The following is a 228,407-nucleotide window of genomic DNA, read 5'->3' as shown; positions in this document are numbered from 1 at the left end:
TATACCTTGATGTATCCCCGTCATCCAGCGATCACAGGATGTAATAATCTAATCAAGTAGGTTATTTCAAGATACACCAAGGCCGTTTTCGATTGTGCGGTTTGACTGGTTGGACCTACATGTAGTTGTTCCGAACTTATTCATTTATCACTTAAAGACAGATCTGATGGTTTTATAATGTTTTCAGACAAGTCTTTACAAAGCCATCATAGGCCTTTAAAAAACCAACAACAACAAAAGAAACACACAAACAAACACACCCTTACACACACACACACACACACACACACACAACACACACACACACACACACACAGGTCTTTCGGGATTCATACTTGAAATAATAACTTTACCTACCGGCCGAACCAGTAGTTCCGAATTTAAACGAAAATGGCCATAGAGTGTTAAACGTCAAAATGAAAACATCAATTTTCAAACTTTGACCTCTGAAATTACCAAAAGGCCAGATAAAAAAGATGAGCTGAATAGCATATATAAAAAAAAAAAAAAAATGCAGATGACCCTAAGGCAAGCTATTTGGCTTATCACTGAGTGGTCGTGAAACGGCCAAAAGTGATACCCACAATTTACCTCTTGAAAATCGTGTGCATACCATGCATCACAAGTTCTACAATCAAACACCCTGAATACAGCAACATTCTCTTTAAACCGTAACGTGTTAGCAGGGATTCAGATCACCTAAACACAACAAGAGAGATTGTTAAATGAGCATACACAAATTGGTAACGGTAACAAACGTAAACATCAGTGCTACATACACCAACGCTTACAATACACAGAAACCTGAATACATAGACAAAAGCATAATAGTGAAAACACTCCCTATATGGTTCACAGACTTCTTATTACACCGCAACATAACAGTAGTATTTCAAGGGAAACAATCAGGAAAGTTTCGGCGTGACGAAAACTCCACCCGACCTAGCTTAACTCTACTCGACCTAGCTTTATCAGAAAGAAACTGGCGACAATTGGTAAATTGCAAATAATTCCCTGATTCATATGGTACATTTGTAGTTACAGGAAAGACTATCCCTCCACCTGGACAAGTATACGTACAACGTCTCATGCATGCTCAACACTTCAAATCCACGCACAAACATCAACTTAACATACAAACTAACTTCACATCCGTAAAAAATAAACATAAAAGATTAACATCATGTAAATACATTGGCATGAATAATACTTCACACACTAAGGAATCCATTAACTTAAAATTCCCTATAGGAAAGCATTACAGAAGTTAAGGAATAAATCTTAACTTAATGAGCCTTTCTAAGTTTTATAATGTTTTCACTTAGTATTTTAGACTAAGGAGTACCTTAACAGTAATGTTCGTAAAACTGTACCAAAGTAATATGTATCAGGACACGTAAATAAACAACATCACTGCTAAAACACAACCTGCAGGTGTATCCAAAACCATAGTTAGACCAATGACTGGGGTACTGTTTCTCCGTTTGGTAACAACACAGATAAAATTGAATCATCCAAATAATAAAAACATTACAAAAACACAAAAAAAGAGCAGCAAGCTTCACAAGAAACAGATACCATAACACATGTTCGGTACAAGGTGATGGAGACTATCAATTGGCCTTTATCTAAAACAAGTAGAACAAGAACAAAATTAATATCAAAATTACACAGTATAATGCAACACTGAATTATATAGTCAAATTTTATATCGAAAAGATTATAAGACCATACACACATGCCGTTTGTTCCTACTGTTACATATTCACAATTTCCTTACACAGTTACAATATGGAAACTGCTATCGGTGGCAGCAGTACAAAACACCGACCGACCCACTACAATATAATTTTACATAGACCACACAGTGTTAAAGTGTGTTCATGTTTTGTAATAAATAGTTTAAACAACTTAGTATTAGTTACTTATTGTGTTCTATAATTAAAGCCTATATTCTCATATAACACTAGATAGAAAAACATTCTGCTCAAACTCCAACCAGGCTTGCCACTTTAAAATACGGTGCATTTTGCACAAAAAATCCTGAAATTCTAATGTTGTAGTTTTGAACCTTTTCTATTTGTGATTTCATATCATTGTTATCTAGGAATGATTATCTGTCAGAAAACATTTTTTACGATTGAAATTCATTAATTGCCAGCCAACCAGTGGCCTGGACAATCTTCTTTCCTGGGCTCAACGTTTTATACACAAGAGCAATTTCGAAGATCTATATTTCATTAAGTTGGTTGTTCCATAGACTAGAGGTCTTCAAGTCTAATACCACAACGTAGCGTGCAAAGAGCACACTCCGACTTCCTATACACTTTACTGAAACATTTTTCACATGCACGTCACTGCTAACTACTAACATAAAATCAATATAAATAGAGCCAGCAAAGTAAAAATAATATTTTCTCGAAAATTCACCTTTTTCTAGGCAATTGAAAATGATTTCAAAATTTGATAATGGTGAAGAAATCATTCACAACTAGTTTTATTAAATAATAATAACAATTTACATAATAACGAAAAACATTGTTTCAAACACTATTTTATTATTCGCTTCATAAAAAATGTACATAGCGTATATATATATTTTATCAAATAATCATTATACAATTTATATAAAAAAGAAAAGCATTGTTTCGAACACTATTGTAGTATTCGCTTCACAAAAACCTGTGCATACCGTATATATATATATATATATATATATATATATACACCATAAATTATAACATGTATTTAATGAACTGCATTCAGTTGACAATTATGGGAGTATGAATGCCAACTAGAGAGCAGCAAAATTACTTCTAATTAAACGTTGTCCAGTTGGCATTCAAAAACCCATAATTAATAACTGAATGCAGTTCATTGATTATATTCATATTTGGTATCAATTTCATGATAAAATCCAGAGATTATGCATCTATAAAGAATAAACAATTCATTATCGTCAAGGATTGAATCGCCATGTGAACACCCGTTTTCCGTGTTCACGACAACTGTGAATGTAAGCAATGTAAATATAATAAATATTCAGTCATTTCCATGAACTTTTTGTTCGATAGCTTTTCAAAATGCGTTACGAGCACAGTATAAAATAGAAAGATAATTCTGAAATTAGGAAAATTAAAATCTGAAAGCATGTAAACCAGAATATGTAAACAACACGGAAATATCATTGTAATGAATTATTATGTTTGTAAACATGCTTTAAAACAATGCACATATTTCAAACTAGATAATATGATATTTCCAGTTTTATGACTTAAAATTGTTTTTTACTAAGATCTATGTGATTTTTTTCCCACGCTGACTATTTATACTGGTATAAATGTGTCTTTGAATCATCTACTGTCCTGCCTCTGAGGTTGACGTTAAACTATATATTGCTATAGTTTTGCCGATGAAGCTGCAATGTCATTAGATATTATCACCCAAATGCTGCTTTAAAGTGAACATGCTAAGATAAGGGTGACAACTCGACAGAAGTATCAGATTAGAAATTCTCTGTAGTTTATTGAAAATGCAAGCAATAACAGATATAATGCAATTGATAAAAGTTTACATGCAGACATGGATAACACTGCAAAAAAAGGAAACCAATCATACATGTGCATGTATATCAAAGCGCCTCTATTTATAGACAAACAACTTTGATCACACATTTAAAAAAAACCAAAAAAACCTGCTATGATAAATATTTGAGACTGCATGTCCGATTTAGCTATAAACCTTAATTTATGAGCAAACCAAGTCAAACGACATCTAAATGGTAAATCCGTGTAAGCATCAGTAAATGCCGGTTCTGTTAAAAGACACGTCATATTTAAGATACTAGATTATAGTTGTTACATTTTCAAAATACATATTTGTGGAGGATTAGAGTAAAACCCAAACCATTAGGTATATGTTTGTGGTAAACAGGAAGCGAATTTTAAAAGCAGTTTCAGCTTTATTCATAACCAAAGAGAAATTTATTTAACGCTTTTAGTAAACATTATCTTGTTACGTTAGTATGTGGCTATTTTATGATTTACTACAGAATTAAACGTTTTTCCTTTTTACCAAATATGGTTCTCTTGATGTAAAAATGTATCTATGTAAGCTGGACTTCCATCGTTCCCTTGGATTTTTAACCCTATCTTGCTTTACAGGGCTCTCAAACTAGGTGTCAAGAGATACTTATTTTACAACTTGCACAACCATTATTATTATTATCCATTTCTTACTATAAGTCAATGCTTACGTGATTATATTCCTTTCCTATTTTCTGTATATTATTGTATTGATCATTTTCTAAAACTTTAAAATAATGTTTGAAATAATCATGGTTCTATATAACGCCTCTAATTAAGTACATGTCCAAATTTGTCAATTTAACATACGGAATTAACAATGACAAGTATGTAATGATGAAAAATAGACATTTAGGCTTTCAATTTGTTTTTTGAATGTTTTATATTACATTAATAACATACAGTACTTTCGTGAATGTGAATCTGCTACACACTCATAAGGGGGAATCAGTTGATAAAGGAATGATACGATTGCAACAGTCTATCAATGAATACCATCATAACTTGTAACATTATGAACACATCTTAATGAATCGACTGTATTGGCCAAATAGTATCTAAAATTCACAACATCCATACAATAGTTACACATAATAACAATGGTAAAATATGTGTATGAAAATGTAATTGCAATTGTCCATAGATCGAACTGAGATTACATATTCATATCTGTTAATAATCCATGATTCATAAGTCAACAATGGTTTACATTTGATGTATCTAATAACACGATTCAGAGTGTTTGAACTCATAATTTCTGAATCAACACTTTTGTAGGCATGCATGATCATTGTTTGTTCAAAACTCTTAGTACTGCAAATCAACGTATTTTTGCGACAACTGAATTTCGCGTTTTCATACCTAACTGCATTTTTGTGGGTTTTTTTATTTTCGCGATTTCGAGTCAGATTTGTGACATTCTTCAAAACTGCAAGAAATGAAACCTCGGACAGGATATGTGCTTTTTGAATTAATTGCGCACGACTGCCATATACAAATTGATAGAAAAAAAAGGAACTGTATAAATCGCTAATGATATTTATAATCAGAAATCTCATCTGGCCTATTTAGCCACATTTCAAAAAGAATAAGATGATGAAGTCGACCATTTCATTTTTTCACCTTACTTGATTAATTCATGAAAACTATACCGAGGTGACCTAGTTTATCATACAAAGTTTATAATGTCAAAGAGATTGTTGAAACAGACGACGAAGCTCTGAATTTCGTTAATAGTTCAGTCATATTGACCATAAACTATCTAATTAAGTTACTTTTCTTTATAAGCTACACTCGAATGTTGAGCTAAAATGTGTTAAAAAGGGTGCGTGATCCATTTTCTCAGGAACGGTTCAGAGACAAAAGACAAACGAAAAATATAGGTAAACAAATAACAAAATGATATGATTTACGATACCCGTACGACGTGGTAAAACAGGTCAATTCATATCTACAATGTCGAAATACATGTAGTACATAAATATGATTCTGCTGAATGGGAATTGTTTAACATTTCACAAGCTGTAAGTCAACATCTGTGGCCCCATTACTACTAATTATATACGTTTAGTACTATTGTTATTCACGGCCATTGCTTTCTGTATCACGAGTGTCCGTCATGGCTACTGCATTTACATTCAGCATTATCAGATAAAATGTCGACACACTGATGGTTGCAATGCAATACATTCACCGATCTGTTCTAGTTCGAGTCAGTTCGGTTGTCCCACTTTGTTGGGCTCATTGTCGATGATCCAGCTGTGTCGGCCTAAGTCATTGGTTTTCCGGATTACGTTACGCACGTGATTTAGTTCCAAGCTCCTCCCATTTTTTCCGGATTGTCATGCGGATATTGCTCCGCCTACTAGCAAAAAAATCCATTGTTTTTATTGATCATCTGCTATAAGACACAGACTCCAATCAAAGATGACTTCATTCCCTAATTGGACACTTGCCACTTTATACCGGACAAGTTGGCAAGTCAAACTACGACAACTGCTGTTGTAACGTACAAGGTAATTTTTTCTATATGTCATATTTACTCTCATATATCTGTTTTCTGTGGAATTATAATGTGAGAAAATGTATTTGATAAAATGATAAAAAATTACAAGATAAGAAAAACAGTTAGTGGAATAAATATCAATATAAACTAACATTTCCTAAAGTTCTGACAATATGCAGTGCCTACATTGCAAACAGTTGTATTCGACGTGTATACAATATTAGGGCTTTTGGCATTTTGTCATATCATTTTCTCTTTTATTCTCGCTCTTTTTAATGCACTTGCTTATAGTTGGCCCCTGCTATACTAGTTCAATCAGACACACGTAAATAGATGAGGTTTTCGAAACGCCGAGTCAGCGTTAATTTTAAGCAATTACTTAACTGAAGTATACAGGTGTTATGTTTATGTGCACGGCACTTGTATCCTATTTGGCACTCGTATCTTATTTCTAGAACGATTGTAAATTTCTGCTTGGATCTGTTACTTTCCGTTTAAATGTTACCTATTCAATTTCGTTTCTGAAATATAAATGTTTGTGTAAAGTGCAGTTTGAAGCAAAACCGTTTCTGCGTGTTTAATTTTGCGAAGTGTAAAGTACTTTGGGCGTTCAATGTGTTTTTGAGTAATGGGTTCATCGATATGTTGCAATGATAGATGAGTACCATGGAACTGTGTCTTTGGATAATGGCGGTGTGCGTAGGGACACTGAATGGCGCCAGAATGGACGTCAGCCCTTATCGTGATCTGTTAGTGGACATACATAACAACTATAGGAGACAGGTTCAGCCTTCAGCGGCTAACATGCAAGTCATGGTAAGTAGTAACATATCATATGGAGAGGTAATTTTCTGCAATTTTGTATGTACATATACTTTATTTGTATTCTATACGACTTAAATTGCTAAATTGTATCTCTGAATAACCTTTTAATATCATGTTTATTGATTAATACCTTAAATACTTATAGCATTTTCATTGTTTTTGAGGAAATAAGTTTTACACTGTATACAAAACGCAAACAGTTTGAAAGCTGACTTTGCGAAAGCATCAAGACGCGAAAAAATCACTTATATTACATTTGACTCTAGCTATTATTAAGACATTTTAGAATTACCGGTATTTGCTTCTTCTAACGCCATTTGCAAATATCTCCAATAACCATCCTATTCCTCACTCACCATACTTTGCATTTGCCGTATTCGTGGGAAAGAAAGATTAGATATTGAAGACTCTTGATAAGAATTATATAATGACATCGCTTGTCTTTCATGGTACGTGTACTGAAAGCCAATATTCTTTTGCGGCTACTAAATTTCACGATTTTTATTTCAAAATAAGCTTGCTAATACCAAGATTTGCGGAGTTTAAAAAGAAAGTACATTTTAATATCTTTCAATGTAAACGGTGTAGATATTAATTTGCGAAAATAAACTTTTTACAATAATGGTGAAATATTGAGCGCAAAAATAAATCACCCTCGAACTATCATCAAGATAAAGTAATCATCATTAATACGATGTCTCATCACATAATCTCAAGATAACATATATATTATGCATGTCAGGTTTATATTGTATATTAGACTGACTATGAAAGAATATAAAAATATGTATGAATCGATAGCAATAGTGTGAATGTTTGGATGAAAGAGAGTAATAATGATGTCATACTTATTTATATATATATATATATATGATGTCAACCAATAGTAATGCTTGTGCTAGAGGCAAAACTGGAATTGAGGAAGAATGGGTCATTTGAATGATTACTAGCAGCACAAACCAGTGAGATTGAAATCGGTGATGAAAGAATGAGATGAATGATGTATAATATGTATTTCAAAATGATTATATACAATGTGTTGTTTCTAAAAATAAAAAAGATACAAAAAAAATAATGGTGAAATATTGAACGCAAAAATAAATCACCCTCGAACTATCATCAAGATAAAGTAATCATCAGTAACTCATTGGCAAATGGTGTCGATTTACAGACATGGAACCAGACCCTTTCTGACGAAGCTGCTTCATGGATCCAGAGTTGTGACTTCGAACACCAGAGTAGAGGCAGGGGAGAAAACTTGGCCTTCGACACTCATAGTTTTCCAACCAGAACCCTGATTACTAACGCGCTGAAGTCATGGTACGATGAAAGGAATATTTATTCCTTTGGACCACAGTCATGTGACAGAGCCTGCCACTATACTCAGGTAGAATATTGTAAAATATGGTTTAATTATTAACTTGTTTTACTCCATTATTTCGATAAATGACACCAATAGTTGAGGGGTTGAGAGTATATACATGTAGTCGTATTACAATCTAGGATTGTTAAAAGTTAATCATGGGAACTGATGTTTCAGGAATAGAAATTCCGTCTCTATGTAGGAATCGCAAGTAATGGTTCCTTGTCATTCGTTTTCGTTCTAATTCTATAATAAAATAGCATAAAAACCCAATACATGATGAACGTTTTTAAATCATCAATGATCAAAACATAAAATCGGTTCTTGTAATTAGTTCCCCTATCGACCAGCCTAACCAATAAACAATATTTTGTTTTATTATGTTTTACCATTGATTTAAGTTATTTATCTTCGATGCAGAACAATAAATGGTGAACAAGCTAATAATGTAATTGGTTATTGACCGTAAAATCGTGTCCTAATTTTAGTATTTATTGTCCCGACAGATGGTGTGGGCCAAAACCACACAAGTTGGTTGCGCAATGGTCAGGTGTCCTAGGTTGACTGCCTTTGGAAGGACATACACAAATGCCTGGTACCTCGGCTGCTTTTACCTGTCCAGGTGAGTTGATCAATAACGTTGATGACGACAGTGTAAACAATGATATAAAGAAAATACAAACAAACCAAAACCATTATCAAAATTAAACTCAACAAAATAAAAGCAAAATATATTATTAGGGCCCCTGCAATGAGATGCAAATGTCCGATATAAATCGCATTTTCCGTCTGTCGGTCCGTTTTGTTTTTGTTTTTGTAATTATGATGGAAGGAAGAGGAGTATTGTTCTTAAACTTTAGCAGGAAGATTTCCCATGTCATCTGTATCTACTGTTACAGTATAACTTTCTGGGATAACTGGATTCAGCTGCCTTTTTGTATTCCATATTCGGTAGCTAATTGACAAACATTTTTTGATAACATAATGAAACAAAAGTTGTTTATTCACGACTGAACACGTATTTGACTGCAATCAGAGAACTAAGAGATGTGCTGTCTCTGGCAATGTGGTCGAAAAGTAAATAAAAAAAATTGCATAACCATTATATATTTATGTAAAAATACGATATCTGACGTAATATGTCTTCGAAATGTGTATCAAATTAACTTTAGTATCATGTGTCATTGATGAACAATACGTAATTCGTAATTGCATAAAAAAATGACGTAACAATCAAAATGATATTTTCGCTCTCAATGCTGCATTCTGATTGATCAAAAACAAGTGAAAATGTCAAAAGTGGTATTTTCACTCCAGTTAAAATATAACTGATATTTTCACCATAAAACCTTATATTTCACTGCGGAAAATGAAATAAAAGATGTTATTGATCAGTTTGCCCTTGTATTGACATGTCTGCCCAGCGACCCACAGTTTCGTTGACGTATTGGTCACCTTCCGACATTTACCGATACATTAGGCAATTCAATTAATTGTCTTTTAGCAATCAATTCGCGCAGTTTGTAAACAAACCAGTCGCCTTTATGAGGCGTTCAGCTGTGCATCTTGACAAATGATTAAAGGTTGCAATAGTAATTAAAATGCAATTATTTGTTCAAAGAGTTTATAAAAATCTCTTACAATGAAATCATACCAGCTTTGTATCCAATTGTTCTGAAGATTTCTGAGTATCCTTTTGTTTTGACAACTGGTGTGTGTCCTATTGTTTTGACAAATTCTGTGTATCCTTTTGTTTTGACAACTTCTGAGTATCCTTTTGTTTTGACAACTTCTGAGTATCCTTTTGTTTTGACACCTTCTGATTATACTATTGTTTTGACAACTTCTGATAATCCTATTGTTTTGACAACTTCTCAGTATTCTATTGTTTTGAGGACTTTTGATTATCTTATTGTTTAGACGAATTCTGAGTATCGTATTTCGACATCTTTGTATTCTATTGATTTGACGTCCACTGCTATTTTGGCTTTGAAGCATTGCCTTCAAATCAGTTGATTTAGATGACATCTGAGTATCCTATATTGTTTTGACAAATTCTGATTATCCTTTTGTAGCGAACCTAGCTGGTCAAGTTCGTTACTCTGTATTTCTTACACATTTTTTGGTATTTATTCAGTTTAAGATTGTACCAACATTTTTTTTATTCACACGTAATTCTGTTTTATTTTTGCCAGAGGCAACTGGATTGGAGAGACACCGTACACGCGAGGTGCTCCATGTAGCCAGTGTCTACAGGGACAGACATGCGACAGGAAACTCTGTAGAGGTAACGTTTATACTTCGAACAAATAAAATCTGATACTGATCGATTCATTCACTTTGATTAATATTGATCGATGTATAAAATAAAGTTTACGTGGGAATTAACTCTTTTAGACAATTATAGACTGTTTTATTACATACTATTAGTGATACGATCGCCTTCTAACATTACATAGGGCCGCGGTGGCCGAGTGGTTAAGATGTCCCGACATATTACCACAAGCCCTCCACCTCTGGGATGCGGGTTCGAATCCCATGTGGGCAGTTGCCAGGTACTGACCGCTGACCGGTGGTTTTTCTCCGGGTACTCCGGCTTTCCTCCACCAACAAACCTGGCACGTCCTTACATGACCCTGGCTGTTAATAGGACGTAAAACTAAACAAACAAACAAAACAAAACAAACAGAATTTCCTCTGTGCTCATGCGGTAGAACGGCAGACCAGTAAGTTCGGGGTCGATTTTTGTTTTTTTCGAGTGTTCAAGCCCAGCTGGCGGCACATTAATCTAGCACTGCTTGACAATAATACATGTTTAAGAATTATAGTAAATGGTTTTGTGTTCTACCACAGGAAGAGGACAAGAACTATGTGAAGACAATAAATCCAGCTGTCAGACATGGGCAACGATTGGTGAATGTTCCAAGAACCCGGTTTACATGAGAAAGAACTGTCGCAAAGCATGCGGTGAATGCAGAGGTAATTGTGACCTGATTTTCTTTCTATGCATACTGTATAATTCCTCTTATTTACGGTCAAGTTAAATACCCACAAATACAATGAAAATAATGACACGTAAATTATCTATACATTTCACCTCGTGTAATACTGTAGTATGCAACGGAAAATCGCGAAATTTTCTCGCCGCAAAATCAAACAACTGTACAGTATACTGTCCCGCATTGTACATATAGAACATTATATATTACAAAATGACTGAAGTATTAATATTCAGCTATATAAAATATGAATAAGATTCATTATCTTCATGCATCATTTAGAATGTTAACGTTTTTACCGATTAAGTTGATGTAAACCATACCAACAATTTAGGTTGAGTTGAGCAGATGTAGCTAGCTATGTAGGTCGAGTGCGATAGTTGAGCTATTTAGGTCAAGAGCACGGAGCTAATAGGTGCAGTCCTTTGCTGCTTTGTTTAACACGATATACTGACCTATATACAAGCTTTTGAAAAATATTGGAAACACTTAACAGCAGTATCCCATTTCAAATGTAATTATTTTTTATTTTTGTTAAACAATTAACCAACATGCGTGCATTTTTTGTATTAATGATCTTTCATACATATGATTCTCCAAGGCATGATATGTAATTCTATATTGTTTGGTTAAACTTTGAAACTTTGTCATGGACTAATTTCAAGCTTTTTTCGTGGTTACGATGTAGGCAGTGATCTATTTGAAATAACCTGGTGTCAATTTTCAGTCGTTTAAATGACACAATACATAGAATAAATTGTCATTAGTTTTTAACCATGATGGTGTAATTTCTCATACAATTTTCTCGGTAATTACATAAATCTTTTGTGATGATTTTGATTGAAACCATTAACGGATTATTATAAAAGACCTTAAAAATGCCAGTAAAGTGATGAGTTTTTGTGTAAAATGACACCACAAAAATTGTTTAAATAGTTCTCTCGTAATCAGTAAATCTAAATACTCAATGTTCCTACCAATATCCAGTTTCTTTATTTTGCACCCAAATGTACATTGTTAGCTAAAGTTACTCAATGATTACACTAGCGATTGTATTACATGTACATTTAAAGAAAATTACACGCATATTATTTTTTGACTATTCATAGTTTTATATGTACTTAATGTTAAACAGCATTGACAGAATATTCATTTAATAAAGATACTTTTAGTATTAAGGATGTACTCCTCTGAGAAGTCAAAATTTTCTTGTATTAAACTTTTTTTCTCATATAGATTTTTGGAAATAGGAGTTTATACCATAAAAGAAAATGGAAGAAAAAACATATGTCCGTGTGCTCGTTTTTGAGCTATTGTCACTCAAAGATACCTAGTTGATAAAATGTTGGATTTTATTGAAATTTTGTCGTTTTGACCATATACACAAGATATTAAAGCCATAATTTCCTAATAAGCTGTTTGATATGAATAATGTTTGTAGAATTTATTTTCTAGTAGTCTTCTTTAAACATATACCAGTTTTGATTAATAAGACTAATATTTTTTTTCTCAGAATAACAACATATACTTCCCCTACCCCTAAAATTTGAGCTACAAAATGCACCATTTTCAGGCATTTTGGCCAAATTTAACCCTTTATAGAAAAAGTACTGGTATTAAACTTTCGTTAATATTTTGCATATCAACAGGGAAAGGGCTGTTCTTTCTAAATCAGACAGAAAAATGGGGGGTCCATGTGCTTACTTTTTTGTCCCATTTGAATTTTTGTTATTTTTCAGTATTTTAGAGTAAAAAATGAAAGTGCTCAAATTACCATTAAATGTAAAAATAAAGTGACAAAAGTGAATCATTTTACACATTAATGCTCAGTATTTTAATAACCACGAACCCAGTAAAGATTTACAGCAAAAATTAGCTCGGTTCAGTTAAAAATACTGGCTCAGTGATGATTTAAGTAAAAACAATTTCAGTAAAAATGGTAAAACTGTGGCTCTACTCAAAGCGAAAAAAGACACAATTTCAAAATGGTCGCCAAATGGGTCTTTTCTTAAAATCCCCGTATAAAAAAAATCTACTAAAAATAGAAATGTAATTTTTTAACAAAATTTGCAACTGGCAACTTGCTACAGATATTGATAAATTTTATTTGAAAATATTTTAACTTCTTTGGTCTATGTCGAAACGAGACTTCAACGGGACTGAAACCTCAGAAGAATACATCCTTAAGCTTTTTGTCTATTTGATTCACTTCGCGAGAAGGCAAATACGGGCTTTGCCAAGTCATCAATTCAAACGACAAATCTTCAATGAAAAGGGTAAGAAGAAAGTATATTTCCACTGACAAGTCAATGTATTTTTAAGGAACTGATGAGAGCTCGGAATGCGTTGACAAGAACAGGAGTTGTGCGACGTGGGCCAGTACGGGGGAGTGTAGGAAAAACAAGGCATGGATGCTACCAAACTGTCCTAAATCATGCCGAGTTTGCACAGGTTAATACACATTATGCAGACGTTTGTTTGTTATTTCTTTGGTTAATGTTAATGTTTTGTGTTGTTTTTCCACGTCTGAGCTATTCATTGTATTATATATCGCATTGTAACACTACTAAGTTTATTTTAATATATGATACCATAACAATGGGGACGTCTTTAGTATTGTTTGAATTGCGATGTACGTTGCAGGAACGATTTAAATTAATTTAAACTTTATTCTTTTACATCGATTACCAAAGAAGTTTTATAACTTAAGCAAATTACTTGGAAGGCCGGAAGTAAGCGCGGAAGAATCTTAGTGTGTGAGGAAACCGGAGTACCCGGAGAAACACCACGTGATCGGGCAGGTGACCCCTAACCTTTTCACGTCCATGCCGGGGATCGAACCCCGGCCGGTTAGGTGAAAGGCGAGCGGCTTAAGCACTACACCACCCTATCACCCAAGAACGATTCTCTGTTATGAAAAATCTTATTATTGGATTTTAATATTGAGAAACTCAACGAATATAATGTAGATGAAAAACATTTGAATATGAGCACTGTTAATGTAATATGGAACTTGAGGATTTGGGATTTTTTAGGCCTACTTCAGTAAGTTAGTAAAGCAATTTGCATTATTATGATCAACTTCTACTTTGTCTACGTTTATTCAATATTTTGTATAGTTTGAAATCGGCATAATTTTTAATTTCATGAAGCCCTGTTGTATGAGGAAATAACTGCAAAGCTTAATTTTGCGTTGTGATTAGTAATGATGATATATCATTTATTCAAACGGTATTACATATCTGATATGTATTTTTTTATCATTTCGGGCTATTATTTTTTACCCATCATTCTCAGGGCAGTCGTTAATATGTTTACTTTGCTGTAAACCGAGTAATTGTCACGTGCGAATAAAACATATTTAGAGTAGAATATCACGACTCTAAATCGAGAAATTTAATCGACGCGAAAATTAATTTAGCATGTTTCGAAAATGCATGTAAGTTAACTTATATGCAATATTCATAAAACTTCGAAATCCGCTTCATGAAGTGAAATTGAATTGACAATTATGTACAGCTCACAGAGCGAATTTCATTTAAAGTACATTCTTATTGGTCGTTTTTGTTATTAAATTTTATATATCAGCTTATAAACGAAAACTCGTACAATATTTATGTAATACTGCAATACCGCTGAAAATGTCATGCATTAAACCTGCTTAATTTTGTGAAATCCTATTTTTCAGTGATTGTTGTAAAATGTTTTTTCTACTATGAAATGGCAACCTCGTACAATAGAAAGGATAGCCTCCCTTTTACCAAATGAAGCTTTTCAATTTATAGGTTACAAGAAATCATATAGCCGATAAAGTGTGCTTGTATATTCTGCAACAAAATGCATTAATTGATTTTGGAAAAAAAGATAATTATTTGCTGTCTTTCTGCAGATGGAGGTGACGAAAGTGGTAACGATAATGGAAGTGGTAGTGGCAACGACGGACAAGGTTTGTATATCAGGTCCATCAGGTTTTAAATGACGTCTATAAGTCATACTCTAATGACGGAATCACATATTTAAAATTACAATGTATATCCAAAATGAAATAATAATCAATATATGTCCAAATGGGAGATTGTAAAAACTGTAACAAATTATTTCTGATGCATAAAAAGGATTTATTGTTATTTATACTTATTGTTGACAAAACCTTTTATCGGATAATACAGCAAATTGTATATACTGAACCATGTAATCTTACTATCCTAATGAAGACACTGTTGAATTTATGAGTTAGCGCTCTGTTTATGCACTGAAATGTTTTAAAGGGACATCCCTTCAATTGTTATCAGAAAAGTAAACTGGAAACAATATTACCTGTATATACAATGTAGAATGTATCTTAAAGTAGATAAGATGCAAACGAGGTCACGATGGCCGAGCTGATGTCCGAAATATTGATATATGCCCTCCACCTAATGGTCGCAAGTTCAAACCCCATGTGGGACAGGTAACAGGAACCGACCGCGGGTCTATGATTTTTTTTCGAGAACTTCAGCTTTCCTTTACTCCCTCAACCTGTCACATCCTCAGATGGCTCTGGTTAATATTAGGGTGTTAATCCAATCAAGCTGTACCAAGACATAATATCAATAACAGGTGCGAGATATTGTAAACAAATATTGTAGAATTTCGCGTTTTCCCGGTAAAAAATGACACTTTGGGGCGAGTCGGTGATATTTTTTAATTTTCAAAAAACAGTTCCAGTTAATGAGAGTGCATCAACGTTGTTTTCATAGAAAGTTAACGTATTTCCCATTTAGAGTCTTTTAAGAGGAAGGAATTTCTCTTAAAGCCAAAGCTGGATACTCAAAATAAATATAACATATGAAAAGAAATTGTAGCTAAGTAAAACAAATGGATTAAATAAATTAACAATAAAAAGAACTGCAGGTAAGAATTTAAAAAAAATGTAGATTGTATTTGAATTTTGATTACATTTGAATCAGATAATTGCTATAATGTTTTGACTGACTATCTTGATTGTGTCATCATAAAATCTTTCGTCCTGCATACTGTTAGGGATAGGTGGAATGGTGTGTCAGAATAATTCTCCGCAGAGGTCCTGTCGAGCCTGGAGATTATCGAGGGCATGTGAGATACATCCAGAGTACATGTCCAGAGAGTGTCGCAGGGAATGTGGACTCTGTCAAGGTCAACATGTCGTCTGTAGTAGCTGCTTTCAGCATCAATTTGCTGTTTCAAAACGTGTCTCTGTTTCGTCAAGACTTCTACAAATGTGTCCAGAACGTACTGTTGCGTTAGCGTCGTGCTAGGTCATAGAACTGTTATGTATGGTTTAGTCCGCTACAGCCATTGTACTGGTTACCATGCATCGTATTCAATCAAACATGTGGTCGGCGTTTCGTCATTGTCTATTTCTATATATAATCATACTAGATTGTACTACAGGAATTAATATTTTTGAAAGTATTGTAGTGCTTGTATTTGTGGTTTTTGTGCTACTAGGTATATGGCATGTAACTATTTGATATCGCCAGTAGTTCTGCTTATATCTGTTCAAACTTATTATATTATATGTGATCAATTCGTTGTTAACAAATCAGTGTGTTCATGCGTTCAGATAACCAAATCTTTAGCAAAACTTTCACTTGAACTTTTTTTTTTTAATTTACATTGTAATCATTTTGGTTTTTATTCATCTTCTAGTATATTAATCCTAATTGATAACTCTAACGATGTCGTACTGATCTTTACATTTTATGGTAAAGCCAGTTAGATCTATGTTTGTGAGGATATGTTGATATAATCGCGAAAGTAATATATGCGAAATATTGAATAACGCATAAATCATACCAACTCTTAATGACCAATCAAAAAGATTGACGACCGCTAAACTTTCGCGTGTTGAGTTGAAATTTTGACCTGCATTTAAATAATCAGCCATGCGGTAATCGGTAATGTACAACTGAAGTCTAATTGACATTAAGATTTAATCTCATTTCAGAAGGAGGAGACGTTTGCAGAGACAAATTGAGTTGCTGTGCGGATATGCAACAGAAGGGATACTGCAGGCGCTACAGGAGATTTATGAGAGAGAATTGTCCTTCGTCGTGCTCGCAATGTTGAAATAATATCCAACGTAATCGGATGTAAACATGTCTGTTATATCAGGAAATACATCATATTGTACAACAAAGTACTATTTTCCGCAACTACAGGAAATGACTGTTGTTGGCAACACTTAATATATGTGATTTGCGTTATAGTGCTAAGTATAATGGTATTATTACGCTGTCATACGTTTTTGTTTATATACTTTCCTGAATTTTTCCGGAAACGAAAATGCATAAGTATGCCATGTTACTAGCGGCAAACCTCATGGACTAGTTTCGTATTGGATTGACGCAAGGGACGCCGGTCACAAAACACGGTTTCACAAGGCTGACGTTTTACATCTTGAAATTTTGTAAAATTGCTCAATATAAATTGTGTCTTAACTTCTGTATTCGATAAAACGTTTCTATACCATGCATTTATTTGTGTTATTTTCAGTTAAAAGTGATCCTTAGGTTATTATTTTATGCCCTTATGCAATATAGTCATGATAAATGGCACAAATCTGTCGAACTTTTCAAAGTATCATGATATTATTTCATAAAGATAATTGTTATTGCAAAATCATTTGTTGCTGTTATGAAACAAAATAATTACCGTCTTCCATTGGTGTTTTTCCTTTCAGGAAATTATCCTTATTCATTATATTAGTGATCGTTATTGATCTTGAATTATTTTATACGCTCAACCTCTTCACTCTATCGGTGACTTCAAGACATCCTCTGCGAGACGTTGATGAATGATTCATAAATATTCCTGAATCAATATTTCATTAACATTTATGAATACTTTCATTCGTGAAATCATGAACATTTATGAATCTCTTTTATTCACGAACTCATCAACATTCATGAGCGAATCATTTATGAAAATTATTGAAAAGTTCATGAATATCATCATGAATGTTTATTCGTAATAATGCACGAGTTATTCATTAACTTCAACTCGCAGCAGTATGCGCAAGCAATTTATGAATATGAAAATTCATGAACGGGAACAATTCATGAGTATTCATGAACTTGAGTCACGCCAATATTGGAGTCAGCGGCATTATTTTATTTTGATTGAGTTTAAAGACAAATCCTTTAAACGCCGTATTGAAATGGCCACTGGAATCCACAAGATTTTACTTCTGGAATTCCACTAGATTGTATTGATATTTCCTCTAGTGTTTCCATTGATATTTCCAATAGAATTCAAGTGATAAATTTCTATGAAATTTTCTGGAAATTCTGTTTGAATCAATTCAATATTTGATGAAACAAATTCTTATGACAATAGGTATAATCCATATATCGATATATAACATCAGAAGAGATTAACATGAAACCACCAGTTTACTGTGTTCATTATGTTTTCATACTGCAACAGATAAGTGCTTAGAAAATCTGTTTTCGGGGATATGCAGCAATCAATTTCATAATGCATTCCGAGTAAATGAGTAATAAACATGTAGTTGTAAAGCATGATATGTTATATGGACAATTTAATTCAATAACATTTGGCAAAATTTCACAAACCAATATCTATGCATAAACACTATAGCAATATCAGTGTGTAGCAATTTCGTATTGAAAAAGAACTGCAGATAAATTAAAACTTACTGAAAGCATTCATCTGTGCTTAAAGAAATCCAGGAATGGCATAATTCTTTCGCTAATATGCTAAAACTTCCATTTTAAGGTAAAAAAAGGTTTCCTCTTTCACACTGCAGCAGAGACGGCAGCCATTTTGGATTGTGACTGTTTGGCGGGAAATATATATAGAAGTCATGTGACTCATGTGGTCATATGACAAGTCTTGTGACTTCAGCGGATATTCATCAAAATGAATGGAATATAATGTCAAGAATCATTCATAAAGCTTTATGCATAACTGATATTCATTAAAATTCTTAAAAATGAATGAACATTTTTCAGTCATTTCGAAGAATTTTAATTAATATCAGTCATGCATAAAAATCCATGAATAATTCTCGACACATTGATCATGAGCAATCATGAATGTTTCATGGATTCATAAAGATTCATGATATCATGAATACCATTTCGCAGGGGATTGATGTTAAGAAAATGTTTACAGTGAAATGTTTTTTTATAAATACCTATTATAGGTATTAACTACAAAGTTTCACAGGAGAAACCATTATTGGTTCCTTTCCCAAGAAGACCCCAAATGACGTAACATTGGTATGAATCTTAAGGTTTTATCCTCTGCGCATTTGACCACAATTACTCTATTGACGGATCGCCAGTTGTCAATCAAACCGCACGTGACTTTGCATTTTGTAACGTGTATGTTACAATGGTTGCTCCGACGTTGAATAGGTACACGTGCGTTGATAGCATGAAGTGCAGCTACATTACACTTCGCGATCAATTGCAGTCTACCATCACTTTTAACTTCTTTAAAAAGATTGAGATTTTCATCTACTACTTCAGGTTTTTTTAATGTAATTCAAAGTCTTATGATGGCAATTTGGTATCATATAATGATGACTTGGTATCATATAATGACAATGTCGTATCAAATAATGCCAATTTGGTATATAATGATGGTGTCTTTATTGTATGATATTATGATACATTCTTTTCGTATATGTCTAATGAACACTTTTCTTAGACATGTTGAATAGAACTGAAAGAAACAAAATAAGATTGACGGTGACATGTCTATCTAAAATCGCTCTGTATACTTAACAAAAAGAACACAGAAAAGGAATTGGAAATCCTTGCTTTGACAAATAACATACGACAATATAATGAATGACAAAATTTCTTTGAAGAAATAGTTAGTATTAATTTAGATAACAACAAATCACGCGGCATTGATATTCTATCATAATGAATGCATTGATAACAGTATTTATGAAGTAATGCCAATATATGACAAATATTCTAACATTGTTCTTGACGCTGGTATTATACCAAAAAGTTGTAGCTTGGGTATTACTAAACCCATTCTCAAAGGAGGCAATCAAAATAACTTCGATAATTACAGGGCAAATACACTCGTTTCAAGCCTAGGTTAGGTTTTTACGCCTATATTCAATCCTCCATTGAATTTGTGTAAATTAGCATAGAAAATTGATATCACCATCCACGTACAAACGGGCTTCAGAACATGCTATTCAATTATAGACAGTATATCTAATTTGCATGTCGTGAGATCTTTGTATCTATCAGTTTGTACAAAGCTAAGCTGCGCCTTTATTGATTTCACGAAGGACTTAAGTCTAATTTGTTTATGCTTTATTGCAATTAGCTACATTTTTATTTTCACCTATATGTACCTACACAGGCCTATATTCTACACAACCATTTAAACAGAATATAACGCATCTTATATATATCTTCTTGTAATTTATAAAGTCAAAGTATCAACGTAATTACAAAAAGATGGCACTTATAAAAGTAAAAATCGATTTTTGAAAAAAAGTAAGCGAGGAAATGGGAACCAAAAGGGAACGTAGCACATTTTAGAGAAGACGGAAGATGAAATACTATAGTAGGTATTTAAGTGCGGTGGATGAATATATATGGGCAAGCCCATGAAAATGGGGGAACAGTATGGTACAATATACATCCTATTATAATCCTACAAAATAAAAAATGAAAAAATAATACATAATCTTTCGCCTCTTTGTAGACCTGCCGTGTAGATCAAAGGAAAAACAGATCATGTACAACTAAACAAGAACATTGGAAGATTACGATTATGCATTCTTAATTTTCCATTTCTCCATAAGTTTCGCTTTCTTACCATCAACCACTAGGGGATATATTTTGATTCGCATAATGATTGATTATTGTTTTGATAAGATCTTTGACATTCAGTGTGTTGTTTAGCACACTGCATCCTTGATACTCCAGGGCATCCGATCACTTACGATCTCTACACCCCTGGACTATCTAATAGTGAAATTAAAGGTAGCTCAGCGGAAAACATTTGACTAATCACAGGCTAGCAAATATTTCCTTTGAAGACTACAGAGAGAGCGACGCCTAACATCAAAGCCACACAGTCAACCACAGTTTACCGTTATACGGCTCTTTTGATGTACATCAAATGACTAAGTTACCTGTTCTTTTCTGTTGCCTCCAGTTTTAGTATGAGATAGTCCAGGGGTGTAGAGATCGTTAGTGATCGGAACCCCTGGAATATCGAGGATGAGCACACTGGCATTATCGACTCTATTATTTGGAAGAAAGTTAAACGAAAGATTTTTTTTTCATTTTCAGAAAATGTGTCAAAACTACCATGTAGTTTTGCACGTTCACAAAATACAAGTGAAATGGTTTCAGCTTTATTTTTGCATACTAAGAACTTCCTGCGTATAACCCGCATCGGCATAGTTATTGTTATACGTAGATGTAATCCTTGAAAGTACAGCGCATATTTGTTATATGTGATTTCATTTAGGAGGGTATAGGTTTATAATACACGTTAAGTTGTCACAAAGACATAGCACATTTTTTTACATGAAAGAAATATAACGCATATGAAACATGTGAAAATGCTTTTGCTTAGTAGGAAGGTTAATTACTTACAATGTATAGATTGCATACTGTTTTTTTTAACATTTATAATAGTTTTTTAACAGATAACCTGCATCGGCAGATAGCCTATTAGACATCTTCAGGATACGCAGGAATTACGGTATACAAAGAGGGGAAGAGAGCAAATATTCACCTTAATAAGAAACAGATATGATACATTATTACCTCTGTAGTTTCGTAATATATTTTAACGTAGAACGGCATTTTATATATTGTATTGTATATTGTGTAGGTACATGCAGGTGGAAAAAATAACATAAACAATATAGTCAAGTCATTTAAATGATAAACACGCCACGAGAAGAAAAACATCTTAATATGTAAAATGCAAATCTTATTTATCGACAGTTAATCAGAAACATGCGAATTTCAGTACACCTTTTTGCATACCATCACTAATGGATAAGGACAGTCTTTATGCATACTACCTTTTAAGGCATGCGTTTGTCATGGAAAACTACTTGGCCTCACATGATCTATCACAAATGTCAATCGACGAATCAGGTAAAAAGATCTTGAATGAAGTGAGTTTATCAAACGTCTAAGTGTTTTAGATGGTATATCATCGACGGCATGTGCACATTTTTTTTATTTGTCTCTACGTAGTCGTATCTTTAGAAGAGTTTGGTTAATGATAGATGATTTAAAAAGGTGCTTGCGTAACGATGAAGGAAGAATCGACTGTGTCAGCATTAGAAATTCTGATAGACTATCGATTCTTATTTCATATACACTATAGATAGGAATTCTTAATGAACGCTTGTTCGGCATTACATTACCAAAGGTGTATGTAAGGGAGCAGGGACAATTAAACACTGTTTGATTTCTTAGGAAACGCCATGACTGTACGAAAATGTTGGGAACTAATGAACTGAAACAAGTTTCCTTATACTTTTATGTATTTGTTTTCGTCACAGGTAAGACAAAATTATTATATCACGTTGTTATATTTACCGCTCTAAATTATCCGCAAAATTAAAGAGCGATAAGTTGTACTGATTGTTTACGGTAAATTGTAACCAAAGAGACATAATGATTACCATCCGCGTGATTGATTATGTATCTTTATCTAAAATAATTAACTGCTTAATTGATTTTTTTTTACATTTCCGTGATGTTTTTCTCTTTATGGCGTTACCAACGATTTCGACGTTCATTTTTGTATGAACGTCATTTTGACGCGTAATGTCATATAACTGGTATATGAATGTAATATTTGACAGATATTTTTCAATATGACGCGCTGATGCACAACAGTGAACAACAACAGAAATACACTTGACAAAAGAAAACGTTGATTTTGCAATTATGGCTTAATAAACTTTATATTTTTGGCTATAGTGTGCTAATAGAATATACAGCTCTGATTGACGAATTTATAGCATAATGATAACTGTTTTTTATATTAGGTTCTAGTTTTACGGCCCGTCGGAAGTAATGCCATTTTGGGGCGAACTTATGTCCTAAAAGATGTCTGATCAAAATAAAGATTCCATTATGGTTAGAATAATTGGATGATAATTTTGCTCTTCAATTGATATACTTTTGAAATTACTTATGGTTAATATAAATTGCATTGAAGGTCAAAGTGATGCCGCTACTATTAGCCAAGGATGGGCGCGTGGCCCTGTAGATACCTGCAAAACGGCACCAAACCAAAGTGTGACATATAACCTGGGTAGATGTCAGGCGGATAGTGTGGTTCAATGTCTAGCGTACATGCAGCCTAAAGATGGCAGTTACCGGGCAGTGTCGTATAACAAAACAACAAAAGAATGTTTGGTAGTGGATGACCATACGGCTGTTCCTAACATGAATCAACAGTATATTACGGAAGAACGTTCATCTCCAGTCATCTCTAGCGTAGATGATAAAGGTATTATCTCTTCTTTTTCTATCTATCTATCTATCTATCTATCTATCTATCTATCTATCTATCTATCTATCTATCTATCTATCTATCTATCTATCTATCTATCTATCTATCTAGTCTTTCTTTCTTTCTTTCTTTCTTTGATGTCACTGTTTTCTAATGTCATCGGGTTATGAAAAACAATACTGCGAACTTTTGTGAGATCGCGATTCTCACAGATTCGATTCAGAAACAAACTTAAGTTAAATATTTGGAGTGTTGCCTTCGAGAGTTTGATAGGTTTAAGATTTAAAAACTATAAAATACAGTGATTGAAGTAGCGTCTTTAAAGCTGGACATATTTCATATGGACATTGAAAGCGATTATAACGGCAGAGAAGTACATGTATGTTACAATACAAGACCTAGTTCCATGAACATTCCATAAATTCTCCATAGGAAACCATTACGAAAGTTAAGGAAAACCCCTTCAGGTAAGGAGCCTTCGTATACTCTGTTAGGCTTTCCTATGGAGAATCCCCTCTCATCCGAGTAGCTCGGATGTGATGGATGAGAAGGATTCTCTGTAAAGAAGCCCGAAGGCTGGAGGGTTAAAATTTCACTATGTCAACATATAGGTGTGTGACACTGACGTTAAAATACTAAAAATATACAACCAACCAGGGTAGCTAACCCTAGCTAGCCCGTGCTTGACCCCGGTCCTATAAAAAGTCGAAACATCCCACACGCTTCTTAAAAGACAAAATTTGTTGACAGTCCAAAACTGATAGAGGTGGGTAGGAGGGTATTTTAACCCTCCAAGTCTGCTGGCTTCATTTAAGAGAATCCTTCTCATCCATCATACTCGGATGAGAGGACGATTCTCTTTCATACTCGCCCTACGACAGTTCGGGTTAAAATTACATCTTCAAAGCGATAAGTCAACAAATGGAATTGAATATCAAGACAAAACAATAAAAACAATCAACTTCTAATACCGGAAGTTTTAAACAAATAGTACGCGCATGTATAGTACTATACCAGTTGAAGAAAGCATCAACGTGTATCAAACAAGCCCAGAAGCTTACCAAAGATGTCATTTCAGCGATTCAGCGATTCAGCGAATACTTAGAACCGTCTGGAGATACATACAGATAGACCAATTAGCAGTTTGTAAAGAAACTCCTGACGCCGCAACGGCCGAGGTAGAAGCACCCCGAACAGAATATGGCTTAAACTTATTACTCACTCCTCATCAAGTCATTGACCCATCTAGAATAAGTCTTTGAAGAGATAGGAGTTCCAAGTTTAAAAAAAGACCTGCATATAAGAAACATCTAGACTAACTTAAGTTTGCGTCCTCTTTGCTGATGTTAAAGCCAACAAACATGCTAACCGTTTCGTCAACATAGGAAGGTCCAACCCAGATAAAGGGTAAAGTGTCTCTAAATATCGTAATAACACTGACGCGTCCAAAATGGAATCGTATCGAGGTTTCGGAGGACGCATGTTGTACACCCATTTCATAAACCTAGCTATCACCGGGTCCCCTACCAAATGTGGACTGCCAAAAAAAGAAACAATTTGTACTATCTCACTCCTGTGTGTATTCAAAACACTGTAGGATTTTCCTGAGTTACGTAGATGTGCGAGATAAATTATAACCTGCGACACAGTGGGATGATTGGGATTACTTTGCTGTTTATCACACCAGGACACCCAGTTGTTCCAGACAAGATCGTACTCTTTATTTGTTGATGACGTCCATGACGAGAAGACAATAATGGCAGACTGTTTCGATAGGCCTTGTCTTTGCAAGGATCGCCAGATACGCAGCATGCGATCAGTCTAATGCTGAGTAACGGATGATTGTCTTCCTCTGGCGAGGACAGGATAGTTCGCCACCTTGCAGGGGCAGTTGTATCAATACTTAGGAGCATAGGTAGCCATGCCTGGTTTCTCCACAAAGGTAGGACTAAAATCTCCACAATCATCCTATCCTGCTTGATTCATTGAATCACTTTTGTCACCATGCTGAAAGGAGGACAAATGTATGGTAAATGATCTGTCCACAAAATGAAAAGGCATCCGAGGCCCAAGCATATTTGTCTAAGTACTAAGACACAAACTTCTCAATCTTATAGTTCAATCTACTGGCAAATAAATCATTGCTTGGAAAACCTACCTCCAGGCTTATTTAGGCATGAGAGAGCCACTACATTATCCATCTTAACCCTAATGTGTACATCAGGAACCTCCCTACAGAGTGATAACAGAGACAACCACACACGTTTCTAACACATTAATGTGACAACTTCTTTCTGAAGGAGACCAACCTCCCTTAGTTTGTCTATCTTTATACTTTCCTTCCCAGCCAGAAAAACATGCATCTGTTTCTAAATTCACATATGGCCTAATTACTTGACCATTCATTGATCTCATATTATCTGTCTACCACTGAATCTCATCTCGGGCTTCGACAGGTAACCTGACTATGCTATCATATGACATTCCTGCTAATAAACACTGTGACTTAAAATGATCTGATTGTCTGTAACACAATCAAGTCTAGCGTACAACCCGCAAGCGAGTACTTTTGTCAGAGATTTTGTGTACCTTCTCTGGTGTAAGAGAAACAGTGAAACATCACATATCCAAAATGAATGACCTCAGTGTTTGCCTCAAGACATGATTTCTCTCTGTTCTATCTATCTGAAACCCTTCCTCCTCTATAATATCAAATTCTTTTTCGTTGAATGAAATAGGGCCAGGTAGTATAATCTGAACAGACTGACTCTCAATTTATAAACCTTGCTGAAAGTATATAGACCTGCTAATTTGATAAATTTATACTCATTATCTCCTTGCAAAAAAGAGATGTAAATGAAATCTTAACTCTACCCCATACAGGTAAAAAAAACCCTTTCTCATTCTCATGTTAATTTTAGTTTTGTATATATTTTGTTTATATTATGTTGTTGATAGTGTATCTTCTCCCCATGACCTGTCTATTATGCAATACCTTTTCTTCCATGTATTTCATGTACCACATAGCGCCATACTTTCTTGATACCGGTTGATGGATTGTAAAATTTCTATCAAGCTATGGGCACGTGATATGCATGGAAGTTACAAATCATATCTAACATTCAAGCAATTTTATTCTGATATACTTTATTTTAATATTTTTTCTATTGTTGAAACAAATTTGGCATTGAAATTATTTCTTATGAAGTTTCTATTATTGTGTAATGATATCGAACAAAATCCCGGTCCTCTGCGCAGTCTCCAAATTTCACATCTTAATGTAAGATCACTTAGAAATAAATTAGATATAATAGATAGTGAGCTGAATGAAAATGATATGTCTTACTGAAACACACCTTGACCCGTTAGTTCTGGACTCTGACCTTGTTTTAGACAGTTTTAGTAGTTTTCATCGAAGGGATAGACAGGTAGGATTTGGTGGTGGCATTATTATATATACAAGAGATACTGTAATCTGTAAGCGAAGAAGAGATTTGGAGTCTAACAATATCGAAATTATTTGGTTAGAAGTTTTGGTAGATAGCCATAAGTTCTTACTAGGGTGTATATATAAACCAGAATCTAATGTAGAATACTGGCGAAAATTAGATGACATGTTTAATATTGTTTTTGATGATAATATTACTGATGTAGTTATAACTGGTGATATAAATGTTGATATGTCAAACCTTCAGCCACACTCTCATCTAGGCCGTTTACTTACAAAACATAATCTAAACAGTTTTATCAAAGAACCCACTCGCATTACTCCTACCTCTTCTTCTTCTTCTATTGACATTGTTCTATCTAACAACAATCATCTTATAAGGGATACAAATGTTCTTGCTCCAATTTGCAGTGATCATTGTCTTATTAACTTTTGTATATCATATTCAGTATATAGACAAACTGCATATAAGAAAACGATATATGAATATGATGGTGCTGATATTGATAGGATTAATGATAATATTAGTAATATTGACTGGATATCTATCTCACAAAATAATGATGTAAACGAATTTAATAATATTCTAGTTGAAACAATTAACACACAAATAAATGACCATGTACCACAAAAAATAGTTACAGTGCGACCGAATGATAAGCCTTGGTTTACAAACACGATTAGATTAAAAATTAGACACAGGAACCGCATCCACAAAAAAGCTATTAATTCAAATTCCCCTACTCAATGGGAAAGGTACAGATTAGTTCGAAATGAAACTATTAACCTAATTAGAGAAACAAAACAAAATTATTTCATGAAACTTGAATCATCGTTGAATAATAATAGCTTGTCTCCAGATAAAATGGTGAAAAATTGCTAAATCTTTGTTAAAAATTGATAATAAGCAAACGTCTATCCCCCCTCTAAAACATAATGAGTCTTTTCTCCAACATCCTTTTGAAAAAGCGGAACACCTAATACATACTTCTCTTCAATCTCCACTTCTTCTAATGATCTTGATCCTCTTCCCCCTCCTCCCGAGTTTCCTTTTAAGATTGACAATATTGTATTTACTGAACAGGATATCAAAGATCAGCTTTCTAATCTTAATGAAAAGAAACCTGCGGGACCTGATGGTATTGTCCCAAAATTCATAAAACTATTGACACCCTCTATTTCTATTCCTCTTACCCATCTCTGCAATAAAACTATGGAAACCGGCTGTATCCCCTTGCCATGGAAAGCTGCTAATATTAATGCCATATACAAAGGGAAAGGTGATGTAAATGATATTTCAAACTATCGTCCCATCTCTATCACCTCTTGCTTCAGTAAAATAATAGAAAAAGTAATTTTTAAGTATCTCTATAATTACCTACGTGATTGTAAAGTAATCACCAAACATCAGTCCGGCTTCATTTCCGGTGATTCAACTGTGAACCAACTTCTCTCGATATACAATAATGTTACTGACTCATTAGACAAAGGAAAAGAAGTTCGGTCTGTTTTCTGTGATATAAGTAAAGCCTTTGATAGAGTGTGGCATGATGGACTATTATTTAAATTAGAATCTTATGTTTTTAAAGGGAAATTATTAAGGTGGTTGAGAAATTATCTTACTGGTAGGAAGCAACGTGTTTTGACTGAAGGCATTTTCTCTACCTTTAAAACTGTTAAAGCTAGAGTCCCCCAGAGATCTGTCTTAGGCCCTTTTTATTTCTATTATATATCAACGACATAACTAATATTGTTACTAGTGATTGCAAATTGTTTGCAGATGACACGTCGATCAGTGAAGTAATTGATAATAACCAAATCTATGCTGCCCATACACTTTCACAAAATCTTTCGAATATAAGTACCTGGGCCCTGAAGTGGGACATAAAGTTCGACCCCACTAAAACTGAATCATTAATATTTTCAAGGAAACGAAACGTCATTCATCGCGATATATACTTTGACAATAACACGGTTCATACAGCTAGCACACATAGACATTTAGGAGTTTTACTTTCTGACGATTGTAAATGGACTCATCACAAAGATTATGTATTTCAGAAAGCATTTAAAAGGATAAATATTTAAAAAATATCAAAAAAAGAGTGTCACGTAAAACTCTTTTAAACACTTATAAAAGTTATATTTTACCTATTTTAGAATATGCTGATGTTTTATGGGATAACTGTACTGAACAATGTAAACTTCTGTTAGAGTCTGTTCACTTAGAAGCCGCTAGGATTATAACGGGATTGCGCAGAGGTACCTCTCATGATATACTTTATAAAGAATTAGCTTGGGAATCTCTCTCCTGATCGGCGTCAAAAGCAAAAACTTATTTTTATGTTTAAGATACTCCGTGGCTTTGCTCCACAGCATTTGATTGAAATTGTACAACCATTTTTATATCAGCCTGAAAATGAGAGATATCCACTAAAGATATTTTAATATTCCTATGTGCAGAACTGCAAGTTATTATACTAGTTTTTTTCCCAAGTACCTTTAGAGAATTTATTTCTTTCGCTTTAAACTTTGACTTATCGAATGTTAATACTGTTGCACAATTTAAAACACTCGTTTTTAATATTAATAAAATGGAACATGATATAACAAATATCTTTATAAACAATGGTTCTCGAAATATGAATATAACTCTGTGTCAGCTCAGAAATTCCTCTAGCAATCTAAATTCTGACCTATTTCGCGATCATTTGAGAGATTCTCCAATTTGTTCTTGTGGCCTTGGTGATGAAACAGCCGAACACTATCTTTTCATATGTCCTTTATTTAATGAACAAAGATCATCACTCAGAACCAAAATACATAATTCTAATATTCCCCACTCGCATTTTAACACAAAAACTTTACTGCATGGCTGTGACAATTGTGATGAAGAAAAAATACATATTTATTGCAATGCATATCAGAATATATATCTGAAACTAAAAGATTTATTTAGATTTTTCTACTATGATAGGTTGGGGAGATACACTAATAATAATATTCATTCATAATGTAATGTTAAATGTTAAAATATTTTGTTGATAATTGTACTATACCGGATTTGTTTGGAGATGGCTAATATAGGCTTTGCCTGTTGCCAAATCCATTTGCATATTATTTGCAATAAAATTTGTTGAAATGAAATGAAATGAAATGAAAATTATAACTTTTGAATGGTTTCTAAAACCCACTCATCATCAATGATAGACTGCCAGTAAGAAAGGTGAAATCTGAATCTACCAGAGGGACATTTTTGACTCACTTCTACTCCTGTTTCACAGTCTGGCTGCTGTTTTTGCCTTGTGGAGCATTGGGGCGATGGACTTTGAAGTGCTAGCCTCGACCTGGTCGCCTGTTTAACCCCTTGCCCCGTGGGCGTATAAATGTACTTGACGTTCTGTGCGCCTCGGCCCTTTCCTCGCCAAGACTTGTTTGACTTGTTGCCTACCATCCCAGGATGGTAGCTATTAGAATCGGTCGCTTTGCCCGCCATGTTGTAGGGATTTCACATGGTTATAAATAGTCTGTTCACTTTGATTGGCTGGCCAAAACGATTTACGTGTGTTGATTGGTTACTTGTTGTTGAAGATTTCATGTATATAAGGGGTGCTAGTGGGAAAATTATTGCAAACAAATTATCATTAGATAAACCCAGAGAAGTCCTAATGTTTTTCCTGGTTGTCGGACATTATTCTCAGAAATCACACAAGGTGGCGCTACACGATAGATCAGCGCGTGGAGTATCTAACTAGATGATCATGACCTACTTGTAAAAACTGTCCGTTGTGTGAAAAATGCTTAAACAAAGTTAGGCTTTACTTAGGGGATAGCTGTGGCAATGTGTGCGCTAAAGTAAAGTTTTAACCGAATTGTTATGCTTGTTTCTATGCGTATATTATGTATTTCACCAACTTGTCCAAGTACATGATTAGACGTAAAACTTGTAAGCATTAGGAAAAGGCCCACTACACCTTCTGAACAACTTTATTAAAATAAACAAAACGTTAATTTTCATAACGCAGGTCGTATTATGTTTCCCGACGTCGTGTTAGTTGACGATATCTGCGCCAGACGGCAAACTTCAACTTCGTAAGTGTTGTAACCTCATCTTTGGCCATTATCATCAATTTTATTATGTCATAATTGTTTTAAAGAGACTTTTATTTTTTTTGATCATCTTTTACATTGAATGTGGAAGCATCTAAATTATCATTCTTCAAAAATAAATTGTCATAAGAATTATGGCAGCTAACTGTGAACAGAACAATTCGCCAGGCATTCCTATTATTTCTTCCTAATAAATAATGCTGTATGGTAGCCTTCTGAGTTTTATAAAGCGCGTGAGCCTCACACACGTGCAATTAGCCGAACGGTCGCTGTTCAAAGTGTAACATTTACTGTACAATTTACCCAAGACGTATTTACGTGTAACCTGAGGCAGTGCCATAAGAATAAAATGCTTAGTCCATTCAAGGTTTTCTAAACTTAAGTTTCTAAGAACAATATATAGATCTTTACATTTGAATAAAAAGTAATGAATGAATTCATACCTTCTTTACACGTGCGAGATCCATTTTGGTTATAACGTAAACAAACCTGGAAATTCTATTAGCAGATAACGTTGTCAAACTAAAAATAAACATTGCACTCACCTGACAAGGTTTCTTTGAAGTAACATTGTCAGCTAGGTCCCAACATACGTCAATTGCGAGCAAATAAAACACGTCAATAAACACTAGATATTACATGCACATGTGCACGTGTGTGCAATTTATATATGGAAGCGTCACTTGATCGTGACAGGGGGTCACGTGAACGTGGCCAGTCGGGTACATCGAATGCGATAGAATACGAAGAGATATGTGGACGAATTATGATAAGAATTTCTATTCTTTTGTGTGGAAAGTTCATTTTGTGAAACATCTAAATGACAGCTTAGAGGAGTTGACGTGTTTGCTTGCTAAAACAAGCCCTATACAGATTTACAAGTCAGATGTTTGCTTACGTATTAGTAGGTGAGATACAGTAGACAACTGCCTGGTATATATATACGTGACTGAGCGCACGTGTGTCGATTCACGCGCTTTATATAGGGGTCGATAGGTGTAGTGTATCCAAGCAGATTTCAAACTAAATGGCGACTGTCTGTCCTTCGAAACGCAAGTGTCTGTCTCAGAAACGGATTTTGAGTAAAAAACTTTATCTTTTTTAATCTCAAATGTATATCTTTTATTTTGCATTGTCAGCGTTGAATTATGCAATAGATTTTTTTTTAGTTATTTTCAGTTATTGTTTGCTGTTTATCTTTGATAGATTTAGAACGATTTTTTTTAATCTTAGTGAAATCACTAATTTTTGCACTATGAATTATCAAAATATTGGTATCTCTTTTTGAAAAATAATGACAACACAAATGCGAAAAAGTAGATAAACGGATATCATTTCAAACTCTCGATCTTAAATTGACGTGTAAATTGCTCATTCAGATGAATTATTCTGAAAATATTTACCTGAAATTAATCGGATTATCAATTTACCTGTGTGCATCAGCAAAACTCAAAATTATATATTGTTTATCACTCCAATTGAAATGGGGCTCGTTGCGACAGAAGAGATCGATGTTTTAAGTCAGTGACCTCTTCTACATGGAGGTCGTTAAGCGTGTTTTTTCGCATGACCATGGTGATCACCTTTCACTTTTGCCTTGTTACTTTCATATTGTTTCGTATTCCTTGTCAAACTTTCAATATAAAGCAATCAATCGATATGTCTTGGATATAGTCTTTTATCTACAGTACATGAATATTGAATTTATACTAATGAATTAGAATTTTACTTCGAGTCACATCAAAATGCCGAAGGAGGAAGTTAATTGACGTAAGCATTTTTCTTTTATCTTTGGTCGATAAAAAGATTATACCTGTTTTCCTTTTTGCAAACCATTGTTCTATATTGAAGATCCCTAACGAGCGCGGACTGGATCTACATAATGGATTAAAATTATTGAACAAATTATTGAACAAATTAGTACATATACATATGACATTATATAGCATAGCTACGATGGCCTATAGCAGCCTGGCACAAATATATAGTGAAGTAAATGTGTCACGCTGTTTAACATCAATTCTATGACACAAAAATCTCTGGTAAAGTAAATGTGTACCGATAATTTGTACAGTAAACAGCATGACACAAAAATCTCTAGTAAAGTAAATGTGTACCGATAATTTGTACAGTAAACAGCATGACACAAAAATCTCTAGTAAAGTAAATGTGTACCGATAATTTGTACAGTAAACAGCATGACACAAAAATCTCTAGTAAAGTAAATGTGTACCGATAATTTGTACAGTAAACAGCATGACACAAAAATCTCAAGTAAAGTAAATGTGTACCGATAATTTGTACAAAACATAATGACACAAAAATCCCTAGTAAAGTAAATGTGTACCGATAACTTGTACAGTAAACAACATGACACAAAAATCTCTAGTAAAGTAAATGTGTACCGATAATTTGAACAGTATGACAAAAAAATCTCTAGTAAAGTAAATGTGTACCTATAATTTGTACAGTAAACAGCATGACACAAAAATCTCTAGTAAAGTAAATGTGTACCGATAAATTGTACAGTAAACAGCAAAACACAAAAATCTCTAGTAAAGTAATTGTGTACCGATAATTTGTACAGTATGACAAAAAAATATCTAGTAAAGTAAATGTGTACCTATAATTTGTACAGTAAACAGCATGACACAAAAATCTCTAGTAAAGTAAATGTGCACCGATAATTTGTACAGTAAACAGCATGACACAAAAATCTCTAATAAAGTAAATGTGTACCGATAATTTGTACAGTAAACAGCATGACACAAAAATCTCAAGTAAAGTAAATGTGTACCGATAATTTGTACAGTAAACAGCATGACACAAAAATCTCTAGTAAAGTAAATGTGTACCGATAATTTGTACAGTAAACAGCATGACACAAAAATCTCTAGTAAAGTAAATGTGTACCGATAATTTGTACAGTATGACACAAAAATCTCTAGTAAAGTAAATGTGTACCGATAATTTGTACAGTAAACAGCATGACACAAAAATCTCTAGTAAAGTAAATGTGTACCGATAATTTGTACAGTAAACAGCATGACACAAAAAAATCTCTAGTAAAGTAAATGTGTACCGATAATTTGTACAGTAAACAGCATGACACAAAAATCTCTAGTAAAGTAAATGTGTACCGATAATTTGTACAGTAAACAGCATGACACAAAAATCTCTAGTAAAGTAAATGTGTACCGATAATTTGTACAGTAAACAGCATGACACAAAAATCTCTAGTAAAGTAAATGTGTACCGATAATTTGTACAGTAAACAGCATGACACAAAAATCTCTAGTAAAGTAAATGTGTACCGATAATTTGTACAGTAAACACCATGACACAAAAATCTCTAGTAAAGTAAATGTGTACCGATAATTTGTACAGTATGACACAAAAATCTCTAGTAAAGTAAATGTGTACCGATAATTTGTACAGTAAACACCATGACACAAAAATCTCTAGTAAAGTAAATGTGTACCGATAATTTGTACAGTATGACACAAAAATCTCTAGTAAAGTAAATGTGTACCGATAATTTGTACAGTAAACACCATGACACAAAAATCTCTAGTAAAGTAAATGTGTACCGATAATTTGTACAGTATGACACAAAAATCTCTAGTAAAGTAAATGTGTACCGATAATTTGTACAATAAACAGCATGACACAAAAATCTCTAGTAAAGTAAATGTGTACCGATAATTTGTACAGTAAACAGCATGACACAAAAATCTCTAGTAAAGTAAATGTGTACCGATAATTTGTACAGTAAACAGCATGACACAAAAATCTCTAGTAAAGTAAATGTGTCACGACATTTTGTACAAAACATAATGACACAAAAATCTTTTCGAATGAAAATGTGTCACGCTGTTTTACGTTACAGCATGACACAAAAATCTCTCGTGTAAAAGGAGACCGGAATGTGTAGGTAATCAAACATGTCATTTTGGGGCGAAGTGTCTTTTCGTGGAAATACAAAATGTATGTCTGGTATTCCAGAATGGCAAACGACAAATGATGGGATACTGCTACAACAGAAGTATAGCCGCTTTTATGTTCTAACAAAGCTGAAGGGATTCTACATTTGCATTGACTAATGAGTTGGTGTTCGAAGAAGCCAATTATTATAGGTATACGTTTGACGTGGCATGAATATATTTTTTCCAGACAAGAGAATGTGCAAGTTTTCTTTTCGCAGAAAATACTTGGTAAATTTAATAGCTATTATTTGTTCAAAGATGCGTTAAAGAAAAACCTGTTTTTTAAAATGTTCTTTTCTTTTCTGGTTTGCTTATAGAGAAAGAAATATGAATTGATTCTCTTAAAATATAGGATGATAAAATGTAGTTGTTTATTTCATGTATGATTTGATACAGTACTTACGATATAGGTAAAAGACTAAAAGAAAGCTTGGAAGTCCGTCTAAAAGAGGTCCACTTCGTAATACCATAATATATTCATGCTACGTCAAAAGTATGCCTATAAGTTGTCTTCTTCTAACACCAACTCATTAGTAAATGTAAACGAAAATAGTGTCTGTAGAATCCCTTCAGCTTTGTTAGAACACAAAAGCGGCTATTGTTGTGTTGTAGCAGTATCCCATTATTTGTCGTTTGCCATTCTGGAATACCAGACAAACTTTTTTTTTTCGCGATAAGACATTTCGCCCCAAAATGACATATTTGATTACCTACACATTCCGGTCCCCTAGCTATTACACGAGAGATTGTTGTGTCATGCTGTAATGTACATTTTCATTTGGAAAGATTTTTGTGTCATGCTGTTTACTGTACAAATTATCGGTACACATTTACTTTACTAGAGATTTTTGTGTCATAGTGATGCTGTTCAACAGCGTGACACATTTACTTTATCATATATTTGTGCCAGGCTGCTATCGGCCATCGTACATTGCAGTAATATTTGCGTCACCAAGACCACTAAAAGCAGAAATAATTTGAATGTAAGGTGAGTTTTAGTGAAAGGCTTTGTGCTGATGCGAGCTAAGATTGATTACTAAGTGCATTTCGCATACACGTGAAGGTTACTGAATAACTTCTAGGTATTCTGAGCCAGGTAGCCAATGTCAATATGTATTGTTGTTTCTGGGCATTCAAATATTATAAATCACACAGTATATACTGTTTATCTTATTAAATTTTGATAGGATTTGCTTTTCAAAATTCCATTTGATTCAAATATAGAATACATGTAATCGCTTATGTTTGCTGGCCATAAATCTTATGAATGAACTTAAACCGAGAAATTTTAGTTAGGAGAATTGAATTCTTGCGAACTGGCCATATCCCATGAATTGTGAAATGTTGACAGATCTGTGTAGATCATCGGCTCTACCGTACACTAATCCATAAATATGATTAGACACATTATGTCATCAAACCAGATGAAAACGATCGATCAATTTTCTCTGAAACAATATATATTTACTTCAAAGATATGATGCATTATATCGTCATTTACAACTTTCTTGGGTTTTCCCTGGTTTTTGTCTGTAGTATAAATGTGAAATTGAGCATAATCATTTAGAATGATATACAATTGACTAATCACGATATTTCATTTGTTTGAAGAATTATAATCTCAATTTGTTGTTACCCTGCAATAGATAATAAACAATGAAATAAAATAGTAGAAAAGGCGGAACAACAGCTTTGTTTTGCTAAAATGACCTTAATGTACCAAAGTGTCTACACTTACACATTTTTGTATTCAAATCATTTAATAATGAAGATAGTAAGGATTCGAATGTTTGTGTGAATTTTGGTCATGCCAACATGTGGAGTTAAACAGAGCTTTCGAGTCATACCAATTCGAAATAATATGATCCAGCAAAAGCTAGTACTGAGCTTCTTCTGTATCTTTTGTAGAAACAAAGTTGTGTTTGATAACATGTGTCATCGTATTGACTCATTTCAGTAAAATGCACGGACGCCTGGACGAAACTGTATGAAGTAGCGGCCGACGGTAGTCCTCTGTTTGGTGACATTACCGCTATAACTGATGCGCTAAGGGAAGGTGCGGAATTTCGAATCCACATATTGCCAGAATTGTTCCTTGAGGTCAATAATGCAGCTCTCAAATCAGGTCTCGTTTGTGCATCATCCCTCTTCGTTTTATCGAAATCGAATTGGGATACATTTGCGTCGAGCATGTTTTGGCGTTACACCATGGTGTGCAGTGACGGTATGGTTTACCAGGCCCGGATCTATCTCGGTAAACAGGAGCAACTTCCATCGCTACAATCGTCTAGTCATTCCATCTGGTACACAAGGTATCTCAGCTCTACCGAACCTTTTAACTACACTCCAGTTTTGATAGTGATGTAAACCAACTGATTTTTGCGATAACTTCATTTTGCGTTTTCATGGCTTACTACTTTACCACAGCTGTTTATTTCCGCGGGTTTTACAAAAAAATATTGTTTGAATTATAGTTGAAAAGTCCCCTCGGCTATTTATTTTCGGATTGTAGTACATTTAGAACTCAAAATAAACAAACAATCGGCCATCGCGGCCACTGGAGAACTAAGATCATAAATGATATCTTAGAATGTATAAAACTGAAAACGTGACTTTACCTACAAGAAGAAAGGTCTGCAATAGTTTCAAAATTCAAACAGTATTAAAATGCCGATTGAAAAATACATTACATTCTACTGTCATATTCGATCCAATTATCAAAACATTGTCGATCCTATTTCATTTTGTATCATTACACTCTCTCATTTTCTTTTTTACATGTCTTTCTATTTCAGGAAGTTAAAGGGGTCGCAGCAGCGTCCAAATCCATTGTATTGCACCGACAGTACCTTTGAACCTACTTGTAACAATGTTGCCGACATAATTTCTACTTCAGAACAAGGTATGTCCATCAAAGTAGCATACCACTTTGGTACACCGGCCTACTACTTAAACTCTATACACCGCCTAGAGGTTGATTCTGGGTCCTGTAGACTAGTAGCACAAATGCCATGGAAAATCGGTAAAAGTGCATCATCCGGTAGATACTACACGCCTCTCTATTGGTACATTGCACTGATAGATACAGAGGCAATTCGTACAGTTACTCGCTGGTACATAGGCGATCACACATTCAACTCCGAATCTACCGGGACACTTCTCTATACTGAATGGTTCGTGGACACATGTTGGGCTCTTGTGTTCAGCCACGGTGTAAATGGTGAGCCGCTTTCTGGGTCAAAAGAAACTTTGACTGAGCTGATTCTACAGGGACGGAGAGTTCAAGTAGTCTTTGGTCCGTACACCATGGAAGCTGATAACGTTATCATTGATAATGATATCGTAACCGCGCAGCTTTTAGGACAGATTGATACACTGACAGCAACTTCATTCAAACCTGGAAAGGCGGAGTGGAAATGGGTTCGTATATCTTCAAACGGGAAGTATAATGTTGACTTATATGATATCGGTGCATCGCAGAAGAAAGGACAGAGCACATCGACAGTTCAGGTCTCGTGGGTGATTGAAAGTCGGGTTTGGCGTTTGGTACTTAGAACGGATTCATTTGGCAACGACGTCATTGGTTCAAAAGCGTTCTTAAAGAGAGCCCTAAAAGAAGGTTCACGCTTACGATGTGTCATATACGAACAACCAACAGTTAAACTTGTTGTTACCGCAGACAATATAGAAATGAGTGTAGACGATAATATTGCCGCGCAAGTATTTCGTCTGATCAGCTTTGACGATAGCGATACTGCCTTTATCCCATTCTGGAGGATACTTTTGATCACAACAAAAGGTGAGTTAAAAGAAACTCGCTGGACTGTTGGAGAACACCAACACCGGGGAAACGTTGTGAATCACGTTCAGATAGACTGGTTTGTAGACTAATTCAACCAACGTAAAATGTATGTAGTAACATAATATCGTGAAGTCATATTTGGTCCTCTCTTGATTAAAATTAGCAAACTGAAATACATTTTTTCTTACTTTTACCTCATTCAAGAAAATGAGTGTACGGAAAACCCATACTCGATATTCCAGTGATTACTAACACCGTCGTTATTTCCTCCCATGCGACATTTCTTTGCGAAATTGAGGGCGTTTAGTACTTGTTAAGTACTTTAGTACTAGTTCATGTGCATTAAAATAATTCAATAACAGTACAATGTGGTTGGCTGTGTGACTATGAAGATGGGCTTCGCCGTCTCTGTAATTTTCAAAATACATATTGTGTGTCTTTCTTCTTCAGACTGCCTTTCAGTTTTTCTATTCCTGGGGTGGGTATAACGACAGTAAAAGTAACTCCTGGGGTACCGAGGAGAAACATTTACACACGATCTATGACAGAATAGGTAGATATTATAAGTACCATGCCATCTTCACATAACTAGCAATTTTTGACATCAAAATCCAATTAAAATTTTTACATGTATGTATCCATTTCAGACGTACAATTTTATATGGTCTACCTTTCCTCCGAATAGTCTAAAGACTCAGGGATCGAACTCGGAACCTCTGGGTTACTAGTGTGACGCTCAACCGATCAATCTGCAGAGAAGTTCTTTCCTTCACCAGGTTTACGAACCCGCACCAGAGTGTTTTAAACAGATGCAAATCACATAAATGGGGAAATGTTCGCGTATAACCTATGTAATAAACAAAAACCAACAGTAGACGAAAGTGCACAATAATAAGATATTTTATTAAAACTGTTCCAATGAAAGATAGGTACAAATATATATTTATATATATCTTCTGAAATGACAATAATAGGAAAAGTGGTAAACATTTTGATTAAAAGACGATAAAATGTTAACATATCTCTTTGAAATGTCAAAGATAACTACCGAAGAGTGGACCCAAGGAAATAAGTAACGACTTTCAAGACGCAAAAAGGACAGATTTCATTAGGAGGTGGGGATACAGTTATTGACTTACAATACGAAGAACTGTGCATCACTAAACAGAAGGCAATCTCGATAGCGTTTCCTTCAGACACTTCCACTAAAAAAATAATCAAGCTTTACCCTTTTTCAGTGTATAATCTTTTACTAAGTCCTTTTAATAAACAATCAAAACTGTTATCATTTGAATCCAAAATATTTCCCGTTAGCAATTTAAAGATGTTAACAACATTGTGTTTAAAGATGCTCCACCGCTGACAATTGGTATTTTTTTCACTATCAAAAACAGGAGCAGACGATATAGTATTTTTCTTCAGTTACAAAAGTTACTTCCTTTACACCATTACCACCATTGAAAAGTTTGAGCTTCTAATTTTACTTCAAGTTGAAAATATGAAAAACAATTAATTGCATCCCGAAAAAAATCCGTGACACTTTATCCTATATGGATTGAAGTACTGATTGCGCATGCACCAAAGGTAAAATAAATTATCTTATATTATTTTTTGTGTTAATTAGACATATATATACAAGATTAAACACCAATTATTGTTCTAATGATGAATGCCATTTATGCTCTGTCGGCGGTGGAGCATCTTTAATAAATGTTGCTACATTAAATAGAAACATTGTACACCATTTCCAACAACAGGTTTTACCGACAAATGAACTGTAATACGTAGGTAATATATCTCCGTACCAAATTTACGCACCATATTTTTCTCAATGTGAGAAGCAAGACATATTTCCTTATACATGTACATTGTATACAATACATACAATCCGTCGGTTTACAGACACCAAAATGACGTTGGTGAAGCACAATTACTGGCAGTTCCACATTCTGGTGAATAAGACGTGATTTGCGACGTATTATTTGACGTTACAATCGAAGAAAGTTGGAACTAAATTGTACTTAGCGCACGTCATTTTAGTCCCACTGCCACTTTCTACATATTTGGAAATCACAATACAATCATTCTAAACTAATGAAAACAACTGTATGTGAGCTAGAGATAAACTGTGGCTATGTGTGATCCACCCATTCTGAATGAACAATCCATGTACACAGTGTTGCTACATAATGTAATACTACTAAGACTAGAACTATCACAATCTTACGTTCAGGCTAATAATCTAATACAAATGATTTTCATAGAAATATAGAGAAACTAGAATGGTTTAACGGAAAGTTTTGTTTTGTAAAATCAATACTTCTGTTCTAAACTTGATTTTAACGCACTGATTCACAATAACCACATTTCTAAAACACAAAAACGTGCAAATACTTAGTCATGTATTTTCATTGATCTAATAATTGGAATGCTTAGGCCATGGATTTTAACATTATTTTTTCCAGTAAATGATTAATTCTTCAAATCTCATAGCTGCAAATATCATAGTGCCTATATGTCATTATCATAAACTCTATTAACAAAAAATAAGACACATACTTCATTATAACGTTCACAGCTAAATTAACCCATCTCTAGCAGACCAATAGTCTACATGTCTGAGTGCAATATTTACAAATTGTGTAAATGTGTGAAAGTTTTCTCAACAGATGAAAAACAAATACATACAATATATTGTCACACATTTTAAAGATAAGTGCAATATCATGCTTAGGTTATTATATATAGTAACGTTATATAAGTGATGTTTCCCAACCCTAAATATGAGCAACAATCTTTTTTATTACAATTCAATTTTAAACCAATTTTAAACCAAACACAAATGGCAGTTAAATATTTCCAACAACTAACAGGTGCGAGCGATATAACAGGATTGTATTTACAAATGATAATTTCTTCTATGATTCAAAGTTGTTAGAAAGGCAGAGACGATTAATTAACTTGTTAATGAAATAAATGAATCATATGTGAGAAATATTTAAAGAGTCTAAGAGAAAGAGACGAATTTCTATATATTAACCGGTACCCTCATGATTTATTTATTTTTCATTTACAAATTCAATATATAATTATTCTAATTGCTTTGTCTAAAAGTATTATCTTATTATTCTTCAAATTATAGATCTTACTATTACCAAATCTAAAAAAATGTTTCATTCCCATATTTATAAATAAATCGTAAAACTTCCAATGATTCTTTTAAAATACCAAGTATATTAGGCTATTTTTGCAATTTTGTGGGAGATTGTTGTGACCACGAAATATTGAAATATGAATGAGTCATATATGTCCTGAAATTCATATCACGAAAATTTAAAACTGTCAAATTTTAATTTCCTAGTTTTTAATTAAAATCACGAACATTAGGATAAATCTAATTAAGCGAAATTTATATGGTTATCACTATCTTTAGAAATCTCTGTGGATTCCAAAGAATTCCATATTCATAAACATTTATAAATGCACCTTTAAAAGCTGAATTAAATTAACACTAAATGTAATGGTGACGATGAAACAAACAGTGATCAATGATTTAATATAATGAACAATAATTGACACATCTGGAAACAATACATAATTTATATACGTAGCACTAGGCTTATCATCAACACTATTCACATCATAAAACTTCAACAATACATCAGTTTTGAGGACAGATAAAAGTTCATATTAATAACGTATCACATTATGACAACATTCATGTCAATGGAAAACATAAAGTAAATGGCGGTGTTGTTAATGAAAATATTTATCAAAATTTTATACATCTACATGCCATTAAAATCCATGGCTACAAACACGTGGTAGTGGGTAATGTCCACTTAATATCGACCAGTACAGACTCATAACTATTTACCTATCACCCTAACGAAAATGTACGTTTGTAGTGAAGACAAAAGAAATGAATATCAATAGTTTTAGCCACCAGACTGTATGTTGTTGATAACATTTTCTTAATAGAATTCTAATACTGGATTACCTCCTCCTAGTTTGAACAAGCAAATTCGTGGAAATTCCACCGCCTGCTTTCAGGACATATTGTAGGTAAACATTATTGAGGTTAGGTTTAACCTTGGTTGAAACATGAAAAAATAAACTGAAGTCTTATTTGGAAGTAAGACATTTAACTTTGTTACCAAGTTTGATGAAATCGCTTAATATTTATTACAGTTAGTACAGAATTGTACGGAAGTGACAGAAAATGACTTTTTTTTATTAAATCAAAGGGCCATAACTCTACTAAATAAGGTTCGTTGAAAGTCGCGATCAAATTTGGCCGAGTCCTTAAGGCATTTAACCTTGTTATCAAGTTTCAAGAAATTTGGTTTACATTTATTTCACTTATTGCACGGAAATGGCAGAAAATGACGTTTTTAGTAATTCAAAGGGCCATAACTCCGCTAAATAAGGTCCATCAACAGTCGCGATTGAACTTGGCTGAGTCCTTAAGGCATTTAACCTTGTCACCAAGTTTAAAAAAAATCAGTTTAAATTTGTTACAGTTATTGCACGGAAGAGTTACAGACAGACAGACAGAAAAACAGACAGACAGACAGACAGACAGATGGACACACCCAAATTAATACCCCCCGTTTCTGAGAAAGCGGGGGATAATAAACTTTTCCCAGGTCAAAAAGATATCAACCCAAATTTTAGTAACGGTTTTGAAATTCTAGAGACTGGCGGCGAGTCTACAGATTTCTATGCAATTTAGATTTAACTTACATAACGTACTGTATCTTGTTCAAAAAATTGATGATATATAGCTTATATCTTTGTTATCATATTTACCGGTAATAGTACATTTAAAGCCATTTCCTGTCTACATCTGATGGTCATAAAATGAAACAAATAGTAATTAAAATATGTATAATCAATAATTATGGTCCGTAATTCTGACATTAGTTAAAACTGATCATCTGATATTATAGAAATTACAATTTCACACATACATACATGTACACATGGGTGGACTCACGTGTGAAGGCATTTATGTATTGTTAAAATGTTGTTTTAAATCAAAATATCAGCTAGACATCAAAACAAAAGGAATAAAGTGTACAAAGCAGAAAACCAAATTTCCTTAACATCATATCAAGGATTAGAAATTAACAAAAATTAGTGATCGATCAAATCATAAGAAACAAAACCAAATTTCCTTAACATCATATCAAGGATTAGAAATTAACAAAATTAATTAGTGATCGATCGAATCATAAGAAACAAAACCAAATTTCCTTAACATCATATCAAGGATTAGAAATTAACAAAAATTAGTGATCGATCAAATCATAAGAAACAAAACTAAATATTTTTGATGTCTATGAATTAAACAAACTGAATTAACATAAACAAAAACACAATCTGATTAAAATACAGATCCTTATTATCACTACGTTGATAAGAGAATTTGACAACATCCCATTAGGGGTCCCGTTCTGGTGACCTTTGGAAATGGCCAATCAAATCGCTGCTGCCATAATCCTGATTGGGGACAAATAAGTTTGAAAAAACCATTAGAATTATTTTCCAGTATATAGTCATCTCGCCCAAAGACCACAACAAAGCTAAATGCATATGTATACTGGGACGAAATAGAGTTATCAATTGACATAACAATGTGTAGAAAATGCATTTTATCTTAAGTAAACGTGGTAAAAAGGTCATCTGGACATGACCCCAGATGGGATGTTGTCAGATCCTCTATTGAATGTAGAGATTATGAGGATCTGTATTTTAATCAGATTGACAAAAAGACAAAGGCATTATTTTTATTCATACACGTAAGCCTTTTTTTTACTGTTTTAGGCTAAAAACCGTTTTGCATATACTGTATTGTTCTTATTCTTCTTTCATGACAAATAATTCTGGTGTAACAAAAACAATGCATTTATCCTTTTACTTTAAGTGCAATATAAATTGTAAGCAATCACTAATTTAGAATACTGTAGCTATATAGTAAACCTACATAAAAAGGTAATATTATTTTAGTGGTTTTCGTGAAAGCATTTTTGTGCTAAAATAAGACTGTGTTCATAGTATTTCTGTAAATGCTTATTTAAATGTCAGAGCTTCATATAAATGCAGTGATGAATAAGCACTAACGTCTAAAATAAAATGTAAGAAAACAAAATTGAAAAGTTTTTTGTACAAAATGAAATAACAGAATGATGAAAGATGTTATTTTATGATACCACCATAATGAGCATATATATACACATTACAGTATCCATCATACTGTATTTATCTTTTTAACTTATGCAAAACCAATACAATACAGTGCACAACCTTTCCTTTCTTTTTATACATAAATAGAACAGATAAAAGTTCAACAAGAAATTTATCTTTCAATAGTATTACAAACATGCAAGAGAAATCACTCATTGTCTTAATATAGTGTAATGCTGCAATCAAGTCCAAATGTTGACTCTCTAAAAAATTCTTTTCTTTCTTGAAGATGAGGAATTTTCTGCAGCTTTTTGCTCAATTACCAATTAATATCGAATATTATTTTACTAATAGATCAACATCACAGTGAAGTTTTTTGATATTGCAACTACCAGTATATATTTACTAATAACAGAGTTGGTTTATAATTGACTTGTCGTTTTGACTCTATCACTGTGTTGTTTTTCAAACCCAGGGTATCAAAAACTTTAAAAAAAAAGTGTTTTTACAGCAAGGTGTGAGAACCCGTATTTTTTCTACAGCTTTAAGTAGACGGAAGAGAAATTTAATCATTTCCTTAAATTTCCTTATAGTGAAATCACTAGTACTGTTGTCCTTTGGGAAGTGTATCAAAATTTTTTACACAAGAAATCTCTACCTTCATACACAATAATGTAAGAAGGCAATCAATAACTTTCAGGTATACTTTCTTTTTTGGTTTGCAGCTTTAAAATGAAATGTTTTGCACATATTTCCAATCAATCAATATATGTAAAAATAATTGTTTTCAAAAATCATATTCTTGATTTATTATTAAATTCCCAAACTATGTTTTCAAAAGTCATCTAAAAGTATTTTAAAACTTATGCAGTTTCTCATTTTTCAAAATCTGTTTGTGGCATAAAGGTTATTTCTTGTCTCTTTCAAATTTAGTTTGATTTTCCAAATAAGGAAAGAATGATGAGGAAGATATACACAACATCGATGTAGAGCTGGAGGGCACCATAGATGTATTCCTCTGGACTCAGCTCATGTTTACGTCCGCCAACAATCATCTGTGTGTCATACACCAGGAACTGAAGGATTAAAGGAAACTACTGATATCAGTAAAGGTTAAAACACTTAAGTCGAACCTGTTCATCAGGACCATCCATGAGATAGAGATTTAAAAAGTGGTCTCTGTAGAAAGGTGGTCTTTATTCACAGGTCATTTTTTAATTGGTATTTAGGACAACCACTTTCGTGACTCAAAATATGAATTTTAGTCAAATTGAATCTGAAATCTGAATTTTAGTCAAATTGAATCTGAAATCAAAGTATACAGCTATCTATTGATTTAATCATGTTTTTCTATTTATGATATAAATATTTATGTGACGGTTACTTTTTGGATGAAAATTAAAAAAGAACAACAACAAAAACAACATTTTACCTTTTCAATTAAGTACAGTAAAGCAGCAGGTTTTGATATAAAACTTACCAGGCTGAAAACCAGAGCAGCCACTCCTCCATACACACAGTGAAGGATCTGAAAATGAAAAACACATGTCACAAGTTACACAGCTTATCATATAAAATAGGTGTTCTTATACGATGTTTCTGTTCGTACAATCATCAAACTATATAACTATACTTACACCATTATAGTATTTTAGATTGTTGCCAAGAGGGAGCCATATAATTCCTATTTCCAATGGACTTTGAGCCACAGAATATTTCTTTAAAAAAACATTTTGAGCAGCCCCTTTCATTTGGCGAAGAAATTAAAATATTTTCGCGAGTAAAAATATTTTCTCCTGGCATTGGTATGGTCACAAAAACTTGATCCGCAAAATATTGATAAATGGACAAGTGATATAATATTATGATTTTAGAATCTCTGAAATTGAATTTTTTCAGTTTACTCAAAATTGTGAAATTTGATAATTTTATTGTAAATAACCAGGATAGGGTAGATTGTCAATGGTCTACTTACGTAATTAAAGCCGACAGTATAATACACAATCATGACCGACCAGCCAAAGAAGAACAGTACAATGACCAGAACAAACAGCAAGCCCGAGCACATGGTGAAGTCAATCTGGTGATCAATATAAAGCATGTTAGATAGGTGTTATAAATACAGTTACATGTTACAATTCCTACATTGACTTACGTTCATTCCTATCTAGCTACGACGATGTAGCTCTGAACGACAGACGGAAGATTTCTGACAGATGGTCGTCGTCAGAGCTACGATTCTGTCCCATTGACTGTAGTGTTGCAAAACATCCAGCAGTGAAAATGTTGCATTTCACACGTGTCATGTAATTTTGTAATTAAATTAAACAATATCAAACATTTTAAATATAAAATGATTATCTATTTACCCACCTCCATGTCTTAATTATGTTTTTTAAAACTTTTAAACATATTTTACCTGTTGAGTGTTTCATTTCGTCACGGTTTCCGGTTAATCAAACATGGCGGCGTATTTGAACAGAATTATACATGTGCTGTGTTTGCCTTGAATTTTACCACTAATAGTTGATGAAACATGATAATCGAAAGGTTTGTGAATTGAATATTGATCATAGTTGTCAGAACAATACAGTTACATAGGGATTGGATTTCGTTTTTATGTTAACCATGCTTGTATGGAGCAATTCCTCTAAGAATATATTCTATGGGGCGCTTTAGCGCCCATATTGAATATATTCTTAGAGGAATTGCTCCATACAAGCATGGTTAACATAAAAACGAAATCCAATCCCTATATTTACACTCACACGACTTTTTATTTATATTTTATGCAATAAAATCGTCATTTGAAAGTGACGTAATTATTCAATAAAAGTCGGTCAAAAGTGGGAGGAGCCTACTCAATTGAACAGCGAATGATGACGCTTCACGTAAGGTAGAATTATTCATCCGCAAAGACAAAAAAGTTCAATATTTTAGTGTAAAATAAACATGACAAACAAAGTAAATTTCAGAGATAATTTTATTTAATCAGATCAGAACTTTAAATATATATTCAATTTTGCTAAAAGTTAATATATAGCGTAATAACATAAAGAATTTGTACACGGCCACATGTGTGAACTCGGTGACCGTTATTGTGCAGCGAGGCGAAGCTGACGCACGCTTACACACTTGAGTTTGCCGAAGTTGGCAAAACACCGATTTTCAAGTAGCTCAATGTGTTTGAGATGTCGTCTGACTTGACGATATTACATCCTTGGGAGCCATGTGATTATATAATCTACGCTTAGATCAATATCGCCATCGATAGATGAAACAAATTCACTTGTGTTCGATGGATATGTACAATGTATTTGTGGTGACGCGTAACTGTCAACACGTGGATTATATTAGCGGTGCATGTTTTATAATACACATGATTAAATTCTCAAAGAACAAAGACAAGAGGATATGTTTATAACTGACCTCTATCAGAGGGTCTCACGCCCGTCCATCCCAAAGGCTCGATCGTAGGACGAACATAGGCACAGAGGTAATGTTTACATTTGACAACCATCATTTTTAACAAAAATGAAAGCACGTCGCCCCGGTCGGGATATTTTTCCGTTTCTTTATACAATTGTTAATTAAAAAATTGTTTGAATCATATATAAATATAAAACATGTATATATTGTTTACATTTTTCCAAAATTCTATGAAAAACAACAATATACACTTAATGTTGCGTCAAAATGTAAACAAAGCCATGTGTTTCTTTAAAAAAAAAGTAGTCCTTTTACGTTGCACAGAACATTTTCATACGCAAGTTCAAAGTTCAATGTTACCATGCAGTTATGGTAAACAAAATCGGCTAGTATTAGCGTATAGTGACCAAGCCTAGCAAGTGTAAATATATAAGGATATTACCCAAAAAATTAATTTTTATCAGTCTCAAAGTGCGCATGTGGATCACAGCGGGGCTTGCAACACTAGCGGCAACGGGGCGGAATTCATACCCTGCCGGGAACCGGAGTGGAGACAGGGTATGATTATTCGTTCTAATTCCTATCATCAACAAAATATGTTTTATTTATTTTTGTTTATACATGTACTTTTAAAAATTGCTTCATTATAGATTTTTTTGTAACATATTCATTTAAAATTTATTAATTTAACTTTTTAAATACTTTTTTTTTTCTAAATTTTATTTCTTTTTAATTTTGGATAATACTGAGATGATATAACACAACTTGTTTTTAGGGGTTACAGGGGTTTATGTAGTCTGACACTGTGACTTGCCCTCCACCTCTGGATTGAACATAATGCAGTTCGCAGCAACTGACCATAGATATTAAGCATACTTTTGTTCGCAGCAACTGACCATTAATCATAATGTTTAATGAAAAAGATTGCTGCAGTCTAACAGCATGCTTTTTTTCAACATCATTTTTTTTATAACATCATTTCATTTTTCATATAAGCTGCACTGGAATATAAAATGAAGGGCCCAATCTCCAGGTGAAAATGTATGATTTATCAACAGAAAAATACATTGTGAATATTATATTTTTGTGTAGTTGGGTTGATTATCTTTTTTTTCTAATTTGTTTTTAACTACAAATAATTGGATGATCAACTACAAATGAGAACCGGCCAATAAATTTTGTTGAAAATAAAAAATGTAAAACAAACATACCTTGGTCTGAATGGCGAAGATTGAAATGGAGAGGCACACAAGAGCGGTAATTCCAGCCGCTATCAACACACTGTAGGTGTCGTAGAAGCTGAAAAAACAAATTGATATATGTATACATTGTAATTTATCCAGTAAAGCAAATCATAACAGTCACAGAATCATATTAAAAGTATTCTACAATACTGACAGTAACCTGAGTCTGAAAATTGAATATTCACCTATGTCAAATTTCATATTCAGACCTGGTGCCATGTCTCTGGGTCTCTAGCTAGGTTAATCGAAAAGTTACAACGAAAGATGAATTCACTTACGTTTTTATTATTTTTCCTTGACATCAACACATGACAAAATTATAGAAAGTAAAACTAAAACTATGTATCCATCAAGATGATTCATCAATAAACAGAAACCTTACCTGCTGATCGTCCCAACCATATAAGAGAAGACCAATGTCTGAAAAGAAGGAAGAAAACATATTATGATTTCATTAAAGCTACAGAATGGATATTTAGCTCAAGCATATTTCAACAGATGAGTGTTTTAGTTATTGTTATGGCTTAAGTTAATGCAATTTCAAGTGAAATCAAATACCATTATAGTAGAAATATTGTGTTTGAAATTTCACTCTGGGGGTTTGACAGTTTGCCTACAATAACATTTTGTTTTGTTTTTGTTTTTGTATTTTAATTTAAATATCAGAAAAGTGCAATTTTCCTCTTGATATCTACAAAATGTATTTAGAAGTATGGACAAATATTAAAAGAGATAAGTATGAATATAAGCAAAAGGTAGAGTATAAGATACTCACAAAAATACCCAGACAAATGTAGTTTCCGGGAGTCTTCCTCCTCACAGAGGGGACGCAGATCAGGACAAAGTAGGTCACAATGAATGTAGCACTGAAAAATAATGACATAATTTAATTTGTGTTAAAAGGGGAAACTACTCTGTTCATTATTACAAAAACTAATTTGTTTACTTTTTTTTATTATTGATACATATAGAATGCATTTTATGCACAAGTTTTAATAACTTTTGATAATCTTACAGTTCTTTCCATACATACAAAAATATGATTTTTTCACCTAGCATTATTACGCTAAATAACATTAAGATAGGAAGTTTTAATCAAATTCACTAAAACCAGTACTGATTGTAATGGTCAAAATGACATACAAAACGTCTCCATAGTTCCTGTATTTGGTAAATCTTCAATACTAAATATGATTAGATACCATTTTAATTTTTAATCAAAGGTCATCATTTTATACGATGATTTTGAGATGTGAAAACTATGTTAGTTATGTACGTATACCACTACCATTGATTAGTCCCATCTTTCTCTGATTACGTTATGATGTAATTTTGACGTCATTTTTTCACAGAGCAATCACCGAGAGCAATCTTACTCAGATTATGTCATTTTAGCATCTTCCTAGTCCACTGAATTACAATGAGAATATAGATAAATCGCTATAGTTTTGTGTGAGTTATACTTACTAGGATACATAGTAACACACACGGCCGTCTGTTTGGACCCAATGTCTAATGTCGTCTCTGAATCAAAACAATACATTTTATTAATACACTGATATATATATATATATCTTTTGGTCATTGTTTTAATTCCAATACACATAGAATTTATTACTCGCAGTATATTTTGACTGTTTCAGTCTTCTTCAGTGTTGTAGTGTTACTGAGAAGTGGACCGGTCACAGATTTGGAAAATAAATTACATGTAGTTAACACAAAGCACATCATTTAAGGTGGTTCGATACAGTTAGGCCTCAAAATTTCCCCTCGTTTAATTTTCTTTAAGATTTGCTCACTGAAAGATTGGTTGATAAACCGTTTATTAAGGCTTTTATTTGAAATTTGACTGTGTGGTTTTGGAAATATTGTACTCTCAATAACCCTACTTTACCGTCTGATTTTCTCAAAATACAATTTTACACACATATTTTCAAAGCTTGGTAATTGACTGAAATATTACAAACAACATTTTTTATCTTTAATATGTAAGTTTTTATGGCTATCAATGACCTCAATGTCGTTTAAACTCTTAAGAAGACATTAATTGTGATTGTTTTACGCGAATGCGGATATATGAGGCCTAAAAAGGGCAATTTTTTGCATTTGAATTTCAACTTAAAACCTAATTTCAAAAAAATGTGTTGTTTTATTTTCTTTATTTTTTGTCCACGTAATAAGACAGTTATTTGGATTATGATGAAAGAGAATAAAAAAAATTGACAGCGGAATTTTTGAGTAATTAACCTTTCTATACCCCTACCCCCTAAAAAAGGACTTTTTTCAGAATTATATAATTATTAATTAGACCGAAATCGAGCGGTCATATTTATATAAAGTACATCTTATATATTCAACATTATAAAGTGTAATAGTCTGATAATATAACTTGTTATAATCGTTAATTTTATGTCACAATGCCACCAATTTAATGCTATACAAAGCTAAGAAATGGCACAAATAAGCCATTATTTTGCCTGAATATAACATTTGAAAAATGATTATGGAAAATTACGTGTAAAGATTCCACTTCAATTACCCTTTAGATATTCCATGATTTTATATTGGTTTAGCGGAAAAATGTTTAATCAAAATCTATCTTTCCATCGTCAAGATATCTTAGCTTCAAAAGTCGTTTGAGGCAGATATTCAAGCATAAATTTGAATTTGGCGCCAAAATTGTAGCCACGAAAAGCATCTTTGTGACAACGATCGAAGTTGATAACTTCAACTTGATCACAAAAATGTCGGTAAAATCGATGTCATCATATACACAACTGTATGCCTTTGTATGTTTTTGGGGAGATATCTGCATATCTTATACATGTAGATATATATTTATTATACGAAGTAAACTAAAACAGATTTTTTTGGATCCTCAAGATTACCTGTACTGTAAGCCTCAGAAAAAAATCTCTTTTTCTGAATCCTCGATCTACATTCAGCTGATTACTGTAGATGGGAAAATAATTAGTCTATGTCTACATGTACATGTTTAGTTTCTATATCACAGATATAATATTGTTGTTGACACTAGCTTACATGTGTTTTTTCGTAAGATAGTATTTGATCAATTGAATCAGAGTACTTCCATGCATTTTCACGTTTCATCTTAATACAGTAGTTACATGTATGTCTTATCGTACATGTACACAGTAAATAAAGTATTCTTTCCCGAACGAGTTGGTGCTTATTGAAGATCAAATTAGCTAACATGAAACATGTAGACATCTACATATGCAATATCCATGAAATATACTGGCTTGTACAAATTGAACCAAAAGCAGGGGTCGGGCGATAGAGATGAAAATACTTCTATATCTGTAGTTTTATACTAGAGGATTACTCGGCAAAATTGGAATATCTTGATTTAATTATGCATTTTCCTTAAAACACATACATGTATATCAAGTGTCAAATATGTCGGAGATGAATAGAAAATGTTTTAATCACTTGATTGTTATGAAATCTCATTTTATTCAGTACTAGACCGTATCGGCATATATCAGTCCGTTTGTATGAGTTATGTAATTTGCTTCTCAAAAGATACATGTAGCTTCATGTTATATTAGCCTAGCCAAATTTGAACATCTGACAGTATTTTTCTAGTTTGTCGAAGCTAGGTCCTACACCTACCGTACAAACTTTGATTTTCACCCGGTATCAAGCTTTCGGCAAACCTATCTAAGTACAATATCGACATATATGCCATTTATCGACTATACTATCCTGATTTTAACGCTAAAAGGTAAATATCGTTAGAAGGATAACATATAGATCGCTATTCTTCAAAATCTTAGTCACAAAAGAGTTTTCATGTGCAGTTCCGAATGCACTCATTGACCCGAGGAGATCTGAGCGTACAGCGCATTCGATCACTGTTCGGAACGTCCTTAAGCCCTGAATCTGTACTAGAAAGTATTGTTTCTCAATTTATAAACCATATGTAATATACTCACACTAATGAAAACACTGCAGCACAGCCGAATGTAAAGAGGAGCTGGACCATGAGAATCAGGTATACCTAAAAAAGTTTAAATCACATGTATACATTATTGTATCTATGAGTATAATAATTAGGAAATAGTTCAATCATAAAACAGTGAACATGTATTTAAATAATTTAAATCATCTATATAGAAATCAATTTCTAATTTTTCATTCTTAAAAAATTCAAACACTGAGCATGATTTCTGGCATTTTTCTTATTTAGATATGGAATGCAGATCATTTTACTTTTATTTGAATACCTCGGGCGATTATGCCTGAAAAATACATTATATTCATAATTTCTATGTACGCTTATTAAAAAAAAAAGTCTTGGTAATAATTTAAGAATGTAGGAATTATCTCCCTTCCTTACCTTTTTGATGAAATTCATTCGAATAGCCTTGTCGGAAAATGATGACATGTTTCCCATCGGATAAGAAAATTCAGAAGGTGTTCTTTCTCTGCTGTTGGGCTGTCCTGCACCTTGACCAGCCCAATTTACAGAGCTACCAACTGCTTGATTTTGTGGTGGAGGGTAAGCATAACCCTGATTTGGATAGCCCGCAGTTTGATTTGGATAGCCTGCAGGTTGAGGTTGTGTTCCTTGCCCATATCCCCCTGACAAGAAATTCAATTCGAAAATTAACAAGGCATGTTCTGTTTCTCAGGCAACTTAAAGCAGCAGATTATAACTGAGGGATCACTGACTTTATTTTGACATATTCGGTTTCAGAAAAAGTCATAAAATAGGAGTGTATGTGGGTGGGAATTGGAGATGAAGGAGAAAACCGGTAAATATGGAGAAAATCGACCACACTTTTAATTCTGGATTTGGCAGGCAGATGATCCCTAAATCCTTTTTGCATTGGCATGGTATGTAAATGGTGTTCTATAATTTCTGCTGGCGCTTCTTAAATTAACAAATTCCTTACTTACCATATGTGTAGCCCCCTGATTTATTGGGATCTGGTCCTGACATTCCTGTGGCCATGTCATAGGACGGAGGTGGTCCTGAAGGTGCAGCCATGTTGTCTAAATCCCTATATATATCTACAACAAAAGAAAAATGTAGTTCATTTATAATTATCAGTAATTAAAGCTGCATCACTATTTATATACAACATCTCTGTGTATAAGCAAAGAGACAAACTGACTCACTCTTATACTTAAGTCTATATTTACCAGGGGTAGAACCTCAGTTGGTATCAATTTTAAATCATCTTTATATTCATTTCAGAAAATTATCAATAATCCGAATTAGGATAAAAATTACTACACTGTTTTTGGAATGGGTTGAGTAACTCCAAACATAGAAACATATCCTGATTGACTGATTATGGCTAAATTTCCTTTACTTCTATAATACTCTAAACTATATATGCACACAGTGCCACTGCCCTGCCTTTGTCCAGAATAACTGCCCCCAACTGTATAATGTCCCCTGTAGATTCCCCTCTGTCTACAAAGATGTTCAGAACCTTATAGCCCTGGCTGCTGACCAAACAAAACAATTAACCTGGCAACAATCCCCTAATTATATAAGTAGACCTCACAACTCTAATCTGAACCCCAAAACAGATGGAGAATACTATGATTCCTCCCTTCATCCTATGTGCCTGCAGCCGTCATGATTACCAATTAATAAGCAATCAGTGTAAAACATATTTCATATAATCACAAATGCATACACATATATTGCATAATAATATAAATTGTAGCAGAAACAGGAAGGCAAGATACTAATTATAAGGACAACCAAAAACTTAACAAATTTAAATTTATAATTTTAAAACTTTTGTGATCAAATAATAATTTATATGTATGAACAAGGAATAACAGAATTATTTTTCAATTTTCCAGTCTGCCCTGATCTTCTCAACCACCCCTCTCCCCCTCTTTCCCGCCGAGGGCAGGCAATTACGGTAATTTAATTATATATATAATGTGTCAACGTAATCTATTTTATACCTGATATTCTGTTTATTTGCATATTACAGACTTATCTATCCTTGCGGGTGTAGGTATTGATTGAGACGTTGATCAGGAGTCAAACATCATAATCTTTCAGGAGAAATTGTGCTCACCAAGTAATGACTTAACAAATAATACCTACCCACAAGGGATCTAACTCTGTCTCTGCATAGACGGAATATGGGACTCCTTTTGAAAATAAATGTTGCCAATTTTTAATCTTTATACTGTAAACCTGGTAATTGATTGCATATACTGTACATTGTGCTCTGGTATTGGATGATTTGTTATGTACATTGTAGTATTTATATATATATATAGGATCCATGACTGTATAATGATATACAAGTAATTATAAAGAGTCACCTGAAGAAGTCAATTTATGTACTGAATTGTTGCTTCATAATGTACATTGTGTATTTATCAACCCACTTCAAATTATGTGAATAGTGTATACATACACATGACATGTAATAATGTATATTACATCCTGTATTCCAGGAGGTATAACTATACATATGTATAACTAATTACATTTATAATATACATTCAAGTCCTGTGATAGGGCACACCCTATAGAATGATGAGTTTGTCATTTCGCAATCAATAGCTAGATTTTCTCAATTACAAGGATAGAAGATCAAAGTCAGTCATGTGTAAGCAATACATGTACATCTGTAGGTCTATGTAATTGTACATTTGCACATATCAGCTGTACATATTAACAGACATATTCAAAGCTACATGTATGTTAGATAATCCTTAACACTCCGCGGGTTACTTTCACTGCTGTGAAATCCACCCCTGGACTATCTCGTAGTAAAATTGTAGGCAGTTCAGTAGTGTACCGTATACTTGTTTCATGTTTTTGTTTATATCATCAGTTAATTAACAACATATTCGGTCCGCTAAATAAAGCCATATCTGTATTGTTAAACATGTTGATTGCAGACGAAGATTTACGGCAGATTATATAACGTTTGGGTAATCTTAATTCCCCTAATGAATCTTTATGTAAACAAATCCTTCCGTGTTCACTTGGGATAAAATCAGATCGTATTTTCATCCAAGATTTCCAATTTTCAGTGTTTAATATATCTTACAAATAATTGTTATGTCACATAATTACTTACTGACTATCAACACGCCTTTAATTAAAGTCCTTAGAACCCGGAAGCAATATTTAATTTGATGTCTTCTGTCGTCACGTTCCTCTCGAACCTCTGTCAGCAACAAGGTACAACAACACGCATGCGCAAACCAGGATATGTGACAGGAAATAGAAAAGGGCTTGCTTGATTCGACTACGCCAACTGCAATTGTCAACTGTTCCGATATTTTGTTAGAGCTACCCCCTGTAATTGCACACGATTTCACAATCACTTTCATACTATTGGAATACTTCCTTATACATTGATGTTTTTACTACCACTTTGACGCACATGCTGTAGGATAGAAAGAAAAATTGTTAGAGAGTAAAGGAAATAAGAAATTAATTAAGGATCTCTTCTTAGCAGTCAAAAGTATCTACATTATACAACTAACTTTTTTCTCAATAACATGTATAACATTTTGGAAATGGGAGTAAAAGTTAAAAATAAGACAAAATAATACGGTGTGCGCTTGATTTTGAACCATTGCGGATGAAAGTTAGCCAATTGCCGAAAATTGAGATTTTATTGTTTTGACCAATGTACACGACAAACTAATGCAATCTTTTCAAAATTGTTTGTCTGATGTATATGTATAATGTATAATTGACACAAGAACTCCACGGAAGTCTGCACAGCATCACAAAAATAGTTATTTACAGTTGAAAATATTGTTATAGATGCTCCACCGCTGACAAATGATATTTTTTTCACTATCAAAAACAGGAGCAGACGAATGAGTATTTTTTTTTTCGGTTACAAAAGTTACTTTCTTTACACCATTACCACCATTGAAAAGTTTGAGCTTCTAATTTTACTTCAAGTTAAAAATAATTAATTGCGTCCCGAAAAAAATCCGTGGCATTATATTCTATATGGAATGAAGTAATGATTGTGCACCAAGGGCGAAATAAATTATTTAATATTGTTTTTGTGTTAATTAGGCATATGAATACACGATTAAACACCAATTATTGTTCAAGTGATGAATATCATTTATGCTCTCTCGGCGGTGGAGCATCTTTAATATATCACAGAAAAAGTACTGATGACTATATGGTTTTTTTCTTTCTAAAATATTGCAGTTCAAAAGAAAAGAAAGTTGATGTTTCTAAACACGACATGGGGGGGGGTGCAGCTTTAAATGTCACACACGACATGGGGGGGGGTGCAGCTTTAAATGTCACACAGACGATTTACGGAGTTAAAAAAGGTGAATTTTCACCTTTCTACAGTGTAAGTTACACAGTCATTTAAGTTATATATTCTACAAACTATAGATAGAAGACATTTTTGTTACATTTCGTATGGCATATCTTGCTACAAAGAGAGACGTATATGTTTTGAACATCACAAACATTCTTTGATCGTTGTTCAACTTTAGAGGGACTGAATCCTCACCGGAGTAGATCCTTACCCACATCAACACCAAAGAGAAAATCGCCAAAACTTCAATTACCTCTCAGAGTTTTTAACATGTACCATCAAGCAATAAAAAACAGAAATCCTTTACTTGATTATGTAATATGAAGTCCAAGACCACACATCATCACTGGCACGGAAATATGACTCAGACGAAATATGGAAGATTCTGAATACTTCCCTCCTCACTTTACTGCACATGTACAGAAATGACAGGAAAACATCAGAAGATGGTGATGTCCTGATTGCTAAAAAAACTATTGTATGTATCTATAAGTAAGTACAGAGGTTGAAGAGATTTTTTGAACCAAGACAAACCTTTTCACTACAGTTTGTAATAGGGGTCACACTAGATATGGTGGATGGATCAAGAGTTCTTGTATGTATGCTCATACTATATGTACATTCCTTAAACATCTAAATACATTAAGTGTCAAAGGTTTTAAGAATTCTTTTCGCAGAGCGTCACAAATTAATAATGCCTTTATCCTTATTGGGAGACTTTATATTCTTCCTAGAATTGATTGGAGATCTTGCAATATTACACCTAAGACAACCTAACAAGCCCTTCATTTATAGTTCCTTAATCTCATTAATCTTCTGGATTATACTGGACTTGCACGATCAGTTAAAAATCCCATATCACCAGTCTAAATAAAATAATGTACTCGGTCTGCTGCTCACGAAACTTCCCAAACCAAATCAGCGTACTTAAACTCTCTCGGATCTCTCAGATCATAGTCACAATATAGGATTTGCTGGATACCTATGCAAGGCAAATAAAATCCAACATAAACCCGTAAGGTCACAAGGTCTATAAAAGGGCAAAGTGGAATGAATTTAAACAAGATATGAAAAAAACCCGATGAAGATCTTAACACAAAATTTAAAAATCCATGTCCAAAATATTATTTGGCCCGAGTTTATTCTTATACAAAATATGTATCATATAAAATTGTGGCTCTCAACCTCAAATCATCAGTAAGACTGTTCACCAATTACATCAAAAAAGATTCTGAACCCCTACAAACTAGTATTGACAAACTAACTGACTGGGGGAAGGTGGAAAATTGAATTAAAAAATGTAATGTACTATTCACAAAATGTATTTCCAAAAATGAATAAGCAGTTTAGTTAACTTATTATATCGATGATCACTGCGTAGAGCACACTGACAAGGCAATATACCTGGGCATAAGTATGCAACACTTCTTAAAACGAGGTTCTCACACCAGTAACATCACCCATACAGTCAAAAAGACGACAGTTTTTCTAAAAAAAAACACCTTCAAAAATTTGAAATTAAACTTGAATGTGCTTGTATAGTGTGGGATCCATATATATCAGAAGGCGAACATCAATAAAATAGACATGGCCCAACGAACGTAGAACTTTTCAATATGTCACATTCACTTCAACCGCATGCTTGGAGCTGAAGTACATAATTAGGACCAAATAAGAATAGCAATGTCATTTTTCACGGCAACTTTACATATCTCTGTCGGGAGTGCTATCTAAAGGGTTTGTTATTTTATTACAATTTAATCTATGACATTATATTAGATGAATTGGTGCAATCCGATGTATCAGAGTTACTTACATTCGTTTCACTCGTTCCGTCAGTACACAAAGAGGGAGTAGTCTAGTCATTGTATGGGGAAATAGACACAATCTCAAACTTATTGCAAAATATTTCATTTTTTATTGCTTCATTCGGTTGATATTTGATCACATAAGTTTATTATTCTTTATTCTCATTAGAAAAATGATAACAAAAATGTCCAATTGACGACGAAATGTGATCCCTGTCACCGATCATTTAGATGAGCGAATTAGTTGCCGCTGTCACACTATCTTATCTGGGCCTAGTTTCATGAAGGTTAAGGAATTCATTAACTTAAATTTCCCGATAGAAAAGCATTACAAAAGTGTTAAGGAAAAATCTTAAGTTAAGGAGACTTCTTAAAATTTGTAATGATTTCCTACGCACAGTTTTAAGTTAAGAGATTCCTTAAAGATGCTTAAACGCCGACAGAGCATAAGTTATACTGATCATTTGAGCAATACTTGGTGTTTGATCGTGAATGTCTAATCAAGGATATTCGTCTTTGGTCTAATTAACACAAAAAATGACATGAGATAATTTATTTTGCCTTTCGAATTCGTGCATGCACAATTTGTACTTCATTCCATATAACACATAGTGCTTCAGATTTTATTCGGGATGCAATTAATTCTTTTTAATATTTTTATCTTTGAAATAAAATTAGAAGCTCAAACTTTTCAATGGCGGTAATGGTGTTGTCTGCTCCTGTTTTTGACAGAGAAAAATACCATTTGTCAGCGTTGGAGCATCTTTAAAGTTAAGAGATGTTCCTGAGCCTGGGCTGTGATGCTGTTGGTTTGTTCCTTCTGTCTTTATTTTAAAAATCTTTACGCATTTTAATTCGTCTCTTATTCATCTTTTAAAACATTTTTCCGTCGAATAATTCATTTATATAACCGTTTTATATATTACACACTACTTTCATCATATCCTCTCACTCTAGTACTGCTTCGATAGGTCTCGGTGCGGAGGTTACAGTATACCATGTCGTATTTCGGCCCTAATTGGTCTCACTAGTGACTTGTATAAGAGGACATTTCCTCTCATTACTGACGAAGTCTGGGTCCTTTATATTTGCTGTGAGTCAAATTTTCGTCCAACATCGTGGTATGGATTTATTTCCGATAATTGATGTCTGTCTTATTCTCTTTTCATTGTTTTTAGAAATATCAGGTAAGTACATGTTTACTTCCTTTTTTATTATCTACGCTGTAAGATTTTAATCAATATACTGGGTTTGATATCAAATGGTGAGCTATGTATGGCTTGTAACCGTTTTGTATACACAGCAAGTTATTTTACTAACAGCAAAAGCAAAACTTATTTACAATAAATTATGTATTAAAATATATGTTTCCTACGATTATAATAATTGATACTGCTATTGTTGGTTTCATTTTATTTTACATAGGAACTTTTCTAATTAAACAAACTTATTTTAAGTAATAACACGCACACAAACTAGGACGGGATCTTGTTTGAAGGTGGTTGTATTTTTAATTGTTGCTACAGAGCATAACTGATAAATCTGTTATTTTATGCCAACAAAAGACATTTTAGACTTTACTTTAATCCTAATGCAAACAATATTAATTGAAACTTCTTTTTGAATCAATTTTTAATATGAATTTAAATAGATGATTCGGTTTTGAAGTTCTGAAGTGAGCTAAGATATTAGACCTAGATAAATGATATCGGAATACACTGTAACCATATATAACAATATATAACATAAGTAATGTGTGTTTTATTTGAACAACGGCATTAATTTAAAGTGAATGCTTCTATTAGGAAATATATAAAAAATATTTATATACAATGTATAAGTAGTAAATAAACCATCAATCAAGTGCTCAGTTGGCATATATTTTGTATTACTTAATCTGTTTACTAAACATCACCATAATAAATTTGTACCATATCAAAATTTACTTTTTGTTCTCGCTTGTTAACGTATATTTTTAAAGCAATCTCTAATGCTTGAATAGTTATATACAAATCTTTCGCTATGAAATATGACTCGACTGTGCCATAAGGCGGGCCTCCTCAGCAAACTACTACTTAAATACTGCCAATTGGTCTATCTAACACCAGAGTGACTAGAGTGGCTAGAGGCCGGGTTACTATTGTTTACCACAGGGACATGTAACAGATTTAGGGAAATGGTTGATGGAGTAAGGTATTACAAATTTCGATCCTAAATAATCATATAATATGATTACTGTCTTAAAACACTCAATGTTTCCCGTGGTGTCAATGTTGACCCAGCGTTTACCTGGGAGAGAATCCTTATTCAAGTGCAATTAGTTATTGTAAGGGTCCTTATGATTTTATACTCAATGTCACTCACCCCATAATTTGTTTCATGGGCCTGTGATGAACATTTCGAAGTAGCGTCTCTGTGCCAGATGTAATAGGCCCTCACGAATTCTTTGCTAAATGGTTAGTTAACATATATCTGATCGTATTTAGATATAATAATAATACCTCTTGATAGAGATCTATGCCAACTTAAGAAAAAAAACCAAAAAAAAAACACTTATGACATAACTATAATCTATATAATTGTAAATCCCAATCCTCTTAACTACTACGTTTTAATCATCTATTTCATTTTATTTTTCAATCGTCGGTAACTTTTTGGACAAAAAGTTATTATTTGGGATCCATGCGCAGACCTATTGACCATTCGTAACGTAACGCTACCCAAATTGGAAAGGTACCCAAATGGAACACTTTTAAAACATGTTATACAGAATTACCAGTTTACAATCTAAACTAACAAAAACTATCCCGAACAAAAATTAAGTTGCTGAATAATAAGTGTGACAATTTTCATAAGTCATTTTCTTTCCAGTTGCTGTATTTAAAAATAAAAATAATGAAATTGTGTGAAAACTCCAGGAAACGACGTTGTGCGACAACCCTAAAACACCATATATTTAAAATCAAGAAAAACTATTGCTGAATGGAATATTTTTGACAAATTTGTAATTTGAATTCTTTCTTTAAAATAATTCAAACCTTTTTTATCATGTCTGGACATCTATTAATCAAAAAACATTTAGGAGGTGTTCATTTTGGGAACGAAATGCAAAGGGCTGGACCGGGTATGCATCAAAACTCTCTATTTATAAATATATGCCATGTTGACAAGTAAACAGATCATGAAATGAAAACTGACGGCATTTATTTGTGGAGTGACAAGAGAAAAATCTGGATTCAGAGACACGCTATTTTTTTTTTTTACAATGATCTTATCAAGTGTTCAAATTTGGGTAGTGTCACATTAATGTTGAAAACATTAACATTATGTCTTTTGTAGATTCATCTAATAACAAAGCAAAGAAAATGTATATGTTACCCATCTATTGTTTGAAATTGATTGATAATGACCTTTTCATTTGACGTCAGGGTCGAGTAGAAAGGTATATAAGCTGGTTACAGAGGCCCGGACTTGGTCAGAAGCACGTGAATTCTGTGAGGCACAGAGCGGGAACCTTGGCGTGGTCACTGACTTTTACTCGAGTCAAGGACGCTACCTCGCCTATGCGCTGGAGTCGACCCCTGACCTCAAGGCGTGGGTCGCCGGGAGAGGACACGATGAGGAGTGGGATTGGTACGACAAGGGAAGAAAGAAAGGTAAGGAGAGAGGTTCACAAACAGGGTGTCATCGTATGGAAGAACAAACCTTACGTCAATAAGTGCTGTGAATCATGTTAGTTTTTCAGCCATTTCTTTATTTACAGTCATAGAGTTTTGCTTTACCCTTTCTTGAAACTATTTTGCACCGATTACGTAATTCTTGCGATCCCAATCACACAAGAAAATGCCCTTATTTATGACATACGTAAAGGTAGTTCATAGGACACAAATATAAGCCTTTTGCATACAAATGTATTTCTATTTATATTATACCCTATGTTGACAAATGTGATTTGTATAAAATCATTTTCCACATCCACACTGCTTTAAAAGGACGAATCTTCTTAATGGTGCACTTCTGGAGCTTCTAAAAGCGCTCCAAACATCTTTATTCTTCGCAGTTCTGTATTTATAAATCACTAGTTAAGGTACTCTATAACATGGAATGTTTGTGGGTACGTCCATACTGTCGTGTATAAAAAACTGAAATGTACTTCAGGTGTAAACATATTGGTGGTTGGTCAATGAAACAATTCCAATAATTTTATTGTTTTTATATTTTTGATTCATACCACCATGGCAACAATGAAAGTTTCTATAAAACCAACGCATATCTCAGGTTATATATACACATATATATAATTGCATAAGATATCTAAATTGCAAATATGATAAGCTACAAAAATAAGATATTTCTTAATTTCAGCCGGGTCGACGACTCCAGTATCGAAGCTGATTGCATACAGGGGCTGTGTTAAACCCGAATTTATATTAGGCGGTGTACGCATGCTTAACAACAATGCAAAGGCTTGTTTTGATAAATGTGATTGGAAAGGAGCAATCGCTCTTAAGGTAAAGTATCATGCTTATATACATATTGTTAGGATACAGAAAGCAATATCAAAATATGGACGTCAAGGTCTACACACTAGCGTATTTCTCTCTCTTCGAAAACATCTAAATACAATTTTGGATATGTGTTGTAAAAATATATTTAAAAAGGGCATTATACAGACTCGCAAACTTGTAACCTTGTATATATTGAAGACTATATTCCATGTCCTCCCCAGAGTTGGTATTGTATCTGTGAGTGGCGACTCAGGAACATCACAGTGACAGAGGCTGACTATTGTGATATCACATGTCCAGGACGAGAGGGCGAGAGATGTGGCGGGATCTACGGAGTCTCGCTCTACCAAATGAGTAAGGATTTGTTTATAAATACAGTGTATGTCAAATTATCACAGAACGTTTCATTGGTTTATAGACATAAAAAGGTGAAATAATGTATTATACGAATATGATATGAAAGCAATGCGTTAATTAAAGGGTTTCTGAAAGTATATGTACTTTTGCCTTTGTGAAAACAATATCAAACTGTCACATTAGCATGCTGTATGACATGGAATATTAATTTTGTGGAATATTTCGTTGTTTTCGTGATTACTATGGAATAATGAATGTAAAACAACAAGTTTTTTCTCACATTGTCACTATTGCCCATCGGGTAATTATGAATGTTTCTACCCACGAAATGATCAAATATAAAAACCAAAGAAGGTAACAAAGAATATTTCAAGAGTATCTCAAAATATGCTTTCCTATAGTGATTAGGGGATTACCATTGATTTTACTGATCCATTATTAAATAAATTCGAAAAGAAGACGCGGAGCATATACAAATATGTGATGATTATTTTTGATGATTTTTGGTGCTATATGTACCCGATATCTGTCAGGCATTATTTGTATTTTTAGACTCTCGTGCCGTATTGTGGGGAGAGGGCGAGCCTCTGTCAGCCCATGGATGTGTGTATGTGAAGAGACCATTAGAGGATAAACCGTGGACGTGGCATACGTCACACTGTCACATGATTCGCCGATTCTTGTGTAGATACGGTAAGGTGTTACATGAAACGGACCACTTCTGCAGAAACATCCTGGTGTACAAATGAATTTATTATTTTATTGAAAAACATGAATATCCGTTTCTTTAATTCAGATTTTAGAGATGATGGCGTGTTTGTAAATATACTGTAGAAGAACAGGGAAAAATACACATTCCTGTCGAGTGCCCCGAACAGGAATCAAACCTGGGTCTCCGGCGTGGAAATCCATGGCTCTACCGACTGAGCCAAAGAAGCATGCTCCGTCAGCTGAGTGACAGAGACCGTATTTAACACTATTTACAAGTCACACCGACCCGCTCCTTTTACACTGCTCCCCCTGTTTTTCTTTAGATTTCCTAAATCTCAACCCGAGACTCTTTAACCACTTTCCATGGGTTATTTAGTTGGGCGCCAATGTAGAAGAACAGGGACAATACACATTCCTGTCGAGTGCCCCGACCAGGAATCGAACCCGGGTCTCCGGCGTGGAAATCTACGGCTCTACCGACTGAGCCAAAGAAGCATGCTTCGCCAGCTGAGTGACAGAGACCGTATTTAACACTATTTACAAGTCACACCGACCCGCTCCTTTTACAATACTAACACATTATTTCTGAGAAATTAACGCATTTCTTTTAAAGACTTTAACAGCCGTAAAATAATTGCATGAGTAACGAATTAACGAAACATTAATTCTACGTGTAACTCAATTTGTTCATCTGAAATATTCTAGAACGTCCCAAAGCTATGTATGCTTTTAAACGATTTCTGTTTCCGGATATCTCATATCATATGGAAACACAATACATATAGCACAATTTCCCAGTGTACACGATCACACAATGTATTCACATCGGTGATCACCCCTTCTGACCATAGCTTTTGATGAAATGAAAACAATAAAAACTGATAATGATAAGCTGAACCTATTATTATCATTTCAATTAATTGTTTGACAAAGATAACTGAAAATATTATCAGCAATGGTAAATATATACATGTATTTGTATTAAAGACAGTATTTCGCATATCCAGATGACCACCATATCTGCGGCGTATTCCCATCTTGTGTTCGACCCTCCACTAGACCTGCCACGTGGGAAGACGCTGTAGACCAGTGTCTAAATAACAATGGCACTATCGCTACTATTGACGTCACACACATGCACGAGAGTGATGATATCATCAACATCCCGCCTGGACAGTTCTGGGTAGGACTAAGCAAACAGGACAGCTGGAAATGGACCAATGGTAAGCTCGGCATTCAAATTTCAGACAAAAATCTACAAAAATTTACTTTTTTCGCACGTCTACAAGACTCTACAGTATCTTTTAATGTGAAATATGATGCAGAAATTCCCCTGAATGCTGCTATTTTGTTACAAATCTCTGAATCCTCATGTCAAGTTATTGTTTCTTGACGTCATTGTTGATATCAAAACATGACAATGAATTTCCTCTCCAAGAAAGCCGATCAGATACACTAGTAACATATGCAAAATTAATACAAGAGAGAAGTCACTGGATATCAAGCGAGTTATGCGATGACGATATGATACATGTACATATCGGAATATTTCTTGGTCTCACAATTTTTTCTCATGGTCGAACAATAGTTTAACTCTTAAAATTAGTCTTCAGTATTGAATAATACAGTTAGGCAAAAAAAAGTCTGTTTAGGGTTAGCCGATCGACCCTAATTTTTACCCCCACCCCGAACCTAATTTTTACCCATTTTACTACGAAGAAAAATATTAAAAGTCGGGACTTCGACCTCAGACTCCGGTTCCTGCCATTATTTTGGAGTGAAAGACTAAAAAAATCCTTACAACCTACCGACCCTATTTGTTTTTGCCAATGTAACCATAAACAAACATATTTTTTGGCCTTAGTAAAAACATATGTATACTTATATATATTGTTGATAACTGGATGGTATGAAATGTGTTTTATATGATACTTTGATGACAGGAGAAACCATTCCGGCGACGTATTTCCATGCCGACCGGTATGATAAATGCACCAGTGAAACGTGTGTGGTACTACAAAAGAAAGGAGACCTGAAGCTAGCTGGTGATTTGTGTAAGAACAGGAGGCCGTTCATATGTCAGTTTTGTGAGTGTCATAGACTTCTTCGTTATCTTTTACATGAAAGAAATCGTTGAAAAATGGATATAAAAATAACATAAATCACAATTGTTGTAATACAGTTGTTTTTTTACTTTTAGAGGTTGGGCAAAAATGTTAACAAAGGCTTTTCAGCGGTATCGTATAAACATGTTTTAGGATACCACAACATTGCACCATTGATGCGAATTAAAAGAATAGACCACAGTTAAGGTATGGAGATAGCCGAAAACTGTACAATATGTGGGAGAGAGAACTGTATCGAGGCCCGTCAGATCCGAGATCTGTTCTCTCTCCGAAATATTGTACAGTTTTAGGCTTATCTCTAAATTAAAACATAGCAAGTCTTTGTGTTAATAAAGTACCCTTTTATTTCTAATATAAGCCAGTTTTTTTGACTTTGTATTTGAGTTCAGGTAACTCTACCAATGTGCATTCAACCATGACAAATCCAATATAGACAATAGCATCATAGAATTAACTTTGCCTGTGTTATATGTGATGAATAGTATTCATGAACGGAATGCATGAAGCATGCTTTTGGGTTGGACAACTCTTTGTAAATTCATTTTCACCATGTCCGCCAACAGTGATGGAGGGATATTAATTACGTTCTCAATTTAAGCTATAGAAGAAGGTGGCTTTAGTGACTTTTATTGCTAAAAGGACATTTCTTTCAAATGTCTAATGTGGTAAAGAAATGACAGATGAAACTAGACTTGCAATTTAGGCGTTTATTTGAAAGCGTCTTGCTAAAATGGTCGCATATAGCGGTGATTTACAGGCCAGTTCAAAACAGTCGATGCCCCCACTGCTTTCATTGAATTCAGAGGATCTAAAATTTCGACCTCTCTAGTGAAATCTTGGATTTATTTATACCATATTAAGCATGTACAATTTCATTCAACAAGCCAATGGGATTTAGGTGAAAATCTGAAATATTGTTGAAACAATATCAAAATAAGTATAAAACTACAGTGCAGATGATTTGAAAATTTAAAATCAAAAGTGGTGTACAAAAACAACAAGGTTTCAGAAAGCGGAAATTGGAGTTAATGCTGTAGATAAGTGTAAAATGGTGAATTCATAATCAGGAGGAAAACTCGATCTGGGACACTTGTATATACAGAAATTCTGTGGATGTGTTTAATTCCGCATCCATAGAGGATTAAATTCTATTCATATTGATTGTGTGGGATTTTTTCGTAATTTGGATGCAGCAGGTTGTGTGTTGTGTATTAACATAATTATGGGATTATGCCCGGAGACATATACTCACCCGTATTGTGTAACTCTCCCATATGGTACATTTTACTGTCTTATAAGTGACTGTCTTATACAAGAGTCACTTATAAGACAGTAAAAAAGTAACATATAGGACAGTTACAGGTAATGGTCCGATAATTCGGGAGTTAAAGTACAGAAACAACAATAGATGACATCACAGCTATGTTTTAATGCTTGTTTATTACCTAGATGTGGAACACCATTCGCCTGTAAAAGATCCTACTTTTGACCAGAAAGATGACCCGTCTGTTGTTACTAAAGGACAGGGAAACAATAACTCGACTGGACTCTCGGATATTTATTCAAGGGAGGAGATGTACAAATCTGGTAATGACGACTGTTAATCCCTAAATCACGTTTCCTTCATGTTACTGTAACCTCACATTGTTTTCAGTGGACAGCGAGACCGGATTAGATCAATAATTGACAGTGAACATGTGTCGATGTAATCAATACCATATCTGTTGAATGGAATTGTGTAGACGGGAAATGTACATCAATCACGCAAATAACCACCGCTACATCTTGGTTAATCCAGGAGTTACTATCACTGTCGTCAAATCCACCCCTGGAATATATCGTTTAATGATTATGGCCTCCAAAGCTTATAATGATGTTTCAAAATAAAATATAGTCATGTTTCATCCTGCTTCACAATAAGGACCTGCGGTGAATTGCATTAATTTATCCTCCACTATGTAATATTTTGTTTAAAATGAATCGCTATTGTCTTGGATTATCTATATGATAGCTAATTTCTAACGATAAATTTTCCTGTGGATTAAAATATTATTTCTAACTGTTAAAAATATGTCGAATATGTGATTTCCACAAGTAATTCTGTTTTTCAGTAATGTACATGGCGATTGGAGTAGCATCAGGAATGGCCTTTGTCTTCTCCATATGTATAATAGCCTACGTTGGTCGGCGGTAAGTCTTGATTACCCAATGAAATCATTTTGATTTAATTTGCACGTACATGCTAACCTATACATTATTGTATTTTGGCCTTCCGATGTAATACGCATATTCAAAATACAGTCATATTGATGGAGGAGAGCTCGGTTGTGAAAATGAAAGTCTGCTCTTCTACGATAATACCATACGTGATATACATTGTGTCTTTGTTATATAAGTTTTTCGTCAGTCTAAATTAAAGCCACATACTATTATATGCAAATGAAATATTTTAAATGGTTTGGATTGGTTAATTAGGTTCAATGTACTACATGTATTAATAGACAGGCTCGTGTAATGACGGCCTCCTTCATATGCAATGATTTATGTGTGTAAATGTCTGCGCATTAGTAGGCTGCGGTATATTAGTGTCGGGTTTCCATGTTACTGTGAGAATCTTGGAGTAAAGGAAGTTAGTTCCAAATTGAAATATTTCAGATGTAGACAGCGATCCAAATGGAAAGCTAGAGGTGGATTCAGACATCGCCGAGTCCTTAATAATAACGGTGGTTCGGCCAGTGCATCAACCACATCGGTACCCCAAACACAGGAAACAGAACTCCTGTATGACATTCCCTTAGACTCCCAATCGACCGAATCGCCTTTCCGAAAAACGCAGAGAGTGCTACGCCAAGAATCGATGAGAGAAACGCCCTACACGCACACTCGACGTGGATCGGATGGCTACCGAAGTTTATCGTGGAAACGGGTCCCCGGTGGATCCAAAAAGGAAAAGGACAAGCCTCGAGAACGTCAATTCATCCGACCCGAGATCCGATCTGTGTACACAGGACCGGAAGCGGAAAGGTCTTTTGTCGATACGAGCTACATGATCCACCAAGTACAAGCACAGTGTCATAACGAACGTCAGCCACCTCGCAGTGAGTATGTAGATATCGAGAGCACGGCCAGGCAGCGTACCCGGATGTTCTCTGACCTAGAAAATGATGATGCCATCCGACTAGCTGACACATATAGCCAGCCTGGCCGAAATAGGAGACCAAGCGACAATATTTTATCGATGGATACTAGTGATCTTTACGCATGCGTGAATAAAGTTATGTCAAACCTTGATGCAGATAGAAATAACAGAACATGATTTTATTTTAGTTGTAGTAACATTTTGGGAAAATATGCACCAATGGATATCAGGTGTTAAATTTTAGCGCTTTCACACAGCGCCTATTGTATAATTCTATACATGTAATTTTCGCACACTAATATTAAGACGCGTTAGCCTATTAACTTCTCAAAAATAAGTACATTTAGAGTAATTCATCATCTTATATGGTGTATTGTCAATGACTCGTGAAAAAATAACCTCTATATTAACTGTGACGTTACGAAATAACACATTTTTACGAGACATATATAATAAGACTATTGAAATTGGATCTCAAGTAAGAATTTCCAAGTCAAAAATTCATAAGTAAAGACAAATTGATACCATTGTTTAATGAGTAAATATTAATGATCATAAAGCATTTAGTTAATAAAGTAATCACTTGGGGGATATATTAGATACCTTAGGCTTTTCACTTGCATGTTAATTAGTGCTGCTTTTAATTTTAATATTTAGTCACTTCAGTTTTGTTATCACTAAATTTATACAAGACGTAATGCTTAGCTGATTAGATTTATTATATTATGTTTTATGTATATCGTGTTCTATAAGTACGACAACCACACAAACACTGCATCCTAAAACAGTCCACAGTTTACTACTTCTCCACATTCATGATATTCCGCATTTGTATATTACATAGTTATCTGCCTTTGCGGGGAGGTATTAATATATTGCTTCTGATGTCATCTGTTTTCGAGCGTAACGTCATACTTTCACGAGAAAACGACGTGAGTTTTACTCACAAGGTATTGACGTTGCAATAGATACCTACCCGCATGGAAGGTAATTCTGTACTATACAAAGACGAATATCGCTGAAATCGTCCTTTAAACACAATTAGTTTCCTCATCAAGTTGAATTTATTATAAGGTCACATGTCTTTTGCCAAATGTTCGAGTTCATTGATAACGAAGTCCAAATCCGATTCCTGTAAAGCCGAATTTGAAATAGCCACACGGAAAAAATTTGGCAAATCCAGTAGTGGTTGGTAGGCTAACATCATCGAACCTTTCTCCATCATAGCTGCTTTCAGTCTTGGGGCTACCTAAATGATTGAATTCATCAAATTCAAAATACTCGTACATTATAAATATGTATCGTATTTTTTCACTTTAGATGTAAGTCTTAATAAAAGTCACAGAAAATCAAAAGGATACAAACAAAATTCCTCCACTTTTAATATCCTGTAACTGTATATATTTTAGCGGTAATCTTATCTTTGCGGCTTTCGTGCCAGAAATGCTGCGCTAAAATATGATAGCATTAATCGTATTTGACATATAGTCACTATAGCTAATGCGCGAATTTATGGTTGTTCTGACCTGTTTAATATTGCTTTTGTGCTAAAATTTGATTGTGCGAAAACAATACAGTGCAGTAAGTGAGAACAGAAATGCATTTAAATTATTGGATAATTTCAGGTAAATTGTATTTGCATAATAAATATGCTTTTTGAATTTTAAATATATGTAGTTTGGTGTTTTTTTTATTTCCCTTGCCTTTATTTCAGAATCAATCGTACGCTTAAAAAAGAGACAATTATGCGAATTATGAACCGATTATTTCCAGGAACGAAAATCCTGCTGTATCTCGAAGTATTACCATAAAAGCTTATCATAAAAAGATAGTCATATTCTTGGTAAATTAATAGAACCATGATCAATAAATTAAAGAAAAGACAATTTTTTTGGTCATTTTGAATTGCAATTTAGATTTGACTGACCTAAATCAAGCCAACAATTCCATTGATTAACTGTTTGATTATTTTTAAAGGACTCGCTTACATTTTTTTATTACATTACTGTAAACCCCTTTTTAAGTTTTTGTCAGGCGGCTAAATGTTCCTTTTTCAGATCTAACGAATTTTGGCGGCAATTCGCGAAAAGTGAACGCGACAATAAATTGGTTTACAGTCCTGTATTTAGTTACCTTTCCTAGCTCGACCTGGTATCTTTCAGGATCCTCTATCTGGGCTATACTGTCGGGTATATACCAGAAACACACGTTTGGTCCTTGTATCTGGTAACAAAAAAAGCAAGAAACGTAGTGGCGGAATCCTAACTTAACATAGGTCGGTTAAGAAGACAGGCCTAAAGGTTATATCTAACCCCGTGAAAGATCTTGGCTGATCAACACGAGGCTTGCCGAGTGTTGACAGCTTAAATCTTTCGCGAGAGTGAGTTTAGATATCCTTGAAAAACATAGTTTCCTTTCATACTTCAACGGGTAATGGTTATTTTTATTACGTCAAATCTTTCTACGGCATTTATTGACTTTTCCCCAACCCCGGTAAAATGTTATCATTGTCCTATCTACCGCGGGATAACCATGTCAAGTATGGGATTAATTACTCTTACGGAAACAAGATAATTATAAAACTAATATGACAGTTATGAACTGGTGAAATAAAACTCGGTTACCTCATTATTAATTAGCTTGAAGTTTGGCCTCTCACGAATTTTGTTCATAAGATACCGAGCAAGCCTGAAGTTTTTGTCGATCTGGGTTTCGAATCCATGGTCTCCCTGTCAATATAAAAGCACTGAAACTTGTATTTAAAACCAATTTTCGTTTGCGTGCAATTTAATTTAGCGATACAAGTAAAATAGCAAAAATATTATTATGTCTATTGAGGAACCTTTCATGTTTTAAATTCGTGAAGGTTAATTTTCGCGTACTTGGTTTGAAATGGAAATCACGAAATCAATTTGCCGCGAAAACATATCGGTTTACAGTATATCGGCTATCGAATGTTTGAAATATCTGCATTGTCAGCTTTAATAATTAATTTAACAAATAAAGCGATAACATTTATTTGCCATTTGCGTATTAGAAATGAACGGTTAAAGGACAGTATATCGAAGTGCAAGATAAAAAAACATAAAACCAAAATAAAAATAGACCATGTGAAAACATACCTTAGCCCTCCACATCAGCCAAAGTTTAAACACGTCATTATGACGTCCACACTGTATTGTCTTGTCCCCGGTATCGTAAGTGACGTCATAATGTTTGTCACATTGGTACAGGTAGGAGGCGCCAAGCGCATTTACGCCTTGTAGGATACCCTGCAGATATGATAAGAAATTAAAAATAATGCCACATCCTATTATCCCTAAATAAAGTTCAAAATCAATAAAATAAGGGATGATGTAAGCAAAATATAGACATGTACTTTAACTCATATGCCTGAGTTTCCGGTAGAGTACGACTGTACAGATTAATTGGCGAATTAAATCAAATGAAAGCCAGACCAGTTAAAAGCTTGGATATGAAATATCAAGACAGTGAAAATACTAACAAGACAAAAAAGTTAATGTAATAATAATGATAATGATAATAACTGATAATTTTAAAATCTGATAATGATAATAACTGATAATTTTAAAATCTACCCTAATTTTGAGCTTAGAACAAGGATAAAAAATATTTAGTAATACTCGTATTTCTATTCTATTATTCCCATATATTAATGAATCTAAGTGTTTATGATTTTAAAAGAAAGAATATGAATAAAAAAATTGACATTTTCAAATAAGTTGCTCTGTGGTATCCGCACAGTTTATACCTTTTGATGTAGAAGGATAGCCGAGCACTGGAGAGGTACGCCCATCATCTTGTGCGGGTTCCATGTCAAGGAGTTAGCACTGTCAAACAAATAATTGATCATTTTCCCCAGTTCGCCTTATATATAAGTAAATATGCATTTACTTCAAATTCAGACGTTTTAATGAGCCGCGAAATCGACATATCAAAGATTCCAAATAATAAACACATATCAATGCTTCACTACTGCAGAGACTATACTTTACCTTGAAATGCCTTCTAGAAGGTGTCGGTGCCTCTCGGACAACAATACAGAACCTCCCCATGCTCCCTACAAACAGGTAACACACATAGCAAGTGGTTCATTATTGACAGAAACAGAAGCAAAAAACATTGTTACATGTACAATGACAATGGAACCACAAAGCCAACCATAGTGTTTCTATTCCGTCTGTGCTTATTACAGAGTTATCGCCCTTGCTGGTAGGTATTATTTTTGACGTTTGTGAGGGAAATTCACGTCGATTACTTTGAAAATTATTACGCTACGATCGCAAAGAAATTACGTCACAATCAGTACCTACCCGCAAGGGCAGACAGTATTTCGATATTCAAAAATAGAAAATATTATATGTATGAAAGAAAATGGTACTTCCTTAATATTTACAAGAGAATATTTTTCATTCTCTTCGTTTCTTAAATAACTTCTTTTCGCGTGCGTTTTAATTACGCCCAAAACGGTTCAACTGCAACTCAGTTAAAGCATTATAACTGTGAATAGCAAGTTTAATTCGCCTTTTACAGTAACGTACATCAACATGAAGCCATATATCGTGTTTCTTGCAGACGTCAGCTATGGCGCTGACAGGATCAAATGCCCCAAACACAGTAGTGCCACACGTAGCATTAACCATAATAGGGACTTCTCCTCTGGCTAGGGCTAAGTCAATTCTCATCTCCAGGTCCTCTGGCAGCATACGGCCACTGAAACATCAATTAAATTTTATGGATTATAGAGGTAAATAAGGATTTTTAAGAATACCATATTCATTCATTTCATTCATTGAACTTCCGCATGCCTATTATATGCCTAATATATTTCACTAAATTGTGACGAATTTATATGAACATAATTAATTGTACTACGTACATGTGTCTTTTGACAAGTTTTTGTTCTGTGTTTATGTAATTGATATTTATAAACAGAATTAAAATATATTGACTGTTACATCATATATCTATATACAATGTGTGATAAACCTCAAATCATTTTGGAAGTTAGAAAAAACGTCTTTTTGTCGCATAACACTGTAGCAATAAAAACCTTCCAAGATTTTATAAGCCATGAATTTTTCGCTGGTACCTTTGAAACGTGACTTGTAGTATGAGTAATTAGTTATTGATAATTATCTATTAATTATAGATGTTCCATGTTATGCTGTAGTAATTAGTATTTCATATTTTGCCATCGAACATTTCTTGCCTATATGAAATATTATCAAAATGCGATATAATTAAACAACTGTTAATGAAAAAGTTCTTACCTACTGTCACAGTCGACATACACGACCCCCTCTGTCCCCAGGCCTAATAAACTGGCCGACTTCTTCATCGAAAAGTGACTCTGATAATTAAAAATATCATTTTACACTTTCATATATATTTCATGTTTCAAAAAGAAAACAATATTGTTTTTATCTGAAACAAATCTACGATACAAATGACAATTTCAAATGTGTGTTTATTTCAAAATCATCAAGTTAACTTGCTTTCCGAAGTTAGCAAAAATGTACGCATAATGAATTGAACGGATCAAAGTTCAGATAATATAAATGATAAGAGAGAATCCAATGCGTAAACACTACGACGATTTTTTTTACAAAGCGAGAATATAATTAGATATGAAAGCAACTTACATGTGAAGACGTAAACACAACCATCTGCGGCTTGCCGACCAGTCCTTTGGTTTTTATATCGGGAAATTTAGAGTGACGAGCCGCCAACATACCGTAAAAGTTGGACGTCGCTCCACCTTACAAACATATGGAATCATTATATCAGTATCCGTAATACTACGGATATGTTTCTTATTTCTATCAAGAAAGAATACCTTAAAAACGGTAATTTTCACAGGTGTGATATTTTCGCGATTGCGCGGGACATTATCGAAGTCGCGAAAAAAATGTCCGCAGGAATGTAAGTAGTGGGTAAAGCATAATTTTATGTACTCCTATTGGTAAATCAAGAAATTCTATTCTTGAAAATTATCTTGAATTATGTTAAAATCGCGAAATGTATGACCTGTTTATAAACCCGCTGTACTGTATCTTAATTTATTTCTTTATATGGTCATTCCAGCTGGGCGCGAAGTCGTATAAAACTTGACCTACATTTTGTACTTCATCATTTCTACCTTGGTTATAGTTTTATACCTGGTGCAAAAACTCCATCACCATTGTCCCAACCAACAAAACCCAACATTTTGCGCAAGAGGACTTCTTCCATCAGCGTAAACACAGGAGCAACTTCGTAGGTAAACCTTATAAGGAAAGATTCGTGGGATACCATCAGTTTACAATACCGTATATACATTATAACGAAAATTATAGTTTATTTGTTCAAATTACCAATCAGGTTTGGAGCAAACATTCATATAATTAGCGTTATTTTATATTGCAATGATATAAAAAAATGTATGACATTCCATGTAATCGTCCTCTTCAACAACATAGATCATCTAATTTTTTGATTAAATTGAAACGAAATATGCAGCAAAACGATAATGGAGTTTTCGGTGGATTCCAAAGCGATACCAGATATAAAGTTACGTTATCAGCAAGGTAAATCATTATTTTGAGCTAGCAAGTATATCATTATTTTGAGCTAGCAGGTAAATCATTATTTGGAGCCAGCAGGTAAATCACTATTTGAAGCAGATGAACTAAGATTTGGAGCAATATACTAACATGTTTGTATTTGCCACTGCAGTGAGCCATTCGCCTGCTATACCAATCATATCCATTCCAGTGGACAGTTGGTTCAGAAATCTCGGGTGGCCTGTAACACAAAAAAAAACCGTTAATACGCTATATCACTACTACGGAGCAGGCCGTCTTTCAATAATATTCATATGCACATGATATCTGTTACAGAAGCAGTGAATATGTAAATAAGATCTAATTAAGGTGACAGTGTAATATCATAATTGTCATTTCATTATAATTATCATAGGTTTTTAATTTTATTTGATAATATCTAATCATAAAAATTAATATTTAATATTTTTTCTGAATACATGTATATAATTATGCACCTGTCCGGATGCAGTATTTCAGAGTTTCCTTGCAGTCACTCAAAATCTGTTCCAAGTCTCGCCCATTCTCGTCCAGCTCGATACAATGACCCATCATCTCGTGAAGTTGGTGAGGGTGATGGAAGTCTAGAACCTTGTGTACACGGCTCTCCGACACAGATACGTATTGTAGTAAGATATTCAGGAGTTCAACAAAGAAGCGTCTTTTTAATCCCGCTTTATCATCTACTGTCATCATATCTGGGAAAAATGGAGGAACCGTGCAAAATGTTTAACATCAAATTGAAACTCATCCTATATATATATATATATATATATCCCTTTGAGTGCCACATGCATCTCTGTATGCCAATCTGTGTTCTGACATATTTGTACAATTTGAAATATATCACATAGAACAATAGATAGAACAATCAGCCGAATGATGATATCACGCAATTCTTCCGATTCAGATTTGCGTCAGCGGAATTCGACCGAAAAGGTGAAGATTGTTCGTGTGTTACAGTTCATGCATCTATACACATGTATACACATATAAATGGTTTTGAAACTCTTTTTTTGTATATATCATAATGTAATATATATATTAGGTCATTCAGCATTACTTGTGTAGTCAATTTAATACTTATCTGCTTGAAGATACTGATAAAATTACATATATATGAAGATAATTATCTAACAAATCTCTAGTCAATATTTTCAATCCTTTTCCATATTTCCCATATGGCAATTGATTTTCTGTATATATTTTTTTTCTACGTTCCTTATGAAACTTATATCAAATGAAATGAAAAAACTTATATGAAGAAATATTGACAAATTCACGACATTGTTAAGTTTTTTGTTTGATACCGTTCAAATATTTCAAATCGTTTATCAATACGATTAAGCAGTTACAACATGTACGCTGTACCCATACCCAACCCAAAGTCACGCACGTTTAACAAATGCAATACATAACCACTGATTAGATAATGAAATTTTTTTAGACAAGAACATGCATCTAATAAAGTAAACACCATACTGTAAAAGCGATTTGAGTAGTTTTAGACCACAAAATCTTAATTACATTGACAAGGAACAATGTTCGGCACACAAGACATCCGACCATTATGTGTAATTCCAGACAGCGAGCGAGTTTGAACATTTCAAATACATTTCACTACAGTGGAATGTTTTGGCATATTGCAGTAAAACCATCTAATCTAATTTTATTAGAACTGGTTTGTTTCCGATATACATGTATGTGCAAATTTTAATGTACTCTAAGACTGAAGTGTCCCTTTAATCCATAGAATGTGAAACCATGACATTTTATTGAAAATGGATTATAATATATAGCGAATTAATTGAAGAAAGAACTGCATTTATATTAGGTTTTGAGAGTATTTTTGAGTTAAAGGGACAATTATGTCTAAGAGAACATTAAAATTTGAACATATATCGAAAAAAACCCAGTTCTAATGGAAATTAGACCAGTCGGTTTTACTGTGATATGCTAGAAAAGCCCATGGTGGTGGTGAAATGCGTGTGAAATGTTCAAACTCGCTCGCTGTCCGCCATTACACATTGTGGTGGAACATCTTGTATGCCGAACCCTGTCCCTTGCTCGTAGAGTAATGCTTCTTTTGTCTAGAACTGCTCAAATCGCCTTGAAAGTAGTGTGTACCTTATGAGGTGAATTGTCTTGCCTAAAAATAATTTTGTCACCTCCACAGTGGTTATTAGTTCATTTGTTTAACGTGCGTGACTTTGATTCAAATGTTGAAGTACAAAGTTCTTGTAAGAACCTGAAGTTTTTCAAACGGACATTTTCAAAGATCAGTGTGAAGCTATATCCCTTCAATAAGTATGAATTTCTGTATAAACAACACAAAATCACAGACAGCCATTTGTTCCCCAATATCTAAACATAATCTAAGAAGCTTCTTTCATATCAAACTGTCCCTTTCCCATTACACAAAAAGGACTTTTTTAACATTACAACTTGTGATAATTCAGTTTGAAGAGTGTAAAAAACAGAAAACAAATCAGCACCAAAATAAAGTTGACAAATATGCATTCTACGTCTATGTTATGCATGACCGTCTTTCTTACAGCCTTATAACCTGAGTAGCACTCAGTCATTAATTCTTATCATCCTTGATTTACGGAATTATCGATATTATATACCAGCAATATCATCTAGCATATCTCTAAGCTGTATTTTGTAATGTTACTAATTCAATAAGTCAATAAAAAAAATATCCGGACTCTTTAAAGAGAAATATATGGCACTAAAAGAGTTAAGCAATTTTAATATTACAGTTCAAAACTTAACATTGCGGACTACAGACAAATATTTAGTTATTTGGTCTCTATTAACAGAATTTCACAATATCTATAAACACTAATACCTAGAAGAATGCCATTATTGTGAAAATAACACGTTCTACTAACCTAGAGCGAAACACCCTTCAAATTCCGTCCAGTCTGGTGAGAAATCGTTAGGCGGGAAACACTTTGAAGTAAATGCTCGCCCTTGATCTTCCATGGTTGAGTTATCTCCCCTTTCTGGGTCGTCGCCCGCTGTTTGTTTTTGTGAATCGTCTTGTTTCTGATGAGGTGTATCCCTATGAAGAGGTTGTGATCCTGTGCGCTGGTGATCAAGAGAAAGCATCCTTTCTAAGCTGTCAGACCGACACCTGTTACGTATCTTTTGGAAGAGCTCAAATGCCATGCTTCAAATTTCAGTCTCCTATAATGGTAAGTACACCTGTGTCATATTTGATATATTTATGCATATTTAAAAGAATTTTAAATTATACAAATCTTTAAACGCATCGATATGATTGTCAGTTATTTTTCTAATATGCATAGCAAGTTTATTGAAAACTCTAGGGACAATATCGACATGTTGCCGATGATTGTCATCAAACTTATGTTTATTATGTTGTTAATGCATTTGTACAAAATATTATTGCATGGTAACGGATTATTATATTGTGTCAAGACAAATACAATATCGTTTGCTTATTATTACAGAAATAATATGATAGTTTTATATGGTCTAACAAATCAAACGCTTAATTATTCAAAACATGTATTTTTTTTTATTTTTAACGTGATTGATTTGTATTATACAGTGAACAATCTAAAAGGTTTTAATTTTTTGTGCTTTACTTATTTTATCACAAAACAATTAAAGCGCAGTTGAGCCCTTAGTTAAGCTTGACCAATGGCTGTACCGCTTTTAAAATCCCCCGCTAAAACGTTCTATGTATATGACGTTATAATACTCGACGTACAATTCATTCATGCTATTCGAAAATATTTCAATTCTGTTTGTAACGAGCAGATCGATTGGCTTAAAATTTCCTTTATCAGTTCATAAAGGAAAGTTTGTAACCTGTCGCTTCTAACTGAATGAGACAACGGCGTAATGGTTTCACAGCAAAAAGAGTCAAAAATTTAATTTGGAATTTTAAATGGAATATCATCATCGAATTAAATTCTAAAGGTTCATTTGAATATATTTTTATATTATGAAAATAAAACATAAAAATCTGTTTGTACTCTCATAAACCGTTTCACGGTTTATTCAGAGTACACTCAAACTCAACGGGACAAAACAGAAAATTGCCCCTCCTGTTTAACCCCCAATAACTTACAAGGGACTCCGACTTGACCTTAATCATACGTCATATCATGATGCCCTATCCCCTGGGTATTGGTAAACAAAAAAATAATGCTTATCGGTCATGAACACCAGAGGGCCCAAATTGACATTCCTCCTTTAAAGGTAGGTTTCGCCCTACCAAATAAGTATTTGTTTTTTGTAATATCCGATAAACGGAAGAAAAGATGAAAAAACATATTAGAAATACCTCAATTTTATTTCTTTATGTGTATGAAATTGAATAAATGTGTCTTGAATATAAATTTGAAGTAAATCCTTGATTTATTATGATTTTCAGCCAGACAGAAGAGTATGCAAATAAAACTGCGATAGATTGCGTTGTCGAAGTTTCGCGCATGCGCATTGTTACGCGCTAAAAGTAAACAAATTGGCTGAACGAAAGCGTTTGAGATTTTTTTTATCTGTATCGGCAACAAAGAAGAGGAAATTAGAATGGAATCGGTAGCACCCTATGATATCTCTAGGGAATGAAATACAGATATGGCATGTAGCAATAGAAGAAACAGAAGTCACGTCTCTAGCGGAACTTGCCCGGATTCTGTTGCACGAGTTAAATTTCAACACATATGCCAGCGCACATACAGCGACAGACTTACTAGATATATGTTTGATGTACTAAGCTAGCGAGCGTATGTAAGTAACATGAAGTGTTTTAGATGATATGATATTTATAAACAGTCCATCGCACTTCGATTTGTTGTTGTTATTTTTTAACTGAACATGCCGTGGCAAGACTGTCACTGCTATCTGACTTTTTGTTGCACGCTTCCGTTTGTTGATGCGGCCTCGTGTTGGAAAAAAATACGTCATGTTCTATGTAAAGCTTGACTTCGCTCTATTTTTAGAGGAGTATTTTCCTGGTCAAGCTAGGCAAATGACGACCCATATTGTTCGCTGTATGCATTTAAAATGACCAGAAGATTATATCTATGTACATGATAAATTTCAATTTCGTAGTCTTTATATTTCATTGGGCGAAACCTACCTTTAACATGTTAACTTCCGTTGTTTAGAGCTACAAATGTACGTCATCGCAGCTATTATTTCCTCCGAGCGCGACACTGTTTCGTTCGAACGCTATATTCTATCTTTAAGCCGCTCCCAACCATCGTGTTTATTCAGGTATCATATCGAATGTTTTATATTTTTTTCAGTTATCAGTTGAACAACCGTTTCCATTTTGTGTAATTATTCAGTCCCTAATTAATGCAATTGATATAGATATTCTAACATCTGTTTTCTATACCAAATTGGAATGGAAATTTATCCAACATTATGGAAATTGACATAAATACACATGATAACTTATACATGACATGCTGTTACCAAATACGTTACAGTATATAGGTACATACGTACCAATACACATAGAACATGATCCAAAAAGGTATCGTTTACAAAGTATTTGTTACATACGATTGGTTGTATCTAATTAAAGTATATTATGTATCTATTCATTTTAATATTTGATATAATTAATATTATTAAGTTTATATAAGTCACCGTTTGTTATAAGTTTACGTATGGGTCGTTCCATAAAATCGTATGCAAATATCTTTTATGTTACGTGTACGTAAATAATACAGGGTGGTCAATAGATGAAATATCAGCGCAAAGTTTATAGGAGCCTTCATTTGGAGGTCTAAAGTTGGATTTCACTGATTGTGATAATAACTATCGGGAAATATCAGTACTATGATTGGAAGATTTAAGCAGATTTTGTGTAGTTGTTAGATTAACTATAATTTTTATCGGAATGACAATCAGATAAATATATCGACAATTCTTTTTTTTTAAATTAACGATCACATCTTACATTCGGGGCACAGCTGATAACATTAAGAATTTAATACATAGCAAAATAATATACAGCATAATTCAGATATTGCTATTCTTTTATATTTTACAAAGTGCATCGAAAACAATGTTGATACCGAATACAATTCATTTTGAGAATCTTGCAGAGATACACTTAGGCTGACGACAAATGTTCTTGACAACCAATTTTTTTCGGGCCGATTTTTTTTTCCGGGCAGTCATTTCACTTCACAACCTTAAATCTGATCTTACATTACAAGGGTTATCTAAAGAGTATGCTATAAAGCTATAATAATATTATGTACTACTTAAACCACAGCACGTTCCATTGATTGAATAGTTAGTTAAATTAGGGTTGAACAAATGCTATGTTAATGTTGATCAATTACTTTAAAATTCAAATGGATTGTAACCATTAACTTTAATTTCATATCATTCTAAAGACCCTCTAAATTTCCAAAAGAACAACTAAAAGTAAGTTTACAGTTTAAGAAACATTATATTTATGGCCTAAGACGAGGTTACACCAAAAAAATTCTTGTTTCCCTTGCACAATCGGTGTTGAACAAAGAAGTTTCGTTTCGCTGTCTTGCCGTCTGGTGCAGTGATAGGGAACTATATGTAACGCGATGTAATTAGGACGACGGCGAGAAATACTATTCACGTTATGAAAATTAACATTTAATTTGTTTTGATTAAATTGTTTAGAACGTGATGATAACTTTAGTATTAACGTTAAGCAAATAACTTTTCTTGTCCTGCAAAATTATCTATCTAGTTTTTCAAAAATTTAAAAAAAGCCGTTTCTGAAAGGTAGTGGGTCTTTAAGAAATACAATCGAGTAATAAAACTAACAATATTGAAGACACAGAAAAAAAATCAAAGATACTTTAAATATGTTTTTTTTTTAATTTTTAAGAAGCATATTAGATCAATATATTTACTGCTTGGAAGACAAAGTGTGCAGGATAACAGACTCTTTAATTTTTACCTATCATATTTAAGAATATAAAGTTTATGTTAGAAAAGAGGTTTGCTTTACTATACAGAATCTTTATAAAAGAATCCTGTTTAGATTAACTTTAAATTGAAAAAAAATAGTAAAGTAATTTTCGATTTTGTAAAAACGAGCAAAAAAGTATTTGTATCCACTTGTATTTATAATCCATTTGACTACTACAGAATATATATAAATATGTTTTTTAAGATATTTAAAAAAAAGTTATAGTGTACATAATAATACTATAAAACAATCTAGCGCTATATTTACTACAACATGTGAAATAGGGGTAAAAGGGGAAAATTAAAGTAACAAAAATATGAATGAGAAACAATTAATGAAAAATGTTTGTGTCTGAATATCCCACCAATACTGTCAGACTCTCTTAAAAAAATAGTCTTTAAAATCACAATGATTTAAATATCCAGAAAGGTTAGAATTCAAATGAAAACATTTCGTGATATAAGACTTCAAAACGAAAAGTAGGAATAAACCATCAGATCCATTACTTACCCGTGAAATACAATGTACTATATGCCATTAAAATAGGGTTTTCTGAAAAAAGTGTTTACTTACGGTTTAACGTCTGGTTCTGTTCACAGTGAGACGTAGGCTATTGCAAGAGAGTTCGGCGACCAATATGGCAATGCGTCTTCTCGATAGTCGGGACAAACCTCTTCAAATCACGCGGAAATCACAGATCTATATGCAATTTTAGCCTGGCTGAATTATGAAGAGCACTTGTCAGCGGTGAGGCTCTAGAACCTTGTACTGCATCGTTGACGGTAAGAGGAGAGTGCTTGTAAATTAGAGAAAAGTCAATTAATAAAATAATTGGTTATTTGAATCTTGCAATCCAAATTTTCGTATTTGTTTGATATAACTAGGTTTTTTATGGCCTTTTCCTGATATTATAAGGTCAATTATGTTATTCGTGACTGTGCTGGAATTGACGCATTTACTTTCCATTTCAAAATCCTTAATAAATCTGTCCATGAACTGCGTGTAGAACAAAGCCGCATGTGTTCATCAAACGAGTTGCTACATAGAAGAAAAAATAATAATAAAAGATAATTATGCAATTTATTTGGGACAAGAAAGATAATTTTGCTATATATTGAATGAAGATTTAATACATGCTGATTTTACAAAAAGTAATTAAAAAAATCACGTCGTTACCTGATATCAAATAAGCTAATACATGTATATCCTTGTGGAGTCCAAAAATTCGCTTGTTTAATTTAAAACGATATCCTGTCATTCATCCGAACGTTTTGTAATGTGCAAACTAATAAAAACCATATCGTCTTGTAATTGAAGGTCTTTTGTTACAATATATGAGGCTCACACCTTGCGTGCATAGCATGATGAACTACATGTAGATATACATATATAGCGTTCAAAATGTAAACAGGACACACAAACGGAACAATCCACTTGGACCGCTGCACCAGATTGTATTGTTACTGCGTGTACGTGATGTATACCTTGGTAGGGAATCTGATGAAATGAGCTATTATAGTGAAAGGTGAATATATTTTATATAATCAAGATTATATCAACCATGAATATTGTCGTATATATAAAAAAAAGTGAAGAATCAGATTCGGAAGATTTAGATGATCACTAATAAATACATTGGCTTTAACCAAATCAAAATGGCTGCATCATAATAAATTAAATGAATAATAAATTAATGAATAAATCCACTTTTTCTTCAAAGATGAGATTTACAAAACATTTCTTTTTTTCTTCTAAATTTTACTATACACAAGTATTTGTATGTTACATTACAAACATTTTATTCTTATTTCAACAGGTAGCTTTGATCCTAAGCAATGTCTATGTTAAATTCATTTCAGAAAATGAATTAGTTTGTTATGTATTCTTAATGAAATTTCTACGCCATCATGAATGTCTTTAACATAATTTTGAATGCGTACGAATCTATCTTAAGACATGTCAACGAAAGATTATCAATTTAAGTATATACATCTGGAACAAATGTCGCAATAACCGTTTCTATGACAATAATTCTACCCACTTTTGTATAACTGCACTAGGTCTTTTGAAACATGTATCCGAAAACCCTTCAAAAATGGGTCTCGATATTTCCTCCACAAGGTAGAGGAATACAATTAGAGTTTTGGACATTTTGATTGTTCGATCGATTCCTCGAAACTTAGGAATTAATTTTATTTCATTGTCTGCTTACTTTCCTGTAGCTAGCTAGCTATTCCAATTGAATTTATTCTATTTGTTCTTTCGCATTTTTCTTCTTCTCAATATTCGATATTCTTAGATAGTGCCAATTCATTGTATGTATCAAAATAGTTATATTTATATTATGTGTCCAGAAAACTCAATGTTTGTCTTGTCCCTGCATAGCCTCAAGAAAATTATTAGCAGTGACTTCTTAACAGAAGTTCCAGTAAATAAATCAATTGAATGTGACAAAATCAGCATCGCGAATAGCTACAGAAAAGCAAAATGAACCGATTTGACTGCGGAATTAATTCACTTCGACCCGCTTTCTGTCAACAATATTAACTTATTGGAATAATGAAGTTAGAACAGCTGTCCATGACGTCACAAAATCTCACGGAGAGGTAGACACTGGAACCCAAGGGATGTTGTGTTGCACGCCCACACATTAATTTCTATATAATCGAAGAGTTTCCATAGAGCAAATTTGTCAATCTATTTATCAAAGTTTTGCTGCATGAAATGTTTTGTATTTGATGAATCGAAATATGTTTTTATGTTCGCAGTTCTCCATTAAGAGTTGACCTTGTATGCAAACAAATATCCAGTATCCTATTTATTTCTGCAGTTTTGTTATCTTATCCCAAATCGTTGTCTGCTTACTTCCCTGTAGCTAGCTATTCCGATTGGATTTATTCTGTATACGTCGAACGGAGGTTCTGAAAGGGCCGAGTAAGTAGTTATTGTCAACTTCCTTGGTTAATCCTTGGTCTGTCCACAATGTCTGGTTGAGTAGTTGCACTCTTTTAACATAAAAGAGAAGTCAGTGGTAGTGAGGAAACACCAGTGTCAAAGCCATCTGATAATTCAGCAGTCAAAGACTGCACAAATAGTTTATCAGGGTGATGTTTTAGTTCCCATGCAGCTATATTTATAAATGTGGAAGCCTTGTAATCGTAAGTCATTGTTTATCGGACTTTATATCAAATAACCTGCGAATACATGTATGTTTTCATCCCCAGATCTACAGAGAAGGAAAGACTGCTGTACATCAGTCATATATGTATGTGTAATGTGTACACGTACTCATTACTACTTTCATTTCATAGATAAGTATTAACTTTCTGTTACATATGCATTGTTACAAAATATCTGCATAATTCATGCATTTACATCTGGACACAATACCTCATGATTTAATTTGCATCACAGCTGGAAGGGATGTAATGTAATGTAAAACTAGAATATATTGAACTGATTAAAAGGATTTTAAACTTAATATGTATTTAAGGATTATAACTTTAATACATTTTTTATGTTATTGAGATTTTACACGAAAATCTCTAAATAAACCATGAACCATTTTTTCTAAGAAATCGTCGCATCGTCATCTCAGCCAATTAAAAGCGACTTTACAAACGGCGGTTCCATTTTGTTCTTAATATGATGGATGATAAAGTAACTTTAAGCCAAAAATGCTCCTTACAAGCAAATTTGAATTGTATTCAAACAAAAGACATTTTCCTACTGCAGTATTATATAATACATTGTATACAGAGTTTTCTTGCAATTTTGCGAGAGAAATACATGTATACGAGTATATACATTTGTATATTCAAAATCCTGTTTTGTTTTCTGAAAAAAGAAAGGTTGGTTGTATCATCTGAGAATAAAATTCTAACAAGTTGATAAATCTACTTGTTGTTTGGTTTGATTATATCACTTTTTCCTCGATGTACGACACACGCATTATTATATTGTGTACTGTGTACACTATATATATTGCATATGGATTTTGCTGCCTTTGGTTTGATGAAACCAACCAACATATACATTATATTACAATTGAGAAATACTCGATTCGATCGGTAAGTGTCATAATTCATATTATATGATATATCAAAATTACTTCCCCTCATTTCACTTCGTCAGTATTGAGTATAAAGAATGGAAGTAATTTCCTTAGATAACAATGTACAATTCACTTCTTTCATATTACACCATGATACCATGTCGCTTTGTTACCTTTCAAGAACGCTCGATTGAAAAATATAAAAAAGTAGCCGTACGACTTGGTTCAGATTTTGTCTGGGACAATATACCAAACTATTAATTCCAAAATTATGACGGAAATATACAATTGGAAGTTCAAAAAATGTCACTCAAGTGTCAGTCTTAGTAAGAAAGATCGATTGTCCTGACCAATAGTTTTATTTTTAAATCGCAGAGTAGAAAACACCACTGCAGACATTCCAATCTAGTATGTTTTTTTTCGGATATTGTTCCAACCAATCCCTGGCAAGACATGTGTATGGCTCTTTTTTGTCACCATAAACAACGACGATTATTGTCATAACAGTTCCATGGGAAAATAGGTGCAGCGCAGTGCAGTAAGCTGCACTAATAATGGACTGTACGAATGTGGCTTGGGTGGCTTGGAACAACCCAGTTCAGGTTAGAATCAGATACTTTGCTGCACAATCTGTTTGAAGAATGAGGTATTATCAGGCAGGGTCAAACGACATCTTTGTAGAGGATTGCAAAGGCCATTGCCGTAAAAGACTGGTCATTACCGTGGACCTCCCACCTCGAGAGTTTATCAAGTAAGGGTTCTTAATACACAATAAGCAATGACCTCGGAAGTGTTGCAAAGCCACCGAACAAAATATACCTTCCTGTAAATTCTTTTGGTGACATTTCATAAAGAGGTAAATGTTTCAGAGCCTGGTGGTGGGGTGTGTAGGTCGCTCCAGCTTCATAAATTTAACGTATGTGATGGGCAATGCATATGATAAATAAGTTTTGTTAATGAGATATAATCAAGAGAGTACTGTTTCTGAAAATTTTGGTCAATGTTTGATGTGGACTTTAAAACAAAATAGCAGCTCAAACGTAAAAGCAAGATGGTAAACGGTTATTTTCAATCCACATGTGTATGTGATAATTAGCGTTAAATGACCAAACTGAATAACTCCCTTCAACCTGACCAGTGCCAAACGTTAACATTGTCGTCTATAGAAATAATTTGGTTCTCCTGTCTATATGCAGCATATTATTCCATATGTATATATTCAAAATATCAATAGAATATAATGATTAGTGAATCTTTTGTACAATGTAATCTATATATGTTTTACATATATTTGGTGTATTTTTCTTATTATTTCTTTTGAAGCGTTTTTATCATATGATGTAAAAAGGTGTTTCCAATGAAGAAGATTAGCTTGCTTTGATTGATCTTGGAAAAGAAGCTTATATTCTAATCCGAAATAGTCAGTAGTTTGTACGTACAGATAATGAAAGATAAATACAAGTAAAATACTGTTAAAACTAAATGCAACTTATGATATTGTAAATATCATTTTTGATTAAGAAAAAATATAAAGGTAGTTCACTAGAATACCATCATACTGTCGTTTCCTTTTGCAATATGCATTAGTTACGGTGTAGTTCCATTGACCATTCTGATCCTCTTAGCCAGTAGTGGCGGAGTGCAACGATGGGGAATAACTCATAATTCTAATGATATACCCGATCCGAATGCAACTTAAATTAACATGTAGTTTGTCGTCGACGAATAGCAATACTTGATAATCTTGAATCATATTTCTAATTTCACTGTAATGCCTTAATTAGTATTGTTTTCATTCTCATTGTTGGTTAATAAATATCAATAAATTTTGACTTAATGCCATGCTTATAATACTGTGTAGTTGTTACATTTAGCGGGTGTAACTTATCGAGGCCTATTGGTTCGAATTAACCTGCAGGGTCGGGTTTATGGTAGCAAATATACTTTTTGTAACCTATTAAAACCTGCGAATATCAAAGACTAAAAATTAATATCTATGCCAGTTTTCGATATTTGGAATGGCTGTGCGATTGACCTTTAAAACACACACACATGCCGTGAGTATACATAAACTTAAAATGACAAGGTCCTTATGGTTATACTTAGTCAAACAGTATAATTGATTCATTTTTTCATTTTAATAACAAAGAAAATCTCATTTATTCTCTTTTTTATAAATCTTTTTTTTTATCAAGATTTCATGACAACGTCCTTTTAGCAAGAGACAGTTACAGCACCATACATTGTACATGCACCACAACAAAAACATCTGTTATTGTGTGATTATATTATCACCGGTACCATATATACGTCCATAAATTTGTCTTGATTCGTTTCCTTTGTTTCAAGTATTTGCAGAAACCAAATAAACCGTAGAAACTGCATCAGGCTCTGATATCTCGAAACAAAAGTGCAGACTTCAGTCAAAATTCAAGTTTCATCCCTTCTATGATTTTTTTCACATACGTTTGTTTCGAGAAAATGATGCCGGATAAAAGGTCACTTAAATAGAAAGATATAATTCCGTCGATGCCAACAAATTGATTTTTCACAGTCGATGTCCATATCATTTCTTCATGATCGTCAAATATCGCTGTTGAATATCTTCTGCTAAGTAACTAACAGCAAATTCCTTATTGCGAACCACACCGTTATATCACTGTTTTCCTAACAATCTGATTGTCACAGCTTGTCTGAACTTGCAGTCACGTGATCACTGAGTGGTCGTCATGACGTAAACTGTCTGTAATCACGTGATTGGTTATCCTCCTCATCACTGCGCCATGTTTGGATGATGCTTTCTTCATCCTCCGACATCTCATACCTATTATAAATAATGTGAAGACATTACGATGAATTTCACAATGTAATTTTGCACGATGTATTGAGAAATTAAATGAGAAAAATAAAATATTGTTTTTAACAATTACGATTAAATATAAACAGGAAACCAAATTAAAGTCCACCCCTTTCCAAATGAACACTGTATAGCGCTATATACCGTTCTATTGGTACATTGTAGATGTCAACAGTTAAGTCAATCCCTCTATAATCGTATTTATAAAATTTGTCACTTACCAAGCTTTGTCATTCTCCCTTGCTTCATCTGCATCCTGTAATGAAAATAAGCAATACTGTATTGATACTTAATCTTCTGAACAGATAATATTGATTTTAAACAGCAAAACATGTGAAACGAAGGTAAGTAACTCTAGTAGATAGGTATGAAATGTCTAAGCAGCAATAACGGCATAAAAAGGGCTTAACATCTGTGTGATACGATCACGCGTACAACATAACGATCACGGGGTATTATAAAACCACAATCGTTTCACCAATTGTGTTTGAATGACAAACGCTGCAATGCAATATTCAATAACTGAATATTCATATTTAGTGTTTTGCATTTATATTTTATAGATTTACTTCATATTTAATAATCTGTCCTACAGGTAGGCAAGTACCTAGTCTAATTTGCCCTTTGTCAGTTTGTGATCGGATGGAATGTGTTGTGAGGTGATATATTATTAAATGGGCAGAAGTTTGCATTATTGCCACGAAAAGAAAACGCGATTACACCGCAGCCTCCCAGTACATACATACATCAACACACGTTACACACTGCGCACAGGGGAGTCCGTCGTTAAATGGCCTTAACTGACTGTAATTAGGATGTAATAATTGCTGAATACTGCAGCGTTTGATATTATTGCGTTTAAGTGATGCTGGAAATGCTATGGAATATATATTACATTTCAATAAAAAACATTAAAATAATAGATAATACTTACTGTTAACGATACTTCGTCCCATCGTTTCTCATGTTTGTCTGTGGTTCGCTGGAACTCTCCACCTGCCCGTCCGTAACTGTCCAGAAAATCTGATTGTTTCATTTCACTAGGTCGCTGGATATCCTCTTCACTAAATAATTTTATCTTTGACCGCTGTCGTTCTTTTAACTTCTGGTTGCGCAGTGAATCTGTTTTGGCACTTTGCTGCATATATCGGTGGTGACTAAGGCGGGGATCGGGATTGTGTATATAGGACGGATCAGGTCTAGCCCGACCCCCGAGTCTCCTCCCACTAGCAGTGACAACAGTTTCCACCAAGTCAGTCCGTTCTGTGTTAAATCGCTTCACTGCTTTGAGGTGCTCTGCAAGACGATGTTCCCGCAGCACATCGTCTGATGCATCCTCATTCTCAAGGTTAAGCACTATATTATTGGAAAATGTATCATCTTCATCATAATAGTCCTCCTCCTCATCGTCCTCATCATCTGCTCTTCTGTGACGCCATCTAGGAGCACTACGTCGTGAGTCTTCCCACCAGTCAGATTCGGAATCTGTCGATTCAGCACTGAGTGTATCAACACGTGATGTCCAATCTGACGTGTGTTCTGTTCCAGTTATACCGGAAGTCAGCGTTAACGTGTTCGAACAAACCGACTCTTGGTCGGCACGAGGGAACATCCTGTTTTGTAGCTGCCGTGAGTTGTACCTATCGGCATACATAGGGGTATCTCGCACAACTAATTGTCTCTCCCGTTGTGGATCTGGTGGGCGATTTGTAGGTAAGACACTGGAGAATTTCACCTCCTTTTCTCTTGGTTTAACTTTATCAACTTGCACTTCCGCTGTCAAATTAACTGGCTCTTCTGATTTCACCTCGCATTTTTCTGCAGGCTTAGCAGTTTCTACGACATTTGTTACATACAAAGGTGACGGTGTTTTAGTTTGACAGTTCGCATTAATGTCAGGACTTGATAAAATTGTGTTGATGATGCTGTCGACGTCACTAGGGATATTTTTGCTGGACGGTAAAATTTTCTGGACCTCTTCAGCAACTTTTGATCTAAAAAATAAGCATGGGTATACATTAAAATGAAAACGTATTAAATCGTTAATTGCCAGTTAATTAAATGAATGCGTTTCCCACTTCAATGAATTATTTACTATAACTCACAAGAATAAAGTTGGAGATGGTTCCTGATGTGCGGCCTCGGTTTCTCCCTCTGACCGATCAGACTCTATCGAGAGCTGAGAGAAATCATTCAGCACTTTTGATAGGAGTTCACTCGTACTGGTCAAGGGAGAAAACTCAAACAGGTCCTGCAGTCGTTCTCCTTCAGCCCGGATGTTGTCCAACTGTGTCCTGTAAATGGTGTCAGAATTTGGATTAGGATTACTTATTGGTATTAGTGCTGCATAAGGATACAATGTATGGCATTTGCAACTGTGTGCACTGTATGGAAGGGAATAGGACAGTAAAGTATTTATCAAACACCATTCAAATAGGGCGTTATCAGGAAAGCAATCGGTACGTGCAAAGCTGCTATATGGATTTCTACATCTGTATCTACATGTATCAGATAAACTGGTGCACGGTAATTCATGAGGAAGCAACTCTGTATTGCATCTTTAAATTTTAAATAACTATATTATTGGCGTTTCTATATAGTACATCTTGTTAAACCAATGAAACATTGTAGTTTCCTTGAGCGCAGACCTTACCTGAGTTGTCCCCCTTTGTCAGCGCCCATGCCGTCTAACAACGCCTCCAACTTTCCGTATATACTAGCCAGACTATCGGTGATGGTCAGTTGTGTTTCCGCACTGTTGGTCAACGTGTCCAGCACGTTCTTCTGGTGGCGGATAAGACGCTGTTCTAGCTGTAAATTCATCAAATTGTTAATAATCAAATAGATATGGGATAGATTTGTTCAGAATCGAAGATTCCTGTCAACAAATTAGTTCTTTATTTAGTACCACGCCAAAACAAAGACTCTAATAAACTATTAGAAAAAGTATTATATTTAAACTTGTTAGTTCGTTTTGGTCAAAGACGATGGATAATGGATCCCTTGCTTAACAACGGGGATATCATATTCAATTTCCAACAGAATTATTATGATAATGAAGTTCACTTTAAATAGAATGGGGGTGAAATAGTACCTGACTTATTATCCACTGTGATGCAATAAAAATTGAGATTCGTTTTTTAAGCAAAATAGGTTACCTGTTCTATGGCACTCTGAGTACTCATCCTGCTCGACTGAACTCTGAAACAGAACGACCAAGACAACATAAAGATTTTCATCAATTATTTGAAGGCAAAATTTTGAAATAGAATGCTACACAATTTGATAATTCCGGCTGATTGTAATGAAGGACTCACCTCTTGACAGTAAGGCCGTCCGCCCTGTGACCACGCAGCAAACACTTGCAACACTGATGGAGTAGGAAGAAGTGGTAACATGCCATCTGATTGTGGTGTACGGCCACATGCATGGGGTGTAAACCTTCAGCGTTCTCTGTCCATCCTGAGTAACCATGCTCAATCATCACCTATTCCAAATGAAAGTACCCATTTTAGTATTCACTATAGTGAATTAAGCCTGTCGACCAGATGTTTGTTCAGGATTGAAATGTTGTTCAATCAATTCATATTTTGTAAATGATTTCAAACTTATTTTTAAGTTATCTATCGTAAAGTTTGCTGATTCCATGGAAACATTTTTGTTTTTACCATCACCTCATTACCACGAATATTATTATATTAAGTGATCGGAAGTTACTGTCGGAAAGATGACAGCAAGAAAATCTGACCGAGTTTCAATTAGACTGCATATCAATAAGCTTTTTATTGACGCCGATTGTGTAAAATGCAGAACTTAAAGATACTCCATCGCTGACAAATGGTATTTTTTCCACTATCAAAAACATGATCAAACGATTTAGTATTTTTCTTCAGTTATAAAAGTTACTTACACCATTACCACCATTGAAAAGTTTGAGCTTCTAAGTTTACTTTAAGTTAAAAATGTAAAGAAATAATTAATTGCATCCCGAAAAAAATCCGTGTCACTATACCCTATATGCAATGAAATACCTATTTCGCATGCACCAAAGGCAAAATAAATTATTTTATTATACTTTTTGTGTTAATTAAACATATATATTTACGAATAAACACAAATTATCATAAACATATAAGAAAATCAATAAAATGAAAACTATCTTTGATAAAACATTACTTTACATACACAGTTGGTAAAGTGACATTTTAAGGAATAAACTTTGTACATACGTGCAAACATGTAACATGACCGTTTGCAGCGGCGATGTGAGCTGCGGTATCACCGCTACTGTTCTTTGGTAGGACCAATTCGCCTCCCTCTTCCCTGGGCAGAAAGCCTAGTAGTCTTTCAAGGCATCCGCACTTTTAATGAGAACAAACAGGTGTATTTATTTCGCCAAGGTTCTTAAATGGCGGAGATGACAGTAATATCAGAATACGTAATGCAGTGCAACTCCATTAGATTGTAAACCCACTTATTTAAAAATAAATCGCCACGAAAAAATTCAACTAACGTTAAGGTAAAACAGTGCGTTATTAACTCCCTTTGGAGATGGCGTCAAGGTATGAAAACGCGAAAATAAGTCGCTGTGAAAATATGGCGGTTTTCAGTATGTCGACGAGTGTGTACTATATTACATAATATATTGAAAAATATGGTCTGAGCCATTTTCATATGCGGCAGCATTGCATTATTGCAATATACATAGACATATTTTAACAATATAAATTAACAAACCTCTCCTTTCTTGGTTGCCACCTCTAACAGTTTACCGACTCTCTCACCAGGTGGCGCCTCATCTCCGTACTGTAGTCTTAATAGGGCATTCATTGCCATCGATTTCCCACACTTTTGTTATGGAAGAGAGAAAACATTTGACAATTAGAAAAAAACACCACGGAGGATTTTAGTTATTAATTCCATTCTACTATAACATAAACACCAGAACGTATTTCATAATTTATTTTTTACCTGTACGGATACATCTAGAGAAGAAAGTCGGTCGTAGTTGAGGTCGTATATTAGCTCCGGAAACCTTGCTCCAAGTTCGGTTATAACTTTAGTTTTGTCCACCATTGCTGCCCTGTGAAGAAGCGTATTTCCTTGTCCATCTCTTAGTTTCCTCAGCCTTTCCATTGGCCAGGAAGATAGTGTCTGGATCTTAACAATTAAAAATTGTTTCATGTATAACATTTCTCGAAAATATTTATCTTTGTGTCCGACAAAAAACGTACAAAAAGCTGAAAACTTGAGATTCTTCAACAATGTCAAAATCGATAGAAATGACTAAGCAGTTAATCAGAATAAAATACTATATATAATGTAGTTGTGTAAATTACATCACGAACTCTCTTAAACCACTGCAAGGGCAAGATAAAACGCGGCGATGTTTTTATCAGAATAAATGTATAAATATCGCTCGAAGGATACTTGATGATTACCTTTGGATACAATCCATTTGCTGAGAAATACCAGCTCAGAATCAACAATGACAAACATTTTAAAATTATTATTTTTCACAGAGGACAACGGTATCATTATACTTGAATCAGTGATAGTGTGTGCAATATGTCCTTATTTTTCTTCAGGAGGTAGCACTGTAAATTGTCTACCCAAGCATATCTAAAATATCATTACTCATTCATCATCTATATAGAATGTCTTACTTACAATTTTATCTTCATCGTCCTCTGCGTCAATGATTGTGAACCAGTACTTCATCTCCTGCTGTGAAGACGACTTTGACCTTCTGGAGTCTGTTGACCCTTTAGTGGATCCAGCAGAAGATCCTCCCTTTATTTTAGGGAGGGGCGGTAATTTTCGTGGAGAACTCTGACTACGTGACGTCTCTTCTCGTGTAACCTTGACCCCTACTGCTGTCTCGCCTCCCTGACCTCCGTTCTGGCTGTCGACAGCGTGAATGCTCTTTTGTTGATCTTTGACCTTTGGTTTACGATGAAACAGGTTTCCAAGTTTAGATTTCTTAGAATCGCTTGACTTGGAATCATCGTCACTCAATATATGGTTGTCATGGGTACCATTAGGAATGTGTTTCTTCTTCAGTTTATTTGGCCGTGGTTGGGGCTGTCTGTAAGCCGAATTCTGTAAAGAGACATTTTTATTTTGAGTTTGTCTGTATTAAAATGATATATTGTAATAACAATTCTGATGCGCTAAGAACGCTGTCATCTTAAATCGAAACCGATAAAGAAAGAGCAAATATTTTCTAAAGTTTTTATAAAGTAAAGAACAAGAAACAAAAACAATATTGCAAATTAATATGATTCAACGACAATAGTAAATTCACATGGAAAAATTCGACAATCTCCAGAGTCGTTTTAGTATTATTTTCTTGGAATATTGAAGTCAATTAAAATGTACCTACCACAGTAGTAGCTGTTATATCGAACTTGTTGGCGGCAAAACATTCAGATATACTATCATCAATTGGAAATTCACGCACAAAATTCTCAAAATCCTTGTCCGTCACCAAGGCAACATCACCGAAGCTTTCATTACTCACTTCCGTTTTTTCAGAGTCAGAATATCGTTCATGCATAGACTGTATGGTGAGGATGTCTGCAATGACGAAAAGAACAACTTCTGTCATGACGGAACCATGGTTGTTATCACTATGGATCACAGAAAGACGATTTTTCTGTCAAGTTAATATGTGTCGATATATTAAGCACGAGTGTAAAATGGTCACCTTTGATTAGGAAGTTGTGACTCATTTAATCGATACGCTTATTGGACTATATGTTATACTCATGTAATTAATACGCCCATTTGACTATATGTTAACTGCTTATTATGTATTCTTATCATTGTAAACCAAGAGTCTAATAAATTTCTAGATTTCCGTTTCAATGTATTCGCGGATTTAGAATTGGTTGGAATTATCTTTCAATGTAATTGTGTACAAATTATAGAAGAAATCTATTTCGCGGAGAAATGTTTTGCGAATTTACCTAAATCGCGAAAACAAATCGCACGAGAAAGAAAGTTGGTTTATAGTCTTATTCTGTTTGTAAGATGTACCCACCAAACAGAGCCTCGGGATTATCGTCCAGGGAGGCCATGTACGGGTCCATGGCGTTACCAGTGTGTGATCTGAGGAAGGCGTCAAAACTGGAGTCAGGACTGAGGGAGCTCCGACTGCTGGAAGATGTGTGCAGGAGACTGTGGAAGGGAAAGGTACAGTTAACAATGACAAGGTATATCGCACACGTTCGTGTTCTATATTATTTCATAATATTTTCATTTATACTGTGAATGAAGAAGCTCCAACTGCTGGAGGCTTAGGCCATAAGGGAAACTAATGATTAATGATGACAAGGCATACCTACCAGTTTTAATTCAATATTGGGAACAATGATGATGCAAAATGTATAAGTTAAATTTAGAGTACTTGAATTTCAAAAGCATACGCTGTAATGCTGCAATTGCTGAAATACTGCAATAAGATGCTCGCTAAAATATTAAGTTTGCGTAGTATACAAAGACAAGGTAATGTAATCTCTTGTTATGCATATTATACTAGGTAATGTGGGAAGGTACAATTTACAACAACGCATTCAATTCTATCAGGTTACCGATGTGGTAAAGTCTTCTGAATAAGTAACCAACAGTTGTCAAACATTGCTGTTCCGGCATGAAGTGTACCCGTGTATACTATAGAAGAATACCAGATTTGTGCTACATCACTCGACCACGACTTACTGGGGTCCTACCGATATTGTAAACAAACAGATATTCTACTACAGAATATGAAATCTTGACGAAAATAAATCTCGCCTTCACATGATAAATTGCTTTTGCATTGACCCCTTGACAATCTGCCTATTTATTAACCAGATATCACGACACTGAGTACCTTTCCCGAGGTGGCGGCCTGCTCCTGGGGCTTATGTTTACTGAAGGGACTAGCTATTCACCGCCGTAACGCCCCTCGTGTATTTGTAATCCCAAAGTCTTATTGTAAAAACGCTACCGGAATTTGAAGAATTCAAATCAATGAGATAGATGTCACAGAATCACTGTATATCAGTGATACACATCCCAACAACACTAGATGTCTATGTACACCGCTCACCGGTTACAAGTAGAAGAACTGATACAATCTACACCGACTCCAGGGATGATTTTCTCATACCTTTGATTTGTTTTTAACGATGTATTTTGATGAGAACATACGTATTCATTAAAAAGTTAGAATTGGTGCAAATTGATTTCAAGGGTGGCCCTCAAGTTTTCTTTTAATCATTATAAAAAGTTGAGATTGCTCATGCGAATTGCAAATAGTGTTTTCGCAACAAAAAACCGGTAGGTGTATTCGCTATACACTAGCGTTTCATGGGTGAATACCTATGTATTCAGAATGAAACTATAAACAGTGTTAAGTGAAAACTGTGGTGGCCTTTGTAGCTCAAACTATGTGGCCTTATATTAAACAACCAACTTTGAATAATATCCCCTTCCCCATAATATGATACAATCTCGATATTTTAACATGTTTTTATAACCTTAGTCTGGTTCAATTCTATTACACCTCTTATAAACTATAGCCAATTTAGACGTGTCAAACTTGAAAAATGAGGGAAAGCTAGAGTTCCCGAAAAAAGACTGCTATTTTACGACAAATTCTTAGCAACTGTCCCAGATATATGCCAGTCTTTTTCTTCGAACTCAAAGTTGCATGTACACTGTATGTGCACATGTTTCAACCACTCTGCCATCTCCAACGATAGAACAATTCAATAATATTAGATTTACGACGCTGAAGAACTTCTGATTTCTCATGCAACGTCGACGACGACGTAATGTTTAAAAAAGTGACTCGTCGAGGTAAAGAGATTGAGGGAGCGCCAACTTCGCCAGCCAAGGCTTCTGATGACGTTAGGAGTGTGATCACGTTAGGATTGTGATCACGTTAGGATTGTGATCACGTTAGAAATGTAACGTAATCAGAGGCCTTGGCTATACCGAAGATGAGGGAGCGCTGGTGGTAGAATGTCTGGTCACTGCGGTCTAGAAATGAAGGGCGGGTGGAAGGGAATGTCAATTTGGTTTCATTATGACATACACAAAGCTTCAACCACAGATTTGGTAAAATAAGTAGTTTTCAATGAGTGAATGATGGAGTGAATTTGGTCCATTTAGACATGGTATAAAACTTTTGTTTTCAATATTTCACCAACACAATAGTTTGCAATATTAAACAAAATAAACATTTAACCATAAGTTTAATGGAAATCCTGGTGACAAAGTTTAGCAAGTCATGGATATTTACGAATTATAATTGCACATTTTTTTTTATTGCATGAACGAATACAATGTACCTTTTTTGTATTTCAGAGGTATTCTTTGGATCACTGCGTGGAACCTTGTCAACCAGGTGTTTACAAAAATGCAATTAACCTTAAACTTGCTTGCGTTCATTACTATTTCAATTTAAAATCACCGAAACATAACTACTGTAATTAATTAATAAAGTTTATCAGTTATAGAACATGTAAATAAGTTTGGAAATTAAAAATGTAAATCACCACGACATTTGCCGTATTGCGCGTATATATACCTAACTGATTATTATCGAATGAATACTTCTTCGGTGATTCACGTGAAACAGTTTTGATTATCAGTAAACAGAAGAAATATGAACATTGTTTCGGTGTGTGCCACTCAGTAAATTCATTGTTTCTGGTGTGTTTCCTTAAGGATTCCTTTCCCCCACAAAACAATAGGGCGAACTTCCCCAGTCTTTATCACGTATCTGATAAGCGCTATCTGGTGAACCTGTGACGTGTGAGTAAAACTTTGAATAATAGCGGCATGCGTTTGACAACTGGAATGCAAACTGATCCAGGAAATGTTGCATGACAGCGTTTCTCTCTCTTGATTGTTTTTCACCAGTGACAGCGCCCCTCGAATTGACACATCGCTTTTGTGTTTATTATAATACAATCGGTTAGGATTACTTCTTTGCCTCGTATGTTCTGGATTCCGCGTTATCGGGAACATACATGCATTGTTCCATTGCATGCTATTTCTTTGATAATATGGTTTTACTAAAAATGAGTACAATTCTGTATCCTGTTCGCAATGCGAACCATATTTGAAATTATAAATGTATTTGTATAAAACAAACTTTTGAACTGAATATGATGTTTGTTTGTTTTAAACCCATAATCACTTGTTACTTCACTAAAAGCACGCTTGATGTAAATAAAATCCCAAAACAAGATTTTTTTATCTTAAAACATCAAAACACATTTCACTGAAACAAAAAAAAAGTTATTCCATTTTGCAAATCGTGTATTGTTTTTGCCGTTATACTACTTTTCGTATATTTCACATTCGGTTTCGCCAACAGACAATTCGTGAACATACTCACCTTGAAGTGAGTAAAAATGTGTTGGGCTCTGGCTTCAACAACGTCATCGTTTCTAGAGATGGCAAAAATTCCGTTGTTTGTGGGAAGGAGGAAGTCTTAAATACTCCTAGAAACTTCAATTCACCTCTAAGTGCATCTATTAACCTGGCATTACTATAAACTGATGACAATAACACTTTTATTACCCGTTAAACTGGCCCAGTTTCATGAACACTCCTTAAATTTAAGGAATTCCTTAACTTTAATTCTCCCTAGGAAAGCATTAAAGGTTTTCAAGAAAACTCCTTAACTTCAGATGTTTCCGTTACTTTTATAATGCTTTCCTATGGGAATGTTTATGAAACTGGGGCCTGTTATTAATTATTGTAAGGCTCAATACTCCATACACAACATGCTATGGAATAGTTCACCAGGGCCAGACAACAATTAACGGCTTCACTACATGGTATTACGTTTACTAGTGGGATGTTGAGAGTATAACATGTCATGATTTCGGTGCCCAATATTGATATTAGCTCATGCACAACTAAAATCCAATGTAGTCAATAACTCGTTGTTCATCCCGTCTTTTTGCACAACATATAACAACAGTTTTCCTAAAAGAGGTACAAACCTGCTATCGGTCGACTGAGGCAGTTTTCTCCTATACTTAGGTCCAAAGCGTGCGTATTCCTCGTTTTCCATCATGCACGTGTATCGGAGGTACCTCATTATCGATTGCATTTTCACAAATCATAAAACAGAACTAAATCCAAACTTTATGTAAAATTGGTGTGGGACTGTAACAATAGGACTGTCCCCTTCGCTCACATCAGTAGTTTGACCATCCTGATAAGTTTTCCGTGAGGTGTCAGTTCGGAACTTTTCCGTGAAGTGTCAGTCGTCCTTTCCTTGTGACGGTTTTATGACTGATGTAGGTACGGATGGCTGGGTATGTATTGCCTCTATATAAACTCAAGGTACACTGCTCCTTTTGTGTTAGCCTTTGTATTTTAACTAAATTCATATTTCGCATTGTATATAAAGTACAAATGTAGCTAAATCCGCAAACACCGCTGTAGTTTGATCCAAATAATACCTCCATGACACGCATACTGGCTTACATTCCGCCGTAATCAGCATGTTTTCACTGATGCGGCACGCCCTAAATCCATAGTTTATCAGGAGAAAGTTAAATTCGGGTGATGTTTTAATTTGTCACTTCTCTAACTTATTCACCTGAACAAATTAATGACAAGATATAGACATGTCATGGCCTAAGCAAGTGTCACATATTAAAAACGCCGTTTATACACTACACCTTGCCCCTCCCCGTATCCGACAGGCTTTACGTAGTACATTGTATGGGAGCCCTCGTGTCGCCGCGGTGACCCCATGAGTGTTTGCAAACTAAGAGATTTTCAAACAAACACATACACGATATAGAAAGCGATGTGTCCATATAAAATGCGGCTATCACATGCCCGCAAGTGTGAATTAACAGCTTAATTCCCACGTCAATCTGACCAGTGACCCCTTCACGGCGATCGTCAAACTGTCACACAAACTCCGCTAACCATACCGTCCAGAGAAGAAATTTAAACTGACCACCAACGACAGGACGAGCCTAATCCCAGAGAAGTCGGTAAATCTCTGTCCGACTGAATGATACCAAATGTGAACTGTTTTGTGTGAAAGTATGCTCCAATACCGTTGTAAAGGGTTCCACAAGTGATCCACATACCCCGGGGTCTCTACCCCTGCTCGTTATACAGTACCAGTATTTTAATCTGCCTGGTGAGAGTACAAACAAATCAGATCCCGTATTGTCCGCGTCAAGTACTCTTTTTATATCTATCAAAAATATCTCATAATCCTATACCGTTCAAGTATATCGCGCTACCTATTTGTGACCTTATGTCAAACGTGTCTTTTAAACCCCGCAGTTGACTACTTCCGTTTGATAGTTCGGATTGGAGACCGTCTGCCAGATTTGTATCTTGTCTGCAGAGACATAGGCAGGACGATGGAGATGAATTTAAAAGTAGGTAATTATACGGTAGGGAGGCCCTAATACTTACTGGAAACTATGTCAGGAAAACAGTATGTACATTGTTTGTTGAATCTTTTTCAGCACGACATCTTAAAACTAGTGTATGAACTTAATGTCAAACAAGACTTTAATTAGAAAGTAATCTATAGGATAAACACATAACTGTAACTTATACCCTTAACGCTAAAATTATTCTCCTCATTCGCATTTGACATATATCAATCATGTGCTTTCGGATTCGTCAACGTTGATTTTTTTCAGTTACTAAATACAGCTTGGGAACTTATGAAAGTTAACAGAGATTTACCAAATTAAGACAAAATTTGTTAAGAACAGTTATGATATTGTTTTGGAGTAGAAGGGAAGTCAAGAATTCAATGAAATGGCTCTCTGATCTGCAATAAGGTTCACATACGTATAGCAATTGCTCCTGAACAACTCAACGGGTACGAGTTAGTCCTTCATTGCCACTAACGTACCGCCACAGAACCCACACAGTACTACAAAAAGGCTTCTGAAAAACAATGACCTCTGCCCTTCCACATACCGTACACTCCGTTTCAGATGTTCATGGTTTCATATATCACATTAAAGTCTGTTGGCATTGTTGTTCATGGTCACACGCTTCACTGAGTTTGACATGACTACAATATCAAAGGGCTCGTTAAAATCCATTACAGAAAGTGGGTGAAAGTGTCAGAGAAATTTTCGTTTTTCTTTGATAATGCTTAATAAAGTGACATGAATCTAGTCCATTTTGTCCTGTCATGCTCCATTAGGCGACCATTGAAGCGGCAACAGGATGCTGTTACCTAAGGTCTACATCTTAGTACTGGGGACACTATGTCAGACAATCGCAACATATGGAGAATTTTCAAGCAATCTTTTGATTTTTTTTTCTTTCGAAGATTGCCGGAAATGTATCCAAGATGTTACCATTGCTGTAGCGGTAGAATGCTAAGCTTCTCACCTACCGTGGTTACCGTTGCTCAGAGAAAATAGGAGACTTGGGGTAGAATTCAAACCATCTCACCCACTCAACTACCGAGGCTCAGAGAGTGTGAGACTTTGGCTAGAATCTAAATCATCTTATCCAATAGACTACCGCCGTGATGTAAACGCCTAGTAGTAGGATGTCTGACACCTCAAACACACGCTTAGCCAGTGATAGGATGGTCTGACATCTTGACCACACAACTGTCTCAACTCAGAAGGGTAGGACAAGTGGAAATGATACGAACACAATCACAACACGGCTAAGGCGACATCGAATTTTAAAGTTCCTTGTACCAAAAGCGTTCGGCCTGGTATGATAAAGTGTGAGCGATCGGCCTGGTATGATAAAGATTTGATTTTATAATCCTGTTTGATATACTCTAGAATCTATAATTGAGATTTTTTTTATTAGAGTCTAATATTATATATTTAGGACGAACTTTTCTGTAGGCGCTATATGTCCGTTATTGACATTAGTGTTGTATGTATTCGGCAGAGTGACTCTGTATAACAGGCGTGAGTTCCGCTATCGCAAGGAAACATACCAAATCACAATGAAAATGGGAAACTACAATACGTATAGTATAATTTAAGCATTGTAATGACTCTACACATATCATAAACGTGCGGAAATCGTCGTGAACATAGCTCTCCACAACTCTGTACAAGTGTAGCGGGATTGGACTGGGTCGATCATCGGTGACCAGGTAGCTCAGTCGGTAGAGCACTCGGCTAGTATTCTGAGGGTCCCGGGTTCGAATCCCGGTCTGGCCGCTACATTTTCTCCTCTCCTGTTACAGAATTGGCGCCCAACTAAATAACCCACGGTGGTGGTGTTTGGAAGGGTCTCGTGTGTCTTCGAGGGCGAAGACTTCGAGAAAGGAGGGAGGAGTGTAGCGGGATTGGACTGGGTCGATCATCGGTGACCAGGTAGCTCAGTCGGTAGAGCACTCGGCTAGTATTATGAGGGTCCCGGGTTCGAATCCCGGTCTGGCCGCTACATATTCTCCTCTCCTGTTACACATACATGTGGCCATGTGAAAACACCATGGAAGTGGTTCCAGTAAGTCCTTACTTTGCATCGTCACAAAACGAAGGTCTTGAAACTTTTATCCTGTATTGTCGGTTTTCGATATCGCACTTCATCATTCATGACATAACACACGCTCAAAGTAGTATTGATATTACAAAGAACTATCGTTTTACAATAAAATTAAATTCTGATGATTTCTTACTTTGAGAAATTAAATTGTTATGTGACATCTTTCTTCAATGGATCCCAATCTACATGTAATGCCAATTTATTTATCAATCAAGCTTAATTATTTATTTCAGATGACGACAACAAAACACCATATATCACATTACTATTATTCACTACTACATCTACATCGCATGTCAAAGAAGAAAGAGTTACTTCCCTTATCAACGACGAAAACAAAACCTTTGCACTGTGTATACATATATACAAACATCAGCCAAGACGTATATGTGTGTCCAAGTGTCTATGTCAATGCTAATATGACAGCCTATCGTTCATTAAAGCGGTGATTTATGGATACGGTCTTTAGCAATGAGGACACTTTAATCCCTTTAAATCTTTTGTTCTCAACAACAGGAGTGTTGGATAGCTCTAAAATGTGTCAAAGTACTATCCGATATATAGTATACACCTCTGTACACATTACACATAGCTATAACCCAACAGGTAGACAATGCAGTATATACGGTCCAGTATCTTACAAACAGTGATCCTGGCCTGGTATATATTTATATCATCTTTTGTACGTAGCTCATTATCCACGCACCATGAAGTAACATGATGTACAATAACGATTTATTGAGATAGAAATGTTTCAAATCGGCAAATTCTTTTGTTGAAAACATTTATATTTTATTCGGTAATCCGTGAAATTGCTCGTTTATATTCTTGTATTTTATGCTTACACATTAAACTGGTTGTATCCCTAGTCTTATACTGATTCTCTGACGAGTTAAAAGTCAATGTCATGATGATCTACTATCGTCGGGTTTAAACTCGTTTAATTGGTTTGGGTAATAGACTAGTAAAACTTTAATTTACAAAATAAGCTTTTGCTATATATTGTATTGCGGCATGAATATTGTCATTTGGTGAACTGATTGCATAATAAATAGTTGTCATGGGAACTTTGTATTTGTTTGGACCCAGGTTGATGAGGTTTTTAAACCCATTAACTCAATTCCATGCACTGGAGTTTTGTTTTGCTAGTTAAAAGGACATCCGAACAATATTCATTATACCCTTTCAAAAAGCTATCCCAAATCAATTTATATCATTATATGAGCTTTATAGGTTTTTACGGAAACTCCGAATGGACGCTTTGTCCCTAACTTTTTTTCTCTCTATAATTAAAAACCTACATGTATATTGCATAAAAACTGGTAGAAACATCAGCCACATTAGATATATACATACTTAGACCGTGCGTACATGTGTGCACACGTTCCAAAAGGCAAGTAATTTCACTAGATTTACATGTAATGATGTACACTACATATGTGCTAACCACATAATAGAGATTAACTGATTTATGGAGCAATTCATATGTATGTTTAGCGAAGTTGTCACAGATATATATACCTCTTAGATTCAACACCTGTACACAGTATAGATCCGAGGTCACAGTGATTTGATTGATGAATCCACACCAGGCTTAACGACAGCCCAATTTATCCATCTACTTTGTCCGCCTGTGTAATTCTTTTGTTTTTTGTTTTGTTTTTGTTAATTCTAATGGCTTCACGGAAGCAGTTGTGCAATTTTCAATCGTTTTTCGACATATGTATCGGTAAGAACACAAATGACACGGAACAAAATATAGAAATACAAGCTCACACTGCTTGCCATTCATTAAACCGTGAAAATGTCAAACATTAGTCATTAAAATTAATAAACCGTGTAGATATTTATCCTTAATACGTTTCCTTGTGGCAATGATCGAATGGCATGAGTTACAGTGACACAAGTTTACACTTAAATAATTTTCCGCCCTGTGTTAGATGCCAGGGCGCGGTTAAGTTCTAGATCCTCATCTGTCCATCTTTCTATTCTCAACCAAATTTTACACCCTAAGTAAATCATCTACCACATGTCTGCTCGATGTAATATTCTCCCTATTGTGTATTTCCAAAGATTTGAACAATATGCCATTTAAATGCAACTCGCATATATAACCAATAGGTACATATAAGTTACAAATTGAACACGATACCAGACGGGAGTACTTACATTTGGCTGAGGTCTGAAGAACTGCCACTACTAATACTAGACATTGTGACCCAATAATCCAGATCGATTTGACGGCTAAATCCAATGTCAAATATCCGTATCAGAGATGTGGGGATATATAGATATAACAAGTACCTGTCGCAGGTTCTTCACCCGACAACACACACACAGCCGACACTCCACAAACAATATCATACTATATACTCTACCACACAACACAGGATTCCGCTCCGCTAGAGTTATCTCCCATTACCAGATCGATAGCCTTTACCACACGACAAAGCGATTGTAGATCGAACTGATTGCTCATTCAAAGGTTATATGTCACACGGCACCGAAACACTATAGGCTTTTTAAGGGGCAATACCGTTAACGTTCCACCAGCTCTATCGTATAGCACACAAATCTTCTGGTCGTATTTGTAGTTTTGGATTCTTCAAGGTTACATCTTGCAATTCAACTGAATTTACTATCGATATGAACAATGAACTATAACTTAAATATTTCGGGGGGGGATGAGATTTGAAACCACCTTTATTAGATATCTATAGTTGATATTCATATTTTCGAGTTTGTTGTAAAAACATATATCAAATTGAAATAACAAAAACTGCAAAAAAATGCATACATGTATGGTTACAAGAGCTGTTTGAGAACAGCAAAGCTCGCCTCTGAAGGTTTGTTGATTTCATTAAGGTTTCTTTTTAATTTATCAGCATTTCAATTTATATCAATTTCATTATCATTTAATACCTAACTTTTTGTCCATTGGGCCTAAGTTCTCTAAATCCATCATTTGCCCCTTTTAGTGATCGTTCATACCCACCACAACAATTATTATAATCCAAATTGCAGAATTCAATGTCAGTTGTTACAGATAATAGACTGACAGTATAACAACATTTGCATCAAAACCTTAACCTAGCTACATTGAATTTCGGCCAATTGAGCCTCTTGAAATTCTCAAAATCCACGCCCACCACAACAATAATAATCCAAAATGATTTTTTGAAATCAATGTCAGTTGTGATGGATAACAATAGTACAAAAAAAACTTGCCCCAAAACCCATTACTGTAGGCCTCTTGGAATTCTCAAAATCCAGCATTTTCCTCCTGTGATTACCCATACAAATCACAACAACGCCGACGCCAAAGTGATTCCATAAGCCCCTCTCTCTTCCAAAGGCGAGCTAAAAAGTACATATATCTGGTATATAACATACCACTTAATTGAAATTGGTACATATCATGCAATAAACGACTAAATGATAAGAAACTGATAAATGAAATAACATGAATATCAAACACAGGCGATAAGCGAAAACTGAAAATCCTCTGTTGTTGGCAAGACCCCCATCATAACATATCACATGCATGAATCCATAAAGAAAAGATAATTTAATTCAATAAATTGGACCATCAACAATACAACTGTTCAGAAAATGTGATCGAATCCTGCATAAAGGATATATTATTGAAGGCCGCGATGGCTGAGTCAAGCGACTTATATAGGTGCATGTCGGACCCATGCATATCCGGTTGATGCGTGCGCATCTGCTGACTTCCGGTACTGACAGTTCGCCAGATAAACAAGCGATAGCCAAGTCACCAACCTCTTCAAAATCATTACTTGACATTGTTGCTGTTCACAAATAGGCTAGAAACGTGATGCATTTTTCTGTATTATTAGCGTTTTCCCTTGTCGTTATGTGACTTCAGACGAAGACCTAGTTTTGGTCGCTGGCAGTACCGATGAAAATGGCGTCGGGTTGAAGCCATGCTTTCACATTTTCAGACCGGGTCTCTCGGAACGCTTCTCGACTTAACATATCGTGACAACATTATGTAAATTATGAAATGTTGTGCTTATGTGTAAACTCGAGAAGCGTTCCGAAGAACAAATGAACATGGCGGTGACTGTAAGTAAGTGACCTACGCGATGTTAAATGGAGTTTCGGGTCATGACACCTCCAAAGGAGATTGTGGATGAACACAGTTATGGGTACTGTTTACCACCACAAGCGTAGATTTTGTGATTTTGGCTTGGTTTTTGAGGTGCCCATTAAGAGCCGAGACAACATTTAGACCGGACAGGGAAATGGCTACCTGGCATATTTTTCGTAAATTTCCCGATTCATCAAGCCATAACTTCGTCAATACTTGGCCAATTTTGTTTATCAAGCACTCAATGGAAAGATAAATTATTTCTCTTTAGGTAAGAATCAATGTAACATCGAATTAGAATGACTGCATAATCAACGATTTTAAAAAATATAGGTATCGTTTTTATCTCACTGCCGATTCATATGTTTGAAGGCCAAAAATGACAAGCCGTACGAATATTTTGGAAATCGAAATAACCCTGAAACAACATAATCAGTTTGAAAGAATTATTCTTAACATAAGAAAAAGGCGAAAGGAAGAGACACCAAAGCTGGCATGAGTTGCACCTGGAGAACGATATGACTGATAGAGCTATAACAATAAGAGAAATTACAGAATGTTCTGAAAACAGGTTCATTGTTTCTTTCTGAAGAATTTTAATATAACCTCTAAATCATACCCCTATTGGCCCCCACCCCTCCCTCCCCCAGGGGGATCAGAGCCAATTTATACAAGTTTCTGTTCCCCCTCACCCAGGATTGTTTGTGGCAAAATTTGGTTACAATCCATGCAGAACTCTATGACTAATAGCGATTTATAGGATTTACCTCTATTTCCCCTATTGGGCCCCGCCTCTCCTGCCCCAGGGGGGTCAGAGCCAAAAATTTATACAAGTTCTGTTCCCCTTCCCCCAAGGTTTGTGGGCCAAATTTGGTTACATTTCCATGAAGAACTCTAGGACAAGTATTTGATTTAAAGGATTTACCTTCTATTTCCCCTATTGGGCCCCACCCCTCCTGCTGGGAGGGTCAGAGCCAAAATTTATACAAACTCTTGTTCTTATTCCCCCCAAGGATGTTTTGTGGCCAAATTTGACATTACCATGCAAGACTAGTAGTGGATTTAAAGATTTTACCTCTATTATTCCCCTATTGGGCCCCACCCCTCCTGCCCCCGGCCAGGGGGTCTAGAGCCAAAATGTTCTGTTCCCCTTCCACCAAGGATGGTTTGTGGCCAATTGGTACATTCCATGCAGAACTCTAGACAAGAAGTGATTTAAAGGTAGTTTACCTCTATTCCCCTATGTGGGCCCCGCCCCTCCATGCCCTTGGGATCAGAGCCAAAATATATACAAGTTCCAGTTCCCGCTTTTCCCAAGGATGTTTGTGGCCAAATTTGGTACACTTCAAATCAGAACTCATGACTAGACAAGAGTCATAAATTTTCCAAGTTCTGTTGTCTCCTTCCCCCAAAGGATGTTTGTGGCAGAATTTATTGTAGAACCTATTACAAGTAGCGGTTTAAAGGATTTACCTCTATTTCCCTATTGCCTCCGGCCCTCCTGCCCCCGTGGGACCAGAGCCAAAATATTATACCAAGTTTCTGGTTCCTTTCCCATAGGAAGTTTGTTGGCCAATTTTTTATTTTTGGGTACATTCCATACACAACTCTATGACAAGAAGCTAATTTAAGGATTTACCCTTATTACCCATTTGGGCCCCCCGCCCCACCTGCCCCGGGGGAACAGAGCCAAAATTTATACAAGTATTCAGTTCCACTTTCCCAAGGATTTTTGTTGCCAATTTAAGTTATATACCATTCAAAACTCTATGACTATTAGCGGATTTAAAGATTTTACCTCTACTTTCCCCTATTGGGCCCCAACCCTCCTGCCCTTCGGTGGGACCATAGGCCAAAATTTTAATACAAGATTCAAAATTCAGAACTCTACTACAAGTAGCGATTTAAAAGGATTTACCTCTATTTGCCACTGATTGGGCCCCGCCCCTCCTGCCCCGGGATCAGAGCCAAAAATTATACAATACTGTCCCTTCCCCCAAGATGAATGTGGCCAAGAGTTTGTTACCATGTCCATTCAGAACTCCTATGACTATAATCGATTTAAAGAATTAACCTCTATTTTCCCCTATAGGGCCCCGCCGCCTCCTGCCCAGGGGAACCCGAGTCAAAATATTATACAAGATCGTTCCCTTCCCCAAAGGATTTTTGTGGCAGAAAATTGGTTATAAAAAAAACAATTCATGTAGAACTCTATGACTAGTAGCGATTAAAGGATTTACCTCTATTACCCCTATTGGGCGGTGCCACCGCTCCCTCCAGCCCCTGTGGTGACCAGAGCCCAAATTTATACAAGTATCTGTTTCTCCACCTCCCCCAATGAAGTAAATTTGGTTACAACCATGCAGACTCTAGGGACAAGTAAGCGAATATAGGATTTACTCTCTATTTCCTCCTATTTAGGGCCCCGCCTCCTCCAGTTTAAACAAGTTTCTTTTTCCCCTCCCCCAAGGATATTTGGTTACAATCCATGCAGAACTCTATGAATAGTAGCGATTTAAAGGAAATGTTGACGGACTGACGGACGGGACGGACGACGACGGACGCCTGGCGCCATTGACATAAGCTCACCGGCCCTACGGGCCAGACTAAAAACTGAATAAATAAACACAAAACCTTCTGACAAGTGGGAATGGCTACCAGACCAAAGGCTAAACAAAAAATATGCCTTCCGATTGAGTTTTGTAGATTTTGTTGTAGTGCCGGCTGCGTACGCTGCTTCATGTACTCTTTTAAATCCATCTCAAAACTAGGGGGGAACCTGAAACATTCAACTGTGAGGGATCAAACACCTCAACCTAATCAAACACACCTGATAAACAAATATACAATAGTACGCCGACAATAAAAACAATGCAGCAAATGACAAATCAAAATAACTACGAATAGTAGAAACTATTCTTACCAATCGTGAGAGAAATTGAACATCTCTTGACTTATTCTTATATTCAACAGACCTCAACAACTTCCAGTAATTGGAGTGAAAGGCCACCTAATAGATCGCAGAATGCCAACGTGATAGGTGATGCAGGGATTCTGTTCTCTGCACCACAATATGCTTGGCCCGTAACTTCAAAACTCTCCCTGGCTGCATGAAAGCAAACTTTCCCGTCAGCAGCTCTGCAGAACACTGCTCTGGCTTCCCAGAGTTTAGAACACAAACTGTGAAGCATAGTCACACCAGATCATGTAATAGCCCTACCCCACAGCTTCACACAAATATACTGGAGAGAAGCTCTAACACATATGATACTGAGCTTCTGTCTCAAAAAAAAAAAATATCCTCAGGTGGAAACCGTGTGAAAACTACCTACCTGCAACAATAGCCACCACATCCAGACAGACAGGCCGTCTAAGCAAACTCCTCATCCGGAGACCATAGTTCCAGTGACATCCAAGAGACACCATTGAAATCCTCTAGAAATGAAATTCCACCACTGCAAATCCTTCCGAAACGTTCACCAGGCACACTAAAAACTACCGAATTGCCTGAGTGAAGACTTCTGAGCCAATTCAAAAGTCTGCCTTATGAAACAGACGACCTGGCCGGACACAACGCCACAAACACCAGCTTCCCTAAGCAATGACTGTATTACTCTGAGGTCTCGCCACCTCCTTACCTAGCCAGTCCGCTCGACTAGAGGAAAACTATCTCCACAAACCTCCACTAGGACCTATTGTTTCATAATTGTACAGGACACCCTACAAACACCATTTCTGTGCAGGTGTAGGGACCTAAGGACTTTTTCCTCTGATTCTTCAAACCCACAACCGCTTGTAGAATTGACCCTAAGGGTCTCATAGAAGCCGTCAAAAGCCTCTGTTGAACCTCTGCCCCAGCAAAATCACCAAATAATTCAACACTTGGTACGCCGCCTCAAGGGCCTAAGTAAGACACAATACCTAGGTTAGCCTTTGACAGATCTGAGGCCCGGCTGACCTAGCCCCATTAGACAACACTCTGTCAAAATAAATAGAGCCTGCCAACATAGCCACCCTAAGTAATGGGATGTCACAATGGATCTATAGGTATTTGTCTGTATGCTTTTTTCAAGTCTTTTAAAAAAAGAAGACATCCTCTCCCTTTATACCTTACATATTTCCACAAATCATCTACCCAAGGCTTAGAGAGATTAACATCATACTAAATATGTGTCCTAAGGAATAGCACTATTAACTTGAGGTGCCCTCTGGCCAACTAAGATCAAGTATAACTCGCCTCTCATCTGAGTCGCCTTTTGGGAACCGGAGTTCAGCGGAGAGATAACAATGTGGGATCAAACGGGAACTCTTTGAAAGGGCCTAAAACTGTTACACTTGGCTACATCTCTCTCTAGTTACTGCGTATGCATTCGGGAAATCCCCTACCCCCTTTGATTTCTGCCGATAAAACACATACCAACACAGTCAACTCGACCGTGGTTCCCAATAATACCAACGAAACCCAAAACTGATAAGGACACAGACCTTCCTATCTTTAAATTCTCTCACTCTCTTCCTAAGAAACTCTAAGAATAAACTTAGAGTAGACTGGGAAACCTATCACCTAAAAATTGTGAGCACTATCCCTAAGGGTGAACCTTGGCCTCCGCTATCCAGTTTTACAACAATTTATTACTTTTCAGCAACTCACTCTTCTAACTTGTGTTCTTGATAAATCAACAAAACTAGGGAGAAACCAATCTAACACAAGAGGCTTCTGGAAATGACTTGCCTTGGCCTGAGTACCAAAACGTAATAGGGACAGGCTGAAGCACTTTTAAAACCGTGATTATTTTATTAATGGGTAATATACAACATTGACGGATATCTAACCTTAAAGAGAAATAATTTATTTTTCCAGTGAGTGCTTGATGAACAAAATTGGGCAAGTATTGACGAAGTTATGGCTTGATGAATCGGGAAATTTACGAAAAATATGCTAGGTAGACATTTCCCTGTCCGGTCGAAATGTCGTCTCGGCTCTAATGGGTACCTCAAAAACCAAGCCAAAATCACAAAATTTACGCTTGTGGTGGTAAACAGTTACCCATAACTGTGTTCATCCACAATCTCCTTTGGAGGTGTCATGACCCGTACTTTGTAGAAACTCCATTTAAACATTGTGTAGCTCACTTACTTTAACCGTCACCGCCATGTTCTTTTTTCTTTCAGAACGCCTCTCGACTTTACATATCGTTACTACATTATGCAAATTATGAAATGTTGTGCTTATGTTTAAACTCGAGAAGCGTTCCGAAGAACAAATGAACATGGCGGTGACGTTTAAAGTAAGTGAGCTACACGATGTTTAAATGGAGTTTCTACAAAGTACGGGTCATGACACCTCCAAAGGAGATTGTGGATGAACACAGTTATGGGTACTGCTTACCACTACAAGCGTAGATTTTGTGATTTTGGCTTGGTTTTTGAGGTGCCCATTAAAGCCGAGACGACATTTAGACCAGACAGGGAAATGTCTACCTGGCATATTTTTCGTAAATTTCCCGATTCATCAAGCCATAACTTCGTCAATACTTGGCCAATTTTGTTCATCAAACACTCAATGGAAAGATAAATTATTTCTCTTTAATGATGTATTCTTCTGAGGTTTCAGTCCCGTTGAAGCCTCGTTCCGACAAAGATCAAAGAAGTTATGAGATTTTCAAATACAATTTATCAATATCTGTAGCAAGTTGCCAGTTGCAAATTTTGTCAAAAAATTACAGTTCTAACTTTAGCAGATTTTTTTTATATGGGGATTTTAATGGCCCATTTGGCGGCCATTTTGAAATTGTGTCTTTTTTTCGCTTCAAGTAGAGCCACAGTTTTACCATTTTTTACTGAAATTGTTTTTACTTAAATCATCACTGCACCAGCATTTTTAGCTGTATTGAGCTAATTTTTGCTGTAAATCTTTACTTGGTTCGTGATAATTAAAATATTGAGCATTAATGTATGAAATGATTCACTTTTTTTACTTTATTTTTACATTTAATGGTTATTTGAGTACTTTTAATTTTTACTCTAAAATACTGAAAAATAACAAATATTCAAGTGGGGCAAAAAAGTAAGCACACGGACCCCCCATTTTTCTGCCTGATTCTGAAAGAACAACCTTTTCCTATTGATATGCAAAATATTAACAAAAGTTTAATACCAGAACTCTTTATATAAAGGGTTAGATTTGGCAAAAATGGCCGAAAATGGTGCATTTTGTAGCTCAAAATTAAGAGGTAGGGGTAGCATATCTTGTTATTCTGAGAAAAAATATCAGTCTTTTTGATCAAAACTGGTATATTTTAAAAGCAGAATACTGAAAAATAAATTCTACAAACATAAATACATATCAAACACTTGATTAGGAAATTATGGCTTTAATATCTTGTGTATATGGTCAAAACGGCAAAATTCCCATAAAATCCAATATTTTGTCAACTAGGTATCTTTGAGTGACAGTAGCTCAAAAACGAGCACACGGACATATGTTTTTTCTTTCATTTTCTTTCATGGTATGAACTCCTCTTTCCAAAAATCTATATGAGAAAAAAAGTTTAATACAAGAAAATTTTGACTTCTCAGAGGAGTACATCCTTAAGGTAAGATATCCGTCAATGTTGTATATTACCCATTTATTAAAATAATCACGGTTTTAAGAAAAATAGGTCCGTTTTTCTCTACTGCCGAGTTCGTACCCTTGATACTATAATATATATATATGTATACTGTTAGTTTAAAAAAAATCGTGCCAGTCCCTGTGCATATGTCCAAATCAATTTGGTTTTCGGAAAAATAGTATAACCACTGATGCTTTATTCGTTCTTAAAACACTGATGAATAAATACTCACAGGCGAAAAACAAAGTATATGCTTGCTTTGTTGACTTTAACAAAGCTTTTGATAGCGTTTGGAGAACAGGTTTACTATACAAACTTTCCGAACAAGGTATCGGTAAAAATATTTTCAATATATAATGCGACACGTATGAAAAAACACAATCCTCAATTAAATTCAAAAGTTTACGACGGTTATTTTGATATTTTCAGAGGGGCAAGACAAGGAGACAGTTTAAGTTCTACACTTTTTAACATGTATATAAACGACTAATCAAGCATTCTGAAGTACGACCCACTCAAACTAGGACATGTAGAAGTAGGTAGCTTATCTTTTGCAGATAATTTACAAGTGATTTTATCTGAGAGTAAAGAAGGGTTACAAAAATCAATAACCGAGCTCGAAAGCTACTGTGAAAAGTGGCAGCTATTCGAATTTCGAACGAGAAGCGAAAACGATTCGAATTTCGAACGAGAAGCACCACTAAAAACAAATGTATTAAGTTAAACCATTTCGTTTTAATGGCAAAGAAACTGAACATGTAAATGAGTATAAATATTTGGGCACAGAATTATGTGATAACGGAAAAATTTCGCTAGCTGTTACGGATCTTAACGCAGTACTGGCGCGAAAAGTAAAAAGGTTTTATTCTCAATTAAACAATACCTTAACGGAATAGCTGATATACCCATATGGCTATTGAAAAGTTATTCAATTCCCTAGTCAGACCAGTTTTGATGTATAACTCTGAAATTTGGTATGCTGGTTATCATAGCAAGATAGCAAATGTTAGTAAAAGAGCTTGCTCGAACAAAGCATTGTTTGACCCATTTTCCTTGATAAAACACCATTCGAGCAAATTAATTTGAATTTTTGCAAAATGGCTTTGGGTGTTGGAAAGTATACATTGAATATAGCTTCCAGGGCTGAATTAGGACAATTTACTTTAGATTGTTTCATAAATACACAAGCTTTATGCTATTTAAGAAGGATCTCACAAAAAGACATCAACGTCCTGGTGAAAGAAGCACTGGCTGTCAGTAAAAATATACATGCAAATGGAACGTATTCTTAGTTTTCCTAGGTTTCTAATATCATAAAGGAAAATAAGATTTCTTATAACTTTGAAAATGCCACTCCTAGTAGGACGTTAAACGTAATCTGAAACTTTTATTCAATAAATCGATACAAGGTACATTCAAAGCCATTTTTACATCTAAGATAAATAATTCAGATAATAACAGTAAAACTTTTTATATAGTAAATTTAAACAAAACTATAAGGAAGAAACATATATTTCTATTAAAGATTTTGAATTAAGAAAATTACTCACAAAATTGCGAATTAGCAACCACAGTTTAGAAATCGAGGCGGGTAGGGTAAAAAAGATTCCCGGTTTTCTGCGGTTATGCAAATTTTGTAAAGAAATTGAGAATAAAACCCACTTCATTTTTAAGTGTTCCGTTCACTCTACAGTGAGAACAATTTTCTTAAATAGTCAAAATGATGTAATGAACCACCATTTAACAGATTTTGAAAATTTGATACGACTCTTGTCGTCTAATGATCTAAAACTTCTGCAGGATTTAGGCCTCTTTGTTAAAGAGACATGAACCTAAATAAACCATGTAAATTTGAGTAAACATATATTTAAGACGTGTCAGATACCTTACTACGTAATATATATCAGTTTTTTGTGCAAATGTGTCAAATAAAATAATTATAATGGAAATTCCATCTTTCTGTATTTTGAACCGGCCCGGTCGAATTTTGTAACGATAGTATAGAGTAGTGTTGAACTTTAGTGACCTCCCACAATGCACTGCACAAATGTAAACAAAATGGTGGGTCAAACGTGGAGCGTGTATACACGTACTGACACACAGACCGGACGTGTATACTGTACTGACACACAGACCGACGTGTATACTGTACTGACACACATACAGACGTGTATACCGTACTGACACATAGACACGACGTGTATACTGTACTGACACACAGACCGACGTGTATACCGTACTGACACACAGAACAGACGTGTATACCGTACTGCAACACATAGACCGACGTGTATACCGTACTGACACACAGACCGACGTGTATACTGTACTGACACACAGACAGACGTGTATACCGTGGATACACGTACTGTATTGTAACTGACAGGACCGACGTGTATACCGTACTGACACACAGACCGACGTGTATACCGTACTGACACACAGACCGACGTGTATACCGTACTGACACACAGACCGACGTGTATACCGTACTGACACACAGACCGACGTGTATACCGTACTGACACACAGACAGACGTGTATACCGTACTGACACACAGACCGACGTGTATACCGTACTGTACACACAAGACCGACGTGTATACTGTACTGACACACAGACAGACGTGTGTATACTGTACTGACACACAGACCGACGTGTATACCGTACTGACACACAGACCGACGTGTATACCGTACTGACACACACAGACCGACGTGTATACCGTACTGACACACAGACCGACGTGTATACGTACTGACACACAGACCGACGTTGTATACTGTACTGGACACACAGACAGACGTGTATACCGTACTGACACACAGACCGACGTGTATACTGTACTGACACACAGACCAACGTGTATACCTGTACTGACACACAGACCGACGTGTATACTGTACTGACACACAGACAGACGTGTATACCGTACCGACACACAGACCGGCGTGTATACTGTACTGACACACAGACCGACGTGTATACCGTACTGACACACAGACCGACGTGTATACTGTACTGACACACAGACCGACGTGTATACTGTAATGACACACAGACCGAGTTACTGTACTGATACACAGACCGACGTGTATACTGTACTGACACACAGACCGACGTGTATACCGTACTGACACACAGACCGACGTGTATACTGTACTGACACACAGACCGACGTGTATACCGTACCGACACACAGACCGAACGTGTGTATACCGTACCGACACACAGACCGACGTGTTATACTGTACTGACACATAGACCGACCGTGTATACCGTACTGACACACACAAACGACGTGTATACTGTACTGACATATAGACCGACGTGTATATACTGTACTGACATTATAGACCGACGTGTATACTGTACTGACACACAGACAGACGTGTATTACCGTACTGACACACAGACCGACGTGTATACCGTACTGACACACAGACCGACCGTGAGGACGTGTAGACAGAGTACCGTACTGTATCACAACCGTGTATACATGACACACAGACCGACGTGTATACTGACACTATAGACGACGTATACTGTACTGACACACAGACCGACGTGTATACTGTAATGACACACAATGACACACAGACATGGACGATATGAACGTGTATCTCACTTGAAATAAATGACAGAAATAACCGTGACACAACCGTTGCGGGGGGTATTCACACACACGCGTTTTTCGTAGCATCGGATGTATTTAAAAATTGAAATTGCATTTAAAATATTTTGTTGTTGCAGCGGCTTTTCCAAGTCATACTGACAAACATTTCTAGTTTTAGAGTGATTAATAATTTTATCAGATACGTCTTTGTATTTTGACACACAGACCGACGTGTATACCGTACTGACACACAGACATTCGTGTATACCGTACTGACACACAGACCGACGTGTATACTGTACTGACACACAGACCGACGTGTATACCGTACTGACACATAGACCGACGTGTATACTGTACTGACACACAGACCGACGTGTATACTGTACTGACACACAAACCGACGTGTATACTGTACTGACACACAGACCGACGTGTATACCGTACTGACACACAGACCGACGTGTATACCGTACTGACACACAGACCGACGTGTATACTGTACTGACACACAGACCGACGTGTATACTGTACTGACACACAGACCGACGTGTATACTGTACTGACACACAGACCGACGTGTATACTGTACTGACAGACACACAGACCGACGTGTATACTGTACTGACACACAGACCGACGTGTATACCGTACTGACACATAGACCGACGTGTATACCGTACTGACACATAGACAGACGTGTATACCGTACTGACACACAGACATTCGTGTATACCGTACTGACACACAGACCGACGTGTATACTGTACTGACACACAGACCGACGTGTATACCGTACTGACACATAGACCGACGTGTATACTGTACTGACACACAGACCGACGTGTATACTGTACTGACACACAAGTCGACGTGTATACCGTACTGACACACAGACCGACGTGTATACTGTACTGACACACAGACCGACGTGTATACCGTACTGACACACAGACCGACGTGTATACTGTACTGACACATAGACCGACGTGTATACTGTACTGACACATAGACCGACGTGTATACCGTACTGACACACAGACCGACGTGTATACCGTACTGACACACAGACCGACGTGTATACCGTACTGACACACAGACCGACGTGTATACTGTACTGACACACAGGCCGACGTGTATACCGTACTGACACACAGACCGACGTGTATACTGTTCTGACATATAGACCGACGTGTTGACACACAGACCGACGTCTATACCGTACTGACACACAGGTCGACGTGTTGACACACAGGTCGACGTGTATACCGTTTTTACACGTAGACCGAACTATAGACGTGTATACCGTATACGTTTATAGTCACCATCAATACACGTGCATAGGTCGATGAAAACATAACCACAGCATCGATATCGCTAAGGTAAGATTTCCGACACTATGCATAGCATCATATGCCGTAATGTGTACATGTAATAATTTTAGTCCTGTATATAGTAGTCACGCACTTGTCCCGGCGTGTGACAGTCTTATAAAAAATATATTCATAAGCGGACAGAAAATGTACCGGTTTGTGGTGCAGCACGGGGACATTCATATACATGTATTGTGTATTTCGATGTAAACAGAAAACCTATACACACATGTGTACACGTGTACCGGACTGTCTAATGTAAAAACATACTTGTCATTGTGGAATGTTGACATCTTCGTCAAACAGTGAAATATTACATACAGTAGACAGTATATATCCTGTAGTACTGTTAAAAGCTTACCTCTTAGTCATTGGTATCAGTAACGCAGGTGTTCACTCTCTGATCAACTTCCGTCCCCGATCGTCGTGTCTGTAAACATGGCTACCTGTCTTCTGTTTACAGTACCATCCATTAGGACGTCTCACAGAGGAGGCAAAAACGGAGGCCCGCCATAGGGAAAATCCAACCTATTTAATCAATAAATAAACATAATCTCGACCTTTTATCGACCGGTTGTCGTCTGTTGAAAACTAGCGTCTTGTAACCATGCATTTGCAGAACGTAGTGTAATTTGTCGCCATTTTAGCTGTAAAATGCGTTGTTTTTGTGTGTGTGAAATTTCTCATAGCAGACGAAATGACTTTGGTTATTCGCATCCAAAATATATTACTGATTGTATTGTACAAAATGCGAACTAAAGAACACATATAATTATATGTTTCATACAATATGTCTCTGCGTGTAAGGAAGTACGATTTTGGACGGACTTGTCAATCATATGATAAAGACGTACATGGCATTAAATGTCGACCTACAAGGTTAAATTGTGTAAATAAAACGGCATTTAAACCTTTCGTGGGACCCCTAGTAGAAATTTAATTCTTAAATTGAAATTACCCACATCCTTTATACTGAAGCTCCGATCGAGTTCCGGGTGGGTGACTTTGTGTGACTAATCTAACCGATTGTCAGCTTTAATCTTGGTAAATTACCGCTCGAGTGCGCCCTAATTGTATATCAGTATATTCAATTTAAGCAATAGCCTTTTCTCCCAATAACTATAGCCTAACCTAAGTTGTTTTTATTTTTATTGTGTATTTCGCGCTTGTATGCAAATTGATTTTATTGGATTTCCATTTCGTCATTCCCTATTTCTTTGTTGTGTTTGTATAATACATATATGGTTTACATTAAAACTTTAAATATTTTACCGTATTTTTTCTGAAGATACAAGGGTAATCAATCAAAAGGTACGTAATTAATCTAAGATTTCTGTATTGATCGTTATTCGACACAGCCAGACACGATAACTGATTGATTTTCTATCAGTGTCAGAATATGTTGTGTGAATTGATTTTGAACGTTCTGGTCCTAGAACCAGACTTCTGAAGACATCCCTGCCAGGTGTGGAGTTCTGACGTCGACAAGTATCTCATAGATATGTCATCTATTCAGTATATTGGTTTCACCTTCCTTTGCTTCCATTATCAACTTAAAGTAAATTAGAAGATTGAATAGCTCTAGAGCCAAGTTAGACTGAAGAGTGTTATTAGTTATCGGAGATAGCGTTGTTTTTTTAGGGGCCGCGGTGGCCGAGTGGTAATACTTATGATAGTCGTTATTTCCTCCAAACTGAAGATTACAACACCACATTATAATTATGTTTATATTAATAAAGACATGATATGCAACATTGAAATAATGAGACAAACATTTGCAATTATTATTGAACAAGCAGTTGTAAGATAATCTGTTATTTTACATTGTACATTCAGTCATTGATTGCCGATCGTTGGTTTTTCTCCAAGAACTCTAGCTTTCCTCCACCAACAGACCTCGCACGTCCTTACATGACCCTACATTGTATATATGCCGTTAAACTAACATAATAAAACCCAAACCTGGCATTTTCTGTGATTGACAAAGTCATACCACAGGCGTTTGACTTCACATGTACATGTATAGGTATTTTCTATCTGAATGTAATACTGTGACTAAGTATATTACATTTGGCCTATAGAGCCTAACTCCTGTGGTCAGACCTGAACTTTTTTGGACTCGACCACAATTGGTTGAGTTCAATTTAAGTTGCAACAAAAATTATCATGGACATTAATAATTTGTAGGAAGATGTCACGATCGAGGATCAAATGGTGATGTACATCATGGTTTCATCTTGACGGATCTGTCAAAAATCAGACATTTAGACTATATACCATTTTTATCCTAATTCAATAAAAATCTAAATCAAACTCTAATGTATTTTAACTGTTGAGCATTACATGTACATAGCATGATGCTTTGTCAAATTAGATTTACTCCTACAAATGTATATTGCCTTGTAATATAGCAAATATAAATCCTTGGTTGTGTGTGTGTGTTTACGTGTTTGTCATGCGGCACTATGGCAGTAAATACAATGTACAAATGTAAATTGTCATTACATGATAACCTAGCTGACCTATATTTAAATATTAGATACACTCATGTGGCGTCGATGAAGCACTTTAGGAGCACATGTTTCTGTTCAGTATTCGCCTACGATTTTGTTTACTACATGTTGTACATGTACATTATGTATGTACGAGTTACCTCCCATACTCACTGTGGGTATCCGTACACCGGGTATTGGTATCGACGAGGCGAGGCCTGTCGCAACAAGGATAAGTTTTACAATATTTGCACAATTCTAATGTAATTAATGTATCTGTAACTATTGTCCACTTCAAGCTTATTATATATCGCGTCCGTATGCGATCTGTCAACCCCCAGCGTCATATATTTATTGAGGAATAGACAGGAATCCAGGGTCACCTGTAGGGGGGTACCGCAATATGAAAACGACTGTGAACTATTGTTCGTGATATTGAATAACTAGCTTGTTCCAGGTTACAATTTTTGGGTTGTATAGACGGGTTATGATGGGAAGTTCATGTTGAGGCCAATTTCGTACTGTCGTGGCCACGGATGTTTCAACAAGACGACTCAAAATTTAGCTTGTGTACGGGGGCTTGTTAAACTAGTGTACGGGGGCTTGGTTTATGTGATAAAAATGGTGTACGGGGGCTTGGCATAACTAAAATGACAAACTTAACAATATGTTTAAAACAGATAGCGTCTAGTCGTCCAAAAGACAGATGTAAAGTTTTTCTCTGACGTCTATGTGTTCGTAGATCTCGTGTAAAGATGCCAATGGAATAGTAGGCCTACCAGACGAAGATGATGAATGTTGGTTAGTCTGTAGATTTTGTATACAATATCAGTTTGTTTGTTTGCTGGCAATTTTGTTAAATTCTTTAACGGAGGGGATCATTTTGAGGGAGGAATGTACTCGTATTAACCATGTAGCGCTGATAACTCAATTTCAATAAGAAATACAACTTCACCTGGTGGAAATGTCATAATATAATAGCAATAGTAAATTTTACTTTTAAATTGTAAACCATGGCTAAGAATACGTATTTCCATTTATCTATTTTTTTTCTTTTCGTTTACAGGTGCTGGCCGTTTACATTTGTTTTTACTGTCCTGAAAATTTCGATACGTTCCGTATGGCTACCTGTCACCTGATTGAATGTCATAGTGACTTGACATTAGAGCTACGTAGACGGGAAAATAATAAGAAGCGCGTGCATACTTTAACATCACACACGAACTCTGTAGAGAGGAGGGCAAAACAATACCTGTTATTGACAAGGTCGAAAAAATACACATTTCTAGGAGAGATGTTGTACCGAAAGATAGCCCATTCAAGAAAGATATCTAAAGATAATGTTTAAAGATGCTCCACCGCTGACAAATGGTATTTTTTCACTATGAAAATCGGGAGCAAACGATTTAGTATTTTTCTTCAGTTATAAAAGTTACTTACTTTACACCATTACCACCATTGAAAAGTTTGAGCTTTTAATTTTACTTCAAGTTAAAAATATGAAAAATAATTAATTGTTTCCCGAAAAAAATCCGTGACACTATATTCTATATGGAATGAAGTACTGATTGCGTATGCACTAAAGGCGAAATAAATTATTTCATATTATTTTTTGTGTTAATTAGGCATATATAAACACGATTAAATACCAGTTATTGTTCAAATGATGAATGTCATTTATGCTCTGTCGGCGGAGGAGCATATAAATACTTTAATACTTTTTATTGCCCAGGCTTAAATTAATTGAAAAGAACAGTTTTTGCCTGAATTGATCAAAATCAAAATGAATAATCATTCTGCATTGCGTATCGTTTCAATCAGTAATTTGATAATCATATAGAACGCTATATATTGCTATTTAGAAAGAAATATTTGACTTAAAAAGCTGCGTTTCTCAACTCATCAACCAATTTTCCGTACAATTGTCAACCAAGCTGCCGTACAATCACCATCCAAGCCCCCGTACACTTGATTTTTAACAACAAGCAAGCCTCCGTACACAACGTGATTTTCACTTATTTATTTCGTAATCTTCATGACCTCAAATTTGTCATCGGGGCGTGAGATGCTTTCATATGTCGTGAATTAGCCATAGAAAATGAATTCCGTTATCAGGAAAGCATTAAATATCTATATCAGTGATTTATTTTGAACCGTCTTTTTCACTGCGGTACCCCCCTACACGTGACCCTGGATTCCTGTCTATTCCTCAATAAATATATGACGCTGGGGGTTTACAGATCGTATACGGACGCGATATATAATAAGCTTGAACTGGACAATAGTTACAGATACATTCATTACATTAGAATTGTGCAAATATTGTAAAACTTATCCTTGTTGCGACAGGCCTCGCCTCGTCGATACCAAGATCCGGTGTACGGATACCCACAGTGATACTACGACCTTCTATTTGAGCTGGAAGTCATTCCGCTGACCAGTAAGTCGACTTGTTCTGGTACCATTGCTACATGCATGCTAGTAAATTGACTCGCATAATTTACATTTTATTATAAATTAATTTACATGCATAGACGCATTTTACCTGTAACTGACAACCGAACTGATATGCAATATATCACGTATATAGACGGATTTACTAGGTCACATACTACTACAAGTAGCCTAGCTGGTTAACCGGTGTCCACGTAAAAATGTACCGTATCGTACACCGGATATTGCTATTAACGAAGCAGTAGATTTGAATACACCGAGGTATTATGCAAATATTTGTTGCATAATGAGCACATTGATTGTTTTTTTTCAAGAATTGTCTCATTTACACTCATTATCTATGTGATGCAGGTAGGATGTTCTGAACCTACGATATTTGTTGAGAGAGGGTTGTTTAATTCCACTACATCAGCATCAGGATACATGTAACTTATTGAGATAGCAATGTTCAGCTTCTACAGATAACTACTGATATATAGATCCATGTCACTCATTTATAAGGTATGATATGGTCAGGAAGGTTATGAAAAATGGCGATACCATTAGCGGCATATTGGATGAATTTACTTTTAAATGTACAGGATATTTCTCTATCATATCTCATAAAATTGGATGTTTCCCACCAAAGTAAAATAAAGTATAATACAAATAAAATTGACATTTATTCATTTCCATTTTTTTCTTTTTCATTTATTTATTTATTTTGCAGAAAAATAAATTAATCATTACATGTAAATATATCTGCAACAGAGGAATACGAAAGACACGCTTGCACTTTATGTAATCACTAAACATATCATCAACCGAGAGTAAACCACAGATTTGCAATAAAAGATGTTTAAATCTAATCTAACATGAGTCTCGGTAAAATTCTGTAAGAACAATTGCATTTATATCTAAGAATTGAACGATGACTTTACTAACCCCTATGTACTGTATATAGGTTTTGGACCAACTCATGGATTACTCCGTGTGTATGTAATGATTACGGAAGATGGACGATATAAATGCTTCCGAAATACGTCCATGCTTAGAATAAATGTGCTTTATTCCCAAATAAAGTAACGAGGGTGTGTTTTGCCAAGTGACCGTAATGCCTTCAATGTCCAGACCTTCGTTCAAAGATGCTAGTGATCATGGAATACGTAAACTGTCAGCCGCGAGCACGCACCGGAAATGCGACTATTTTAATTACGACACTGTAGAAAGAATTGATTTTCTCTGCATGGTACATGGCATGACATACACATACATATGTATGACTGTGCGGCAGAGAGGATAATAGAATTGAACTGGTGTATAATTTGCATGATCGTAAACGGCGATTAAATTTAGGATATTATATTTTCACTTCTTCATGAATGACATTTCGGAAGAATGCTAGTTAATTATGCCACATTGATAGAAAGACGATTACGAATTAGCACATTTCCAGATCAGGGCCCGTCTGGAAACAACTAATTTGTCTTTCTTTCCATCAACTATAAGGCTCGGGAACAGTTTAGATACTAATATTAGACATACAAACAGATTTAGCACTTTTAGAGATACCCTCCGTAAAAAACATAATTCATGTCCATCCAATCTATTTCTCCTTGGTGACCGGAAAACTAATATCTTGCACTGCAGACTAAGAAATAAATCAAGTATTCTAAAATATTACCTGTTCAGAGTAAATCTTTCTGACGACCAAAGCTGTGCATGTGGATTTGAATGTGAAGACGCATATCATTATTTTTTTAATTGCAACTTATATGCTCGGCAACGTATAGAGCTTTACAGAAATTTAAACGATTATATACCACTCAGCCTACAAACCTTGTTGTTCGGTGATTCTAACATATAACGAAAATGAATTTATTATTAATGAAACTCAAAAATACATTATTGATACAAAAAGATTTTAACCCCCCCCCCTCTCTCTCTCTCTCTCTCTCTCTCTCTCTCTCTCTCTCTCCCCCTCTCTCTCTCTATCCGTCATGGAGTTTGTTAGAGAAAATGGAAATGTACTTTGCATGTTTAAAACTACTACGTTAATTCTATGTTTATATTGATTTTGAGTATGCATGAAATTTCGTTTCTGAAAAATGTTTTAAGTCTGCCATCTTAAAATGTTGATTATGTATATATGTAATATTGTTGGAGAGGGCTTGATATAAGTTGAAATAACTTGTGCCTAATCCTTTTGTTGCAATAAAATATGTTTAAAGGGCCACTACCTTTCCGAAACGGCTTTTAATTTTTAAAATAGGAATGTAAAACGAGATCAATAATTTTGTAGAGTCGCAGAAGTTATTAACTATACGTTTACTAGCACACTTATCATCACCTTCAGAACTGTTTAATTAGAATAAATAAAATATTAATTTTCATAACGCGGGTCGTTTTATGTTTCCTAAATGCCGCGCGGTAGTTGACTATCACTGCGCCAAACGGCAAAACAGCGAAATGAATCTCAACTTTTATCGTACATTAGACAGGAAATCTTGCATATGTTTGGTGTTGTAACCTCATCTTAAGCCATCTATATATATTTTCTTTTGTTATTAATGTTTTTAAGAAACCTTTAAATTTTGCTCCGGAAAGGTAGTGGGCCTTTAAACTAAAGATCAGGGCCACGATTTCACGAAACAAACTTCTGTCAGAAACAAACAAAAAAGTCAATTTTATTCACATAAGTTACATAAGAAGAAAAACTTTAGTTTTGAATTAAGTCTGTCCTTTTGTTTGGAGAAACGGAACCTGGTCCATATTTCTGCTGACTACCAAACTGACAACTGAAATAGTTGTATCACGAGACAGGGATTATTTGTCGTACATGTAAATAAGCAAGCGTCATTACGAACAATGAAGCTTTTATATTTGTTCCGTTCCATTTATGCTTTTACTTCTATGATATTTTTTATTTATTTATTTAACGTCTCAAACACTATATAACATAACAGTACAGTGCATCAGAATAAAACAAAGGTCCTATAGCAGCCGAAGTCATTTAAGGACGTGCCGTGTTTTAATGTCGGCAAACAATGACATGACGTAAGGGTTAGTGCGCGTAGTGACAAAAAGCCGATCTCCACTTGACTTTTGCAACATATTTTGATATTTAAAAAAACTCTTTGAAAATCTCATGAAATGAACCTTAATTTAAGATACAATATTTACGAATTCGGTTTCATATACCGCGAATGAGGTTCAATTAATCATTCTTCTTTGTTTCGGCTCGTGATGCTTTGATGACATTTTAAACTGTATGCCTGCCTGCAGTAGTTCCTCACTTTATGGACTTATTGTAATTTTCAATGACATAATTATTTTTCGTGATAGTCGTTTGACAGAAAGTGCAAGTTCATGACAATTGTTGGTTAAAGCCATGATTTTATTGAGAAATACATTGTATTTATCATATATTCACTTTTGTAATGTAGAATGTCAGACTCGTTCATTTCTTCTTAACGTGTATAGTTGTGTAGCCGTTGTCCCCATATGGTTGACATTACGGTCGTGATTTGACTTAGCTTTGTTTAGATGAGATCGTTTACTATCAATATACACGCGGTTCTCGAACTTGTAAAGTTGTCCCCAAACAAATATACACATATGTATTTACATATGCCCCTATATAGTCAACGGGAGGGGAGTTGCGTTCAAATTAGCGTAAACGCAATGACGTATGAATACAAACGCAGTGCAGGTTCGGACTACTTCTAGTTCACGCTTCGATAAGATTTTGCGTCGTAAGTTGACGGATTTTAAAATAACAATAAAGAGTTTTTATTAGATCCAATTAAATATGTACTTGACATCAAAATAAAACATGTGTTCAAGCATTGTAACGGTAATAAACTACAAAATGAATCGCTGGTCGGGGCTACAACCGGGGGGCTTTCCTCAGGAATGTTCGGGGAATCCCATAGTTACGTCAGCTGTACATGTGTTTACGGTCACTCATCTTACCTAAATATACAGAACATCTGATTGTCGGTGAATAATTCTGGGAGCGTCTAAGCGAACAATAGGTTAACAGATCATATACAGGTTTCCAGAAAAAAACATTACAGGTAGCCTATCCGAAACAGTATCATCAGCTTAAATGGCCCCGTCTTTGCATTCAAAATAGGCCTACACACACGCAAACACTTGTCTATCCTCCGAACAATAAAATAAAAGTCATGACTGCGAAGAATTTAGTGTATATCGCTTTCTTAGACCGATACACACATGACAAACATTCAGCAGCTCAACGGTCATACCATCAATAGGCTTTATCACAGTCACTTTCCTCGGTTGAAAATCAAATATGGCGGCTCGCTTCACCTCGGACCGCATCACTACCCTGACAACGATACATACCGGTAGTCGTTCCGCCTTGGTTATCTCAATTTTTATTCGAAATGGACATTATTAATATATATTATCATATTGAAAGAAAATATATGTTGAAAATGATTGAAAAGTGTCATTGTTGTATTTCAAACCAAACTGCAGCAATAACATTCAACAATCGGAACTATATCTTCGGTCATCCTGACTACCGTAGTTACCCAACTTAGCAACCATCACCGTTTTAAATTGTACGTAAAGGTAGATTTATTTATGTAAATATATAGATTGAACAGTGTTTTGATTGCGTTAAAGGTTGTATGAACGCAATGGGATACAGACATATTCTACATGTAGCGCTAACGCGCTACATTGAATATGTCTGTATCCCATTGCGTTCATACCACCTTTAACGCAATCAAAACACTGTTCAATCTCTATTTAATTACTTTTTGACATTATGTCAGTGTTAAACATAATTTTAATTTGCTTTGTGGTTTGGTCATGTCAACAGTCGTTATTTGTGTCCGAAAAATACCTTTTAAGCTAGGAATAGAAAACCGACGCCTTGAAATATCTGGGCAGTCATGATAATGATAAGATATATTAATTTACATCAGAACATTGTGTCTTCGTTATTGTGGTTTGTGTTTCCAACCCCACTGCTCTCAATGTTGATGTTCACCTGTTGCTAATCTGCCAATTTTATTTGTCTAGATGTGTGACACGAGATTATTCTGTAACTTACTCTGTCAGTAAGACACGTATGCTTTAGATAACAGTCGGTTTGCTTAGTGTGTTAAATATGTATATGCCATTGAGCGATAAATAGAACTTATTTTGTTATACTGTATATGTACTCTCAACAGACGCTCTGTGGGCTAACCCAGCTTCCCCCCAAACAAACCACAGACTGACCTGGATCTCCCACATCAGACGCCATGGACACCAGAAATACATTGGTATTCTTCGTCAACGGGAAAAAGGTAGGACACCTCTATAGTGAATTTTGTTACTACACGACAACTTTTCAAAATCTTTTTCTTTCTTTATACAAACGTATTTTAACTAACGAAGCATATCATGTTTATTTACAAATGTATCATTGCAGTTTATTTGGAATGCGTACCAACGCAGATATTACTGTGTATTATAAGTAGATTTATATGACAAATAAAGTAAATTGTTTGAAAATGACAAAAATGTTTTTTTTAAACAGAAAGTGTGATCTAATAGGGTATAAGTATATGAGTTACTGTCAAGATGCTGTGAATTAGTAATGTTTTAATGACATGACCTGTGATGTCGTCAGATAATGATCTTGTCAGAATGTTGTGATGTCGTCAGATGTTGTTATGTCGTCAGATGTTGTTTTGTCGTCAGATGTTGTTTTGTCGTCGGATGTTGTGATGTCGCCAGATGTTGATCATGTCAGATGTTGTGATGTCAGATTTTGTTATGTCGTTAGAGGTTGATCTTGTCAAATGTTGTGATGTTGTCAGATGTTGATCTTGTCAGATGTTGTGATGTCGCCAGATGTTGATCTTGTCAAATGTTGTGATGTCGTCATATGTTTATCTTGTAAGATGTTGTGATGTCAGATTTTGTTATGTCGTTAGAGGTTGATCTTGTCAAATGTTGTGATGTCGCCAGATGTTGATCTTGTCAGATGTTGTGATGTCGCCAGATGTTGATCTTGTCAAATGTTGTGATGTCGTCAGATGTTTATCTTGTAAGATGTTGTGATGTCGCCAGATGTTGATCTTGTCAAATTTTGTGATGTTTTTAAATGTTGTGATGTCGTCAAGATATTGATCTTGTCAAAAGTTGTGGTGTCGTCAGATGTTTATCTTGTCAGATGTTGATGTTGTCAAATGTTATCAAATGTTGTGATGTTGTCAAATGGTGTGATGTCGTCAAATCAATGACATCCGATGTATTCTTCAATGTGAAATTCATTCATTTAAATTACCGTGATTTTGTCCACATAAGATGTTAAGATCTGTTAAGTGTATGTAAACAATATTATTCCATTGTCATTTTTTTTCTTTGTTTACCGCATATTGGCTTTGTAGCTGTTTGCATGTTGTATGAAACAAAATAAAAAATTGTATTTCATTATTATGTTTTGTTCGCTATATGTATTGAATTGCACATGGATCTAATAATTAGTTACACTTTATATTATATAGGACAGTCTAGTGGGTCCATAATTATATAAACTATAACTAATTCTCAGATCTCCATGCTATATTGGAGTACCGTGACCTTATTCACCGTGGAGAAGGTTAACGGAATTCTGACTTAGGGGGCACTTAGGCGGCATTAGGGGATCTCGATGCGAGAAAGTGGCCGACAGTAGTTGCACCCACTTTTTTGATGCGATCATAGACAAAGATATTGACGGGAAAGTTTAAAACAAATAATTTTTGCATGTACAGAGATTTCCATTCTATTAATGAGATGTGTTGATTGAAGCCAAGGATGCACGATTCGTTCAAGCCACATAAGTCATGCTATATTAGACGTCGATATTGAGAAACTTCTGATGGGCAATATCAACACTTGTATATGTACTTGTATTGTAATACTTGAAAAATAACAATACTTGCAGACATTTTCAAATGAAATAAAGTACATAATTTTAATAAAATAAGTACGTTTACAATTGTTATTCTATTTTGTTTGAAACACATCCACATGTGGTAGTCTAGTAGTCTTTATCTTACTAGTTAGACTATACAGGTACAGAGGCTGTCACAGCATGATATCAATGTAATTGAATGCTATAACAGAATACGTGTAGGTAACCATAAGGTATGCCTGTACATGCTGTGACGCGTGACTGATCATCATATCGATTCAAATCCATTTTATTCCTATTTTTCATAATAAATGAACAGAGAAAACATATTTACAATAGTATACAGAATCATTAGTATTCATAAAGGTATATATACATCTGTTGTTTACATGAAAAGCATGAGCTAAGGAGAACACATAATGCAATGTACATACTATCTTCAATGTTTTTAAGCAAATAGAGTTCATTAGTTCATTAAACTTTATAACAGTTGGTCGAAGCCAAAATTATTGATCAATATACATACATGTAGTTCTTGGGCGGATTAGGTACTACTTTCTAATAGATAATGGAATTCATCACCAATTTGCTGACTATTACAATGTTGACATTTTGTTTCAGAGTATATACAATCTGTTGCCATCAGCCTATTTCAACAATAAATTTATGGTTGGTTGTACGGAATTTGCATAATAATATTCTGTCTCTATCATCTAAAATAAATTCTAAAATATTGGCCCTAAATGAGCTTAGTTGTCGATGGGCCGTAAAACTCAAACAAACAAAATCATTTAAAACATCTAAATAATTTTCAGATTTATATGTATTTTAAATTTAAAAAAAATCATATCAATTTAGAGGAGTTATTCACATCACTTACATATATATTTTCACGTTATCTTGGGATATAACGTACGCAGTGAATGAAAATATATATTATAATATAAACAGTAGTAACGGGCTCCTGTGCATCACTCTCCCAGTTCTGTAAGTACTGGTCTTAATTTGGTGACATGTTTTAACCACAAAGGATTATTACCAGAAATAAATTGATTATTCCACAAGTAGCTCATTACGCACTTGTTAAATATAGATTTTACAAAACATACATATGTAACAGGCTTATTTTCAAAATGATGAATGTAACAAAGAAGTCTGTATAAAATGACATTAAATTCACTATTTTTAGATCGGGTCAGCTGTGACAATGTGAGATTAATCTTGTGTTAACTGTAATTTCAAGTGGGGTAATACCCAGCTCCCCGTATACCATACAATTAGGGCTACTGGCTTTTAATCCAAGTAATACTTTACAAAATTTCAAATGTACACGTTCAATTACTTTGATATCAGTAAAACCCCTTACTTCCAGGGTAATTTTTAAGCCACTATCTATTTTCGGCAAGTTGGTAAAATTTCAACTCGCCAAATCAGAAACTTGCCTGCCACTTTTCAAGTAAAATTAAAAGCAAACAAAATGCATTGACATTTATTATATTAATTTATTGTTGGTAACAGTAATTGTTTAAACATTTTTAGTGTCACTGTAGTGTAGTGTAACAACAATTAATTTTCAGAATATGACACTTCGTCCAAATGAAGGCTAAAATTACATATTATTAAAGTATCAATTGGTTTTGTCTAAGCTCACATAATGAACAGCCAATATATAGAAATGTCTCATTAGGTCATTATAGTACAGTGTTTGGATGTCTGCTTTTCTGACTATCTACACACAAATGTATATTGAGAATAACAACTGATGGTCATGATCACAGGTCTACGACGCGCAAAAAAAAAAAAAAAATACTAAAAATATAGTTTTTTTGGGTTTCTTGTTTTTGCGTGTCGTAAACCTGTAGTCATGATGTATCCGCTCGCCAAAAATTGCAAGTACAATATTTTTCAACCCGCCATTTCAAGAATCAACTCGCATTTGGCAAGTTGCATCGGCGAGTGTTAATTTCGAACCCTGAACTATCTTCATAACCATACAACAATTTTATCAAAAAGATCAAATATACACTGGACTGATAATCAGGTAATTAAGGTGTCCCATTTGATGTTGGGGCATTGCTGCAGGGGATGACTCGAATGAGGGTGGAAAAGGCCCATGTGGCCACGGTAACAGACCTACAGGTGTATATGTTAATGTTCTTATCTAAATCTCTGCAATTATTAAGTAAGTATATGGCTATACAATAATAATATAATATAAATATAAAATATAACTATCTACAGCTTTTGTGTGATTTCAATATAGATCTAATATCGATACCATACAAAAAGATAATATTAACAAAAAAATAGAATATGAATCAAAATTTATTTCAAACCTGATAATTGAAAATGTTTCTGATATTACATGTATATGTCTACGATATTAATGTAGAACTATATATTTAAAAGAGAATTATTGTCTGGTTTAAATATCGCCTAACACAAGGATATAGATGATTTATAAATCAGGTACATGCAAATTAGACCCATAAAAAGTCTTTTTATTGAGGATATCATTCTGGGGATTACAGCAACGTATACGTAACGTAACCCCACCTATGCTCCGTCCCCAGCTAAAATACAACTTGTATGGTCTCGCTCAGATCCCGTCTATCGCTATCGTTGGGTAATTTTAAGCAAATTTCAACCATTCTGCAACTCATGATAACTTTTACTTCTACTAGCACCTTTCAATGTTAATGAAAATCTTTATTCGTCTAATTCTGGAATTGTAAACTACGCGAAAACAGTTTGTTTTTAAACTTTCCTATCAATATCTTTGTCTATGATCGCATCAAAAAAGTGTATAAACCTCTCGTCGGCCATTTTCTCGCTCCGATTGCGAGCTCCACCTAATGCCGCCTAGATAATTATAAGCACCCCCTAAGTCTGAGGTACGCATCTCCTGCGCACCCCGATCCGTTAACATTAAGCTTCTCCGCGTTGTTATTTATTCAATATGACTGTTTTGTTGGTGCAGTATAATTGTAAGTGTCTAGATGAATAAATGTTTTAAAAATATTTTTAAGTATCGAGGACAGCAGGTCCTTTATTGAAGGTCATAATTACATTGTACATTTCATATTGTCATCTCTTTCTATTACGTTTAAATGTAGCGCTTAATTAACGCAATTTCGCTTGCCAAGAGTATTCAGTTTCAGAATCGTACTGAATACCCTTAGCTAGCGAAGTTCCGTTTAACGGTTCTATGTCCTCAGGTGACTGTATAACTAATCGTCAGATTGAGTTTGATTAATAAAGGTGCTAGTATTTTCAAATGGACTGAATTTACTTCAGATCGAGATAGACCGGCCGAGTCCTGAGACTACCCTGTTGGGCTTTCTCCGCCAGACCTGTATCCTTGCTCATATACAGTTGTATAATATATAATAATACGAACAATAATTATATTCTATCGTGAAAAATATTTAAAAGAAAAACTTCAACATGTTATATGGTAGAAATATTCAATACATCACTATAAGATTCAGTAAACCAACCCTTTGGTACTGTGGAAATTCTATAGAGAAATTATAATTCATGAATTAAATTTTCTGTTAATTGCGTGGCAAATTAAATCTTGAAACCAGCTCATGCATTTTCACAAGGAAAACAGGAGAAATGAAATATTATTATGAAATATAAAAATAAAATCTCTCGTCAAAATCTGTCTGCGTACGAAGAAATTAATTTAAAGTATAGGAATCCTAAAACGTCCTCCCGGCTGACTATGTCCGTGGTTACATTTCCACGCAGCCTTGCTTTCAATGCTTTCAACTTTTCTTTATTTCAATGGTCAGAACTGGGAAACGTAAGCAGAACTTGACCGTCGTATTAACATGTGAGAACTTTTGGAGGGCCAATGAACGCGTTTAGACTGATTTTCTTTGCCCGACTATTCACTTTAATTATAGTGAACTAGCTTTCTTTCGTTTCTATATTTTCAATACGACTTCGAGAAAATGAATAAAAATCAATAAGACATTTCCTTCAAAGTGTAAATGGCAATTATTTATTCACTGAGATGGCATTTCGTGCATTTACTCGTGTCGCAAAATTCGCGATAATAAATCTCACAAAAATGGTTTACAGTAGTATATTGAATCTATTTGTTAATGAATTTTAAAATATTGGTACTTCCATGTATTAAGCACTGTAATTAAACATTATGTTAATATTATGTTTAGGTATATCTTGTCCATATGTTTATTTTCCTTAAGTCGTCTTAGTGTACATGACAGGTACTAAATCGGCATGTGGTCAAGGCGCGTGTGGCGCGTGCACCGTCATGATCTCGTCTTATGACGTCAGTACAAAATCAGTAACGTAAGTTGATTTCATTACTAGTTCACAACTGAATTCAGATTAAATATCATGCTTTATGTGCCTTCAATCATTATCTTCGCGCAGTCATTACAGATGACGCTAATTAAACATAGGTTTTGAGATCTTGGATATAAATTTTTCAACTCAAATTGATCAAAAGCGGTAAAGCCATTCACTGATGTCAACTTTGATATTTAGACATGTATCTGTGAATGCCTGTCTGGTGCCTCTGTGTTATCTTCATGGCCGTGCTGTCACTACTGTAGAAGGGATTGGTAGTTCTCGTACAGGACTGCACGCGGTACAGGTACGTCCATCACTTATAACGTAAATAGATATACAGAGATATTTAGATACACATGATTTCCACTCCACAAATATAAGCCCAGTTTCATAAGCATCCCTTATTTTCAAGGGATTCCTTAAATTTAAGGAATGTCGATGAAACTGGGTTCTGACTTCTTTGAAAGAAATTATTTTGAAGTCTATTTGTAATGAAAAATGTGTTGCTTGGTATCTTCCAACGTTACCTTTTATGATCTTTTTTTGTGAATACGAAATTTAAAAATTATTTCAACCTTATATCTAGTATATACTGATATCCCCGACAGAAAAATATTGGCGAGTCCCACGCATTCCAATGCGGCTTCTGTACCCCGGGGATGGCCATGACTATGTACACACTTCTGAGAAACAATCCCAACCCTACCCAGGAACAGATGGAGAGAGTGCTTGAAGGTACCATATGAATTATTATCATGACAAACATTTTCATGATCCAGATCTAAGCATTCTTTTTTCTTGGGAATTATTCTATTGAAGTCCTATTATGTTCTTTTTTAAAATATAAAGAATGATATAAAAGTAACAAATATCTCTGTAACCTTATCAAAATGCTTATGAAATATCAGTGAATAAAATGCCCCACGTTTCCATGCCTTAAAGAATGTACACATAATCAACGTAAAAGTCTCGAAGTTAGTCCACATACATATGATGTTACGATGTTTCAGATATAATACTTTAAAGTAATATGATACTGTTATAATACACTGAAAACTCCATTTCTGTTCTCCCTTGTGATAGACCTCATTTAAACTTCGGGTTAATATTAAGGACATGTTATAGGCTTTCAATCGTAAATAGTCGCTGTTTCTCATCAATTTCAGCTTACATGAACTATTTTGTTTACGACTTCTATAGGAAACTTGTGTCGATGTACTGGCTACCGATCTATAGTTGATGCGTTCGTGGGCGCCAGTAAGGTAAACATTGAAACTATGTAATTTCTAGTTATATGTAATGAAGGTACTTTTTTTATCAATTCGTAATTTGCCATTGTTTCAAGCATGTAAATAACAGATTGTGTAGCATTTAAACTTTTTGTCGGCTTTATCATGTTTTCGCTTAACAGAAAAAAATAAATCACAAAGTCTAAACGAGATCACAATTGTTGTTTCGTATATCAATAAAATGACATAATGATTTTCTTTTATGTATAGTTTTCCCAAGTTGTTTGTGATATGCATTGTTCGTTGTATAGTATTAGCTTCAACATGTTATCTTCTTTAACAGGACTGTCCCTGTGGACTAGGGCTTTGTCAGCAGACTGCGGAGACATCTGAGAGTGTACCAGAGACTACACCACCACAGGAACAGTCTTCTCAAGACGTAATATTTCCACCAGAACTACAGGTTAATACTTTCTTACTCACAATATTATTAAATGCACAAAAACACGAATAGAATTGTATATTTTCTGCAGAATAACTATGAACATGAAAAAAAATCTGTTGCAAAATATGAAACAAAATATATCTCAACAACACTAAATGAACAAAACCAATGCCCGTTATTTCTAATTTTTCATGTCTTCTTTAGCTTACAGATTCCTACCATACAGATGATGTCGTTTTCAGAGGGGATCGGTACACGTGGTACCGTCCGACAACTCTGGCCGGAATACTACGACTAAAGGCCGTTCACCAGGGTGCTCCAGTGGTCATGGGCTGCAACAGCATAGGTTTTTATACAGACTTTCATACAGATGTCTCATTGTCGTTCTGTATAACGTTCATTGCAGAATGTTCATAGTAAATTGACAAAACCTGTGTCTTAATATCACAGGAGTCCATACTGATTAGTTTAAACATGTATAACACGGAAATGTTCGTTGTGTGGAAAATTATGAAACTTTTGAACCACGTAATTGACGTTCTACCCATGATAATTTTGAAAGCTTCAAAGCACGAAAGAAAGTACACACGAACAGTTCAACGTTATACAGCATTTATGAATGGGTGCACATCAAGTCGTTCAAAGAGGTCAAAAGTATCGTTTCGATGTTTGTGAATAAAACAATCCACCATTCAAAACATAACTAATCGATACTTCAATGTAACATTGTATTTACATTTAGTTTTACATCCGGTTATTCCAACATGAATTCTTTATAAAAACCAGATACTTATCTAACTTGATTCAAAGATGTTGTCACTGATAAATACAAACAAATTATCTTACTTTGTTTGAAGGATACGTTTTAAGAAAGGGGACTTTAACCTCTGACGTAATCATCTGTGGATCTAACGTCAAAGAGCTAGCCGGTGTTGTCACAACCCAGACCGGGGTCCGAGTCGGCGCCGGAGTTACCATGGCAATGTTTGAACGAGCACTCAACGACCTCTCTAGCAAAGTCAAAGGTGACATATTACTGAAAAATTTTTTCCATATTCAGTTAGATATAGTTTTTTTCCAAATGCTTACATGATCGGTTCATAGCATTAATGTTGTATTTATTTAATTTGATAGCAACTTAATTTTATAAATCTATCTTATGTACCATCCCAGCCATCAACACTAATACAAGACCGGGGGACCAAGGCCCCTAAAAATCTTGACGAGTCCCCTTTGTATTGTAAAGGTCCCATTGGGCCACTGATGTTTTGCTAGTTTATATAATTTTTATAATTTTGCTGTAATATATTATCATTTGTTTCATTTATTTGTTAAACTAATAATGTTCTTTGAGACAAAATCCAGATTCAAATTGGTTCGGTATCCGGATTTTGGGCCTGATAGATTTGCCAGGGCCCTAAATTTTTTCTTTAGGGAGACCGGTTGTCTCCAATAAATCTTAATACAATCTAAACCTGCATTCGATACCATTCTCAATAACACTATTTTATTACTTTCACACTCCAGATTTCTAACGTTAATGATTTACTTTATGTTTCTTTCCATATAGGTTCTGCCAACAGAAGTGTTGTATCGACCCTGAATGTTCTACGGTGGATAGGGGTTGACCAGATCAGAAACACAGCGGTACATAATTAGGGGATACCATTTCGGATGAGCCACATTATTCTTATTTTAATATGTTATAGAAAAAACTACTAGCATTTGTTTTGAATTTCATTTGATATGTTGCTTCTATATTTGGTGATTATTTTTCATGCTACATTGTCAGAAAATATGTCAATCTAGGCATGCTCGCTTGGGGGAGGGGCCAATAAATAAATATATGTAAAAACTAAAATATGATTATTTTTTTTATAAAATTTCAAAAAGCAGGACCCTCTAAGACAGAATATTCAAGTCTCATTGTCATGAAAAAAAAACAATGACAGAAAAAATAAAAAGTTCCGAAGGAATCCTCATTCACAGTTCATTCACTTTAACATTTATCTTCATAGCTACACATAAGGTGTACCAAATGGATTGCATGTATGAATTCCCAAAGCAATTAACCTTTTGTTAACATTGACCTTTATTCAATGCCATGGTGTAAAGAATTAAAACCTTTTTGCCTCGTTAAGAGTGAGGTACACTGAGGCAAAACTTATACTCATCTGATCTAAAATGGCGAAATGCTTTTCTTTAAATTTGCATGTCTTACCAGAATAGATCCGAAGAGAAAACGTAGATAATACTAATTAAAAAGATAGTCTTCACATCAATAGCATCATTTCCTGGGCGGAAATCCTGTGATTTTATGGGAATCAAATATAGTTTTCTCACTAGATAACGGGAAGTCTATCATAAATGAATGAACAATAATTTCTTTTGTTGTAGAACATTTCATGGGCTATTTTTAACAATTTTAGTCTGGAATCACTTGTTTAAATCGTCCTTAAAACCTACTTTTATCTTACCAAATTGTATATCCTGAATTCTACCATTTTAAATGCGTGAAGAGATAAGTTAATATACAAGTTCTTTACTTGATTGCACATGACAATTTCTGTTTTAGACAATAGGTGGGCATGTGATGAGCCATGCGCCTAATTTGGACCTTCAAGCGTTTCTGATGGCAGCAGGAGCAGAGCTAGAGTTTTCGTCACAAGGTTGCTGCTCTTAAATTTGATTTCAATGAATAAATTACTTTTAGTTTTATTTCGCTTCTTGTCCCAAAAAAGGTTGATTTGCAATCATAGCTGTATTGTTAACTTCAATCACTTCTTGATATTTCTTAAAAATCTCTAGGGCCTAGATTGTATTTTATTGCTTAATTCCAAACATAATTTCCAGATGATATTATGCTGTGTATTTAAATTAGTATTTAAAATTTCTCATATTGCTAATTGTCTTGTTCCAGATAAAGGGACGCGTCAATGTAAGATGGACGGAGATTTTGTCAGCACTGGCTATAGTCAAGTGGGTGGAGACGAAATTCTAGTCTCCATCACAATACCCTTCACGAAAGAAGTATGTTCCATTTAAAAATGTGATCGGTAGTTATATAAAAATTACAACAATTCTATTAATTATTCATATTAATGATTATAATAAGCTAACAATATAATTATGGTTTTGTTTCTATTAAATCTACAATATACTTTATACCAAGCAAAGTAGAGTATACATGCTACTTGTCCAAATCGACCCTTGTTTAATTCAGATCCTTGTCCACTCTGGCGTAATTGTACAACATTTTCCTTCTTAATTTATTGTATTCATAACCTGTTTAATTATGAAACTTGAGTATACCGGCCAGATACGCTAGTCTCGTTGACCTTTGGTTTAGAAAAGCTACACTATATACATTTGTATGTAACGTCGGTTCATTGTAAGTTTTGTTTCCTTTCTCGTTTTATTTTACGTTATAAAGGTGGAAAATAAATACCACTGAAGTTTATAGTAGAATTCCAATAAACTGTATATTGAGATATTCACCCTCTCAAATGGAGACATGCCATTTGTTTTCGGACAGCTTTAGGCAAATTAACGTCTTCGTTGACTTTCGAAGCTTCTATTGCGGAAACAAAAATACTCATTGTATTCCGTTTTTCAACAGAATGAATTCATCCTTGGCATGAAACAGCCCCATCGTCGCGGGTTTGACTATGGAATCGTTACCTGTGGGATGTTTGTGGAACTAGACTCCGATCGACAAGCCGTTCAGACGATGCGACTAGCCTTTGGGGGCATTGACAACAAGAAACCTGTCTTAGTCGTGTCATGCGCAAAGAATGCAGTCGGAAAGTATGTCCTTATGTTATTCAGATGTGTACTAGATGTTTAGCCCACCATCATCCGATGGTGGGCTATTCAAATCGCCCTGCGTCCGTGGTCCGTGGTCCGTCGTCCGCCGTCGACGTCGTCCGTCGTCCGTCCGTAAACAATGCTTGTTATCACTATTTCTTAAAAACTGCAGCAGGGATTTTGTTCAAACTTCACATGGAGGGTCCCCTTGGTCCATATTTGTGCCATACAGATTTTGAGGCTGATCGGAAAAACAAGATGGCCACCAGGCAGCCATCTTTGATTTTGGCAGTTGAAGTTTGTTATCAATATTTCTTGAGAACTACTGAAGGGATTTTGTTCAAACTTCACATGGAGGTTACCCTTGGTCCCTAGTTGTGCCATACAGATTTTGAGGCTGATCGGAAAAACAAGATGGCCGCCAGGCAGCCATCTTTGATTTTGGCAGTTGAAGTTTGTTATCGATATTTCTTGAGAACTACTGAAGGGATTTTGTTCAAACTTCACATGGAGGGTACCCTTGGTCCCTAGTTGTGCCATTCAGATTTTGCGGCTGATCGGAAAAACAAGATGGCCGCCAGACAGCCATCTTTGATTTTTGCAGTTGAAGTTTGTTATCGATATTTCTTGAGAACTACTGAAGGAATTTTGTTCAAACTTCACATGGAGGTTACCCTTGGTCCCTATTTGTGCCATACAGATTTTGAGGCTGATAGGAAAAACAAGCTAGCCGCCAGGCGGCCATCTTGGATTTTGATAGTTAAGGTTTGATATCCCCATTTCTCAAAAAGTGCTGAAGGATCTTTCTCAAATTTAATATGTAGGTTCCCCTAGGGCCATTGTTGTGCATATTGCATTTTTGGACCAATCGATGAACAAGATGGCCGCCAGGCCGCCATCTTGGATTACGATAGTTAAAGTTAGTTATGGCTATTTCTCAGATAGTACTTAAGGGATCTGTCTCAAATTTCATATGTAGGTTCCCCTAGGGACCTCGTTGTGCATATTGCATTTTGGGACCGATCTGTTAACAAGATGGCTGCCAGGCAGCCATCTTGGATTTTTAGGTCATCTGACCCGAAGGGTCAGGATGACCTATAGTCATCATGCTTCGTCCGTCGTCGTGCGCCGTGCGCCGTCCGCCGTGCGCCGTGCGCCGTCCGCCGTCCGCCGTGCGCCGTCCGCCGTCCGTAAACTTTTCACATTTCAATCTTCTTCTCAAGTTTGACCAGTGGGATTAAGCTGAAACTTACATGAAATGATCCTGACATGGTCCCGACAAAGTGTTGTTATTTTTCGGGTCGATCCGAAATCCAAGATGGCCGCCACAGCCGCCATCTTGAAAACATATTTTGAACTTCTTCTCAAGTTCTACCAGTGCGATTTGGCTGAGACTTGCATGAAATGATCCTGACATGGTCCCGACAAAGTGTTGTTATTTTTCGGGTCGATCCGAAATCCAAGATGGCCGCCACAGCCGCCATCTTGAAAACACATTTTGAACTTCTTCTCAAGTTCTACAAGTGCAGATTGGCTGAAACTTGCATAAAAATGATCCTGACATGGTCCCGACAAAGTGTTGTTATTTTTCAGGTCGATCCGAAATCCAAGATGGCCGCCACAGCCGCCATCTTGAAAACACATTTTGAACTTCTTCTCAAGTTCTACCGGTGCGATTTGGCTGAAACTTGCATGAAATGATCCTGACATGGTCCAGACAAAGTGTTGTTATTTTTCGGGTCGATCCGAAATCCAAGATGGCCGCCACAGCCGTCATTTTGAAAACACATTTTGAACTTCTTCTCAAGTTCTACTAGTGCGATTTGGCTGAAACTTGCATGAAATGATCCTGACATGGTTCCGACAAAGTGTTGTTATTTTTCGGGTCGATCCGAAATCAAAGATGGCCGCCACAGCCGCCATCTTGAAAACACATTTTGAACTTCTTCTCAAGTTCTACCGGTGCGATTTGGCTGAGACTTGCATGAAATGATCCTGACATGGTCCCGACAAAGTGTTCTTATTTTTCGGGTCGATCCGAAATCCAAGAGGGCCGCCACAGCCACCATCTTGAAAACACATTTTGAACTTCTTCTCAAGTTCTACCAGTGCGATTTGGCTGAAACTTGCATGAAATGATCCTGACATGGTCCCGACAAAGTGTTTTTATTTTTCGGGTTGATCTGAAATCCAAGATAGCTGCCACAGCTGCCATCTTGAAAACACATTTTGAACTTCTTCTCAAGTTCTACCGGTTCGATTTGGCTGAAACTTGCATGAAAGGAGCGTGACATGGTCCCAACAAAGTGTTGTTACATCTCTGGTTGATCCCCAATTGAAGATGGCAACCATGATGCATGACACTATATCTAATTAATTTCCTATATGATTATTGCCAAGGTACTCAGATGACCGTTAAGGCCCATGGGCCTCTTGTGTTATTCAAAGTTTGTTATCGCTATTTCTCAGAAAGTACTGAAGGGATCTGTCTCAAAATTCATATGTAGGTTCCCCTAGGGCCCTAGTTGTGCATATTGTGATTTGGGACCGATCGGTCAACAAAATTGCTGCCAGGCAGCCATCTTGGATTTTTATATTCAAAGTTTGTTATCGCTATTTCTCAGAAAGTATTGATAGGATCTTTCTCAAATTTCACATGTAGGTTCCCCTAGGGCCCTAGTTGTGCATATTGTGATTTGGGACCGATTGATCAACAAGATGGCCGCCAAGGAGTCATCTTGGATTTTGATAGTTGAAGTTTGTTACCGCTATTTTTCAAAAGGTACTGAAGCGATCTGTCTCAAATTTTATATGTAGTATGTTTGAAAAAGTTTAAAAAGTAAAGAAAAGATCCATCTTTCCTTTGTCAGATATAGATCATTCTTTGGTGGGCGCCAAGATCCCTCTGGGATCTCTTGTTTAAAATTGTTACAAAATTTTACATTATTATAACGAAGTAGCATTAAAGATAATGGGTTTAGTTGATTTAATTACAATAAAATATGTTCCTACGACCAACTGTCTATAACGTAGAGTTCCACTATAACAAGGAGACACAACACGAATATACCACAGTCTTCCTAAACACAGGCATTTACCTACCGCAACACACTGACATTGGCTGCTGGGACATTAATTAATCCTAATAAACCAAGCCAAACCAAACCTGTCTATAACGACCGTTTATAATCTCGTGCAGTTTTACAACAATACACATACTTTTGTTTGCGCAACAGAATTTAGCGCAATTATTATTTTAAACAGGTTATAGCATTAATAATTTCGCGCAATTTACACAATGACTGTTCATGTATAAACAATATACACTGAAGTGCTACTACATCCATCATATCGAAGCCCACATTTCTGGTCCTAAAGCGTTACAATATGTATGTTTAGGTATCTAGTGACTTTTTGTATAGCCATATAACATTTAAAACGTTATATTTCGTCGACAGAGCCTGGTCAGAAGATCTCGTAACGCAGGTCTGTGGGGATCTGATTATGGAATTAAACAATGGTCACTATGACAACGCAAAATTCCGACTCACTTTAGCATGCAGCTTCTTCTACAAGTTTTTCATGTTTGTACAAGAACAATTGAAGGTATGCACATTTTCTAGTGAACTTTTATGGTTGGATAAACCATAGTGCACTTTTCACTTTGGGTCGCGAATGATGTTATGAAAGATATCTTGCAATCGTCAATGAAAATACATTTACTATTCCATGACATTTCCCCCGACATTCACTTAATATTGTCATAAGATTCAATGCCTTTGCTTTTTTCCCGTTTGATCGAATATTTTGCTTCTTCAGAAATATATTGAGTACCATTAAAATGATTAAAAGCTAATAACGAGCACCATAATTCTTAAGGACATTAGTGAAACATCAAACTTAACACAATGTAAAAACTTTTGCTTCTATGTTTATATGAAAACATGTGAAATAATTCAGTCTAGAATCACTGATTGTAATACTGTACAAATGTGAAATGAGGCTGTAGAAACACCAATTGTGTGATATAACATTCATACGTGCTTCAGAGTGCGGATTCAGCACACCTTTCTGGTACGACAGAGCTACCATACTCTGCTGTATCAGGAACACAGGTGTATGACGTTCCAGATGATGACGGACACAGAATTGTATGGAAGCCGTTGCCGAACGTCTCCGCTGACTATGTCACTACCGGAGAAGCACAGTTTGTGGACGACATACCAGCTTGTCAAAGTAATGAACACTTACTTCAACCACCTTAATCCTTTGAAAAACCTTAGTTTAGCGATCTATGTACAAATATCTAGTGATATTGTATGGTACAACACGTATTGAATTGATTATCCTACGTAAGTGTAATCATAGATATGTTTGACCGTGTTAAATTTCGCGATTTGCACATGATAACATTTCATGACGTTGTCGTTTTCGTGGGGAATATCTGCGATTAAAAGGTTTCCGCGTGACAAGCGTAATTTCCACCTTCGTTTAATTTCCATGTTTGCAGTACTAAAATGGATATATGGACTACATAGACAACGGCCTTGTTGTTTGCATTACGCATGCCTCACGATTCGCTGAAATCAAAATTTGATTCCTATATATTGTGAAACATTGAAACAAAAGTCTAAAATGAAATCTGTTTTAATTGTTATTTTACAGGTGAACTATTTGCTGTTCCTGTCACCAGTACGCACGCGCATGCACGAATCGTATCTGTTGACACGTCACGTGCCCTTGCACTCCCTGGTGTAGTGGACTATATCGCCAGCTCGGATGTACCGGGTAAAAACAAATTCGGTGAGATCGTGCCTGATGGCACACTATTTGCTGAAGGTGAGGTAAGAAAATAGTCCACATACATAGTGCTTAAATCATTTGGATAATTTCGCGTTTTAATGCAAGCTCGTGGAAATAAGCTACTCACATAATCAAAATCATTTACAGCATCATGTTAGAACCGGCATGTTTAATTATAATTTGATTCGAATTCACCACACATTGGTCATGTGTTGCTTCTTTTAAGATTTGAAGCTGATTAGGTTACCAATAATTATATATTATATTATACTGTACAAAATAAAATGAAGATGGTTTCAATATGCCGTCGGTATTCAAACCTTTGGTGACATATTAAATATGTCATCATTTAGCCGAGGCTTCAAGAAAGGAATACACATTAATATGCAATATTTCAACAACGAATGTTTACAAAAGTTTGTTGACATGTTAGCGATTTCATCATTGAATCAATGATATATTTGATAACGATAAAAATACCGGACTATACCTCGTCGTCATCCAAGTTGTTTTTATCTTGCAGTTCCTTTAAAAGTGGGTAGTTCGCGATTGGATCATAGTTCTATTTTACGTCCGTGTGCTGGTGGCTATTAGGTGCCATGAGTTAAAAACAAACAAACTTTTTTTACGAACTGAATATTACATGTATGTAATATATGTATCGGACAGGAAAGTACCATATGAAAAACGTGTTTGACCTGTATTACTTTCAACACCATTATAGTTCTTAAGATGCACCACCGCTGACAAATGTTATTTTTTCTTTATAAATTCATGACCAGACGAATTAGTATTTTCCTTCAGTTACAAAAGTAATTTACTTTACGCCATTACCACCGTTGAAAAGTTTGAGCTTTTAATTTTAGGTCAAGATAAAAAATATATAAAAATAATTAATTCCGTCCCGAAGACAATTCGTGTCACTATCTCCTACGTCGCATGAAGTACTGATTCCGCATGAACCAAAAGCAAAATTGTTTGTGTGTTAATTAGACATATATAAATATACACGTTTAAACACCATTTGTTATTCAAATGATTAGTATCGTTTATGCTCTGTCGGCGGTGGAGCATCTTTAAAGGCCCACTACCTTTCCGAAACGGCTTTTGATTTCGATAATTTTGTAGAGTCGAAAAAGTTATTAACTTACCGTTAATTCAACGATCTCATCATCATCATCTAAAAAAATGTTACTGCGCCAGACGGCAAAACAGCAAAATGAATCTCAACAGATATATATTCCGCAGGAAATCTTGCATATTTGTGGTGTTGTTATACCATTTTAGACCATCAATATGTATTTTCTTATGTGCTATTTATGTTTTTATGAAACCTTTAAATTTTGCTCATGAAAGGTAGTGGACCTTTAAGAAATTAATGTGTGTTTGAGAAAGATACATTCTTGTTCTTCTATTTTTCTTCTATAAGGCATAGGACACTACAGGGACAGATTGACAAAATCACGCTCCAAAGTCCTTCGTATATTTAACATAAACGTCCTTCCACATATCAGCATTGTTGTCTGCTTGATGAACAGCCTAACAAATAATAATAACTATTTTACGTTTTGTCCAGGTGTTTTGCTACGGTCAGGTAATTGGAGCCATTCTGGCCGAGAGTCGTGATATTGGGGCCAAGGCAACACAACTAGTAGCTGTCACATATGAAAAGATGGACGCTGTTTTTACCATAGAAGTATGGATATGAATTTATCAGAATATTTTACACGTGAAAATATGGCTAACGAATGACTTAAGAAAACTGAGAGGCGTTAACTAAGATAAGTGATCAAGGGAGATAAGGAAGTATGAAAGATTGTTTATCTAAACTAAATATCCATTTCTCATTGTATTTAATAACAAACTTTACTGATTCCTTACTAAAAAGAATGACATTCATAGAAAAAATAGGAAAATAATGTCAAAGCATTAATTGATCAAATTTCCGTCGCACCTTTGACACTCGCTATCCCTGTCATCGATACGGCACCTATTATGCAAATAACAGACAAACATTTTGTTATAGGAAGCAATAGAGAAGAATTCGTTCTTTGAGGGAGTACATAAGATTGAAGTTGGTGATCTAGAAGGTATTCGTAAAACTGCTCAGTGTGTGGAAGGGTCATGTTCCACAGGCATACAGGAACACTTGTACATAGAGACACAGTCCGCCCTGGCAGTACCAAAACTAGAGCAACACGAAATGGAGGTGTTCTCGGCAACGCAGATGTTGACGAGTGCTCAGGTAAGCAATAGGAGCTGAAGGTGTTCTCACTACTCAGGTGCTCACGAGTATTCGTGTCAGGCTACTAGATCAATTAATATATCCTATGTAGATATTTGGTTTATTCTAATAAGAAAATACCATGTTGTCAGCTACTTGCCTGCTTTGGACTTAAAGCGAGGTCATTAATTTTTCGTTAGTTTGGCTGTGTAAGGGAACTTAATATTTTTTTTCAATATTCGCAAATCCAATTTTCGCGACCAGTGCAATGTCTCGCGTAATCCCGTAAATATATCTCCCCTGCGAAAATAACCGACTCTAAGGTATATGAACAACTGTTTGTGTACATCTGTCGATAACGTAGATACAGTTACGTTACAGATGACGATGAAATATGCTCTGTGTTTCTGCCTATTGTTGACCTTTTAGGTGACTGCAATGAAGAGCAACATATATTGAGTTATTCTATATTCACACACGTGAATATAATCTATATTCACACACGTGAATATAATAAAGTACCATGGACCATTTTTTAATGTATGGATTAAATATTAACAATACTTAAAAGTCTGAATTTGTTAATGGATGCCATTAATTTGAAACCATAAAAAGAGCAACATAACGAGCGTTCAAATATCGGAATGTTAATATCTTCCATACATATATGTCGATGGATTCCTGATAGTGTTATGCGCCTAGCGCTTTATTCTTTTTGCAAACTCGTTAAAAATTATGTTACTTGAATATGTAATTTATTCGTTTTTCTACAAAACAGCATATTGTTTCTGAATTCTTAAATATACCCCGGAATAGAGTGGCGGTGAAGATAAAACGAGTAGGTGAGTAGTTTATACAAGGAACTTATTACAAATGTTAGAAGGATTCTGAATAATGGATCCCCACATTTGCGTTCGTTTGTCAATCTTCACAAACCTAAATCCTTTGGTTTAGTTTTCCTTTGTTGTATGAGCTTTGCGTGTTACCACGTGTATTGAGTATCTCAAAATATAATTTTTAAAAATCCTTTCTCTGTATTACAAAGTTGGTACTAGTATTAATACAAATCCTATAGCTGATACAACACAAGTAAATAACTAACATATGTTTGATCAAAAAATGAGTGAATCCATCTTTGAATTCATTTGGATTGCTTTGGAGATATTTTTATGGAAAAAAAAGTTAATGTGATGCTTGTCATTAAGGTGGAGCATTCGGTGGAAAACAGGGTGACGCAATCGCTGTGGCGGGAATAGCGTCAGTTGGAGCCTGGAAGTAAGTGGATTTTAACATTTTATATGGTGTTCTCATGTTTCTGATTCATTTGTACCAGTTGAAATGCGTGTACGGGATTGTTGTCCTCGAATACCGAATGTGTTGATAAACAGCTGGTTATCAATTTCGTGCTTCAACATTAATTCAGTCTCAAATCGTATCAACGTTTGGTATTCAAAATACATTATTATGTATATGAACGTCATTTATACTCGAACACGATGCAAGGCACGTAGTACGCATATTATAAGCGGCAGCAGAAGTACTGATAATTGCTTCTATGAATCATGAAGTAGTTCTTTACTATAATGAAGAAAGGAAATAATGGTTCTAATTGTGTTTCATACTATATAGTATTCTTAAACGTGTGATTTTTATTGTTATTTGACAATTAAGAGTAGTAAATAATTACTGGTTGATTTCAATTCACATGTGGGTAAAGCTTACCTCTTCTGTAAGTTGATCATCAAATCTGGACTAGTATCATGTCTTATTAGAAAATATTACAAAAGTCAATGAAAACTATTTACTCTTAAAAGATGCTCCACCGCCGACAGAGCATAAACGATACTCATCATTTGAACAATGATTGGTGTTTAATCGTGTCTATATATGTGTCTAATTATCACAAAAAATAATATAATTTATTTTGCTTTTCGTGTATGCGCAATCAATAGTCCATTCCATATAGGACAAAGTGCCACGATTTTTTTTCGGGACGCAATTACTTATTTGTAACATTTTACTTTGAATTAAAATGAGAAGCTCAAACTGTTCAATGGTGGTAATGGTTTAAAGTACATAACTTTTATAACTGAAGAAAACTACTAATCCGACTGCTCCTGTTTTTGATAGAGAAAACAATACCATTTGTCAGCGGTGGAGCATCTTTAAAGATTTGTTTTAACTTCTGCTTTAATGCTTTTCTGTGGAGAATTTGATGTCAGAAGTGAATAGTCGGGCAAAGAAAACCAATCTAAATGCGTTCACTGGCCTTCAAAAAGTCCTTACATGTCATACCGACGGTCAAGTTCTGCTTAAGTTATCCAATTTTGACCATTGAAACTACGGAATAGTTCCGCGTAAATTTACCACAGTTAAAGCGAGACTGCGTGTTAATTTCAACGCGAACATAGCCAGCAGGGTGGACAATTTAAGATGCCTGTAATATTAAACTTCTTCGCATGCACAGCGATTTTGACGGAAATTATACTGGATATATTAACTCTATTTTTAACGACCTTAGCCTTCGTTTGCGAATATTCACTTTAAAAATTCCTTAAAGTTGAGGACTGTTGATGAAACTGGGCCCAGATTGTTTTTATTATTTTTATGTCAAAGAAACACGTTTGTTTACAAGGACAAAACGGCCAGTGCGCTGTGTATGGGACAGAGCTACAGACGTCCACATTACAGGGAAAAGACACCCTGCTAAAACAATATACAAGGTATGTGTACTGAAAATGGCCATATTTTAATATTTATTCGTGTCTTACAGGTCATGTACTTTGACGAAGAATTGCTTCAATTTTTCTCTTCACTATTTCAGTAAAGGATCTTAGTGCATTACAAACTCGTTTTTGTTACTGATTTCTTTTGTTTTACAGGCGTACTTTAATGACGATGGTCGGATTCTCGGGCTAGACGTTAAGTTTTACATCAACGCTGGATATACACAAGATGCCAGTCCTTATGTAAATATAATAGAAAGCAAGAATATAATTCAAAATTTTAAAAACACAAATTTTCAACGCAATACTCCATATGTATCTACTCATTCAATGATTCATATCAGGTTTTTATTCGTATATACGTTGTACGATTTTTGAATTTGACAGCATAAAAATTCTTTGATTTGCATTATTTAATTGTCATTCAAATCAAAAAATGAATGTTGAGAATGGCATAAAAATTGCGGTATAGCCGGTTATTTTCACGATCAAAATTTTCAAAATAAAAAAAAAGAGATAATCTAATTTTAACGCTTTTCACGATATGGCTTTAAGGGTTTATATGATTCAATCATTTCTTAAAATTTCGCAGATCAAATTATCGCGATCATAGCAATGCGCGAAATCGCGAAAATATCATTACGAAAATTACCAGCCATACGGAAATTATATGCGTTTGAAAAATATAAAACAATATCCAATTGCATATAATGACGATTTCCTTTTTCCTGATATATTCTATTAAAAGGTAGTCAAGATTGCATTCTGGTTTCTCTCCGGAAGTTATAATATCCCCAACATTAAAGGTGAAGGACACATGTGTAAAACTAATCTGCCTTCAAATACAGCGTTTAGGGGCTTCGGTGCACCTCAAATGTTGTTTGCCGTGGAACACATTGTACAGCATGTTGCTAGTCATCTAGGAATGCCACCAGAACAGGTAACGATCTATAAAACGCAATTCTAAACGCAAATATCAATGTTGTGATTGTAATTTTCCAACATTGCAATTGAAAAAAAAGATGATTAATGTATTTCAAAAACAAAAGTCACCAGCAGCTATGATTTTAACAGGTAATTGAATAATTAATGAATTTAGGTGCGTCAGACCAACTTGATTCGACAAGGTTCTATGACAGTCTCGCGCCAGGTTATATCAGACGATAATCTGATGCGTTGCTGGACAGAGTGTCTCGCTGACAGCCAATATGACCAACGGAAACAAGAAGTGGCGGAATACAATAGGTAAATAGTCAATAGCAACATGAAATAGACACATACAATTGGTAAATAGTCAATAGCAACATGAAATAGACATATACAATTGGTAAATAGTCAATAGCAACAGGAAAATGTAACATACAATAGGTAACTAGATAGGTAAAATAGTCAATGGCATCAGGAAATAGTAATGAACATAATAGGTAAACGAACGAAATGCACATCAAGAATGAACAAAGTAAATAGTCATAGCAACATGGACCATCAGGAAATAGTAATGGCATCAGGAAATAGTCACATACAATAGGTAAATAGTCAATAGCAACATGAAATAGACACATACAATAGGTAAATAGTCAATAGCAACATGAAATAGACACATAGATAGGTAAATAGTCAATAGCAACAGGAAAATGTAACATACAATAGGTAAATAGTCAATGGCATCAGGAAATAGTCACATACAATAGGTAAATAGTCAATAGCAACAGGAAATAGTCGCGTACAATAGGTAAATATTCAATGGCAATAAGAAATAATCACATAAAATAGGTAAATAATCATTAGCAATAGGAAATAGTCACATACAATAGGTAATTAACAAGAGGAAATATAATAATAATAATGTGTGAAACTAAATTAGTAAGCGGGAAATTCACGGCTAATTGAAATGCATGTACTAGTATCAGTTCCTTGTTACTTGATGTTAATGAACCAAATATTTGAATATAGCAAACCTTTTATTCTTTTCCTTTCTAGATTAAACCGCTGGAGGAAACGAGGGATGGCTTTGATACCTATCATGTTCGGCGTTGGGTATGCTCCCTTGGTGGCAAACCAGGTAAGGAACGTACAAAGCATGACGTACAGGAACAAGAACTTGATTTAATAAACAACTTCTTAATTAAGTATGTCTAACTCTGTCAACAGAGTCATAATAACTAGGTTTAAAGATATCCCTATCAATAGATTAAGATATCGCTATCAACAGACCCCTAGTGAACGTGTTTATAAATATGTCTTCCATAATTGGCAGGGTTATCCCGTTGTTTCTCAGAAAAAAGATTCATAGGATTTTCCCTACCTTGAGGGTAGGACGCAGAAGTCTGAGACTGAGACTGATAATTTATGAAGCCTGTCTTTGAAGTCCTTGCTTTTTCCGTTGACTAAATATTTGCATACGTTTTGTTCTAGGCAGGAGCTTTAGTGCTGGTGTACCTTGATGGTTCTGTCTTACTAACACATGGTGGCGTGGAAATGGGCCAAGGACTCCACACCAAAATGATTCAGGTAAAGTTATATATTCAGTGATGTGATACTCCTGTTCATGTGTATCATTGGTATGCAATTATTATAATCAAAGGGATATCAACATATAATAAACAAGTGAATTCGAAGCGACATTCCATCTCGGCCTATCAATAAAAGGGTGTAACCAGAATTTTTTTAAGAAAATCAGATTATCCAATTGTATTTAGCTTTGTATGCATCAATTTACTTGTCATTTTTCTATGTTAAAGTGATATTTCTACACTCAAACCTAGCTTAGCGACCCATTGTTTTAAACGACCCGTTGTCATACGTGACCTATTGTTTTCCGCCTGACGTTATCTATTGTATTCGTTACTTAAATTAAGCAACTCCCTCCAAGATGTAACTATTTTGTATTTCATTAAATAAGGTTGCAGCTACTGAGTTGGATATACCAAAGGAAAAGATCATCATCAGTGAAGTTAGCACAGGAACAGTTCCAAATACAACTGAATCTGGTGGAACGCAAGTGGCCGACCTGAACGCAGGTGCGATCCAGGTATGGCTGAAAAATCGGAATCCTTTGTATCTGTTCTTACTATTTCTATTTTATTTTAAAGCAAATATGATATTTTAGAACAATACAATATCAAAACATTTGAAATATAGTCATATCCATATTCATTTGTAGTATTTTAATGTAATCATCAACAACATATCAAAAAATAAAAATATAAAAAAATATCAAAAGACAAAAAATAGTAGTAGGCAAATATATTACAATGGGACAATGAGACAAACGATTCACGGACAAAAAGATTTCTTGGAATTACAATTGTATATGTCATACATTTTATTTGTAAGTGTCACTTTCTCTCAGAATGCTTGTGTGAAGATCCGCCACCGTCTGGAGCCGTTCAAGAAAGCTAATCCAAAAGGAACATGGACAGACTGGGTAAGATCCACAACATTACATTTGACATCGTTAGAAATGTATATATAAACAAAGTTGTATTTGTTGTCATTGGTATGCTTATAATATCATTTTGTTTAGTGTTAGCGACTTTACACATACAAGTTACTATTCCCATGGGTGATATCTTATAATATATTGTCTTTAACACTGTATAGTTATTTAAGATAAATGAGTACTCAACATATAATACATTTAGTTTTATGTTACATTTTGTAATGGTTATTTGTTAGGGGTGATTTTTAGTCCTTTCCTTCAATTCATTTAAAACCCCCTTCTCGATAAAAGATTAAAGTGTATTATGATCTAGTTTATTGATAGTCTTTTATCTTCCGAGTTCGCCATCGTTCTGTTCGAGCTACACTAACTAATGTTTTACCTATGTCGATTGGTCAGTTGAGTGACCCTGTTTTTATTGTCGTTTAGGTAAATGCAGCCTATGAACAGCGAGTTAGTCTGTCTGCGACTGGATTTTTCAAGTAAGTGGTAACTTTATAATTTTGCAATTTTTAGTCATTTTAAAGTGAATAGTCGGGCAAAGAAAACCAGTCTAAATGCGTTCATTGGCCTTCCAAATGTTCTCACATATTAATACGACGGCCAAGTTCTGCTTAGTTTCCCAGTTCTGACCATTAAAGTAAAGAAAAGTTGAAAGCATTGAAAGCGAGGCTGTGTGGAAATGTAACCACGGACATAGTGAGCCGGGAGGACGTTTTAGAATTCCCATACTTTAAATTAATTTCTTCGTACGCAGACAGATTTTGACGTGAGATTTTATTTTTCCATTTCATAAGAAATTATACTGGATACATTCACACCATTTTTACCGACTTAAGCCATCCTTGCCCGACTGTTCACTTTAACATGTAATATATTAAACATCAGCAGTGTCAGTCATGGTATCATTCATCTCAGTTTAAAAAACTGCCATATCAATTATTTGTTTTATTTAACTATTTTAGTACACTTTGATTTTATATATTTCAGTTATGAAGTGTAAGTGTAAAAATTAAGTGTAACATAATTCAATCAATCGCAGAACATATTTTACTTAGAAATCATAACGCCATTTTATCAGCCAATCAGATGTGACGAAACAAACGATGAATTTTTGAAAAATTAGGTGGCAACATAATTTTAAGCTGGTAATAATGTTAATTACAGGATTTTGGGTCCCAAATCGAGATAGGGTGCCATATTATTCTATTATGGCCCTTTCCAGAGGGAACTGTTCTCCTATAGTGTTGTCTGGTGAGATATAGTCCCCGAGTCGAAGACGAGGGGACTATACCTCGCCAGACAACACTATAGGAGAACTGTTCCCGAGGGAAAGGGCCATAATAGATTTAGTACGTCACATGACATTCATTATGACGTCATATATTTGGTCGCGTGCTCATTCCCGGGGGACTATACTTTGGTATAGTTCCCGTAGTCAGGTATAGTCTCCCGTAGTCAAGAAGGACAGGGAACTGTCGCAAAATAGATCATAGCTGTTATCCAATCGCATTCCTAGTAATTGTCATGTGATGTACTAAATAACCTTACCAAACGCAGTTAGAACGAATATACGTACCCGGCCTACTATACCTTTCGGCCGGGTACGAATTGGTCCCTATGTGTCGTAGTGGAGCACTGCCTCCGAAAATCACTCGGGCATAGTTTTCTATACTTTTTTGTGGGTTTCCAATTATCTTATGCGTATACATGCATTTACATATTATTTTTGTCCAAAACAAACATAACTACAATTCTTAATATTTACCGTACCGCTCACAAGACGTCAAATTCACAATTTGTGGACTTGCCGTATAAATTCCCTTCAGAAAGACCTTCATATGTATTATGTAAAAAAAATAATGCCTCGATGAGAATTTGATATTTTATGTGGTTCAGTTTTATTGCCTAGTAGGTAAGCGATATCAAACAAGTACGATAAAATGCAAACAGACGTTTTATAATGGTTTGCATAATCATTACTATGCTCCATTAGCAGAAATAGGCACCAATTGAAGCTCTGAAGACGACATCATTTTCTATCTAAAAGTCTTTTGAACTGCAATATTGCAGCTATCCGTCTGTCTATTATATATTTTTTATGTAAAATTGGTGGAAGGCAATTGAATATTGCTTTCTTTGGTAAGAAGATTCTCCATTTCATCTACATTTACTGTGCAATTTTTTGGGCTAATCGGATTCAAAATGTCCTTTCAGCGCGCCCATCTTGGATTTTAAGAGTGAGAAGACAAAATATTTTGTAGCTAACTGATAATCATTTATGATAACATTATGAGGCAAGGTTGGCTACAATTAAACAAGGAGTTGACTGAAAGGGGTCAAAGTTATCTTTGGTCAAAGTTATCTTTTCTGAACCAGATTGTATTACATTGTGTTTGCAAAGTTGTTAAAACAAGACTCATGAACTGACCAATTGGTCACAGGTCAAGGTCAATGAGTCAGAGATTAGGTTATTGGTCACCAACTTCGGCATGAATAAATATTTTCCATGCTCTTAATAAGAGATAAGATTTTTTTTATATCATACTGAAGCTTTTCAGAATTACATATATTCTAGTGAAGATGTTTTTAATATTAAGCAAGGAGACCGCGGTCATCGGGTAAATAAATCCTGGTGAATAGTATTTCATTATCTACTATGAACATTCTCGTTCATTTTAAAAGTGTCTCTTGAAACAGAAAATTTAAAAACATTTCAATTTGTAATGATCGAGGGCTTGATTGTGGTAGTCTGACACTCTGGTGGTCGTGGTGGACTTGTCATTTAAGCAGAGTTCTTCCTCCTTTGTCAGTATTCTAGTTGAATTTCACAATTTACTGTCAATAATCAACATCTTGCAATCATCTTTTATTATTGACTGATATTTGTTTGTAGGTCCCGAGTAGAAGGCTATGACTTTGACACCAATACTGGGGTTCATGCTAACTACTTCACATATGGCGTGGCTTGTACTGAGGTCGAGATCGACTGTCTTACCGGCGAGCACCAGGTAAAATATCATGTGTAATAAACCGGCTCATATAAATTACAATTTGAAATCGAACTAAAAAAACGTATGCTTAACTAAGTAGTATGCAGTGATGTATGTTACTACATATTTCGGTGCAACATCGATATTGAACATAGCTCAAAAATTAAAATTGCCGCTAAAACATTTCAGTTTCGGCGTTTCGTATGATATTGATGTGGCGTCATCGTCAGAAATCCATGTGTTCAGTAATACTGTCCTATAATACAGTTTCGTTAACATTAGTAATGATGATTCACTTTAATTATGCATGACATGAACCAATAATTTATTAGTATTTGCTTTTTTTAATCAATTTCTGAATTTTTTTTATGTTAAAGGTACGTTTTGGTGTTGGTATTTGCTAATGTTCAGTACTTTATATACATATTGTCGGTTAAATATCACATTTTAAGTTTGCCTTTTCTACCCTTTTAGGTACCTCGCGTGGATATAGTGATGGACGTCGGAAAAAGTCTGAACCCTACGATTGATGTTGGCCAGATCGAAGGCGGATACGTTATGGTAACTAATTATACATGCCGTGTATGATTATTAACGCGTATCGTATACTGAGTAACTCGTTAGTGAATAAAAGAATTCGCGATTTCGACTGAAAACTTTATAATTTAATATTTAAATGAATTAAGACATCGCAAGCTTGCTTCACATTTTCGCAACCATGACGAAAATGTCAGCTCCGTGATAACAATCAGCTATACGGTATATTACGTTAACGATACAGATAGCTCACTTTGAGCAAAATTGATTTCATGAAAGTCAAGAAAAATGAATGTGTTTTAACTATATACAACACTGTATTTATCCAGGGTTACGGATTGATGACCATGGAACAGATACAGCTCACTGCGGAGGGTAGGATGAAAGCATCCGGGCCACTGGAGTACAAAATACCAACTGTCCGAAATATTCCACGGCAGTTCAATATCAAACTTCTCCAGAACAGTGAAACTGTCAAAACTGTTTATTCATCGAAGGTAACTAGAACATAATCTTAGCAAACGATGTACTATGCATATTCAATTTTAAGTAAAAAACAGTTCTGTTTTTACAAAAATATATTAATTAGTACTTGTAATTGCAATGCAAACCTCTTTTGTGGTAGAGATCAGCGTAGTTATCTGCCACTATGTTACACCGCCAACCACAGGAGAAGGTCGTTGGAATAACTGCCTTTCGTAATAAAGACATTATATTATCTTGTGTGTTTTAATGTAGGAAATTGTTATTAAATATACATATAAACAATGAATGTTCTTCCATATGGCAATTATACTGGATGAATGCCAACTGGACTGTGGCAACTTCCTGAACAAATTTGCCGTTGTCTATTTGACATTCATCCTACCATGATTGCAAATTGAAAGCAGATAAATTCTGAAATGTACTTGTTCTCTACAGGGCGTTGGCGAGCCTCCTCTTCTATTAGCATCGTCGGCTTTCTTTGCAATCAAAGAAGCAGTACAAGCGGCCCGAGCACATGCTGGTCTGACTGACGACTACCCTCTAAAGTGCCCGGCCACTGTAGAGAGAATCCGAATGGCCTGCAAGGATAAAATATCAGATAAAGTAAAACTATTCCATTGGTCACATGTATAACATTTTTAAAATTGAAAAAAAAAAAAAAAAAAAAAAAATTAAGCAATGGCAAATAAAACGTTTTATGACATGGTTTATTGATATTTGATAATTGAATAAAATTTAATTATTGATAATACATGTACATTGTAATATTTCCATGCTGAAACAATCATGCAATACTTGTAGTTTACGTAATGCTTCTCGCTTGAGTTATGAAATTGTAGTTTCTTATATTGTACCTAAGTCTTTGTTTCAGTAGGAATAGAACTTTAGTATTTAATTACTTATTTTTAATTTCATTATTTATTTATTTTTCTTTTGCAGTGCGAGCTAGCCGAAATGAAACCAAACAGCAGTCCACTGATTATTATATAAGAATCGTTCAGGGCGTGCAAGAGTTTCTTCTTAACTTCTGAGATTGTACGGTGTCAATGATAGCACATAATGTGAGTAGGCGTACAAATCAGAAGGATCTGAACATAAGTACACAAGAGACTAGGAACGGCGCCATGGAAATAACCCGTCTCTGTATTAAAGACATGGAAAATATATATGGTGACGTGGTCACCGGACATTGAATAAAAACACTATTAACCAGATAAATAAGACGGGGAAATGTGAAATTATGTACATGTTCATAAAAACCCGTGAAATTATGTACATGTTCTTGAAATTCAGGACCAGATTTCTCGAAACAATCCCATTAAAGTCAAAAATGGAATCAGTGAATATTTTTCGTTTCGAGCTAAAGATGCTCCATCACTAACAGAGTATAAACGATACCCATCATTTGAACAATAACTGATGTTAAATCGTGTTTATTAGTCCAGTAAAGATAGGTTGTTACCCCAAAATAATCGCAACAGAATTTTTTCTTTGTTTTTCATACAGATCTGACTTTGTTTTATACAAGACAAAAAGTCGCCACAAATCAAAAATTTGGGAAAGAGTTTTTCTTGACCCCCAAAAAATCAGAAATATAGGGCAATTTGCATAATTTGCCAACTTTGAATCCAAATATAAACTTACATGGTTATCATGAGATACTAGAAAATTACTGTATGGCAAGAACGTTATAAGGACAGTACAGATTGCCAAAAATATCAGTTGAAATCAACACAGGGAAAAATTATGACAACATGAAAATTGCATAATTATGTCCTTGTAACAGCCAAATATGCTTTTGTTGGATTGTTAAGATAAAAAATTGTAATCATCAACAATACCATTGATACTCATTTTGGTGGAATCTTTTTAAATAAAACTTGTTGATTAAAGGCTTTAAAAGTAAAACGTTTTACTTTCACTACCTGAGATAACATGGTTGCTCAAAGTTGGTCTTTTGGTCTTTTCCAAGGATATTTTGAAGTCCAAATTGAAAAATATTATTCAGTAAGTTCCGTCTCAAGTGTTTAGATAGTTATTAATTCAGATTATAAGCTATAGTCACCTTTAAGAGATAACCATATCAAGATATCCCCATATTTAAAAGAAGTGAGGATGATGAAATCCTCATTTAGTGTCAATTTGACTAAACTTCTCTAATTGGCTAAGTCCTTAAGTTGAAATATCAAAAATGTGAATATCTATTTTGTGACTAATCAGATTGCAAAACCCTTTGGCAGATATTACCACCATAATGGAGCGTTCTTTATAACGTGAGATTGAAGTTTCTTTTTGATCAAATATTTGAATAGGCCAGTTTTTCATTTTTAGCTCGCCTATTCGAAGAATAGGGGAGCTAATGTTGTCACCCCGGCGTCGGTTGTCACCCCGGCGTCGGCGTCAGCGTTGGCGTCCCATTTCACGTTAAAGTTTTTGAGCAAGTTTCTGTTTCGTCAATTGTTTAAGCTTAAGTCATCATAAATGTTTATGATTTTATTTTCCTAATGTGTATGGATGCTGAACGTGATAATACAACCAATTTGGGGCCCTTTAGGGGGTTTTTGAGTCTGTTAATTTGACATATTTCCATGTTTAAATAGTAAATACTTGAACATCAACTTCTTCTGAATAGGCGAGCTTTGATGTTCTCCAACAGCTCTTGTTCCATAATGGAACCGGATGGGAGTTACATGATTTTCAATGAGATAAAGGAATAAAATAAAAGTTCAATTTCAATTTTATAGCTGAAAATCAACACAGTTTGGATTTATTTACTGGCAAAACTTTATGATAAACGAATAAAGCATATTTGAAAAAGTAAGATTTTTGTATTGCAGATTTATGGACTTATTTTGATATTCAGCCAAATTAACGTCATAGGAAGTTTTTACTTCTAAATAAGATGTGCATATTTATACCGTTTTTACAACAAATGATCAAAATAATAAGTACAAAATATACAAAAAATGTATAATATATTTGGAAGCAAATGCTTTTTTATTTTCCGAAATATTAACTACCAAAATGGGTGTTTTGCCACAAATCTAAGTATAAAAACACTTCAAATTGGCACGATCAGTCAACTTGACAGGTTAATATTTAGTTTTTTTTTCTAGCTTATGTATTATCAATCATGCATTAATATCAAAGAAAAAGTAATTCTTTCAGACATAAAACATAAACTGATATTTGTTCAGGATAAGATTTTATAATTTTTTTGCATCTAAAAATAACAAAAACGGCAATGCTAGCTAAATTCAAATGGTTTTGAGACGTTTTCATCCTTCTTTATTTCTTGGATTGACAAAAATTATTGTATCATTTCAACTTATTTATACTAACCTAAGGTTTGTCTTACTATATACCCGATTTCATATTTCAAGTATTGCAAAAATAGCAGATATTGTACTTTAAAAGTGGTCAAAAGTGAGATTTCTTTATATTTCCTTATATTTCGGGTGTTGAAAAAACGACTTTCCGAACATATGATTTTTGGCGACTTTTTTCATGGTAAAATACTAAGATCCTCCAACCCAAAAAGCAGAAAACAAATTCTGTTGCAATTATTTGGAGGTTAGGCCTCTATTTTTCGTATTTTTACTGGACTATATATGTATCTAACCAATATAAACTTATTTAGTTTGCTTTTGGTGCATGCCCAATTAGTGCTCCATTCTATATAGGAGAGGACACAGTGCTATTGAGTTTTTCCGAGATGCAATAAATTATATTAATATTTTTATCTTGACGTAATATAAGAAGTTTAAACATTTTCAATGGTAATGATATGTAGTAAATAACTTTTGTTACTCAGGAAAATACTTATTTATATTCTTCTGCTTCTGTATTTTTATTTGCATCAAAATTGAAAAGAAATGATTATTAATGATGCATAAGCACCTGTACTATGTCGTTTTCAATTTGTTGAATATTCTAAGTGCAGGATTGTCTGCCTCTTTGTTTAGATGATATAGTCTGTAAACATGTGACGTAATAAAGTCTTTTTCACATAACGTTACTCTGATGTTGTTTGAGTTCCATTTCCTCCAAAATTATGTCTCAACGTTTTTCAAAAAAAGTTTCTATATTTGGTAACTGAACCATACTCTCCGGGAAGGAATTCATAAGTTGTTGCACAAACATAATTCACGAGTTGTGAATCTGTTATCGCCTTTCCCAATATAAGCTCCTCTTCTGTGTTTTTATTTAAATTACTTAAACTAAAATTTTGCATTGCTTCAATTAAAAATTTATGGCGCCTTTTATTACGGAAAATACGACATTTCAAAGTTTTCATTTTTCTAAAGTAATCACTCTGTCCGTTCGCCCGTCCGTTCGTGGAGATAATTGTGAGTGTTCTCAAACAGCAGAATTCTTCTTTATCCCAACCTAGGATGCGATATCACACTCTAAGGTCACTAATATGGCGAATTACTATCGTAACACAGTAAATAAAAAAATGGTAGTTATTAATATGCACGTTGTATGTTATGTTCACTTCCGAGTACCAGTGGATTATGTTACAAAACTATAATCATGGGATATTATTTATTAGCTTCTTAATGTTAAAAAAACCTATTAGTTTATATTTTCGCCGACGATATATTTACAGTACAAATGATATCTGATAGAAACAATTGATCCCACCTTCTGGTGGTTGGAAAGAGAAAGTTTGTAACCAATTCAAAATTGTTTTGTTAATTGTTGTCGTTATTTCTCTAGGCTGGTGTGGAAATTGGGGAAGGGACTGGATGGGAGCTAGAAAATCTATTCAATTGGTAAAAGTAATATCTAATTAAATTAATTTTGATTCCTTAATAAACAAGAACGGATGATGTCAACGAAATTTAAACTTGAAAACTGAAAAAGATGTACGAAAGAAAAAAAATCGCGGAATAAAGCGAATTCGGCGTGTAATTTCGCAAGCCTTTCGCATAATGCTAAGTAATGCGTTATTTTCTTAAATTTACGTGTAACAATTAGTGCAGTTTTGTTTTGTTTTTTGAATACTTTTGCTAAAAATCAGATATCAGCTTTAAAAACTACTTATGACATATATCACATTCAAAAATGTATTTTCCCTTGTACGGGGGTAACTTATTTTACAAACTTTAATAATGATGTACATTGAAAGAGTTAATAGTCCTATACCTGTACGAAAGGATGAAATGATTCCAAGTTTAATAATAGCCGAAGTGAAAGTCAACCACGGTGTGTTTATAAGGACGACGTCGGGGATCATAAACGACCCGCTTTATGGAAATTAACGTTTGCATTTGATTAATCTATTAGGATTGGTTCAGAGAATAGTGCTAAGTATAATATTTACAGAAGTTAATACCATTTGAGACTAAAGTTTTAAAGTAATGTTTCAAAATTATCAGCCGTTTCGGTTAGTTTATGTACCTTTAATCTAATGCTGCCGGACATCTTGAATTTCAGATTGGCAGTCATTTTGAATATTAAATGAAAATTGAATTATTTCTTATCAAACGCTAAAAAAAGAAAAACTCACTGTAATTGCAGGTATTTTATTTGCTTAAATCAGCTTAGCCAATCATTATATTGTTATATATATAGATAGATATAGGTACATGTAGTAAATTTGGCGGCCATCTTGAAATGCAAAATGGTGGTCTTTCTACATGAAGTTTAATACTACCAGAATGATCCTAAGTATCACTAAAAATTTGGGTGAAGACGCTTAAGAATGTTAACTTGATTTTTTGCTCGATCACTTACAGAGTGAAATTCGGAAACACCTTTGATTTAAACGGCCATCTTGGATTTCAAAATGGCGGTCATTTTGAAATTAAAATAAGAATCAAACTATTCATGTTACAAACCATACGAAAATATAAATACTCTCATTGTATTTGCAGGTTGTTATTTGCTTAAAGTCAGATTGGTCATTTAGATGTATTATATACAGATATAGCTCGCAAAGTAGGCGGCCATCTTGAATTACAAAATGGCGTCCTGCTATACTACTTGACGTTTAACACTACCAGAATGTTCCTAGGTATCAATAATATGGGTGTGGACGTTTAAAGTATGGGTCTAGTTGTTAGAGAACGTGAGATATAGGTCGCAATAGGTGGTTTCTGGCGGCCATTTTGAAAACCAATATGTTTGGGGTCCATTTTTTTCCTGAAACCTTATGTCCTAAAGAAGCCATATGCAAAGTTTAATGCTTTCTTCAAACTTTGAACGATTTTCATGCTTAGCCGCCGCATCTGGGCCCATTTTGTCAGTCGCCATCACATATGTATACAGTATAGATCTATATGTTTTCTTTTAGATAACTAATATCCCCATGCCTCTTTTGATATTTATTTCAAACAATAGAATAATTTTGAATTTGACGATGAAGATTGGAATAGGTGTTAATAATTAAAATTAAACTGTTGTGTGACCAAGGGGTGTGGGTAATAATTATAAGCTGGGTTAAATTTCAATTTGACTGAAACCGTCGGAAGATAAGGCATGGTTCATTTTTGAAGCAAAAATAAAGATTTATAAATATGAATTATAACTTCAGAATATTAAGAACGTAGATTTGCTAGATATTTAGATTTAGATACGTTCGGTGGTATAATTTGGCAGGTATTTTATATAGCACATGAACATTAATCATGTAAATATTTTTATATAATTTACAAGAACATTTTCTCAATACAATTTGTTGGAATGAAAATAAATCGCCGATACATTATCAATTTCCGGATATTTTAGATTCCGGCTCCGATTTCATCCGACATGTTCTATTGTCAACCTGTAATTGACCTTTGACCCTAATGGCATGATTGGACGTCGGGTGTAACTCTTCAGTGTTTGAGCTAGCGACATGGCAGGCAATCAGCGATTAAATATAATTAAACGACACATCGGATCGGACACAGATGCATATACATGGAAAGATGACATACAAGTGTGTTGCAACGATTGTAGTTCCAGCGATGACGGCCGAGTGACGTTCCAATCGGAGGCACCGACCATTCCTAAACGCCGGTAAAGTTGTATAACCCAACGGATAGTACTCGTAGTGTACAGTCATAAGGTAGTCTACGCTGATGGGTTCTGATGGTTACCTAACCCACTTACATGTATATTGCTGCCCCCCCCCACCCCCGAACGATATGCATATACATGTATAATCTACGTGTACTGGACCAGGCCGACCCCCCCTCTCCACACATACAACATAATGAAAATAAAGAAGAATACAGAGTCATTATCATATCTATATATATAAATAAATATATATTTATCCTGCAACTGTCCCAAATACTGACCAAAAACTACTCCCGGATAAAAATGTGCTTTAATATCCGTCAATACGAAATGCTTTATCTGTCAATATGATCATGTGAAATTGTTCCATATCTGACGGAACTTAACTTGACCCAGAACATGAACCTTCCGGTGAATGAAACGTCATTCGGTTTTGCTAAAACGTGACTTCACATTCACTAGAATTATGTCATTTTTACGATATCAATAATCTTGTATGGCCGTGTCGTCTTTTTCTTGGCTATGGCAAACATATGTATTGTATAAAGTAATTCTTTAATGGGAATTTGTTGTTTTTTTGGGTATTTTCATTTTGTTTCAGTGATATTTCACACTGAATAGAATTATGCGCTTATTTATTTCCCACGGCAGTAAAAAGGAGTACGCTCTCATTCGACGGTTAAGTGAATGAATCTTTACCTCCGCATCAAAGAAGCGTCTTGCTTCAAGCGAAACCAAGTACTTAACTGTCAATTTGCTTTCATTTTGAATGCCATAATGGTTGCAGGATAAACAGAATACATAGTTAGTATCTTACAATTTATGCAAGTTTTAATTTGGTGCTCGACACGGAAAGCCAAGATGACTTGGCAAATCCTTGTCATCTCGGCTTTCCTTAGTCTTGCACCAAAATAAACCTGATATTGTAACATACTAACCATGTATTCCCCATGTAGATTATTTATATTTTCATGAAATTTATCATTACAAACCTCTGCCCTGCACATACATTGTACAACAGGGTAAATTATATCATATGTGTATAAAAGTAGCGGGTCCGTGTTAAATAACGTTACGTCTCTGTCAATCAGCTGACGGAGCATGCGTAAGGCTTAGCTTTAGGCGTTGGTCCTATATTTTCCCTGTTCTTCTACATTGGCACCCAACTAAATGTAACTGATGGAAGGTGGATAGAGAGTCTCAGGTTCAGATTTACGAAATCTCAAGAAAAACAGGGAGTAGTGTAGAAGGATCTGTAGCGGGTCTATGGTTTGTACATAGTGTTGAATAATATGATACAGTCTCTGTCACTCGGCTGATGGAGTATGCTATATATATATATATATATACTTTAGCTCAGTCGGTAGGGTTGTAGTTTTTTACACCGGAGACCCGGATTTGATTCCCAGTCAAGGCACTTGGCAGGATTGAACCATATCAGTGTTTTCCCTGTTCTTCTACATAAACAGTACTAGTGGAACTTGCTGGATACGAACTCAGATAATTCGACAACCCGGCTTAATACGAAGTACTTTGCCAGTCCTGGCCGAATTCCTTCTTTATCTTTGTTTAACAAACTCGGAAAATTAAAATTCAGAAAACTAAAACAACTTGGATATAATACGAAGTAAATTTTTGGTCCAAATGACAAAAATCATACATAAAATGTTCGTATAACTCTAATTGAGATTTTTTGGACAAAGAGATCACTGAAAATACAGATTTCTTTTTCATAAATATGCCGTAAAACCGCATTTCAAAAGCTGCTTAAAACTACAAAAACATGGAGAAACTGTTTAATGTTTAGCTATGAACCTAAGTTATATTGTATTAACAATCATCAGCGATTATCAATTGTAAATCTGAAGTACATGTTCATTACTTACATAAACATTACCCCAACTGGTTCTATCCCGGCTATAGTGGCACACTTTCTCTCACTAAATATAGTGGGTCAGATCCCTTCGAACTAGTGACTATAATAGTGTTGTAGTAGTAGAAAACTCACTACGGACAGATCTGTCAGACTTCAAACTAGGAACCCTCCAAACACCGGTTGGAATCGCTCTACTTATTAATCGAGCTACAACGTACATACACATGTACCTGGTCTCTGGCAATCAACCTGCATGGTCCAGAAACGTTTCTCTCTCATTGATCCTGTTTTAGTCATGGTCCTGAAAATACTGCATACGAAAACCCAGGTTTGGGAATAATTCATCTGTAGGAAATTTGGTATAGGTTGCATGCATATGACTTCTGGTGTAACTATATAAATTTGTATGTCAAAATGTTTTTTGCAGACAAGAATTACTGAAATGGAATGGCTGGGGATACAAAGATTCCAAGTTCAACCTCAATAAGGATGGCCAAGTAGAATTTAGTGGAGAAAGGTATTTATAGATCAGAGAATGTGTACCTGACAGGATAATATCTGTCTGATTATATTTTACAATGCTATTAATTCATTTGTTTGAAGAATTCATAAAAAAATCTGCCCTAGCAACCACCTCTGTGGTATAAGACCACCAGTTGAATAAGACCACTTTCTCAGGGTTCCAAATTGGTCAATTTCAACACAATTTGATCTGTGTATAAAGATCACTTGGGTGTTATGAAAATTTTTCTTGGTCCCTTGGGAGGGCCTTTTTAGACAGGTTTGAGTGTAACAAGTGAAAAAAGGAGTGAGAGTTTGGTACATATGTTGTATTTTCTCTTCTCTGATTAGAATTTTAACAATGGATTGTCTAAATGTAACAATTGATAACATTATTATTTAGCTCAGCTGGTACAGAGGTTTTTTCCGCTCTAATAATTTTTCAAAAATCACTTTAAGATCCAGGTGAAACATACAGGTCCTCTATGCTTCCTGGTTTCTTTTATTGTTCTTTGGATTGCACGAGAAGAATTTTGCATTAATATGATAATTGTTTTTATCAAATTAATAACCTTGGTTATTTTTCTTTATTATACTAGGTATCGACTTAGTGGTCAGGTAATGCCACAACTACGGGAATGGATGATGGCGACAGTTGGTATTAGCATGGACCACAAAACACCAGCTCAGGTACTACATGTACATCACACACAACACATGATCAGGGACATATCAGACATTATACAACACATGTTCAGTTACACCATACACATATGTACAAGACATGCTCAGGGACATCACACATACAAAACATGATCAGGGACATCACACACACAACACATGACCAGGGACATTACATACATGACACTGCTCAGAGACATATCACACACACGTACAACACATGCTCAGAGACATATCACACACACAGCACATGCTCAGAGACATCACACACACAGCACATGCTCAAAGACATATCACACACACGTACAACACATGCTCAGAGACAAATCACAGACATGCTCAGAGACATCACACACACAGCACATGCTCAGAGACATATCACACACACATACAACACATGCTCAGAGACATATCACAGACATGCTCAGAGACATCACACACACAATTGTGACATACAACACATGCTCAGAGACATCACACACACATACATACAACACATGCTCTGGTATTACATCATACACGTAACACATGCTCAGAGTTGTTAAGTAATACTGATTGTCTTTTTAACTGATAAAGTCTTGTGTATAAGCAATGTTTTTTTGACGTTTGCAGCCAGAACTTACAGCCAAAGACATTCCAGCACCAGTTAGGAATGAAGAGTTCATTGCAGATCTCCGTAAGAAAGGTGTACCCTTTACAGATGACTGCCAGGATAGACTTTTCAGAGCCCATGGTAAATACCACCATACATATCTTCTGTAATTTTATCCATATTGATTATTTTGATCGGGGAATCTGCTTATCTCTAAAGTTTATCATTTTCAGAACATATTTACTGACGGGAGAAGCACCTCATCCTCTTTTTGAGGCCTCAATTTCACTTACCTCAACTTAAACACAGGCTAAAACTAAGGAAATTGATTATGCTTCTCTTTTTAATTTCTTTTGCAGATTGATTAATATCTTAGTCTGTACAATGCTTTTGTGAAATGTTAGCCCAAATAGCCCAAATTTGATTGTATTAAGGGCCCTTTCATTTCTTTAATTTTTTAAGCGCCCTTGGCACTTACCATAATTTCCTGCGTATTGCCCGCGGGCTATACAATTTTTTACATAAAACGATGTCTAATGCAGGCTAACTGCTGATGCGGGCTATCTGTGGAAATTATTACGAAAATACGCAGCCTATACGTTGTAAGCTATTTTAAAGGCATTTAGAATAACAGGTGAATACTCAATAGCTGAGGTATAAAAGTATATTAAAGTATTTTCACATGTACTATCAAACAAATAATTTGCTAATGACTTTATATGTCCTTAAACAAACCTATGTTCCCCTCTCCAAAGGAAAGCATTATAGCATATAGACTCACATGTCATTATTAGTACATACATTTGTAGTACAAACCTTAAAAGGAATACACCAACATATAACCTGCGGGCAAAATGTCGATGTGTGTTATCAGGAATTTATTTTACAAAATTATAGAAAATACCTGATTTTGCGGGTAATATGCAGGAAATTGTGATATTAGGTCAAATACAGTAATATATCCTATTTGAAGAAATAAATAAATTTAAGATCAAAAGATTTGTAGGATAAGCCTGATTTTGTATCTGACTTTAAAGTTTTAACTATGATAAATTAAGCATGAAGTTATATATTTGTTTTTTATTTACTTTTGCAGGTCATACCTTACATGAAGTATTTGTTCTTAGGGAGGGAATATTCAAGCGCATCCCAGACCTTGTAGTGTGGCCAAGTAAGTTACTATTTCAGTGGAGACTTTTTTGTTGAAGTACAAATGAAGTCAATCTGCTTTGATTTCTATAAATTTTGAGAAAATGTTATTGTCATTGGTTTGGTGGTCAGTTTTGTATAAGCTTATATTTTTTCTTTTTGTTTCATTTTTTCAAGAATTCACAAATTGCAACCGATGATTTTTTCAAAAATGGTTTTGGTTATTTAGACGATTGTGGTAAATACTTATGTAGTTTCATCTCAATCATCGCACAGAAGAAATGCAAGATATATATAAGCATCTAAAATATAACATAACCGCTGTATAGAAGTTTCTAAAATTATTGGTAATAGGCGATCGTAAGCCTTTGAAGGAAATTTTTATATGTGACTTGTTTATACATCAAGGAAAAAAATAATTGATTTTAATCGATTATTGATTGGTTAAATAAAACTGATGATCGACCATGAAATTTCAACCGATTCTCAACACTACTTTTTTCGGATATATTCAGAGATTCTATACTGTTGACATTCAAGCTTTTGGCAGCTGTAGTCTGATCTATATAATCTAAAATAGGTTTTTATTTATTTTTCATAATAAATAATGTCAGGTTTGTAGGTTTATATTTTGATGTTTTTCCTTCAGATTCACACAATGACTGTGTTAAAATTGTCAACTTGGCTTGTCAACACAACGTTGTGTTGATTCCTTTTGGGGGTGAGTCTCTGCTTCATTTGTCATAAAAATTGATTGATGTGTAAAGCTAAATTTGAAGGCTATTAGTAGTATTGTCTGTTTTATGAAAGGGATTTTGAAAGTCGCAGTAGGAGAGAAATAGATAACTCTTTGGAGAAATAGTACTATCATACAACCATTATTTTTTTTTTAAAAAGTCTGATAATTTAAGTCCATAAAAATGTTCTTTTTTATATTACCTATAAGCATAAGGTTTTAAAAATAATTGTGTTGGTGAAAAAAGACATTATTGAAATAAATCAAGGAAACATCCATAAAAAGATAAAGATATCTGAGTGTTTTATAAACAGAAATTAGTCTTGAATTTTCTGTAATATATTTTGAAATTTAAGGGGGAACAACTGTTTCTGGAGCTGTAGAATGTCCAGATGGAGAAACCAGAATGATTGTTTCCTTGGATACATCACAAATGGTAAGTCTTTACTATTTAAACCTTAATGTATTCCACTTTGTATATTAAAGAGTTATTTGCCCTTGTGTATAGTATTGATTATGACATCATTAGTTAATGTCATACTTTTCAGGGGAAACAATTGCATGTTATATGAGTTTCACTAGATAAAAATAATGACCTCACAATTGACACCTTCCTGCAAGGGAAACAGCTCTGTACCCTGTAATTCCGGATTTGCAGATAACAGAGTTATCTGCACTTGCAGGTAGGTATTGATTGTGACATCATGTTTTTGGGAGTGTAACGTCATACTTTTCGGAGAAAATGATGTGAATTGCGCTCACAAAATAATGACGTAACAATCGATACCTACCAGCAAGGGAGCTAACTCTATAATATGCAAAGACGGAATATGCAAAGACAGAATAATAAAGCCATGTCTAAAAAAAGTACTCACTGATCATTTGTTTTGTAATCAATGTTTCAGAGGTAAAACCATCGTCATCAGCGACTCACAGTTCTGGGTTGCATGCACTATGCTACATTACACCTATTACCTGGTAGTGTAGCATAGTGCAATCAACCATGGGCCTATGATGATGAAGTAAAACTCATCTTGGCATATGCATAAAATATTATGGCACAAGATTTTTATGAAGGTGTATGTGTATACACCTTCCATTAGAAAATCACTTTGGTTCTCATGATAAAAGGAACACTATACCTTGGTAATCCTATCGGCAATCTTTGTAACTACGGGAGATAACTTTTACACTGTGTATTGTAACGTTGTGTATTGCACAGAGGTCAAGAACTGTCAGTGATTGCCGGTTCTCACATGCTTCACATTTTCTACACATACTTTAATTGATTTGGTTTATTTAGTTTTGCGTCTTATCAACAGCAAGGGTCAATACTATATTATTCCCCATTGTTATATTTTATTATATTAATTATTTGATTTTATATTTTGTTCACAAAATTATTCAATCTGTACTAATAGAAAGTTATATACAAGTTTTAGTACCAAATGGCAGTTCCAACTGTATAATCTCTTTAGGTAGCACCAAAATATACAAACTGTGCCTGTGATGTTATACAAATGTAGTACATGTATATAAAAAGCACAAAAAGGCAGCTGCTCATTTTGTATTTAAGCTGTAAGTGGTTATGAATACTACACAGGAGGCAAGAAGTAATATAATTGGTAAAGAACATAATAGTGCATATAGCACCAACTTTAAATCATTTTTTCTATCATGATTGTTTTGCTTTTTTCCAGAACAAGATTTTGTGGGTGGACGAAAAAAACATGATAGCAAAATGCGAGGCAGGCATCATAGGACAAGACCTAGAGCGACGGGTAATAGAATTGTTTAAAGATTGATTATGTCTCTTTTGTTGCACTATCATGGTGTCAGTTCTTTTCATTTGTCATACATTATTCTTTTAGTATATACTTTATAAAAAATATTGTTTAAAAAAAATTGTTTACCCGATACTATCATTGTAGTGGGGGGGGGGGGACAAAAAAAAAGTATTCAAGTGCTGGCAAGAGTTCATATAATATAATTCTTCAATTTCCCTAATGGAAACTGGGGAAAAGATGCATCATATGTGTAAAGGTCTCTTTAAAAAGGCATTAGTTTGCTCTTAGATGACATACACCAGGTGATTGTTAAGGCCCATGGGTCTCTTGTTTGATTTGCAGTTAGCTGAAAAGGGGTTCTGTACAGGACACGAACCTGACTCCATGGAGTTCAGCTCCCTAGGGGGCTGGGTAGCCACTCGGGCTTCTGGTATGAAGAAGAACATCTATGGCAATATAGAAGATTTGGTAAATACTTTAGTCTATTTTCTCCAGTAACTCCAAAGTATTAATTCTATCAGATAGTGTAAAGAGATAACCAATGCTTTGAATTATTTTATCTCCAACACGAAGTGTACAGTCATCATCGATGATTCTATATTACATAGTACATATAGCATTCCTTTTGTTTCTACACATATATTAACCACTATAATAATTATTGTTTGCGTATATTTTTATCTAATATGTTACTTACTCTGGCTAGGAGACAGCTTATATAGGCCTAGCCTACTGCCCAATCATTTTCTTATCAGTAAATGTCTTATGCTATGATGAAAATAAAAACAACCATTTGTAAAACAGTTATCTGTATCTATATGTTCCTCATAAGTCATGTAGCTGATATTTTGGTTTGGATTGGCAGGTTGTACATAACATCAAGTTTGTGACTAAGGTCAAGTTTGTGATATTTTGGTTTGGATTGTAGTTGTCATATCAAGTTTGTGACTCCCAAAGGAGTCATGGAGAAGAGTTGTCAGGTACCACGTATATCTTCAGGGCCTGATATCCATCACTTCATCATGGGGTCTGAAGGTGAGGCTGAATTTCTTTAAATATGTACATACACTTAGAAAGAACCGTTTTCTCATACATGAAGCTGGTCATTTGGTCAAGTCCTCTGCCACTATTTCTTCATTTCATAAGTAAATCAAATTGCAGGCATCAGTTTGCAAATGCTTTACTTTAATGAAATTAGTGTTTACCCTGCAAACTCAATTTTGATGCATGTCATAAAATAATGTACCCTATAAATACTTTATATATAATTATGTTATGCAGTGCATCAGTAAAACTCCATACACAGGCAGCATACCCATTAATTATAAATTGATAAATTAATACCTCTAAAATTTGTATGCTTGATTGTGTACTAATTACACATACAATATTTTTATATCTCAACCCTGGAAATAAATTAAACATTAAAGAAATTAAATCATGTCATAAGAGTTTGTGCATCAACTGGACACTTTTTTTCAAATAGATATTTGCACAAATGCAAATGTGATCATCAATTAATTTTATATTTTAACCACATACCTTCTTCCGATAAGTCCCTGTTAAGCATTGGGTTCACACAGAATTAGAAATTATCTGAAACACTGGTTATCTCCATGTTCTGTACTAAAATGCTTGCTGTTACACAGGTACCCTTGGTGTTGTCACAGAAGTAGCTATTAAAGTGCGACCACTACCAGAGTGTAAGAAATATGGCTCCATCGTATTCCCACAGTTTGAGAATGGAGTAGCTTGTTTGAGGGAGGTGGCCAAGCAGGTACGATGAACAAAATTTATCACATAACATTCATGGGCATACAAAATGCCATAAATATTTTAAAACTCCTGACATTTTTTGTAATAACATTCATTTATTTATTTTGACGTCACAGGTAAGAATGGCGTCATAATCAATATGTGAGTTCCATTAATAGATTGAAATGTTATCTCAATTAAAGGGTTTTACTGCTATGCAGACTTTATGAATTGTTTCCATGTGTGTATTAAATGTTTAAAAACGGGAGAGAGAAAGATGGGAAAAACATTGTTTCACATTCTTTAACACCCTTACAATGTGGATCATCTGGGAGCTTTTGTTGTATTAAAAGAGGTTTACATGTATGTAAATATAATTAATTTTCTTTGTTAATATTTTTTATTCAGAGATGTGCACCAGCTTCTATCAGACTTATGGACAATCAACAGTTCCAGTTTGGTATGAATTTTTATTATCCTTTATGAGCGACGTTTGCAGAGGATATTAAATTGGGCTCCGTTCGTCTGTTACTATTGTGGACCTTCCATTTTCGATATATATACTCTTGTTAAAACAAAAACATAATATCCAATCTGATCAAAATTGAAAAAATTATATCGAGGACAACATCAATCTCTATCTAGATAACAATGTAACCCTAAAACACATGTATACATACTGCATCAAATTCCAAATACTACTGCGACGTACATATGTTCTATTGATACATGTTTTTTTATCATGTTTTGTGAACTTTTGTGACCGTTCTTAAGATGTAATTTTGTTTGTTCTTTTTGTGTCTTGGTAAAGAGGTAGATTGCTTCAGAAAATTTACAATATTGTGTCCACACTGTTGAAATTTTTTTCTTTACCCAATCATATCTTATTATATATTGATATCAATGTATTATCAAATTACAACGAACAAATCACCAAAATGGTGGAAAATATAATTTTGTTAACTGTCACTTAGAAAATATCTTTTTTTTTTTTTTTTTTTTTTAATATTAATAGGTGCTGCCCTGAAGCCTGATAGTGGGTCAATGCTGACTAGTTTTGTTGATGGAATTAAGAAGTTTTACATCACCAAGCTAAAGGGATTTGATCCAAAGAAGCTTAGTGTGGCAACACTCTTGTTTGAGGGTACACAACAGGTATGGTGTGACTTTTTATATCATTGATAATCTTAATTGCAGAGAATGCATTCTCTCCTTAATGATAGAGCTGTGTTGGTCTTCATCTGGTAATCTTAACTGAGAATGCATTCTCTCCTTAATGATAGATCTGTGTTGGTCTTCACTGGTAATCTTAACTGAGAATGCATTCTTTTACTGACTGATAGATCACTGTGTGTTGGTCTTCACTGGTAATCTTAACTGAGAATGCATTCTTTCCTTACTGATAGATCAGCTGTGTTGGTCTTCACTGGTAATCTTAACTGAGAATGCATTCTCTCCTTACTGATAGAGCTGTGTTGGTCTTCACTGGTAATCTTAACTGAGAATGCATTCTTTCCTTACTGATAGAGCTGTGTTGGTCTTCACTGGTAATCTTAACTGAGAATGCATTCTTTCCTTACTGATAGAATTGTGTTGATCATTCTATGCACATGCCTCTCCTCTCCCCAGTCGTACATAAATGTTGGGTGGGGGTTTGAAAACCACACAGGACAGCTGAAGGTAATTGAAGGTAATGACTGTTTGCCAACTTTCCTTTACCTCCAAATTCTTTTCTGTCCTTTACATTATTCTGGCAGTTTATAATAATAATATTTATATTTATATAATTATTACTTTTTTGTCATTTAAAAGGTGTTATTCTTTACACCTTACACATACAAAGCATTCAAGTATAATGTAAACTTGTTGCATGTACATAAATGTTACAGTATTATAAAAACTGTTTTGTTCTGCAGGAAGTTGCTGCCCAGGAAAAGAGAGTGTATGAAATAGCATCAAAATTTGGGTAGGTTTAACTTGTATCACATGCAAGTGTTAGCATTGTATATAAAATTGTTTCTGTCTGTGATATTCATTTTTGTATTATTACCAACTATCAAAAGAGTATATTTTTTGTCATTTTTCAGGTTTATGTTGCGTGTAAAAATGTGAAACTATATCTAATAGGAGGTATCATTTTGTAGTCCATGTTGGTACCAGAATTTCTCTGTATCTTGATAATATTTGTTCTATTACAGAGGTTTAGCGGCGGGAGCTGACAATGGAGAGAGAGGATACATGTTAACATTTGTTATCGCCTATCTCAGGGTAAGTGTTACAGTAACCCATTCACCCCTGGAGACGTATTTAGATTATTCTACTTCAAAGTCTGGAATAGTCTATTTTAGAATTTCAGGGATGAATGAGTTGAATAAGTATTCCATGCAGATATTATTGAATTGAATAAACTATCGTAAAAATAACAATGATTTTAATCCATGATAGGATTTTCTTCGTATTTATATCTTTAATTTGGTTGAATTTTAAGAAATAAGTCAAGATATAGGTAGTGCCCTCAAACAGAACTTAAAGACTCAGGTGGAGGAATTAATTTTACTTGTCTAATGGATTATCTGTATTGGATTGTAGAGTTAATGATAGTAATAATGTCGCCATCAAAGATAAGAAATGAAATCTCATTTCTCTAGTATGATCCTAACTTTAATTAGACTCATAAACATTGTTCTAAATTTTACTGAATATTCAAATTGCATGAATCAAAAACGATATTGGTTGTTTACTATTGATCATTTGGTAAGTAAGTCAAGTACATGTACAGTAACTATAACATTATTCCTTATTATCATGATCTTACACTTTAGTACTATTCTTATATGACTATAATATCATTACTTTTATCTTCAGGATCTTGGATTTGAGTACTATATTGTGGCGGAATCGTTTGAGACGTCAGTACCATGGGATAGGTAAATAGGCTGTTGAATATAACTATAAACATACTTATTTTGGCAGAATCAAATTTTAGCACAAACCAATCTTGGACAGGTTAGTGCAATGACAAATTCTGGCAATCAATCATAGCTATTCAAAAGATTTACAGAAAATGAAATTAGGGCTATCGTATTTGTACATTATATACTGAAAGCAAGGTGACCGCCAAAATATGTACCGTTACAATATTTTCTTTTTTGTTTTCAATTGTCCTCCTCACTGTTCAAAAAAAAAAGAAATCTGTGAAAGAAAAAGTTTGGAAACTTGCTTATATTTTTTTTGTTATCTTTTAATTTGCTCAATAAAAAGTAAATGGAAATCTGTATTTGTTTTATAATATTAATTGAAACAGAAATAACACTATTTTTGTGTTGGCAGCACTTGCAATTTAAGGTTGAGTCTTTCCAAATATTCGACGTTTTAACTTTAAGCATCTTTAAAGATTGATAAGTCCTAGCAGAACATCTAATATATGTTTCTGGTCCTACAATTTAGGACAAAACAGCCATATGTTGCAGTTTAATTTTATACATGTTTGATATCTTTTGTGTCTATGGCAGGTGTCTGGACCTGTGTAACAATGTGAAGGACCGTCTAGACCGTGAATGTAAGAAGCGAGGGATCCAGTTTCCACCTTACATTACCTGTCGAGTCACGCAGACATATGATGCTGGTGCCTGTGTTTATTTCTACTTCGGGTTTAACTACCGTGGTCTGTCAAACCCTGTACAGATATACGAAGACATTGAGGTAAGATCACTGATTTAATACATTTAATAACACTGCACCAACACAAATTTTAATTCAATTTAAAACTTAAAAGATGAATTTGGAAGAGTCCCTAAGATTATTTGCTTACTGTCAAAATTCTAGGTTACTGTTAATAACAAACTTATCACTTTCTATTCAATTAAAATATGTATAAATGTTAGTTCCTATAACTGCCAGACTCTTGCTTTGCAAAGCAGCAAACTGGACCTATTTTGTATACTTAGTTTTACACAGCGAATCTCCAGCATTTATTTGGTGCTATCGAAAGCCTATATATGCTATCAAAATTATAACAGTTTTTGTAAACATTCAAAACATAAAGATTAAGTTAATATGATTTTGAAATGTAGAACAAATAAAAAACACTTAATGCTTTTGTCTTCAAGTTTAAAATCTTTACAATTTCAGAATTGTGCACGAGAGGAGATCCTAGCCAATGGTGGCAGTATATCCCATCACCACGGAGGTAAATATCAGATATACAGATGTGATATTTTTGAGTGAGATGGAGGGGGGGGGGTAATGTTGATTTATGTTTTTATGCAATAAGCTGACATGTCACCCACTTTAACCTCAGATGAAGGATCTCTCCCTTATCCCATGTATATATAAAATCCATGTGAAAATGATCAAATGAAAGACTCACCATTCATTCTCATCACAGACTCATTGAGTTTGTAAATTTACCATCTAGTTTCTGTTCAAACGCTTCAACTTTTTGACCGGCAGACAATTTCTTTGTGATTGGACTCGCCTAAAAACCATGTGATTCCCGAAAGTGAATTGACCATCAAAATATTAAAGAAAAATGATTATTAGATTCTAAATACTGCAATGTTTTATTATAATGGTCATTTACATGTACATGTATATACATTAAATGATTACACTTTTAATGTCTTTCTGTGTTAACAGGGCTCTGTTATTCAGTTGTACAGAAATATTAAGAGCTTAATTTCTGTTTTAGTGGGCAAGGTGAGAAAACAGTACCTGAAAAAGACTGTAGGAGAAATAGGCCTTGGTTCAATGCGTGCCGTCAAGAACTTTATTGACCCAGACAACATCTTCGGCAATGACAACTTAATGATTGGAGAGCCCAAATTATAGGACAATTTATTTAGTCAATATGCAGTACAGCAGTCTTGAAGAAATTTTGATTTGATGAATTCTACAAGCTCTACTCATAAACAACTTTGAAGCCCATGAGGTGATGTAGATGATTAACCTGTCAGATGTAAAACTAATTATTTTAGTGTTTTCTCCTTATAAACAGGTACATCACTGTAATATATGATTGCAATATTTATATATTCTTTATAAATTTTTTAGACAAAAATAGTTTTGTTTACATTGCAAAACCCTATAAATTCTTGAGTTTACCTTTTCATCCTTTCAACATAATTTCATAAGGTTTAAAGGGAACTTTTTTCTATGAGCTTATTTTTTCTTATTTTCATCTGATCAAAAATAACTATAATTAATTTTAACGAACAATTAAAGAATTTTGTCTAATCAAATGTTTTCAGCAAATGACAAATTGACCATAGCATGCTTTAATGAACAACGTTTTTAATTCAATTTAAATGAAATAAGATCATGGGAAGAAAAACACTACAATATATTCGCGAACTTGCATTTTCAATAATTAACAATGATGTGATAAACTAGATAATTATTTTGATTTTCATGTCATTGCATGCTATAATTTTTTTGTTTAAATCCATGATTTATTTAAGGGTCTAATGTGTTAAGACTTTAATTTATGAGCGGTAGTGCGTGATCGTATAAATGTGAGACAAGTAAACTTCTGTCCCTTAAGTTTTGTTTTTATGTGTAAATGTAATTTGAATTATTGAATGTTTTTAATGCCATGTTGTTGGAGACATTCCTAGGAACTATTTATCACTGTAGTACGCATAATATAATTAATAATTAGTGCACATGTTGCTTTTGTAGTACCTGTTCTGGTAATAGGAGTTTTAGATATACACTGTCCCGTACACTTGATTAGCAAGCTATATGGTTAACTGGTTTGCCAATATAACCGTAACCTGACTACGCCTGTAATATAGTTACAGTTTAATCAGTTTAGTTTGCTAAATTGTTTAGTTTTCGTCTTTTCCACTTTATTTAATAAGTTATGCTCTGTTCAGTAATAACTGTGTTGGCTTTCTCAAAGACTGCCAACAATCCTAAAATGATAATGCATTTATATACTGTGAACCAACTTTCTTTTGCGGCTACTAAATTTCGAGATTTCCATTTCAAAGCACATTATCGGAGATTACGTTTTCGCAGATGTAAAATTAAATGGAAGACCATTGAATATGAGTGGAGGATGTTTATTCGCGTTGATAGACTGTCAGAAATTTACATTGATCGCGAAATTAGCAAAAATAATTTACACATGAATTGAAAAGGGTTAAACGTATCATGGCATTGGGGTAGGTATTTTACTGCAATGTCATTTGGGTTTGCTTCGTTTTTATTGTGAGATTTTACAAAATGTTAGATGTTTTTATTATCCTGTTGCTGCGTTTTTATTAAGTGCCTGCGACTGCATGTAAATAAATAGCAATGGCATTATCCTTTTTGCATTATTTATAAATCATACAATAATTTGTTGCAAGGGTTTCATCTTTTTAAATCTATTTTGTTTGGGTGCTAGTAAACTGGTATTTGTCATGATATGATTTCCATGTATTAGATTCTTGGATTAATGTATTTTCTTTCGTAATTCTTATTTATGTACATTGTAATTGATAGCACTATCAATTTACTAGCACTTCATTTCATTTTTTGGCGAATTTTCTAACCACAATCATGATATCTTCTCCCATTGTAAGAACGGGTGTAGATTATTGTTAATGTAAAATCCGTTTATGGTATGAATGGTTTCTACATGCATGCGTGGATGATGGTGGTGACTAACTGCAAATCACTAGCTGTAATTTACGTGTAGAATTCTGAAAGGTTCGTTCAATACTGAAATTAATGTCAACTTTTTCAAGTGAAATGCAATCCATGACTTGTCTTTTATACATGATGTTTGAAGTCTAGAGAAGGTATGTGTAGTTCATGGTTGGAAACCCAGGAGTCGGTGCCACTATCAAACGACAGAGTACGCGGCGACTGGTGGATCTCCAGCATGTGTGGAGTTGGATTAGATGCTACTTCTGTTATCATCCAGTGTGTGGCGACACCAATTAGGCAATGTTAGTGATCATCTTTGATGTGAACGTTTTCCTCCCAACTGTTTGATTGTTGTCTAAACAATTGTATGAGAACGTTGTAATGTGTGTTTGCAGAAAAAACCCAGATATTGACAGAAAGTTGTTACCGTATCATCCATATGTTGACAGCGTCGGCAATAATTAGGTTAATTATACTAGAGATGATTTTTACGTTGTATTATCAATTAACTTTCTGAAAATAAATGAATAAAACTATCATTAAATATAAAGAAACTGCATTTGTTTGATTAATTTATTTTTAAATGAGTAAAGATATTACTTGTCTATAAATACTAAAGTACAATTTTCAGTTGCTGTCCTACTAGTTTGTGGACGTCAAAGCAGACCTAGCCAATTATTTCGTTGTTTTCGTGAGTTCTGAAAAAGAATTTACACCGTTAGGTATCATAACAATTAAGTTTTTGGATGTAACGGTCATTTGAGTACCTAAATATTTAAGGTAATGTAGCTGAATTTTGTGACCGCCTATCAGCTATTAAATGCTCGTAAGGATCAAAATGCCAAATGGTAGTAAGCATGGCTGACGTGCTGTAAAACAGTATGTTAACAAAACTTGACCTGAACATTAGTTGCTCAACTATAGGATAACACCATTACGGTACTGTCAATACCGAAAATATTTCCTTTTGTTGGGCAGTTTTAATCAGAAACTTCCAAAGCAAAATCAGAAGGAGTTGAGTTAGTGATTTTTAGATTTTATTGAAACTCAAACCAATGTTATGTTTTTGACTTGAAACAACTATTTAAACCAACAGTTACAATTAAGAAAAAATCTCTAAAATCAATAAAAGATGTCACTCACTGTTCCGTCCGGCAAATGAAGTGATTCTGCAGCTCGCATGATTCATCGTTCCATTGGAAATCATGATGGCCGTACAAGCAAAGGCAGTTTTCAATTTCGCCATCGTAATTGTTATTAGGCTCCCCAGGGAACCAGTCAGTGAAAGTAAATCTTTCTTGATTAGTCGCCCACTCCCATGAGCCCTCTACGTGCGTGTCTGTCCCACTAGTAAAGTAGCACATGCTATTCTTGTGTGGGTCTACAATATAAACAATAAATATAGAGATAACGTGGGGATATTACACAACAAGATTATTAGTATTCCAATGAAAAATATACTTCAAGGCATGCAATTTTCGCTTTTCCCGCTGCTATTCATTCCATGATAATTAAACTTGGTGATTTATAGTTCAAATTTAAATATGGATGTTTTAATTAGAACCACCATTGCAGAACATAGACATTTAGCACGCATGTAATTTTCGACAACTTTATCCCACCGCCAAGCTTAGAGAAATATAAAACAGGTTTTTGAAGGAAGAGGGGACATTATATATAATCATATTTTATTACAAGCCACATAGATGACGGTGATGGTAATGAACGCACACAGTTAACTGCAACTCCGTCTTTGCATATTACAGAGTTAGCTCCCTTCCGGGAACGTAATTATTGTGACGTCATTATATTGCGGGCGCAATTTACGTCGTTTTCTCCGAAAATAATGACGTGACGCTCACAATCAGTACCTAACTGCAAGAGTAGATAACTCTGAAACATGCAACAATTACAAAATTAAAAAAAATGGTTGCATTATCCTAACAACAGATCAAAGACCATACCGAATTGATGAAGTCGTCGGAGTTCAGCTTTCAGAAAGTTATTTTCATCGGCATCAGTGATAGACACTAGCTCACTGTGAAACAATTGACAGTTGAACTGAAAATAGAAGAAACTTATTCCAAACGGGAAATATTTAAGTAAGACTCGCTAGAAATAAGTATTACTATGACTTTGATAAAGATGAGATAATGAGATCATGAACAAAAACCAATATCGACAGTGTACTTAAAATTTTTCAACATTATGTCATATTAACAGTTATATAAATTTATAAACTATTATCTGCTCGCCCATTAAACATTGGTTATACTTACGTTGGCCATGGCCCAGTTGTCTTTCTCCCTCGAGAAAAGGTAGCACGACTCTCTGTAGGATTGCCAACCGTCATGGCATCCACTTGCTTCAATGGCTAATGTCAGAAATATTTCATATTTTCAGTTCTTAAACACAAATTATGCAAGAACTGCAGTCATTTACACCAAATGGTGTTATTTTTTTGACGAAAATCAATTTAAATAGCAATTTTAAATGTGATCCACAGCGATATCGTATAGCCGATATTTTTTTCGCAGGGATTATACTTTGAAGATTTCGCGGCACATCGGCATAGTCTCCAAAATTTTATCCCCGAAAAAGAATTACATGATATGACTAAAGACTACATATTATACGATATATGTAGACTTTTGGCCATGTTAGGGTATTGCGACAGTTCTCTTTCATTGGTTTCTCCTTTTTAAGCCAAAACAGCGAAAGTTTTGTTTGACCCGTGAATATAACCTACTATTCGGTAATCATCAAATTGTTATTACTGAATGATAAGTCAGCCTCTTTTGAACATCGACCTGGTAAATTAGAAGTGAAAAGTAAAATTAGTGTCGTGGATAACCGCCATCTATAAATCTGGCATAGCCTATTCCGTCTTTGCATATGGCAGAGCAACCTTCCTTTCGGGTAGGTATCCATTTTGACGTTATAAGCTTGTGAGAAAAATCGTTTTCTCTGAAAAATGTACTACTACGCTCGCAAAACTTAACGTCAGAATCAATACCTGCCAGCAAGGGCAGACAATTATGTAATATGCAAATACCACATAATTATTAGAAACTATTGGTTGATATGGTTTATAGGGTTGTTTCGATAAACAAACGCTGTTGTCTGCGTAATTATTCTATTTGCAATGTATTCACCAAGTTAATTACCACTTTGTGATTTACTATATTACTCTAAAAATTTAAAATTAATTAACCTTTGACCTTTGGTGACCTCCATTTTGACATTTTACATATAAATGTATGCAAATGAACATAATTATACTATATTATATAATGTTAATTGCCGAAAACAACGCGTAAAATTAAGAATTATAACTATGATATTATACAGCGTATCTACATGTAGGTCATCCATGACAGACGTAGTAAGTGAACTATCGTTATCCTTCTTTCTTACGATTAGAAGAACTTCATTCATGGTAAGAGTTGCAAATGTATAGCTCAAAGTATGCAACAACATAACTATCCACGCGTAAGAAATATGGCAGATGTTACAGGATACTACTATTTAAAATGCTACAACAAATAGCATATAGAGACATAATAAACCATGACTTACCTGATACTAATGCTAAAAACACGAAGCACAAGCCGTTCATAGACATGATCTTCAGTATTTCCTTATCTAGAAATGTGTCATACAAATGCATAACATAGCTGGAAAGCTTTGATAAGAGAATGTGTGTCCATCTTTTTGGCATTACTGTTGTGTATTGACAATATATTACAAAAAAAAAAAAACAGAGTTACATCCCCGGAATATAGACTATATACAAGTTCCCCATCGCGTGACTGTAATTGTTTTTTTTACTCTCGTTAGTTAAATTTCAACTTTCAATCAGGCAATGTCGGCGCCATTTTAGTGATCATCTTCGATGTTAAAATATTCCTTGCAACTGCTTGAATACTGTATTAACAGTTGTGAGGAATTGTAAATTATGTTTGAAGAAAAAAAAATGACAAAAAATTGTTAATGAATTATCCATATGTAGACAACGTCATTTAATGTTAGATTGAGATGATTGTAAATTTTAAAATGACCATTGCAAATAAATGAATAAAATAACAATAAAATATTAAGAAACTACATTATATATAGTTTGATTTATTTGTTTTTTTTAAATGAATACAAACAACAATTAACTCCAAACACTCGAGCACAATTTTCAGTTGCTATCGCTGTAGTTTGGTGGACGTCATAAGTAAACTTAACCAATTATTTCGTTGTGTTGGTGAGTTCTGAAAAAGAATTTACACCGTTAGGCAGTATAACAAGATGTCCTTTTGGATTTAGCGGTCACTTAAAATTCTCATATATTTCTGTAGCCGAATTTTCTGACTACCAATTAACTAATATAGGCTAAGTCTGAATTTCAAATGAACTCAAGGTTTGATCTATTTGATTTAGTCCCCCCCCCCCCCCATAATGTGTGGTGTGCTTCATGTTCGAGCTGGTGCGATGTTTAATTGTGTAATAAGCGTGTCATATATCGGGTTCCATGTAAATACACTCAAAACTTTTCAGTTTTTTATTCACAGGATAGGCCAAATAGCAGTATAAGCACACAGAAAGCTACAAGACTTAATAGAAATTAAATGACACAATTTTGGAAACTGTTCATCTTTACGCAAAATATTGTGTTCAATAAGCGCAAAGGTAACGATAGATCCGAGGAACAATGTTACTCTAGATTACCAGTTCAATCGAGATTCTTTGAAAGCATCATGATTGCTATCCATTATTGCTTTCACAGCCACTAATGTACTAGTGTTAACAAGGATAATGGACCTTGTTAAGGACATGCTATATGTTACCAAAATCTGGCCTGAACAATATATTACAAAAATATTACCATTACCATTATACCAAAAATATTTAATCGTGTTTGCTAGTTTTTATATAAAATCTCCAATGAAATAAAGGTTAGTACATGTATAAGTTGAGCTAGTAATTTACCTTGAAACCTATTGCTATAAAATAACTTAAACTTAGAAGAATCATCAAAAACCATTTTCCAACGTGATCACAGATCTGCAACTGAAGTACCTATAACATATATGTCTGTCCAACAACAAAAGACAGCAGATGCCACTCACTGTTCCGTCCGGCAAATGAAGTGATTTTGGAGCTCACATGGTTGATCGTTCCAATGGAAATCGTAATGGCCGTACAAACAAAGGCAGTTTTCAATTACGCCATAGTCATCATTATTCGGCTCCCCAGGATACCAGTCAGTGAAAGTAAATCTCTGTTGAGTAGTAGCCCACTCCCACTGGCCTTCTACATGCATGTCTGTTCCACTGGTAAAGTAGCACATGGTATTCTTGTGTGGGTCTACAATATAAACAATAAACATAGAGATGTAGGAATCTTATGAAAAAGATACTTTCACATTTTCCAATCGCAAGTCAAATTGTGATAAATGAAGTTCCAATTTATAGGACACGAAGGAAGCAAAATTTTTCAGACTTGAAAATGTCAGTTGTTCTACAGTACAAAACTATTAGAAAATTAGGAAATCTAAACCAGTCTATGACAAATGCAAAGACATGATTATCTGAAGGAAGACAAGACATTGTTATGTTGTCTTTGATTACAAGCATTAACAGCAGAGATGACCGGTAAGACACTGAACACGTGCAGTTAATTCAATACACAAAACATCATCTTTGCAAAGATTTCAAACCATACCGAATTGATGAAGTCGTCTGAGTTCAGCTTGCAGAAACTTATTTTCATCAGCATCAGTAATAGACACTAGCTCACTGTGAAATAATTGACAGTTGAACTGAAAATAAAAGGAACGTATTTCAAAGCGCAAGTACTGAGTTTAAGTTCAATAAAATAATATCAATAATGTACGTATTTAAAAACTCGACATAAAACCAGATTTACAATTACTTTAGTTTATAAACTTTTGTTTTCCCAATTGGATTGGTTAATATAGTATTACTCACGTTGGCCATGGCCCAGTTGTCAGTATCTCTCGAGAAAAAGTAGCATGACTCTCTGTAGGATATCCAGCCGTCGTGACATCCACTTACTTTAGTGGCTGATGTCAGAATTATTTCATTTTTAATTTCTTATATAAAGAATTATGAAATAACTACAGTCATTTACACCAACTGGTGTTATTTGTTGACTAACATCATTTCAATCAACAATATTTAATGTTATCTATAGCTATACTACTTAAGCATTTTTCGCAGGGATGATACTTTCGCGATTGCGCGGCTCATTGTCGTGGTCTCCAAAATTTTTTCCGTGAAATAAAATTACCTGATATGGCTAAAGGACTACATATAAATATGATATATATAGTCTTTTGGCCACATCAGGTAATTAAATTGGGGTGGTTCTGTAATATTTCATTTTTCCTATTAAGAAAATAGCGAATGTTTTGTTTGAGGCGCGAAACTAACCGACTATTCGGTTATCATCAAATTGTTATTGTTTAATAATAATCCAGTCTCTTTTGAACATCTACGTGTAAATTATGAGTGAGAAACAAAATTGCTTGTATGGATAAATCACGAGTATCCAATTTGATACAGTTATACAGCTTGGTGAGTAAAAATCGCTTTTCTCATGAAAAATGTGATACTATACGCTGCGCAAACAACTTAAAGACTTCAGAATCAATACCCTGCCCGCTAGGGGCAGACAAATCAATGTTAATTATGTGCAAATAACCACATAATTATTAGAAACTATTGGTTGAAATTGGTTTATATAAGGGTGTTTCGATTAAACACACAAAAGTGTTGTCCCTGCGTATATTATTATTCATATTTGCAAATGTATTCACCAAGTTAATTACCGACTTTGTGACGTTTACTATATTTTACTCTCACAAAATTTAGAATATTTAACACACTAACCTCTTGACCACTTATGGTGGACCTCCATTTTGATCATTTTAATCATTAAATATATGCAAATGAACATAATTATACTATTATTATATATAATGTTAATTGCCGAAAAACTAACGCTTAAAATCAGGAATTAAACTATGATATTAATTGCAAGTGTATCTTAGGTCTTTCCATGACTGACGTAATAAGTGAATATATCGCTATCCTTCTTTCTTACTAACGGATTAGAAGAACTTCATCATTCATGGTAAGAGTTGCTAATGTATAGTCCTCAAAGTATGCAACAACACAGAGGTAGCTATCCACGCGTAAGAAATATGGCAGATGTTACAGGATACTACTATTTTATAAATGCTAAAAATTGCATACAACATAATAGCATACAGAGAGACATAATAAACCAAAACATTGGACTCTACCTGATAAAAAAAAAAACACAATGCTAAAAACTACGAAAAGCACAAGCCGTCTCACAGACATTGTCTTCAGTACATTCTCCTTATCTAGAAATGTGTCATACAAATGCATAATATAGCTGGATAGCTTTGATAAGAGAATGTGTGTCCTTCATTTTTGGCATTTAAAAATGTACATGTATATCATCATTACTGTTGTGTATGGTTTTTTTAACTTCTCGTTAGTTAATTTTTCTACTTTTAATCAGGCAAATGTCGGCGCCATTTTAGTGGATCATCTTCGATGTTAAAATGTACCTTGCAAACTGCTTGATTACTGTTATTAACAATTGTGAGGAATTGTTAATTATTGTCTGAAGAAAAAAAAAAATGACACCAAAAGTTGTCTAATGAAATATCCATTATGTTCAGTACAACGTCATTTAATATTTAGATAGCTTTTAATTGAGTTGAGTACAATTTTTCTTTTTTTTTTATACCTTTTAGATTTGTTCCCTACCGGATTAAACATTTTTTTTTTTTTTTAAATTTTAAAATGGACCATTGCAAATTAAATGAATAAAATAACAATAAAATATTTAATGAAACTAGCATTTAGTTTGATTTATTTTACTTTTTAAACATGAAGGACAAACAAACAACTTAACATACCAAACGCTCGAGGTCACAATTTTCAGTTGCTATCGCTCTAGTTTGGTGGACGTTCATAAGTAAAACTTAACCAATATATTTCGTTGTGTTGGTGAGTTCTTGAAAAAAGAATTTTAAACCGTTAGGCAGTATTTAACAAGATGTCCTTTTGGATTTAGCGGTCACTTAAAATTCTCTCATAATATTTCTGTAGCCGATTTTTCTGACTACCCATTAACTAATATAGGCTAAGTCTGAATTTCAAATGAATTCAAGGTTTGATCTATTTGATTTAGTACCCCAACACCCCCCCACACCCTCCCCCCCACCACCCCCCCCCACCCACCCCCCACCCCCCCCCCCCCCCGACCCCCCCACCCGCCCCCCACACACCACCCACCCCAACCCCCACCCCCACCCCCCCCCCACCCCCTCCCCCCCCCACTTAATGTGCTGGTGTGCTTCATGTTCGTGCTAGGGCGATGTTTAATTGTGTATTAAGCGTGTGTGATATAAAATCGGGTTCCATTGTAAAATTACATCAAAACTTTTCAGTTTTTTATTCACAGGATAGGCCAAATATAGCCTAGTATAAGCACACAGAAAGCTACAAGACTTAATAGAAATTAAATGACACAATTTTGGAAACTGTTCATCTTTACGCAAAATCCCACCCTATTTGTGTTCTCAAATAAGCTCAAAGGTAAGGATAGATCGAGGAACAAATGTTACTCTAGATTACCAGTTCAATCGAAGATTCTTTGAAAGCATCATGACTGCTATCCATTATTAGTGCTTTCACAGCCAACTAATGTACTAGTGGTTAACAAGGATAATGGACCTTGTTAAGGACATGCTATATGTTACCAAAATCTGGCCTGAACAATATATTACAAAATTAGCATTAACCATTACCATTATACCAAAAAATATCTAATCGTGTTTGCTAGTTTTTATATAAAATCTCCAATGAAATAAAGGTTAGTACATGTATAAGTTGAGCTAGTAATTTACCTTGAAACCTATTGCTATAAAATAACTTAAACGTAGAAGAATGCATCCAAAAACATTTTCCAAAGTGATCACAGATCTGCAAACCTGAAGTACCATATAACATATATGTCTGTCCAACAACAAAAGACAGCAGATGCCACTCACTGTTCCGGATCCGGCAACATGATAGTGATTTTGGAGCTCACATGGTTGATCGTTCCAATGGAAATCGTAGATGGCCGTACAAACAAAGGCAGTTTTCAATTACGCCATAGTCATCATTATTCGGCTCCCCAGTCCAGATACCAGTCAGTGAAAGTAAATTCTCTGTTGAGTAGTAGCCAGCACTCCCACACTGGCCTTCTACATGCATGTTCTGTTCCACTGGTAATGTAGCACATGGTATTCTTGTGTGGGTCTACAATATAAACAATAAACATAGAGATTGGGGAATCCATTATGAAAAAGATACTTTCACATTTTCCAATCGCAAGTCAAAATTTGTGATAAATGAAGTTCCAATTTATAGGACACGATAGGAAGCAAAATTTTTCAGACTTGAAAAATGTCCAGTTTTTCTACAGTACAAAACTATTAGAAAATTAGCGAAATCTAAACCAGTCTATGACAAATGCAAGACATGATTATCTGAAGGAAGACAAGACATTGGTTATGTTGTCTTTGATTACAAGCATTAACAGCAGAGATGACCGGTAAGACACTGACACACGTGCAGTTAATTCAATACACAAAACATCATCTTTGCAAAGATTTCAAACCATTACCGAATTGATGAAGTCGTCTGAGTTCAGCTTGCAGAAAACTTATTTTTCATCAGCATCAGTAATAGACACTAGCTCACTGTGAAATAATTGACAGTTGAACTGAAAATAAAAGGAACGTATTTCAAAGCGCAAGTACTGAGTTTAATGTTCAATAAAATAATATACAATCAAATGAAGTGTACGTATTTAAAAACTCGACATAAAACCCCCCACCAGATTTACAAGATTACTTTAGTTTATAAACTTTTGTTTTCCCAATTGGAGTTTGGTTAATATAGTATTACGGAGGCACGTTGGCTCATGGCCCAGTTGTCCAGTATCTCTCGAGAAAAGTCGAGTAGCATGTCTCTCTGTAGGAGATATCCAGCCGTCGTGGACATCCACTTTACTTTAGTGGCTGATTTGTCAGGAATTACGTTTTCATTTTTTATTTTACTTATTTCGACCTAAAGATTATGAAATTAACTACAGTCATTTACACCAACTGGTGTTATTTGTTGACTAACATCATTTCAATCAAACAATATTTAATGTTATCTATAGCTATACTACTTAAGCATTTTTCATTCGCAGGGATGATACTTTCGCGATTGCGCGGCTCATTGGCGTAGTCTCGAAAATTTTATCCGTGAAATAAAATTACCTGATATACGGCTAAAGGACACATACATATAAATATGATATATATATAGTCTTTCAGGGTAATTAAATTGGGGTTTTTTTTTTTTTGGTTCATTTTTTTTTATTTGTAACATTTTAAGTTATTTATATATTCCTATTAAGAAAATAGCGAATGTTTTGTTTGAGGCGCGAAACTAACCGACTATTCGGTTATCATCAAATTGTTATTGTTGAATAAACATCCACCAATGCAAATTATGATTGAGAACACAAAAATTGCCTTGTATGGATAAATCATGCATCAAATCTTATATAACCAAATTACTAGAATGCTATTGGAAGTGTACCATAATCGTAATATTAGTTTGTAAGAATTGTTCAACAAACAAACGCTGTTATCTGCGAAGATTTTTTAAAAAAAAATTATTCCCGAATGCATCTTTGAAATCTCGATCCGCTTTTAGCTCTTCATATTACTCTGAAAAAAAAAACTTTCAATCCATCGACCTTTCATTGACATGTGAACTGTAAAGATATGAAAATAAAAAAATAAACTAGCAAATATAAACTGTGGAGAAAATTGCAAAATCGGTAACTTATTCAGCTGTATTACGTCGATTTCAGGTCAATTATTACTGTCTCTCAATACTCAATGTGTTTAATTGTTACACCTTCTTTCTTACATGTGGGAGAAACCTTTACACATGGTTAGTAATTAGCTCAAAGTATACAACAACATAACTATACCACGCTTAAGGACTATGATAAATGTCACACAAGATACTACATTTAAAATGCTACAAACAATATTTTTGCAGGAACGTAAAGTAACATGACTTACCTGATATTAATGCTAAAAACACGAAACACAAACCGTTCTTAGGCATGACCGTCGATATATTTTCTTATCTAGATATGTGCACATGAAAAATATAACCTAACATTTGCTGAATTTACAACTTCGTTAAGATAGCATGCCTTTCTTTTAGCTTCAATGTACATGTAGATCATTTCAGGTGTGTTTTTTACAGTCAAAAATAACACAATTATACTTGTTAGACCATCTTATTTTTTGTCAAGTTCTTAACAAAGCAGTAGGTAAACCATGGACATTATGACATAATATAGAGGCCAGCATAACTAAATAATTCTACATAGACCACAGTGTTACAGTTTGGTAAAGTTTACTGTGGATATTATTCTACACAATTATGGTGTACATTTAGCATTACAACTTTCTTCTTTGATTTTGTTTTCACTGGAGAGTTGTTGTAGGAAAGTTTCATTGGACATCGTTTGTTAGGACAAATCGTTACAAACTCCTATTTTGATACTGGGCGTCAAAAGTGCAACAATAGTCCTGATTTGATATACTATAAGGCAGTCCATCAGTACCTCGGACTATATCCGTTATGGTCTTTAACGGTGAAATTTCCCCAAAACACACATGGCAAATATGCGAATTAATTAAACTTTCATATCGGACAGAGCTTAAAGATATGATTTTGTAAACTATACAAAAAGGTAGTGAATAATGACCTTTACGCATTTCCTAATGCAGTATCCAACATTATGTCAGAGCAGAGATATATTGCTGGAACAAATAGTAAATTTTTCAAGTGTCGAAAAGTAAGGGCAGTATGATACCCTAGGAACTACTGCGGCGTATTAGGGCCACGAGATTATAATTTTATTTTTCTTGTACGTACAAGTTAGTATCTTGTACGTACAATCTAGTATCTTGTACGTACAAGATAATAACTTGTACATTCAAGATAATATCTTACGTACAAGATAATAACTTATGCGTACAATATGCTAACTTGTACGTAGAATATACTAACTTGTACGTACAAGATACTCACTTGCACGTACAAAATACTAAGTTGTTCGTACAAGATACTTAACTTGTACGTACAAGATACTAAGTTGTACGTACAATAGATACATAACTTGTACGTACAATATACTAAGTTGTACGTACAAGATAATAATTTAATACACACAAGTACTATCTTGTACGTACAAAGATAAAACGTGTAAACAAGAAAAATAAAATTATTAAGTGATCCTTAAGAATGAAAGAACATGATGGTTGCTATTAGTAACAAACTCGGTGGAATGTTCACAGAAATGAACGTCATTATACAAAATGCCAAACTAAGTGACTCAATGAGATTGAAACAATATGGTACATATGTAATATTTATTATGTAAAGTTGTGAAAAAGTTGAAAACGACAAGACAATGTAATCTCTATTAAGAGGAAATTAAGAAAGTCTGTGTCTGTCTGTCTGTCTGTCATTAAAAAAAATAAACTTTAAAATTTATATAACGTCATTTTAGACTATGTATTTAGATGTTTTGACGTTATGTTTGTTATTGATATTTTTTGTTTTTTCCAGACACGTTGTGGTCCTTTAATTTTCGGCTTTGATGTAAATGTCTCAGCTCTTTAATGTATACAGTCTTAAGACCATTTAACATATAATGTTACTGGAGTTACCATTTAATGCAATAGCCCTATTTGACATTTCATTATGCCATCATAGTAAACATGCAGTTTATTCTTTATTGACAATTATATTACCGTACATTACTACGTACTCCGATATGAATACTCTGGATATTTTGATATAATATACAATTATGTAGTGAAAATAGTGTTATCGATTTCGACACAACCAAAATTATGGCAGGGGGTAATTGTCATAGTTATATTTTCCTATTTCCTATTTGATATATAAACAGCAAAACATTGGCTCTCTATTCAGGAACTATATCTTATGGCGGAAAGATATTATGTCGCATTATGAGGTGGTTACATCCCCGGGATGTAGACGATAAAACAAGTTTCCCAGCGCGTGACTATAAGTAATCTTTTTACTAAGCTCTCGTTAGTAAACTTTTTAATTCCAATAAGGCAATGCTGGCGTCATTTTAGTGATCATCGTCGATGTAAACAATTGTTCTTGCAACTGTTTGATTGCATTGCTGTATAAACAATTGTGAGCGAATGTTCAATGTTTGTAGAAAAAAATGAAGAATGACAAAAAGTTGTTAATGTATTATCCATATGTAGACAGCGTTGGCTAATATTACATGAATTGTTATTAAAATGATTTTTACGTCATATTCTAAAATGACTTATGCAAATAAATAATTACAATGATATTATTGAAAATATTTAACGAAAATATTTATCTAAAATAAATTAATAAAATGAACATTAAGTATAAAGGAACTGTATTAGTTTAATTGATTTATTTTTAAATGAGTACAAACAACAATTGACTCCAAACACTCGAGTACAATTTCCAGTTGCTATCGTACTAGGTTGGTGGACGTCATAAGTAAAATTAACCGTTGTGTTGATGAGATCTGAAAAAGAATTTACACCGTTAGGTAGTATAACCAGAGGTCCTTTGGATTAAACAGTGACTTGCTTGGGTTCTGATATATATTTCCGTTAATGTAGCCGAAATTGTTTGGCCATCACCTTATATAGACTCATAAAGGGGAAATGTGTTGACTTGGCGAAGTTTGTCCGGCAAATGAATTTAGATTTAATCTATTCGTTCGTGATTTTCACATATTGTGGTATATGAATGACTTCATTTTTGAACTGGTGCGGTATGCCATTGTGTAATAAACGACGTATCGGGTTCCATGAGAGTACATTCAAAACCATTCGGGTTTTTTTTTTCATTCACAAGGCCAATTGGCAGTAAGCATTGACAGTCTTAATAGCAATTACACGACACAACTACGGGAAATTAATGGAAAGTTACACTGCGAAGTTCAGTCTAAATATGTTCACAAAGCTCAATGGTAATAACAGACACAAGAACAATGTTACTCTGGATTCATCTTTTTTTATATATATTTTTTTTTAATTTTTTTTTCGATTTTTTGCATATAACACATTTACAATTCCATGGGACAGCAACCTAAACTTGACATGACATATATATTACATTTCTATCAGAAGGGAAAAAACACAAAAGAAACATAAAATAGCATACTGAGTAAGATGAATTTGTAAATTACTATATTGGATAAATTAGTTTTGTCGACTCTGGATTTATCAGTTCAATCGAGATTATTTTAATACATCATGGATGGAATTCGTTATGTTTTCGTTAAAAAAATAAATCGCCTCAGTTCACCAATGTTAGTGATGACGGGCCCATGTTAAGGACATGCTGTTTGTTACCAAAATTTGACACGAACAATCGTTGCTTAACTGCTGGATAGCACCTTTATCATACTGTTAGTACCGAAAATATCTAATTTTGTTCGGCAGTTTTATATGAAACATCCAAATCGAAAATCAGAATGGGTTAGTGATTCTGAGGTGTCATGAAATCCCAGTGTCACGTTTTGTCCTAAAATAAATTACAACTTGGAAATCTTTTTTTTTTAATTCCAAAATCATATATCACTTACTGGTCCGTCCGGCAAATAAAGTTTTTTTTGAGCTCACAGCGCATATCGTTCCACTGGAAATCATAATGGCCGTACATACAAAGGCAGTTTTCCATTCCGCCATGTTGATTATAATCGTCATTGGGCTCACCAGGGTACCAGTCAGTGAAAGTAAATCTCTGTTGATTAGTAGTCCACTCCCACTGGCCCTCTATGTGCGTGTCTGTCCCACTGGTAAAGTAGCACGTCTTGTTCTTGTTTGGGTCTACAATATAAATATAAATAATACATGTACATTAGTGTCAATTACTTGATTTTCGCGTATACAATATTTCATGTCTTCATTATTTTCAATAAAATATCTAAAGATGAATTCGCGATATAGGGTTCTAACTGACATGGATCCATTCATTACTATCTACGGTTCTTACTGACATGGAACCTTTCATTACGAACCAGGATTCTTAATGACATGGTACCATTCATTGCGATCTAGGGTTCTAACTGACATGGATCCATTCATTACTATCTACGGTTCTAACTGACATGGATCCATTCATTACTATCTACGGTTCTTACTGACATGGATCCATTCATTACGGTCTAGGGTTCTTACTGAAATAGACCCATTTTTTACGATCTAGGGTTATAGGGTTCTTACTGAAATAGACCCATTTTTTACGATCTTAGGATTTAGTGTTCTTACTGATATGGATCCATTCATTACGGTCTAGGGTTCTTACTGACATAGATCCATTCATTACGATCTAGGGTTCTTACTGAAATAGACCCATTCATTACGATCTAGGGTTATAGGGTTCTTACTGTCATGGATCCATTCAGTACGATCTTGGGCTCTTACGGACATGGATCCATTCATTACGTTTTAAACAATTATTCGCGAAACATTTAAATTCAAAATTTTTAGCTAGCTCACAAAATTACAAAGTTTCTTATTTGAAGTTAACAATAAGATATCTAAAACCGCCCTTGGGTTACAAAAATAATAATCACGCGCGAAAGTCAATCTGTACTGAAATGAAATGTTAAAAAATGAAAAATATAAATAAAAACATTTGAAAGAAGACAGGAAATATCAGTATATTTATTAGATTTTATTTGTTGCAGTTATAACAAAGATCACCGAAATAATAATAAGTGTATGAAGAAAAGTTACTTCAATACATTATATCACAAACCATACCGAATATATATGAAGGCGTCTGAGTTCAGCTTGCAGAAAGTTATTTTCATCAGCATCAGTAATAGACACTAGCTCAATGTGGAACAATTGACAGTTGAACTGGAAATAGAAGGAACTCTATAAAAACGCAAGGATTGAGATAAAGGCTCGATGACGCTCTGTAGAATATCCAGCCGTCGTGACAGCCACTTACACCAGTGGCTAATGTCAGAAATATTTCATTTTTAATTTCCTAATAAATTATGCGACAACTGCTGTCATATACACCAACTAGTTTTATTTGTTGACGAACACCAATTCAATCAACAATAATACAGAATGTAATGTTATCTATACTGGGTCGCGACCAGTTACCGTGATTTTTTTCTAGTTTTTTAAAAAAAAGGATTTTGACAAAACTAACGCATAGAAACTTAAATAAAAGGGACAATCCGCCATTACACATTGTGGTCATACGTCTTGTATTCCGAAGCCTGGCCCTTGTCAATGTAGTAAAGACTTTTGTTTTTATCTAGAACTGCTCAAATCGCTCTTACAGTAGTGTGTTTACGTTATTAGGTGCATGTTCTTGTCTAAATATAATTTCCCCAACTCCTCAAAGGTTATGTTTTGCATTTGATTAACGTACGTGACGTTGGCTCGGGTATGGGTACAGTATACATGTTATACCTGCTTAATCGTATTGATCAACGATTTGGAATTTCAACGGTATCAATCAAAATACTTAACAATGTCGTGGAATTTGTCAATATTCCTTGTACATTGTAATATGTTTCATAAGGAATATAGAACAATAGATTGATGTCATATTTTGCCTTGTGGTTATGTAACAGAATTAGCCTTATTAAATTGTCCCTTTAAGCCGTTGAAAACCGACATGAATTATCTTTAGTCCAATATACTTCAGTAATATTAGTCATTGTTTAATTTTGGTAATATGTTTTTTGTCCAGGCGCTATTTATTTTCGCCGATAATTGGTACAGTTAACGATACCTACAGGACCAGTTACCGTGATTAAAAAAAACCCTGCTAATTGCACCAAAACATAGTATTTATTTCAATAAAGCCACCAACATCTATTTGTACGGCGGCGTATTAGGGCCACTACAAAGTTTTATTTATCTTGTACGTACAAGTTATTATCTTGTACGTACAAGTAGTATCTTGTACGTACAAGATAGTATCTTGTACGTACAAGTTAGTATCTTGTACGTACAAGTTAGTATCTTGTACGTACAACTTAGTATCTTGTACGTACAAGTTAGTATATCTTGTACGTACAAGTTAGTATCTTGTACGTACAAGTTAGTATCTTGTACGTACAAGTTAGTATCTTGTACGTACAAGATAGTATCTTGTACGTACAAGTTAGTATCTTGTACGTACAAGATAGTATCTTGTACGTACAAGTTAGTATCTTGTACGTACAACTTAGTATCTTGTACGTACAAGTTAGTATCTTGTACGTTCAAACTTAGTATCTTGTACGTACAAGTTAGTATCTTGTACGTACAAGTTAGTATCTTGTACGTACAAGTTAGTATCTTGTACGTACAATTAGTATCTTGTACGTACAACTTAGTATCTTGTACGTACAACTTAGTATCTTGTACGTACAAGATAGTATAATGTTGAAACTCTCGGTATTAAAGGCTGTGGCTGGTTTACTGTCACAATGGCATCGCATGAAGCTATACGTATATTACGTACCCTTTGTTTAAGCCAAAGGGAGAAAAGAATATATGTTGTGGAGTTGTAATGCTGTGATAAGTTTCCGAACACATATATGTAAATGTTTATAACAGAGTTTTTACTATGATCATCATTTGGATAATAATTGATGTTTGTATATATGTCTAATAAACACAAAAACACATATGAAATAATTTGTTTTGCTTTTGTTGTCTGTGCAATCAGTAACTCATTCGAATTAGGGCATAATGCCTAGGATTTTTTTCGGAGGCAGTTAATTATTTTCAATACTACTATTCTGAAGTAAAATAAATGCTCAAACATTTCCAATAATGGCACCATTGTGAAGTATTTAACTTTTATTACTGAAGAAAATTACGAATTTGTTTAATAGATAAAACTTATCATTCATCGGAGATGTATCATATCCATTTATCACTAAATGTATCTTATCTATAAAACAAGCGACTATACAGTTTTCTCGAAAGGAACTATACAGTGTCAGTTTCAAAATAATGCTAGTGACTATACAGTTCAACTCATAATCCGGCAATTTCAAATTACGATTGTGAAAAAGATATTGTTCTCATTAATATATATTTATATTTTTAATATTGTCAAATAAGTTAATAAACCTGTGATCGTGCTTGAAGCAATGCAAAGTAGACCGACTATCTTTAATTACGAAAAATATCAGGCGGGTGACTCAATTCTGCGGTGATGAACAGCAGTTCAACTCAACTTGTATGTTCAAGATACTAAGTTGTACGTACAAGATACTATCTTGTACGTACAATATACTATCTTGTACGTACAAGATACTATAAGTTGTACGTACAAGATAGTAACTTGTACGTACAAGATACTAAGTTATACGTACAAAATACTATCTTGTACGTACAAGATACTAAGTTGTACGTAACAAGATACTAAGTTGTACGAACAAGATACTAACTTGTACGTACAAGATACTATCTGGTACGTACAAGATACTATCTTGTACGTACAAGATACTAAGTTGTACGTACAAGATACTAAGTTATACGTACAAGATACTAAGTTGTACGTACAAGATACTACAGAGTACTATTTACCTAATCTCCCCCTGAGTTCATTGCAGTCCCCACATTCATCTTTGTCAACGGCTCACGAACTGGCCGTCTGTTGACCTAGGGTCACAGAATATAACGTCATGACGATTGTGTGATACAATGCGTCCCCTGTATAGATGACGTCACAGTGATTGTTTTAAATGGCGGACGTCGTATGCAAGTCGTGACTATCTACTTACAAGGTAGTCTAGCGTATCCACAAAGTAATCCATTATTGTTTTGCTTGATATTGAATGATCAAATTATAGTACGTCAGAACTGACAGACTTTTACAGGAAAATTTTATGAAAGGAAACTTACAATATGTATTAAAGAATTTAGTATGCGTCCGAAATACGTTTTTTTCAAGAATCTTTAAATTTCGCTGGGCCGTTTACAGAGGTGAAATTGTGGGAACCGCAATGCACCCTGGAAGAGATTGCTTTTTCCCGTCGATTAGTCCCACCTTCTGGTGATTATGACGCCATAAAAATCACGTCAAATGAAGATTTCATAATCAACGGAAGGTGGGACTAATCGACGGTTAATAGTTCTTTACCCACAAAGTTTTGGGAATTGGAAACCGCCGTATTGAATTGGGGTGGTTCTCTAAAATATTATTTTTCCTATTAAGGATAGCAAAAGTTTTTTACTGGTGAAACTAACCGACTATTAGGTAATCATCAAATTGATATTGCTGCATAATAATGATAAGCCAGTCTCTTTTGAACATCCCCATGTAAATTAGAATCAAATTGATGGAGAATGAGTCAGGTATAATTACAAGAATATATTTGTCACCGTATCGTTATGATATTGTAGGGATGGTTCTACAAATAAACGCTGTTATCTGCAAATTTATGAATTATTTTTGAAATTTATTAACGAATGCACTCACCCCTTTGTGAGCTCTTCATATTACTCTGAAAACGGTTCAGACCTTTTATTGTCATTTGACCTGTAAAATGTATGCAATAAAAACCATAAATGTAGAGAATATTGTTATTATTAAAATGTACGATGTCAATGCAGGTCAATCATGACTGTCACAAGAGTTAAAGTGAATAGTCGGGCAAAGAAAACCAGTCTAAATGCGTTCCTTGGCCTTCCAAAAGTTCTCACATTTTAATACGACGGCCAAGTTCTGCTTACGTTTCCCAGTTCTGACCATTAAAGTAAAGGAAAGTTGAAAGCATTGAAAGCGAGGCTGCGTGGAAATGTAACCACGGACATAGTCAGCCGGGAGGACGTTTTAGGATTACTATACTTTAAATTAATTTCTTCGTACGCAGACAGATTTTGGCGAGAGATTTTTATTTTTCTATTTCATAAGAAATTATACTGGATACATTCACACCATTTTTACCGACTTTAGCCATCCTTGCCCGACTGTTCACTTTAATTTTTGATTGTTGTCCTCCTTTCTTCCATGTGGGAGAACTTTATACATGGTTAGTAATAGCTCAAAGTATACAACAACATAACTATCCACGCTTAAGTACTGTTATAAATGTCACACAAGATACCATCTTTTAAAATGCTACAACAATACTTTGCAGGAACGTAAAGTAACAGGACTTACCTGACATTAATGCTAAAAGCACGAAACACAAACCGTTCCAAGACATGATCGTCTGTATTTTCTTATCTAGATGTCCGCATATAAAGATATAACCAATATAACTGAATACAACTTTGATAAGATAACATGCCCTTCTTTTAGTTCTTTTAGCTTCAATGTACATGTGGATCGTTTCAGTTACGTTTTGTTACGTCACAATACACAATTATACTTTTTAGACCATCATATTGTGTTGTCAAGTTCTCAACAAAAAGTAGATAATACATCAATATTATGAACATGATAACAAAATAAAGAGACCACCCAACTAAATAAGTCTGCAAAAACCACAGTGTTAAATTTTGGTAAAGTTTTGTAATTTATAATCAAAACAGCTAAAATTAGTTAGCTATTGTGTTCTACAATTCAAGGTTAGGTCCTCATATAACACCAGATAGAAACATATAAGTATGGGCCCTTCAGCTTAAACATCAACCAGGGAAGCCATTTTGAAATATCGTGCATTTTCCACAGAAAAAAAAAATCCTAAAATTCTAATGTTTTTTTTTACATATCAAGTATAAAAGTTGATATTTTGAACCTTAATTTGAATCTTGAATCATTGTTATCTAGGAATAATTACCTGTCAGAAAACATTTTTATATTTGAATTTCATGATTAAGCAGCCAATCAGTGAACCGGTCAAACTTCTACCCTGGGCTCAATCTTCTATACATAGGGGACATGTCGGAGGTCTATTTTTAATTTAGGTCTTTTTCCCAAAATGTTTTAAATAACCTTATTGAAGGTAATACATGTTTCTTAACCAAATGTTTGTAAATGTAAAATTAATGTATAACTATTTGACAATTTATAATGTTGTAGAATCCAAAATGTCTTGGTTTACCGTTATTACAAGTCTTATCGCTTTCTGAACAAATATAATCTTCAAAATGATGCAGGGTGATAGAGCAAAATGAATTTAGCTACGATAAATAAGGGAATCTTGTTTGTGTTGTATCATCATCTCAGGCAATTAATTTTCATAGTCTCATGTTATCCTTCATAAACTTTCATATTTTGTTTCGGAAACATAGCGGTTCTTAGTTTTCGGATTTGATTTACAATATAAAAACACATATAGATGTCCTGACGTGATAGTGGTTATTGTAAAGGGTAGATATAGTAATAAAAACAAAACGTAGTTTAAAATTTGTGTTCGCCAGGATAATAAGCTATATTTGACAACATTTGGGTTTTAGCCGTATAAACTATCAAATGTATAGAACAGTTGATGACAAACACTTTTCTCACATCAACAAATTTACAGAATGATAAACAATGTAACAAAAACATCCCATTACATGTAGTAACACTCGGGCCACCGTTATGATAGTTGACGACAACAAAGGCCCTGACTTACTGTTAGCATAAAAGTTAAATATTAGATATTACAGTAATCAGATAGTCACGAACTTTAGTTATAACACAAAATGTCAATCCTTATATAAGTTTTAAAACAATGCGGTTCTGACATCCAGTTATTTACTTCTTAGATTTCGTAAGATGTTATGTCCGGATACATATACTCTCGAAATGTTTCGGTCGTCACCTTAAAAACATAAACAAAATGTGACGTCATTATTTTGCAAGTGAAACTTGCGTCGTTTACACTAAAAATATGACATTACGTTGACTTACACATCACGTCACAACCAATACCTACATGCTAGTCCGCTTAACTTGCGTAAATTATTAGACTTTATTGTTTTTACGAAATATAGTCAACTCGCATTACCTATTAAAACATGAAATCGTAGGACAGATTTGGCCTACGCTACTTCAGTGGCATATTTCTATATAATGCGTCGTGCATGCAATGCCGGAAAAACGTACACATTCCTATTTATTAGGATCAATGTTCCCATTTATGAAATTAAACAACTCTGTTCGATAAAATACTGCCGGGAGTGTTCTATTAAAACACCACGTGTAGTTGAAAAGTAAACCAAATGCCAGCCACTTAGAGTTGTTATAGTGGGATCATGGCCGACATGCACGACATGTTGTCATATTTTAATATTTTCTACTGAAAAACAATCTATGCAAATAATTAAGCGCAATCCTCCGTAATAGTTACCTAGAAAAACAAATTTCTGAAAAACATCTTCTATTGTATCATCCCGAAACACGTCGAAAGGCCCTCCTTCAACAGCAGGATCGATTACGAGGGCATCAAATTCCTTCCCGACCTCAAAATTACCGATCTCATCATCCATGTCTAAAACTGAAAATCATCAACACAAAAAGAAAAAAACAAATTATATAATACATGGGGTGTGGTACGATCATGCGCCAACATTTTACAGACTATTTGACTTTGGAAAATATACACAAATGTCGCAAAATAGTGCTGATGAGACCATGAAGTTTTCTTCGCGGAATTTAATAAAATAATATTATAAATATACTCGCATAAGTAAGTTGATATAAAATTTCGTAAAACAAAATTCCATTAATACCGTTTATCTAATCAATATTCAGTAAAACAAATCACCGCAAACAAATCAAAGTTATCAGTTGCGAAATTACATGTTATCTTTTTTAAATATACCTTCAGCTCCTCCTATTGTAGCCATTTTAAACACTTCCCTGTAGTCGAGTTGCCTGTAGTTTGGACCCTTAAGTATGGCGATGGTATTGGAAGTACAGATGGCTGCCCTCATGGCATTTAAAATGGAAGAACTGTAGCCCCCAGAAATATCTGATAGAGACATTAAAAAAAAGTACAATTTCTTGTAAAAGTAAATTTAAAAAAATCGTTGTTTTAAAATAATTCAGAGGTCCCATTAACCACAAACATGATTATCAAACTTAATCAAATAGTAATTTTAGCGTTTTAAACACTTACCAGTGCCCAAGCCAACACTTATCTTCTCGTCAAGGCACGTCCTTACATCAAGTAAACCGCTACGTATTCTGTTAAATATGAAAATAACTATTCTGTGTCACGATATTTTAATGAATGACATTGAGTTGAATAATAAATGGTCAATATACATGTAGTAGATGTTTGCTGGTGAATTTGAAAGTCTCCAAACTTTTCCATTTTTCGCTAATCAAGTGTAAGAGTGGCATGGTTCTTGTTATGCTGCTTAATATGTACTTTATAGTACTTTAAGAAGTGCATTCTAAATATATAAAAAATAGCAAAAAACCGCAATTATCTGTTAAAATCCTAGATAATGGGTATTCTGCACTTTTCTGTGATGGCATTGGTCTTCATCCATTTAAAACAATTATAATAACCAACTACCAATACCACTGTTGAAGTGACAATGCAAGCTGTATTTTATTGGTTTATCAGACATATCCATTTGTTGCTTTTGTACAATTTCATATATATATGAAGAGTCAGACTATTTTCATAGTATAACAATACGTACGCTATATTAGAATTAGGGCAATGGGAAATGCCGGATTGTTGTAGTCGGATAAGTCTGCGTTCTTCAGCCGTCAGATGTATCCCATGGGCGAGGACTGTCTGTAAAGGTGATAACAACGAAGTGTAGGATAAACTTGTTAACTTGTTAATTTAATCATTGAATTTCAGATTGTATCTCAGAGAAGTGTAAGCTATAATTTCGCTATTTTGTAGACGTTTGTCCCCGACTATTAAACATTTAATAATTCATGCAAAAAATGTATCTAAAATGCCACCTTTGTAAATACCTTTCGTGTTAACAGGCCGGCTTTGCTGTATATGTCAGCGTACGCGTTGTGACCAGGAAAAAGGTTCATAACCATGTCACATTCTTCCGTTGTCTCCGCAAGATGGGTCTTAATGAAATTTGATAAATAATTCAGTTTCATTGTTCAAACAAGTTGAAATTGTTTAATCCAGAGAAGTAATACCAACAATGTTGTTGAAAATAGGATAAAATGTTCAGAGCAGCTCTGACCATTTATCAAGAAATACAAGTTACAAATGCGGTCACATGATAAAGAATCAATAATATCACATAAAAAAAGATAAAGGAAACAAATATAATCATAATGGAAAACACAGTAGAACCTTCGGCGAGCGGAGGCCGAAGACGAAATCTAGCAAGGTAATATAGTTTTAGTCAAAGGGGCACGTTTAACTCAGTATTTCGTAGATAAAATTCATTAAATTTCTTCCTTTAAAAAGATACGAATGGTATTATGAAGTGAACTTCTTGTAGTAATTTCAGACGTAGAGATATACCATTCTTTGATTTTTTCGTTCTTAAGGGGTACAATATAATGTACCTTTAATGAATCGAAACGGTCATATCTATTTCAAAGATTGGAAACAGTTTTGCCATCATTCTTTTAGAGTATGGATCTCATCCGTATAAATACCAAAAACGTTATAAAATGAGAAAATAGTTGTGCCTGTATAAAATGCTAGATCGTACAATACATCAAAAGCTGACTAAAAGGCATAGGTATATAAACTTTTAATAAGGCATTAAAACCGTAAGTTGGAAGGCGAAGGAACGTAGTTTTGCTTTAAATGATATTGGTTGCCGATAGGCCGTCAAACTCAAACAAACACACAAACAAACGCTTATACGTGGTTGTATTACCTGTATATGAAGATTGTGATTTCGGGCAATTTGTCCTAGTTGTTCCATTAGTTCCATCGAGCAATTGCCAGCATACCGTGGTGTGATGCAAGGTTTTATATGTGTGTACTAAAATTCAAGACGACAGAGATTTTAAAAATGCAAACAGTGATGTTAAATATGGCTGTCTATAGCAAATTATTTTTGCTGTGGGGTTTTCATTCCTTCGCAATGACAAAATAGCGATGACGCGTCAATCACTTTTGTAAGGACGCATTTTGTATTATTTTTACTGAAATATTAAAACGGCTTATAATTAACACCTTTGATTATTCAAATGGCATTACTCCAATGTACATAATACGTATACATTGTATGAACAAATATAGATGAAGAACAAGAGGAACAGGACCAAAGTAAAAGAAAAATATACATATGGATGGATTGATATGAATGATTCACACATAGTGAGCTGTATTTGTAACAGAACTTTAAAATTATTTGCGTAAATATTACCATGTATGCATATTATAAAATACAAACCTCTTTCCGTGTAAACTCGTTGATATATCTAGAAAACAAGGAAGCATTTATGTTATTCAAGTGTCACAAATCAAGCATATTTTATATGTAAGGTAGATAGTAGCAATGCAGATTTTTCACTAAGATGTAACTGAAACCAAATGTTTTCGAATAGCACAAACAATATTAAAGGTATATATGACATGTAATGTTACCGTTCGGTTTCCTGTGCTGATGTAACTGTGTCCTCTATATAATAGGTAGCGGAGTTCTGGTCCATGTTTACCTTACCGACGACTGCTCGCTGACCTACGCTTTCTACAACGAGAATATATAAACCAGTTCTACGCTTGGAAATAAAGTACTTGTGCAAAAAGCAGAAACTAGAACAAAGAAAAATATCAACATTTTGATATTTAATTCAGTACCAATCAAGATTGAGAAAATGTTTTGTTATTTTAATGTTATTAACATTTGTGTATGGTGAAAAACAAACCGCATATATACTGTAAATTATCTAATATATACACTCGTTAATAACTCGAATCAATATGACTACAAGGCCCCAATAACTTAAAGCCTTAGCTTGTTTTCATCAAACCAATCAAGTAAACCTCTTAACCTGTAAGTCGACTTATCTCGAAAATATGAATATTTAGAATCACATGTATTACTATGTGGTCTCATTGACGTTACGTTAATCAAAAAATCATTTACCAATACATTTTCAAATTATTTTAAAAAGCTATCTTATTTCTACATGATACGTGTCATTGTTATCACTCACGTATGATGTCACACAGTTCTAACGTAGAATCGGTGAAAATTGTTGCTAGGTAACAAGCTGTTGTTGTTCCGTTCTTGACAACCCGGGACTGCAACGATACCACAGACCATAATGTAAACAAACGACAATCTCAGGTTATAAAATCTGTAAACTAAGGAAAGTGTATTGCATTAATAATCTATATTAAAACTAATTTATATACTTCTGCCCCATCGATATTAACCAAGTAAGTGATATTTAGATATATTATTCTAGTTCAAATCCTTATTTTTTCATTTTCTTGTAACAAAAAAACTCGCTTGCTTTACAACGCATTATGTTTTCTTTGGGCCGGTGTCCCCGACGGAAAACTATAAGTATCACTAGTTATGTCTATTGACTTATATTACGATCAAGTGTTAGAAGAGATGGATAGATATTGCGTAATACATTCCAGAAAACGGAACGATTATCCACTCTGGCACTATTTGACATGGTAAAAACTATCTTACTAACTACTTCTAAAACATACTACCTAAGACCCGAATGACAAATTCCATCGCATATGACCTGTGGATAATCACCATTTGACTGTTAAGTATTTTATTTATGCCTTGGGTGATTTGGCCGTACTTACAACAACTTTTCTGTATTGTGTCCTTGCAAAGTCGACATCAGCAAATTTAGCTTCAGTGGGAATGGTGTACTTTTGAAGCCATGAAAGCATGCCTTCATCCAGACATTTACCGCAGTTTGGATACTGTGATGCATGAATGTGGGTATCGATAAATCCAGGCACCACGAATTTTCTGCAAATCATTAATATAACATACATTGAGATGTTTCAAAACGAGACTTCTCTAACTTATTGCTTTATAATCCAAGATTCTGATCTATCAGTGTTACTTCCCTTTAACCCGTTTGTACGGGTAGAAAGAAATGAAGGGAAGTAACTCTGATATAGCATAATGGCATTAAGGACGCATCAGAGAACAAAACGAGTTGATTGCTGAACGTGATAAGCTAAGATATGAATTTGATGCAATAGAAAATATCATTTTCAATAATATGCTAACTTTAATTGCAAGTTTGTTTCGGGAACCTACTTGGAAATATATAACATGAATATGCGATTATGTTCACAGAAGATTAGCAACTCGGAACAGTCATCAACAAATGTAAGCTGTCCTGTACCAGCTTATTATATTACTTCATGGACACAACAATCCATTTTTTATGCGATATAATTTTGTATACTAACGGCTCTTGCAGATAAATGATATTATCTTCTTCAATATCATGCTTCTTCAATTCTTCAATGATTCGATTGTCATTTTGTTGTAAATATACTATCTACAAAATAAAACATATATGCTAAATGCAACATAAATTGTTATGTTATTTGATTTAAAAACCCACATTGTGAACGCAAAACTATTGCATTCATACGTTTTTGTGTGTAATTTTGCGTTTGAACTCAATAGTTATTTGGTTCTGACGCATTACTATTGCGTTCGCAACTAATAATTGTTTCATTCACACGCAATAGTATTGTGTTCATAGGCTTTAGTATTGCCAGAAAAATATAAACATATATGTATATATATGTTTCTGGTATTGCGTTTACACGAAATAGTATTGCGTTCACACAGTATTCCGTTCACAAACAATAACTTTATCATTTTCATGCCAATTCCCAGTCACCGCGTAAAATCAAATAAAGATGTGTGATATATTAACTGGCATTGATCTACCTTTCGACATGTAAAGCTTTAATTCTCCATTCTTCCTAACATGATTTACGACAGGATGGTGTCCTAATCATTCATTCTAATAAAGGACAGCGTTAACGTCCATCAACCTCATCAAACTGGTCCTTAAATTATAGAGCGGTTATATTTCTTACCTTTCCTGACCTGACACCGATCCAGCAGTCACGTAATATCACTAAGGCTGAGGTTTGTGTTGAATGGATAATGATTCCTTTGATAGCAAACGGTATATGTAATGCATCCTTAAACATGGCTAATACTCTCTTCAATACATGTACACATCACACGTATTTATAGTCTGCAAACATGTAACAGATGTTATATAACTTTTTAATTTATTCATATAAATCATCACCATAAAATATTAAGTACGTGAGTCTGCATATATATATATATAGAGAGAGAGAGAATGTAGAAATTCCGCATTATGCTTCATAGTTTAGTATAAAATTAAAATCTAAATAATATTATGATGATAATACCAGAGCTTCAGTATGGTGGATGATTAGTGCCATAATAACTTTTCGTCTTTTCAACACGCGAAATAGCGAAAAAATGCACGCGAAAAAGCTTTCCTAATCGGTGCTTATCTTAGTATTTATAAAGCTGTTAAATGTGCTTATCTAATTATCTTGTGTCATATTTTGCTAACTATATAGACTGCAATACTAATGTCTGAGGACCAGGTGGTAGATTAACTTTCGTCTAAATGCAGATATCCCCTTTCAATGAAGTTCATTATCATGATAAAAATTTTAATGATAATACCGATTTTGTTTTGATTTTGTAATCTGTATCGAAATATCTAGTAAGGAATACCCATGTGTTTGAATTCCTAACAGCTAATATATTTCAAAACTTACAAGATTTAAATGGCTATCAACGTTCTTCATCAGATCAGCATTAAAATATATTTGTTTTTCGTTTGCATATGTACTATGCATGCCAAAGGGACAATCTGATTGCAACCAGCTTTTCAATACGCTGCGTATTGAAGAGCTGGTTTCAATCAGATTGGTCAAAGGGAAAGAGAAAAAGCATAAAAGCAAGATTTTTCGCCTTTTCAACAGCGGAAATGTACCCAGACGAATTTTCTATCTCTTGCTGCTAGACAAAACCTCCCCCCGTTCAATACTTCCCGAGTTTTACCAGTCTATCGCTGGTTCTTCTGTGTGGCAGCCGAGTTATTGATCTGAGAATGCCTTGGACTGCTTTCTTTAAAATTGCGTTTGCTTTTCTGAGTTGATACAATATACTATGCATCGTATTTCTTGTATCCGATTTGCTACAATTTCCTCCTATATATTTTCTTTTGTCTTGCGTGTTTTCATGGTTGTTGTTATGCCATCACCTAAGTATATTCTCTGGATGGTTTCAGATATACTTTTGATGTTCGATGTGACCACTTAGCATTTGGCTTTGTTGTTGTGTTATATATGCTGTCATTCATTTGCGTGTCAATTCATTTTTTGGTGGCGCGGTGACCGAGTGGTCAATATGTCTCGACATATTACCACAAGCCCTCCACCTCTGGGACGCGAGTTCGAATCCCAAGTGGGGCAGTTGCTAGGTACTGACCGCTGGTCGGTGGTTTTTCTCCAGGTAATCCGGCTTTCCTCCACCAACAAACCTGACATGTCCTTACATGAACCTGGCTGTATATAGGACGTTAAATTAACAAAACCTTCTTTAATTTCAAAGTTATTTTTATTTTTCACTTTAAGGTTTAAGGCTTATTCGAAGTTGTATGGTACAATGTATGTGCATTTTACATAGAAAAAGTAATTTAGAGTGTTCAACATATTTTTTCTCTGCCTCTTTAAGTTTTAAACATTCGATATTTACCGACTTTGGTCAGGTTCGTATTCGCTAAGTTATTAAACAACTAAATTAAAATACAATTATTGATTTTTCATATATATTGAACAGTGTACACGTTTAAAATAGCTCGAAAGTATCCGATCTGTAGGGGTATTACCGATATTAACCACGTGATACGGCTCGGGAGGTTCAATCTACATGGGCATCGCCGATTTCGGTCAGGTTAGGCAGCTCGGTTTTCCAATATTAACCGAAAGTTTGAAACATGGCGTTGACTGCGGCGGTTCTTTCAAACCGTGTGATATTTCATGCGACATTTACCGCTATGCCAATAGTATATTGTTGGTGCTCTCATGGATCCGAACATTATGTGTAAGGATCCATATTCACACATTGTATGTTTTATGAGAGTCTGTGACGGTAAAAATTACAAGAAATACAACTTAAAGATATTCACATTGCCTTAGCTATGTGGATATTTTCTTCTAGTTCTCATATATATTGAACAGTGCTCACAGCGACTGGTTTCTTATGTAGAACCTGGTGATGTTTAAAGTTTATGTATTGGCCTGTGATGTCCATTTTATCTACACTTTCTTAAAGCATAATGATGTTGGTTCCTTCGTTACATGTCAGGTCGACATTATAACTGACACCTAAACCAAGCCTAATTAGTTCCTTGCTGAGTTATTCAAATTATATTATAAACATCATTCCCAATATTGTTTGGATTTATAAAGTCATCAATACATAAGAACGGAACAACATTCATTTTTAAAAATTTTTGGCAAGTTTCATCCCAAACCATACTCAATAATCAATAAAGTACAGTATTTAAACTGCAACGTTAAATACAAGTCGTTATTTTGAAGTCGCAGGTCACAAGAAAAGATAATTAAACGCTGAAATAATGTATCTAATTCATTATTGCCATCTTAACAAATATTGCAAAATCTATTTTCTGTGTCAAACATACACAGTTAATAGGACGTTAAATTGATCGTGTTTTATGTATCTATAAAGGGGGAAATCATCAAACAACCATTTTATTCAATCAGATAATTTTATTTCATCACTTAGTTAATCACAAATTCCAAAGTTATTTGAACATAGTGTAAAACAATACAATAATTAATAGGAATGGTTCGTCATAATGCAAATTAATGAATGCTATTATGGTAATTATTTGACTTCTTGGTGACAATGCTGACATATGTAAAGTATTAGATTTAATGCTTTGGTACTGGAAAAGGTCTTACACCGATCGTACTTACATAACAAATATTTGACATGATAAGATGAAATAAAACCCTCATACATAATGTCTGTTTATAATGTATAAAATGAATCTTTTCAATACTGTTAGATATTTAATCTATGGAAAAAAATCTTAAATGATACAAAATCTTAGTGTACTGCACAGTGTTAATAATCTATTTAAATGTATCTTTTGATATTTCCCAAGGTACTCAATTCCGTAAAATCCCAATTCTTTTGAGCAACTTTTAAAGTGAATAGTTGGTCAAAGAAAACCAGTCTAAAAACGTTCATTACATAAGTCCTTGCATATTAAAACGACGGTCAAGTTCTGTTGATGTTGTCCATTGAAATTATGTAAAATCCCCTCGTATATTTAGTACATCTCTAAAAATAAATTAGCTCTTTAGAAGCGAGGCTTCGTGGAACTAACGACATGGATATAGCCAACTGGGAGGACGTTTTAGGATTCCTGTAATATAAATTAATTTCTTCGCATGTAGAGCTATTTTGACAGATTTTATTTTTCAATTACATAAGAAATGATACTGGATATAGAAACACATTTTAGTCGACTTTAGCCTTTCTTTGTTCGATGGCCCTGCAGGTAGGGCGTTAGAATTGTACCTGTTGCCCCTATTGCATGATCGAAAAGGCGACTAAAGTTATATTAATTAGGATCTTATCATTTCTCTTCGTCTTTAACTGACTTTATCCTTCCTAATGCCTCCCTTGGCACCGCTTTACTTTTGTCCTTTAGTTGAGCGTTGGCCCCTGTGAGGAAGGCTCTGGGGTCTGTCCCCTGGTCGAGACACACCAAATTCTATAAAAATGGTAGTTTCTGCTCCTGCTTAACGTTCAGCGTACAGGGAGTGAGACGACTGGTTCGCCGTTGTCAGTATAACATGACCGGGTGGGAGGTGTTGCTTGGTGTCTTCGGCGGCATGTTTCAGTGATATAGCACTATAAAAAGGGCAACAGTTCCACTATACAAGAAGAAACAACATGATTATACCGCAGTCTCCCAAAACACGCACCTCGCACAACATACACGCAATACACCGCATACATGGGAGGCCGTCCTTATATGACCATAGCTGTTAATAGGACGTTTATTAACAAAACAAACAAACAAACAAACAAACAAATCAAACGAACAAACAATCTTTGCCCGACTATTCACTTTAAATTTATGAAACGGCGACATCATCTTCTTCTATATGACTTGATAACGTAACTTTGAAGCCAAAGTAAATTCTCGTTATATACAAGCAAAATGAAATTACTGAGATATGCATGTAGTGTGTATCAATTGCGTAAGTGTAACACATTGTTATGGCTCTGTATTTTTACAGACACACAAAGCACGAAATAGCATTAAGTACTGTGTACTAATGAACAAAACTACAATGTATTTGTAAGGTGAATTAAAACATTTGATTCCTTGAAGTTGAGGTGTCTGTAGATGCCTTTACGTTGTCCTTTCTGTATTTACGTAATATGACAGCAATGATAAATAGACATACGCCTAAACCGTGACACACGATAACACCATAAAACGAGACCACATAGGAACCAGAGATGTCAACCAGACAGCCTGTAAAATAAATATAAAATATATCAATCAACCTGATTTCTATGTTCACGAAATTGAGCGTTCCTCGGGATATTTTGTACTGTTATCATTTTCAGATTAATTGCATTTTGTAAATATGGCTTTTTATGCCCGTTAAGTAGATAATGCAGATTTTGCTATTAACTATTCAACGCATGAATTTACTAAGGTACTGCTACCATAACTGAACATTTCAATGGTATTACTGAACATTTAAATTGTTTTTTTTAACAACTTTCAATATCCACGTTTAATATTTCTAAAGATTGACTACCTGAAATAGCTCCGGAACACGTACAGCACAGACCAACCAAGGTCATCAATATTCCTACACCGACGGAGTAATTCTCAAGCCCGACTAGCTTCATCGTCGTCATCGACATTGTCGTCACATTTCCGCCCATCGATATCCCAAAACTGCACATAAGGAATACATGTTGGTAGTATGTTGTAGCCTCCAGAAGACAAAAAATGGACAGACAGCTGAGGCTTGTAAACAATGCAGGTATAACCAACACGCTCATGTGAGGAATGTGTTTACACATCCCTGGCAATAGTCTGCCGCTAGTGTTCCCTACATTCATAAAGAAATACAACAGCAAGGCTTCATGCACCGAAAAGGATTTAGTTTTGAGGTATTCCAGCAAATAGATCAAAGTAGAATCATAAGCCGGCAGTGTTAAACACATGGCTAGTATAAATACAATATATGGATGATTACTTGTCAACAATTTTAACTTCTCAATAAAAGAATTTTGGCACTTCGGAATGAAAGACTCTGACCCGCTCGTCTCCGAGTTTCTATTTTCGAATTTGTATATAGTTTGTTGATTATGTTGTGTTTGCTGGTAGATTTCTTCAGTTACCAATAATTCAGATTTTTGAAGTAAACGTGGCCTACACACAGCAAAGAAAACTACCATATTCCCCATCAGTCCTCCAACAATTAGAAGACACCCTCTCCATCCGTACGTCTGAATCAGTGTATCCAACAAGAAAGGAAATACCATAGCACCACAACCGGAACCAGAAGCAACAAACGACAGAGCAACGAATCTCGCCTTCCCCAGTGAAATATTCCCCCACTGACGTCGTTATCGAAACATAGGCGAGAGACAGTCCAAAACCTGCATAAGAAGACAAAGACACATTTAGAAAATACATACTGAATATCAAACTAAAAGAATTCATCCGAAACGAAATTTCCTTTCACCGACAAAGTACGATCTATTTATACAAAAAATAGTAATGTAATGATATTGAGACACTTTTATCAGAGCTACGAGCTGGTCTCTATGGCGACATTATAAACTGAGCTACTAACTGTTATCTTTTGCGACATTACGAGCAGATCTTCAAGCTGGTTTTCTCTTACGACAATTACCATCAGAGGTATGAGTATGTAAAAAAAAAACACACACATTGGACAAAGTATTCTACACTATTTCAATTTTCACTTGAAGGTTGGACTCAAGGAATCTACTTAAAAAATCCGGTTTCATTTGCTAATGAACTTGGGTATCTTAACATCGGTTTTCGCGCAAGAAAAGTATTTTATCTAGACCTACTTTTTCATAAGAAAGCTATCCTACTAGGCCTAGGCATAGATCTAAAAAGCGGTGGGTTTGTTTCAAAAAATGCAAATATTACGGAAAGATTTCTACAATTTTAAAAGCATTTTTATGAACTCTTGTTATTACTGACGTCCGTGACTCTTGTGTATCGTTCGAGTCAGCAATATTGCCTACCGAAGCAAAATAAAATGTGCCATATCCCTGTGTGACGTGTATCGAAACTACGTTAGAACGTCTCAGTTACAAACAAATGACGAAACCTAAACGGCTATAAGAAATACAATATAAAAGTCAATGAATGTTGTTTATCTTGTATCAAGGCTAAAGGCTACTAAAACCTTTCCGTTTCCATAACGTTACACAGAGATCTGAGAATTAGTTACAGATTATATAATCATGGACCCACCAGAAAGCCCTAAGACCGTTTTTAGACGTTTTAGGGCTCTAGATAAAAAGTGATAAAAATCATACTCTTTCAAGAGCAACTCAATTCATAACCCCATGAAATCGACCAAAGCAGGATTCAATCCTTTATTGAACAGGATACGAAAAACACATTACATGATATGAAGCTGCACACAATTGTTCAATTTCATTAATTTAATAGATATTAGTGTTAACGTTTTAAGTGGTCCACTTTCCGCGGATAATTGCAGATGCCTAACTTCTAATGTTATGCAATATCTGTAAAAAAAACATGTCAAAACTATTTATAAGTGATAATAAAATGGAAAAATGGAAGTTGATAAAAGCCTTTTCAAGCTAGTCTTTAGTGGGTTATTTCACAGTTGAGTTTTCGCGATTTCCATTTTAACTCGGCTTTTTCATGTGATGAATTGTATATGACCTAATATGATCATAGACGTACATTATGTTTTATAAATTATTCATTTATTCCATTGATGAAATTTTGCCATTGGCTTAATGAAGATATCATCCTTGCGAACATCGCAGGTTATATGGTATTGTTATTGAACCTACCCGTCACCACGCCAATGGTAGCTATCAAATATGCGATGCTTGTGGCAAAGAAGGACAAAATCAGACCAGCAGAACGCTAATACCCCCGCACATATCCCCATAGCACGAACGCCAAATTTGTTTACAAACTGTCCACACGGGAAACCCTGTAGAAAACGAAAAAAAAAACAAAACATAAAAACTGTACGTGTGTGAATATAACCGGTTATGTTATGTAAGATTTCAAACTGTTGGCAGTGTGGTAATTTTCGTGTTATGTTTCATTAATTTAACTAAGGACATATAATGGTCGGTATGTTCATGGGTGGATTTTTTACTGAGATTTAATGAAATTGGAATAAGCGATAATATCCACATTGCCAATGATTTGACTTTTAACATGTTTTTTGTGTTATCTAATTTCACTTATTTTGTTCGAGCAATGTAAAATAATTTCAGAACTCCAATCATAAAATAAAGATTCTCGGTATTATCAATATTGTTTTGTTATTATTTTAAATTTTAAGTTTTTCAAAGCTATTCTGTATTTGCATATTACAGGCCATCCTCGATAATTCATAAGTAAAACTGAAGGCAGCTCAATAAGAAAAAAAATCTAAACAAATCACAGGCCTGCAAAGACTTCCTTTGAAGACTACAAAGAAACGACACCAAATAACCAAACACAGTGTACCTCTAAGGACTAAAGTACCTGTTCTGTTGTGTTTGTCTCCACTTTTACTATGAGGTAGTCCCATGGGTGGATATAATGTAGCGTCAGTTATAGTAACCCTGGAGTATCGAGGAGGATCATCCATTATATCTGCCCTAGCGAGTAAGTATCGATTATGACGTCATGTGTACGAGCGTTACGTCACACTTTCTACAAAAAGCGACATGAATTTTGGCACCTAAACCCCCACAAAACACTGACGTCACAATAGACATCTACCAGCAAGAGAGGTAACTCTTTAATATGTAAACAAGGAATAAATACGGTTCCAAAGCGTATGTAATCCTTTGATATTTAGATACAGCGCCTGTCGGCGAATACGGTCTCGACAAATATGATAATAAAAAAACCATTGATGTAGGTCCAAATTTTGTTTTGTTTGGTACAACAGGAAGTTTTAATGTAAAGTTTTTTGACCTTTGCATCCAGCACACTGTCAGTACTTTGTTTGATCATAATGGCATATGTCGATGTACTAAAATTACTTAAATTATAATATCACCGCTCCTGATTATATCAGTAAGTTGATTGAATATGGATTAATAAGGTGAAATCAAATAACTAAACTACAAAGTATTTTACAGATGATATACAGATATAGTACGAGTTTAAGTACACAGAAAATATAAATTACTTTAATGATGACATCGTAGGTCCTATTTCTGTCATGAAGTGGATTGAAGATGATAAATGAGTTTAAAATCAAATAACTTAAAAACAAAGTATTTTACAAGACATATACATAATCATTAAGTTTTTGAAATATAATCTGCTTCACACATCACCAAGTTCATCTCCCGACTAACTAGTAATTGGATTTTATTATTAAAGGGAAACAAATAAAAGCTGAACAAGAAACAACAACATTAAAGTGTATGGATTAGAAGGGCTCAAATTGAGGTAATTTCAGTAATATCGATTGTGTTTTTTCAAAGTTTATGTTACTAGGTTAAGCAACTTTTAAACAACATTTAATTATATGTACACGAATTAGAAGTAATGGAACTCGTTTTTAATAACTATTAAATGTATAGAAAATTGCAATTGATTGCCCTAAAAGAGAGCATCCCATAGCTAAAGGTATAAGATATGGATGCTACTATACGTGTTTATGTAGTACTTGAACATAACTATTTATAAAAGTTGATAAAAATGTGGATGCATCGAACTAACGTTATTATTGACTTGTAAAGTGTGGTAGCGTGTAGAGTTTTGGCAAAATAATGCAAAATAATGTACATTTTAGGAAAACAAGTTCACAGACCTTTGCTATAATAAATTTGTCCCCAAATAAAAATGCAGTTAATTATGTTTACTAGTGTCTTTTTTGTCCGGATTCGACTTTACAAAAGCAAACCGCAAACCTCATTGAGTCAGTTTTACCTTGTCATGCTAATGGTAGTTGTAAATTAGCATAAAAAATGGAGTGCGGCGTTTATCAGGAGACGTTTCAGTTGATGTACCAATGTACCTGTTGTCATTGTTTAAAATGTAATCTGAACATCAGTGCGAATACATTTTTTAAAAACAAAAATGTTAAACTTTCAAGATTATTTCAACAAATCTGCACGTTTTTGTCCCACATACAGCGGTTCTGAGTAAAATAACATCGTCCTAATGTCAGTCATAATACATTCTCATGGTCGTTTCCATCCCTTCATATATGCCATACTCTACCAGAGTTGGATATTGTATACGAAGAGGAAAAAAAACCAAGGTGTCGTATTTCTAAAAGTTTCCCCCCCCCCCCCCCCCCCCCCCCCCCAATACACACACTTTGCAACCGAAATTGGCATAAAAACAGGACGATTATAATGTATCTTGCTAATTACATTTATGATTGTGCTAAACTAATTCATTGCTCCTACTATTATCAACCTAAATTATTTGATGTCATCTAATTATAAAAACTACACTTTCAAACGCTAACTTCCAATGGTCAACTGAAAACTTCAAACACTTGGTTTTGAGAAAATTGATAAGAAAATGGAAGCAAAACAATGATTTAATTCATTACCCCTTCCACAATCGCATATTTATATCATGAACAAAAACCAATATCGACAGTGTACTTTAAATTTTTCAACATGATGTCATATTAACAGTTATATAAATGTATAAACTATCATCTGCTCGCCCATTAAACATTGGTTATACTTACGTTGGCCATGGCCCAGTTGTCTTTCTCCCTCGAGAAAAGGTAGCACGACTCTCTGTAGGATTGCCAACCGTCATGGCATCCACTTGCTTCAATGGCTAATGTCAGAAATATTTCATATTTTCAGTTCTTAAACACAAATTATGCAAGAACTGCAGTCATTTACACCAAATGGTGTTATTTTTTTGACGAAAATCAATTTAAATAGCAATTTTAAATGTGATCCACAGCGATATCGTATAGCCGATATTTTTTTCGCAGGGATTATACTTTGAAGATTTCGCGGCACATCGGCATAGTCTCCAAAATTTTATCCCCGAAAAAGAATTACATGATATGACTAAAGACTACATATTATACGATATATGTAGACTTTTGGTCATGTTAGGGTATTGCGACAGTTCTCTTTCATTGGTTTCTCCTTTTTAAGCCAAAACAGCGAAAGTTTTGTTTGACCCGTGAATATAACCTACTATTCGGTAATCATCAAATTGTTATTACTGAATGATAAGTCAGCCTCTTTTGAACATCGACTGGTAAATTAGAAGTGAAAAGCAAAATTAGAGTCGTGGATAACAGCCATCTATAAATCTGGCATAGCCTATTCCGTCTTTGCATATGGCAGAGCAACCTTCCTTTCGGGTAGGTATCCATTTTGACGTTATAAGCTTGTGAGAAAAATCGTTTTCTCTGAAAAATGTACTACTACGCTCGCAAAACTTAACGTCAGAATCAATACCTGCCAGCAAGGGCAGACAATTATGTAATATGCAAATACCACATAATTATTAGAAACTATTGGTTGATATGGTTTATAGGGTTGTTTCGATAAACAAACGCTGTTGTCTGCGTAATTATTCTATTTGCAATGTATTCACCAAGTTAATTACCACTTTGTGATTTACTATATTACTCTAAAAATTTAAAATTAATTAACCTTTGACCTTTGGTGACCTCCATTTTGACATTTTACATATAAATGTATGCAAATGAACATAATTATACTATATTATATAATGTTAATTGCCGAAAACAACGCGTAAAATTAAGAATTATAACTATGATATTATACAGCGTATCTACATGTAGGTCATCCATGACAGACGTAGTAAGTGAACTATCGTTATCCTTCTTTCTTACGATTAGAAGAACTTCATTCATGGTAAGAGTTGCAAATGTATAGCTCAAAGTATGCAACAACATAACTATCCACGCGTAAGAAATATGGCAGATGTTACAGGATACTACTATTTAAAATGCTACAACAAATAGCATATAGAGACATAATAAACCATGACTTACCTGATACTAATGCTAAAAACACGAAGCACAAGCCGTTCATAGACATGATCTTCAGTATTTCCTTATCTAGAAATGTGTCATACAAATGCATAACATAGCTGGAAAGCTTTGATAAGAGAATGTGTGTCCTTCTCATTACTGTTGTGTATTGACAATATATTACAAAAAAAAAAAAAACAGTGTGACATCCCCGGAATATAGACGATATACAAGTTCCCCATCGCGTGACTGTAATTGGTTATTTTTAACTCTCGTTAGTTAATTTTCAACTTTTAATCAGGCAATGTCGGCGCCATTTTAGTGATCATCTTCGATGTTAAAATATTCCTTGCAACTGCTTGAATACTGTATTAACAGTTGTGAGGAATTGTAAATTATGTTTGAAGAAAAAAAAATGACAAAAAATTGTTAATGAATTATCCATATGTAGACAACGTCATTTAATGTTAGATTGAGATGATTGTAAATTTTAAAATGACCATTGCAAATAAATGAATAAAATAACAATAAAATATTAAGAAACTACATTATATATAGTTTGATTTATTTGTTTTTTTTAAATGAATACAAACAACAATTAACTCCAAACACTCGAGCACAATTTTCAGTTGCTATCGCTGTAGTTTGGTGGACGTCATAAGTAAACTTAACCAATTATTTCGTTGTGTTGGTGAGTTCTGAAAAAGAATTTACACCGTTAGGCAGTATAACAAGATGTCCTTTTGGATTTAGCGGTCACTTAAAATTCTCATATATTTCTGTAGCCGAATTTTCTGACTACCAATTAACTAATATAGGCTAAGTCTGAATTTCAACGAACTCAAGGTTTGATCTATTTGATTTAGTTCCACCCCCCCCCCCCCCCCCCCCCATAATGTGTGGTGTGCTTCATGTTCGAGCTGGTGCGATGTTTAATTGTGTAATAAGCGTGTCATATATCGGGTTCCATGTAAATACACTCAAAACTTTTCAGTTTTTTATTCACAGGATAGGCCAAATAGCAGTATAAGCACACAGAAAGCTACAAGACTTAATAGAAATTAAATGACACAATTTTGGAAACTGTTCATCTTTACGCAAAATATTGTGTTCAATAAGCTCAAAGGTAACGATAGATCGAGGAACAATGTTACTCTAGATTACCAGTTCTATCGAGATTCTTTGAAAGCATCATGATTGCTATCCATTATTGCTTTCACAGCCACTAATGTACTAGTGTTAACAAGGATAATGGACCTTGTTAAGGACATGCTATATGTTACCAAAATCTGGCCTGAACAATATATTACAAAAATATTACCATTACCATTATACCAAAAATATTTAATCGTGTTTGCTAGTTTTTATATAAAATCTCCAATGAAATAAAGGTTAGTACATGTATAAGTTGAGCTAGTAATTTACCTTGAAACCTATTGCTATGAAATAACTTAAACTTAGAAGAATCATCAAAAACCATTTTCCAAAGTGATCACAGATCTGCAACTGAAGTACCTATAACATATATGTCTGTCCAACAACAAAAGACAGCAGATGCCACTCACTCTTCCGTCCGGCAAATGAAGTGATTTTGGAGCTCACATGGTTGATCGTTCCAATGGAAATCGTAATGGCCGTACAAACAAAGGCAGTTTTCAATTACGCCATAGTCATCATTATTCGGCTCCCCAGGATACCAGTCAGTGAAAGTAAATCTCTGTTGAGTAGTAGCCCACTCCCACTGGCCTTCTACATGCATGTCTGTTCCACTGGTAAAGTAGCACATGGTATTCTTGTGTGGGTCTACAATATAAACAATAAACATAGAGATGTGGGAATCTTATGAAAAAGATACTTTCACATTTTCCAATCGCAAGTCAAATTGTGATAAATGAAGTTCCAATTTATAGGACACGAAGGAAGCAAAATTTTTCAGACTTGAAAATGTCAGTACAGTACACAGTACAAAACTATTAGAAAATTAGGAAATCTAAACCAGTCTATGACAAATGCAAGACATGATTATCTGAAGGAAGACAAGACATTGTTATGTTGTCTTTGATTACAAGCATTAACAGCAGAGATGACCGGTAAGACACTGAACACGTGCAGTTAATTCAATACACAAAACATCATCTTTGCAAAGATTTCAAACCATACCGAATTGATGAAGTCGTCTGAGTTCAGCTTGCAGAAACTTATTTTCATCAGCATCAGTAATAGACACTAGCTCACTGTGAAATAATTGACAGTTGAACTGAAAATAAAAGGAACGTATTTCAAAGCGCAAGTACTGAGTTTAAGTTCAATAAAATAATATCAATAATGTACGTATTTAAAAAACTCGACATAAAACCAGATTTACAATTACTTTAGTTTATAAACTTTTGTTTTCCCAATTGGATTGGTTAATATAGTATTACTCACGTTGGCCATGGCCCAGTTGTCAGTATCTCTCGAGAAAAAGTAGCATGACTCTCTGTAGGATATCCAGCCGTCGTGACATCCACTTACTTTAGTGGCTGATGTCAGAATTATTTCATTTTTAATTTCTTATATAAAGATTATGAAATAACTACAGTCATTTACACCAACTGGTGTTATTTGTTGACTAACATCATTTCAATCAACAATATTTAATGTTATCTATAGTTATACTACTTAAGCATTTTTCGCAGGGATGATACTTTCGCGATTGCGCGGCTCATTGTCGTGGTCTCCAAAATTTTTTCCGTGAAATAAAATTACCTGATATGGCTAAAGGACTACATATAAATATGATATATATAGTCTTCCAGGTAATTAAATTGGGGTGGTTCTGTAACATTTTATTATTCCTATTAAGAAAATAGCGAATGTTTTGTTTGAGGCGCGAAACTAACCGACTATTCGGTTATCATCAAATTGTTATTGTTGAATAACATCCACATGCAAATTATGATTGAGAAACAAAATTGCTTGTATGGATAAATCATGCATCAATCTTATATAACCAAATTACTAGAATGCTTTTGGTACCATATCGTAATTAGTTTGTAAGAATTGTTCAACAAACAAACGCTGTTATCTGCGAAATTCTTTTTTTTTAATTTATTCCCGAATGCAATCGCCGCTTTGTTAGCTCTTCATATTACTCTGAAAAAAACTTTTAATCCATCGACCTTTCATTGACATGTGAACTGTAAAGATATGAAAATAAAAAAATAAACTAGCAAATATCAACTGTGGAGAAAATTGCAAATCGGTAAATTATTCAACTGTATTACGTCGATTCAGGTCAATTATTACTGTCTCAATACTCAATGTGTTTAATTGTTACCCTTCTTTCTTACATGTGGGAGAACTTTACACATAATAGCTCAAAGTATACAACAACATAACTATCCACGCTTAAGGACTATGATAAATGTCACACAAGATACTACATTTAAAATGCTACAACAATATTTTGCAGGATCGTAAAGTAACATGACTTACCTGATATTAATGCTAAAAACACGAAACACAAACCGTTCTTAGGCATGACCGTCGATATTTTCTTATCTAGATATGTGCACATGAAAATATAACCAACATAGCTGAATACAACTTCGATAAGATAGCATGCCCTTCCTTTAGCTTCATTGTACATGTAGATCATTTCAGGTGTGTTTTTTACGTCAAAATAAACAATTATACTTGTTAGACCATCATATTTTTTGTCAAGTTCTTAACAAAGAGTAGGTAAACCATGGACATTATGACATAATATAGAGGCCAGCAAACTAAATAATTCTACATAGACCACAGTGTTACACAGTTTGGTAAAGTTTACTATGGATATTCTACACATTATGGTGACATTTAGCATTACAATTTTCTTCTTTGATTTTGTTTTCTCTGGAGAGTGTTGTAGGAACTTTCATTGGAAATCGTTTGTTAGGACAATCGTGACAAACTCCTATTTTGATACTGGACGTCAAAAGTGCAACAATAGTCCTGATTTGATATACTATACGGCAGTCCATCAGTACCTCGGACCATATCCGTTATGGTCTTTAACGGTGAAATTTCCCGAAAACACATGGCAAATATGCGAATTAATTAAACTTTCATATCGGAGCTTAAAGATATGATTCGTAAACTATTCAAAAAGGTAGTGAATAATGACGTTAAGCATTTCCTAATGCAGTATCCAACATTATGTCAGAGCAGAGATATATTGCTGGAACAAATAGTAAATTTTTCAAGTGTCGAAAAGTAAGGGCAGTATGATACCCTAGGAACTACTGCGGCGTATTAGGGCCACTATATAATTTTATTTTTCTTGTACGTACAAGTTAGCATCTTGTACGTACAATTTAGTATCTTGTACGTACAAGATAATAACTTGTACGTACAAGATAATAACTTGTACGTACAAGATGATAACTTCGAGAAAGAGTGATCTGCCCTTGATCTATGGAAGAGGTCAGATTTTCAGCTCCACGAAAAATTTTCATTCTAAAGAAGTTCTACATGAATTTAAGCAACTTTTCTCATCGTAGAAGATCAGCCTAAAGATTGTGAAGTTATAAGTGACATTCAAATTATATTTGTGGTGAATATACCCTAAAATCAACTATGTCCGAAGCCAGATCCTACGCGGAGGCAGCAATGGCCGACACTGATCAGGTGAGGAACACAGCAAAACCAGTTTTCATCAAAGAAATTGACTTTTTTGGAGTACCTAATCCGCCCAGAGATCAATGGTTAAACCATACAGAACTATACAAAGCAATTTCAAACGTAGTTCCAGCAGAAAATATTGCTGGCTTACAAAGAGTTCGCGGGCTTTGGAGAATTTACATGGACAATAACGAAACAAGGACAAAATTCCTCACCGGAAACTTCTCCCTTCGTGGGAAAAGCGTTAATGTCTATATGACAAATCCGGGAAGTCTTTATAATGAACAGGAAGATACCGTAAGAGTCAGAATAAAAAATATACCCCTCTCCGCTGACGACGGCCAAATTAAAAGAACTCTAACTCTGAAGGGTTGTGATATTAAAAGCTTCTTCAGAGAAAAACTTCGAGTAGATGGAAGGTTAACCAACTGCGAAACTGGAGACAGAATCGCCCTGATAAAGGATATGAAAAGCCCACTTCCCAAAGTTATGGAAATAGGCCGATACAGGGCTGTTATAACTCACAGAGGACAGCCAAATGACAAACTAAACTGCAACAAATGTCTACAGTCAGGCCACACTTCAAAAGACTGTCAAAACGAAGTAGTGTGCCGCTTATGTAAAGGCACTGGTCATGTAATGACGGAGTGTCCAACAAATCTGAACAACACGTCATCTGACACCTCATCATCAAGTGATGAAGAGACGGGTAATGAAAGTGATATCGACACAGAAATCGAACTCACACAACCCACTACACAGGAAACATCATCTACTTGCAGCAACGCTAGTATTCCAGAAGAACACGTGCCTCAAGATGATCATCACCCACCAACTCAAACTTCCAGCCCCCCCAAAAAGAACAAAAAGAAAGTGAAATCCAAAAAAAGTAAGACCAAAAAAAAATAAAAAATGTGTCCAGTACACTAGACAGTTTCGTTACGAAATTAGATAAATCTACCCCTAGAACACCAGCTTCAAGAAAATCAACCAGTATATCAAATGAGGTAAGGTCGCCATTAAGCCCCCTCACAGATGATAGACAACCTAAGAAAGCAAAAGAACTTGGTGAATGATGATCCCTCCAGGACAATTAACAATAAA

General features: G+C 34.7%; 11 protein-coding genes, 1 long non-coding RNA gene and 1 pseudogene across 17 annotated transcripts; 5 read left to right on the top strand and 8 right to left on the bottom strand.

Annotated features, from left to right (window-relative positions):
* Positions 1-5,786: 5,786 nt before the first annotated feature.
* LOC138322474 (GLIPR1-like protein 1) lies at positions 5,787-17,771 on the top strand. Of its 2 annotated transcripts, XM_069266501.1 has the most exons (10): positions 5,787-6,100; positions 6,748-6,906; positions 8,087-8,302; positions 8,785-8,900; positions 10,474-10,565; positions 11,132-11,257; positions 13,600-13,728; positions 15,167-15,223; positions 16,300-16,431; positions 17,246-17,771. In XM_069266501.1, exons 2-10 carry the CDS (start codon positions 6,748-6,750, stop codon positions 17,365-17,367), a joined length of 1,149 nt encoding a protein of 382 aa, XP_069122602.1. In that variant the 5' UTR covers positions 5,787-6,100; the 3' UTR covers positions 17,368-17,771. The 2 variants fall into 2 exon arrangements, with proteins under 2 accessions (XP_069122602.1, XP_069122601.1); XM_069266500.1 differs by lacking the exon at positions 16,300-16,431.
* A 14,299-nt stretch (positions 17,772-32,070) lies between these two features.
* On the top strand, positions 32,071-39,262 carry LOC138322473 (uncharacterized). Its single transcript, XM_069266499.1, has 3 exons — positions 32,071-32,259; positions 37,295-37,649; positions 38,133-39,262. Exons 1-3 carry the CDS (start codon positions 32,238-32,240, stop codon positions 39,226-39,228), a joined length of 1,473 nt encoding a protein of 490 aa, XP_069122600.1. The 5' UTR covers positions 32,071-32,237; the 3' UTR covers positions 39,229-39,262.
* A 759-nt stretch (positions 39,263-40,021) lies between these two features.
* On the bottom strand, positions 40,022-57,228 carry LOC138321282 (protein lifeguard 3-like). Its single transcript, XM_069264845.1, has 11 exons — positions 57,096-57,228; positions 54,928-55,041; positions 54,365-54,609; positions 53,961-54,025; positions 51,469-51,525; positions 50,777-50,867; positions 50,384-50,421; positions 49,969-50,056; positions 47,304-47,408; positions 46,809-46,856; positions 40,022-46,404 (listed from the first exon to the last, which is right to left on the bottom strand). Exons 2-11 carry the CDS (start codon positions 55,016-55,018, stop codon positions 46,258-46,260), a joined length of 975 nt encoding a protein of 324 aa, XP_069120946.1. The 5' UTR covers positions 55,019-55,041; positions 57,096-57,228; the 3' UTR covers positions 40,022-46,257.
* A 3,943-nt stretch (positions 57,229-61,171) lies between these two features.
* Positions 61,172-72,636, top strand: LOC138321280 (uncharacterized). Its single transcript, XM_069264842.1, has 10 exons — positions 61,172-61,314; positions 63,556-63,783; positions 64,493-64,638; positions 64,857-64,989; positions 65,545-65,685; positions 66,711-66,926; positions 67,647-67,790; positions 69,279-69,416; positions 69,941-70,019; positions 70,485-72,636. Exons 1-10 carry the CDS (start codon positions 61,251-61,253, stop codon positions 71,143-71,145), a joined length of 1,950 nt encoding a protein of 649 aa, XP_069120943.1. The 5' UTR covers positions 61,172-61,250; the 3' UTR covers positions 71,146-72,636.
* LOC138321281 (glutamate decarboxylase 1-like) lies at positions 71,487-85,903 on the bottom strand. Its single transcript, XM_069264843.1, has 15 exons — positions 85,708-85,903; positions 85,105-85,327; positions 80,471-80,768; positions 78,032-78,271; positions 77,685-77,775; positions 77,151-77,257; positions 76,635-76,750; positions 76,263-76,342; positions 75,531-75,702; positions 74,985-75,049; positions 74,741-74,819; positions 74,091-74,240; positions 73,593-73,697; positions 73,102-73,191; positions 71,487-72,217 (listed from the first exon to the last, which is right to left on the bottom strand). The coding sequence occupies exons 3-15, from the start codon at positions 80,748-80,750 to the stop codon at positions 72,044-72,046; spliced, it is 1,749 nt and encodes a 582-aa protein (XP_069120944.1). The 5' UTR covers positions 80,751-80,768; positions 85,105-85,327; positions 85,708-85,903; the 3' UTR covers positions 71,487-72,043.
* A 4,768-nt stretch (positions 85,904-90,671) lies between these two features.
* LOC138321279 (uncharacterized) lies at positions 90,672-122,298 on the bottom strand. Of its 3 annotated transcripts, none has more exons than XM_069264840.1 (14): positions 108,138-108,339; positions 98,488-98,624; positions 97,828-98,021; positions 97,113-97,544; positions 96,414-96,602; positions 96,180-96,290; positions 95,672-95,803; positions 94,760-94,929; positions 94,601-94,643; positions 94,096-94,253; positions 93,548-93,736; positions 92,377-93,436; positions 91,664-91,698; positions 90,672-91,409 (listed from the first exon to the last, which is right to left on the bottom strand). In XM_069264840.1, the coding sequence occupies exons 1-14, from the start codon at positions 108,179-108,181 to the stop codon at positions 91,313-91,315; spliced, it is 2,991 nt and encodes a 996-aa protein (XP_069120941.1). In that variant the 5' UTR covers positions 108,182-108,339; the 3' UTR covers positions 90,672-91,312. The 3 variants fall into 3 exon arrangements, with proteins under 3 accessions (XP_069120941.1, XP_069120940.1, XP_069120942.1); XM_069264839.1 differs by lacking the exon at positions 108,138-108,339 and adding an exon at positions 102,452-103,618; XM_069264841.1 differs by lacking the exon at positions 108,138-108,339 and adding an exon at positions 122,048-122,298 and having other exon boundaries at positions 90,673-91,409.
* Positions 121,539-162,931, top strand: LOC138321278 (xanthine dehydrogenase/oxidase-like). 3 transcript variants are annotated; one of them, XM_069264838.1, is made up of 35 exons: positions 121,539-121,695; positions 131,822-131,938; positions 136,834-136,891; positions 137,766-137,862; positions 138,061-138,169; positions 138,474-138,600; positions 139,066-139,127; positions 139,438-139,557; positions 139,744-139,885; positions 140,397-140,564; positions 141,110-141,186; positions 142,115-142,208; positions 142,460-142,569; positions 143,159-143,346; positions 146,805-146,952; positions 147,396-147,582; positions 148,012-148,190; positions 149,726-149,845; positions 150,176-150,394; positions 151,152-151,215; positions 151,579-151,648; positions 153,009-153,096; positions 153,256-153,342; positions 153,848-154,039; positions 154,199-154,344; positions 155,080-155,161; positions 155,515-155,610; positions 156,002-156,130; positions 156,452-156,526; positions 156,971-157,023; positions 159,438-159,552; positions 160,009-160,095; positions 160,401-160,568; positions 160,993-161,160; positions 161,497-162,931. In XM_069264838.1, exons 2-35 carry the CDS (start codon positions 131,894-131,896, stop codon positions 161,545-161,547), a joined length of 3,921 nt encoding a protein of 1,306 aa, XP_069120939.1. In that variant the 5' UTR covers positions 121,539-121,695; positions 131,822-131,893; the 3' UTR covers positions 161,548-162,931. The 3 variants fall into 3 exon arrangements, with proteins under 3 accessions (XP_069120939.1, XP_069120938.1, XP_069120937.1); XM_069264837.1 differs by lacking the exon at positions 121,539-121,695 and adding an exon at positions 126,524-126,618; XM_069264836.1 differs by lacking the exon at positions 121,539-121,695 and having other exon boundaries at positions 131,705-131,938.
* Positions 162,932-167,328: 4,397 nt separating this feature from the next.
* LOC138321277 (alkyldihydroxyacetonephosphate synthase, peroxisomal-like) lies at positions 167,329-183,673 on the top strand. The gene is made up of 19 exons (XM_069264834.1): positions 167,329-167,568; positions 169,875-169,964; positions 170,548-170,638; positions 171,242-171,362; positions 172,318-172,392; positions 173,020-173,091; positions 173,463-173,542; positions 174,807-174,887; positions 175,236-175,387; positions 175,822-175,928; positions 176,543-176,670; positions 177,057-177,108; positions 177,664-177,803; positions 178,565-178,614; positions 178,847-178,916; positions 179,514-179,575; positions 180,161-180,350; positions 180,780-180,837; positions 181,339-183,673. The coding sequence occupies exons 1-19, from the start codon at positions 167,405-167,407 to the stop codon at positions 181,476-181,478; spliced, it is 1,923 nt and encodes a 640-aa protein (XP_069120935.1). The 5' UTR covers positions 167,329-167,404; the 3' UTR covers positions 181,479-183,673.
* Positions 183,674-183,843: 170 nt separating this feature from the next.
* LOC138321276 (perlucin-like) lies at positions 183,844-186,970 on the bottom strand (annotated as a pseudogene).
* A 38-nt stretch (positions 186,971-187,008) lies between these two features.
* Positions 187,009-194,551, bottom strand: LOC138321275 (perlucin-like). The gene is made up of 5 exons (XM_069264833.1): positions 194,470-194,551; positions 189,263-189,357; positions 188,997-189,093; positions 188,402-188,639; positions 187,009-187,543 (listed from the first exon to the last, which is right to left on the bottom strand). Exons 1-5 carry the CDS (start codon positions 194,513-194,515, stop codon positions 187,513-187,515), a joined length of 507 nt encoding a protein of 168 aa, XP_069120934.1. The 5' UTR covers positions 194,516-194,551; the 3' UTR covers positions 187,009-187,512.
* Positions 194,552-205,046: 10,495 nt separating this feature from the next.
* On the bottom strand, positions 205,047-211,553 carry LOC138322472 (guanine deaminase-like). Its single transcript, XM_069266498.1, has 13 exons — positions 211,392-211,553; positions 210,747-210,838; positions 210,123-210,294; positions 209,507-209,594; positions 208,935-209,037; positions 208,741-208,768; positions 208,219-208,326; positions 207,338-207,445; positions 207,052-207,149; positions 206,517-206,584; positions 206,220-206,369; positions 205,746-205,892; positions 205,047-205,217 (listed from the first exon to the last, which is right to left on the bottom strand). Exons 1-13 carry the CDS (start codon positions 211,506-211,508, stop codon positions 205,147-205,149), a joined length of 1,350 nt encoding a protein of 449 aa, XP_069122599.1. The 5' UTR covers positions 211,509-211,553; the 3' UTR covers positions 205,047-205,146.
* Positions 211,554-214,167: 2,614 nt separating this feature from the next.
* Positions 214,168-218,578, bottom strand: LOC138321274 (uncharacterized). The gene is made up of 3 exons (XR_011208307.1): positions 218,506-218,578; positions 216,225-217,077; positions 214,168-215,932 (listed from the first exon to the last, which is right to left on the bottom strand). It is a non-coding gene; the product is annotated as an uncharacterized lncRNA (long non-coding RNA).
* A 4,982-nt stretch (positions 218,579-223,560) lies between these two features.
* Positions 223,561-226,650, bottom strand: LOC138322471 (perlucin-like). The gene is made up of 4 exons (XM_069266497.1): positions 226,134-226,650; positions 225,084-225,178; positions 224,817-224,913; positions 223,561-224,459 (listed from the first exon to the last, which is right to left on the bottom strand). Exons 1-4 carry the CDS (start codon positions 226,294-226,296, stop codon positions 224,218-224,220), a joined length of 597 nt encoding a protein of 198 aa, XP_069122598.1. The 5' UTR covers positions 226,297-226,650; the 3' UTR covers positions 223,561-224,217.
* Between the last annotated feature and the right edge of the window lie 1,757 nt (positions 226,651-228,407).

The sequence above is a fragment of the Argopecten irradians genome, chromosome 4, assembly GCF_041381155.1.
Source record: "Argopecten irradians isolate NY chromosome 4, Ai_NY, whole genome shotgun sequence".
Taxonomy (NCBI): Eukaryota; Metazoa; Mollusca; class Bivalvia; order Pectinida; family Pectinidae; genus Argopecten; species Argopecten irradians.
The sequence above is the reverse complement of the archived record's forward strand: the minus strand, read 5'-3'. Positions and strand labels throughout refer to the sequence as shown.

Coding starts and splice junctions, on each gene's coding strand:
- LOC138322471 (XM_069266497.1), bottom strand. CDS start 226,296: ATGATCTACATGTACAATGAAGCTAAAGGAAGGGCATGCTATCTTATC. Junction 224,914..225,083: donor ACAACTGGGCCATGGCCAAC/GTGAGTAATACT, acceptor TTTTATTTTCAG/TTCAACTGTCAATTATTTCA. Junction 224,460..224,816: donor CAGACGACTTCATCAATTCG/GTATGGTTTGAA, acceptor TTTATATTGTAG/ACCCACACAAGAATACCATG.
- LOC138322473 (XM_069266499.1), top strand. CDS start 32,238: ATGTTTGCTTACGTATTAGTAG. Junction 32,260..37,294: donor GTTTGCTTACGTATTAGTAG/GTGAGATACAGT, acceptor GACTCATTTCAG/TAAAATGCACGGACGCCTGG. Junction 37,650..38,132: donor CATTCCATCTGGTACACAAG/GTATCTCAGCTC, acceptor TTTCTATTTCAG/GAAGTTAAAGGGGTCGCAGC.
- LOC138322474 (XM_069266501.1), top strand. CDS start 6,748: ATGAGTACCATGGAACTGTGTCTTTGGATAATGGCGGTGTGCGTAGGG. Junction 8,303..8,784: donor GAGCCTGCCACTATACTCAG/GTAGAATATTGT, acceptor TTGTCCCGACAG/ATGGTGTGGGCCAAAACCAC. Junction 15,224..16,299: donor TAGTGGCAACGACGGACAAG/GTTTGTATATCA, acceptor GCATACTGTTAG/GGATAGGTGGAATGGTGTGT.
- LOC138321281 (XM_069264843.1), bottom strand. CDS start 80,750: ATGGCATTTGAGCTCTTCCAAAAGATACGTAACAGGTGTCGGTCTGAC. Junction 77,776..78,031: donor GAAATACTGCATCCGGACAG/GTGCATAATTAT, acceptor TTTGTGTTACAG/GCCACCCGAGATTTCTGAAC. Junction 72,218..73,101: donor ACCAGGTCGAGCTAGGAAAG/GTAACTAAATAC, acceptor TCAATCATTTAG/GTAGCCCCAAGACTGAAAGC.
- LOC138321277 (XM_069264834.1), top strand. CDS start 167,405: ATGGCAGGCAATCAGCGATTAAATATAATTAAACGACACATCGGATCG. Junction 174,888..175,235: donor GACAAGACCTAGAGCGACGG/GTAATAGAATTG, acceptor TTTGATTTGCAG/TTAGCTGAAAAGGGGTTCTG. Junction 179,576..180,160: donor ACGTCAGTACCATGGGATAG/GTAAATAGGCTG, acceptor TGTCTATGGCAG/GTGTCTGGACCTGTGTAACA.
- LOC138321275 (XM_069264833.1), bottom strand. CDS start 194,515: ATGCCTAAGAACGGTTTGTGTTTCGTGTTTTTAGCATTAATATCAG. Junction 188,640..188,996: donor CAGACGACTTCATCAATTCG/GTATGGTTTGAA, acceptor TTTATATTGTAG/ACCCACACAAGAATACCATG. Junction 187,544..188,401: donor TTCATTTGCCGGACGGAACA/GTGAGTGGCATC, acceptor ATTCTTTTTCAG/AACTCACCAACACAACGAAA.
- LOC138322472 (XM_069266498.1), bottom strand. CDS start 211,508: ATGTTTAAGGATGCATTACATATACCGTTTGCTATCAAAGGAATCATT. Junction 209,038..209,506: donor AGAACTGTGTGACATCATAC/GTGAGTGATAAC, acceptor TTCTCGTTGTAG/AAAGCGTAGGTCAGCGAGCA. Junction 207,150..207,337: donor CCGGCCTGTTAACACGAAAG/GTATTTACAAAG, acceptor TCACCTTTACAG/ACAGTCCTCGCCCATGGGAT.
- LOC138321282 (XM_069264845.1), bottom strand. CDS start 55,018: ATGGCTGCACCTTCAGGACCACCTCCGTCCTATGACATGGCCACAGGA. Junction 50,057..50,383: donor ATGGTTGGGACGATCAGCAG/GTAAGGTTTCTG, acceptor TTGTTTTTTCAG/CTTCTACGACACCTACAGTG. Junction 47,409..49,968: donor TCTTCGCCATTCAGACCAAG/GTATGTTTGTTT, acceptor ATTGATCACCAG/ATTGACTTCACCATGTGCTC.
- LOC138321280 (XM_069264842.1), top strand. CDS start 61,251: ATGGATTTATTTCCGATAATTGATGTCTGTCTTATTCTCTTTTCATTG. Junction 61,315..63,555: donor ATTGTTTTTAGAAATATCAG/GTAAGTACATGT, acceptor ATTTGACGTCAG/GGTCGAGTAGAAAGGTATAT. Junction 64,639..64,856: donor AAGGAGCAATCGCTCTTAAG/GTAAAGTATCAT, acceptor TGTCCTCCCCAG/AGTTGGTATTGTATCTGTGA.
- LOC138321279 (XM_069264839.1), bottom strand. CDS start 102,561: ATGCAATCGATAATGAGGTACCTCCGATACACGTGCATGATGGAAAAC. Junction 93,737..94,095: donor GACAAAGGGGGACAACTCAG/GTAAGGTCTGCG, acceptor CACCATTTACAG/GACACAGTTGGACAACATCC. Junction 93,437..93,547: donor CCATCTCCAACTTTATTCTT/GTGAGTTATAGT, acceptor CTTATTTTTTAG/ATCAAAAGTTGCTGAAGAGG.
- LOC138321278 (XM_069264838.1), top strand. CDS start 131,894: ATGGACACCAGAAATACATTGGTATTCTTCGTCAACGGGAAAAAG. Junction 155,611..156,001: donor TCCACACCAAAATGATTCAG/GTAAAGTTATAT, acceptor TCATTAAATAAG/GTTGCAGCTACTGAGTTGGA. Junction 156,131..156,451: donor TGAACGCAGGTGCGATCCAG/GTATGGCTGAAA, acceptor ACTTTCTCTCAG/AATGCTTGTGTGAAGATCCG.